Here is a 283,919-nt window from a genome sequence, read left to right as displayed (position 1 = left end):
TGCGCTCATTACACAGTTTATAAAACTCTACTTTTTTGTAATCCTGTAGTGGAATTAAAACAAGGCATGTGCTGAGTGTAACTTGTAATGATTTTCACAAGCTAAATGCTTTGGGTTTTTGAAAGGAAACTGAAAAACTTTCACATTGCACTATTTGAGGCTTACACTGCCTGACCAAAACATCACCCTATAAAACATTCTTGGTGAGTACTTCATAAAGCACATTTTGTTACAAAGAAATACTGCATCTCTCTTTTCAGTGGGAACTTTCATATGATGCCTATGTCTACATATACATGCCCTGAACTAAAGCTATGGCTGAAACTGTGTAATGTGTACTAGTCTTCATTGTGCCATGTAATGGTTCTGTATGGATTGCTGGCGTGCCAAAGAGACGCACAGACGTTTTAAGCGCTGCAAGTACAGTATTTAGAGCTGCTTCAGTAGAATGTGTCAGTTGTGCTCAATGATGATGTACTTCATGTGCAGTTTGCAGAAGCATATTCTGGCAGCATGTGGCATGTATGTAAAGCATTAAGCAATATACAGTATTACAATATAATTGCTGTGGTTCTGTGAGGGTGTCTTTGATATCACAAAAATGGCAAATTAACGTTGTTTGGAACATCCCTCCCACATGGCTCTGTTGAGGAAATGGCTTTTTATAATGGAGCTGATTTGGGATCGAGTTTTTGATCATGATCAATGTTGTTTTCAAATTTAACTTAACTGGTTACCAGTTATTTGCAAAAAAGAATGAAGTGTTTAAAAAAGTATATCATACTTCATACTGGGGTATGGAATGGAATGTATTTATCTTGAAAAAGCAGGCAAGACATTGAGTTGACTGCTATGACCATCAATGACATTTGGCCGCTATCCAAACTCCATGTAAACATACTCGATGTAAGATTTTGCCACTGGGGCGCAGTATAAAGCCCTACACATACTTTACACCTGGGGTGTGGAAGATTAATGTGGACATGTCAGCTACGCTTCAGTGGTCCTAATGTACTGCAATAAAATATTACAGTTACATGTTTGTACATTTTTATTTAGCCTGTTCTGTTCAAATTACATACCAAGACAAACAAGAGTGTTTAAAATGCTTTCACAGTGTCTCCTAACGTTTAACAGACTTGATATCTTCCCTTGCAGCAAAATGTAGTATAACCAAAGCACTTAGGCCTACATTTGCTTTGGACAAAAGCGTCTGCTAACTATAAGCATAATACTCCAAGTTTTATTTTGAAATGCAAAACGCAAATGCAAAATTTAAAATGCAAATGCAACATTTATTTTGAAATGTTCCAAATAGGTAAATCTGTAGGCTATGGACACACTGGATTGTGGCACAGTAATGACATTAAATATTTATTTGATTTGATTTGTTGACCTGAGATTTGAATCTGCAAGTTCCGTTTTGGACAAAGCCTAAAAACATATTTAGGTCATCTGCATGCCATTCAAAATTCCATACATCACATGACCCCGACTGTACAGGCACGTTGCACAACATAGCATTATAGAAGCTGATGTCCTCTAGGACCTGGAAATGCACTCGGTGCGAGACGGACCAGCGAATCTCTCGCTAGGTGAGTAGACTAGCAGATTAGCATTGACAGAAGTCGGAGTACTTGTCAAGTGAGCTTTTGACAATAGATATCACAGTCACGATGTATTGATGCGGGACTAAAGTGTTATCATGATGTGAATGCATTGCTAGACAGAACCGCGACATCGACGTACCGCTAGCATAGACTACTGTGTAACGTTTGCCTGTTAGGATAATTAGCTTAGCCTGGAAAAGTAATCATTATTTTTATTCGAGATCACTGCTTAGATTAAAAATCGAGTTTAACATTAGCGAACTAACGCTATTTAGTCAGAGTAACGTTTAGCAATCAAGTATCCACCTGCGCGCTTGCCATGAAAAAGTGAGAAACCGGTCAATCAATTCCATCAATGAATGGAGAAACGTGGGGGACGTAACGTTAACGGGCCAGGGAACCTATCGCTAACCACCCCCATAGTAACCTAGCAGGGTTAAAACCACTATGGTACCTTTGGCACAACTTCTAAGAATCCAACTCAGACCCCCAATCCAAGGGGTCTGACTCCAACAGGTACCTGAGAGCTATCCTATCAGCACCTTCCCACCTGTTTTTGAGTAGCTCCAGAGAATGTCTAATTAGACGGGCTCTGGTGGTTACTCTCCAAAAGGTTCAAGGTTCAAAACCCCCCAATTCAGTCTACAAGGTTAGAAAAGGTTAAGAGTTAAAATGATTCTTAAAACGCATACCAAGCTAATTGTTTGGGTAGAGATCAGCTATGTGATTACACTAACATACACTACTAGCTCTTGGCCATGTTAACTTTGTCGAAGTAGGCTCTTGGTAGAAATAATGTTGGAGAGCACCCTCATATCTAACTGAGGTAGACGGCAACCTGATTTCCTCAAAAGTTGTGTTTCTCTAACAGTTGCTGTAACACTGTATCACAGTTGAGGCAGCACTTAAGAAAGGGTATGGGAGGTCAAAGAAACACGATGATGATGAACTCCAGTCATTAACATACTCATCAACATAATAACATAAACACTAACACAGGTTCAATCCATGGACAAATATTGGACTAGGCTACATGAAGAATAGTGATGACACTAATTTGGAGAGTATCCAACAAGATAAGTCTCAAAAGAGCATGTTGCACAGGCGGTTTTGATCTCTTGTGTAGTGAGTTGGCACATTATGAATTGTAATTCATATGGAAAGGGAGATGTTATCCTCCAATTTCTGTGCTAGAAAATAATTTCTATCATATAGAAATAATATGCAGCTTCATTTTGTTCTTGTATCCCCTTTCCACAGGTGATGGCTCAGCAGACAAGATTTGGTCGGAAATATTTGAAGGCTTTTGTTAGTGGCTTCTTTGTGGCTGTACCTGTGACAGTCACTGTTCTTGATCGTCTTGCCTATGTAGCACGTGTGGATGGAGCGTCCATGCAGGTGAGAGGCTTTATTACTTAGGCCTAATACATGTATTAATATGTCACTGCCTGCGTTTGTTGTCCAAATGCATTACCAATGTATTAGTGTATTTTAAGCCTCTGTGTCCCTCTTATGCCTACACTTGGCCCAGAGGACATATGGTGCAGCTGTTAAATTACTAGCAAGATAGAAGGCTTGACGGTTGGGTGCAGTGACTGCAGTCAATGTTATTGGGAGCAACCAACATGACCAACACGTTGAAAGCAGCATAATAGTGACAGTGATAGACGGCAAATTTATTGACTTTTTTTCTTCAAAACTAAAATATTTGGGCATGTCTTTAGACATTGTGAAAGTTAAAAAGTATGTGAAGTTTCCAGTCTAATACATTTTTGCTAGAAAATATTGTTTTGTGTTATGCCATAAATTAATGTTTTTTTGTGTAAAATTTGCTCAAAATCAAATACATGGGCCATTTGCTATTAAAGTTCCATTTGTCATTTGTTCAGCCCTCCTTGAACCCAGAAGGAGGTCATTCATCTGATGTTGTACTTCTGAATCGTTGGAGTGTAAGAAATTACAGGGTGCAGCGTGGGGATGTTGTCTCTGTTGTGTAAGTAACTGATTTTTTTTCTTTTTTCAAATGCCTTTCATTTATAAGAATGGGATGCAGGCACATACCACGAGGAGTCCAGAAATAATCTCTTGCTTATCTTTGTTTGGACAGCTACCCAACTTTTTGTCCTTTTTTGTCAGGTCTCCTAAAAACCCTCAGCAGAAAATCATCAAGAGGGTCATTGCCTTAGAGGGAGACTTCATTAAGTAAGTGTGACTGGTAGGCAATCTTGCATCAAATTAAAGGCATCCTTTGCCATTTTTTGCCTTAATATAACAGTTTTAAAGTCATTTTGATGCTAAACTAACGTGTAATAGGGAGAATGGCACACCTTCCCAGCCATATCTTACCCATGGAGAACCAGTCTTGCAACTTCGCTCTCCTCCAACCCGGAAAATCACATATATCTTTACGGCAATGATGCAATAGCCTATTATCTGTATGAAATGGTCTAATATTACCTTGTCAATCGACATGGCTCTTTAGAGAGTATCTTTGCCGATATGTAAACAAATCAGCATACCATGTCCAGGGGGAAGAATGCATTGGATACCTTTAACATAATGGGGTCATAACTTCTAACTCAAAATCAGTACACTGAAAATAAGTACTGAACATACATTCAGAGCAGTGCAACACTCCTAATTCCTCACAGTCCTGTAGTTAGTCTAGTGCTAATGTAGAAATAACCAAGCACTCACGTATACTATGCTCCTCCTAATTTCTAATAGGTTGCTCGTCCCTTAACATTTGAGTGGGTATGTATTGAGACATGTATATTGGGCAGACCTGCACAATAAAAAACATATGTGTATGTGTGTAATTATCATAAGAGAAATGTGCTCCATTTTGAGAATTAAAGTTTAACAATAGCCCCTCTATAAGGGGCAGATCATTGCAAGCTTAGATGAGTAAAAAGCTAATCATAACATCAGAAACAGCGTTCTAAAACACATACTGAAACACATAAATCAAAATCAACAAGTAAGTTCATCATTCATAACATTGTAATTTTCACATTGTGCCCCAAAATTTGATTCAAATTTGATTCCTCCAGAACTCTAGGATATAAAAACCGTTATGTAAGGGTTCCTGATGGACATCTATGGATAGAGGGAGATCATCATGGACACAGTTTTGACAGCAACAGTTTTGGACCAGTAAGTGTTTCCTTCCATAAATAATGTACATCAAGTCAGTTACAATACAAACACCCCTGCTCCACTGATGTTTCTCTCCCCATCATGGCTCAATGTTGATCAATAAAAAAATAAAAACATTCCTCACAGGTTTCCCGGGGGCTCCTTCATGGCAGGGCATCTCATATAATCTGGCCACCTAGTCGATGGCAGCGGATTGAACCCTTTGTTCCAACTGATCGCAAGCCTTTGCTGAACTGGAGCCAAAAATCCTCAGAGGATGAGGATGATGAATGAAAAAGATGTTACACAAACAAACTGGCACTGACAGACCTTGTGACAAACTGAGGAAGGGACATTTCAAAAGACAGTAAAGTGGATATTCAAAAGTTCATCTTAAGTTAGCCTATACAGTATATTTTCTGTGGATACTTTGCTTTCCTACTAAGACCTATTTAAACTGTTTTATTGTCTTCTTAAAACAAGTGTGACATGAAAGTCAAACCATGTAGAGTTGGCACTGGTTGAGAAGTCATCACTACCTGAACAATGTTTATGATGATGATGTCTTGCATTCAATTGCCTACTGTTTTTTTTTTTTTTTTTTATCACACAGTGGGGTCATGACTGTTTCGTTGAGTGTTGCAAAGATTTCTATGCTTTACAATACTGTGGCCACAAAGTAAAACAATGTAGAATGAAGTCTTCCATGATGGGATCTACAATATGGTTGTGGTGATTATTTTTTTCTTAAATCACAATTTTGCCATTTGACATTGTGCTGGTCAAATGAGAATCTTTGAATAAAAATACAATCAAACTAAATTACAACCAGATACAACATTCAATGGCAGCGACGACCGCTCGATATACGCCCACGATGACGCAGGAACATGGAACTTGGAACACTCAACTGGACTTAGCATAGCAAGCTAGCTGCAGTAAGTCTGCTGTACGCAGTATTACATGGCATTATATGTGAGCATTTGCTCGTTTTAATATCGCACAACAATACTTTCACCCACAAGATATCGAAGACAAGAAAGAACTCGCTGACTTCCGTGTAAGGTGACTCCAGCTGATGTGAGTAACGTTAGGTAACTAGCTGAATTCATTGTGAGCTAGCAGACAGCGAAACACGGCGTTTGTGTGTGTTACATGATGGCTTGTTAAATGAATGAATCCTCGCAGATATTGATGTATTTACAATTATGTAACGTTGCTGGAAGGGTTCAGGCTCATTTCCTGAGAGCCTTGTGTTGTCAAGGCTACAGAATTTGAAAAGCTCTAACGTTAGCAAACAACACTTTACTAACTTCAGGCAACATCAATGTTTATGTTAGGCTAGTCTAGCAGCCATCGTCAGGTACAGTTAACACATATAATACTAATGTTATCTTCATCTGACTAATCTAGATACAGTTCACATATATGATAGATAGATCTGTGTAGCCTACTAGTTGTCTCTTTACAGTAATATTGTCTTTAAATGACCCTAAACATAGTGACCTTCTTTGACTCCATTGACTGTTTCATAACATAATGTTTCATTGCAGGCAGGCACATCTTGCCAACGTTCCCTGAAGTTGTCAGCAGCCTGACCCAAAAATGTCTCTAGCACAGAGGGTGTTCCTGACGTGGATATTTACACTGGCCTTCCTCATCATGCTGGTGCTGAAGCTCGATGAGAAAATCCACTGGAACTGGTTTCTCATATTTCTTCCTGTGTGGACATTTGACACTATTCTCCTCCTGATGATCATTGTTAAAATGGTGGGCCGCTGCAAGCCAGGTTTTGATCCACACAATGCTACCCAGGACCTGAAGAAGAGGATTTGGTACCTGGTGGCCATGCTTCTAAAATTGGCCTTTTGTCTGACACTTTGTGCCAGACTCGAGAATCTAACAAACATATTCTTGAGTTTTGTACTCGTCCCTCTCTGGGCACTCATGATTGGGGCCATGGTGGAACTTGGCTACAATGTATTTCATTTCAGAAGAGACTGAAAACTTGTTTTTTAGCTAAGTGAAATCACAGCTGAAATCACAGGTTTTCTGCTGTTGACTTAAACTGTCTGTATGTTCAAACATTACATTTCATCCTCTCAGCAGCATAGTAGGCCTTTTTGACCAAAGAGACCAAAAGTGATGAAAAAGAGACATGGCTTGGCATGATGCATTAGGGATTGTACGTAGTGAGCAGACTCAACATTTTGGATTCAGTCTGAAACGGTATGTGCGTGCTGTAGGGCAGCGTATGTTTTAACATACACAAAGGATACACACACGTACGCACACACACACACATGCTTTATGCTGCACATGTGCAGATCTGCCCATGTCTTCCAGCTCCTGTCATGGCTGCACTGCTGTGTCATATGCTGCGGTGGGTGGATGCATTGTCTTGATTTCTATTCACTGCAGTGGGAGTGTGACTTGAGGGAAGGCTGTAAACCACTGCTTGACACTGGTCTTATAATTTTTTTTAATTATGTCGACTCCTAAAACTTTGACATGCAGTAATGCTTCGATGTGTCCCACTGCTGTGTGTTTTATGCATTTAAGACTGGCATTTGGTTTACATTTACTGAAGTAAAGATATTTAATAATGTCTTGTAGACATCTGGGAGACTGGTTGATCTTAAACTATAGCCTTATTTATGAAATGTATGTTTCGTGCATTGTAACCTAAATAAAATGTGTCGTTACCACAGAATGTTTGCTATACCTTGTCTCCACCAGTAGGTTGTACTCTTGCCCTGTGTGCAATTGTGCAACGCAGAAAAAAAGACAAGTCTGTACGTTTTGTAATTTAACCCATGTGAGCACCAAAAACATTTTTATTGTTTCTGATTTTCAACTAATGTGCATCAACCAGAATTGTTTACAGTTCTGCTGGTTTAGGCAGCTTCATTGATCACTGTCAGACATTTATTTACATTTAAACAAATTTTATATTCCCTCTACAAAAGACTAACAAACACTTAATTAAATCACCTTGAAACACACCTGTAATGTCAGAAAACCTTGATCACTGTAGAACATATAATAAATCCTTAAGATCACCAAATTGTTGTTTTTATGTTATTTAGCTTAGACATGGTTATTTTGCAAGTGGATATACAACCAAAGAGGGGTTTTGCCATGAGCCGCGTGGAAGAACAAAATTACTATTCAATGCAGACCTTACATAATGTAAAAAAATGTAATGCAAAATAGTTGCTCATTGATCTGTCATTGTTAGTCATACGTACCTTAAATAAATGCAGCACTAACAATCCAATTAGTTATTGAGACATGCCAGTACTCATAGAGGTTTGTCACAAGCTGTAAATATATTGTCAGTGTTATGTAGCAGTTCTACATCTTTCACATCCCATTTTCTCCTTATATTATTATCTGATTTATCAGAATTCTGTATACTTATGGATTGTACTTACTGGGTCTTATCATCATTGTCACAGTTTTAAATGCGTGTCTGTAATTAGTTGGATAATACTCTGTGGAGATGTTGGGCCATGTTCCCCAATATATACCATTACGAACCCCCTTATATCGTGTTTGGTAGTATTTACCATTTAAATTTGCTGACATACAAGAGTCAAACCACCAACCAGAGCCATAGTAGGCCCCACAGTTTCCAGAGGGGTATTGGTCATTGTCTCTATCGGGAGTGGTGAAGAACTTCTGGTTATGGTTAAATATCTGGCTGAAGTTTAGAGCATCCCCTGCTGTACCAGAGTAGTGTCCCACAGTCAGGCGATAGCGCTCAAGTTCACTAGCCACTGAAAAACGTTCATAAGTTGCATGTGCTTTAAGACCTTCAATGTCTTCCAGCTGAATACGTAGGGCCATCTCTTTACCTTTAGTAAGCAGGTGAATCAGGTCATTTCCTAGCCAAAATTCACCATCCAATTGTCCAAAGCCCCTTTTGTATTCATTCCAGGATCGATTGAAACTGATACTCCCATCATAGCGTCGCTGAAGTAAAGTCCAGCCCCCACCATAAGACTCCATCTCACAGAGCACAGGGAAGGAATTGTTTTTCAGGTCAGGTCTCACAATGAAAATACCATTCTTCCTTGGTTCCCGTGCAGTGTAATCAGAGCAATCTTGAGCTGTTGAGATATTTACAGAATTATCAAACCAACATATTTTAAATTATTCTGTAAAGTAAAAATGTTTAACATGCAAATGTAGATAAATTGTTAAACAATTCACATCAAACAATTCAAATCACTTCAAGAACTCTCTTCTTCCAATACAACTGAGACATGAAAGGGTTAAGAGGGTAGTGTGAAACTAATTTAAAACTGCCTGACTAACAGCCTCCTCCACCCTTCCTGAACATTTTTGAAACCATAACATCTGTTACTCAGATGACAACAGAGATTCATATCCCCTGTCCTCATCACTATTGATCATTGTTTTGAAAATAGTTTGGCACACTCCAAGGTTGAGGCAAAGGATAAGTGAGCACAGCTTTAAACACTGCCTGCACCGTCTGTGTCACACTCATTCCCCATCCATAATAGTTTGTCTTTTGTCCCCATGTATCCCCATGTGTGTCACAAATTTGTTTTGTGGGACAAGGGATTATCTTGCTAATAAAAGCCTACTGTGTCAGTAACTGTCACAAGAGTTATCAAGTTAATAATTCCAACTGTTTTCTTGTCTGTAATGAAGCTTTCATGTCAGATTAAAGCATGAAGAATATTTGTTGCAAAAGGAGACTATGGAAATGTTCCTTACCTGGTTTAGCAGTTCCATTGTTGCTTTCAGGCTGTGATGATATCTGGTAGTTCTCCTGTATCCCCTCCACGGTGAGAGATTTGGACCCCCTAACCTCATCTGTGTACTTGGTCACTTCTACATATTTAGGTGGCCTCAGGTCCGTCATTTGACTGTTGTTATTACTGCGTGGTATTATGTGTGATTCTCCTCCTGTTGTTACCTTGTCAAGAGGGACTGGGTCCTGTTTCCTCCTCCTACCATTAATGACAACAACAGACTCTTGTTTCATGATGTTTGGTTGCCTCTCTTTGGTTTGGTTTTTATTCAGGTTGAATGGAATTAGCTTCTTCAGTCTACTGATATTAGCTTTTTGTCTCATAGATGTGTTTGACTCATTTGTCCCTCTTTCTTCATCTGTTCTGTTCTCTGAGAGACGATACGACTGTTTCCCTAAACTCTTGCTTCTCAAATCATCTGAGTTGGAGTCTTTTGCCTTGACCACTCTGACATTGTCAGCAGTTCCTTCCAGAGAGAGGTGTGTTGTCAGGTTCTTCTCAGTGTTCTGGTTATTTCCTTCTGAAAGATGTTCTGATAATTCATCCATTCGGTGAGGTTTTAGTTCTTCCTTTACCCTATTACTGTTGTCACTTTGTCCTATAGTCTGTAATGGGTTCATCTCATGAGTATTTTTGCTTTTAGCTCCCCATGACTGTTCATGGCTCATAAGATGACTGTCATTTTTGCCCCTGTCAACAGAAGGCACACTCGACTGCCTCCCCCCACTAGTGCCAGAGAGTGGGTTTGGTTTCTCATCTATGTTGCTGCCCTCAGCCTTTTTTCCTGAAGGGTTTTGTAGCTTGTTTTGCCATTTGTTATTGTTAATATTATCTTCTCCATGTGGAATTGGCTGTGTCATACCATCAGCGTTTTGGGTTATCTGGACAGCTACTGGGTTTAACTCTGTTACCTTAATACTAGTTTTTTCATTGTCTGTGGAAACAGGATCGATCCATCTGCTTTTCTCCACTGGTGGACTTAATCGTTGGAGCAACTTTCCTCATCCTATTTCCGATGCCCACAGATTTGTCCACAGTCTGTAAATTGCTTGTTTTCATTATATTGGTTTTGTTAATGTTGTCTTCTGAGGATGTGTTTGTCTTCTCCTCTGTGTCTGTACTAAGGAGCGGTTTTATCCATGCATTGGTGCTGTTTACAGGTCTGTTCTGAGTGATGGGTCTCTTGGTTCTCCATGGCTGTTCACGGCCCATAAGATGACTGTCCTTTTTGTCCTTTTCAACAGAAGTAATGAGTGGGTTTGATGCTTTGTCTCTGTTTCCACTCTCTGGCCTGTCACCTGAAGGGTGTTGTGGCTTGTTTTGCCCTTCAGTATTGTCTGTATTATCTCCTGTGTGAGGGATTCGTTGTTTTATACCACCAGCCTTTTGGGCTATCTGGACAGCTGCAGGGTTCAACCCTGTTACCTTAATGCCAGTTCTTTCATTATCTGCTGAAGCAGGATTGATCTGCTTTTCTTCTGTGGTGGCCACAGGTCTGTCCACAGTTTGTAGATTGCTTGTTTTCATTATATTGGTTTTGTTAATGTTGTCTTCTGAGGATGTGTTTGTCTTCTCCTCTGTGTCTGTACTAAGGAGTGGTTTTATCCATGCATTGGTGCTGTTTACAGGTCTGTCCTGAGTGATGGGTCTCTTGGTTCCCAATGGCTGTTCACGGCCCATAAGATGACTGTCCTTTTTGTCCTTGTCAACAGAAGTGGACTGCTTCTCTCCACCAGTGCCAATGAGTGGGTTTGATGTTTTGTCTCTGTTGCCACTCTCTGGCCTGTCACCTGAAGGGTGTTGTGGCTTGTTTTGCCCTTCCGTATTGTCTGTATTATCTCCTGTGTGCAAGATTGGTTGTTTTATACCACCAGCCTTTTGGGCTATCTGGACAGCTGCAGGGTTCAACCCTGTTACCTTAATGCCAGTTCTTTCATTATCTGCTGAAGCAGGATTGATCTGCTTTTCTTCTGTGGTGGCCACAGGTCTGTCCACAGTTTGTAGATTGCTTGTTTTCATTATATTGGTTTTGTTAATGTTGTCTTCTGAGGATGTGTTTGTCTTCTCCTCTGTGTCTGTACTAAGGAGTGGTTTTATCCATGCCTTGGTGTTGTTTACAGGTCTGTTCTGAGTGATGGGTCTCTTGGTTCTCCATGGCTGTTCACGGCTCTCAAGATTAATGTCTGTTTTGCCCTTGTCAACAGGAGAAGTTGACTGCTCCCCTCCACCAGTGCCAGTGAGTGGGTTTGATGCTTTGTCTCTGTTGCCGCCCACTAGCCTGTTACCTGAAGGGTGTTGTGGCTTGTTTTGACCTTTGTTATTGTTAATGTTGTCTTCTGTGTGCGGGATTGACTGTGGCATACCATCAACCTTTTGGACTACCTGGACAGTTACTGGGTTCCACTCTGTTACCTGAAAACCAGTTTTTTCATTTTCTGCTGGAACAGGATTCATCTGCTTTTCTCCACTGGTGGCCTTTACCTCAGACACTGGTTCTCTCGTCCTATTTCCAATGTCCACCGATTTGTCCACAGATTGAAAATGGCTTGTTTTCATCATATTGGTTTTGTTAATGTTGCCCTTGTCAACAGGAGAAGTTGACTGCTTCCCTTCACCACTGCTAGTGACTGCAGTGAGTGGGTTTGATGCTTTGTCACTTTTGCTGCCCTCAGGCCTGTTACCTGAAGGAGGTTGTTTTTGCCCTTTGTTATTGTCAATATTATCTCGTGCATGTAGGATAGGCTGTGTCATACCATCAGCATTTTGGACAGCTGCCGGGTTCAACCCTGTTACCTTAATACCAGTTCTTTCATTATCTGCTGAAGCAGGATTGATCTGCTTTTCTTCTGTGGTGGCCACAGATTTGTCCACAGTTTGTAGATTGCTTGTTCTCATTATATTGGTTTTGTTAATGTTGTCTTCTGAGGATGTATTTGTCTTCTCCTCTGTGTCTGTACTAAGGAGCTGTTTTATCCATGCCTTGGTGTTGTTTACAGGTCTGTTCTGAGTGATGGGTCTCGTGGTTCTCCATGGCTGTTCACGGCCCATAAGATGACTGTCCTTTTTGTCCTTGTCAACAGAAATTGACTGCTTCTCTCCACCAGTGCCAGTGAGTGGGTTTGATGCTTTGTCTCTGTTGCCACCCTCTGGCCTGTCACCTGAAGGATGTTGTGGCTTGTTTTTCCCTTCAGTATTATCCACATTATCTCCTGTGTGCAAGATTGGCTGTTTTATACCACCAGCCTTTTGGGGTATCTGCATAGCTGCAGGGTTCAACCCTGTTACCTTAATACCAGTTCTTTCATTATCTGCTGAAGCAGGATTGATCTGCCTTTCTTCTGTGGTGGCCACAGATTTGTCTACAGTTTGTAGATTGCTTGTTTTCATCATATTGGTTTTGTTAATGCTGTCTTCTGAGGATGTGTTTGTCTTCTGCTCTGTGTCTGTACTAAGGAGTGGTTTTATCCATGCCTTGGTGTTGTTTACAGGTCTTTCCTGAGTGATGGGTCTCTTGGTTCTCCATGGCTGTTCACGGCCCGTAAGATGACTGTCCTTTTTGTCCTTGTCAACAGGAGAAGTTGACTGCTTCTCTCCACCAGTGCCAATGAGAGGGTTTGATGCTTTGTCTCTGTTGCCACTTTCTGGCCTGTTACCTGAAGGGTGTTGTGGTTTGTTTTGACCTTCAGTAGTGTCCATATTATCTCCTGTGTGAGGGATTCGTTGTTTTATACCACCAGCCTTTTGTGTTATCTGGACAGCTGCAGGGTTCAACCCTGTTACCTTAATACCAGTTCTTTCATTATCTGCTGAAACAGGATTCATCTGCTTTTCTTCTGTGGTGGCCACAGATCTGTCCACAGTTTGTAAATTGCTTGTTTTCATCATATTGGTTTTGTTAGTGTTGTCGTCTGAGGATGTGTTTGAATTCTTCTTTGTGTCTGTACTAAGGAGTGGTTTTTTCCATGCCTTGGTGTTGTTTACAGGTCTTTTCTGAGTGATGGGTCTCTTGGTTCTCCATGGCTGTTCACGGCCCATAAGATGACTGTCCTTTTTGCCCTTGTCAACAGGAGAAGTTGACTGCTTCCCTCCGCTAGTGCCAGTAAGTGGGTTTGATGCTTTGTCTCTGTTGCCACTCTCTGGCCGGTTACCTGAAGGATGTTGTGGCTTGTTTTGCCCTTTGGCGTTTTCCATATTATCTTCTGTGTGAGGGATTGGCTGTTTTACACCATCAGCCTTTTGAGTTATCTGGACACCTACTGGGTTTAACTCTTTGATCTTTATACCAGTTCTTTTATTGTCTGCCGAAACAGGATTTATCCGCTTTTCTCCTCTGGTGACTCCAACAGGTCTGTCCTGAGTAAATGGTCTTGGCGTATTTGTTTTGTTATGATTGATTGTTTTGTTATTGATTAATTGTTTTTGGTTGTTATGAAATGTTTGGTTATGAGGTTTTAATGTTCTCTTTAAAGTGTCTACAGGATCCGTCTGTGTTATATCATCAGAGATGATTTCAATTTTATCAGTGTCTTGATTTATCTCTCCAGACAAGACACTACTCATCCCGCTGCCTACATTACTTTGATTTATCTTCTTCCCAGAAGTATTATATTTCATGTGTTTCAAGATCGCTGTGTTCAATGAAGGTGATCTTGTGATGTTTTCATTTCTGTCCAAAACTGATTTATTCTCCTTGTCGGATGACTTGATGTGTCCCAGAATTAATGGTTTTTGGTCAAGGTTCAATGCTGTGTTAAGCGTCTCTGTAATCTGCTTCTCACTGTCTTCAACATGAGTATTGTCAAACCCTCTTTTCTCACCCACATTATCACTTTTAATTATAGGGGCTAGAGTGGATTTTAACCTTCTGTTGCTGTCAGTACTTTTAATAGACACTGAACCTGACACTTTTGACATGCTTACATTTGAAATAGTTAATCGGCTTGAATTTAGATCAACTTTCTTTTCAAGAGGTAAGTTCAGATTTTTTAACTCAGTGTCTCCCTTTACTACCCTTTCTGAAGGAGGTGGACTTTCATCCCTGCTATTTGGATTCAGGCCGTCTTTACCTCTGTCTTTGTCAGCTGGGTTTGCACTCTTCCCCACATCTGTGTGTGTGCTTGGTGAAGGGTTAGTGGTTTTGCTGTTTTTTTTATTGGCTATAGTGTCTGGGCTTGTATGCCCTCTTTCACTGTATTTTGAAGATGATGCATTTGGTGTTATTTGGCCGCTTGTATTTCTTATGCTGTCACCAGTCAATGTATTCAAACTCTTTTCTTTATTGGTATTTCCTGAAAGATGCGTAATTGATGGAGTGGATATTTTCATACTAGAGTCCATTTTTATTTGTTGTTTCAGGTTCAAATCCTTGACTTCATCCTTCCCATCATCTTCATCTAATGTCAGTGGACTCATAATCTCTGTGTCATTCCTGTTTGTTCTCCCCATAGTGAGTTCTTCCAATTTCTGCTCGCTGGAGTCATTCAAAGTCAGTAAGGTAATCAGGTCCTCCTCTGAACTATCAGTGCCAGTGTTATCTAGACTGACAGGGACTTTGTGCTCATTCACATCACTTGTTTCCCTATTCTGTTCAATGAGTGGGCTTGAGGTAATTCTTTCACTGTCCACCAGACTGTTTATGTTGAGCACAGTACCCTCCATCTCAGTGTTAGTCTTTATGAGAACAGCATCAGTCACTTTAGATATGTGTTTTAACTCTTTCCTCTCCTTGCTGGCAGTGATCACTGGCCTAGTGACTGTGAATGGGTTTAATTCCTCTGGGAATCCACTTTGATCTGTAGGAAGAGGTGCTGGCTTTGTTACTGCACCAGTATCCAAATACGGAGGGGTCAGTTCACTTACCTTGATCACTTTCAGCCCTCCTCTTACAATGGAAGGGTTCCATGCAGTAATGTTTTTCACCTTAGTGAGTGGCTTTGCCTGCCTCAGTCCAGTTTTATTTCCCACACTTGCGTCCTTGACAGGAGGTGTCTTCACTCTGCTCTCCTCTACCCTCCTTAAAGTGGTTGTGGGTCTTAATTCCATATCTCTGCTGACGCTGTCCATCTTTTCATCCGTGTCCAATCCGTCCCTGCGAGGCTGAAGAGTGCTTGTTTTCTTTTGAGTATCCCCAGCTCCTTGTGTGCATTCCCTTGTGTCCACGGAGTGGGCAGGAGTGTCTTTGTCCTCCTCTCCCGCAGTGTGTGCTGGCTGGTGGTGCTGCTGCTCTCCCCTCTCTGATGAGCTCCCCAGGCAGCACCTCCTCAGCTGCCTGACCGTCTCCTTCAGGCGCAGCAGCTCCCGGGTCATCCGTTCCAGATCCCTGAACTCTCTGGGCAGCTGTATGGACAAGGGTGGCAAGACGATTTGGTACGGACAAGCGTCCTCGTCCCCCTCGCATTGCCCTGCAGGCTGTATCCTCGCCCACAAGGAATCCTCATCTGTCGCCTCGCCGCACTTCTCACTCCTGACGAGCGCTAGAAAGCCCCACCACAGACAGAGCACCACCAGTCTCATGGTGCCGGAGAGGTTATGCCGTGAGGTGAGCTCGGCCAGTGTTTGTGAGGGAGGGAGACTCACAGGGAGGATAAGGGGAGAGGGATTAGGCAGAGACTGGAGGACAACCTCCTGTCTAGCTGCTGGGAGTCCATCTGAGATGCACGTGGGCTGGTTTTTATTACAACCAGAAAGAGATATGGCCTAGATCTAAAGAATGTGATGCTTAAGCATTATCAGCATATTATAAAATATGATTATTATGATAGAATGTTAATTATTTGTGCAATAATTGACAAATGAATTGCATTAAAAGTAAATTTAATTCAAACGTAGTCTTAGAAAATATCAATCTTACCACACACTTGGGGTGTCAGCATATTTAATCTCAGATGTGTGAATGATCACATGCACGTGAATGTGTGCATTTCTGCACGTGTGCAATAAAATTCAGATGGTGGACAGCTTTCCTGTTTCCTATCATTAAACAGCTTCTACATCTGAAATGCATTGTTAGGTTTTGGCTTTTGACTCTTTTCCCCCTCTGGTTAGCAGACATCAGCTGAGATCAGACCTGTTTACACTAGACCTAATTGTATCCACTTCAGGAATCCCTGCCAAGTTAATCGGAAGGTCATGGTTAAACTTTGAATTATGAATACAAATAACTTTCATACCAAGTGTAATCGGCAAAAACGAATAAATAGTTTTTAAGTGTTACTCCCCTGATTTTGCTTTTTGTATTTGAACAAAATTATAACAGAACAGAATGAAATAATTCTGTGTTTTAGTGTTACACTTGGAGACATATCCGATCAGGCAAAACACTTTCTTTAAAATGGAACATCTCTTACCGCAATGTTTACAAATGTCTTTAAACAATGTTTTGTTTCTATTCAGTCAAGTGTTCCTAAACCATTTAGAGTGTTATCTTACGGGAACAAAGCCATCGCTTTAAGTATACCAACCACTCACCACAGTGACCATACATGGAGACATCTATTTTTGTGATATAGCCCTACGCTTTCTACGCTTTCTTATTCAGCATAAAAAAAAGCTAAACCCATCAGTATCACAAACTATGTAAACAATGGGATTTTTCCATTAACCAGCTTACGAAAACATTCAGCTGAAGTTCAGGCTTTGTTGGCTGACAGGCAGGGTACCTGGACCATTTCAGAGTGAGTGGTTACTATGTTTACAAGATCAAGTGCATGCAAAATAATACGGCTCTTGTAAAGACAAAATGCCCACACTCTCACAGATTAATCATATAAAAGTTAACATTGTTTCTGTGGGGAACCTTGCTGGTGTTATTATACCTTTTGCTCTTGCACAATAGACGAGCGAGTGCCATGCATCTGGGTTTGATTAGCTACACTGCGTCAACAACAGATAATGTCAGGTCCTTTTGTTTCGGTCACTAAAGACTTGACTTCATAAAATACTTAATTCTCCTTTTTTGTTAATGAATGCAACTTCATTTTGTGTGATCTCATAGTACCAACCTTTATGAACATCCATACCTAAAACTCAGAATGTCAAAATATACAATTTATTGTGTCAAGGTTCAACATCTGCTCTCCATAACGTTCAAATTCAATCAATCGTAGGTGCTAGAGAGATTATGTAAAAAATGAAACATCACTGGGGGGAATGTTGGCTTCAAGGTGTTCTACTGCCTGTGGCACCACTATTGTTGTGTCAATATCTTGTTAGGTGTGTATACATACGGCTGTCATGTATATAGGCTATTTAATTCTCCAAGGTTTCTTATATGAACCTGAGATACAGGGAACAATTTAACAAGCTTTGGTCCTGCAATAAACTGCAGTGTCGCCGTGACATTATTTATTACACAAGTTGAATGGTGCCCTCTGGTATTCATCACAAAGCTGATGCTGGGGCCAAGTTTGAAACAAATGCACCACAAACATCAACAGGGACTGCAACCACTCAGTGTCGGCTTTAACTGCTTGTTGATGTCATTTGTTTTCTTTATCGAGTGAGGACATTTTGGGAAAAGAGAAATAAACCGCCCTAAGCTATGTATGAAATGCAATAAACCAATAATAAATGTGCGTTTGTGCATCGATTCACCCTCGTGTTTGGCTTTAAACTGGTAAGACCTCCAAGGCTCCTATTAAGTGTTGTATAATTTTTTTTAAATCTGCCGTTTAAAAGTGCATTTGTAACGACGATAGTTTTAGCCAGATGGTCTTTTCTAGCAAGTGTTATTGTTGACTATTGTCCATACAAGAAGACTGTTTCTTGAAATACTTATATGATGTATAATTCATAAGATTATCTAATGATCCATTTTTGTGTACTATTCCAAAGTCGACAGTCTGGTAACTGTATGTTCTATCGGGCATTATTGAAGTTTTTCCACATTAGACAGTTTGTTTTGATGTTCTGTAACATGTTCCCAATTTTCAAACAAACAAGCACACACACACACACACTCTCTCTCTCTCACACACACACACACACACACACACACAAGAACTGTGTGTAAAGACGGAGTTAATTAGAGTGTGTTGTCCATTCACATGAGGTAAGGGGCTATCTACGGTGCCTTCAGCTTTAGGCACAGCATTGAGCAATGGGAAGATTTAAAGACCCAAAAACTGAATTTTGAACTTGAAGTGATTTTTGCAAGAACAAAAATCCTACAAAATGATTATGGGGTTACTGTTAATGTTGTTCCAGTGGGGGAAAACATGTAACGGTACTGCTCTGAAAGTTTGATGGATCCCTGGGTCTAGACAGAAATCAAGTAAGAGCAGATGAAAGACACAGGTCAGACACATTTATGTACATATTTACAAAGTCAAAACACTCACACACATCTCTTACATTGTTTTACAAGAGTTTACACTCTCTCACAACACACAAAGATACAGCACTGGGCCAAAATCTCTTAAAACATGACAGATAAAAAGTATCTAGAGGGTAGAAGGCTTAGAGAGAGAGAAAGAGAGAGAGGGAGATAGACAGATTGATTCAAGACAGAGCATGAGGAGACAGATTGGTTTTGATATTCTCCATTCATGAAAGCACATCAATCCAGCAATGTGATCTCATGAGGCAGCTATCCAGGGCTGAAGTCAGCTCCACACATGGCTGATAAGAGCCGATATTCGATGCTGGAGTTCTTTGCCCTCTGGCGGGCACTACCAGACTAACTGAGCTGATATTCGATGCTGGAGTTCTTTGCCCTCTAACGGGCACTACCACACTAGAGCTGCCAGCCAGTTGTTATGAGTATAGTCTGGAACCCCCAGATGAGAATCAACCCAACTAGTAGATTTTTTACTAGAGTGATCTCTGAGCCATGGAAAGTGTTTCAGGTGACGACAAAGAGGGAGACCTGGCATTTGAAAACCAGCTACCCTTAGAACTATGGACGTGCTTGTAGAGGATTCACATAGATCCTACAATGACATCAGGTTTTTACTGAGAGGCTATGGATACTCTTGATAAATTTGTTTAACACCTGAGCGGAAAATACGTCTGGAGAAGATGACCGTGGCTTTTTTGTTTACTAGGTTCAGTATGATTGGTATGATCAGTATGATTGAGTTGATATAATTTCTTTCAATGTAGTACTGCATTTCAATGTAATAATTGTCTACATGTCCTTATAGATGGCGTCCAGGCCACAAAATGAATGTAGAGAGAATGTGTTAGATGGCAGCGCTAGGCTACTTTGCCCCTGTTCTTGAAGGAAAATTCATCCATCTTCCTCCTCATACACATAGGGCTATATGTTCAAAGTCTAAAGAAGTGGCACAGTTGTCAAAATATATCATATTACTTTCAGTAATTTTGTTGCAGTTAGAAATGCAACAGCTACTTTTGTTGCACTGTCTGTGTAACAAGTAGCCCTAGTAAGTGCTGCACTCCCGTCCTGTGTCAAATCAATGGCATATTCACACAACGTCACATACTGTACAGGAAAAACACTATTTAAAAAATCATTGCACAAGTCACTCAAAGAAGTATGCTATATTTGAACAAATGCACCAATGTTTAGTCATTGAAAATGAAGCCCACAGCTACAGGATGAGTTGCATGAAAGGAGAGAAAGTAGCAGGGGATCTATTTTAGTCGAGGTGAGACAACCATTTTTTTCCAGAGTCTGGGGAATGTGTAAAAACTTGTAGGACATGCAAAACAACACCATGACACCTGTACGGTTGTGATTTGCTGTTTTGATTATTGTAGAATCTAAGAATTTGTTTACTTTGGCTACTGACAGAGAAGTGTACCTTGCTTCAGGCCTCTGGGCCACTGCGGTTAAGGATGGACCCAACCAATCAGAGCAGCAGAGTCCCAGTCAAAATAAACTCGGTAACCTCAATACTGATTTGACTACACTGCACATTTTACTTCAGGGTAATGAAAGGTCGTCCCTGATACATTTCAGAACTTCACATATTTATCTGAATGGTTCACCTAACTGAATCCCAAAGAGGGTGCAACAGTCAGGAGGGTGTTGCCCTTTACTGGTCTATATGAATACAGTGGAGCAACACTGATTTTTGACACGGATCTTTCTACTCTCCTCCATTTTGTGCAAATAAATACAGTTAGATTCTCGAGGTGGGTGAGAAGTGGATATGACAGCAGGGCCAGGCGTAACAGGAGATGAGGCTCTTGTCTGGAAGGCAGACGATGATAAAGTCGTCAAAGTGGGACATGGTCTTACGGCCGTTCTCACTCCAAACCTGGTGGAAAGACAGAACAGAAATATTGTTTCAACCTATAATTTATATATGCATGCATTAGACTGTGTTCATACAAGTATGTTCATGGTTCATGTTGAGGCATTACGCAAGTGAGATCAAAAATTCAATTGAAAACTAATGTGCCCTCAAATGGAATACTTACCCTTCCAAAAAATGATGTTATGCCCAAATGCCTTCCTCATCATCCTTTGTTTGGCCATGGGAAAAGAACATAAAAAAATATATTAGTATGACGTAAAAAGAAAGAGTGAATATCAGAGTGAATATCATGACCAATCTTTTAAATGCCCCCTAAAGAGTTTTTTTTTACCTTAAAATAACATTTCCAAAATCATTTTGACAGCACATAAACTCTTAAAAGGGCGAACGGCACTTCTGCCCTACTCTGAGCATTTCTTATCGCTTGTAAAACAGCCATAGGAAGTTTGGTGTTCGGGTAGGAACACTGGCCCCCTCCCGAAATCAAAATGGAAGAGAGCTGCTATGCTACAGGAATTCAGATATCTCTTTCTATAGACTGCTGTCGGTGCATTCCTTCTACAGAATACTGTATCAGAGTTATGTTCATACTTTGTTGCAAAAGACGCATACCGGTATTTAGTTTGTTTATTATTGCGCTTCTCAACTGTAGGGGGACCCCGAGAGCGAATCTTCTTTAGTGCTGCTTTAAGTCTGTTTCAAGTCACCGCAAAAATGTGTGTATGTGTGTGTGTGTGTGTGTGCATGTGCGTGCATGCATGTGTGTGAACATGCATGCACGTGGGTCAATGATGTGACATGCAGATTTCTGTGTCCGAGTCCATTACATTGGTTTAAAATATTGGGGTTACTATATAAGAAGCATTATTTTATTCTATAAAACCTGTATATTTTGAACATATAATTTTTGTGATAAACAGAAAATATGTTTTGTCATCTCAAACCCTCAAAATGTCAGGTGGCGCAACGTCCGAGCAAATTAACACTATGTGAAAAGTATTAAATATATAATTTAAAAGGTAAGGAAATTAAAAAGAAATATGGTCGCCTAATTTTATAATTTTATTTTATTTACTAGTTTATTTATAGTTTACTTAATTGTTTGGAAAATTGAAAAAAAAAAGCATTTGTCTGGAAATTTTCATATCTGAAATTTCCATATCTGAAATGCCACATTCATTCAAAGTTTATTTTGAATTTGAGTAAACAGAATATTGCCTCATCAAGAGGACCCCAAGTGACCTTTACTGATGAGTGAAATGTTTGTAAATCTTGCTCAAATATACTTTCTCTTCATAGTTGGACTTGTACAGTTTACATGGCAGGTGGTACAACCAATGTAAAACTAAGAAAAAGTTACTTTAATATAAAACTCTTTATTGTATTGTAAATTCTATTTTGTATTGTGTATTGAACATTGAGTGGATTAACTTGCTGGCAAAGTTAAGGTTATAGGTGCCTGTATAGAAGATGCCTGTATAATTTGAGATAGTAGCAAAAGTCAGGTAGCGCAACCACATCGCCAGGTGGTGCAACAAGGTAAAATATTAATTTAAACCAAGAAATAGTAGATTAAAGTGAAGAAATGGTTGAAAAATGTGTTGTACCTAATTATTATATTAAACAATATTCTTTTTTATTTGTATAGTATTTATTCACATTTTAAATGTAAAGTTGGATGTTGGAAAATCAAAATACCCGCCCTCTACAATAAAGTAGCTTATTCATCATAACTTACTTTTAATACCAAGGTGCTACAAAATAATAATGTGTTAAGCACTGTAGACAATCTCAGCTATACTTACCAAAAAAATCAAACAAGTGTGGGCTTTTAAAAAAAAATGTACCGGTATGTATTAAAATGTATTAAAACACCTGTAAATGCTGTGCTTTGTTGAAACTTGCAAAAAAATGCATTCTCTTCATTATTATTTTGAAAACATGTTTTTAAAAGCCTTTTGTCAATGACCCGTGTGTGTGTGTGTGTGTTTGCCAACATATTTTGTCAGGTGCTCATTACATTTCCAGTACCAGTTCCAGTCCAGTTCCATACCAGTATGTGTTTAAATAAAAAATAGTGTCTTTTACACCATATGGAAACTACATTATGTGCAACTGCCATGTGTGACATTCTTATCCTATGCAGCTAACACCAACCTGATCAGGGGATGGCTTGTGATTGGTTTGGTTGGCTTGTGTTTTCAAGTGTCCATCTTCATAGCTGTCTGCCATTAATTTCATGCGGTTTTGAGTCTGCCCAAAGCAGATGTCAGTCACAAAGGAAGAGGAAAGAAGGTAAAGCATACACACTTACAGTACTAGTCCATTATTGTCAATAACCACGTTTGCATGGACACTTCTATTCTGATTAGAAACGGAATAACGGCTCAATCGGAATAAAAATTGTCATAAAAACACCTCAATCGGAATGAAAATTCCTGATCCGATCAGAATTTTAATCGGAATGAAAGAGGTGGTGTAATCCGCTCCTATTCCGAATGAACACCCATGTATACGGTCATTTGGATTGACTGGTGTATCTTCTCAAGGAAAAGTAGACAACAATGGCTATTTTGATCAAAGATTCTAAAGCACTTGAGAGCACCTGATCGAAATAGAACGTACCCCATGTAAACAGACGGAACAAATTTTTCAATCGGAATAGTTTAATCGGAATGACAACAAAACTGTCCATGTAAACGGGGCTATTGTTTATGCAGAAGAGTCAGAAACATGTCAGTCCTTTATGACCATTTAAAATGCACAACTGTACCATTCAGAAGGTGAACATTTATAATATCAAAATAAGTTACCACAGACTTACTACAGTTGCAACTCCATATAACCCGAATTTAAGGCAATGACCACAACAACTGGAATGATTGGTATGACCGATGGGGAAGCTCACACCTGCTGCTTGAGCTGCTGTACAAGGCGGTCCTTTTCTCTGCGCAGCTGGGCCACTTCTTCCTGTGTCTTCTTCTTCTTTGAGGAGGACAGCTCCAGTAGAGCAATATTTGCATCTTTCTCACTAATGGCTGCCAACAGTGCCTCCTGTCTATAATGCAAAGGTTCATTCTATATTTTAGAAAACATTTACGAAATGCAGACAAACATACACACGTTTGGCATAACCCTCTGGTAGCAGTTATACAGTTGCATTTAAAGCTAGGAGTTTGAAGTAGACTCAATCAGATATCAACATTTATCTACATTGTATTAGGCTTACTGGCATTCAGCAACCAACATTTTCAGATTAAGTGCATGGAAAAGATTATACACAAAGGGTCTTGCCAGGTTGTTGTTTCAGAAACAATGTAATGAGTATGCAAGTCTGACAGTAATTAACTTTTTATGTTGACTTTGCTACAGAGACAGTCAGTTGGCTTTTGAATATGAATTACTATTCATTATTGATCCAGTACAAACATCATTTAATCTTTACCTTTATTTTGAATGTAATGTGTGTCTTCCACATGTGTTGACTTTAAAGGAGAATTCCGGTGTGATTTTGACCTAAAGTGTTTTGAAACATGATACCGAGTGTGAACGTATGTCTCATAGCCCATCTCGGCTTGTCCCCTGCACTCCGAAATCTGGCGCTAGTTAGCCGATGCTACCAACAAGGCGGTCAATGGTGGTGCCTCGGCATCGGCATAGCCATGCAAATAAATCACTGTTTTACACCATTTACGAGGCTCAATGTATCTCCACACTTCATTGGTAGACTTCCGAGGGCCCTGACATTTAAAACGAGACATTGAGAACTTTGAAAAAGCACTGGTAGTTTACTTACAAGACGATTTATACAGATAGTATCTTCACGAAGTTTAGCGTTTGCAGCCATCTTGAATTTAGTCAAGATAAGTCGAGCGACGAGTAAGAATGAACAGGTATGATAAGGGATCAGATTCCAAAAATAATTCTGTGGAAATTTACAGTTTCTTCCAGTAGCAGCAACTGGAATCCATGCATTTCCGCTGACTGCTCAATATTACTGCTATCTAAAAGTTACAAATCAATGTGAGAAAGCCACCGTGAGTAAAGTCCCTAATGCTCTTGGGGGGAAAAAATGGTAAAAAGAAAACCCTGTAATGTGTCTCAGTAGTTTTTCATTTAACATCAATAGCCCTTTATAAATTACTACCCTTTCATGGTAAAACGGCATTCTGCTATCTGAAGTTGAAAGTAGAAAGCCAGAAAGCCCTGAAATGGTTATACAAACCGCCGACAGATGGTTCTAGGCTGAATATTTCTTTGCTCTTTGTTGAGGACAACTACCGTATTTTCCAGACTATAAGTCACACTTTTTTTCATAGTTTGGCTGGTCCTGCGACTTATAGTCAGGTGCGACTTATATATGAAAAAATTATATAATTGAACATGTTTTTAAATGTTAATTTATATTAACTGACATGAACCCTACATGAAACATTATCGTCTACAGCCTTGAGAGAGCGCTCTCAAATGCACAAGTCGTGAAACACACGTGCATACTTAAATCCTCAAATTACTGCCGGGATTCTATTTATAGCTGGGCCTCAGATTTGGACAAATAAAAGCCAGTATAATTTTGTTTCAATTTAACTCATAAAATAGCTCTTCTTAATAATTTATATTGTTGGTTGGTTTAATATTGTTGCCAACGAAGTCATTGTCCTACACCATGAGTCTCCAACACATTGCTCTCAAGCTACCAGTAGCACGCAGCCCCAGGTTAACCTACATTTAAACACAATTGTTGCTGCCAGGCATCAGCCTACGAATTTTATAAAAAAGTAAATCATGCATAATTTAAAAAATAACTAAATTTAGTCCTAATATTAGACCTCTTTGGCTATACGGAATAAGGTTTCCCTTGCAGCACAGCACACGTTCCATGAATGAATGCCTTATCTCGCAATAAGCGGATGGACATCCCGACACTCTTTCATACATGAAAATTAATAGTGACCCAATGCCATTGATAGCCTACCGGTATGCTGCTCCAAACGAAAAGTATAGGCCTATGTCTCACAGTAAAACGCAAGAAATGAAGGCCTATAGCTGACTCGAATAGGCTACAAGCCATGGTCCAAATAAAGGTGCTGTGCTTTGCCCAGCCATAAATTCACGATTCACGATAGTCTGTCCCCTAAACATTCCTCACCCGTTATCTGGACATGCATGAAAACATTTGAAAACAAAACTCAATGCCATGTAATATTTGATCGCTGTTTTGCTACTAATTATCTTTCACGTGAATACGCACAGAAAGTGAAAGTAGGCCTACTATGAGCTCCGTGTCTGTAGCTGTCTGTTCACGTCCGCAATCGATTATAACGTCCGCTTTCAGGCCGCTCCATTATTAGATTAACGTCAGACAGCGCTGTAAAATGTGTGGGAATTTCTCGCATTATGATTTTTATTAGTATGCTCAATACTTAGTAATAATTTATGCGCAATCCTGCGCTGAAATTTAGGCCCTGGTTTTAAATGCGCATCTTTTTTTCTCTCGCTCTCTCGGCGAGCATTTGTTCTGCTTCCAGCTTGTGCCAATACGCTATATCGTCCAAAATGCTTGATTGCATTGCATTCTCCACATTTTTAGCTAAAATTTCATGTACCACATCAGCCTTTTTGTTCAGTGAATCTTTTGTAAATTGCTTTACAATAGCATCGGGCACTTGTCAGCAGCCTTCGGCTTACCTCTTGCCACTATTCACTCCTTCATCTTCAAGATTCCCTGTAGAATTCTCAATATTTTTGGCCTCAGTGTGTTCAGTTACATAGTCTGTCTGTTCTTAGTCTTGGATTTTGTGAAATAAATTTCTAAATATCACCTGCTTGCTGCAGCTTCGGTCTGCACGTCCTTTTAAAACCGCATATTTTTCTCTCTCGAGCATTTAATCTGCTGCCGGCTTGTCTCTCCACATCGTCCAAAATGCTTAGCTAAATTTTTAGCTAAATTTTCATGTACCATATAAGCATTTTTGTTCAGTGAATCTTTTGTAAAATACTTTACAATTACCGTCGGGCCTATATGCCTATTGCCTGGCTTGCCTCAGCTTCGGTCACGTCCTTTTAAAACCGTCTTTTTCTCTATCGTGAGCATTTAATCTGCTGCCAGCTTGTGACTCCACATCGCCCAAAATGCTTGATTGCATTGCATTCTCCACATTTTAGAGACATTTTGGTGTACCACATGGTATTTTCTTTCAGTGAATCTTTTGCTTTGCAATGACCTTCCTGCCCTCCTCTTGGCTGCCTTCACTCCTTCGTCTTCATTAACATTAATCTTTTTGGCCTCAATAATCCAGTTACATAGTCTCTGTTTTTGGTTTTGGATTTTGTGAAATACATTTCTAAATAAATGCGACTTATAGTCCGGTGCGACTTATATATGTTTTTTTCCTGTTCATGACGCATTTTTTGACTAATGCGACTTATACTCAGGAGCGACTTATAGTCCGGAAAATACGGTATGTTTTTTTCCTTTATTTTAAGAGAGTATTCTGAGCAGGCTTACTTCATCTCCAGCACTTCCTCCAGGTGCCTCCTGCGCTCAGCCCTCAGCGTCGTCAGGTGAGCCTCCTTCTCTGCCAGAGACTGCTGGGTAGACGACATCTTAGCTTTCATGGACTCCAGCTCCAGTTTCACCTTCTCCATGGCTGCAAGCAGTTCCTCCATCTTCCAAAAAGAAAAGGCAACAATCTTAATTTAAATGAATGTTAAATGTTGAATGTTAAAATATGATTACAGATCCACCATTACATTGTTGTTCTAAATGATAGTTTCACATAGACACATTGTGACATCCTTTTATATGTTGTTTTTTTTATTTTTGTTGACGTCTTATCTGTTCTTCCTGCCTTGACACACGTCTGGAACTGTATATGTCTGACCTGTTTCTCCTGGTGTGCCCGAGCAGCCTCCTCCTGGGCCAGCACCATCTCCCTCTCAGCCGTGATCTGGACACTCTCTCTCAGCGCCTCCTCCAGCTCCTCGATGCGCTCAGCCTTCTGCCGCAGAGAGTCCTGACAAGAGAGGAGAAGATGACCTTTACTAGAGACAAGTGCTCATACAGGACCACAGAGTTAGAGGTGATTATTCCATGACGCCTGTCAAACACGTTGTTCTCTCCCTGGTCTCCTGACCCTTGATTGGTGAGCCTACTGTAGGTGCGTTACCTGCTGGGGACCGTCGCTGCTGTTTCTGCCCTTCTCCGCAGGATGCTTCTGGGTGCTGGCCTTCTTGCTCTGCTCCCTTATTTGCCTACAGTGACGCACAGAGGGTGAGTTCATCAAGGACACACTAGAAGAGGTGAATGATGAAGGTCCTTCAACAAACATTGGAACTCAATCTGGGCTTCACTGCTCTGAATGTAAAATAAGATCGATTGCATCATCATCCCATTTCATGATAACTGTTAACATTAGTGCAATGACAGATGTTGGTCTCTGTTAATGTTGTAATCAGATGGAATTAAACAGATCTGAAAGGACATTTGTTTTTTCAGCCTCAAAGGACCTTCAGGGGTAAGATGTCATGAGTGCTCACTGAATGACAAACTGAAGGAAAGCCACCTGTCTTTACCATTTAAAAGCTGCGCACAGTAAGACAGTAAAGCCATGTAAATGATCACATGGAGTTCTTTATTGTTAGCAAGTCCAGTCTGTCTGTGTAGCTAAAAATGGCTAGACCTATGGCTAAAAATCCATGTCCATTTTTAACCATAAGGGATTAAGGTTTTGATAAAGTACTGCAAATACTAGGTCAAGGAGAACTACAACTAAGGGGATATTGGGATGTCCACTAACCTCGATGTCACACTAGACAGAATTTGCCAAGGAAAGAAGATGACAAAAAAAAAAGAATCAGAAACAAGAGAGAGGTAACTCAGCAGTGAATCTAAAAGGGAAAAAAGTCAATCTGCACAAGTTAAATAAATAAATCTTTACTTAAACAAAAAGATGCTGACATCCTGTCATAATTGTAGTTGTAATAGTAGTGATCATGAATAACACTTGGCGGAGTAGTAGTGGTGTAAGAATACTAATACTGTAGTTTTCAGAACTGTGATGCTGCAATAGTCTGCAATACACTTGGCAGTCAAATGGCCTTGATACAGCATCACAACCCATTATAAACTCATACACATAGCCACAGGACGTTTATTTATAAGGAAATGTTGCCTCCGATTTCTATTGTGTTAAAAAGCATTGGGTGATTTAGTGCATTTCAGATTCTGCTTCTAAACTTGGTCAGCTCTGTTTTAGTCTCTATTTTAATAATTTCACTGGGGGGAAAACACAAAATACAAAGAGATTCATAAGTGTGGTATCCCTCATAGTATAGCCCTGTAAGCAGAGGTGGGCCGTAGTAGCACTCCATAACACATCAGCAAAAGAAAAGATTGCTCTAAAAAAAGTTGTCTACTCCCACTCAGTCACAAGTTAAATAGTTTTGGACTGAAGTGATCACTTTTGAATCCAAGAAGGAGAAAAAAGTTTACCGAACTTACCTCTCCAGCTCATTGATTATTCTGTCTTTGTCATTCTTCTCATTTTCCATCTGGCGCAGGATCTCCAACAAACGGTCAACCTCCGCTTGGGCCTTCCCAGAATCCTCTCTGTGTCTAGCCACATCTGTCTCCAGAGCGGCGATCTTCTCAGATAGCTCTGAGTTCGCTTGTGCATCAGCAGCTGCATGTTTGGCCTGTGCGGGTCATCCACACACAAGGTATGGTGTTACAGGAACACATGACACAGTAGAATCAAATACTTAGCAGTGTTAGAAGAAAAAAGTTACTCTTAAAATGCATATGAAATAGGAACTCTAATATCTGTTATCAGACAAAAGCATTAACAGGAAACCCTTTGGAGTGAGAAGCTGGCCCTACACTACGAGTAACCCCAAATCAAGGCAATTCAAAACTGTGGCATGCGAGTCTGTGTGTGCTGGTCATCTCTCTCCACCACTCTGACCCTCTTCAGCTGATTCTCCAGCTTGCTGCACTCCTCTCTACGCTGCTCCAGGGCAATCTCAAGGCTCTTCAGCTTGGAGTCCTTCTTCAGACCGGACGAGGCCAATGAGGACGCGTGCTCTTTCAGATCCAGCAAGGACGTCTAGGAACAATGATTCAATGGCAGGTAGTATTATGCAAAGTCATCAGCTGATCAGTAGTCTTGGCGAGTCATGGAAGCTGTGGTTGTTTCTCTCACCTCTCGCTCTGACAGGTCTCCCTGTAGGAGAGACACTTTCTCCTTGAGCTCCTTCAGCTCCTTCTTGCTGGTGTCCAGCTCCTCTGACTTCTCCCGCTCCTCGCGGTCCCTCTGTTCCTTCAGACGCTCAATGATGCGGTCCTATACGCCGCACACACACACAACCATTTGAGAAAGGAATCAACCAAAATGTCAAATGAGGTGTCAGGGTTCCAACCCTTTTAAAACGCTATAAAATTATAGACATATCAAATGTGTACCGTCATATGTGTGCCACATAATTGATCATATACTGATCACACCAGACGCACACAAACAATTCACGAAACTTACATGTTTTGATACCCATAATCATTAGGTTATGTAATAATTTGTTATTGGATAGTAATATTCAATTCATGAAGTTCATTCATATGTTCAACCCCTCATGCAGTCCTCATAAAAACTAAATGTAGTCTGGAGTGACCTTCTCAGCCAGTGAGTCCTCCAGGGTGCTGAGGACAGTGTCTGTGTTGGAGGTGTCCGTCTGGAGGGACTTCAGCCTCTCCCTCAGGCTGCTGATCTGCTTCTCCTTGTCTTTCAGCTGCTCCTGGAGGTTCTCAATCTGGGGATGGAACATCAGCCACATAGATCTCATTTATGAGACATATCGTTCACGCACTAACATTGTTTTAACATCTCTGAGTTACACCTGAAGCCAGCCCTTAAAGGTGCAGTCTCCAATTTTAACGGTTGGCAAAAGTTAGTACCGGTAAGTATATTTAATCCAATCCCATTAAAACAGCCCTAGCTCACACCAAAAACAAGGTAACATTAACTGACAAGCTGACAAGATCAAGATAGTTTACTTATCAAATATGCATTTATCTATAATAATCTGTAACAGTGACAGGATGAGAGGCCTACATATTATATAAATATTACATATTATGAGACATAATAAAAAGGAGCTGGTATGCTAAAAAAGTAAAATGACTGCCATTACCATGACAAGGCGTTTTTGTGATGGATCCATTTCTAAAAACGTGCAGGGGCCCAAACTGTGCAACTGCAGCAAGTTTCATGCTTCTATGAAAACGTGAGCACTTTTTCACACCACCTGCTATTACTATGAAAATCAGCTCTTTTAGACACATGTGTGAACATCAATACAACCTGGCCTCCAAATGAACCCCATGGGCCATTAGTTGACCTACGTAACATGAAAAACTAGACACCATTAGGGTTCTAAAATGCCAAACAGGTGCATGGGAACATATTTCTCCTGCTCGCTCGACCAAATGTCACTTGTAATGTAGTTGACTTGATGATTGATGACTTGCCTGTGCTTGTCTGAGATCTTACCTTCTTCTGCAACACATTAACCTTGCGTTCTTTAACATCTAGCATGTCTTTGAGGTCATGGATCTCCCCGTTGAGGGTACTCTTCTCCTCTGACATCTCCTGGATCTGCTTGCTCTTCTTGTTCAGCGTGCTCTCCTTCTCCTCAAGACGCAGTCTCAGAGCATCCACCTACAAATACGGCCAGTCAAATTAGGCCCTCTTGCTCTCTTGAAAAAAGTGGCTGAACACAGTACATGAACGAAGAAAATACAGGGATACCACTACTTCAATGGATTATAGCTGCTAGATATCACCCAACAGGCAACTCTTTTCCACATCGTCACAGAACACAGACTGTGGTGTGTGTACAGAATGTGCTCTTATTCTGCCCCCAAGTGGTGTTACAAAACCCTGCACCAAAACTTTATATTTTCATTATTACCCATGACATTATATATTCAGTTGTGCACAACAAAGCAATGATTGGTTACAGTTCCTCTACATTCTCTACTCATTATAGTCCTACTTTTATAATAAACAGAAGTAGTAGGACCCTCATCACGTGTCTAATGAGAGTGTCTCTAATCATGTGGCACTATTCACATAAGCTGTAGCCTGTATTTACAGTTATATGACTAGTTGTAGTCTATATTCTATGCTTGTAAAAATAGCAATTATCTACTTAAAATAACTAACAAGTTTCCAGTACATAAAAAACTTTGGGAAAGTGTTTTCCTTTTAGACTATGATATTGGCAAAGCTGTTAGTATTTTTGTGACCTGATTTAAAGTGTGACCTAAGCTGTTATGAATGTGTGCTTGAATCTCAGCATGCCAAATCATGCTCATTATAACATACTCATTTCAGTGCCGTACCTCTGTTTGCAGGATGGCTGCTCGCTGTTCTTTAGCTGTTAGCGACTCTTTCAGCACCTCAATGTGTTGCTTGCTGTCCGAAAACTGGTTGGTCAATGTTTCTAGTTTGGTTTGCAATCCCAGGAGTTGAGTGTCTTTTCTGGAGAGGTCCTGCTTCACTTGATCCATCTGGCAAAAAGCAGAGTTACCCCACAAATGACCATACAATTACCGAAATCTATCCAAAACACCCAACAGGACACTGACCTTCATTACTGGGAGGGAGGACATTCCTGAGCAGCAATTACCTTGCTCTTCATGAACTTGGTGTGGTTGCGATAGACCTCCATCTGCTTGACCTCCTCCTGGCGCTCCTCACAGGTCAGCGCGCTGCTGGAGCGCAGCATCATCACCTGGTCCTCCAGCTCCCGCAGGCCGCGCTCCAGAGAGCAGATCTGAGAGTCCTGGGGACGGACGGACGGACACAGCCATGTCACTCACTGCAGGAGCTCTTCACCAAGACTGTGTGTGCTTCTTAACCCATTTGGAAATACATCAAATCAGACTGTAGGACAGCATCTGTTCTAGTGCTACACAACAAGTGTCCAAACCGAGCTAGCTTCACAGCACCTTTTTAAACCGTTTATACCTGTAGCACTAGGAATGGAACACCTCTCCTGAGGACAGTACAGTATATCTGAAGTCTCAGAGTCTCTTAAAACTCTTTAGATTGGAATTTCTGAATGATGATGCTAAATATTTAGAAAGTTGTAAACAATGTTCATATTTTTGAAAATGTTTTGCTCATATTATGTTATTTATTATCTTTCAATTACTTTCTTGGTTGAGTCACAGTAGCTTATGTGGTATGTAATTGTAAGTGTCACCTTCATTTCAATAACTGTTTGCAGGGCCTTGGTCTTTGTTGAGTCTGGGGTTCCCTCATAGCGACGGAGCAGCTCCTATAGACAGTAATATGTTTCATACAGTTCAGCTCACAAATATGCCCTAGTCTATATGCAAATTATTCACTGTATTCACATTGATCAATTGAAAATTGATATTAATGCAAAGTGGATGCAGAGATCAGAAATGTAAAAACAAGTAACAGTAAGACACACACTATGCTGCCAAGTACTCATGCTAGAACATGCCATATCTGCCCACTACAGGCCAACACCCATCCTCCATTAAGTCTCTGTTGGCATTACTTGCCATCTTTGGTTTCTTGTGAACTTCTGGTTGTTAAAAAGCTACTCTGTAATGCTGTTCGGTGAGCACCTGGAGCCTTTAGAGACAGATGTTTACTTCAAATACAACTAGTAGAGTTACCAGAGAAGTATCTGGGCTTACAGACTTAGGTCTCATTAGGCTTTTGTGTGTGTTGTCCACGTCTAACTAATGAATATTAAGATACAGAACAAAGTCCAAACCAAGTCAGCAACTGAAAATGCTACTACAAACATAATGCAGCCTTCTGAACAATCCACTGCCGAATAAGACACGAAACAGCATCACTCAGCATCACGCTAAAGGCGAATGCACATCTGAGTTCAAAGCATACACTGCGATGCCAACTGTTTGTTGAGTCCTGTTGGCTCACTGTGTTGCCTGTGTGGGCGGAAAAAGTTGCACTACACATACTGTACAGTACAGCAACGGCTGCCCACTGTCAACTAGCACGTAGGCTACGTTCTACTGCTGTGCCATATGTGGATATGGGCTACAAAACGTAGCTTTTCTTGCTCACTGTTCTTGCTCACCTAAGACAGTGCGTGATATATATCTACTTCTAATCAAGTATATGTTTTCTAACAAGTTGCAAATGACACTGGCATTGCCAGTCTTTTGATTGTGTGGAGGAAAGAGGCTGAGGGAAAAAAAAGGTGAAACTGTGTTATTAGATCCAGTAATTCAGAGGCAAAACACTAACTAACAGGATAGTATCTCCTTAGGGGAATATTTGATGATTACACTGTGCTACTTAGCAAGAAGTAGGCAAGCTAAACAGCCAATTAGAGGAACCCTGACGGGTTCTGATGCCGATTCAACATGCTAAATCAACATGCTGAATCGGCCATAAACTAGATACCAGAGGTCAGTTAGTGTTGGCTGAGCCGCACACACTGCACCAATTGGAGCAACAGATGCTCCTCGACTGGTCAGTGGTCCCTATAAGAGCATGTGTGTGTTGGCTGGGATGTGGTTGCAGTCCAGGTGAGGTCAGTGTGCCCACCTCCCTGAGTGCGGCCATCTCCTTGTCCCTCTGCTCCAGCAGGTTCTCCAGGTGGTGCATGTGCATCTCGGCCTCGGCCAGTCTCTGGGTACGCTCGTGGTCCTCCTCGCAGGCCTTGGTCGAGGGCCCCTTGGTGTGCAGCATCTCCAGCAGCTTCTTGATAGAGTCATCGCGGGCCAGCAGCGTCTGTTTCTGGGTCTCGATGCGCAGCTCCATCTCCTCCAAGGTGCGGCGCAGCAGGAAGAGCTCCCGGGCCTGCCGCTCATGCTCCTCTGTGGGCTCAGAGGCCAGGGGCTCGCTGGGTGGCTGGAGGAGCTGGTTCAAGTCACGCTGAATGCGCAGCTCCGCTTGCAGGGCTTGTATAGTTGTTTGAAGATGCTATGATAGGTGGTGAAAATACAAACATAGCAAGAATCACAATCACAAAATTCAAAAACAGCCTTTTAAAACTTTGAATGTTAGATAGTACATGAATGCATGATAGTACATGATTTTTTTTGTCTTCATCTTAAATTGTTAGCTTCGTCGTAAGTGACACAGTTGAGTTGAGTTTGGGAAAAGCATTTGACTGATACTGTGGATTCTTTTAAATGCCAGGCCATTTTGGAGTAGAAGCATTCTCTCCCACTAAAACTGGTTGATCAATGGACTTTCCAGCAAGACAATCATGATCCTAGTCAGCAAAACCTTGACTTAATGGCAATAGACTTGGAATGTTTGGCTACATCAGTCCTCAGATTTAAATCCCACTTAAAATCTAAAGTAGGTGGTACTTTACTTGGTAACTTTTGAAGAAGATGAAAAGATTACAATAGGAGAACATATTGGAGACATAAATTGGATATATACTGGATAACTCAGTATGAAATCCACATTTCATGCTTTCACTGAACTATTCTCACAACACCAGAATACCTTGGAGGTTAAGGGCTGGAGTTTTATGACATACAATAGACCTTTTTTTGTTGTTGTTGTATTTATTTCAATGTTATGGCAAAAGTGTGAATATGCTATGTCCTTAAAGGGAGTATGTGCAGAATTCTGTAGGATTTTAGTTGTCTCTTGCGCTCTTTCATCGACTTAAATTACACTGAGATACAAAGTGGTATTACAATAGAGTACGGTCCGAAAATTGTCCAAAGCTGTTTAGCTAAAGGTGGATATCCAGGCAACAAAGAATTCAAAATGTTTACAACAAAATAGTACACGTGGCCCCTTTAATTCATAATAATTTATTGTAAAAAACTGTGTGTGTAGGCCATAACCAGGGAGGAATACCTTATGATACAGCTATTCCATTAAGATACAGATGACAAAGTCATCCACAAAAACCGACCTAGCCTACATACAATGTACAAATGTACAATGTACCAGGCTACCATTTTAGGTATACCATGAATAATGTTAACATTAGCAAACAATGTCTTACATATGAAAGGTTCATTCTGAATGTCATGTATAATGAACATATGGAGCTGACATTCAACGCTTCTGAGCTTACTGGAGTATACAAACAACCGAAGCTACACAATCCTCTTCATGCTCACCGCCTACAGTCTTCTGGAAGAATGTGCTCAAATGCATGTAAAATCCTCATTATTCTGGTTTCTAAAATTGGCAGTTATGCTAATGTACTAACATGTGTCACCAATTACAACTGATGCTGCAAGTTTACACTACCTTTTCTTGTCATTACTTTACTGACAGCATGATTCCCAAACACATTTAGCAAAAATATATGTCACGGAAATAGCTGGCATCTGCCAAATCACTATGAAGGTCCTATTTTTATGATGGCATGACAGCCATTTTGCAGACATGCAGAGTTTGAAACTAATCACTGAAATGAGGGGAATCAATGTATTAAAGTGGAGAAAGTGGATTAGCCTACAGCAGCGCGGGTGCTCCAGGAGTCCTGCTGAGGCTCCCTGAGTGGGTAATTAACCAGACAGCTGTGTAAAGGGACTGGAGGAAATGTGAAAACAGTCATCTTCCATTAGAGGGGAATGATTGGCTGGAAATACACAACTGCACGAGTGCCTTCAGTTTTGTCATCAGGACCCATAGTTGGTTTAAGATGTAGTCTCGTCGCCAAACTATACAGGACACCATATTATTTACTGAAAAGCAAACCAAAAGCATTCATTTTGTTGTCTGACCTAAGGCCAAACATATAATCCTACCCAAAATTAGTGAAATTAGACAGACACTGGCACCATTATGAGTGCATTCTCTGTTATTTGGTAGTGATTGCTTTATTGGCTGTTGTGTTTAAATACACTGCAATTTCTGTTTGTTTTCCCCTCCTTTTGCCACCAGAAAATACTAAAACAAAACTGGCCTAATTCTAACCTGTTAGTTTGTTTTCATTGACTGCAACTGATAATGTTCTTGGTGTCTTTCTCCATACATGTTATGCCCCTGAAACATCTGGTTTCCTGTAGCTTGTGTTTATGAAACATTTCATTTCTAAAGAAGACTAATCAATTCCAATAAACAATGACAACCGCTAAACTTTGATACTGACTGTGTCTGTAAGACACACAACTCAGCTTTGTCACTGTACAGTCAACTGTACGTGCACAGTAAATTGTAAGAGTAAACATTTATTTAGACAATGCGGGAAATTATGATTTTCTATTAAAACAGGCAAATGTATATTCAGTAGCAAGACTCATCCTCATCAGCTTCACAGAAAAGATCATTTACCCACATTTAATTAACCAGTAGTAAGATGGTGTTGACCAGACACATTTTATTAAACAATTCCACTGTCTATTGGATAATTCCACCATAAAAACTATGTATGAAAGAGCTTATGGTGTAAGCTATAAAAGAAACTAGACAAATTCAGATTGTAGTCAAATCTAAGTGTCTGTACCGACACACTCTTTTGTGTATCATGTGGGAAAGAGAGAGTAGATCCAGGCATGTAAGCTTCCACCATCCCAGGATCCCAGTGCTTACTGTACTGCACACTTTCCCATGAGGCCATTTTAAAATCACACCCTTTACACAGTACCTTTAAAGAATCCAGAGCTATTTCATAACTCTATTATGTACGTCATCTTTAACATCAAATGTGGGTTAATATGACCGGGGATTTGTAGCCATTACTCTCCTCTCCATCTCTAAACGTGCTTGTGTCTGACATTAAAGGATGAGAAAAAGCAAATTTCATAACATCCTAAGCCAACTTTAAAACACTGGTTCAGGATGCGCACTCACATGACACTGTTAATATGCCTACCTGAGTTTCATCTTGAAGAGCACGGTACTGCTCCTTCCACACAGAGATCTTGGCCACCTCGTCCTTGCGCAGGGCGCGCTCTTTTTTCAGCTCGGGGCTCCAGAAGGTCTTGATGGAGTTCATGGAGGAGCTGAGCTTGCTCTCCTTGATGTCCACCTCCCGCCGCAGGAGCTCGTTCTCCCGCAGCACCTCCTTCAGCTGCACCTGCAGCTCCATGATGGTGTTGTCCCGCGCCTGCCGCAGGGAGTGGGGCACCGTGGACGCCGCATGGAGCTCCGCGAAACCCACCGAGTCGCAGGGGGTCACCGCCATGCCAGGAAGTGCCACCGCCATCTCTGGCGTGCTGCCCATGACAGCTCCGCGGACTCCATAGGGCACCCGTCCACTGGAGCGCGCCAGGGTGACCGTGCTCTTGGGCAGATCAGAGGTGGTGGCTATAGCTACCTCGTTGTCACTCATGTACATGGGTCCAGAGGTGGCATAAGCTGCGTTGAGGGACTGTATGTTTTCCATGGAGAGAGTCTTTCCCCCACCTCCTGGGCCCCCGCCACTGCCACCCATACTATTGGTGCGCCGGTGACCCATGCGAGGGGAACGTGGCAGGCGGGGGGAGCGTCCTGAGCTCTGGCTATTCTTTCCTGCACCATGGTTGGCCTTGGAGTCATTTTTGTTGACTGAGCGAGCACTACCATACATGTTGGCTATCTGTGATAGTTTTTGAGGGAAATATTACAAATACTATATGATTTGACTGTGAAAATGAGGAAGGTGGTTCTTCACCTTAAACAACTTGGACGGACACTTATTCTCAAACACTGGTTTGAACATTAAACTGAATGTTTTATTGATGAAGTAAAGGTACAGTTCCTCCAGATCTCCTTGCATGGTATCTGTGATCTGAAACCAGAAAGGGCCAGTGTAAGCATAGGCTCAAAAGCTGATGGATCCTCTGAATGACAGTGCATTACAACAGCACAACACATAATAGGGTTGATGTGTCATGTCATATCTGTGTCTGAAAAAATCCAAACAATATCAAAGCTTACCAATTACATTTAGGTGCTCAGGGTCAATAAATCAGACAAAGCTATTATGGACATTTTCTAACCATAGGCTATACAAGGATGTAAAATAAGCTTATCGAGCACTTAAACTGAAAAGGAGAAACTCCAATTCAGTCAGAGCTTTTGACTCTGATCTTCACCCAAGGTTACCATACTTAAAATTTAACCATCAAGGTCTACTGCAAAGATTATTTGGACTCATTTGTCACAGATATAATAATCGGCCAAATTGTGAATGTAGTTGTCATTTATATTTAGATTTGGTTTTATTTGCAGGTTTCCTCTGAGGAATGGGTTGTACCCCTCAGTCTTCATCTTATGCATAAGCTCTCTAAAATAATGCTCATCACCTAATAGCCTATCCAATTCATGTTGTAATTGTCATCTGCATTCTCAAATAGCCTAACAATGCTCCGACAAAAATAACTAAAAGCCTAAGAACGTGTGATGCTGACAATACCAACGAGAACCGTCAAAGCAATGATACAGATGTCTCCCTTTTCACCGTCCTCCTCCACCATTGCGCCCCACACCACACAACCATTACACTACTCTTAAAATGGGCTAGAAAATGTACGATAACTTAACAGCCTCCTCTGCCTTTTTTAACAAACAAGCTGTGGACTATTTGCAATAAATACATGACTGTGTAAGCTAGCCTAGGTTCTGCACAAGATTAAATGTAAACGACCATTCAAGATAAGACTGAGCACCATTCGAGTCTATCAGGCTCATGTAAAGGCTATATGATGAAAATCGTTAATAAATCAAACTACCTTCTATGTACCATCAGGTCGAGGGATTGCGTTATAGCCGGAGTCAACGATATTGCGATGAATTTAAAGCCAGGCATTCTTCGATTCCATCATAAAAAACCTTTTCATTTTTTATTTCTGTAGGCTCTGCCAGCATCTTCCCAGAGCCAGATGATTTCAGTGACGTAAACCTTACGCTGTGCGCTTATGACGTGCAAAATGTCAAGCTTGTCTACTGTCGCCATTCCGAGACCATGTGGACAGCAAATAAATGGTTCCCACACAAAAAGTAACCTGTGCTAATTGGAAATTGGGCTATTTTCTTCACACATTAAAATGTTGACAGGAGGTTAAAATAAGTCATAGCCTAGGCTACAACACCATGAGCTTAAAAGGAAAACCTCTTTACAGTGCAAGAGCGGTCAAGCGGGCAATTTCCATTAAGATGTGCAGAATCCTGCATGATGTAAATTAAGCTATACTATTTGTGTACTGACTATACTAACAGGCCTACCAAGAGATTTTTTATTCTCAGCACCTGGATATCATGCGCCTCTGCGTCTCTTTCGCATCTTGTAGAGCTCGTATGTGAACAGTAGATGGCGCCTCTGTGATAATTGTAACATCCTTTGTCTCTCCTGATGACCACATCTCACAACAGCAAAAAAAGGAAAATGTAGGCCTATTTAATAGCTGACGAGCAGGCCCAGGTTACAAAGTATCGCAGTCTAGTCTTCTTAAGACATTCCTGTCATTGAATAGCCCACCGCCAGGCAAAAGAATGGCAGTAGCTAGTGACTGGACCTACCCCAATTAACTGTTTCAAAGCCACAACATCTGTAAATCTACAATTGACATCTAATTAGCATTGACATCTAATAACATCTAATCTCCTCTCACACATACAAGGAATTTGATTGCTATCTGTTGTGTCATTGCACAATCTAAAAGTTACTGAGTGTCTATGGACTTTCAAGCAGTTGTCAAGTTTGACATCATGTTTTACTGAGGTGTAAAAATAATATGACACAGAGGTGAAATGCCCTAGTCATTTTTCAACATAAGGAAGAGAAGACAATACATAATTCAAATAAGGGGAAAGTTTGTTGACCTCCATAAATAAGGGAATAGCTATGAAGAAACATAGGCCTATAGGCCTACTTCCCTGACAGTAATTTAGAAGTTCCAATCAACTGGAACTGTAAGACACTTCGCTGCACAAGGACCCATGTTTATTTTGTCCAACTTATTGAAGAGGATATTAAAAGAGATCACTGTTGGAAGGCAACAGAAAAAGTCCAGAACAACACAACATTTGTTTTCAAAAATCTAGCTTTTGTAATGACCATAGTCCCCTGGCCCCTGACCTAAAGCTGATAGAAACCTGTGGAGTGAGTTTAAGAGGAAATTGCACAAGAGAGGATGCTGGGCCCTAGAGGATCTGGAGAGATTCTGTCAAGAAGAATAGTCTCAAATTCCCTGCTTTGTATTCTCCAATAGGGGAGAAGATTAAGTGCTGGGCTAGGACTGTTTAGATTAGATTAGATTAGATTCAACTTTATTGTCATTGCACACAGTACAAGTACAGAGAAAACGAAATGCAGTGATTGCTTTACCAGATGGGTTGGTTGTCACTGATGTGCAGAGTTAGTGTTCAGTAAGGTGACAGCCACAGGGAAGAAGCTACTTCTGAACCTGCTGGTCTGGGTGAGACCTGTAACGCCTCCCAGAGGGGAGTGGGGTGAACAGTCTGTGGTTTGGGTGAGAACAGTCTTTGTGCTCTGTGCTCTGTGTGTTCACTAATTCACGGATGGGATAAATTCAGAAACCAAATTCCTTGTATACGCAAGTATACTTGGCCGAGAAACCTGATTTACATGATTTTACATATTGTGACATAGTTGGTGAGGATGCTCTCGATGGTGCAGCGGTGCAGCGGTTATTTCTTGGCCCAAGTAACTATTGTTTCCTATAGAGCCAAGACTATATGCAAACACCAGAGTTTGTACACAAAAACAGCTAAATGATAGTGAGGAGCTGAATTTAACAAAAAGTGTATGGGATTAGAATGGCCTATAATTTCAGTAGATGTCCAGAGCGACTCAAATATATTAGAGCACATGTTCAAGTACATATGTACTGTATGTTTATGTTGTATTGGTCTATGTCTTTTGTAAAGCTCTTTGAGTGGCCTTTTGTGCTAGAAAATGTGGTGTACTTTACTTACCTCCACACAACATTGCCTTTTAATACCATATTTCACAACATTCCTCTTTATTTTCACCCACTTGACTATCTCCGCTCATTTTTTTCTCACTGAGATACTAGTCTGGCTCCTGTCAATGCATTTCTGTTTCCCTTTAGCCACCAGAATGGTGGTCCAATCAGCGACAAGTGGGGATGATATTAGTCTCGAAATCAAAAGCTGGTAAACAGTATAGTTGCAATGGCTGCAAACATAAACAAAATTGCAGTCAGGAGAATGTGTAATGTATACACCAACGGAATACATTGTTTCCTGACTGCCAATGAGGGTTATTATCAGTTTGTAAAGATAAGGTGAAGTACAGTAGGAAATAACGTTAGGAATCCATGATCGACGTGATTGGTTAGGCTGGACCAATTTCACAGTTAATGCAAAGTCTACATCCATTATGATGCTACATACTATGTTGGAAACATAGTCCATAGTCCAACTAACAAACAAACAGATCAACAAAGAAAGTCCTTGGCAGAGGAGGCAAGAATAAAATAACAATAAGCAACAAGCACCCACAAATTGAATAACCTAATAATAACAATAATCATACTGATAATGATAAAAGTAATAATAATTATAGTAATAATAATAACAACAAAAATAATAGTCTTTTTAAACTAAGGCTGTGCTAGCAAGCCAACTAAACCAAGGAATGAGCCACACCTTCATATTGGTTTATTTATGTGAAATGCATTATAGGCAGGGTAGAAATTCTGCCAGGGAATAGGCAGTACAGCTGCAGTGATGCAAATGGATAGCAAAGGGCAGGAGTTGGCGGCACAGAAGTGGTGGTACAGACCTGATGGGAACCGGAAAGGGCAGTCCACTGGGGGTGACTAGCAGTAATGCATACCAGTCCAATGGGGACGGCATAACAGCGGAGATGCAGCTGCATAGCAGTCCTATGGGAATGGACAACCACAACAACAGCTACATAATAGCAACAGTGAACAATTTGGCTGGCATCCCCAGCGTACATATTGAAAACTTGACAATCTGGTAGGCGAAACCCTCAGTCTCCCACTTGTTGCAACATACAGGCCTTCCCTCACAATTATATACTGCACTACTCACAATTGCTAAAGCGACAACATGAATGACATGAATTATTTAGAGATGGATGCTGGGTTTTGGTGTGTCATTAATGCAGTAAAGAGTAATGTTTTAGAGTCTTGAGTTAACTAATAGGGTGGCCTATGGGCCATTGAATACCCCTTTGGAATTCTTCACCATAATTGAATGAGTTAATATGAGGATAAGGTCAATATTTCCATGGGCTTCTTTCTTTTACCAAATATATTCTAAGCTTTTAGGCTACTGCCTATGGCAAGTATGGTATGGTAGTTGCAAAGATTTTTAGACAGAGGGAGCTGTAAAATCTTTGGTGGCAGATCCCTGTTTGGTGGTAGGCCTACGCCTATCCCGCTTAGCCTACTCCAGCCCAGTAAGTGGCAGTAAATGTACTGCATTATCCCTTTTTCAACATGCAGTTATTAAGACAAAGAAGAAGTTCAACCAGCAAGAAGGAAAAAAGGATTGAGGTCAATGTGAAAAACACAACAAAGGACCGATGTCGCCTCGCGAGCTGCCATGATGAGCGGAAGGAGGTGGTGCATATTGTTTAAACAGTTGACATTCGAACAGCTTCATTCACAATTTAGCCGGCCGTGGTATTATCCATTGACCTAGTTAATTTTGCGTTTCGTTAATTTAAAGAGATTTGATTCTTTTTTTGACAAACGTTTCCTTCGGTATTCGGATTTAACCAGGAATATCAACTACGTTTCCATTCCCGCTGTTAACGTTAATGCATGTCAGCATGAAGACTTGAAGCCGCACACGGTAAGATAACGTTAGCAAGCTAACATCACATTAGCCAGTAAGTAACGCAATGTTTTCAACAATTTACAAACGTAATGTATCCACGGACTTGTTTTTATTTCAATTTGCATTACATGTTGGGTGTATCTTTGTCATTTCGTGCTGTATTATTGTGTGATTGTGAACGTTCGCTATTATCCAGCTGATTGTTAACGGATGACGGAGCCTGCGAGGCCCAAGCTTACAGAACAGCGCTAGCTTCAGAGCTTTAGCCCAATAGCTGTAACGTTAGCTTAGCTCTGGCTGTGTTGCTTAGCTGCTGGCTTGCTACATTGTTAACCTCGCGAGGTCACAACATAGAATTGACGTTTGTGTTGGGAACACTTTGTCTTTGGCCATATCGTACGCCTACAATCTTGCTTGACAGCCACACTGTATCTGGTAAGATACACACGAATAGTAGGCCTAAATATCCACTAACATGAATTTGTAAGACCATAAATACAGTGATTATAGGAAGGTAAGAAAGGTAGCAACATAAGGATTTGTTGAACCTTGACTTGCTGAATCCACCCTTCAGTGGGGTTTTATTGTTAATTCCAAAACAATATTAACACTTATTTTGTAATCAAATACGAATTTGAACGTACTTAACAGCAGCTAATGCTTCAATGTTAGTTTGTTTGGACACTGCTCTTCTACAGCAAGCATGTTAATATTTACCGTAGGTTAGGTTTGACAGATGGAGCAAACTGCTTTCTGTTCTAGCAGCGAGCCAATCATTGTTACGGTTTTATTAAGTGAACTTTGTGCTGTAGGCTATGCATTGTTCAGCTATTTAGACCACAATTTTCTTTTCAAACTGCGTCGTTTATAATATCTAAATGTTTAACATCATCGGTTATACTGCCTACACTTAACTTGGTAACTGCTTGTACGTGGACTTGTGGTTTCTACCAAATAAGTGCTGCACAGTATTTAAATTCTGTCTTTAAAAGGGTGTCACCTAACGTTGCCACACCCACCCACCCACTGCATTTACAGTTTTGCCATTGCCAGGACTTTGTTTTATAATTCAAGCATTTTTTCATAATATATCTTTTTCTTTTTTTTCAGCGATCCTGACACTGCTGTGAAATTTCAGTTGCATTTTTTTTAATTGGAAAGAACAAATGTAAGGCTTTGCCTGCCATATGTTTGATGAGGAAAGAGGAAAATTGCCAATGGCCTACATGATGGATGTGTCTCATCTTGATTGTGGAAATCAAAGTATCCAAAACCTCTCCCTCTTCAGAGGAACACAACATATCCTTGGCCAAGTGTACCCCCAGAGTATTGACTTTATTTGACCAAGAAGACTACTAAAATAACAGGAAAAGGTACAAAGCAGACATTGATTTTAAACAACTTCTTAAGGTCTGTCCAGCGCATATTTTTCTGTTTGGGCTGAACCTGTATGGATGGGATATAATTTCTGACACATCTGCTCCCCCATGTGGGTGCTGAGATGTCTGACAACCTCAGTAAGATGGTTAAATTCCTATCCCCCCAATCAAAGAATGCTAGCGGCTCTGGCTCAGACTCGCTGTTGGGCGAGGTCCGCCGACGGCGCCACAACGTCGAGCGGGAGCTCCTCAAGGCTGAGCACCGTTTCTTCCGCCGTAGCGTCATCAGCGACTCCAACACCACTGCCTTGGAGCTGCCCAGCAAAGCTTGCGTCCTCGCCTCACCACCTGATTGCAAACGGGGCCTCCCTCCAGCCAACTCCGTTAGTGCTGGAGCCGTCCCAGTGTCTGCAGGTCAGTGTGCAGTGGTGGCAGAGGAGCAGCCGGTGGAAGTTCAAGAGTCAGCTGGAGAGCCCAGGGGGGATGTTTCAGCACAGGAACCGCAGCCCCTCTCACTGATGGGCTGTGATGGAGAGCGGGCGCCAGCCGCTTCCCAAGACCCGCCCAGCGAGGCCTCCGAGCTGGAGTCTGGGAGCAGCTTTGTGGGCCAAGGGGAAGATGAGCGCGAGGAGGAGGAGGAGGAGGACGATGGGAAAGAGGCAGAGAAGACTCGTAGTGAGGCTGAACAGAGAGAGTTGGAGAAGAAAGTGCAGGATGAAGAGGAGGTGGAGACCAAGGCTGTGGGCACATCTCCCGAAGGCCGCTTCTTGAAGTTTGACATTGAAATTGGACGTGGCTCATTCAAGACCGTCTACAAAGGCCTGGACACAGAGACTACTGTGGAAGTGGCCTGGTGTGAGCTACAGGTAAGAACATGCTTTTACTAGCCCATCTAGCTTCTTGTTTTTGGTTTACCAGTACTACAGTATATTCAGTTAATGTCCTTTGAGTTTAGTGTAATGCCATTATCAGTTTGAAGTGATCTGAGGAACCTCCCAAAAAGAAAATGAATGAAATCTTGGAATGTTCAAACTTGAAAGACCAGTTCACATTCATGTGATGAGAGCAGATGAAACGGTGCAGAAAATTGTTTCATGATGACTTCAAGAATGAACAGGCATTTAGGCATTTGTTGTCTTTTCTGTCCTTTCTGCATAATTTCTTAAATTGTTATTTTGTAGATTCTTTGGAAACTGGTGTCTGTAATAATATTCATTTATTTAAAGGCACACTATGCAGGTTTTTTAGCTTAATATGCAAGTTTTTAGCTTAATTTACCTTCATTTAACAGCTTCAGAGTGATTAGAATGGTTATGACTTTTTTCGGGTTGAATGGCTTCCCCCTAGCGCCTGTGAGCGGAAAAACCACCCTTGCAACTTTGGGGCGGCGGGCCGACGGCCTCACTGTCAGGAAGTATAACGAGTGTAAGGAATTGCTTTACTGCATTCAAATACACATACACGCCAGGCACCGGCTAGAAAAAGGTAGCGATGGAGTTTCTCAGACATTCGTCATGACAGAGCCAGTGAAAAAGAAGCAAAAACCGAGAAAACAGTAAGGAAATTGCCAATACTGCATAGTTTACCTTTAATTACAAAATAATACTGCAAGTAAGCAAAATGGTCAAGTATGAAAATGGTTCATGATTCCGGGAGCTAAACAGTCAATCAAAAGGCACCTTTCCCTTACGTGCTTCTGAAGCAACTTGTGGATCAGCTGGAGTTGTGTTCGTCCGAGTCACTATTCTTGTCTCTCTTTGATGCAGCTTTCATATCCCGATGCCAATCCAAGCAAAATGGAATTTTGCATTCACACATAATTTTGCAAAATGGCAACATAATGGGTGTTGTCTACTTGGATACAATAGTATTAAAGGGGATGCTATGAGTAAGAAGGGCGAACCTTTGCAAGACATTCATGAATTTTACGGCCAAGCAAAACGGGCACCTTGAGTGTCTCGTTTTATTTTCCTGTTATAATCTTGCAAGTTAAAATTCGGAAGGTGTATTGTCAGCTACATACCTAGCTATCATCCAAGCAAATAGAACTTTGTCATTTAATCCATTGAAGTTTAAGTTGCCTTTGCTAGCTATGTAGTAATTGGATTTCATTTCTAGAAGAAGTTTACATTTTCAAATTCAGCTCACCAAGAAAATTGTTTTACATGTAATTACAGTCCTGAGAAAAGTATTGTAGCATAAATGGGCTTACTCTGATATCAATATAGTGGATGAAGGGGAGGATCCTCCCCGCCCCTTCTCAAACGAGTTGTTAGTCAAATGTTATTCACACGAGACCTTTAGGATGTGATGAGTCAAGATCAAAACCATAGATAAACACTCAATAAATGGATTGCAGTGTCTGAGACTTTTTCAGGGCCAGGACTGTGGGAACACTAGATTTGTGAACACTGAAGCTAGACTACTGTGAGGAGCAGTTTGTTGAATTTGACAAACAATGTATTGGATTAGAATGTCCAACTGCACCTTTCACTAACTGCTAGTCTTGTCAAACAGGGCATATAATTAACTGTGGTGGTGGCCCTCTGACGCACACATTCAATATCAGTCGGAATCATCTTGAGAGAATGGGGAGGTAACGTCACATATTCAGTGCAAAAACACAAACTTGCAGTTTATCATGTTTGTAAAATATTTCTTTCTCTAGGCACACATTACTGTGTTGACCCCATCTGTGCTGTTGTTATAATAACTGATTTATAACCTTAATTTTTTCAGTATGGAAAATGGAACATTTTAAATTGTGGGCCTGGAGTGCCTTGCTTATGGATTGATGGTCTAAAGTAAAATATTTGCAGGGGTAAAAAAAAAAGAAGAAAGAAGCCCCTTGCAGAATAGTTGCATGGTGCTTATATAAGTAGATCAAATTCCTAGCTAAAGAATGTGTAATCTTGTGTGTGTGTGAGGTGGAGTGCAGCAGCCTGCCAGGGCTTGTTTCTGCCCCTCCCCTACCCTACCCTACCCTCCCCTCCCCACTCCACCGCTCTTGCCCCTATGGCTGCGGCTGCAGGCTGACGGAGCATGGCATGTGATGAGGCAGGCCTGCCTGGACACACACATGCAGCCCCCAGGGGCCAGCCAGCAGCCACAGAACTAGGTCATGGCCTGTCAGTTGTCTTTTTGACACAACCTGTCTGTCTTGCCTATTTTACTGATTTATTTTTTAAATAACTTTTTTTTAAAGTTATGTATGTGTACTTTTACATTTGACCTTTTCATTTCACTTTGATGCGTGTTGTAGCTAGCACCACAATCAGCTGATTGTAGCTAGGACCACAATCAACAGCATCAACAGTTATCTGGCCTTTAGAACCATTTGTCGTCTCGGCTTCCTCAGTATTCCCAAGTATTTGAGGCCTAGTCCACACGTACCAAACCGACCTTTTTTTCCTCCGTCTTCCCTGGAACCATATCAAGAATATTTGCGTCCAAACGGATCCATCTCAACACGACTCAACACGTTACTTCATATCCCAGGCCTATAGGTGGCACTGTTTGTTACAGAAACTGACCAAAGCTTGCGCGCTGTGTAGGCCATACAACAGACAGAGTAGGCTACAAAACTGGCTAGTGCAAGGAAACCAGAATTGTTTGTGTGGATTTATAGTGAACTGTCAACTGTAAAACTAATAAACTTAATTTTGAACGGTTTGTGAAGGGTGCAGTCCCGTCCTTTATTTGGCTAACGCAGGTACAAATAATCTCCTTTACTTTCTTTGGTTGTAGGATAGTCCGCGATTCACATAAGTTTTGGTTAAAACTTCACCGCAAGTGCAAAGGCTAGGCGTACCCAAGTTCTAGGCTATTCCGTCGCCACATTTATATTATTGCTATGTTAGTTTGTTAGTAACAGTCGATACTTTTGCTTGCATCAAATCGCGCATTCGCATTTAGTGCGCATCTATAGGCTTAACATGAGTTCTAAGCGTCTTTGTATGCTCATATCTGACTTCACTATGAATGCATTTATTTATGTTGTAAGACATGTAAAATAAATGAATGACACTGGCACTACGCACAAATTAATGTAAACTTACACCGCACTTCCCTAATAACTTAAGTTCTCTCACGTCACTGACAGTAGCTAGAATTCATAAAAAAAACACCGGGAAAAACATTGTTCAGTCCACCAAGTCATAAGCTATCGCCGCTGCGCAGCACCAGTTGTGATATTTATCCTACGGAGTGTAATCGTAGGTAATGTCATGCATAGATATATACACTAGATGTCGCCTTCTGCTTCTCAGCATGCGTCAACACCGCCGCCATCTTGGTACAGGGATCTGAAGCGCTAAACTAGTTCTCCTGTATTGTCAGCGTTACCTATTTAGCGACGTTTGGCCATCCCCAGCAATAGAAAACCTTTTTAGCGATTAGCGACAAATTTGGGAACTTCTCACAATGATGGCAGATCGGCTTCTTTGTTGTTGAAACGTAAGAAAATCACCTTTCTCATGGCTTTGTCATTTATGAATTCAGCTACATCTCGTTTGCCCATGGCACTGACCCATGATTATAAAAGTAACGACTGGCGTAGCCTATGTAGTAGCAGAGGTAAATGTTCTACAGATCTACAGCAACTGCTGGTGAGATTACAACTTACATGAGTAAACGAGACGAGGGGTATGTGGCCTCAACCAGAGCCTGTCTACGAAGAGCCTGTTTACTTTCATTGTATCGAACCTGGTTGCAGTTTACTCATTGTTCCTCTAGGGGCCGCCGCTAGCTAGTGCAGAATGAATGGGAGTCTATGGGGCTAAACGGGTAAAATGTATCTTTATTATTGTCTTAAGCTTAGTTTTCTCTAGACTCAACCATAAATACATGCCTGTCAGTTGGAACAACCCAAAAAACTAGATAATTGCTTGAGATTTTGACGATTTATGGTGATTTTATTTTCGCTAGATCTTTGCCCAGATTGACGCTAATGCATTATAGAGGAGTGGATCACTGAAGCAAGATGGCGTCTCGATTGACGCATTCATTCCAATGAACAGCAGTAGTCAAGGCGACATCTAGTGTATATATCTATGAATGTCATGTATGAAAACTAGTATTGTTAGGCATCCAGGGCAGCTGAGGTGTGGCGATGACATCATCGATACGCAAGTAGGATGTGCGGTTTCGCTGTCTAAACGAATTCAAAAGGGCTACGGTTTCAGATTTTTCCACTCTGGGACCAGGTTTCAAAAAAGTGCAGTTTCGGGCAGTGCGTTTACAGGATTCGTTTGGACGCTCGGCCAAGACGAAGCAAAACCTCTGCGTTTAACCCAAAAAGCGTCTCCGTGTGGACGAGCCCTAAATAGCACCCTCCCCTCCTATATATTAGTTTGGATCTAGCTTTGCTGACATTCCAAAATCTAGCCTATGTGGGTCACCAGCAGGGAAACGGAGTTCATCCCTCAGACACAGAGGCTGCCTTTCTCCCTGAACGGTCTTTCCTTTTTAACACGCACATAGTAGTCAGACAAGGCTCCAGACTGTGATTAAATTTCACTGCACAGCAACTGCAGACTTTCTCAACTTAAAAAAAAAAAGACGAGCTAAAAAAAGCTGCATGAGCATTCAAAATCAATATAGACATTCTGGTAGATTTCACACATGTCTTTGGTTTCCTGCCACCCTTGCCCCCTGTCTACTACTAAAACTATCTGTACATGGTGAAAATGATAATAATTGTTTTCACAACTCTTACTTTAATGGAGACTTCCTATGTTGATGCTATAAATGCTCAGACTATCACACTGAAGAGAAGAGAAGTGAATTAAGAAGAGATTCTTCTGTAGCTTCACAGTGTTCTATCTAGTTATATTGCATTATTTGAAGTGTAGGTTGAATATAAATACATAGTCATGTTGTAAGCATACTTGAGTGTATTGGCCAGTCATGGCCATGTCCACTTGAGGCAGTACTTTTTATTTATTATGCTTTAAAGCTCATAGATGTTTTATATTTTGCCTCCCACTTCCTGAAGAGCCAATGCCCTCTGATCTCTTGGCTGGAGCTCTGACAATTGTTTGAGAAGAGTGACGTGACCCCCTCAGCCTTCAGAGGGCCAGAGGAGGGCTGCATAAATTGTTGTATTCACTGTGGCTTTTGTCTGCCTCATTGCTTGATTTGTCCAATGGGGAGCCACCTGCACTCTCAAGTTTCCCTTAGCGGATAGTGTGTCTGAGTAAAACACAATCAAAACGCAAGCATCTGAGTGAAGCGGACGTTCAAGATGGTTCACGTGCCTTGCCAGGGAAGTGGGGCCTAAAGTAGGTCACTTGGTGAGAGAGCGGGCCACGTGGCCCCATTCTGCAAAGCCCCTGACCCCACCCCACCCAATCACATACTTTTACATCAACACATGCGTATGTTGGGATTCAGTTAGTTATGAATCACAGGTTTCCATTCCACCAGGAACATGCCAAACACTGAGCATAGTAATCTAACAGTTGATCTGAGGCCTAGTGTTGTAGAGGTTTGGTCTTTATGTACTGTACATTACTGTATTAGTTATCTCGCAGAAAGAATATTGTTAATAAAGGAGTAACATAACAATGCTATCGCTATTGGCCAGAGATTAAACCAACAGGCAGAGGGACTGGAGCAGTTACTTGGTTCTGTATCTGCTTTTTATCATGGCATGGTTTTCACTTTCTAATCTCACCCAGTTTGACTTCTGTTTGAAGTTGGCATGATGAACATAAATTAAGATTGAAATGGGTCACTGATCGTGTAACAGTCTTTGTAGGTTTGCATTTTAGTGTATACCTTCATTTTCAGGATTTTTTTTTTTTTAATGTATGCTACCGAGGGAAAGAATGGAATTGGTGAAATACCCAAGTCACCTGAGATTAAGCCTGCTGGGTATCCACTGATTTTTATTGTAGGTGAAAAGCAGTGAATCACAGTTGCAGAATATAGTGATGGATCACCTACACAGGGGATGTATCGCAGTAGTTAAGAGTAGCTGTTTCTGCTTTTGTGAATTAGAACAGAATCTGAATCAACCGAAGCTTGCATTTAGTTTCCAGTTATGGATTCACTAGTCGGCCTACATGTAATGGAGTTGCATGCCTACAAAAAGAAAGGGTTTAAAAGGATTACAGAAAATCTAATAAAATAAGTTTCATTTTAAAGGGAAAGGAACACTTTGAACTCAGTCAAACTTTAAAATGCTATAAAGAAAGAGGAAAAACAAACCCCGAAATAACAGAAGTTATTGTGATAGCAGTGTTATGAGAATAATGGGATTCCTGGTAGGTTGTAACAGAGAGAGTGCTCATGGGAAGTAAGTGAGTTGGTGTAAGCGATGGGGGCAGTAGGGGTGTGTGTTAGTAAAAAGGGGTGGGGGGTTTTGTGAGTTGGTGAAAGGGGTGGGGGGCTTTGTGAGTTGGTGAAAGGGGTGGGGGGCTTTGTGAGTTGGTGAAAGGGGTGGGGGGTTTTGTGAGTTGGTGAAAGGGGTGGGTGGCTTTGTTGTTGCTAAGTGTGCATGTTTCTGCTCAGTAAGATAAGGCCTCCTGTAAAGCTGCAATTTTGCTTCCTCCTTGTCGTTTCCTCTTGTTTTGCGGCCTGTTGGTAATGTCTGTTTTAACAGAGAGGATACATACCCTTCTCTGTTCTGTATGTGTAATAACACAGCCTGACACGGTTAGCCTTGTATTGTATGCACATTACACTCACAGTTAAGACTGGCTCTATACAAGGTTAGTGAGGCAGTTTGTTTAACAGGGTTATGCAGGAACCGCTCTACTAATGTAAAAGAAAAACTAAAAGTGCATCTTTGATATACCATTTGTGAATTCCTCTGTGTCCCATTAAATTAATATCCCCAGGGTAAATTTGGAATACCGACTTGAGTACATCTAAAAGGTTGATCAATTAAAATACCTTAAAGTTTTAAATCCGTTTTCTTCATCTCCTCAGGATCGTAAGCTGTCCAAGTCTGAGCGCCAGCGCTTCAAGGAGGAGGCCAGTATGCTGAAGGGGCTTCAGCACCCCAACATCGTGCGCTTTTATGATTTCTGGGAGGCACCTTCCAAGGGCAAGAAATGCATCGTCCTAGTGACTGAACTGATGACCTCTGGCACCCTGAAAACGTGAGTGAACCCCTTATATTAAGCCCTTTCAGACATACGTGTAAGACCGGAGGTTCTGCGGATGTTAAACGGTGGGGCCGTATATCTACGACATAACGACATAAACGGTCATATGGAAGTCCAAACTTAGCCGGTTGTTCTACTGCTCCCCCTATAGTATTTCCTCCGGACATTATGTAAATGTGCTGTGTCTGAATGAAGCGTAGAACCTGCGGTTACAATTCACACCTAGTGAGAGGGCGTGTTGATGACGTTTCTTTCATGCGTCTGGTGGGTGCACTTAAATCTGACTTAAGGCCATAAATGCCAGTGTCATGATGGAGTGGCATAGTGCTGTCCAGAAAATCTCCGACCTGGAAAGATGCAGACATCACGGAGCTACTGTCCATGAGGGCAGACAGCATTTTGATAGAACACGTGAAGGTAATGGCAAGAGACACGTTGATGTAGCCTAGGCCTACAACCGCATCGCAAGGCCTATGGAATGCAAAAGACCAAATCATAAGCAGAAGGCGCTGAAAAGGCAGTAGCCTACATCGACGTCGTTGACAACAATAACAGGAGTATTTAATAAATTGTTAGCCAACGCGGTCGGTTTTCTGTTCATTGATAGCCATGACCTCACTGCTGCCCGATATTGTTGAGAATAAATATGCCTAGAGAAAATGAAAACAAAGAAAACCCAACTTTGTTCCAAGCTCCTTAAGTAAATGCAATATAGACACATGGGGAGAGGATGCTTTTGGAAAAATAAACCATGAAAAAACGAACCACTTCACTGTTATGTTAGTTGAAGGGAATATTTTTATATGACCATTTCTTGCTCCAGACTGGGTGGAGGCTAAGCACATTTACATTTAGAGGGCATTCTCTTTCTCCCTTTGATCTATTCAATGCAGATGTAGGTGTGAAATGCTCCCCACTGGTTCCTACCATTTGTCCACCTCTGTTCTGTCTTTGGGTTAAACAAAGACCCTGGGTTAAACCTTAGCTGAATCATATGTTTGTGTTATTAACTGTAAATGTATTCATGTTTGGTATAATTTTTACAGTCTCAGTACAAGGAGTACAATGAATTAAGTGTAAGAATGTTCAAAACACCCTGTATAACATTTCTACCTGAGGGGCCTGTCTTGTATGTTAAATAGTAAGTGGGTGTGTGTAGGTGTGTGTAGGTGTGTCTGGGTGTGGCTGACGGAAACGGCGGGAAGAGATAGCCAATCAGAGGACGTTGTACCTATGATCACCACGTGAACCACACCCTTGCAAATTGAGCATAAAAGGCCAGCCTCTTCCGGTAGTCTTTAGAAGAGAATACTGAGAACATCTGGTGGAAACCAATGATTGGGTGACCCAAACATGTACCTCTCTCCCTTGAGGGGCCACTGGCCCCTCATTGAAAAGAATAAAGCCTGGATTCTGATCTGCATCGTCCTGATTAAGTCTCAAGAGAAATATGGTAGTAAAAATATACTATCATAGTATTTTGTTTGTTTTTTAAAAACTTTATAGCCTATATGATGGCCTTGAAGTCTTGAGTTAGCCTACTGAATTGGCTGGTGAAGTTCGTGCATGCTCTCTTCAACGCAAACCAGATTTGGGTTCCATAAGTAATTCTGTAACATTGAAAACAGATAGATGTGTTTATTTGAAGCACACATACAAATACTGTAGGTCAGCTTCAAGTATGCGCACTTACGTGACTACTTCAAGTATTAGCCTATGCACAATAGATTTTTCTTCTTTAGCCTACATGATGCATACATTTGTAAACAAAAACAGCAGCTGTGACAGCGGCCGCATATATTCTGCGTCATATCTCTTCTTTTGCGAACTCTGCAAGCCCCCTCCCCTCACTCGACAACCACACGGAGATTCTGTAATGTGCGTGTATGTTGTTCACACATAGGTCCGTATAAGGTCAGTATAAGGTCCGCAGGTTAGCATCATATCTGAATCATCCGAACCTCTGTTTGACAAACCTCTGCATATACTCCGGAGGTTATATCTGAAATCCCTTATAGATTTTTTTTGTTCTGTTTGGTTGAATGGTCCACAAGATGTATCAGGGCATAGTGTCGTCTTAAATATTGAAACACTCCTAACCCTAGTAAATGTAAACATTATTCAGATACCTGAGACGATTCAAGGAGATGAAGATCAAAGTCTTGCGCAGCTGGTGTCGGCAGATCCTGAAGGGCCTGCATTTCCTCCACACGAGGGCTCCGCCTATAATCCACCGCGACCTCAAGTGTGACAACATCTTCATCACTGGTCCTACCGGCTCTGTCAAGATCGGTGACCTGGGTCTGGCCACGTTGAAGAGAGCCTCGTTTGCCAAGAGTGTCATAGGTAAGGTTCAGTCCATGACGTGTCCAAACAGGGGGAAGGGAACTGTGTTGGCTGTGTGTGCTGCATAAGGGCAAATCCAATTGTTCATGAGGCTCTTCTTTTCTTCTTCCTCTGAAGTGTCTTAAGACAGTGTGGTGTGAGAGCAGACCACAGTGTTTCCCCGACCTCTCAAAACCACAGCTTACCAGGGCTCTGGCCCATGGAAGGCCAACTCAGACCCTTCTCTCTCCTCTTTTTAGGTTCAAAATAAGTCTGTCCCTCTGTTATGCCGCCATGCTTAAGACCATTATTTCAGGTACCTACTCGGAGTAAGTAGCCCCCTCGAATTCCAACACCAGTGAACCATTCATAGTTGTATTGTGGTTTGTCTACAGGCAAAACCAGTTCTGTTCTTTGCAAAGGGATAGCACAAAAACTAGAGGTGAGCCCTGGGTATTTCAGGTACTGGAAATTCACTTTGTCCTGTGGTTTGGAAATGTGTGGTCTGTTTCTTCAAATATATCGCTAAGCTTGTTGCCAGTAACTTTGTCTATTTCTCTTTTTGAAAGGAGTTTCTGTGTCCGGTATTGTCTTTGTCATGTCTGGTTTTGACTCAGTGTCACTTTCTTAGGTGTAACCTCTCTGCGCATGACCATGATCTAGTACAATAGCTTCTTAATATTTATTTATTTTATTTAAAACACGGGACGCTTTAGCCTCTAACTGCAGCTTTTCCCCATTCTGCTTGAAGGCTTAATTAATAAACTGCACTACAGGCAGTATGTAAGTATTCAGGAAATGGGCCCGGTAAGTGCAATGGTACCATGTGACATATTTCAAAATTTATCACAAATTAAAGGAGTTTTTCTGTGTAAGGCCTTTATCTCTGGGAGATTTTTTTCCATTAAGTCAGAGTTGTTGTGCAGAGCCAAACTGGGTAAGAACTAGCAATGGAGTATTTTCTGTTCCCTTTAACCACTTTCTCTTGAGCAGGTAGAAGGAGGAGGTAAGTTTCTCAAAAGCCTGGTGAATTTTACTTGGAAGGTAAGTTCTTCATGGATTTACTTTCATGGTTTGTGTGTTCTTGTCCTCTTTGGTAGACATAGGAGGCCACTGGCAATGTCACATTTTGATTGTTTTACTGTACTTATTTAAAGCGATCTCTTTTGCCTAACAACTCGCTTTCCCTCAGTTTTTTTTTAATTTGACTGACAGCGTAGTCCTCACTGAGAGCACAGTCTGTTTCACGTTACCTGGGACTGGGCCGGGCCAGCTGGTCAGTCTGGGCCTCTTATTTGGTTCTGCACAACAGTTACCATAGATACCCAATTTTGAAGGCCTTACAGAGGGAAACTTGTACTTAATTGAATGCGGTTTAACTGAGGGCACATTCCCCTTCCTCTTTTTTGCTTTCTTTCCCTTTTTTGCTATCCTTCTTTCCACTCTCCTCTTTCTCTTCTCCCAGGTCACAGGCGACGTCGTCATCCTGCTCCTCTCCTTCTCTCCTCCTCCGTGAGGAGGATATTTTAGACAACTGCCAGAGTTCTGAATCGTTCTTTTGATTTAAGGTACCCCAGAGTTCATGGCTCCAGAGATGTATGAGGAGAAGTATGACGAGTCAGTGGATGTCTATGCCTTTGGGATGTGCATGCTGGAGATGGCTACCTCTGAGTACCCGTACTCCGAGTGCCAGAATGCGGCACAGATCTATCGCAGAGTCACCAGCGTAAGTCCCACATCACTAGCGAAGGACAGGGGCTCCTGTTTGTTCAGCCCTCTTGTTTTTACTTCTTTTGTCCACCCTCTTCCTCTGCGTCATTTCTTGTGCCACGTAAATGGCTTTTGTCCTACTTCGGTTATTGGTAAGTTGTGCAGTTCTGCCATTACTGCCATTTGTCTCAATCTGCGTAGAGAATATTGACAGGGGCTGGAGTAGCCCTTTGGTCAGAGAAACAGTTTGGGACTTTGGGACTCATAACATATCTGAAAAAAATATATTTAGGTCGGTTTCAAACACAGTAGATTCACACTCACACATTACACTCATTGTAGAACCTTAAAGTCATGGAAAATGAGTCAGTCAGCTTACCTCTTGTGTATTAGAGTTGGCTAAAGTGTGGTATTGGCTCACATTTGTGAAAATAAGAATGATTCTTTGATTTTGACCTCCTGTTTGGAAAATAAGGTCTTTAAGAAATTAATGACCTCTGAATTTAAGTGGAACAAATACATATACCAGTAATTTGGCATGGCTAATTTGACTAAGAAGTTGGCATTCAAGCATAGCAGGTTGAGGATCCTTGTAGTGAGTAGATATATTAAAGTTGTTATATATAACAATAAAAAATCTGTCTAGGCTCAGGGCTTAAATTTCACTGCGGGATTGCGGGTATGTTCAAGTCCCGCAACTCTAGCCATCATAATGCGAGAAATTCCCGCATACACTTTTACAGCCTGTCTGATGACGTTAATATAATCATGAAGTGGCGTGAATTGCGGTGCTATTGACCGGACGGATCAACTACCGAGTTGAATTGAACATAGCCACATGCAGACGCAGAAACACACACACGCGGAGAGAGAGAGAGAGAGAGAGAGAGAGAACCACTTTGCACTTATGCAAATAAGCTACGCAACCATGGCAAACTTTTACATCTGGAAAGAGCTCCTTGGTAACTATACTGCTAGCTCAGGTCACGTCAACACTTGATCCCAGAAAGATTGTCTTAGACTTGTTAGTTTTTTGAACATTTAATGTATCTAATGACATAGAAAACATAATGATTTGCATCCACATATCCTTATGCACTATGCACAACTTTTATTCACTAGCGACTAGCCTAAAACAGTCAGGCTGAAGGGAGGCTAATTACTCTCACATATTTTTTTAAAGTGACAGGCACTCAATTACACCTACTCATCACCATCGTGCACTCAATTAGACCTACACACCACATTAAAGATATGCCTAAGTGTTATAGGTTAAACGTCAAAATAAAGCATTCAAATTACTAAATATGTTTAGCTACTAGTAATTTACTAGTAAAATGCTATACATTAAAAAATACATTATTAACTAAATACACTCTATATGAATTTAAAAATATATGAAATAGAAACATATCACATAAGCCATCATTTTCAGTGTGTGTTTGTGTGTGTGGAGAGTCAAGCAGAATCTAGGATGTCCACTGTTGTGAATGATCCCACTGCAGTATTACTGATGACGTCAGGGTGGTGGGGGCACCAAAATCAAACACTTTTTCAAAAAAGTATCGAAGAAGTATTGAAATCGCAATTCTTGACTTGGTATCAGAATCGACCCCTCCCCCCAAATTGTGTAAATCCCCCCTACATGAATAACCTAAGGGGGGAATTCCCCCCCATTTTGAAAAATGAATTTTAAGCCCTGAGGCTTAAATGGATTTTGTTAACACCAACGACTGATTAACTGTAAAAAGTATAGACATCTTGAGATGATTTCAGAAGTGAAGCGCCTGGAAGGCAGAGGTGGACTCTGTTTGTTTTAATAGTCTTAAAGTCCATTTTTGTTCCCAACTTTTCGCTAACTAGCCCAAGTCCTCAGCCAGGTAGATTAGAGTATTAGTGATGTCACCCTTGTTAATGGCACAGGCGGATAGACTACATGGCAGGACTTTGACTCTCTGAAGCCGGGCTGTCAAGTGTAATCTGGGCGGAGAACGCAGATGCTTATACTTATTCCACACTATTTTATCCAAAGCACATTACGTAATGATGCCAATTATTCCAAGGGCCAGTCGGGGTTGAGTGCTCACGGCCACACTGGTGGCAGCTGGGAATTGAACCCACAACTTGTCTGGCTACTGAATGCTAGCTCTGCTCCTTAGCCCCTACTCTACCAATGCCCTGTTTGCTATGTATGCTCTCCAAAAACACATTGTGTAGAATCTAGTTCCAATACAAACATGTGGATTTACCTTGATATAGGTAGTAGTAGTAGTAGTAATATCTTCAGATAGTGTGACATTAGTGTAGCCAATGTGTTCACTCATTCATAATTTCTGTGTCACCTGTTTGACTTTGGAGAGGCTGGCCTGTACATTGATGACGTCTACGTCTACATTGATTAGATTATATAGACCTGCATACAACTCCAAACTATGTTTTAGTAGTTTATGTAGTCATTTACATTTTTTATATTTTGGGCACAACCCCCACATGCCTAACTGGGTTAGTAAATATCACACAGTGTAATTCCTTACTAGTTGGGCACATTTGAACTATTACAGCATTTGCTACCCACCCTAGGGACAGTGTGAACAGAGTAGCAAGTGGATGTAGTGGAGAGGAATGCAAAATAAGACGGCAACAGAGATCTCTAACTAAAAGCAAGATCGCTCGTCTGAAACAAGCAGTGGAGATGTAGTCATATGTAGTGATATTAAAAAAACAATACAATACTGTTCTTTGTATTATTGACTTTGTGCCTACTGTCATCAGCAAGGTAGGTAAATTAAGCTGAAACTAATGTGAAGCGTTACTAACATACCAAGTAAACATTGAAAATAGAATGTGAAGATGTACAAGTTTTCCTGTTGTTTCACGGAGGTTTTAAACATGTGTGGCTTCTCTGTACCCTATTGCATAAAAGCTATGAAGCTTTTCTGCTGCTAAAATATCAAATGGAGGACAAAGGGTTACTGGTGAGAGGGGCAGAGCTAGTCATTAGATTAGATGTCTAAGGCCCAGTGTCCCATTCTGAGACTTAGTCCATCCCTAGACTCGTTTGTCAAGTGTATCAAGGTACAACTATCTGTTATTTTAATCATTTATTCAGGTAGGAATTGTATAATAGTGTTGCATTATCTATCAGAATTCTTTTGTAGTCAAACATTTGATTAAAATAATTCCTTATAAATTGTGGACTTAAGATGTTACAGTTGCTGTCATTCCACACAGACCTGATTCAGTGTGATGTATATTTCATTAAGACATTGGAGTGTTATCCTGTCACAAAACATTAATGCTATTAATACATTAGAGCCTCTGCCTATTTCAGCTCTCCTACTAAGCTGCAATAATCAGTTTGACTATGTGGAACTGGTGGTTGTCTTACTCTGAGACCAATGTTGTAAAATGCCCCTGTCAGGGAAACATATTTTATTCCTTTGCCTTGCTCTGAAAACCAAAAGGCAGCGATTTTATTGTCAAAATTCTGTGGTTGACGTTTTTAGAAGTTATAGATTTTAGAAACTTCTAAGCTTCTCTAATATACAATATTCTGGCCATTAAATAGCCTTAGTTGCTAAAATGGCCTTACATTAAACAAACAAATCTTGCTCTGAGACAGTCAAATCAGTATTTTTTACACTTGATTGTTATTATTGAAGATTTCATATGGAATAGCCATAACTAGGTAATGCAGTATGATATAATGTCAAGTCCTGAATTAATGGATGCCATAGACCTGGAGGGTAGATGCCTAAACTGCCAATATAGTTTATATCTATAAACACAGAAATTTTTCGGAATGTTCAAAATTGCTGTAAGTTAAAACACATGATTTGTCACATATCACAACACATTATTATTATTATTATTATTATTATTATTATTATTTTTTTTTTTAAAATGTCTTACCCTCATATCTCTGAAAAAACACTTTGTGATTCAGGTATTTTTCTGTTCCCCTGCTACAGGGGGTAAAACCTGGCAGCTTTGATAAGGTAGCCTTCCCTGAAGTCAAGGAGATCATCGAAGGTTGCATCCGTCAAAACAAAGACGAGAGGTACAATTCATGGTCATTGGGCGTGTGCATTTTGATGTTTATCACTGTGGTTTTCAACTGTAAGACACAGTTATATGTAACCTGTGTAATGTAGGACATGATGTTTTAGAACCTTGTGAGTTTTAATAACTTGTCTTGCCCCTTTACCCCCTTGTAGATACGCAATCAAAGACCTCCTAGGCCACGCCTTCTTCCAAGAGGAGACTGGTGTCCGTGTGGAGTTGGCTGAAGAGGATGATGGTGTTGTGGTCGCCATTAAACTCTGGCTGCGCATTGAAGATGTCAAGAAGCTCAAGGGGAAGTACAAGGACAACGAGGCCATTGAATTCTCCTTTGACCTCCTGAAGGACGTTCCGGAGGACGTGGCGCAGGAAATGGTGGGACAAAATTTCCTTGAATTGTTTCATTGTCCTTTACCCAATTGTGATCGCACAAGATGCTGTACTGTGCTCTGTACTATTTGCACAGATCTTGAACTGTTTCTTCCTTTACACATTGAATCATAGTTGAATTGTTTAAATGATTTGGGAACAAACCTGTAGTTCAGTCTCACAATACCGTTGCCTGTGTGTCTCACGGGAGTCTGATCAGATTGCTGACGTGTTGTGTTTCTGTGTTTGCCAGGTGGACTCTGGCTACGTCTGTGAGGCTGACCATAAGACCATGGCCAAGGCCATCAAAGACCGCGTGGCTCAGATCTGTCGGAAGCGGGAAATGCGGCAGCTGGTGCAAGAGAAGCAGGAGAAGAAGAAGCAGGAGGAGGAGTCAGTGGAGCAGCAAAGGGAGGCTCCTCCGCCTGCCACAGGGGCTGTTCCTGCTCCAGCTCCAGCTCCTGCAGCGGCTCCAACCGAGTCAGAGGAGCCAGAGGCAGACCAGCACCAACTCCAGCAGAACGCTGCTCCTCACACCAGTATGTGTCACCAGACAAATGTGTTTGCGTTGTAGACATCACTGAGCTTATTGATGTATGTGCCACAAATGTGCCTGCATTTGTTGCATAGGGAAGGGGAATGGGCCTCAAAGTGTATTATCTTACCTATAGCAGATACATCTCACTACCATGTGTTCATTTGCATTGCATTGTTGCCCACTTGTGTGTACTAGCCATGGAAGGGGCTCAGGGTTCCATGATCCTGACAGAGTCCCACGGCTACCTGTCGCCACAGCAACCTCCATCCACGGGCCCAGCACAGAGCAGCCCAGCCCAGATCCCAGTGCAGCACAGCACAGGCCAGTCTGGCATGGTGAGTCACCCAGGGGTCACAAGGTCAAAGGGTCAGGTGCCACGTTTCAGCTGTCGGTGATTTTACAATGGCATACGGATCTGAACTTTTCTAGAAATTTCTAGCTTGCTTACAAGTGAAAAGCTGTTATTTTAGCTGCTCAAACAATAGAGGGAGTTTGTTTCTCGTGATTCTTAATTATAATTCAAAATGCATAGGAGTGCTTCACGAGATGTATAAGTGATATGAGATATTGATGATACGGTTTCCATCTGGCGTTGGCAGGGTCCAGTCCCAGTGCCACACACCTCCAGCACCCTTCCGGTTGTCCCAGGTAGCCAGAGTGGAGCAGCAGCACAGCAACAGGTAGCCTCAACTACGAGACCCTTATTCACCGCACACTTGTACACTTGGCTATTTGGTGGAAAGGCATCCTTGGTACACTTTTTGCTGGTCAATTCTTCCTTCACGATATTCGTTCTGTTTGGTCTTCAGCTTGGCGTGTCCACGCAGCACCAGTCCCACCATGAGGACGGCACCGCTGCCCAGAGCTCTCACACACAGAGTCTGACTCTGCAGGGAGCGCTGCTACAGCAGGTAAGAGCTCGCAGAGCTCAGCAGCCACTCACTTGTGGCCACTCTGAGAGCAGAGTTGTTCAGGGGCTTTCTATTGTACATGGAATGCTCATGTTGGAGCAGTTAATAAGATTACACTAGTGTCTCTTCTTGCTGTTGAGTGGTAGTCATGGATCTGTCCTTCTTAGCATGGCTAACCAGTAGCAGTTTGGTCTTCTCTACTTCACCACTGCTTACTCAACCAAAATAAGCCTGCGCTGTCCACTGATTTTATTTGTGTGCCCTGTAAGTGTTTTCTGTCTGTCCACTTTCATCTTCCACAACTTACTTGGTCATTAATAACAAAGGAAGGCCAAAATTGAAAATCTATCTGTAAACTCATGTGCATGCTCTGTGCCACCTGTCTGTCTGTCTGTCTGTCTGTCTGTCTCTCTGTCTGTCTGTCTGTCTGTCTGGCTATCTGTCTTCTCTCTGCATGCTGCATGGCTGTAAGACTTGGGCTACTGAGCTGAGCCCGCCTGTGTTCTCTCCACCACCCAACGCTGAGCATCTCTATTTTCTCTATCAGGCTGCTCAGGTACATTTGTGCAGATCTGTGCTGTGTGCTGGACATGGTACACCGAGTGGTGTGTGTGGGTGGTGGCGGCTCCTCATGTTTAGTTTATCTGTCCTTTTGTAGACCTCTATGGGTGCACTGCATTCTTTGACAGCGGAGCAGACAGCAGGGCAACAACCACTGATGGCACCCTCCACCGAGAGGTGAGTGCCATTCTCGGTCAGTGTTAATGAGGTGAGGTGTGGTTTGGACAGGAGAGTGAAATGAGTTGAATTCTGTTGAAATGTGATTTCCCTTCAGTGGCCACTCGGATGCAGCCTCTGGCCTGAGTGATGGCAATGACACCGGGGGCAGACACGAGGGCCGCTCCATGAAGCGCCATCATCGCCGGTCCGTGCGCAGTCGCTCACGGCACGACAAGATACCCAAAGCCAAGCTTGATGTGCTCAACGTAAGCCACCTTAGTCACACACTTTTACATGTAATGGTTTGAGAATAATTTTGCTCCCTAAAACATTTGTCTTTGTTCTTTTCCACTTTGCAGATCTCAAACATTGGAGACAGAGTGGCGGAATGCCAGTTGGAAACACACAACCGGAAAATGGTGACTTTCAAGTTTGACTTGGACGGTGATAATCCAGAAGAAATAGCACAGATAATGGTACACATTTTTTTTTTTTGTCTCATGTTTATAATGGTTCACATGACATGATGTATGAGACGGTATGTGCTAAGATTTTGGCGATTGGTCCTTGCTCCTAGGTCCTGAGTGAGTTCATCCTGGAGAGTGAGCGGGAATCGTTCATTGAGCAGGTCCGTGAGGTCATCGAGATGGCTGATGAGAAAGGAGAGCGCATTCTGAAGGAAGGCTACACACAGGTATGATGAAATGTGGAACGGCAACACTACCTTTACTTGATAGGCTACGCAGCTGGTGTCTGCCAAAACTGTCGTCACTCTCAAATGAATGCTATGAAGACCCAAAAAATCAGATGTTTGGTATCTCGCGCATGTCACGTATGTTAGTATGTCACTTATGTCATGTATGTCACGGATGTCACTTTTTCTTGATTTCTTGAGTTTTTCAACAAGGGTAGGAAGCCAAGGGGACATGATGTGTGTTTAAGGGGTTCATTTCATACCCTACCTAAGAGTATCATTTCCTCCTTCCTCCAGGTTATGGAACCACAGATCCCTGGGATATCGACTCCACATGGAGCTGGTAAAGTTCCTCCTCATGTTGATCATCTATCAGTTGGTGAATTGAATGTGTTAGAGAGGCTGCTGCAGTGGTGCTCGTAAAGCCTTCCAGTAGCCAGCAGTGACATTTAAGTAACTTCAATCTGAACTGTAATGACGGGGATCCCCCACCCTCCCCCTCTTGCAGGTGAACCACCTCTGAGTTTGGCTGCCCAGGTGGTCCACTCAGCTGGCCGCCGCTTCATTGTCAGTCCAGTTCCAGAGGCTCGACTCCGAGAGTCATTCTTTGGACACCCATCAGCCAACAAGTCACTTGACGATGGAACACCAGGTTATATGCCATCCCAGGCCTTAATATCCATCCGCCTTCATAAGATACTGGTGATGCTGATTGGTCAGAATGCCGGTCAGATGCACGTGTGTAGTTTCTTGATTTGCCCTGTTGTGTTCTCCTGTCCAGATCCAAGGCCAGCCACTGGTCCCAGCTCAGGCAGTGTGCAAAATGAGCAGAGCAGTGCTGCAGTGAGCTCTTACCCAGCCCCGCCTCAGCCCAGCCCAGCCAGCAGCACTCTGGCCCCTGCCCCTGCCCTGCACCACACGCCGGCCCCTGCCCTGCACCACACGCCGGCCCCTGCCCTGCACCACACTCCGGCCCCTGCCCCTGCCCTGCACCACACGCCGGCCCCAGAGGCGCCCGCGGGACCCGGCCTCGTGTCTCCACCGGCGGGGAGGGTCTCTCCAACTGCCAGCTCCCCTGCGCTCTCTGCAGAGAGTGGCGGTGCCATTGCGAACATGAGCGGTGTCAACACGGAGCAGGCGGCGTCCATGCCCGCTGCCTCCGCCGTCCCCTCAGGGCCACAGGTGCCCAGCGTCCAGCAGCCCGTCCCCGGTGTGTGTGGGGAGAGTGAGGGCGAGTCCCAGTCCAAGTCTCCAGGCATCGAGGACATCCATGCCCTGGACAAAAAGCTGCGCTCTCTCTTCATGGACCAGAACTCTGTGTCCAGCTCGTCCAGCCAGCCAGATAACGTGGCCACTGACTCCTTGTCCTCTCCACCCAGCACAATGACGTCTTCCCCTCCCCTGGGGGCAGCCAATCAGGCGCAACCTGCCAGTCAGCCTCTGTCCAGTGGGCAGTCAGACAGTGGGCAGTCAGTGTCCACTTCTGCCCATGCAGGGATGCCAGGAGACCCAGGTGTATCAAATACACAGGTCAGTTGCCACTCTGCATGAATGGGTTTGTTGTTGTTGTTTTTTCTGTGACATTAATGAAATGAAATATTTTATTCTTGTGTTCTAGTCCTCTGTAAGTTCCGTCCAAGATGGACAGCCAGGTATGTTGGATATGGGAAAGAATTGGTACCCTTTAGCTACACTTTTCCTCTTATTTTAATATTGTAAATGTTTGCTCAAATCATTTCCTTTCTATATTTCATCTTCAGCTGTTCCTGGGGAGAAGCAGCCAGCAATTCCACCCCCTACTGGTGGATTCCAACTGGGACGCTTTAAGGTCTGTGCAGTTTAACGTATGCTTACACATTTAATTTTTAGCAGCAGTTTCATTAGTAGTTAGTGTTATTTGATTTAGCTAGTCTGTGCCTTGTGAGGGGTAAAATGATGCCTTTATCAACCTATACATGCAGCAGCTACACTGTTAAGAACCAAAACATTTCCTTACATTGGATTTAACATACTGTCACATCTTAGGTGTCTGTTGCATCTGATGAGGCCCAAAGCAGTGCCCCGGAGCCCTCAACCATAGGCTCTTCTTCGTCAGCCACTCCATCATCCTCTTCCTCATCGTCCTCCTCATCGTCCTCCCTCTCAAGCCCTGAGAACACACTACACAAATCTCAGCATCTGCCCAAACCGGAGATCAAAGTGGACACCAAGACTGCCCCCACCACCATTGGCCGATTTCAGGTCATGATTAGAGCCGATAATGAATCGGGTCAGGCCACAGAAGAGCCCTCGGCTGCCCACAGCCACCACAGTGCAGCGCCGGGCTCGGACACCAAGACCCCTCCAAGCAGCCAGCACACCCCCTGCAGCTACTACATCAGCAGCGACAACGACTCTGAGCCAGAGGATGAGACCTTCAAGAGGGAGGTCACCCAGATCAGAGAGAGGTCAGTCTCGTTACCTCCACGAGCCTCTAGCGCTCACCCAGATCAGAGAGAGGTCAGTCTTGTTACCTCCACGAGCCTCTAGCGCTCACGCAGGTCAGAGAGAGGTCAGTCTCGTTACCTCCACGAGCCTCTAGCTCTCACGCAGGTCAGAGAGAGGTCAGTCTCGTTACCTCCACGAGCCTCTAGCGCTCACGCAGGTCAGAGAGAGGTCAGTCTCGTTACCTCCACGAGCCTCTAGCTCTCACGCAGGTCAGAGAGAGGTCAGTCTCGTTACCTCCACGAGCCTCTAGCGCTCACGCAGGTCAGAGAGAGGTCAGTCTCGTTACCTCCACGGTCAGAGAGAGGTCAGTCTCGTTACCTCCACGAGCCTCTAGCGCTCATGCAGGTCAGAGAGAGGTCAGTCTCGTTACCTCCACGAGCCTCTAGCTCTCACGCAGGTCAGAGAGAGGTCAGTCTCGTTACCTCCACGAGCCTCTAGCGCTCACGCAGGTCAGAGAGAGGTCAGTCTCGTTACCTCCACGAGCCTCTAGCGCTCACGCAGATCAGAGAGAGGTCAGTCTCGTTACCTCCACGAGCCTCTAGCGCTCACGCAGGTCAGGCTGCCGCTCTGCTCCCGCAGCTCATGCTTGTCACCATTCACTCAGACTCAATTGTCAAGGATGACCAACATTTGTTTAGCCTACAGCATGAAAATGGCCTTTGTTCAACTGTGACTTCTGTTGGGGAAACAATGTATTGCTACTCTGACATCACTGGTGTTTAAGTTTTCCTTTTGATGCCAGTCATACCGGATGTGGTCTCTAGTATTAGATACAAGGCTGTTGGTTCTCCTTAAGACCATCTTTTGCACATATTGGAGGAATTCACTGGAATTAAGTGTAGGGAAAAACTCTGAAATTATCTTAGGGGTTTTTGGTGAATATATTCAGGGAATCCTCTGCATTTGATGCTATAGCTCTGTTTTGAACTCTTGAGATTATGGATTTGAATGCTTTTTGGATACACCTTCCTGGGGCAGCCGTGGCCTACTGGTTAGCGCTTCGGACGTGTAACCGGAGGGTTGCCGGTTCGAACCCCGACCAGTAGGCACGGCTGAAGTGCCCAGAGCAAGGAACCTAACCCCTCACTGCTTCCCGAGCGCCACTGTTGTTGCAGGCAGCTCACCGCGCCGGGATTAGTGTGTGCTTCACCTCACTGTGTGTTCACTGTGTGTTTCACTAATTCACGGATTAATGGGATAAATGCAGAGACCAAATTTCCCTCACGGGATCAAAAGAGTATATATACTTACTTATACCTTCAACCGTTTCTTCTTCTTGAACCACACATTCAGCACTCCACAGATGCTGTAGCTTGTTAAAGCAGTAATGGGTCCCCTTTGTATAACAAGTAGCTTGTTAGTAAGGTGAGTTGTCTGTTTTTCTGCAGGCATATGAGCGAGATCCGCACCTTACACCTGCGCCAGAAGGAGGAGATTGACGCCCTGTTTGCTCGGCTGGGCAGAGCGCCGCCCGCAGTGGTTGCTCCGCCCACTGTAAACATGTCTGGCGGCAGACGCAGAGTCCCCAAAGGCAAAAGCTGCAAGTCTGGCAAATGTGGCAGTGCCCAGGCCAGCCCGCAGCACAAAGGTACGTCAGGCGCTCACCCCTCTTCACTCGTTTAAGACATATTCAGACCCGCTGAGCTGCTTCAGGTCCATGTCTCTGTGCTCAGGTGACAAAACAACAGCCCAGGTTCCAGCGTCCGTGACGACAACATCTGGAAGGACCAACAACACTACGACTACTAGAGTGACCAATCAAAATGCACATTCACAGAGTAAGTCATCAGTGTTATTGTGGAGTTTTGATGTCCGTTTAGAAATGTAGTGTATATTTAATGTATTGACTGGCTGCTCACACCTGTTTTGAACAGGTTCAAATGGAATAGGAAGTGGACCAGCCCATGGGCCCAACCTCTCCCAGGGTCATGCTCCTGCCACCCAGAGCCGCAAGGGCACCTTCACAGATGACCTCCACCAGCTGGTGGATAACTGGGCACGAGATGCCATCAGTCTTGCACAGGTCAAAAAGGTGCCCAAGCAGAACGCTCAAGGCACTGATGTAAGAATGAGCCCCTCCTCCCTTTTGTGCAGCACAGCTAGTATAGAGAATGAAAGAATGTCAGAAAAGGCTTTCAGTTGCTTTTCAAAGTGTGTGTGTGTGTGTGTGATTTCTTCTAATGTCCTGTAAATTCTATGATAGTCATAAATTCCGCAGATTGACCTTCTGACCATGTCCCTGTCTCTGCAGATGATGACCCGTAAGTTCTCGGCGCCAGGCCAGCTCTGCTCCATGGGGGGCCCCATGGCCGCTCCGGTTGTGTTGCCGTCAGGCGCGCGGAAGGGCTCCCTGTGCCTGGCACCCCAGCAGTTTGGCTACCCCTGCACCCCATACAGCGGTGCGCCACAGTGGGCCAACCCTGCCGCACCTTCCCAAGTGGGCCTGCTGGGGGCGCTGCAGCCCAACGCCACTCCCATCTCCCTGCAGCAGGGCTACCACATAGGGACCAACCACAAGGCCAGCAGTGGCAACAGCACTGTTGGGAGAACTACCCAGGCTAGTTGAAACCAGAGAGGGCAGCACGCATTACAGTGGTCATGATTAGGATCATCTACCAATACTATCACTCATATACATATATAAGTACACCAGGAGCGTCATTTGCCACAAAGCAGATCTGAGTTGTGTTTCAAGCTTGTAAGGAGGCAAGGAATTGTTTATGGAGCATGTAGAATAAGAATGGTTTTGGATTAACTGGCAACACTGTACAAGATAATGGGAAAACTCCCCAACTGTTCACTGTTAATGAATGTTATTTTTGTCATCTGAACCATTTATGATGGGAAGAAATCAAGGTGGTTGACTTCACTGACAGATTTCCTATTTAATCTTTTTACCATCCATCAGTAATTGTTAACAGAGGATGCCTTCTTGTTGGTGTATATCTGTCTGCCGTGTGACTATTGTGACCAAGTTGGTGTGGCAGCAGACTAGAATGAGGGGAGGGTTGAGCTGTAGGAATGTTGTCAGATGGATGTTGGGTAATGTTTGAGTAACGTCAGGCCCACTGGGGAGGGGAACCTGGGAGAAACCAAAAGACTGTAGGTAATAAGCTGAGCGGGACTAGCTGGTACACACTGTGGAGGGCATTTTAGATTTATTTCTGTATTACTTTTATGTTAATCATGGAAAACATTAGGGGACCTCTTTGTTTACTTAGAAGTACTTCTATATTGTCACTTTATACTTAAATGTTAAACCACATAGAGATATGTGCAATTTGGGAGGCAGTGAGAACAAGGGCGTTGAAGTACTGGAATGGAACACAGGTGTCCATTTTTATTATGTGTATATATATTAACATCATTTTTCATTATTGAAGTGTTGTATCTTATTGACATAGATTCATCCCTTCTGCCACAAACTTTTGCTTGTTCATATTCATCAGATAATATTGACCCTGGATACTTGAGAAAAGGAGTATGAGATGAATAGTGGTTGTTGATTTGCTCAGCCTTACAGGTTCAGCAGATCTATGGGATGCCTTTTAAAACAAATTCACATTGCCCTATCAGACTGCTTTTGGAGCCAAACTTGTCCACCCTTGAAGCACACGGGGATGCTGTATGTTTCCCTTAACTGTTCTCTGAAGCAATATCTTTAATTTATTAATTAGCCATACTGACAATACAGTCCCTTAAACTGGGTATTGTACTTTTTTAAAGAAAACATTCTGGACCTGATTTCAAGAGCTGGTGTAAATTCGTACCTTGAACTTGTTTGAAAAATATCAGGTGCATTTTAGATGGACATGCATGGTTGAGGTTCATGTGATCTGTTTTTAATTACTCTGTAGACTTGTCTCTAGGCACAGAGAAAACAGAACAGTATTACAGTTTGTTCCGTGAATTTTGTTTTATTTTCTCAACCCCTAAGCATGTGCCATTGCAACACACAGAAGTGACTTGCTCACCTCTGAATTACACAGCTTGACTTCTCTAGAGAAGATTATAGTTACTGCAATGCAGAATTCACGCCAGTTAGACTTCGTATTTGTAACACACTGAAAGGGATATTGTTACGCATACATGTTTTTGATGTGAGTACACAGGTTTGCCTTCAGTTTTTTTGAGCTATAGACTAAAAGTGACTGACATACCAACACCAGTTTATTTTCTGAGATACTGTTGTTAAAATCATACCAGAATACATTTACCCATACTTCTGACAGGTTTGCATGCATTCTGTCCCACAATAACAAGGCTAAGTCTTCACAAGCAAGCACAGAATCCATACTGTTAACTATTGTATTTTTATTTTGCTGTTTTGATCGCTCTTTCTGGGGTCTGTGTGGTTACTCAAATCTGGTTTTGTGTGAACATTGTATAATTTGTATATATATATATAAAGATTAATAAATGAAGATTTCTGGATACAAAATCTGGCTACAGTATCAATACCGACACCGACTGAACTGTTTCTCCACATCTAAAGACAGGCCTAGTTGGTGATTTAAAAACGACAAAGATGTACTTGATAACTTAAAATATTTATTACAAATTGCAATAGAACTCAAATGAAGTTAAAACAAGAACCATAAAACTTACTATTTATAAAATATTTTTTCCAAACTCCTCAAGGGTCAAATCTCCGTTTCTTAAATTCACATGGCCTGTGTGTAATTACAGCTTCACCTGTGAAACAAATTGGCAAAATGTTACAACTACATACACTGTCTTCAGCCACTTAAAATAATCTAATAACCGTGAAAGAGCAACTTCATTAAATGCATGAGGGGACTTTCCATGGAAACGTTACCTGTTTGATTCCATCTCTGCATGGACTGATGGGACCGGTGATGTGTGAACCCTCCATTGCCCTGAGGCTGCACTGGGGCCTGCAGGCTTGGTGCTCCTTGCGGTGTCTTACTCCGTGTCGACATTCCGTGCTCACTACCCGATGTGGAGGAAGGGCTTGTGGTCGTGGTATGAGGAGGTTGATCCAACAGGTCAAGAGTAAAATTCCACAGCTCCGGATCATCTAGAAAGATTTGGGAATGTCTGAGTACAACTTGACTGATGACTGAGAACTAGACCTTGGCCAAAGCAACAAACCAGAGCAACTGAATCTTACCAGCCAAGCACTCATCCTCACACTTCTCTGCATAAGAATTAGGTGTGCCTTGACCAGCCGACTCCAGGTTGGAGCCCAACAGCACTGTTGAGAACATCAGCCTCTGAGACTGTGGGAACTCACCCCAAAGGTAAAATAATAATTTACTGTGCTGATGGTCAATAACTACAAACGTGTTACAAAGAGCTGTACAAACAATTCAAAACAAATAATTATAGTTGTTACCAGAAGCAGTTCTCTCTTTTACAAAGACATCCTTCATGATCTTCCCTTAACACTACCGTACCATGAGAAGCTCCAGGCTCTTGTGCAGGGGTTTGGTTGTTCTCCTGCATCTTCTTAGCTTCCATCTCCTGCCGAAACTTCTGCTGCAGCTGCTGCTGCCTCAGCTTCCTCAGCTGCTTGGGGTCCACATGCTGGTCCGTGGGAGACATGTCGTCCATGCCCACTGAAGACCTACTGGATGACGAGGGAGCAATAAACAACTAAAAGTGCACTCGGCAAACAAGTCAATTTAGTGTATCCTGTTGCTATGCCTGTCTACTGCAGTCTTCATTAAGGGGTCTACTCCAAAAGAAACAGATGAAGATGATGGATTGGGGCTTTATAGATATAGCATTATAGATATAGACTCATATAAAGCAGCTGGCTGGCTGAGTCTTGTGTTTCTGTGCAGATTGCTAACCTGGATGTGGTGTTGGGCCTCTTGTCAGGGTCAGGTAGAGCAGAGTGTCCAGGAGTGTTTAATGAAAGCGATGTCCTGACATCACTTTTGTCATCCCATGGTTCGGACACCAGCTGGACTCTTGGCTGCTTGGCACACGTCTCCCCCATAGGATCCTCAGCTTTGCCAGCAGACTGGCGACCAACCAGACTGGAATATCTGGCCTTCTCCACTGATGGTTCACCATCAGATCGCTTGGTAAGAGCAGGATCTAGAGGTGGCATGGGCTAATGCCAAAAATAGTGAGATATTTATCTATGTGGGATTAGCTGTGTATGATAAATTAATTTACAAATTTCATTTGCAAACATGCCTTCATAGATACATTATAGTAATAATTACATTGTGACACCTATGTATGATATTTATCTGCGGTACAACATCGCCACTTTGTACACTAAATGTCCATCCAATGAGCTACTTCCACATATATGTTCATGTTCCTGCTAGCTACCCCACATACCTTTATTAGTGCTTTGAACGTGTCTGAAAATGCAACTAGTCTGGTCAGTTTAGGGCAAATGGCTGCAAAAAATGATTAACATTTGAGCCAATGTTTTTCTGTTCATTTAGGGCCTAATAAACAGAAATGCAAGGAGCCCAAAAAATTAAGTGGGGGAAGGCCCTGAAACGGCCACGCCCACTTTTTAGACCCAGAATTCTGTATCTCGGCTCCTGAAGGTCACAGAGAGTTTTGGGCTTAAAAGATGCAGAAATACCACATTTATATTAGTGTTATGAACAAGCATAAGTCGTAAAACCTTTACTTTTTGAGATATTCACGAAAAACTAGTTTTTGCATGGTGCACAGGCCACGTTTCATGTATCAGCTCCTGAAGGTTGTAAAGAATCATATTAAGTTTTTATTAGGTATGAATCTCATCTTATATCAATGTTATGAACCAAACTCCCTAAATGACCTTAATTTATTTTAAATATTGATGCAAAAAAATGATAAGAACTGTCGCAGAAATCTGTATTTTAGCTTTGAGAACCACCTAAATCTATGGAATTTATTCTGAGTTACCAAACTAACTTGGATGGATCAGATGAATCTGGGATAGAAGAAAATTGTAGTTGACCTCTACTGTTGAATTTTTGTTCGAAACAACTGTATTGTATATCAGACTATATTTGTGTTTAACTTGTGTACTAAAAAATCAGTGTTCTGCTGAGGCCCCCAAAGTTCTGCTGTTCCCTGATTTGATGATCTCCATTTGACTGAACTGGCATGTGCTTGACATGGAAATGTCATGTAAATGTGTGCAACGTTTTCATTTTTAAATCCACCACAGGAACTTGGAGGAAGGTACATAACAGATAGATTGATAGATATACGTTATTGATCCCCTAAGGGGAAATTCAAGGTCCCAACTTAAGACATCACAACATACTGTACACTACAACATAAACAGGATGATAAAATAACAACTCCACTAATAAGGACAGTAAAAGATACTAAATCAAGGATCCACATGAATGTACAAAGGATGTATAAGCATGAATCTCTTGCGTAACAGGGCAGGGACTGACCCTGTGTTTCAGTGGTAAGGTGCTCTATGAGGTGTGTGTCATGGTGATAGTGCAAATAGGTCCAACAGTGGAGGGCGAGTCAAGAGACCAGCATTAAATATGGACAATATCAGAGATAAATGTAAGCATAGTAATAAGAATTATAGCAGCAGTGCAAGGATAGGTTTGAAGTGATAGGATATCAGCCATTGGTCAAGTATGAAGTTAGACCACAGTCCACAGTGGAGGGAGGGGTTGTGCACCACAATCCACTGACGGTTTGAAAAAAAGTTAAGACATTTCTTTTTAGCAAAGCTTTTGGTCCCCTTTAGATGTTTTTTTAAAAACTTTTCTTTTTTCTTAAACTGCTCACCTTTTTATGTGTGTTTTTAAGCTGTAGCACTTTGAGATCTTTTGATGAAAAGTGCATAAATAAAATGTATTATTATTATTATTATTTAGTTGTGCATGCCAGTGAGCGTAGTCTCCAACTGGTCAAGCTCTTCTGCTTTATGATGGAGTGGATGACAGTCATTGTCTAAGATGTTGATTAGTTTGTTCAGGGTCCTTTTGTCTGATATTGAAGTGATGCACTCCAGTTCAGCTCCCACAACAGAGCCAGCTTTCCTTACCAGCCAGTCCAGTCGCCCAGCATCCCTCTTCTTAGTGCTTCCTCCCCATACAACAGCATAGCAGAGGCAATGGCAACAACAGAGTCAGACTGGTAAGACATCCAGAGGAGGAGCTTGCTGCAGACATTGAAGGACCGCAGCCTCCTCAGGAAGTACAGCCTGCTCTGCCCTTTCCTGTAGAGTGCTTCAGTGTTGAATGACCAGTCCAGTTCATTGTCCAGGTGTAGATATTTGTAAGTGTTTACCACCTCCACATTGACCCCCTCAATGGTGTCTGGCAGCAGAGCAGGCTTAGACCTCCAGAAATCCACCACCATCTCCTTGGTCTTAGCAGTGTTGAGTTGTAGGTGGTTGAGTTTGCACCATTCCTCCACCAGGCTCCTGAATTCCTCCTCTTGCCCATCCCTGATACACCCAACAATTGCAGTATTATCCAAAAACTTCTGCATGTGGCATGACTCTGTGTTGTAGCAGAAGTCTGACGTGTACAGGGTGAACAGGACTGGAGAGAGCACTGTTCCCTGTGGAGCTGCGGTGCTGCTGATCACAGTGTCAGAGAGGCAGTTCTTCAGTCCGACGAACTGTGGCCGCTCTGTCAGGTAGTCTGTCAATCCAGGATACTAGTTGAGCATCCCCACCCATCTGCAGGAGCTTGTCACCCAGTCTGAGGGGTTTGATGGTGTTAAAAGCACCAGAGACGTCAAAGAACATGATTCTCACAGCACTTTTCCCCTTGTCCAGGTGAGAATGCGTCCTGTGTAAGAGATATGTGATGGCATCGTCCACGCCCACTTTCTCCTAGTATGCAAACTGTAGCGGGTCTAGTGCATGGCGTACCTGGGGTCTTAGTATGCACAAGACCAGGCGCTCCATGGTCTCCATCACGTGTGATAACTGCTGTCACCTTACAAAAACCTATAATTTTTGTAATTTCACTTTGTTTACATTGTTTCTTAGAAGGTTGTTGGGGTCCTCATCTTCTAACAAAGAGCCTTAATCAACTTAAGCACTATGCCCCATGAGTAGATTTAGAGCTTTTGCCCAAACAAACTGCATGGCTTTTATGAGCAGATTTACAGAAAAAGGTGGCTTGGGCGCTGATTGATTTAGTGATAAAAAGGTTTTTCACAAATATCTCAGAAATTAAAAGTTTTAGGGCCTATGTTTCTTCATAACACTAATATAAATGTGGCATCTCCAAAAACCTAAAATTAAGCCAAAAACCAACTCTCTGCGACCTTCAGGAGGCGAGATACAGAATTCCAGGTCTAAAAAGTGGGCGTGGCCGTTTCAGGGCCTTCCCCCACCTAATTTTTTGGGCTCCTTGCATTTTTTTCTTTATTTGGCCCTAAATGAACAGAAAAACATTGGCTCAAATGTTAATCATAATTTGCAGCCTTGACCCCATTTTTGCCCCAAACTGACCAGACTAAACCTCCCCTTGTTTTGTCCTCAATATGTTTATGCTCATTATTCATGGAGACCACAAATGTTGACACACCATAAATCAAATATTGTATTAAAATAAAAAGTAATTATTGATTCCAAATGGGTACAAAAATCAAGTTCATAATACTCTCAATCTACTCTCTTTTTGCTTCAGTCAATATTACTCTCTTTTTGCTTCAGTCATACTAATAACATATTTGTCTTTCATCCTACAAAGTTTGGGCTGGGTGTGAATAATACTTTTCAAAATATTAATGCCCAATCATGGCTTGCTAGATAGTGTGCTTTTTTTACTCAGTAAAATTGAAATAATATCAAGGGCTTTGAACAAGATTTGAACAGAAATATTTTACAGGCCTTGGTTTAGGGTTGGTTTAACTTAGACAAGGTTTGAACATAATTCCACCTTGAATGTATTACAATAATGTAATATTTTTTAACATGAATTTAACATGCTCTTGAGATTTAGCTTACTTGTTTAGGGATCTTGTTAATGGCAATGAGATACTCCTTGTTGAGGATGCAGTTTCCAAGAGCATTTCCAAAGCACCTATATGTAAAGAAAATAAACTAGTCTCAACTAAAAGTAAGTCCTTTCTCACCAACATGGAAACCTTTCACCGCCATTCATTCATGTACAATAAATAACCTAACACACTTCTAATGTTCAGAACAGAAGGATTTATGCAAACATACAGTAACTCCAACACTGAAATAACCTGTATAAGATGTTTGCATAACCTACTGTGTGAAACATAAAACACGTCTGACAATTGATTAGTTCACACTATTATGTGTGATCTTTGCAAACACCACCCAGGGCAAGTCCAATGTAATCCGTATAATGGTTGCACGGCTGCATCCGTTTTGAATGGCATATATCCTACATACGATTTAAACAAAAAAGCAAATCAAACCAGACCAAGCCAGGGTAGTTTATCATACTTGAGTGATCTTTTCAGTCCGTCTGTCACAGCTTCCTTCCTGGCCTTCTCCAGTGACAATGCTTTGGACTTCAGTCCCTCACACACACCATAGCCCACGTCTTCATGATATGACCCATCCTTGAAGAGAAAATATAATATCAGTGGAGCAATTTTTATCGCCATCATTGGGTTTAAACTATTATAACATGTCTTGCACTACTGATTTAATGAAGAAGATAAATTCTACTTTGAACAACCACTCCAACCACTCAACAACTAGTTAATTCAAGTCAAGTCACAGGGAGATGACACAGCTCACTCAAAGGACTCCAATTTGAATGATGGGCAAACTGCAAAGTCTTAAGTCTCTAACTAAAGCGGATTTAATAACTAAGCAAAATCCATTTGATAATTTAACATGATGGGCAAGACCTTAACCAAAAAGTCTGTTCAATGCTCCCACAAACCACAGGATATCTAGTTCATGCACTAAAACTTGGCTTGTTGATAGACTTCTAACTTTGCTCACCATTTAAATTAGGGCCCAAAATGTACAAGCACAAAAAACGATAACAGACTGAACTCATTCAATAATGTTGCCATTAATGATTTCTACTTTATCAAATTAAAGAGGATAAACTTAACTGTTTCATAATGTAACAGTGTTTTTCCTTTTTACCTTTAACTGTACTTTCACAAATGCACTAACTCCAACATAGAATTTTCCATTGATGAGATCCACAAAGTCTGCAAAAACACGTTGTAAAAAAGAATATAGGAGATAATTGAAAGAGAGCAGACTTCCACGTGCATCACAAAACAAAAGCTGAGATATACAGCAGATCACTTACCAACAGTCTGCTGGGTGATGGAGTGAGACCAACCATTGTACCCAAACATCTCATTGGCAAGACTGATGACCCTATGGCCCTCAATATAACACACCTGCAACAAACATACCGGTACATAGAATACATCTAATAGTAATTGTAACACATACTCTGCCCATTAAAAACAGAGAAACGCTTTCTTACCTTTTGTCCACCTCCGGCCAAACGAGTGCTTATGTATTCTGGGCCAAGTTTCTGTCGCAACGCAGCCTGGATCGCCTGGTACTCCTCTGGCGTGTACGGTTGCTACAAATACAATTAATGCCCCGCTTAATCAAATATATCCAAGGGCGCCGGTGCTCGTGACTTGTACGGTAGTAGGACGCCGTGTGAGATAAAATGCATAGCCTACTTACTTGCCCAAAACATGAGTTGAAGGTCTTGGGTTGTTCTTGTTTCCCTGTGAAGTTCATCGCTCTCCGCTGTTTTTGACTCTTCACTCTTTCACATAGGCCTACACTCAGCTGAAGTGTAACATTTATGGCACTACAGTTTCATTGTACAATTCAGTCCAATATACTTCCTCCAAGTCCAGGGGAGCCTGGTGTTAACATTGAGTTATCTCATAATTCAATTTTAGGGTGCAGGAGTTAACAAGAGCGCTACGGCAACAACGTTTTTCACTAACTGTGGAGTCTCTTGCCTGCATCTGTGGAAAGTCACTCGGTTCAGAGATTTAATGCAGGAAAAACTACTTCGGCCAATATTGTGCGTTACGTTAATTAACTTCACAAACCCTTATTATTTGTGCGTAAAAACATGGGACTCGTTTGAAAACCGACTTCCTCTTCAACGACGCTTTTTACGTGATGGCATATCCGGTAGGTAGTGAACGGGCTCTGGTAGGCTAGGCCCATTGGCTGAACTCTCTGAACCATAAATGCAGTAATTTCTTGCTCTTTTGTAGTCATTTGTTGTGCGTTTTTATTTCTGTTCGGTATAGTGTATTTATTGTAAACATTGAATTGTACCATAGATTAGTCTATGACAATTTTCTTTTTCATTAAGCGCACGGGGGTGACATCTAGTGGCAAATTGTTACGGTCCTCTTGTCCAGTGCAGTGTTTTACCGCAGAAGAATGGGTTGTCCTGTCAGGCAAGGTTATCTCATACCTTTTTGTAAATTAAATTAACAATTTGTGTGTGTGTGTGTGTGTGTGTGTGTGTGTGTGTGTGTGTAATGGTCATACATAAAATGGGTTTAATTTAAAATGTGTATATGCAAAACATTGCCAAAGTAAAAAATGAGTTGTGCAATTTACCCAATAATGTCTAAAATAGTAAAAAAAAAAATATATATGTAACAATAACAAAAAATAGTTAGGCTTATATTATTAAAGTCTAGAAAAACATAGCAAGGGCAGGATATCATGTGCTGGTCCCTTATTTAGTCTGAATGCCTCTACCAGATGGACATCTCATGCCTAGAATCTCACAGGGTGGCACACATTACAAACGTAAGCCCACCCCTTTGGTTTTATCCGCTCAGTTGGCAAAGCAACATTAATGCAGCTCAGAGATGTTGATCCTCTTCAGGACCCACTTAGGCCTACGATACATGATGCCTGCCTCACAAACAAAGCTGAATGCATGGTTAAATGCACTGTCCACTTACATTGTTTTCCAATCTAGTTTTCTTGCTCATGGTATTGATTATTTTTTAGCATTGGGTGTTTCTTATTTGAATGATTGCTTTTAAATAGGGCTGTCAATCGATTAAAAAAATTAATCTAATTAATTACATACTCTGTGATTAATTAATCTAAATTAATCGCATATAATTTTTGCTGTGAAAGTATTTTAAATATTTAAATTCAAATGAATCACTGAATAATCAGCATTAGTGACATTAAAGTTCAAAGACTCTTTTATTATTATTTTCACAGTTCCAATAATTGCCATAATAATCTATGATATGCCCTAATATGCTGATGAAATAAATTCAAAAGTGCTTAGGGAAGAAGTTTTTTTTCACATACAAGGCATTTCAGGCCACAGATATAACCTAGGGGACACAATGAAAATAAATTAACACTCCCCTCAATGTCAACACTTATTTCTTTGCATTGATGTGCGACTACAGAGTTGATGAACTCCGGTGATATGCAAATCCTTGCTGCAGACATTACAGAGGACTTTATTTTCAACACTTTATTTTTTATCAGCACCATCAGGCCGCTTTTTAAAAGTAAATGTTCCAATCAATGATTCAGGCAGCACGTTTTCTTCTCTCTCCTTCATTTTACAGTCTAATTTTTACTGACTAGAACGGCTCGGGGTCAAAGGTCATACGGAATCGATTAATCTGCACTAATTTTTTTAATCAGTTATTTTTTCTCAAATGAATTAATCGAAATTAATCAGTTATTTTGACAGCCCTACTTTTAAATTAGGACTGTGTTTATGACTTCAGCCTGGTGAGTGTACAAAGCAATATTAAGATCCTTTTTTGTTAGAATAGGTCCACTATTTGTAAACCTTATTTGTTAGTTGTTTGTTAAACGCAACTCAAGGGTCATTCAAGACAAGGCTTACCTTATCATAATCTGTCAATGTTAATGTCATAGGCCAACATATTCTCATTGGCAAAACAGTGAAGAAAGGTCAGACTGATGGTTCTGCTATACAAATCCAATTTTTCATACTGCTTCATGCAATGGAAGTATGATTGGTATCATTGATGATATCTGGAGGGCAGTTTCAGCTATGAATGTGACAGTTGGACTCATTGGTAAACAAAATGCCTTAGAGCATGTACAAAATTAGTGAAGAATCAGGACAACAAGTAATTTAAAATATAAAAGATAAATAAATATATATTTTCTTTTCCCGTCATCAATTTTGGTCAGTGATTTCCAGGTTACTGAAACACCAGGGAGCATGAAACTTGGTGGCCACTCCTCCACCACGCTAGGGCCCCCAGAACCCGAAAAATTCCGTTTTTTGCTAAATAACTACCTGAACCGTTGCACCCAAGATGACAAAATGTTTATGGTATGTTAATGTAAAGAGCCCGCATCAAACTATCCCATTCACACTCATTTGTGATTTGCACACATGCATGCCTGCACACACACACACACACACACACACACACACACACACACACACACACACACACACACACACACACACACACAAGCAAGCACACACACATACACACACACATGCACAAGCACAAACACACATACACCAAAACAAAAACACTAAAATCCCACACGAATGCACACACATAAACACACACACACACACACACACACACACACACACACACACACACACACACACACAAACAAACACATCATAATGTACACACACACACACACACACACACTCACAAGCAAGCAAACACACTCTTAAGCACAAAAGCAAACTCACACATGCACACACTCATTTCAAAGTCAAAGTCAAAGTCTGCTTTATTGTCAATTTCTTCACATGTCAAGACATGCAAAGAGATCGAAATTACGTATCCCACTATCCCACGGTGGAGACAAGACATATTTTACCAATTAGGTCCACAGACAAGTATTCAAGTAAACAATATAAAAAGTAAAAATAAGAATGCACATACAATGAAGAAAATAAGAGCAGCAAAATTTGAGTTGAAAATGTGCAATTGTGCATACAGTAGACAGTCAATATAATAGTGCAAAAGTCAGGCCAATAAATGGCTGAGGTAGTTCTGTTTGACCTAAGTATGCAAGTGGCATAGTGGTGCAAGTTATGTAAGAGCAGCAGAAGTGTGTTCAGAAGTGTTTTCAGGACAACAGGACAACAACAACAAGTTGCGAGGTGTGCATGTGTACAAGTGGAGTAGTGCAAGGCAGCCATTGTGGGTCCAAAGTCCAGGATGTTATGTAGCTGAGGGGAGAGGGGGGAGCTAGTTCAGCATCCTAACAGCCTGGTTTTCATGCACATGAGTTGCAAGAGTAGGAGATGGAGACAAATTTGTTTAGACTGTGTAGGACAGATATTTTGTACCGCTATGCAGTACATCTAGTTTATTGCTGGCATTACTAATGTTACTCTGTGGGTATTAGCTACAGAGGATCTGACACTTTAAATGCTGGCACATCATGTTGTAAACCTTGTAAATAGTCGAGCGTCACATTTCAAATTAAGCTGTGTTAAACAGATGTAACTGGTAGGCTGAACACATCTGCAACAGAAGGAGGTTGCTATGTTACTGTAACTCCAGCTGCAAAGTCAGCCGTCCTCACCAGCTACGATGATACACGATAATCCAGTTAACAGTATGACAAATACGGCAAGATAATCGCTCAGATTTTTGTTATTATGCTACTCGAAAATAGGTTATGTCAATCACTGGAGGTATTTTAATATTATGTTTTGTTTTGCTAATGCTTAGGCCATCCTGTGGTTTTGATCAGCCTAATAATCTCTGAAATATTAATTATAGAAACAGGTTAAATGTGTTGAAACTGGCATGCAACCAGAACAGACGTTTATTGACTTCAAGGTCAAATAAAGACTCCACTCCTGCAAATTCACATTATGTAACATCCATAACGTCACATCCATAACGCACCATTAAAGGTTTCAAAAGTTAGAAAGGGGCACAATTTGTTTATCACACTTTACATTGATATAAATCAGCTTTGCACAGACACGTTTCCTATAAAACGTTATGGGTGTGGCATGGCCATGGAACATGCTGACTTATAAATAGGAGCCTTACAATTTTAAGGCTGTGCTCTTAAGGTAAGCTGAGCAAACACATTGCTCTATCATTCCCTTGTCAATCTGGAATTTGTTGTTTCTGTATGGTTTCACTCCATATTTATGATGTAAAAAGAGTGATGTTTCCCAGTAAATTCAATCAGACCAGTTACAAACAATAAAATATAGACCTAAATGAACATTTGAACAACAGTTCTATTTGTGTGTGCACAACTTTTTTTCCTCCATGGTTTCCCTTTGCATGGAATTGCCCTAGATTAGATAAATCAGTATTGGGACTATAATGATATTTCACAGTGCATGGTCTATTTGTTCGGGACTTGATGTCCACACAATCCCTGCCAGCATGTAGGAGAGACTCATGGAGACATCTATTAACTGTCAGCATACCTTTCCAAAAAGATAAGCTATTATTTCCTATCAAGAAAAACAAAGGTCTGGTATGTACACAGGTGATCTGTGTTTTAAAACATGTTCTTAATACCGTAAAACAACTTACACTACCTTTTCCAGATGACAATAAACTTTGAACTTGAACTTGTTTAACAATTTCATAAAGGATTTACAGACAACTATTGGTGTTAGCAACATACCTTTTTTTATTATGCTAATGTTTGTAACTGATGGATAACTTGTGCAATGATGGATCACAAGATGCCCTATAGGTTTGGACTTAATCATGTCTTGAACTGTAATAGTTATTAGCAGGGGTTCAATTGAAATTTGTTATGTTCCAGGCCAGGGCTGTCTCAGCTCTGTGTGTGTGTGTGTGTGTGTGTGTGTGTGTGTGTGTGTGTGTGTGTGTGTATGTGTTTGTGTGTGTGTGTGGGAGCGTGCTGAGTCCCCTGATAAGTATGTGCAGGGGGATCAGCATCATACAGAATACAATTTAGGTTTACAGTATGTACCGGGGATGTGCCTCGGACAGCCCCGGCGCAGTTTAACCCCTGATTATTTCTTGGTAAAATATATGAACAACTCTTATCATAATGCAATCTCGAATGTTGTTCAGATAGATTATATTTCTGTAGTAGTAGTATTTGATAAACGGGTCCAAAACGGACATATGGGGCCCCGGATGTGGTTTATATGCGAATACAGAGAGGGTCCGGATCGGATGTGCAACCTGCCACTATGGATCCAGACTCAGTTGGACTCCGACCTGGACCCGTTTTGCTGATCCTGTGATACCTCCGAAGCGGATCGGTCCTGTGCAATGTCAGTTTGCTGTCCAGTCAGACCACGCTTTACCATAGGCCTCGCAAAACCCAAACTGGGGATAAACAGTTGAAAACTGTTGTTGCATGATGTCACTCTATCTTTTAGATTTAAAGGGATTGAGGTCATGGGAGCTCACATGGTTCTTTTGTTCACACTATATCACATAAAAGCTGTTTTTCTTTCTTGTTATGCAGCCTAGTGTACGACATTCGTTTGGTCGTTTAATTGAAAATTCTCGTGGCCTATCCAACATATCGAAATGCGAATTTGTTCGATATCCATGACGCGGGAGGCCTGTGACTGGTGCTTAGTCTTTTTAGCTTTTGATGGGGGCCAAACACCAATCGTTTAATGTGTAGCCTATTCTGTTCAAAAACACCCCATTGCAGGGTGGAGACTCGAAGTAAAAGAGGGACAACATAAGGCCAAAACTGATACTGAACTCAGACAGAGATATTTTTCCTAGATCTCTACGTTTTGCAGACACAACAACGCGCGTGCACGCTATCTGTCGCAAACATTCGCAAAGTCTGGACTTGGGTGGTAGACAGCGTCTGCCTCGTGCAGCAACGGGAGGAGTAGCCTAGACCTTAGACAAGCGTAGTAGACAACCATACACCTCCTGGAATGACGTGCAGCGCATACGCAGCCTGCACATTAGGTTACAATGAGAGGGATCATCTAACAGTAACGATTGGGATTTACCAACAATTGTTTTCCCAAAGTTATAGTTATTGACTGGTCCTTATTGATGACAACGTCCAGCTTCGAAGCGTGTTCAGCACATGACGGTAAGTTGCTACGCCTTTGTGTTTCCCTACCTAGTTTACATTTCATGTGTTTTCGTGCTGTGGCCACAGTGAATGTTATCTCTGTTTCAGTGTGTGATGGTTTTTTTGTTGTTGTATGATAGTCCTTGTCATTTGCCAAGGCGTATGACGCCCCATTGATCTTAAAGGAAGGAGGAAACCTGACCAACCTAAATGATCAAGAAAGACACAATATCAATACAATTATAGCTCATCACTAGTTCTTAGGCTGAATGGTGAACTTGCTTCTATTTTTTGCTAGGTAGTCTTCTTGCTAAGGTAGTCTATAGCTAAGTGAACCAGACAGTCCAGTTTGTGGGGGAGAGACAGTTGTGTGTTCGTGTGTGTACCATACGCGCAAAACGAGCTATAACCAGCATTTAATGCATCTAATTTTGGTTACGAGGGCTCTTTTATAGATACGTCATTAGTTGCACGTAGATTTAAACACACTCAGAAGTGCAAGGTAGCTACATTTCTATGTGAAAAGGTAGGCTATATGAGTGTGATGCAACTCTTTGTTACATGGTATCTCTTTGTTTAACGCGTGGTATTGGTAGATGGCGCTGAAGCTGCTCACACAAGTTCGAATAGCCTATAAGACTATAGATTTATATTGCAATTAATTTTTTGAATTGGCCACCATGGATGATGATGTTTAAGTTAAACAACTGTCACAACAGATGTCTCACTTTGTCATAGTCCTAGATTATTATTGTGTTGTTATTACACATACGACAGAATGAACATTAATAATGTAACTTCCCAGTTCTGAAATTTCTGTTAAGCAAAGCAATTGATTATGGTGTAAACGTAGGGTTGATTAATACAGGCTACCAGTGAGTAATGAGATAACCCATGGGTTAGTCTTTTCTGCCCTCACACATGTGAGTATCAACCCATTTTTATAATCAAATTAATTTAACTTAATTGATCAAATCACATTCTAACCTGAACAATGGTAATGCTGTTTCCAGGATCTACAAAGCTGTTGCAGCCCTGTGTCTAGTCAGTGGTGAAAGATGCTGGATGGACTACATGGGGGCCAGTCTTGTGTACCCTCCTCCAGGCCAGTGTCAATCAGTGTCAGCAGCCTCTCTTTGTTACCACATTGCTTTTACATGGATGGGAGCAATCATCCGATCCGGAGGTACAGTAAGCCTCAACAATGGATATGGTCAAACTCAAACTGTGAAAAATAATCCTTTCTTTCAGTTTCATAAGTAATGCCTTCAGTTGAAATGGCTTTTTACTGCCGTTACATGGCATTCGTAACAATAGGATCTGCATCACTGCACAGTTAATAAAGAGGGTAAAGACTAGTGAAGAAGATCTGCTCATACATACATATTAAACTCACAGTGCCCCCATGTCAGTAATATATGAGCTTGACTCTAATGTACTATGACAAATTGAAAATGAGTTAGGTATTAAATCCCTTGGTTTCCCAAGTTTTTGTCATTTAGAGACTCAAGTGGATAGGGTGGAGCCCCCACTGCATCATGCTCTATAACAGTTTTATTCATCATGATGATATGACAATCCCTCCGCCCTCCCCATATTTTACGACTTTGTAATCTAGTCAGAAATGACTGAGGTGAAGAATTAAATTTAAACCCAGTCAGAATCAACAGAACCAGCACTAATGATTTTTTACATTAATAGGCTAATTTGCCTGACACACATTTTGCAATTTAGGCCCTGCAGACTAAAGATCAGATAGGTAATTAGTAGACTATGCTGAGAGAGATCCCTTGTGCAATACCTTGTGACTGTTATCCTGAATTGTCTAACTCACTAAATTCTCACTCTTCTAACTGACCGTTCCCTTTGTGCACTCAGAAAACCTCTGACGGTCATCCTAACTCTACAAATAGAGTTCACTATTCCATCCAATAAACACTTTGCTTTAGAAGCAACGAAGGAAAACTTGCTATTGAGCTCAAATAGCAATAATATTTCCCCAAAATCATTGCCTGTGCCTTGAAGTATTAAGTAAAGTGTTATTAATTATTCATTATTTCAGTATCACTTAAAAATGGGCTAAATATGAAAAGCATTGCACTGCCTTGAGTGTGTTATCACATTGTCACTGTCTGTAATCATCAGTCATTTAGGGTTCTTTTAATAATGACAAAAGAAAACCAAACACACTGATCACTGCAAAGAAAAAAGCAAACATGGCAAAGTTGTTTTCTGTGTACACCTCTGGGCCCTTTAACTCAGACCTCTTAGTAGTGACTTTTTTTTTAGAACACAGAGAAACCCTCCCAGGAATTGAAACCTAAATTGTGAAATATGAAAAGCTGTCAGCACAAAGGTGTGGTTCCCACACAAGTGGTCACCAGTTGTTGCTATCGATATAAACCGCTGCTCAGAACTGGACAGATGGCCTAGGTCTGTGATGTGAGCCTAATCCTCAAACCAGGACAAGGTTAAGGCTCATCAGCAGTTCGTCTGATGATATCACCCTTCATAATCCCAGAGTTTCTGGATCACTAACCCAAACCAATCGGTAATTTGATATACAGCCTAAATAATTGTGCTTGCATAAAGTTGTTTAGACCAATTATGGCTCAGTGGCAGAGCTAATGGTTATTTGGAATATTGAAAATGTCTCTTCATGTTACATGACAGCTAACTGTTTACTGCTCTGTGAAATCATTGAGGGGATGTAAACATATTTGTGGCATACAAAAAAGGACTTTAAGGATGATAAGTGTGAGTGTGTTCATAGCCCTGTGGGACCATGAGTAGGACAAACATTTACAGATTGTGGGAAGGAAACTGATTTCTCAAGAATTCTATAAAAATTACGCAATTTCACACCCACCCAGAACCAAACCTTCCTCAGCGTTCTCTCTCTCTCTCTCTCCCTCTCACTGATATGTTGTTTTTCTTGTTTTTATATGATCACATAAGGACTCTCTACCGGCTGAAGCTAGTGAGTTCTCCTAACCTCACTCAGTTGGGGAAGAGTGACAAAGCCTCCTTGGAGGACAGGGGAAATGGTCCTAATGCTGTCTGGAACAGGTGAAGGTCCAACCCTCTAGACACGTCATCTGAATTCCTATCATTTGCCTACATGTTGCTGGGTTGCTGGATCACTTTGTGAATCGAAATTGTGGTGAGAATTGTTTTGACAGGATATCCCTTTGTCTCTGTGTCACTAGCATCCACAATGCAGTCATTGGCGTGTTCCAGAGAAAGGGCTTGGCCGACAATGAACTGTATGCCCTAAATGAGGGTGTAAGGTTAGTCACACTTGGTGAAACATGAGCTTCCTGTCTGTTTCTAAAGAAAACTAACATGGCAAGATACTGAGAAAATATGGCAGCATTTTTGAAGACTGACATTTATAGAATTATCTGATCAAGTCTGTATTACTGCCTCAGTCCACTCCGATTCACTGCCACAACAGACAAACACACAAACAGTCATAGCTAATGAACAGGTAACCGGTAGGATCATGTGTGTGTGTGTGTGCATTTATGTGTTATTGACAGCCACTTCTTTTTGTCACTTAGACAGCTGTTGAAAACAGAGTTGGGCTCCTTTTTTACTGAGTATCTTCAGGTAAGTGATTGTTTTCATGGGATGTGGCATCTTTGGAAAATGGACTTGTATATTTTTTGTTTTAACATTCCTCAAACTTTCTGTTGTTCTATGATACAATAACGCTTTTTGAATCCTTGAAGTCATGAACAGTGAGGTATGAAAAATTTTAAAAATGGTGAAATGTTAAAAATCCGCCCTTATCTTTTTCTCAGAAGCAGTTACTGACAAAAGGAATGGTCATTTTACGTGACAAAATCCGCTTCTATGAAGGTATGTTTGTTTTAGTAAGTTGATATTCGGTGCCTCTCCTAGGATGTCTGCTCTAGCCCACTGTCCATATTTCTTACTCATCCTTTTCAGTCCACGTAATTCAAAAAGTTTTTTCCTGCAGACATTGGGGAATCACCTAGCATGCATGCCATTCTTCAGGAATTCCTTGTTACATTGCATTTTCTGATCACCTCGTCTAATCCTTGTCTTTCCTCATCACAGGTCAGAAATTATTGGACTCGTTAGCTGAGACATGGGACTTCTTCTTTGGCGATGTTCTCTCCATGCTGCAAGCCATATTCCACCCAGTTCAGGTGAGAAAACAGCTTCTCCCCACAGTCAGTCACATGGAGTGTTAAGGATGTATGTATATAGATATGTTATGACACACATGAGTATAGTATGGATTTTTATTTCACTGAACCAAGTAAATAATCAAAACTTTTTAAGTTTTCAAGCTGTTATTAGCCTTCTGCTGAGCTATACAGGCATCTTTCACGGCAAGATAGCCTATAACTTAAATACAATACATTTCTTTACATTTGAATCTTGAAAGAATGTACATGGGAAATGGATACAGAAGTCTAATATGGTATGAAATGGGATGAAAGCCACATAGAGATACACACATACGTGCCTGCCCATTTATGGATTGAAATAAGACAATTAGTGTTCAGTGGGTTAGTAAACTCAACTGTATTTGAATGTAAACAGGGGAAGGAGCCCTCTGTGAGACAGCTGGCACTATTGCACTTCCGGAACACCATCACCCTCAACATGAAACTGGAGGAGGCCTTGTGTCGACCCCGCGCACGCGTCCCTCCCTCCATCGTCCAGATGCTCCTCATACTGCAGGTATAGGAACATCTCACTTCCCTCTCCAAAAGATTTGAGATCATCAGTCATTTCTCATGACTTATTTCTCATATGTGTGGAAATCTGCTCGTGTTGCAACCCAGGCACAACAATACACATGAGTGGCACAAACTGAGATCTTTACTCATTAAAGGCGCTCTAAGCCATGTTGGGAAACATCACTTCTGTTGATGTTCAAACAAAACAGAGAGCTAGCTCGCTACTTCCTCCCCCTCCCTCCTGTGCAATTGAAACTCTCCTAAATGCGCATCTGGTCGGTCCTTTGCTGGAACAGTTTGTTATGTTTTTATGGTCCAGGTTGGACCAATTTTTTTTTGTTGCTGTTTTTGAAGCCTGGACTGTCCACAGAGACTGCGTTTCTTTACAGTGTATTCAGGGCACAGGCAGCTAGCGGATGGTGAGGTGATGTTTGCAGTATGTGACAAAAACTGTTTTAGCTTAGTGTTAGATCATTTTGTACGCTTTGACGCAAAATAAAGGCAGGACCCAGTGTTCCAAAAGAACAATACTATTGTATTATCTTTGCAAAGAGAGAGAATGATACAAAACAATGGTTCGTATCCAAACTCTGACATGTTCAGCATGTCAGCTTCCTTATATACGTTGAAGTGACAGAATCAGGGTGTGACACATGGCCTAAATCATAATCTCTTCTCCACTGGTAAGTGGCCTAACACATCATTACGTTTACACATTTTGACCCTCAGGTCAGTCAGCACATTCCGAGATTGGGAAGTGAATTTCTTTCTGTTCCCCTCCTGTCGATTTCCAGTCTCAATTATAAAACTCGGCTTGTCTGGATATTATAAAAGCAGAACTATAAACTGAACATAAGGTTCATGCTTGTAGACTAAGACACAATAATATTTGGAACATCAGATTTGCAACTGAAACAGACAGAAACAGAAGATTCATGTCTGTGAACCAAAACAGCTAAAACATACAGCATGCATGTGAATCTTAAACTAAATCAATGTGAAACACTTAAATGTTTTAAGGCAGTGCAATAACTAAAACATATCACTTATAGGTGTTTTACAACAGTGCAATAACTTTTCTTAATTATCATTATAAGCTAGCAGACATATGAAGAGTTTATATTTCTCCAACACTTAGAAACCATGTTAACATCGCTTAGAGCACCTTTAAGAGCCAGGAACAGTAGCACTTGATGCAAAACTGCAGAGTGACATAAACACAATGGGGAAGCAAGGCACTGAACAAACCCAAGGGTTTAAATACACAGGACTTAACAGAACACAGAACTAGACGAACAAGGCATAGGTGAGTAGGTAACAAAGCAATGATCGGGCACACGAGACAGGTGAAACCTATGACATAATCAACTGGAATAAAGGGACCAGGAAGTAACACAAAAGCACATGGAGCGTAGCAACCAGGAAAGCAAGCACAGGAAGCAAACAAAACCCACATGACAAACTGACATAAGTAAACACACAGCTCACCAAACAAGTTAACTATCTATCCACATTTTAACTTGACTTTGATGGAAAACATCATAAGGTCAAGGAAAGATATGAAGATGAATTGATAAAGACAAGCATGGAGAATCACTCTCTACTTACACAAGGCTACATCATTACGGGAGGATGGGTGTTATTGACATGTGTCATGTTGATTGGTTGTTTTTACCTGGTGCAAGGAATTGTGGGGTGTCACTATCACCTTTCCGTTCATGAAAGATACTTCAGTGTACCCTATGCTAAAGGAGATTTGAAAGGACGCACTGAAGTACCTCTCCTAAGTGTGCAGAGAATTCAAACTGCTCTTATCACTAAATTTCCAGGTCATTTCATTCTGACAGGAACCTTCCTAAGCAAAAAAGCTGTGAATACAGTCCTAGACAGCAAAATAAGAGAACACGAATAAGGAAACCAAGTACACCCAGATATCAAACCATGCTAGCATGTGTCTTTTGGAAATGGAAGATTTCAGAATCAAATTCTGTCTAAAGCGTTCCAACAAAATACATTCCATACAAACGACATCACTCTCCTCTGCCATGACGACACACTGCAGCACTGACTTCACCCTGTTTATCCATGCACTTCATTTGTGCGGTGATGGAACCATTTGCCTGGTTATTATCGTCTAGTAAGGCCTTATTTGGTTGAAATAGGTCTCTGTGTGTGTGTTTCACGCTCTCTCTCTCCTCCACACCCCCGCAGGGGGTCCATGAGTCCCGAGGCGTGAGTGAGGAGTACATGAGACTGGAGGCGCTCATCCAGAGGGTGGTGTCTCCCTACCTGGGAACTCAGGGACTGCGCTCTCACGAAAACCCACTCTCAGAATGCTCTTACACACTAGGTAAAATCTGCTTGCTTTTTGCAAACATACAGGGTGCCTCAAAGATGCTCTCCCTATAGTTACTCACCAGTGTCCTCAGCAGAATCAGTCCATGTTAAGGCCAGTATTCCCCCTTGGTTACAGTCTGAAGTATGGCAGTGTGGGATGTACCAAATTCACATACCAAAATCACATACATACCAAAGTGTACCAATAAACCATCTTAACCATGATATATTATCCATTTTGAGTTCCTCTTCCTTTGTTTTTCTTTACCCAAACAGACAAGCATTTGCACTGGGCTTGGTCAAAGCCAGGTGATGCACACACCAACCCCGTTGTGCGATCTAAGAGCTACAACATTCCGATGCTGACGCCAGTGGCGGAGTACGACTCAGAGGTCGGCTCTCTGGGCAGCGTGGGCATTCGCCGTCACTCCGCCTGCGAGGTCTCAGCCTGCTTGGAACAGCCAGGCTACCCCATGCTTGGCACTACTGTGGACACTGGCTCAACCCCCAGACTCTGCCTCGAACATGACCTCCCTTTGCGAGGGGCCTCGGTCCAGCCCGGCCTGCTCTCGTCCGCCATCTTCCCCCCACATTGTGCAGGGACCCTCCACCCGCCCGGCGGTCAGCCCTGTCACCCCGAGCTGGCCAAAGCCCACTCGTCCCCCGCCAGCTGCTCCTCCAGCCCAGAGACCACCATCGTCCAAGGTCTCGACTCCCTGGACTCCGATCAGGAAGGGATCTTCATTGACTTCTCTCACTGCCGCTCAGAGTCATATGGTACCACGCGTCAGACTAGCTAACCCACCAGAAACCAATGATCTCCTCACACCATTCACCTACACCCACCACACAAAGGATGTTAATACTTCAGTTCTCTATCATGAGGATTAAGATCACTAAACATTCCTTATTTTAGATCATTTTGTCATCTTAGTTTGTCATGTCGCCTTGAGGATAAGGGCAGGGTTGTACGTTTTTATATAATTTCCCAAGATTGACAGAAAATGTGTGTCTTCGTTATTCAAAGAAATCCACGTCTTCTCTACATCTTCAAACTTCCATGTTTTCTTGTTTTGATTAGTTTTGAGGATATTACTTGATGACTAGATTTAAATGACGCTTTCAGATTTCCATGAAGTCAAAACCATGTAAAATATATTGGCCTTTGCTTTTTTATTAATGATGTTTGAAACTTACATGAATTTTACACAATGAAAACTTTAAAAAGAATCACTTTTCACTATTGTCAAATTATTTCTTAAATTAAGTTGGCCACTTTAATATGTTTTGATAGTTATTTCTATGCAAAATAGAGTAGCTTGCATTTTTGTTGGGTAGAAATGAATATGGGAGTTATCTTTTCTTAACTTAAGTAGTGAAGCAAACTTAAGTAATACATCAAGGTAAACCTCTACTTGATTGTCACAAGTTTATTACAAGATCATTGTATTAAAGAACACAGATCCCATGTTATTCACCGAGTTGTAAGTTAAAAACATGTTGTGTACTGATTATGATGAGCACCATTATGGTGGTCTGCAGCATTATCACTTAAAATGTTAACTTTATGTGCCAAAACCATAATAATCCCACTTTAGGATGCTGAATACGGAAATATTGCAATATGCAAATACTCATATTGTGATAGACCATTTATTGAGTGGTAGATGGTAGGTTGTGAAGTACTGATTTCGAAGTTATAGCACCCCCTGCTGCTCTAGTTGTATTATATGTGAGGGGGCAAAGGATGTTGGCTCTACTGTACGATGTTAACACAATCCCTTCTGGAGATGCAGATGGAAATATAAATAGGACCATGAAGAAATGTAAATTTAGTGAGCATGGCAGATTACCAATTTATTAACAGGCAATGCTATGCTAAATACTTTAGGCCAGAAAACAGAATTATGAAAATCCGTTTTTGGCAAAATATGAGCCTCAGCTGCAAATGCCACCTGACCAGTGAGTATAGGTACCAAAACCCCATGCTGACCCTGGGCACCATTGGAAATGAAATCCCACTTTTCATGTTGATAGGCTACACACTATCATTTATTAGCTGGTGAAATCTGACATTTATTTCTGCTGGGAGTAGATGAATTATTTTGGGAAATGTGTAGAGCAATCATCATTTGCCATTGTAATGGAGGCTATGAGACTGCTCTATCATCGCAGGCTGACAGATTTGAACATTTCAGGTTTGATAGTCTGACCAACACCTGAGAGTTTTCTCTCTTATGGACTTTAAACTTGATGCATTATCAAATACCAATGACAGGGAGAAATACTGAAACAATAATTACCAGTGTTAACAGTATTAGGAGTAACATTTATATTTTACAGTCAAAGCAGGATACTCAAGCTTGAAAGGACTTAACGATTTATGGTGTAAGCAATACACATAATACATGAAAGGTAGTATATGAATACAATTGCTCTTCAAACATACACATGTTCAACAGACCACATCAAACCACACTTTGAGACCTCACATTCCTGGAGTTTAAGGATCTATTTTACAATAGAGAAATGTAACCTTGAGCATGTCATGTTGTAGTAAATAATGGCAGACCATGCACTTGGCGTCCAACTGCTGTACAGATCAGAAAAAAAACCCTTCAGTGACAGCCCTTGACTGAAAAGAGTAACATTCAAAGTATAGGTTACATGTTTTATGTTTAAATAGTCTACTCAATCATAATAAATATATACAGTGTGTATGCAAAAAGTGAATGTGATTGACCATTTTGGGGCAACATGTAATGTTAAGCCTTAAAACAAATTTAACTTTATCACAGGATATTACACTATAAGACAGTGGTGGATCATCACATGCCAAGATGGATTTAAATTATAAGGTCACTTAAATGCCTTTTGTGTATATAGCATGTTTACAGTTATTACATTATACCTAATGATATACAACTCACACAGATCTGATATCTGATCAATACTGGCTCTAGGGTGTCTGAGATTAAAGGTGTAGCGATTTTACACGATTTCCGGCCCCGGGCCCATTCCGTGATTACACTGTAAATAAAACAGCTCTCTGTAGGCAGCCCAGGCTCTGAAAACTGGAAACAAACTAAGTAGGGGCACCCTGTCCTAACCTGACTCTCGCCAGATGAATTTCATTCCGCCTAGCTCCACTCATCCTGTGAGCTAGGCGGAACGAAATTCATCTGGCGAGAGTCAGGTTAACCCTGTCCACCTACCAAAACGAAACTTTGCGTGGAATTTCTCTGGAATTCTGAAGGTAGAGCTATTGTACCTTTCTGGCGTGTTTCGTTTGGTCCTTGGTTCAAATATAACGCTGTTTTGGACAAAAGTGTCTGCTAATACATTAAAATATAAACACAAACAAATGGCATCTCCTGCGAAATCGCTGATGGCAACTTTAAAGATTCCTTTTTTTAACCTCTAATCAATTCCATATTAACCTTCCCTCATTTTAGCATCTTTCTTCATTTAGATGAGCGGATATTTTTGTATCGGCACAGCAAGAGTTGTTTGAAGGTGTTTTTGAATGTTATGTTGCACAGAGCATAGCAGGCTGGGTTGACCGTGCTGTTAATGTAGCAGAGCCAGTAGCCAAAGGTCCACATGGAGGCTGGGATGCAGGTGCTGCAGAACGTGTTGATGAGGACCATCACATTGTACGGAGTCCAAGTAACCACAAAGGCCACCAGAATAGCCATGATGGTCCGTGTGACTTTCCTCTCACGGGACGGTACACTTCTTCGCTTTCTCCTTTTGGGTGGCCGAAGGGTCGATTTTAGGATCTTCTGAGAAACCGAACTTGACCCTTCAGGGAATGTCTCCACCTTCGTGTCAGTAGGTGTGTAACTCTCTCCTGACGGTGGCTGGGATGGTGACCAGATACAGGTGAGTTTGGACCAGTTGGCTCTGGTTCTGTTCAAATTTGGCTGTAACTGTAGCGACAGTGTGGTTTGGCCAACCACCGTCTTCCCCACAGCATCAGCCTCCTTCTCTTTGTGATTGGACGAAACAAGGACACTGCCCGATGTGGACTCGTTCTCTGTCTCCTGGTCCTCTCCGGTGGTGGCATCCTCAGCGCCAGCATCTAATGGAGGCAGCGGTGGCCCTTTGTCGGCCTTGTTCCCACCCTTGCTTCCTTTCCCCCTGCACTGATTGGCTCCTGGGGTGAGGCCGCCCTGATGATTGTCCTGACTTTCACTGGACACCCTCCTGCTCTCCGTCCTCACACGACTCTTGCTGGCCTTGGAGATCTGCCAGTACAGCACGATCATGGTGATCACCGGCACGTAGAATGCAGCAATGGCCGTGCCAAAGGTCACCACTGCATTGGAGAAAAACTGAATGTAGCACACCCGTTCTGGAACTGTCCGCTCACCCACAATGAACTGCCAGAAAAGGATGGCCGGCGCCCATAATATGAACGAGAGCACCCACGCTGCTGCTATCATCATGCCTGCCATTTTCGTGGTTCTGTTGACCGGGTAACTGAGTGGTTTGGTTACACAGAAATAGCGATCAAAGCTTATTATTAGCAGGTTCATTACTGATGCATTGCTCATAACATAGTCAAGGGCCAACCACAGGTCACAAATAACGGGGCCAAGAGGCCAATAGCCAACCACTATGTAGACTGTGTAGAGGTTCATGGAGAACAGGCCAATTATCAGATCTGCACAGGCCAGGCTAAACAGGAAATAATTGTTAACTGTTTGGAGATTCCTGTTTACTTTTATAGAGACAATGACCAAGATATTACCAATAATTGTAATCAAGCTCAAAGAACCAAGTCCTAGAATTATGAAGACCACCTCCACAATGTTGTCCAGGCTCACTAAAGGCAAATCCGTTCCATTTGCATTCAGGGATTCTGTAGGAGTGAAGTTGAAGGTCCCCATTTCATCTGCCCAGGGTGAGGATTGATCTTTGAACCCCTTAGAACAAAGAAGATCTTTCAGCTTGATTGGGTTTGCTAGAAAATACACGTAAGACAAATGATATGTTATGCCCTTTACACCTCTAATAAAACAGTTCAACAGAAACTGTTTTGAATATCCAACCACTGATTTGCTTAAATACTACATAAACTGTAACATGGGATCACATTTGTGTATAAACATTTAATAGCAGCATCACTTAAATCTAGTGAAAATGTGTGAGTCCAACTTAAACTACTAATTTACCCACAGTCAAACTTAAATAAACCATATCAAAAGAAAATGTGTATTTATCATGACCATGTGTGATGAGTCATGCAGTGAGCTTACAGGACACAAGAGAACATGTGGAAATAGTATCCAATCTCTTCATGGGGCGTTCATCATTTGTCATAACCTATCTTATTTATTTATCCATTGAAAATAACCATTCCCCCAACACATTTAAGGTGGCAAGGGTGATACCTTTATTTAAAAAGGGACCCAAATCTGATCCTGGACATTTCCGCCCTGTATCTATCCAGTGTTCCAATCGGGCTTTAGAAAAGCCCATTCCACTTATACCTGTCTGCTTTATCTTATTTTATTAGGAAAGAGGTGGAAAAGGGGAACTTTTGTGGCATGGTGTTAATTAGACCTTCAAAAGGCCTTTGATACAATTCAGTATGATATCCTTTTGTTCAAACTCAAAGCTCTGGGTTTTTCTCATACATCTCTTTACTGGGTGAGGTCATACCTGGTTGGCAGAGAACAGGTGGTGGATGTGGAAGGGACCTTGTCCTCACCACTTAAATTAACTTGTGGAGTTTCCCAGGGGAATATTTTAGGTCTTCTCTTTTTTTTGCTACAGTACCCTCCAGAATTATTGGCACCTCTGCTAAAGTTGACTAAAAACCTGTATCACAGAAGATAATCTGTTGGTGTTTTATTGTAATTTCACAATGAAAAAAAATAGGAAAAATCCAACCTGAAGGGCAGCAAATTTATTCTGAGAAAAAGGAAAATTGCATAAAGAAATAAATATTATTAACAAAATCACGTCGCTCACAATTATTGGCACCCCTGCTTGTAATAGCTTCTTAAGCCTCCCTTTGCCAATAAAACAGCTTGTAATATTTTCCTATGACACCCCATAAAGTTGGAGAATACAAAGCAAGGGATTTAAGGCCGTTCGTCTTTACCAAATCTCCCCAGATCGTCCAGATTCCTAGGTCCACACTTGTGCATTCTCCTCTTTGACTCACCCCACTGTTTTTCTATGGAGTTTAGATCAGGGGACTGAGATGGCAATAGATTTTGTGTTCAGTAAACCATATTTTTTTTTATCTGGACGTTTGCTTTGGTTCATTGACCTGATGAATGATCCAATCATGACCAACTTTTAATGTCTTGGCAGAGATTGACAGATTTCCTTTGAAAATGTTCAGGTTTTCATGAGACCATGCACCATAATTAGGTTTTTGTGTGGTTTTTATGAATTTTCTGAAAGTTCAAACACACTCTGATTAACTTAAATAAATTGAAATTAGATATGAAAATGGTTCTGTTAGGTTCTTTATAGATTTTTCTAGGGGTGCCAATATTTGTGAGCAACGTATTTTTGTTAAAAATATTTATTTCTTAATGAGAGATTTTCCTTTTTCTCAGAATAAATGTGCTTCCCTTCAAGGGTGGATTTTTCCTCATTGTTTTCATTGTGAGATTACAATAAATCACCAATGGATTATTTTTTATAGGCTACCTGTTTTTAGTCAACTTTACCAAAGGTGCCAATAATTCCGGAGGTATACTGTATATTTTAATGATATGCCGCCAGCCATAATTGTAATTTGTTTTTATTTGCAGATGACTCAGCTATTCTAGTCTCTCATAAAGAGAAATCAGAGGTGGAAAGGCTGCTTAGTTTAGAAATCCTTAACCTCAGTGCTTGGTTAACAGATAACAAGCTGTCTCTTCACCTTGGCAAAACAGAGTTGATTCTTTCTGGGTCCAGAGATAAACTGAAAAAGTCTTTGGGGTTTAGGGTAGTCGTAGGTGATGTTGAAATTACGGCCAAAGAAGCGGTCACTTACTTGGGCTGTATACTGGACAACAAACTATCAAGGGTGTTTATGGCCCAAAGAGTTATGTAAGGGATAATGAACGACACGGTGGTCTGTTCACAGAAGTTAATGCACGGTCAAGGTTGTAAAACGGCCCCGACGCGAATAATAATATACAAGTGTGATACAGCCAACAAAATGGATCTACTTCATAAGTGTGCAAATAAAATACGGTTAATGGTCGTTCTAAATTACATAGGACAATGGGAAATTCAACCAAGCAGTGGAATAACTGAAAAGCAAGTCCAAGGACCTGGCAAGAATATCCAGCCTCTTAGATAGTAACACCTTGAAAACCCTGGCCGATGCTCTTGTTCAATGCCATGACTCTTGGTCAATGTCTTAACTATGTCTGTACATCTTGGTACACTGCCACTATAAAGGCCTATAGACAAGCTGCAGATCTGTCAAAATAAACTGATCAGAGTGATCCTTAAACTACATCCTAGAACTCATCTTCTTCCTGACCATTCCTCCAGTCTCACATGGCTCAGAGTGGAGGAGAGTTTCCCAACTTAAACTGTGTTTAGTTTGTAAGATAAGAAATAACCTGGCACCCAAGTATCTGTAATTACTTTTCTAAAATTAGTGACACGCACAACTATTCCACCAGGGGGAGTTCCACAGATTACAGGCTCTGCCGTTGAGCTGGACGGGAAAGTACTCTTTCCTGTACTCGGCAGCTGTCTTGTGGAATGGCTTACCTTCCAACCTTAAACTGTTCTCCTACATTCATTTTCAATCTTCAAAAAAAAAAAAAGGTTATCAAACTCATAAACAAAATCTAAAGATTCTTGAAGTAGGAATATTGTACCGTCTGTTTGTGTGTCTACTTGTCTGTCTGGGAACTTAGCTCTTGTTTTTTTGTATTTCTTTAGTTTTTTTTCCTATTGTGTTTTTGACTTGTTTGTCTTGATTATTAGTTGACCCTTTTCCCCTTTGTCCTCAATGTTTTAGTCCATGTGTTGTTAGTCCCCTTCCATCTTAAGGATAAAGCCTTTGGGCTTTATTGTGTTTTTATCCTTTTGAACACTTCTTGTTGATTGTTGTTCAATAAAGTTTTCATTCATTCATCCTTAATACTGCCTCAAAATAGTGCTATTCACTGGATAACGGTTCAAATTGATTGAACACCTGTCTTCATTTTTCACTATTGTCACTGCCTGTTCCATTTGTAATCCTACAATACTCATTTTATTAAAGGCCTACACAAATTGTAGTGGACCTGTGTGTGTGTGTGTGTGTGTGTGTGTGTGTGTGTGTGTGGTGTGTGTGTGTGTGTGTGGGGGGGGGGTGTCCTTTAATATTACCCTGCTTCATACCATAACCTTTTTGTCTACACATATAGTGTATTCAAAAAAGGATTAGCAAATGACCAGTCTATTTGATTTATATCCAGTGCAGGGGATGTACTACGTACTGCCAAATGGGAAGTATGTGAGATTACAATGAAAAATCTGGTTTGTGCAATCTATTCAGATGCACAAATGACAGACTTCATGCAGGTAATACAAAATATTATCTGTGAAAGGTCACACTCTGCCATCTACTTGTGGTGTATGCTGAATTCATAACACAGGTTCCTGGACAGTAGACCAGACTAGGTTCTCACTCAGATACTAAGGGTCCACAACAATGTGGGAAATACCACATTAAGCCAGGCTTGTAGCATAAATGTGTAATATGGGGATCGTGGTGGAAAGCCCTTTAGACATTATGTGTTAAAACCTTCATTTTTTAAACTTGAATTAAAACAAATTCAGATTTAATCAAGTAGCCTAAGAGTAGGCTACCTGCAGTTTTTTCCATCATGGAACAGAAGTAGAGAACAGAACCTTACCTCCATAGCCACAGATGCAGCCTTATCGGTGGTTAGAAGCCTCCCCTCTGACCCATCTCTTAACTCAAGTTGTATTTCCAACCAGTGACGGTACAAAGCTCCAACTCAGGTATGCCTAATGTTAAAATAGATGTTTCAACAAATGATACTCAATAAATAAAAGATTACTGACAGCTGTAATAATCATGTTAAAATCTTATATGTTGTGTTATATATCTGTCTTATATGTTGTGTTATGTCTTATATGTTGTGTTATGTCTTATATGTCACTATGCCTGCATAGAGAAAATTGCCCCTCGGGGATAGATAAAGTTTTTTGAATTGAATTGAATTGAATTGAAATACGCCTACCTTTTCTAATCGCCGTTTTCCGTTGTGTCACGTTAGCAACTGCCCAGTCCTCTCATGATCGGTAATCCACATGAAAAACTTTCTTACTGAAAGCCTAACACGAGTCCAGTGAACGGCAGTCTGCGGCCGCCTGTTTCACGAATGTAGCACTATGTTAGGGTGGAGCATGCGGTCGTTTTGGGAGGGTGTACAAATCTCTCACCTGACCAATGAATGCTTTTTTCTCAGTTATAGTGTAATTTATTTACTTTCTGCTAAATCCAGGGAATCAGGACAAGCAAATTCAGTTAGGCTATACGTAGGCTAATTATTAATTATATATAGCCTATTTCATATAGGCGATTCCGTCTGTGTGTCAAGGACAACCCCACCGCATGTCTGGATGTTTCTTCTTTTAAAGCAACACCAAAGAGTTTTTTGTAGGCCTACCTTAAAATAATGCACTATGTTGCCAGATCAGGTAGCGGGGGTTGTAGTTCGAGGGAATGAGACATAAGAAACACATTTGACTTGCATGACGTCGCAATACATCGTACTTTCATAAAATCATGCAACATATTCTACCTTGTCTATATGGACATCGTTATTTGCAAAGCCGTTGCTGGATAAACAAATAGCGTGCGTGTGACAGAGGAAAAGTTCTTTGGTGTTGCTTTAAGCGAAACTAAATTTCAGGACCTCGGAGAGCGTGACAAATGTGCTGTTGTATGCACAAGATCGTAAAATGCCCTTTTAAAACTGGAGTTATACATTTGAATGAAACAAAAGTTCCAGGTTTTCATTGAAAGGCCATGTGGCCATATCTTTCTCCCAGTAAACAGCTGTAAACGTTGCTTGGGAATCCAAGCATGTGCAGCATTCTGATAACCCAGAGCAGAGTTAAAACATCGAGTTCCATCGTGTCCTTGGACGCTCCAGCCAGCTGAGTTGACAACCTTGCAGTTAGCCAAATGCTCATATCAATTTGGCAACAGAAAGCATATCTTTGTTGTTAGGCAATGATTCGCTTGGACTGTTCTAACAAAGTAAGCAAATCTATTTTTTCTTTAATGTAATTGCAAATGTTTCCCCCCCAAAATATGTTCCTGTTAAGATCCCAAATATAGGCATGTAATTAAAGGGGGGGGGGGGGGGGGGGTGCAGCTTTTGATTTTCAGCTTTGATCCCTATATTGCTTTTAACTTCGGCTGCTTTATGTCTATAATTTGTAAGGGTAGGCATACCTTACATCGCCTGGTTCCAAATAAGGCTTTGGCACTGGATTAAAACAAAGAAAATGTAGCACACTTCAGAGAGCTATACTTGTTGATAGTTCAGCGTAGCCTAAGTCAGACTTGCATGATGGAAAACAGAAGTCTGCTTTGTGTCTGGTGCTTATGGTCAGGTAGCTTTTTAACAGCACAATCATAGCTGGCTTCCTTTCAGCCACTTAGCCACTCGTTTAAACCTCTTCTGAGTTTTTGAGGCATAGAAAGTTAAATCCATTACCAAAATGTTTCCCGCAAGTTTTATGAAGCCTCATGAGGCGGTTAAGAATTTTACCTCACGAGTCTTTGGCCATCTACTTGTTTTAAACTGTCCTTGCTGGTTTGTTTACAGGGACAGACTGTTTCTGAGAAGTGAACAGACACTAGGCTGTGAGGCATGCAGCCTGGGTGCCAGGTGGGATAAATCACATTCAGAGGGGAGTTCTTCATGCCCCCATTCCAGTAAACAGGCTGCTGCACTTCCACCCAATAGCGCTACTTCCTGTCTGTGCCGAATGTTATTGTGTATTTCTTTTGTTGACAATTGTTATTTTAGAAAACAAGTAACGTTTTTTTAGCTCTCCCACACACCATCTTCTTATTTTGTATTTAAACAATGTAATAACAATGTCGCTTTGTTTTGACGTATTTAATGGGTGGTGATGGTAGGGACATACCACCTCAGTAAACAGCTGTTCCTTATGTTTGTAATAACCTCTCAGTGGCCCCGAACTCAAGTAGGGGGAATGCACTTTCTTTCAGTGGAAGTAGAAGGTCAGTAGTCATAAGCACACACTTGAGATTAATATGTGACCTCAGGTCTTCAACAAAGAAGCATCCAAGGAAAAGGAAAATAATCACTTATCACTTAGGCCAAACATTTTCATGAAGTGCCATTATTATAACATTCATTCAAGTTTACCAAATGGAAGACTTACTAAATTTTACATTGGACACTGTGCAATGCACCTCATTTTCAAATACATATTGAGATATTCAGAGATTCATGCCGATATCAAAGGGGTCATCTGGTGCTAATTATTATCTCTGTAGCAGTAATATGAAATGCCATGCGAGCTGATATTCAGACCCAAGGAGGTGGTGTAAATGACAAAGAGAAGGGGCCCTAGCACTGAGCCTATAGTGGTGGCTGTGGTGAGGTAGTGAGATGTGGAGAGCTAGCCTATTCGAGACAAGATACAGTACTGTACGTAGAATGAACACCCCGTGAAGAAAGAGCAGTTAATGTCCATGTTTGAGAGTATGGAAAGTAGGATGCAGTGGTTAACTGTATCAGAGGCAGCTGGTAAGGGATCCAACGTGCATGTAGTAGGATGGCTACATGTCAGGTGCTTGGATACTACTCTCAATGAGAGGGGGCAATAAAGAAAAGGAGTCAGGTTGAGAGGTTGAGACAAGTTGAGTGGCTCGGCTGCTGTTGGCCGCCACTTTTTTAGTGAAAGATGAGACAATGGTATCGGCTGTAAGGGTGTAGCAGGAGGAGATGAGATGAGTAGTGTTTTGAAGGTGGAGAAACATTAACTGGGTGTCAGTGACACTGTTGATCTTATCATTGTAAAAAACAGTCTTTGGATTTGAGACTTTATTCTCTGCAGCTCTGGTATTCAATCAAGGGTGAGGATGGTTCAGTCAAGCAGGTCTGAGGGGATCCAGAGATGAGCTCAGTGAGTGTGGAGCAGAGTGACTCTGTGGAATCAGTCATCTCTAGAGAAGAGGAGGTGGAGGTAGAGCATAGGCAACAGGAGAAGTGGGTTGGAGACAGGTTTTGGAGGTTGCGGTGGAATTAGACCATATGTCAGGATTGGCGGATAGGACCCAAGCGCAAGACTCTTCCAGGCTGAGTTACAGACAAAAAAACACTTTATCATCAACTACAAACTACTTACATACATACGGGGCTTCGACAAGACAAACAGAGACGATCCGACAGGGTAACAAAGAAACAGGAGGGTACAAATACACATACCAATTAACAGAAAGACAGAGGACTGGACGGAACCAACGAGACAATAACAGGGAACATGTGAGGAGGCAGAAATGGAGGGAAAACAAACAAGACAGGAAGCAGACTAAATAAGGAGATGGGGCGGAGACAAAGACAGGTGACAGGCAGGTAACACAGAGCACATGGGGAACAGGCAAAAACAAACACAGGACAATACACAAAATGGCCACCAGAGTGGCACAAACGTATCAGTCCAGGCCAGACCCTGACAGTACCCCCCCCCTCAACGGACGCCTCCTGGCGTCCCCAGAAAAGTCCAACCAGGGTGGGCGGAGGGGGCCTGGACGGAGGGACTGGTCCGAAAGACCGTAAACACAGGGCAGACTCGGACGGGGCAGACTCAGAGGGCTTGGGCAGGGAACAGGCAGACTCAGAGGGCTTGGGCAGGGAACAGGCAGACTCAGACGGGACGACAGACTCAGACACAGACACAGGGGCAGGGGAAGGGACAGGAACAAAGACAGTGACAGGAACAGTAACAGGGAAGGTGACTGGAATGGTGACTAGGATGGTGACTGGGACAGAGACACAGACAGAGACAGAGACGGACACGGTGACGGGGATGGTGACTGGCACAAAGACAGGCACAGTGACTGGCACAAAGACGGGGACAGGGACAGACCACTCGGGAGAGACAGGAACAGAGAAGGGCTCGGGCAGAGGCGGGGCCGGAGAGTCAGAGGGAGGCGGATCCGGCTCAGGCAGAAGCGGGGCTGGACAGACAGGCAGAGGCTGGGTTGCCGACGTGGCGTCGGGCGACTGGGCTGCCGGCGTGGCGTCGGGCGACTCGGCTGCGGGCACAGGAGCGGACTCGGCTGCGGGCACAGGAGCGGACTCGGCTGCGGGCACAGGAGCGGACTCGGCTGCGGGCACAGGAGCGGACTCGGCTGCGGGCACAGGAGCGGACTCGGCTGCGGGCACAGGAGCGGACTCGGCTGCGGGCACAGGAGCGGACTCGGCTGCGGGCACAGGAGCGGGCGTCTCTGGGCTGGGCACAGGAGGCATGGTGTTGGATGACCGGGTTGGCCCACGCGTGGCACGTCTCCTCCTGGGGGAAGCCTGACGGACCTGGATGAGTTCAGGGGGGAACTGGAATTCCTCAGGCTTGGATTCTGGGCCTGAAGCGGCCGGCTGAAGGCGCAGCACGCCCACTCTAAGCCCCTGGCAATGAGCTGGAGGGGAAGGGTCAGGCGGGGGACTAGCAGCCTCAAAAACAGGGTTACTGGAGGGACCAAGGAGGGACTGAAGGCTCTTACCCAAACCTGACAGCTGGTCGGCCAGGGTAGCCATTCCCGGAACCTTCAATAGCCAGGGCCTTGATGAAATAGTCCGCTTCATCAAGGTAACGATGGCTTGCCGGCGCTCCAAGTCAGTGGACTTGACTAGCTCAGAGTTGAGCCTGCTGAGGGTGTAATCCACCTGATTTAGCTCCTGGATTGGGAAGTCTGCTGGATCCATTCTTGGTCGGATCGTACTGTCAGGATTGGCGGATAGGACCCAAGCGCAAGACTCTTCCAGGCCGAGTTACAGACAAAAAACACTTTATTATCAACTACAAACTTTACAAACTACTTACATACATACGGGGCTTCGACAAGACAAACAGAGAGACGATCCGACAGGGAACAAAGAAACAGGAGGGTACAAATACACATACCAATTAACAGAAAGACAGAGGACTGGACGGAACCAACGAGACAATAACAGGGAACAGGTGAGGAGGCAGAAATGGAGGGAAAACAAACAAGACAGGAAGCAGACCAAATAAGGAGATGGGGCGGAGACAAAGACAGGTGACAGGCAGGTAACACAAAGCACATGGGGAACAGGCAAAAACAAACACAGGACAATACACAAAATGGCCACCAGAGTGGCACAAACGTATCAGTCCAGGCCAGATCCTGACACCATAGATGGAGGAACAGAGGGTTCTGACAGACACTGTTCAGACGGTTCTGTTCATTTTCATTTTACTGAGATACTAGTCAGTACTGGCTCCCATCAATGCATTTACAGTTACATTTCCTTCAGCCATCAGGATGGTGGGCCAATCAGCGATGAGAAGGCATGCCATTAGTTTCGAAATCGAAAATGGCTGTGGTAAACAGTAACAAGTCAAGTCAAGTCAAGTCAAGTGAAGTCCAGTTTATTTATATAGCGCATTTCATACACAGAGGTCATTTAATGTGCTTTACATAAACAAAACCAAACAATAATAATAAATAAAAGCATAGAAGGGCAATATAGTCAAAGAATAGTTAAAAGGTAAAGATCATAATAAAAAGAAAACATAAAACACAAGGTAAAATCATTTAAAAATAAAGAATAATTAATGAGCAAAAACAAAGGCAAAAGTAGTAAAAAAGTAATAAAAGACAAGACCTGCCCAGGCAGGTGAAAGCAACTTATGACCAACGCACGATGTCCCAGGGGCAACGGTCTAATTGCTGGTTAGTGCCATCCTTATATCCTACATCCGACGCGGGGTTTGGCGGTATAGGTGGAGGAGGTTGTATTTGTGTGGTGCAGTCGATATTGTGGTTTGGCTATAAGGGATCGTTCATGTTTTGAAATTATGATTGAAACTTGCGTTAGTGTTTATCTAGGCTACATCAGAAACAGATGAGATATCACTGTTCTGGCTTCCATAAAGAACGCATTTGATTTAATGTTTTGTGTTAACACCGGTGTAGGCTACTTAAGAAGGTCCAATTGCTAGCACGATTGTCGAAGTTACCTCCAAACTTCATCAATCCTACAACCCTAGAAACCAATTGAGGATGGGGTGTGCCTTGACGGTGCAGGACAAGGTGGCACAGGAGAGGAGTAAAATGATTGACAAAAATTTACGGGACGCCGGAGACAAGGCATCGAGAGAGGTTAAATTGCTTCTCCTGGGTAAGAATCGAGTAGGCTACGATGTTTGATTTTTTATGGTTGTGTGGTAGGCCTAAGTGGCTGTGGCTGGTCAACAGTTATCTTATATTACAGTATCTTATATTACAACAAATCGACATGCGTTCAAGTAGCCAATATCTCATTGCATCAGAAAGTGCTAATAATACGTGGGCCTGCTGTGTTTTGGAAAACTATTGGTAAAGCAGGTTACTAAACTTCTGCATTTGTTCATTTTTTTTTTACTCACAAACGTCAAAAGTGCAGTGTAACAACAAAAAGGGAAAATGAATATGCTGACTAAAGTTCGATTTCGTTTGATTATTTTTAATGTAGTATGTTTGGGTTTTGAAAATCATCCTATTTAAATAGCCTAATTCATATGATGCAAAAAGAGTGAAAAGTATTTTTTTGTTTTACAGGAGGTAGAAGGTTTTGTCTGTAAGGTGGTTCAATGTAATTGTCCTAAGTCCTAATTGATCAATAAAAGGAAAGAATGCATTAATATTATTTTTAACAATTAATTTAATAATGATCAGTTTTCATCTTGATAACTGTGAAATAAGAGCAAACCTGAACGTGTGTTTCTGTAGCATCTCTAGTTTGTGGGAACTTAGAACATGGCCTCTGCAATGAAAGAGGCATATAGCCTTTTTTCCTTCCATTTTCTTTCTTTGATCACACAATTGACTGTTAATCCTGAAATAGATGTCAAAGCTATATTTCTGATCTGGGTTATACTGTTATAACTTACACATATAACTTGGATATACTTGTAATAGCTGTCTTGTTATTTAATATCCACACCTGGTTTGCACATGTAAAATACTTGCACAGTCAAAAAGTTATATTCAGTGAAATAGAGGCATTGCAATTATTCTTTTGGTTTTTGTTTTAGCTGACATCTTTGTGTGCTGTATGGGTTTCAGTAGCTGGTTCTGGTGCAGAAATGTTGTGTGTGTTGCTGTAACAGCAGCCTGTGGGAGGTGGAGCTGGAGCTCTGGCCTCAGCAGAAACCCATTCCCCCTCGGGCCTATTAAGATCCATGTTTGACCTCTGTTGTGTGGGAGCTTTGTGTCATGTAATGTGTGTTACCCTGCAGAGTTGCTTAGGCAAGGCAGTCCTGGTGTGTATATGCGTATGTTTTTGTCCTGTGAGATTCTAAATGGCAGCCTCGTGGATTCCTCTAAGGAATGAGATGCCTCAGTGGAGATGGGTAATTGAAATGGTGCATGCTCAGATGAAATGGTGCATTCTGCTGCCATGGAGACTGCTCCAAAACATCTCCAACAATAAAGTCAGGACTGTTGGGTTTAAAGCCAGAAAAGTTGAATTACTGATGCAGCACAATGTTTGTCGGTTGATAGACGCAAGAGCCAGGCCTTTTCCATTATGCACACCAGAACAAAACAGAACACCTGAATTGCACACATCACACATTTACACAAGGTAAATCAAACAGGGCTGCCAAAAGGAGAAAAGAGTGTAATAAACCAACCAACCAACCAACCACACACGCACACACACACGCACGCACACAGACACACACACACACACACACACACACACAGTGTTCCAGCAGGATAGGTTCAGTGAGTTCAATATCTAATAAGTTCCGTTATGCTGTTGTCTTCCAGCCCTCAACAAGCACAAACAAATACTTCCTCTTCCTCCCTCTCCCCTTCACTCTGTCTATCAGTCACACATAAAAGGACAACACCTGTCAGGAGGGGAGGAGAAGCTACAGTAGGAGAATCAGGCAGGCAGATACATTCATACATACATCTGTGAGGATACAAAAAAATATATTAGCAGAGTAAGCAGCCATGCAGCATTTATACACTCAAGGACACTGAAAAACACTGTCATAAAAGGTATACATTATACATACAAGGATGAATCAAGCAATAAAACTCTGAACATCGAGAATGAAAATTTAGGACCAACGTTTGGCTCAAGATATCAGCAGTACAGTCAAATTCAGTCATCTCATGTCCTAGAACCACTTTGACATATCAGAATTATTTGAATAATTGTGATTAGCAGGTTCTGAAGATGTTACCAATCTATATTTTATGCAAAAAAGTCAAAACAATGAAAAATGCGGATAAAACTAGGTGGGTCAATCAATTAGATCTGGGTGGAGTTGATGAATGTGCAAGAAATAATATATCTTGATTTTAAATAATTTCTGAGATTTAAGCCAAAAGGTGCAATCATTTGTTACAGTGTGCCCCTGTGGCAGACAGGAGTTTACGTTTGCCAGGGATCAGTGCCACAGTGCCTTGAGTTTTTGGCTCCCCAGACGTTGTTGTTGTTGTATCTGTCAGAATTTCTGTAATTTCTTAGAATTATTTGGATATCTGTTATTTTAGCATCTTTGTTCCTCTTTTTGTTTGTTTCCCAGGTTCGGGTGAATCAGGAAAAAGTACCATTGTAAAACAGATGAAGTAAGTTCAACATTTATCAACTTGATAATTCAAAGATGGCATACCTGGGATTACTTGCAGAGCCATTGGCTAGTAGCCTAATTAAAACACCCCCTGTTCTATTTGCAAAAGCAGTTTGTGTTTGTTACTTTATTATTACATTGCTGTCAAGCATGTGGTTCTCTTACTATGACTGCCGCACTAGAGAAGTGGCGGTCATATAGGTTTAGTCAGAGTTTTTTTTCCTTTCGGATTCATCTATTTATTTATTTATTCAGTAATTTTGTGTCAATTTTGTCTTGCACGCACATACACAGAGGCACGCACACACACACACACACACACACGCCCCCCCACACACACACACACACACACACACACCCCATTACCCACACATACACACTCACAACCGAACACACACACAGAAGCACACATATACACAAAAGCACACACACTCACACAAAAGTTGCAAGAGTAGGAGATGGAGACAAATTGACTAGCATGATTTATTTTTGCGGAGAGAATGAGCAGGACTGCGCGGCGATCATATATTTAGGAGCAGCCGTGGCCTACTGGTTAGCGCTTCGGACTTGTAACAGGAGGGTTGCCGGTTCGAACCCCGACCAGTAGGCATGGCTGAAGTGCCCTTGAGCAAGGCCCCTAACCCTTCACTGCTCCCCGAGCGCCGCTGTTGTTGCGGGCAGCTCACTGCGCCGGGATTAGTGTGTGCTTCACCTCACTGTGTGTTCACTGTGTGCTGAGTGTGTTTCACTAATTCAGGGATTGGGATAAATGCAGAGACCAAATTTCCCTCACGGGATCAAAAGAGTATTTATACTTATACTTATTGTGTGCGGTACATCTAGTTTCACTGTGTTTGTGTCATGTGTCTCGGATAGAATCATTCATGAGTCGGGCTACTCAGAGGAGGAGTGCAAACAGTACAAAGCAGTTGTCTACAGCAACACCACCCAGTCCATCATAGCCGTAGTCAGAGCCATGGAGCGGCTGAAGATAGACTTTGCTGACCCAGCCAGAGAGGTGAGTAGGCCTTCTGCACAGAAAGAGAGGGTGATGTATGTTAAGGATTAGTGTTTTTTTTTTATTAGTTATGCATGCACAATTGTATTAAAAATGTATTGTGTTCAAATTAATGGGGAATTCACATATCTAAAATGTGCTATTTGTCCAACTTGGTATCATGAAGAGATGTGACTGTGGCGCCATTGTGTCCAGGATGATGCTCAGCAGCTGTGTGTGTTGGCGGGCTCCGCAGAGGAAGGCTACATGACTGGAGAGCTGGCTGGGATCATCCGCCGCCTGTGGAACGATGGAGGGGTGCAGTCCTGCTTCCTCCGCTCAAGGGAGTACCAGCTCAATGACTCAGCCAGCTAGTGAGTTTTAGGCGCTGTGCTGATGGGCTCAGGCCCATGTCATCGCTGTCTCTCTGTCTGCATGTGACTTCTCTTCTTTGACTAATTCATGTCAGTGAGCTGTACTAGAACAAGATAAAAATCAAACTCAAATAACATTTCAACTCTTACAGTAATATCTGAAAGGAACAGAACAGTGTGTGTGTGTACTTCACGTTCTCCAGTTTTTCAACCCCCCTCTCATCACCCACTATTATGTCTCCTCTCTCCCCTAATTCCTCCCTGCCCACCCTCTCTAGCTACCTGAATGACTTGGACAGGATAGCCAGTGGCAGCTACGTCCCCACACAGCAGGATGTTCTGCGGAGCAGGGTGAAGACTACTGGCATCGTGGAGACTCACTTTACTTTCAAGGATCTGCACTTCAAGTGAGCTCATGAGCACAGGGGCTTATTTTCCTGTCCAGCATGCACCTGGTGCCTAATGGGAACAAGGGAATGACAAGAGACCCACACGGCTAAAAAGCTGTCATCATCAGAAGTACATTTAGATCAGGGTCCCCATCCTACAGAATGTCCTACAGGGTCCCCATCCTACAGTATGTCGTACAGAGTCCCCACTCTGATCTAAATGTACTTAGATAGATAGATAGATAGATAGATAGATAGATAGATAGATAGATACTTTATTGATCCCCAAGGGGAAATTCAAGATGACTTATGATGATGACAACTTTTGCAAGACAGTTGGCCTCTGGTTCGATTCATAAATACAAAAAAGCAGCTTAGAAAAAACATAAAACTCTTTGGTTACACCTTACTTGACAGTATCGACATAAGAGTGACATGTAATTACACATAATACACACACTTGAATTTCCCCTTTCTTGATTTTCCCCTTGAGGATCAATAAAGTATCTATCTATCTATCTATCTATCTATCTATCTAATAGTACAGTCAGGTGACATATTTTGTTGATATAAGGGGCAAACCAGTGTTCCTAGTTTGTGGAGATGCACTGATGAGCAGTGATGAAAAAGGTTAATCTTGAGCTTGAACACAGCTTAAAACATTCTAAACTCAATGAGTTGCAAAGTCAGTGTGCTTGTATAAACACTCTTCAACAGAGTTTGGGTACATAACAAACAGCTTTCACAAGACTGCATTCTGACAGAGACAATGTTATTGTTATGCAAGCCATCTTTTGACATCAGAAGCCTTGCAAGAGAAGCAGTTCCAGACATTTCATTAGAGCAGTCAGTCTGATACAGTATGTGTTCAAAAAATGTGAATGACACTTTGATGATGTTATTGAACATTAGAATAGCCCTTTATAGGAAAAATGTTTCCAACCCCTAATAGAGGAAGTTAGAGGAGTATTACTCTTCAGTCTCGAGCCTGCACATTTGAATAGTTGCAGTAGATGCAGTCACAGATCATTTTGAAGTCTATGGACTTTTTTGCCCACATACTACATCTGGTAGTGAAATGCAACTGGTCACCTTTAATGTGTTGCTTGTATTGTATGAATGGACAGGGGCTGCACATGTGTCTGTAGTATAACACCTCCCTTGTCCACTCTTGTAGAATGTTTGATGTGGGGGGCCAGAGGTCTGAGAGGAAGAAGTGGATACACTGCTTTGAGGGGGTGACTGCCATCATCTTCTGTGTGTCTCTGAGTGATTATGACCTGGTGTTGGCTGAAGATGAGGAAATGGTAAACATTCCATGAGCTTGTCACTATGTTAATATGTTAGTATTAGTAAATGAAGACACTTTGCATTTACAGTGTTTTTTTTACAGTTTTTCTCAGTCGCTTTGGTGCTTTTTTCAGATCAGAATGAAAATTCTCATAACTATTAGTTCAACCTCCACAACATTTAGACATTTGTGCACATCAGAGTAGCAAATTCTCCTTCCTCTGAACAAATTGCAAATGCTTTTGGACATTTATCAGTTGCTTTCATACAATTCTCTGCTGTTTTTTAACATTATCATTTACTTATGTCATGTCAGTCAAAATGAACTATACTTATGGATACTGAATAGTCGTTCCCTATAAAACTAATAGTCTTCATTTGATTGCTTGAGTCATTACATACAAAATTGTTGAACTAGTTATCAAATTCTGTCACAATGCTGTAGAATTGCAAAGAGCATACAGTAAAAATGTACGTATTCAGTGTCTTGTACTCACTTACTCCCCTAACTACAGCAATGTGTAACTTTACTGTAGTTTTCAAATGGCTGTACAAGTACTGTATAGTGCTGTCTTGAGCATGTTCAGGTAGCGTCACCGAGTTCTGACCCTTTTTTTGCATTGAAAAACACTGAGAGAACTGTCATAATGAAAACATGACAAAGCCATTTGACTATCTTGTTCATAAACGATGGTGTCAAGACTTCTCATTTTGATGACACTGACAGTTTCATTGACATGAATACGTGCTTTTGAGGAATGGACTATCCATTTTGATCAAGTGATGCACTTTTGCAGGTCATCCACTAGGTTTTGCAGTTTGCACTAATTGTTTTGAGAAATGCATTAACTGCTGTGCAAATATTAATAGTGATGTGAGAATAGCACCAAAGCGACTGAGAAAAACTGTAACAAGATATAATAGCTTTTATAGATAGATATAATAAGATAAGATAGCTATTTGTAATGCAGCAGCAACTTATAACTATGCTGACTTGATCTTCCTCATTTTGACCTTGTTAGAACCGGATGCACGAGAGCATGAAGCTGTTCGAAAGCATTTGCAACAACAAGTGGTTCACTGAGACCTCCATAATCCAGTTTCTCAATAAGAAGGACCTGTTTGAAGTAAAGATCAAAAGGAGTCCTCTCACTATCTGTTACCCAGAGTACACAGGTAAGCTAAATCATTTACTCGTATCTAACCCAAGAACATGGCTTTGCTCTATAGCCATAGTTCAGTAGTAGATTGGTTGTAGAGCATTGCAGCAATGGAGATCAGAGAAGACTCATTTCCCAGTGATCAGAGTTTTAGAGCTCTACTATAAATTAAATATATTCATGATGGGGAAAAAAAGTTTGACATTGTTTTGTGAAAATTATAAATTGACAGTAAAGGAAAATGCAAAAACATGTCTGTTGTATGACCCTCATAACCCACAGGTTTTAAGAATATGCTAATTTTGAGTTGCATATAATGTACAGTACTACTGCAACCAACCCTGCAACTCCTGTATATAGGCCTAGTATTGAATTATCAACTTTTCTCAAATGGATAATTCCAGTCCTTGATCATGATTGGCTAAATCACATTTGTTGGCATTGTAAAACCCAGCACATCCCACGTTGACCACATTTCATTCTACGCTTAGTGTTGTGCCTACTGTAACAATTAAAGCCCCTTAGCTGTTCTGAAGTCACTGGAACCTACGGCCTCTTGGAGCCACACTCATGCAGTTGCCACACTTTGACACCACCTGTCATCCAGTCAGGTTATTATCAGATAACAAGAAAACCCAAATACCCTTGAAATATCTAGGCTATGATGTAATTTTATATTAATGCAAAAGTGCTTTCTTCCAAAGAATGTCATTCAGATGTTTGACATATGTCACACTGACATAAAATTGACAGTTTTAACATCAACTTAGAACATGTGTATTTGATGGGTATTCAATCCAAACTGCCATTACTGTATTATTATTATTATGTGACACATTGTGTGTCTCTCTGAATTTGAGTAAACAATAGTCTGTGTCATGTCAACATACTGTACTAGCTAGCATTGCTAAACATGCCACCATCTTGTGCTTTTCAGGAGGGAACACATATGAGGAGGCTGCTGCTTTTATCCAGTCTCAGTTTGAGGACTTAAACAAAAGGAAAGACACTAAAGAGATTTACAGTCACTTTACTTGTGCAACAGATACCAAAAATGTGCAGTTTGTCTTTGATGCTGTCACTGATGTTATCATCAAGAACAACTTGAAAGATTGTGGTCTCTTCTAGATTTAGGGCCCTATCATGACATTCTAAAGTGCATCGTCACTCGTCAAAAATCTATTCAAATTTAGTAGGATGTCCAGTTCACATTGGGAGGGGTTTCGTTCTCAAAAGTGGAGCGCATGGCGTAACAAGGTGTTCCTAGGTCTTTTACAGTTTTTCTCAGTCGCTTTGGTGCTTTTTGCAGATCAGAATGAAAATTATCATAACTATTAGTTCAACCTCCACAACATTTAGTCATTTGTGCACATCATAGTAGCAAATTCTCCTTCCTCTGAACAAATTGCAAATGCTTTTGGACATGTATCAGTTGCTTTCATACAATTCTCTGCTGTTTTTTAACATTATCATTTGCTTATGTCATGTCAGTCAAAATGAACTATACTTATGGATACTGAATAGTCGTTCCCTATAAAACTAATAGTCTTCATTTCATTGCTTGAGTCATTACATACAAAATTGTTGAACTAGTTATCAAATTCTGTCACAATGCTGTAGAATTGCAAAGAGCATACCGTAAAAATGTACATATTCAGTGTCTTCAGTGTACTCACTTACTCCCCTAACTACAGCAATCTGTAACTTTACTGTAGTTTTCAAATGGCTGTACAAGTACTGTATAGTGCTGTCTTGAGCATGTTCAGGTAGTGTCACCGAGTTCTGCCCTTTTTTGCATTGGAAAACACTGAGAGAACTGTCATAATGAAAACATGACAAAGCCATTTGACTATCTTGTTCATAAACGATGGTGTCAAGACTTCTCATTTTGATGACACTGACAGTTTCATTGACATGAATACGTGCTTTTGAGGAATGGACTATCCATTTTGAGCAAGTGACGTGCTTTTGCAGGTCATCCACTAGGTTTTGCAGTTTGCACTAATTGTTTTGAGAAATGCACTAACTGCTGTGCAAATGTTAATAGTGATGTGAGAATAGCACCAAAGCGACTGAGAAAAACTGTAATCAGTCATATGGGTGTGTTTGGGGCGTAACATCATTTTAAACCAATGAGAATGACATCTGTCATTCCCTTTAACGGCGCAACGCGCGATATGTCAAATAAATGCATCGGTATTTTGGCATTCAACGGCGCATTTGAAGGAGGCTGCTTGCGAGACCGTATGGAATAGTCATTCTTAAACCATGCTTTACTAAAACCTAGCAAACCACGCATTTGCACTAGTCTATTATTTGAACTCATTGGCAAAGTGAAACTTCACCAAGGAGTCAGTCAACGACAAGACAGTTATATGCAGTTACTTTCACTATTGACTGACAATGGGTTACCATCGAAAACATAGGCTGGAAAAAACAACACTTACCCTAATGTTGCTCAAATGACTGAATAAAACAACATTTATCCTGCAGAGGAGTTGCTTATATCTCGTGACAGTGCGTCTTCAGCTGTGCTCCATACGTGTCTCTCGCCTCTCCCCTAATCACTTTTAACCGTCATTACCAATTTGCAAATGATGGTGAATAACTACTCATCATGAGATGTACAGTATTTTGTAATATCTTTATTCTAATTATGTTTCCCATTGTAATCGTGCAATTTAATGCTTTGCATGCACGTGCGCTGGTGTGCGTTCATGAATGATAGAAGGATGGTGCGTGCACCTGCCAATATGACTGTTGACATGCGCTCTTAAAATAGCATATGAACAACTCGCCATTGACTTCTGACCAGGTTTAGGTGGTGTATGATAGCGATTTTTAGACAATGCGCGAGTCCCCTCCCTAGGTTGTTAATTGCCACACCCCTGGGCGCAATGCTTAAAAAATAAACGTGCAAAATACCGAATTCAACTTTCCGCGGGTGAATAACGAGTATTACGCCATGCGCTGGTGACCCAAAATACAGCCCTTAGTCATCTTGTGGTGAGTGCTCTTAAGAGGAACCAAATCATGATGAACATTCTACTTTCTACTACATCCGTAACACTAGGGTTAATATTAGATTTTGGGTTAGGGTTTGGGCCCCTATAGTTAAGGTCTTTTATATTGTGCATTGTTGTGTTGTCTTTTCATGTACAGGACATTAAATGGAGAGACTGGTCATTAGATTATTTCTACTGACCCAAAGAGTTAACTTTGTTTGACTCCAAGCAAAACTAGAATTCACATTTGCCTTAGGAACTGCACATAAGAAAATTAATCTCAATTTTTTGTCCGATATGTCCATCCGATGGTGGTGAAATCATGTGTGTTGACAATTGCCTCACCATCCTTGTGTGTAACCATCACATACTGGTATGTTTTTTGATGGAAGAGATGCTAACATTAGCATAGTATACATCACAATGTCTTGTGATATATTTTATAAATAGATAATTACATCATGTTTCTTACACTAGTTGATGTAAGCTTTCTTCTCACTTTGGCAAAGACCCATAGCTACAGTTAGTGGCAAATTTATAGTACTGTGCTGTCGCCTCCATCTACCACCTAAAACATCTAAAAACATCTACCACCGTTGTATAACCAAACACACTAGTCTATAAAGAAACTCATGCAGTTGAAAATTATTGGGCTGTGCCATTTGTATTTTTTTTTGTCCACACTTTGATTCCGATCTGTGGAATCCACAGGGAAGGGGAGGTGACCAAGCCTCCAAGGATGAAGTACCTCAGCAGTTGGTCCTGAAAATGGTAGTTGGTGACTGCCGTGTCTGTGAATATCAACATGTACCACCTAGGTACTCATGGCCTGTAAACACACTCATGAGTTGTGTGAACCATGAAAACCCTCTGCTGGCCTACCATAGATGTTACTTACTGGCTGACTATGGGAAGGCTGCAAAGCTCAGTGCAGCTGCAGTTCCACACAGGGTCACCAGGGTGTGCTAACGAACCAGACGCTCAGCTGAGACAGAGAAGCAATCTAAACTCTCCCATAGCTGCAGTCTAGTGCAGTTATATCGCCTCACTGTGCAGGTCATGCAGGTCTAGCTGATTGACCAACAACAGTGTCAGAAAGAAGACTAAACTGCAATTTCTTCTACTACCGGTACTTTTCATTTGCCTCAGAGATCCAGATTTGATATTAAGCTTCAACCATGTTTTCAGGAGATAAAGCCCACAGTCTTATAGATTTGTGTGACAACACAGCAATATTACAGGTGAAAGTGCATATTTTTAGAAAAGAGGACAATAGTTGTAAAGAAGTGGGCTGTTATCAATTCCCCTTGGCACTCCAAGTGATAGTCATTAAAACACCATTGTTGATGCAATGTTATTGGTTTGATAAGATAAATTAAAAAGTAAAAGTGGGGTTTAATAATACAATATAACCAAATCGATAATAGGCTAATACTCTATCACCTCTGTCTTTGTTTAATAGTTGTCTATCTTTGTACACTGAAAAACACACGTATAGCTGAATATTTTGCTTTACAATGATCTGTGCACAGGATTGAACTTAGGTTTGATATTGTGCTCCAAGGGACAGCTCACATATTCAAATCTAAATCCCATCAGTACAATCTAAGGATGTCACTGCCCTCTTCTGGTTAAATCTCTCCCACAGCAATTTCCCTGACTTAGTTTGCCGAAACAGCAAAATCATCACTGGGTGAAAAGGCTCTGAATCAGGGAATATTCATAGTGATATATTTCCTGATATGTGTAATATCAGGAAATATATTGGTTGATATGCTCCTGATATTTTAGTGCCAATTGCCATATCAGGAGCATATCAAAAGTCCTAAATGGGACTGCGACGACATGCAAGATATCCAGACTTCATATTCTCACCTGATATGATCCATGTTTCAAGTATTAGCTACTTATATGACCCCGGACACCTCTTGTTCTTGTTCCCATATATCCCCTGATATGTCAAACATGGGACTACGCATATACTGCCCATATACTGCCAGGCACAGCTAATTTCGCAGGCATTTATGTGTATGCCTTTATTTGCTTTTCCATAGGCTTTATGCCTTTATTTTTAAAATTAACCCTGTGATTTATGTAATTTTTTTAAACGTGAGATAGTCCTACATAACCAACACTGAGCTTATTGTGCAACTTTAACTTAAATAATATTTCATATTAATTTTACATACACTTAATTACATTATTTACTTTGAATTACACCTGCTAAATCCCAATGACTTATTTTACTTTACCATGAAAATTCATATACGACAGGCAATAAAATTTGTTACATGGCCTTTATTGTATTTATCAATCAATATTCAAATCAACATGGCTTTCTCGCCTGCAGTAGGGGGCTTACGCAGTGACACTCGCCCCCTCTCAATGACCTGCCTCAAGTGAGAACAGAGACTTCTGCTTGACTACAGTGGTTTAAACAGTCCATGGTCTGGGTGTGAAATGTCCTTTAAAACATTTTGGGCCCTTGTCCGTACTCTTCTGGTATACAGTAGATGGTAGGGAGAGGTGCTCTGATGGTCCTTTTGGCAGTAAAAGTGAGGTGTCTGTAAAAAGAGAAAGAAAGTATATGTTACAATTGACCCTGTCCATGAATATAATTAACTCAGCTTGTGTGACAAATAAAAGCAAACCCACAATAGCAGCCTAAACGTCAGGTGCAATAGTTAGAAGTAATGGAGATATGTATTACAGTTGTGCTCATAAGTTTACATAACCTTAGCATACACATACATTTAAAAATCATCTGATCTTAATGCCTTAATTTTAAAAAATGAGGAAAAATCCAACCTTTGTAGGTAGACAAAAGTTGATTATATAAAATAGGTCTTTCATTCAGTAGCCTAATTAATTAGATGATTTGGTAAACAAATTATACGCATGGAAGGGCAGAATGTAAGGGCAGGGCAATGGCAAATATGGAAGGGCAGAATTGTCTGTATGCACATACATGCAAAAGAAATGCATAATGAGTTTCCCCTCTGTTATTATAATTGTGTGGAAGATCCCCCCAGTTCACACATAATGATCACAAAGCACAGCCTAAAACCCATGTGCATGCAATGCCTACCTCTTTAGCTCTACCATTTTATGAACTTTTGTTATTTTTTTACCATGCTTTTATCTTTTATTACTTGTGTGCTTTTGACTTAAGTTGTTTTTTGGTTTTTAATGTAGTCTGTTGTTTCTGTGCCTGGCTTTGAGTAGTCCTGTTGTGTCCTGCTGTAAAGCACTTTGTGCTTCTATGCTTGTGCTGCACATGAAATTATTAAATGGAACCAAAAGGACTACAAAAGGACATGATCAATACACACATCTGTCACATGTTTTTTAGCATTCCATTATCCATCAGTAATAGTGGATGGACTCTCCTTCAATTCTAGCTATTTATGTACAATTTGAATGAAATCAACGGGGTTTCAAATGTATGTCCACATTACACAAACAAAGTCACAATTGGAGAGGTAGCTAGTTAATAACCTCATTATGCTTGGATATATAGCTGGTGGCACATGACAGCTGTCAAGAGAAAGCTGAAATTGCATTTGCATTACATGCAAATTGGTTCCATAGGTTGTAAGTACAAATACCATTGCAACAGGATGCTTGTTTAGGTTCCCCATTCTCTGAATTTTGGACTGAGTGCAAATTTAAAAACATATCTCAAAAATAACGCTGGGAGCATTAATATGTCCAATTGAAACATCGGTTTAAATGTCAGTGTCTTCATCTTGTTTCTACAATTCTAGGCTCTCCAGTGAAAGATCATGACCCACATAAAGTGTGTTGAATTCTGTTCCAACACCTGGTTTATACAGTTGATCTACCTTGGGGTTCACTTGGAAGCTGACTTATATCACCTCTCCCTCGCCACCTGGGACCAGTTGTTTTGGTTCATACAAGAGTTTCATTGCTGTGTTCTCACCTGCCTCATGCCAACAAACACCGGGTCAAGAGCTCGGCTGAAATGGCACAGCTGCAGTTCATAGCACTGTAATTCAGAGTGGTGCAACTCAGTGGAGCAGACTGCAGTTCTGTGCAGTGAGTGAGCTTGTTTGTTATTATAGTCTACTACAGTAGCCTATTGACAGCCACAATTGAGCACAATACCTGTTGGTCAGTGTATCAAAAGAGGGTTGGTGCAGAACACTATTTCACATTATATTTTTGGTAATCAATTGATATAAATGAATCTTATTGTTGTCATATAAGCACACACAGCTCATTAGGGTGTGGATGACGTTCCTGTGTATTGTACTGAGTCCCAGTAGTGAATAAAGATGTTTACGATGCTATTCTGTACATAAAAAAACAGTGCAACATTACACCAGAAATGTAGTCAGTCAGTGACTCGTCATGTTCTGTCAATTTTATTATTTGTGACATGAGCATAATAAGGCAAATATACCATGCAGTAATATTGTCATTTGTTGTGATGTGTTCTTTTGTCCTTAACAGGGTATCAGCACCAATAAGGCAGCATTGTATTTAGAGTTTTCAGAATTAACTGTCACTGATCAAATGTAGATGAAAGTCCTTTTTAAGAGCTTTCATTGAAATTACTGAAATCATTTCTTTGGTTTCACTGGTGTGATGCAGGGAGAGCCATGGCATATTGAATTGAATAGATGAATTAAATAGATTAAGGATAGATGATGAGGAAGGAAATTAATTTAGCCAGTAAAGGCTACTTGAACAAAATAATTAAATAAAATATTTTCAGAAAAATTGTGTGTGTGCGCGTGTGTGAGAGAGAGAGTGTGTGTGTGTGTGTGTGTGTGTGTTGGGGGATGATCAGGGGGCTCAGAGTCGGGATCAGTGGAGATGATGTTGCGCAAATGATTATAATTTACGTCAAAGACCTTCTTGCATGTGGTTGTGTCATAGACGTGGTACAATTTGACTTCATCCTCTGCTTTTCATTTTTGCTTGAACGTGCTTTCCCCCCTCCTCCAGACATCACATCCGGGTCACTGGCTAGTTTCTGCGCGTGTGAAGCTGGTCCACCATACCGTGGCGTATTGCAGCCCCGAGTCATCTGCGCAGGCTGCATGTTTCATGGACAGCCTACTATCACTGGTGTCCAGCGGCAGCCTACTGGAACTGAAGGGCCCTGGACTGGTGACAGACCAGACCAGCAACGCTTAGGCGGGCATGAGCGACGGTCCTATGGGCGCATGTTTATAGGCTAGTCATTTTTAGCGATGTCAAAGAGCCTGAAGAAGAAAAATCACTGGACCAACAAAGTCCACGAGACGGTCCTGTCCAGAAGTAAAGAGGGAGAGCTGGGGTTTGATTTGAAAGGGGGCGCGGAGAATGGGCAGTTTCCATTTTTGGGTGAAGTGAAACAAGGTAAGGTGGGCATCCAGAGCGGTAAACTGTCCCAGGACGAGCTTCTTCTGGAGGTCAACGACACGCCGGTGGCCGGGCTCACCCTCAGGGATGTACATGCCGTAATCAAGCACTGCAAAGATCCCGTACGTCTGAAGTGTGTGAGGCAAGGTGAGGTGGCAAAACAGCGTAAACATTACTGCGCCGCCGCTCGGCGGTATGCATGTCTGACCTGACTGTGTAGTCTACTGAGCTGCTGTTGTAGAATACAGAACACAGAAGCTAGCTATCGTTACGGTCACCGCGATTGATGAGATGTTTATGAGGGAGGATGTGTTAGGCAGCTGATACAAATTATGTGAACCAGCACATTCAAGATACATTTCAATGAATATATTTACGAGTAAGGGGCTAGTCTTTGCTGAATCACATTTGCATTTTTGTCAGTGGGTAGGCTACCGTTGGAATAAGCTTTTGGTTGTTGAATTGCAGAGCTCTCATGTCATTACGCACTGGGGGTGTGTTCAACTGGAAGAGATACATGCCTAGTGGAAATGCTGGAGGCGTGCTATCCACATTTGTTGGCTATTTTCATTGATCCAGTAGGCCTACATTGCTTGGCGTCAGGGAATCTTCACATTGGCCATACTGACTAGAGAAATAGTCAAAAACATCATACACGGTCAGAATTGCAATGTTGTTCCATCAACTATAAGGGTAGCTCAGCAGAGATTGAGTACAGATTCAGATAGCGGTGTTCTGATCAAGCTGATGTAGCCTACACCTGGGTCCTGACACCTCACTCTGTAAGATCACAGTACAATTGCTGTAAGCAATCACAGATGGTCAAGACCTACCAGAAGACCTGTGTGTATGTGTGTGTGTGTGTTAGACTGTTTAGTGTCAGCTAAAGGACCCATAGGTCGTGCATGCATGGGCCCTGGCTTGTGTATTGTGAAGTCAATGGAGAAATTGTAGATAGATAGATAGATAGATAAATACTTTATTGATCCCCAAGGGGAAATTCAGGGGGTCTCAGTAGCATACAGACATCACACACAACATGCACTTACAGCAAATGGTAAATATAAGTATAAGTATAAACATATAACCAAACACCACTGTACAATAGAGACAGTAGGAGATAAGAAAAGCTAACAAAACTAAAAATACTATATAAATTAAATGTAAAAGAAACAGTGTGCTTAAGGGTGGTCAAGTATGAGACGCTTGTAATGACAGGGCCTGTAGTTCTGTGTGCAAAGTGAGGTGCTCAAGAGAGTGAGTATCCTGGTGAAGGTGCAAAGTAGTCCAACAGTAGTTCTGTGTGTATGGTAAGGTGCTCAAGAGAGTGAGAGTGAAGGTGCCAAAAAAGTAGTCCAACAGGAGTCCCTTAGTTATGTGTGCATGGTAAGGTGCTCAAGAGAGTAAGTGTCCTGGTGAAGGTGCAAAAAGTAGTCCAACAATAGTCCTTAAGTTAAGTGTGCACGGTAAGGTGCTCGGAGAGTGAGTGTCATGGTGAAGGTGCAACAAGTAGTCCAGCATTAGTCCAACAGTGCAATAATAAGGTCTAGAGACCAGCATAAATAATATGGACAAATAGGAGAGCAAAGTATAATATAATGTAGACAAGGTAATATAAAAAACTATAAAAACTACGTCAGTGCAGAAACAGGTTGAGGTAATAGGGTTACAGCCATTCAGTATTATTGTAGCAGAAGCCATTGATCATGTGTGCTAATATAGCATGAAAAACATGAAAAACAGTGTAGCAGGAAAGCGGTAGTAAAAACATTAGGCTGTGGTAAAACAGTAGTAAAGCAGTAGTGGGTAGTCAGTACTCAAACATGGAGAGGGTGGAGAGGCAGACAGACTAAGCAGAGAAGTCTATCTCTCCTCTTCCCTTTAGTGATGCATTGAACAGTTCAATGGCCCTGGGGACAAATGACTTCCTCAGTCTGTCTGTTGCGCAAGTCAGTGAGCGAAATCTCCAGCTGATCAAGCTCTTTTGCTTTTTAATAGTGCTGTAGAGTGGGTGGCATTCATTGTCCAAGATGTTGATCAGTTTGTTCAGGGTCCTTTTGTCAGATATTGAAGTGATGCACTCCAGTTCAGCTCCCACTACAGAGCCAGCCTTCCTTAACAGCCTGTCAAGGCGCCCAGCATCCTTCTTCTTTGTACTTCCTCCCCAGCATACCACTGCATAGAAGAGGACGCTGGCCACAACAGACTGATAGAACATCCTGAGGAGCTTGCTGCACACATTGAAGGACCGCAGCCTCCTCAGGAATGTACTCTCTGGGCCAGACCGCCTTCAGAGTGAGTTGATATTTGGGGATCAGATTGGAAGGTGACATTGAAACTTTACTGATTTCTTTACAGTCTGATAATTTAGGGAAGGATACAGTTTCATGTCCATAAGAAATTTATATTGGTGTTACATTATCTGTGGAAGTGCGTTCTCTGAAGTCAGCTATTTGAGTATAGGAGAACACTTGGGGTCTTACTTTTGTGGGTGTAACAAGGTCTGTCTATGAGACTCACTATCTTCAAGTAGCTTTACAGTTGTGAGATTGTGTGAGCAGATGTGGTTGCATGAAGACACAGGGGTTTGATGTAAATGAGGTCATTCAGGATTACACGACATTGCACCTCTGTGTTGCAGAAACCACACAAGTAGAACAGGCAGTGATGCTAATATTTACTCATATATTGACATGTCACAGGGTACAATCAAAACAGTGCTGACTTATATCTTGCTGTTTTTGCTCAGTTTCACTGTAGTATCTTGAGTTAGGCTACATAATCCTATTATGAGAGAGGCTAGACCAATGATAACTGTTTTTTTTTTTTAAATATATTTTAAACTAAACGTCTTACTTATATCACCCTAAAGCATCACAATAAAGACTGCCACATCGTAATTCTTCTACAAAGTTGATCATATAATGAATATCAGGTCTTAAGGATGAATTTCAGAAAAAGGTTTGTAGGCACAGTAGTGGTAAAAAGGGGCTTGGTATGGGGGAAGCAGGAGTTGGAAGTATGTCATTTATATCAAACTAGGGCAAAATCCACCAGCAGTTTGATTTCCCCAAATAAGGGATGAATAGCAAACGATGGTGGATGGTAACATATGCAGCGAAAGAGTATCTACAGTAGGACTACATCTCAAGGGACTAACTGGTGAGACTCGCTTGGGATTATTTTTTTTATTTAAGTGAACAATATCTTTTGAACAACATATCTTTTGAACAACATATCTTTTGAACAACAGCATTATACTTGTGTACTGTAAGCTGTCCTCTTACCTTCCTGTGAAAATTGAAAAGGGTCAATTAGGTCATTTTTTGAATGTACAACCTGATTGCTGTTGTCTGTTATACAGTGAGGTGGTACGCATCAGGAGTTAATCTGACTGTGAGTGCTCCTTTTTACATTGATGTTCGTTGGAGGATAGTCTGGGAGCTTTTCCACATCTTCAGTGCACTCCGCTGGAGTGCAAATTTGCCTTTGGATTTTGTGAATGTTTTTTTGTGATCCTGTATGATGCAGTTAGGGATGTAACGATTACCGGTATAATGGTAAACCGCGATAAAAATGTTGACGATAACAATTACCGCTTTCTTTTCAAATATCATGATTATCACGGTTGATTACCGCGGTGTGGAAACAGTGTGTTTAATCCTTCCCAGCTACATCCGAGCCTGCTTTTGAAACACAGTAGGCCTGGTACAATGAAATAAAACTGGTACCCTACTGATTCTGTTGTCTAATTGATGGTTTTAACTACGATTCGGATTAGGCTACCCCTGATTTTATAAAGGCGGAACATTTTCACCACAAAATGTGCACTGTATCATGTAGCCACTCTGCGTCTTTTTATGTTCGCGTCCACATTAAATCCATTCCACTCACGTTGTCAGGAGAATACAGTAGCCTAAAGTTTTATTTAGAACACTTACTTTGGTCTCACTCATTGGATCCAAATAACAGAAATAGCAAACTGCAAGTTATGGTAGGGTAAGTTAAGCTATAAGCACATAGCTTAAACATGAAGAAAAAAGTGAACAGGACACTTTTTGAAACTATTTCAGCTTGTGTAGGCCTATCAGTGCTTTCTGAACATATTGAACACACTTTTAGAAATACAGTGATAATACCGAAAACCGTGATAATTTTGGTCACTATAACCGTGAGGTTAAATTTTCATACCGTTACATCCCTAGATGCAGTAGTGCTGAACACCATCTTTGCTATGATCACTTGATTCATTTTGATTGTTCAAAATCTAAAAGGTAGAAAAAGGTATCATTTGGATAGGTGTATTTAGGAACATGTATCATTTGGATAGGTGTGTTTAGGAACACAAATCATTTGTATTTAGGAGCTCATGACCTGATAACCATAGACTGCTGGGGTTGTCCTACAGTAGTTGCCTATTTCCTGTAGGTTCATACATCATTGTGAATCTGAATGCATGCACACATGGTTATAGCATTGTGTGAAAGCTTGTCCTGTTTATTTTTGAATATTAAAATATAGCGCAAAGTCAGGAACGTTCTGAGCTTGTAATATGTAGACAAAGTTGAAACGTGTTAGGATTTTACCAACTGGAATAACAATTGATATCAAATGTGTCAGTAAATAAGCAGTATGCTGTCCCGTATGTCTAAATGTGAAATAAAAAATTAGCAAGCGCTTTACCTTTGTTTTGAGAGCATATCCACAAGGGAGCATTGACAAAACAGGTTAGATGGAGTCTCTAAGCGTCATAAATAGAACTTTTCTGCTCTACTTAGGAGTCCATCTGTTCTGAGCCTTGTACAGGCTTTGAAGTTTATCTCCCATGAAGGTAGTCTGCTCTGTGGAGACTCTGTGAACAGTGATTTGGCCATTGAGGGTTACAAATCTTAGTATTAATTATGATCTCATTAAAGCACAGAGGGAGTGACACATCTAGACACCTTGTCACGTTCTAGAGGCGTATTAGGCCATTCATTGTGAGTGTCTAAAAAACATTATTTCTTTAGATGTAATAAAGTAAATCATTTTTTGGGAGTGTGTGTATTTGTGCACAATATTATAGAAGTCTTATACAAAATTCATGGTCATATTTTGAGTTAATGGTTTTAGTCTGGGTGGGATTTAATTATAAATTGTGCTACTGAAAACTGGCCCGCATCTTTTTTAACTACATTATCTCTTCTCAGCCATTAATCCCATATTATTTTTGTTAAAGGAGAGCCTTGAAACACTGGTTTACTAACTAAGTCATCAAAGCATAAATATGTTTAAGCACATCTATATTTAGCTGTTTATCTGAAATGGTGATATTTAAGCCCATATCTCACCCTTCATCACTTACAGGATGATATCACTTACAAAAAAGGTTCATTTGGATATGATTTTGCCATTGTATTTGCAATGTGTGTGTATTTTTCAGATATTCATTGATACAGCATAAAATCTGTAATTAAGTGTGCTTGTTTTGTAAGATCTGACAACATTTGGGACACAGGGCCCTATTGTGACAGTCTAAAGCTCATGGTCACTAGTCAAAAGCTTATTCAAATTTAGTAGGATGTCCAGTCCATATTGGGAGTGTTTTCGTTATCAAACGTCGGGCGGATGGCGCAACAAGGCGTTCCTAGGTTTCTTAATCAGTCATGGGTGTTTTGGGCATAACATCATTTAAACCAGGGATTCCCAAACTGTGGTACGCGTACCCCCGGTGGTACGCGAGCTGCTTCTAGGGGGTACGCGAGATGCAAAGGGCTATGGCGGACAGGTGTAAAATGAAAAATTTAAATCTTTTGTAATTAATTCATGAATAAATACATAATTTCGAATCAGGTCGTAATGATACGGAAACATGAAATTAAAGGATATAATTTATAAACTCTGTATGTGTTCATCAAAAAAAGGGCAGCTTATTATGACGCCTGGAATAGCTAATAGAATGCGTTACTTTTGAATGCGTTGGATGGTCCGTGGATCCGTGGGGGGAAAGTTTCGCGGATAAAACATTTTTTTGAAAACAACAAAAACAGAAAGGAGGGAAGGAGCAAAGCTAGGAGTTATTTCAGATGGGCAAGAAAGGTAACATTAAGCTAGGCTTTACATTTAACAAACTAAAGGTAGCCTACGTTTAGCCTTTCTAGGCTGTTGTCCAAACGAATACATCCTTGTCAGGCGTTGTTGTAGGCCTATTATAAGATATTGTATGTGGATGTAGTTAGGCTACTATGCAGGCTACTTTTCATAATTTTTTAACTGACCAAATGCACGCACCTAAAACCGGGAAACGGACAAATATTGTTAACGCGGGGGGGGGGGGGGGGGGGGTACGTGTGTTTATGTGTCGGATGGTGGGGGTACGCGAGCCGAGTCGGAATGTAGGCGGTGGTACGCGGAGGGAAAAGTTTGGGAACCAGTGATTTAAACCAATGAGAATGACATCTGTCATTTCCTTTAACAGCGCGAAGTGTGACGTCAAAAAATGCATCGGTATTTTTACAGTCAGCGGTGCATTTGAAGGAGTCTGCTTGCGAGACTGTATGGAACAGTCATTCCACTAAACCATGCTTTACTAAAACCTAGCATAGAATAGCCTTCAGGCATTTGCACTCATCTATTATTTGAACTCATTGGCAAAGTGAAAATAACTTCACTGTGGTGTCAGTCAAAGACAAAACAGTTATACACAGTAAGTTACTTTCACTATTGACTGACAATGGGTTACCATCGAAAACATAGGCTGGAAAAAGCAACACTTACCCTAATATTGTTCAAATGACTGAATAAAACAATGTTTATCCTGCAGAGGAGTTGCTTATATCTCGTGACAGTGCGCCTTCAGCTGTGTTCCATACATGTCTCTCGCCTCTCCCCTAATCACTCAGGGTCCCCGCGGATCCTTAAAAAGTCTTAAATACAACTTTCGGTTTTTAAGGCCTAAAAAAGTCTTACATTTTCTGGAATGTCTTGAATTTTCAAAAGGGAGGTATTACATTTTTGTATGGGACCATGAGAGAGTGAAATGTGTCCATCTGGTTTAGTGTATTTTTTTAACCGCAATTTTCTAAGTGACCAGTGTACCTTTTGGGAAGCATTTGTTCTGAGCGGGTGTCATCTGCATTCCGTAGATCAAGAACTAGAAGGCTACTGGAGGAAGTGTAGTGGTTGCAGAGTGAAGATGTTTTTCACAGGTGTCGTTAAAGGTGTGAAATCGGTAAGAAAAAATATGCCTATCATTCTCGTGTAGCATAGGCCTGAGAGATACGCAGGTAGCCTATGCGCTAGGGTGGTCCTTATTTTTAAAGTCTCCAATTGTCATGCTCTTAACCCTTCAAATTGTTCCTTTATATAAGAAAATACAGAATGCCAATTTTTATGGCAATAACATAATATGGTAGCTCAATAGCTTTAAACTTTGAGATGATTTTATGTTTGATGATTTTCATAAAAACAGATCATTTGAATTGGTGTTGTAACTGGCTAGTAAAATACCAAAACAATCTCCATAAAAGCATCTAATGCACCATATATTCCTAAATATGTATTTTGGATACATATTTTAGATACATATCTCGGTTTACTTATTGTAGAAACTAAATCCAAATTAATCCATCCATGACCGGTTTAGCAGATTTACCTTTCCTGGTGGAATCAATACATATTTCTATTGATGATCACCTTGGTTATTGTTTAGGTTTAGAGCACATTTTTTGGTCTTCATTCAAACAATTGTATCCACGGAACCCCAAATATGTGCCACAAAACTGTATAAGGAAAAGGCACCTTCACCATTCCTTGCTCACCTTTGCTTGCAGTTGTGTTGTGTACCAAGAGCAAAATCATGGCAAAAACAAGAAGTGAATTTATTTGATTGGTTCCACCATACCAGAATTAGTTGGATCAAATCTGCCATCTATTAGAATAGAAGATCACTGACGGATCTATCCAGACTGCAAAAAGTCAACACTGGCTGCTGAGCATCAGAAATGAGGGATTGTTGAAAACTTTGTGCTTTTTTCGAGATTGTTGTCATGTCAGTGTTGCTCTGATTTCAATAAAATGTGGTTCATTTGCAGCAACTTTTAATATTACTTGCATATCACAATAACGCAGCACAGCTTAATATATAGTCAGGGGGCCTATGTGGTTTCTGTGGGTTTGAAATGTTAATTTTTGGAGAGTGGTTGGACTGTCTTTAGAGGTCATTGAACAAGGAGAAAAATGATGTCTCCATTTCTTTTATCTGTTTCAACCCCATTTTTCTGAAATTGTATATTTCACTGTAATTTAACACCATACATTTCGCCTAAATCACTGGCTATGTTGAATAAAGTTCACAAAACAGTTATTTTCAACAGTATGATTGTATGTCAGTATTATGAAAATGACCAAATACACATACTCCATTGCTGAAAGATAGCGAAAACATAACAGAATCACAGATGAGACCTCAAACAACATTTAATTAATTTACATATACACAACATATTAAATCTCACCTCCACAATTTCCTCATCAAAATCTACAACTAGTCTACTAGACCCTATTCGTACTCACCTTCTAAAGACTGCTCTCCCCTTCCTGGATAATGTTTTGCTCTATAATAATTCAATGCTATCAGGGCATGTACCACAGTCGTTTAAGACATCTGTTATTAAGCCCTCCCTCAAAAAACTAGCCTTGTATCAATACTGGTCCTCCTGGACCTCAGCGCTGCCTTTGACACCATATACCATGACATACTACTTAGGCTTGAAAATTTGATAGGCATCAAAGACTCAGCACTTGCTTGGTTTAGATCATACCTTCCTAACTGTCAACAATTTGTACAGGTCCATAATAAACCATCTACCCAGACTATGATAAAATATGGAGTGCTTCAAGGCTCAGTATACTGGGGCCCCTGTTGTTTTTATTATTCTTATGCAGATGATACACAACTATACCTCTCCATAAAATGAACTGATGAATTAACCCCATTAGCCAAACTTGGCACATGTATAAAATATATAAAGACATGGATGACGAATAATTTCCTGCTTTTGAACTCAGATAAAACAAAAGTCATGGTTTTAGGTTCTAAAAAGATGAGGGATATTCTATCCACATCACAGGCTACATATAGTGATCTTCCACTGACCTCATCCACAAGTGTTAAAAACCTAGGAGTTATAATTGACCAGGACCTAGCACTAAATAATCACATAAAACAGATCACTAAAACTTCATTTTACCATTCAAGGAACATTTTAAAGAAAAGGAAGTCCTTATCCTTACCAGATGCCGAGAAATTAATTCATGCTTTTGTCACCTCAAGGATAGACTATTGCATACGCTGGCTGTAGTAATACCTGTCTAAAGAGCTTACAGCTTATACAAAATGCAGCTGCTCACACACACACAAATTATGAACATACTTCCCCCATCCTAGCATCTTTACACTGGCTACCTGTTAAAAGTAATTGACTTCAAAATATTACTTATATCTCTTGGTTGGTTGCCTGCATTGAAAGAGGACACCTCATGAAGACGCTCTTTTGTCTGCTTCTGACAGAAGAAGCACTTATCTAGATGGACTTGATACAGTTGCAGGTGTTGCTGCAGGTTCAGAAGATGGTCTACCACGTCTTTTCTGAAGACACTGAGTCCTGCCTGCTTCACATGATTTCTAGTAGCGAATCTTAGCATACTGCAGATGCTCACTGTTACAGGTGGATTTGTAGCAGTTCCTGTGCCAAACTGCTTTGTTCTGTTGTAAAATAACTGCACTGTAACATTGTAATCGTTGGCTGATCTGTGATCACCATCTCCACACTCTCTCATGGACAAAAACAAGAAATTTGGCATATGTCTCTAGTGATGGGTCATTCACCAGTCCACACATATCTGCCACTGGATACATAGCCCAAAATCTGTTTATTTTGCTGTAGAGAATATGTGTGTGTCATCACCTGACTAACAGAAAGACACACCTCAGAATATAACCTAACTAAACTGTGCCATCATGAACTATGAAAATGTGCTTGCTCAAATGTAGAAGGCTAGAAGGTCACTAACATCACCAACCATGAAGAACAGAGCACTACGTGCTTCAGGTTATTCGATATTCTAAATTCTATAACTGCCAGCTATCAACAGCCAACTATCACTGCTAGTGTCTATCTTTCTGTCTCTTACACACACACACACTCACCTGTCTGTTTGTCTATCTGATCCTTTTACCCTTTCTTTTCTTCACACTTACATAGGCTACGGAAGGCCTTACAGACTTCAGCTGTTACTAGCTATGTAAAAGTCTATTAAACTTGATTTAACAGAGATCTCTGCTCAGAGATCTTTGTGCTCTAAATGGGTGTAGACAAGAACTGGCAGAGCAGGCTAGACCTACACTCAAGCACAATAGGCATGAATTGATAGTATTGATATTGAAATATTATTTTTTTAAGCAGACAATTTTGAGCATTTTAGGCACCATTTCTTGTTAAAGAGATCAATCATCAGCCTAAAAATGTTTTATAATGTTGTATTGTTTATGTGGTCCACTTTTGCACACTACCTCGAAGAATATCTTTGCTTTTTGGCACCAACCCCTACGCTATAATACCAGCAATGTGAGGTTTGTGGACAAAATACCAAATTTGACCTTTTCTGAATTTGACCTTTGATTTGGGTCCTTCAAAAGCTTAAAAAAAATGGAGACATGTTTTTTTTTACTCTTAAGAACCCCTACAACAAAGATATAATACTCTCCGAAAATTAACATGCAAATCCCACAAGCCCCCAAATTAGACACATAGGCCCCCTAGGCAATCTTCCACATGATTGAGCTACCTCTAAATATATATTTTTTTGTCAAAATGTTTGCATATTTCTAATTTTGAAGTTAAAAGGAACAGTTTAAGAGGTTAAGACACTAACATTTTGCAAAAAAAAAAAAAATTGGACTTGATAAGGACCACCCTACTATACGCGAGCGGTAGAGTGAGCGGGAGAAAGAGTTGGTAAGCCAGTTAGCAATATAGGGTGGCCATACGTCCTGATTTATGCCGGACGGTCCTTTTTGGAGTTGCGCCGGGATTTTTAGAATCTTTGCTCGGAAAGAATACTAGTGGTAACAAATGGTTCATAGAGTGTTGATGAGTGTACATATTGTGAAGGTGGATAATACAGTGTGATTTTTCAATGTTAAAAGTTGCAATTGGTGAATAAACTCTTTTGAGAGGTGGATATACTCTAATAAGAAGTGGATAAACTCTATTTCAGAAATTTTAGAGGTGGATAAACTGAGTTTACTTGCGTTTAGCCTCCAACACATCCCCGAACCTAAGGGATTGTCATTTTCATTAAAGTGTGCATTACGCCTTTGGTCGGAAAGCTTAGGCTTGAGGATGCTCTGGTGTTGAATATGTTGACTGGAAGTTGTTAAGTATTTTTTGCCCCAATTAGCTTATTGGTTGATCTGGGGGTGTGTGATTGTGACAATAATAAGCAGAGAATGGCATTGACCATTTTCTTTATCTCCTGTTGCTACTGTATGTCAGTTTTCCAGTCCAGGCCTGTTAGGAGAAATCAGATTTCACCTGCTCAATGTGAGGCACTCAGCGGCAGCTCAACCTAAGCAGGGTTGTAGTGATCAAATAAGAGGTGTAAACTATCAATTCTGTGGTCACGGTAAGGTAGCGGATTTTTAAAAAAGGCATTCAGAACATGTAAGATGTTTTGCTGTGCTGCATATGGGACAATAGATGCACGTAGTAAATTATATAAAGTAGGCCTATTAAAATATTTAAATAGCTTAGTCTACCATTGAAAAAAATATTGAAGGGAATCCAGTCCAGTACACATGTCTTTGGCAAGTAGCCTAGGCTTCTACAGACACAGGTGAAGAACAGTCAGCCTCAGCCAGTAGCACAACCAGATATGTACAGCCAGCTTCAAAAGAAGCAGCCCAGACCCTAAAATACTATATTTGGTAACTTCTGTAGACATCCAAAATGGGGTGGGTGTTTAGTTAGTGGGAAAAAAACTATTGCATAAAACTGTTTTTTAAGTTGTCGTATTTATCTTTTTCCCCATGGTATAGTCTTAATTTTTCCATTTAAATGCCTTGAAAAGGTCTTAAAAGTCTTTAAATTTGCACTTGAAAAATGATACCCTGAATCACTTTTAACCGTCATTACCAATTTGCAAATGATGGTGAATAACTACTCATCATGAGATGTATTTCGTAATATCTTTATTCTATATGTTTCCCATTATAATCGTGTAATTTGTAATGTGTTGCATGGACGTGCGCTGGTGCGCGTTCATGGATGATAGAAGGATGGTGCGTTGTGCACCCGCCCATATGACTGCGCTCTTAAAATAACATATAAACAACTCGCCTTAGACTTCTGACCAGGTTTCTCTTGGTCAGTGGCGTAATGCCTTTTAGGTAGTGTACAATAGCGATTTTTAGACAATGCTAGGCCACTCCCTAGGTTGTTAATTACCACACCCCTGGGCGCCGGGTGGAAAACGAGTTTTACGCCATGCGCCAGGGTGCAAAATAGGGGCCACAGTGTGATCTCCCATGAGTTCTATAGCTAAGCAGTAAACAATGCACAGCAGCTCCATCAGTGTTGTGCCAGGCTCCCATTAGTTGTGTTGTGTTTGCTTTTCCAGAGAGGGGCCGAAGATTAGCTAAAGTCACTTAAATGGACATGTTTTCTGCACAAACTAAGATTAACAATAAATTAAGTCATCAGGTTAAACAGAGCATTCTGCGTGCCAAATTGCACCCATTCATGCACACCTGTATGTACACACAAAAAATAAGGTAAAATACAGCAAAGACAATTATGAATGCACCAAAATATGTATCTCTGTTATACTGTAGTTGGCACATTTTGTAAATGAGAACTGTATCTATGTCATATTTGGCACATTTTGTAGCCGATGCACAATGAAGGCCCTCCAGAGAACGTAGATGCTGAGGGTGACTTAAGGTGAGCATCTGCCCTTGTCCGCTAGTTTTATACTACAGTCTGTTTTGTCAAGAACAACATCTGTTCAGCAAATCTCTACACAGTGTAGAAGACGTATCCTCCTGAAACAGTGCAGCATTTTCAGGCATGACTGCCTCTCAAGTCAACAAAACCCCTTGCTATTGCTATTAACCCCAGTGGACAGGCTAGGAAAAAATAATGAGGTGTCAGTCTTCACAAGCTTGGATAAAGAAAGAGTGCTATTTAAAATGGAGGTCACTGTTAGCTACTACATAGAATAGATTAACAAGTCAGCAATAAAGTCATAATAGAGGAAAACAACAGAGATCTGACAGCACTGCAGTTCAGAAAACTCACAAAGGTTCAAAGTGGCATCGAATAACACTGTCTACTGCAATGCGTTCAGGAATTTAATTTGATAAACGTAACCTGCTAAAGGTTTTAGAACCTTTAAATGAGTAGCTATAATTAAAGTTAACACTAACTGGCATCTGGAATGACCCTGAACTAATGCTATCATTGTAATGTTCAACTATGTAGTTTACTGTACTATTCAAGACTACAAGACTTCAAGATGTGACTATAACATTCTCAGGATGAGATATGTGAAAATACAAAAGCTTTCTCTTCCAACTATTATTTAACATCAGAACAATGGCATGGAAAGCAGAAATTTCACCCACAACATTTGAAGTTCAACCTTTCCACACTAAGGTCTGTTATAAATATGGTCCTTCAAACAAATATTTGGCATTTAAACTGAGATGTTTGAGTTAAGTAACTAACTAAATGACAGCGTTACATTGATTCTTGTTCAAGTATGCTGATATTCTGAGCTCAAAAGCCTGTCAAAATACACCCCTCATTTCTGTGCTGCCGAAGCAACATGCTCGTTGGTTGGATTGGTTAATGGCTAGGTCTGAACCATTCTGCTTCTCATTTGCCTGGACTGGATGAAAGACTATTTAAAGTAAGACACAACAGCTTAAGTAAATATGAGAAATGGAATTCAGGTTCAACATCGTATTTCCCTAGTAGTATTAATAGTATTATTACATTTTCATCAGATAAAAAACGTGACCTCAAAAATGAATTTCTTCTCTGGGATTGCTTTCGTCATATGTGATTTCTGTGATGTCCCTTTTGTCTGTGGAAGACATTTGGCATGACAAAGCTGTCTCTCTCTGTCTTTCTCATTCTCTCTCTCTCCTTCTCACACACACACATACATACATAAAGAGAGAGAGGGAGAGAAAGCGACAGTTTACATAGAATTGCTCTCAGTAGTTGCTGGCCTAGCAGACAGAGGGAGCTATAGGATGCATAATGAGCGCAGGGATATGATGAACCAATGAGAAAGCAGGCTTTGATGTGATAGGCTCTCCCCAAGCAGAATGAGCTCTGCTCTGCTCGCCCATATCCATCGACAGCTCTCTTGTCTGCCCTGTTTCCTCAGTCTCTCTCATCTGGATTTGCCATTCTGTTATTTGGATCTGTTGGTTTGCAGAAGATAACATCTATACCAAACGTTGAAATACCCATAAAAAATTGGGTAACCCTGGCAGCTTTGAGTTAGATCAGTCCTCCGTCGTAGAGAGGAAGGCAAACGGAGCGTTCTGAGCCATGAACCACCAGGAGAACTGTGCGCTGCTCTGAATCAGTGGACTGGAACCTGCTCGGTAGAGAGAGGAGAAAAAGGATTCCGAGGATTGGCACAGAGCGCGCTCGGAGGAGGCTGCACATTTTTGAAGACAGGATTGTGATAAAAGGATATTGGACCTCTCACTGAGGAAATCTTCGAATGAGGTGCCTTTACCGTGCCTACTGTCTGCCTCTCAGCATTAGTCATGCTCCTCTCATAGATGTCGGAATAGGATGTTCATAAGGTGTTAAGGCACCTCAGTCAAGAGGGTTCCATACATAGCCATTGTTCTTTCACCAATGCAAGTTTCAGTTTGTGGATCTCAGTATGCTATTACTGAGGTAGGACAAGATGGTGCCGGCAATACCATAATTGTCTGTGAGCCGTGATGGACATCACAAAAATCAGTTCTTTTTTCATATGTAAATGTGTGTGTTGGTAGTATTTGTGGGGTTTTTCTAAGGGTTTGAGCCATATTCATGCTTTTCACTCTCACAGAAATCCTTTCTCCTTGAGAGATCGGGTTTATTCAAGGTGCCCCTATTTTGCATGTTATTGAAAAAAATAGTTGTTTCCCTGCAGTGCAGGCCAAGCTTTTCATTTAATTTGATGCCATGAAGACGAGTGAGTGAGATGTGGATTTGCTGCTGTCGGAAGTCAGTGACTATTAGAACTGTGATAAGATGAGTTGATCTCAAATCAGTTGTCAAGGACAGAGAGGGGGCATTGCAAGCTATCCTCTAAGTTAGTTTGTATTCCTGACAATCTTCCCAGTTTACATAGCCTTTTCAGCCTTAGGTATTTCGTCAATTAATTTTGCAGTGACCTACAGATACACTGCAATGAATGAGTATTTTGCATGGATGAGATACCGTACAGATGATGAGCATCATGTTACATTTTGATATTTTTGAAATGTGGAAAATGTATTTTACACATCCAGTTCATAGTAACATCTTGCAGCGACTAGAAGCCAGTTGTTGGTATCGCTTTATCTGATGTATGAATGGTTGACATTGGCTGTATGAATAATTTATTATCATTACTATCGTTTGAACAGATGAATGACTTTTAGTTGATTGTTTGAAGTGAAAACCAATATTATTGAAAAGGCAACCACTACATCATTTATTTGATTACGTTTAACAGAATCACTACAGTCAATTATAAAGTATATATTTTACTGATGTTTAACATTTTAGAGATCTCAGCATCTAGCACTGAGGGCCCCATTCTAATGGGTCAAGGTATTGCACTGGCAGCACAAGCCCTCTTAAGCGCTATGTCATTGAGCGGGTCAAGGAGAACTGCTATTTTTGAGCACGCATGGGTTGAATGAGGTGAAATACAAATTGTAGACTTAAGTGATGAAATTGTGTCAAAGCTATTTTTTAGGAAATTCATAATCTGAGCATAGGTGTGTTGTTAAAGGCTCCATTATTAAATTGTTATGAGTATGGAATTACCAAATGTTACAGGATTTAAGCAAAACTGTCTTAATTGACAAAGATACATAACATTAAGAATGGAAATAATGGTAACAATGCTCATTTCACAAGTGATATTTGAACCAATTAATGCAAGCCATCTTAGGTCTAAGACAGCACCTATCAACACAACGTTTAGAAGTTGCTTGGAGTTTAGACATAATTTTTCTCGAAGTCTCATGCTGCCTTTATGCTCCTTCTTGGAAGGTCCATGTGTCCTAGTTGAGAAGTCGTTCTGTTGACTTTTGTGTGTTTATGTGTTTTAAGTCAGGATGAGGAAACTGCATAAATATCCCAAATAAGATGTATTGCTCAGAGTGTTTAAACACTACAGCGAGTGCTGTCTCCATTGTTTGCACGTCAAGCAGATTGCCAGTGACAAAACTGTAATATTTTGTTCACAAACATGCCTAGTTACCAAAGTCCATATTTAACTGCAATTGAACTGCATGTTACAACAAAGTTGGGTATCATATAAAAACTTTAGTTTCTCACCCGTGATTACGACTTTGTTGGGGCATTCATGTGCTTGGAATTCATATTTATGATATTTCCAACAGTACTTGAAGGCTGCATTATGCGGAACCAACTTGTGATTGTTCCACATAATGTTGACCAAGTAGTGAAGAAACAGGGATAAGATGTTTTCTAGGTAAAGCCTCAGTGAATGAATTGCTGAACTGACTCAGATATCACAGTGAGAGATTCAACTGATTGTTTGAACAACTTAATAGTGAGTAAAATACTAATCCTTCCTTTTACAGTCCTCTAATTACTAAATATTATAATTTAGTAAATTATAGTATGTAATTTGGTAATTACAACATAACATGAATGCAAATACAGAGAAACTATACATGAAAATACTAAGAAACACCTCAACTATTACCATTACACTGTGCATTATGGGTAATTACACCTCAACTATTACCAGTACACTATAGTGCATTATTGGGTAATTACTACAGGTTGTATGTAGATAGATACAGAGAAACTACAGCTGAAATACAAAAAAAAACAAAAACATTTACCTTTTAGTCTATTACCTTTCAACTCAACTAAGAACCATGAAGATGTGAGCGTTTCAGCCTTTTAATGACTCAAGATAGAATTGCGTACTTTCCATGAAAGTAGGGAAGTCATTCTTAGAAACACCTTCTGTATTACCTATCAATTCCAGTTCCATTAATTGTAGTTGTCCAGGGTTTGTGTCTGTAACAGCTCAGACTATACCATATATGACATTTTTACTGAATAAACTGTACTATAAAAGGAAGCCTTATTTGTTTTTGTAGTGCAGGCTCTTACCATTTCATAATCATTGCAGCTAAAATAGTTGCTTGTTTTAATCAGAGAGACATTTTTAGTTCACAGGCATTGTCTGTATGTAATTTTGCCCTGTTTTTGTTTTCAGGAGGTGTTGTAGACAAGGATCTCCGTCATTATCTAAACCTCCGCTTTCAGAAGGGTTCTGTGGACCACGAACTTCAACAGATCATCCGAGACAACCTCTACCTCCGGACTGTGCCGTGTGAGTACAGTTTTTCTGATCCTGCGGAATGTGATTTCATTTTTATTCCAGCGTGCCAGTCCACCAATCCATCAGAATAATTGTTTTGCAGGGCTGCAGAGCTTTAGAATGTAGAACTTTTAGCAAAAAAAATAAAAAATTGAGCTAGGTGACAAAAAAAATTCTTAGCTACCAGGGAAGAGGGACCTAAAACCTGTATGCACACATTAACATGAGCAGCTTCCATATTGTAGAGTTTTATGTTGTTGGCAATAATGTGATTGAAAACTGAAATTGACTTCTAATTTGACTTATACATTAGAGTCTATACATTGCAATACAGTGCAACAATGTATTACGGGTGGTGCCGATTTTAGCTTTATTAAACAAGAATATCATGTGCCATGCGCTGAGAAATAATGAGATATTGTGCAACATTTTTATTATATTATATTTTAATACACATTTTGCTGGTTCAGTTTGATTAACCTCAACCCTAAAGAGGGAGATTTTGTTGTTTCCTTAGAGTAAAGGTGTATGTCAACTGAATTACCATGTTAGACGTCTTTGCAGCCACCCTCTTGAGAGAGTATTTCTACCAATGTAAGGCACATCAACACAGAATAATCTAATTAGATAATAAATAGATGGGTGGTATCAATGTTATCTGTACTCATCAACGGGTCCCATTTACCTCCACCACATCAGAGAGCTTGTCCTTATGTCAGGGAAGCAGATGCAACAGCAAGCAGAGTATTTATAGACTGCATATGTCATCCATCACATGAATGGTGGAGACTCAGTGCAGTGTTCTGCCGCTGACCTTGGCAATCTTAGGCTTAAGTTATTTGTTGGGGGAGAAATTGGTGACTGCGTTGCGATCTGGTGCATCCCTCAGTCCATTTGTGGCATAATGACACATCAGTGTGACATCTGATGAAATGAATGCATTCACACTTGCACAGTGACGTAATAGCGCATTCCTGACTCACTCTGTTTCAATGGAAATTATTTCTTTTTATTGGCTAATTAGAGGTTTCTGTTGTTAGTGAAGCTGTATCAGCATTTTTAAGCGTTTTATATTATGAATTGGGTCATACTCTGTAATTATGTAAGAATCATGACTCAACATTTCTTGCTTTTGTGTTGTTATTATCAGCCTGTACTAAAAGCACATTTGATTTTTCAAATTTAGCATTTGATTCATAGAATTGCTACAAGCTACAGGAATTTTCCATCTCTTCCTGTGTATAACTGAAGTTGCTGTTCAATTATACAGTTTCATAGAATTAACCTTGTACCACATTCGTTCGGTCTTTGGTAGAAGCAACTGCTCTGCTTGCTATTACTAGCTTCTGCTTGATATTCCCATACATTTCCTCTATTTGACTGTTAATGTATTTCTTTTCTTTCCTCTGTGCTCCGATGAGCTGCCTCCACGCCTCTGTTAGCATCTAGTAGGTGTCCTCTGGGTTGGGTAGCTAACCTTAAGTCAGTCCCTCGGTTGCACAGTCAGTGAGCTCCACGCCTGGGGTTTCCATAGAAACCAGCATCTCCTCTCCAGGCCTGCTCCCCCTCCCCCTCTATCACATAAAGCGCAAACACATCACAATTACCCAACGACCGGATTAAAATGAGCCCTTTGATTTATATGCAGTCCCCACTATTGCCGGTGAACATTATTACATTACTGAGGCGGCGTTATGTGTGCACAGGGAACACCTAGAAAACCTCTGTGAGTCTAGCAGCTGTGGAGAGATGCACACCAGCCATGGGAACTGTAGAGATGCACACCAGCCATGGGAGCTGTAGCGAAGCCTGAGTGGGCACAAACAGGTCATTTGCCACTCCTCACTGCTGCATTTGCATCATCTCAAGTCCTGTAGCAGTTACTTAACACAGCTGCTAATGTGAGCTCATTAGGTTTGTTATGCATTTATTTCTATGCCAACATTTGTTGTGTAACCGAATTACTGTCTTGTGTATATAAATACATTACCTTTATACAGTTCCATCTTTCCCTGGTGTAGAGCAGTTTCTCAATGTAAAAATCCTTGTTGACCTAAATTTTAGCTGCATCTCACATGCAAAGGCACCACTGTGATTTGCAGTCATGTAAGCACGGCGTAATAATGGGATTATTACACAGAAATAGGCATGCTTGTGTTATTCGTCATTTATTTCTGACAAGGAATTGTAGTTCAGATATTAGAGCCTTCAGGTTCCCTACAGATAAAAACAAGGTAATTTGAACATCACGGCAGAATCATCAAATTATCCAAAAGTAGTCCAGTGGAATGACCTTCATCATGGTCAGACACCTGACCTCCTCTTATTACTCAGCTGTGTGTTCAACAAGTTGCTAAAGGGGATTGTGTCACTTTCTTAATGCTATCAAAGAGGAACCAAAGACAGGATGTGCATAATATTCATGTGAACACATGAGTGTGTGGACATTCTGCACAACTCTATTTATAGTAGATGCAATATTCCCTATCTTTAGTGACTTACAGTATACCTTTACATCTGCAATCCGTGTTGTTTTATTCTGTGCATACAGTATCAGATGTAGGCATGTGGTTGGACACTCAGTAGACTAGTATCTGTGCATACAGTATCAGATGCAGGCATGTGGTTGGACACTCAGTAGACTAGTATCTGTGCATATCAGATACAGACATGTGGTTGTTTTTTTTCAGCAGGCCAGTGACTCTGGGGCACTATGAGAGCGCTTGTCCGTCCTCCACTGGCTGGCTTTGTTGTCCACTTGTGCGGCAAGGATATTCTTGCTGTTCCGCCACAGCTGTGATTGGCTGCGTGAGAGTGAGGTTACTGTGACTGTGCAAAGTCAGGCTTTCCTCAGGCCCTGGGCTGTGCGCCTGTCATGTTGTGTCAGTCAGGAGCATGAGCACACATCAAGACGAATTAACATGCACCGCCAGTCCAACAGGCTGTCGGGGGAAAGAGACAGACACGCCGTACTAGCCTCTCTGCCTGCTCCCGCACCCAGAGGCGTCATGCAAACAACAGTTGAAGGCTGGCACTAGTGTTTTTGTGTTTAGTTGCAAACTTCTGTATTCCCCATGTTCAAACTGAACTAAACACTCCCTCTTTGCTTTTCTGCTCTGACCTCTATGTACACCCTGAACCGGTATTTTTTAGATAATAGATAGCAGGATGTTCTTTATTGTGTTTGATGTGAGTTGAGGGACCACAAACATTGTCAGTAGGGAATTAGGATGCTTTTACTGAGTGAAATGAAGCATGGGGTATTGAGTGACCACAGTGTTGGATCAGGTACTTGCAAAGCCGACAAATGTCCAACTGATGCTGAAAATGCTGGACACAGGCATATTCACCGTTCTCAGACGTACGTCACAAAACATTATTCTGACTTTATCTTAGTATGAATAATTCTCATTTACATGCATGAGATTAAAACTGTAAATTGTCACACAAAATTATTCATTTGTTTTTGTTTGGGATCTTAGCAGATGCTGTCATAATTTACTAGGCTAATTGGAAATAAAATGCCTCTCGTGGCCAGACTTTACAGCCGTTATGCTTTTTCACTCAAAGATTGGAATCTTCCTTTTCAGAGGATCTCTGACGGTAAGTCAGTCAAATATGGTCATTCATGTTACTGATAATGTGCTTGTGTTTCATCGAGTCCCTCATAGAGTTGCAGGACTGATCAAGTCAAGATAGTAAAGTTTTCAGTTATGTCCAGATGTGCACATGGGTATAAGCTACAGTCCTTTTGGAAAACCATTATAATGCATCATGAACCTACAGTATAGTATAATATAAAGTGAACCTTTAGATTGCGCATCAGGTCAGTAGGTTAGAGCTGCCAGTAGCCTGTTGCCTCTGCTTTGCTTTCTTGGCACTTTGCATTATGTTAATGTTATAGTGGAGGTATGGTAGAACTAGAAGTACACATTACTTGCTGCTCTCTACTTTGTTTGTTGAGGTGTATGTGTTGTGTTGGAGGGCATGCTATTAGTCTAAGAGTGTTTATTGAGTTATGCTAGAACCCTAGCCTAGAAATCTAGACGCACCCTAGCGGCGGCAAATTAATTTGCTCAGCCTGTACGTCTAGTAGCAAACCATAGAGATTTCTATTGGCTGATGCCGTGGACGTCATCCAATCACAGCGCTCTATTTTGTTAGAGAGTCTTAAGGCGGGCTTAACAGGATGACGACAGTCCTGCTACGGTGAACAACAAGGAAGGTGGCTATGGCGAAGAGCGGTTGTTTGAATCGGCGTTGGCGTCAACTTTGGAGGAGTTAGACTTGTGCTTTTCTTTGAAAGTTGAGCAACACAATGCACTTAAGTCATTCCTTTCGAAGAAGGATGTATTTGCCGTTTTGCAGACCGGATACGGATGGTCGTAGCGCTGGCCTATTGCATGCCTAGGCAGTTTGAAACACAATTCTCTGCCCGCCCCTTGGATTAAGCGAGGTGAATGGGTCGATTCCAGACTATACATTTCAATGATATAGGATGGCCCGCCAGGCTACTAGAACCCATCACCATCCTAAGAATATTTATCCACGTTTCTGAGAACGATGCTGATCAGGCCATGCATGTGGATAGAGATTATCAATCAAGTAGATCTCAGATGGCATCCCATAACAGTAGCTGATTAAAAGCCATACTTTCACATTCACACATGACTCATAAATTGGCTGATGTGGTTTGAATCACTCAGCGTGTGCGTGTGTTGGTTTTGCTTTGTTTTCCCACTGGTTGGTCAAGTGAACTCTGGCATAATGAACTCCTTCTGGAGCACTGGATTGTCATTTTGCTAACTTAGGCTATAGATAAGCCTTCTAACGTCAGAACATTAAAAATGGAATGGACGAAGCTACCAGACACAGATTGCGTAGTGGATGACTATTCTGACCACTCTTACATATAGAGACTGGGTTTTTCTAGCTTTCAGGAAAAAGGCTGGTACTAATGTTTTATAAAAAATCACTTTTGCTGTAAGTTTATACAATATTGGAAAAATGCTTTTTATACTAGGCAATTTCAATCAGACTTCATTGATTCTGTTGATTTAAAAGGAAACTAAAGCATTCTGAGTATTCTGAGCTCTTAACTGTAGCCAGGGTTTGGGCATGTAACAAGCAGCTCCGCTATATGTAATATAGTAGTAGTACAGAGGGTGTACACACACACACACACACACACACACACACACACACACACACACACAGAATTATACCCTGGATGATGAGCTTTTTTTACTGTATCTCTTTCAATAATGTATCACCCTACTAGATCTCCAACTGTCAAATGTGATTCATGTCACTAACAACAGTTTACAGTAGAACCAGGCAACAAATCATTGTTGAAGAATGTCATAGCATGATGCAGAAAAACTCACTTGATAGATCGGATAGTTCAAATACAACCTGTAGAGAAACAATGGAGCCACCTGGCGAAGCAAATACATTCTTTGACAGTATTGATCAAAAACATATAACCTTCATTCAGAAAGCAGCTTCACAACTGGATAGAGTCCACCAAACCAATCCCTATTTTTTGTGGAGAAAAATAACATTGACCCAAATGACCACATACAGAATGTAATCTTTTTACAAACCTCCTCTCATTCTCATGAATGAGATCCCTGGGGTGATTTTGAGGAAGGGGGAATGTGTTGCATAAAATCCAATGGGGAAAATATGATTGAGCACTTTGTTGTCTGATATAGAGGCACACAATGTTACTGGTTGTCCCTAATCCTGGCCTGGCACATCCAGAGGTTTAACTCTCAGTTAAAGATAAATGGACAAATAAGACAAATAATTTACCAGACGTTAAAAAAATACCATGCCATTGAAACTGATGAAGCATATGGTTAACGCATAAAGATTACTGATGTAATCCATTTGGATGTCATAACTTATACATTACTGAACTGTTATGCAGGGTAAGACCAAACAGCAATTTTAGATATCCTTGCATGAATTTGGAAAAAAATGAGAAGATGAGGTTATGATACACAAGTGACTAGATGATGTGGAGGCTGAACAGGTGTGGAGGATTCTGATCTGAGAAATGAACCAAAGCAGATAAGAAACTGTAATATAGTATTGGCATACTGTATGTAAGCTACCAACCAAGTGAATAGCAAATGTTGTTTATGCATTTGCACATACATTGAAAGTACTGTATGTGTGGAAAAACAGAGGGCTTTATATGCGTGAATCACACAGAGATATTGTTGACAGCTGAGTAATGCTGGGATTTTCTTTCACCTCTATGGAGATCACTTGTGTGTTACTCACAACAGTGTACTGTACTCAACATTTTCTGTTGCTGTTATAATAAAGACTGAATAATATCATTTTGCTTGAGCTGAACTGTCAAGACAAACAACCGCAAAGTAGCGCCTCGGATGGGGGGGATCTACCCTGCTGGAGACACAACAGTCATGTTGATTATTCTTTTTATGCTGAGCCGTATTTTGGTGTGTTGCACTGAAATATGTATGATGAGTGTTTTGGAAGCTGCCTCCTTGCTACGGCTTGTTATAAGGATAGCATGTCTGCCATAGCTTTGATGTGTTTGCTTAAAATCCGCCAGTGGTGTCTAAATTTAGCCGATTTGAAACGGTTTGTGCCTGTTGTTTTGGTGTGATGAGGTAAATACATTTGATTTAAAAGCAAAAACACCTTATTCAGGCTAGTGTGCTTATTAATGCATGTCTTACAGGGGATATGCAAACTAGACAGAGGTGAGGTTGTAATGACCAGGTTATGTATACGATTAAGGCAAATTAAGCAAAAGCACAATTAAATCCATCTTCCAGATTGACACAGCACAGACTTTGTAAATTAAATGGGGAATCATCAGAGACCTTTTGTTCAGATGCCATATCTTTTTTTTCTACAGTTTTCAATTTTGGTTGATAACATTTCCCTATATAACCTGACCTGTCCCTCTAGCATTGTTAGTATTCTAAACATGCCCCTGCGGGCTGTGATCAGGTTGTGAAATGACTTTTCCGGTGTATCTCAGAAATCCACCTATAACCAACAAGCTGCAAGTAAAGCACTGAAATATAAAGAGGTGGTGTTTCATAGTGGTTCATTAAGGAGCCATCATGTCTATAAATAACGTTCATATGCTACGCTTCCCTCTCAAAGCAGATGTGTATGTCACCTAATAGTTGAGCTCCAAGTATTCATATGCATATAGTATAATGTGAAATAGATAAAGATCGAGGCCTATCTGACAAATGTTTAAATGTGGCATGGGTTACCTCTGAAGCAGGGCTATGAACTGAGCACTAAGACGCTCCTTCTCTTGGTGTGCGGCTGGCATGGATGTGCAGGCTTACACTTCAGTGGCTGACAGCATAAAACTCTTTAATAGCCTCTCTATCTGAGAGGACCGACTCTGCCCTCGCCTCTCCTTGTCTCTGCCTTGACGTCACGGTGATCTATGAGCAGCCTCATCCTACAAGACAGCCAGAAATCCTCTCCACAGATTTAGGTGCAGCATAGCGCCGAGTCCTGTGCAGCTTTTTGCGGTGAAAAAATTCTGTCTGAGGTGTTTTGCTTCTGTCTTAAATTCACTAAAATTTGGCCAAAGGACTGAAAGATTGATAATTGGAGACATATGGAATAATCTGCCTTCTGTTTTCTGTCACGTTCTTTAATGAGCTGCTGCCTGTTATTTTTTATATTTTAATACAAATGATATAACTTAATAATTAAGTTTTTAATGACGACATGTTTTTTTTAAGTAGCTACAGATCATACAATGCCTGAGTTTATATGTTGGATACAATTGGGATTTCAAAACAATTAACTTGCATGTCAAAACAAAACATCTATAAAATCATATTTATCCATTAGGGTAAGCAACAATGGTGAAAAATCAAAGCACAGTGTGTAAGTACAGTTTTTACAGGGAAATAGGAATCATGTTATGGAAGAAGAAGAAAATAGAAACCCAAAAAATGCTGTAAGCGTACTTTGCTGTCAGGCTTAATCCAGTGACCCCTGAGCTTTAATAAAGCCATGCCTTCATTTAGGAAAGAGTGGCACCATCACCTCCAAAGTGGCAGCCTCTGAGGCTGATTACTCCATTTGTGGAGCAGTCATTTTATGGAGGCGCCCCAACTGCTTCAAGGTTGGAGTGACCGTAGACTGAGAAGTGTGCAGGCACCCCTGTCCTTGTGTGACACGCTGGGACACTCGCAGTCTAATAAAATCACGTATCAGGTTCTCAGCCCAGTGCAGCAGACACTCTCTCTGTCAGCTTAGCACCTCATTGTCAGCAATTCATTTGATTGCTGATTTAATGGTGAACAAGCAGAGATTTGTAAATCATTTGAATTATCTATAGCAATGTATACAATGTATATATTGTATATCAGCTGCATTTATATACTTAAATGCTAATGTAGTTAAAGTTAATGATAAGATCCTGATGTCTTTGTTCTGCAAGAAGGATTTGATATGGGTAGTTTGGATTATAGCTTCATAGCAAAAGCTGACAGAGAAAGCAAAAGGAAAAGGGAAAAACATTGTTTGTGTTTGAGTGACGCATAGTGTACAGCTTGTACAAATAGTGCCTAGACATGTTGTTAAGTGTGCAACTCACAGGAATTGCTTTATATTGTGAGTACATGCCAGGTTTTTGAAGTAGATTCAGACAGATTTGTCTTAAATATCTTGTCTGGGCTTTGTAGTGTAGATGAACAGGTGATTAAGGACTCGTGGCAGACAGAATGATCCCCTCTTTCATAGCTCCATGAAGAATCAGACAGAAGATGGGAAGATCCACTTTACAGGCAGAAATACAAAAGCAGAGAGGTACAGGTTAGACAACCCCAAAACACTACAACTACAACTAAAATAGAGATATGGTCAAATATACCGTACTGTACATCTACATTTATTAATTTAGCAGATGCTTTTATCCAAAGCGATTTAGACAAAATGAGTAATAACATTCAAGCTACAATGCAGAGGAGACCTTACTACATCAATCACCACTATTACCACAGGATGAGAGTCCAGAAGGTTTAAGTACTAGTCAAAGTGTAGTTGAAGAAGAAAGTGGTAGAAGAAGGAGGTATAGTTACTGTAGGTTGGGTCTTCAATAGTTTCTTGAAGATAGAGAGGGATGCCCCTGCTCCTGGTAGCACTTGCTAGCTTGTTTCACCATCGGCTCACTACTAATGAAGATAGTCTGGATTGCAGTGTGTGTAGGTGTGGCAGTGCCAGACGATGTTCCTTGGAGGAACGTAGCGGCTGAGGGGGTAGCCATAGCAGTGTAAGCCTGTTCTCCTTAATAGCAAACAGTTCTTAGGTATCCGGAGTAGTTCATCGTCATCTTCATCTTCAACACCTTTTATTTGTAAACCTTATGCAAAAAAATATGTTCTGCTTATTATTATCTAATACGCTTATACTCATGTGAAATGAAATGCACAGTCAAGACCTCTAGAGTCTTTTATATCTGCCTCAGATCATCTTTGCCAGATTTTTGCTACTTATGCGATGCTAAGAGCATCTTACATAGCAGGCATGTTTTCTCTTCCTTTGATGCCTACTTTGGTATATTGGAATAAGAGGTGCACAATGGCATGAGAAGAAGGAGGAGATACTGTAGATTAAAGGTTTGGGAACATATCATAGGAAAGTCTAAAATTCTTTCTTTCTACCAAAATGTTCCAGCTTGCTTGTCTTTGGTTACAACCTATGCACGTTCTGCCTATTCTTAACAATTCTCTATCATTTATTTAACTTAAGCTTTTGTTAGAGTTGATTTTACCATCACACTCTTTCTAGCTGAAGCCTTGTTGGTCAAATCTGATTCAGTCGTTTGTTGTGAAGTATGTGTTTTATCACCATACAGTATGTTTGCAGATGTATTTCCCTCTGATTGGGTTCAACAGGGTCTTGAATAGGTCACAGTATATAGTGTGTGTGGAGTGGAGTCATATCTTTTGGCATGAGTGATTCATTTGTATTTTTTATAACTGTCAATCAATAGATTGTAAGTCACTAATTTTGTGAACTAAAGTTGCAATGCTAGAAAACCTTTTACCACAGTAGAATTTGAAACCTGGTCTATAACTGTCAGAGCAAAATCCAATCTAAAGCCTTTGTAATGGCGTGATCCCCTGCAGAGAGAGATGAGCACAGGTGAAAGAGATGCAGATTCTGGACGGATCTGTCCCCTTAAGCAGATAAGAAATAATCTTCCGCTTGTGTGTCTCTGCACAGGTGTGTACGTGTGCACAAGAGTGTGTGATGTTGTATGCAGTCGTGTGTGTATATGTGTGAATGTGAGTGTGTGTAAGTCCATGTGTACTCAGCCAGAGTCTTTCCTATTGTAATCAGATTTATTTCTGGCTCCATTTAATCAAACCACCTTGTTGTATCACAGCAGATTTGGCGGGCGAGGGGTGGGGGTGGGGGTAAAATCGAATGACTGTACATTTTTCAATGCTTACTAGACTTTGTGCTTGCTTTCAGTAGATAAAATGTTTTATGCACATACAAACTGTTTTGTGTAAAAAACATCCCGGAAACCATCCCGGTTTGAACACACACACACACACACACACACACACACACACACACACACACACACACACACACACACACACACACACACACACATGCTTATGCACCCGAGCATAGAGAAAGGCTTTAGACATTGCACCATTGCACTACTGATGTCACTGCACATTCAACAGGCCTGTCTGTCCCTCTATCATGCCTCTCCTTGAGTCCCCTCTGGAGCTTGATTGGAGGCTGAGATCCTGAGATGTTCAGATTAGGAGGCCTCAGTATGACCCTGTGCTGAATGTGCCAGTGGAGCATCAGTAATGCCCTCTCCATCTCTCTGTGCTGGGCCCTGGCGACCCTCTGTGTCTTCCCAGGGCCACAGCGCCAATGGAGAGGGGAGGGGAGAGGGGCAGAGTGTGCTGAACCTTGTGGAGAGCCAATTCTTCAGTCTGTATTCCGGGATGTTACCCCCCCACCCCCCCCACCCCCCGGTAAATCGCATTATCAGAAAAGAGATAACAGCTTTCATCTTGAGGGATGAATCATCTTTTTTATGCCGTGTTCCTCCTGGGGGAGTACAGTATAGAATGAATGAGCTAAATTTAGTCACTGTCAGAAGGATTATGTATTAGCCTTTGACACTGATGATCTGTGAATAGGCTGAAGTCACAGGTTTGAAACCATTCTCTTTTGGTTTTACACTCAAAGTTGGGGGACACTTTGGAGATTTGCCAACCATATGTACGGCTGCAACTGGAAGTCGATAGATGCTAGATGTACCAGTCTTTGAGAGGATCAGTTTCATACTGTAGTTCTTTGTTTCCCCGGTAGCTTTTGGATTGTTTGCAGTAGATGTAGTTGGGTTGCTTGAATCACTTCAGAGATACAAGCCTCAGCTGGGTTTGCATCCAACCATACTACAGCATTGCCTGTTCAATGACTGGTTATGGAAATGGAATGATAAAAACTAAAACAAATGCATACCTGACCAAACGCTGGAGAGGGACCAAGTATGACAAGATAGGCAATAGTATGTTGATGAGTGGAGCGATTTAGTTATCCATTACAGTATGTATACAGACAGCGCTGTAACAGCAAGATTAATGGACATTAGACATTTGGAGGAGTACATTGTTTTTTGTCAGTAATGCATTCAAATGATGCCACAGCAAAGGCAAGGGCTGTAACTTAATACCAATATATGCACGAGTAATGTGTTCTCATTTTTTGAAAATGCAAAGTCACATTATTTCCACAGGTTTTCAATCTGTTATGTATTACATTCATTTTGTGCTAATAAAATAAATGATAGCGCAGCATGCTTTAAATACTTTCTGCATGTGATATAATCCAAGCATGCATTATTGGACTTGCCTTCTGGACTTGCCTTTCTTCATGTTGTTCAGCTCATTTTAAGTGTATGTTCATCTATACTGTTACATTATTCATACCTGCTCTGCCTGCTAGAGGCCTCACATACACATGCTGTTATTTTTACCTCACAATCCAAATGGAATTACCTTGTTGGGGTTTCATTATGCTACAGGAGACAAGCACCTGATCTGAAATGTTCTCGGCTCCACTGCTTACCATTTGGAAGTATTTCCAAAGGTTTCATATCAGCTAACGTAGAACACCTCCACTACATGCCATCCTGGAGCTGGGATTGGCCACTGAATTATTCAGCATCTCAGTTGGACCACAGTGTGTCACTTCTGTTGAAGTTGTAATGAGTTAATCATTTGAATGACAGTATTTTGTAAATGTATGGTGCTGTGTGTTGCATAAGCAAGTGAATATATTGAGCTAATACAATATTGTGCAATTTCAGCAATATGGATATTTTGCACTTTTCTGCTGCACCTTTTAAACTTTGCCCCATGCTTAGAATCTGATTGGTAGGCATCCTCATACTCCCCGTACTGACTACAGGGGCCGTACATTTGACAATTATTTCTAGCTGCTTGCGAACTGTACCCTGTCATTTATGTACATTTGGCCTTGTATTTGGGGATGATTTAATTTAATTCAATGTATTAATTAGTAATTCAAGAAGCATCCACAGACTGATTTGCTTGTATCTAATAATTCATTCTTGTAGAGTCACTGTTTGTGTATGCTTATGGTCATTGTTATTATTCTGTTGAATTTTATTTAGTCTATTGCTAATGCTTTTTATTCAGGCTATATATGACTTCACTTTCAATTGTTAATTTGAATGTTAATGTAATGTCTATTGATGTCATTGTAAGTCCTTTTGGACAAAAGGGTATGTTAAGAACTGTAAACATAAACATAATGTTAACACAACAGTATGCTAATTAACTAACTAACAACTAACCAGCTGGTGCGTATTCCAAACAACATACGACTGACTCCATGAAGCAGGTCATTATACTGTACGTTACTTTGCCTGTCTGTGCATTATGTTGCAATAGACAAATGCTACATTTATTCAGAATGGATGGAATTCCATCACCACAGCACATTGAACCAGCAGCAGTTGAAACCCCTAATTTAGTCCCCAGGCCTGTCTCTTGTGGAGGCCCTGTGTGGGCACTGGGCAGGCCTCTATAGAGCTGCAGAGGGGCAGGAACACACCCTGCTATGATTTGGAAGACCTCCCTTCGCCTAGTGGGATTCTCATTTATTTGCTTGAGATTAGGTTTACGTTTTCAGCAGAATCTATTTCCTTGGGATGAAATGATGTGCACAGAGAAAAGGTTCATGTGAATATGAGTTATTTGTAGTGGCACCAGTGGACAATTTTGTGTCCATCCTTAGAGGAAAAGCAACAGCATTTGCCCTCTGAGAAATGACATAGAATGGATATTATGGGATGGGTACTTATGACACATTGCACTTGGCCATGCTGTGCTCTTGTACTCATGTAACAGATCACATGTAAATAAAGGCAGTACATGTGGACTGTGGAGCATTGTGACTATGTTCTCCCTTGTGACTTCGTTTCCCTCTTGGAGAAGAGAGCTTCTGCTCCAAAACCTCTTGCATTGTGTGATGTCACGGTAATCACATCTGAGGCTTAAGAGCAACTGTGCTGCTCTGCCAGTAGTATGGCTGACATCATACCCTGAACGTTGTCATTTTGCACTGTGCAACCGTTGTTATATCTGGAGGCCAACTCTTACTACTTCAGATTGAACTTGAACTTGCAGTCTTTGCTGAGTCTGTCTGCTTTTGTGTCTGTTCTTCTCCTCAGACTAGAGATTCTGCTGCCCATTGGGATGGTGCCCCAGTGGTCTGTGTGATTCAGAGCTCCCTTTTAAGTTGTTGTTCAGCATTGAAATAATAATGTAATTTAATTTACCGAGTTTAAAAAGGTTTTAGTATGGTTTAAGACTTTCCGTTATAAAAGCTGCTTGTCAACTAGCTTTTAGAAGAGTTGAGACCCTGAATGCTACAGTTTAACAGGTGGCATTGTTGAAGGACACAGTACAGAGCATTTATGCCGCCCAAGTCTCTAAAATGGATACTCAAACAAATACTAAGCCGTTTCATTTAATCATTATATTAAGCATATTGTTTCCATCTTAGTAATTTCTAACTTTGGTAAGATATTTTCAGAACACAAGGGCTATTGTTGATTGCACTGCATTCTTGAATAGTTTTAGTCATTCTGTCTGTGAGGAATTTTCAGGCAATTCTTGTTTGAATCTAGCCGTGACAAAGAGATTAATTACAGTGATTGTTTTCTCTCAGTGCCATGCTCCAAGGGGTGTCCTGTCATGGTGGTGAATTCATTCCTAATTTATTGGAGTTATGGCACTCTGACAAGCTCATGATTCTTGTTGTTTCAGGTACTACAAGACAGCCTAAGGAGGGAGAGGTTCCAGGGCTGGACTACAACTTTGTAAGTGTTGACCGGTTTATGGAATTGGAGAAAAGTGGAGCTTTACTTGAAAGTGGAACATATGAAGGTAAGCATCATTTTGCACACATCTTTATATAAACCCATATGCAATACATTTCTAGACTGGTGTTCTTGCAAAATATATTTCACTACAATTAGCATAATGTATGAAGCTTAATATTTATACTGTATGTAGTGCAGTAAGAGTTTGAATCGTCTTGTCTTGGGTAAAACTGTTAACAATGACCTACAGTACGTTATTGACATACAGTACAACAAGTCACTAAATGCTGCATCCTTTTTCTGTGGCAGTGGAACTGCACTTTGTTTTTGAACATTGTGTACAGTCAGTCATTCTATCTGCTGTTAGGACTACCTTAAGGGGTGATTTCTTTCTTCCTCAGTTTTTTTTAATGAAATAGCCTGCATTTTGTAGTCACACCCAGCTGTTTCTCTGATTCTGGGTCACCCCGTTATGGAAATCAGAATGTCCATAAATTTCTATGCAATGTTTCAGTGCCTTTTACTTTCCAGACACATAAAAGAAATCAAAACCATGAAATTAAGTGAGATGAACCTAAATTAAGTGGATTTCCCAAGTGCTGGGTGAGATGCTGTGAAAGAATCGCAGTTTGGCAAACCCCTAGGAGTCAAAAAAGTATTGAAAAGTTCATTTAAAACCACTAGACCAAAAGATGATGACAGCAATAAATGAAAGTAAAACGGCACACGTAAAGCAGCCTCAGGGGGCTACCACAGAAGCCTGCTGACCTCTCCCCGTGGCCTCTCGTTGGGTTGCAGATAACTTCTATGGCACGCCCAAGCCCCCAGCCGAGCCCTCTCCCATGCTCTTTAATGTGACGGACCAGCTTCTGCCCGGAGCCCGCCCCAGCGCCGAGGGGAAGAGGAAGAGGAACAAGTCCGTCAGCAACATGGAGAAGGAGAGCATCGAGCCGCCCGAGGAGGAGGAAGAGGAGAGCCCCGTCGTCAACGGCAACGGCATCGCCATTACCCCAGGTCAGCTAGATAATAGACCCTGTGAGCTGCCAATGATGCCAAAAGCAGATTAGGCCATATACTTCTGTGATACCATGAAGTTCTGATTTCATGTCAACATTTCCATAAGTAATCCTCAAACCAGGGGTGCGTGAAGTATGTGCTGTGCATGCATAGTTTGCACCGTGCTTTGGTAATTAATTACTGTCAGTGAGACTAGTTTACGGTCTAATTAACATTTTGTCTTTGCATGGCAAACGTAGTGTGCATAGCAAGCAGAAAACCCAATTGCTGCCATAGACTGCTGATCAAGCCTGTTTATAGATGAAGTTATTTTAGTTGTGCTAAAATTATGTAAGTTTTTTGTGAGGTTTCATTTCAATAAGGAAACATATATCCATGTTTATAGTCCTAGTAAGATTTTTAAAATGTATTTTTTCAGATAGGACAGTGAAGAGTGACAGGAAGCAAGTGGGGGAGAGGGATGGGGTGAGACCACGGGTCAGATTGGAACCCTCTGGGGTTCACGGGTCTCTGGTCACTTGGCCCGGGTCCCTGTGGTCACTTGGCCCGATTGTGGTACGGATGCCACAGCCACTTGTGTCTCAGCGGCCTCCTGTTAAGCTTCTCTAAAAGATGACACATCTGTGACTGTCTGCTTTGGGTCTGAGTGGACGTCCCTCTCGTCCATTCCCTCCCGCTCCGCTGCTGCGGCTCTGTGTCTGCCGTTCTGACCCCTGTTCTGAGGACACGGCAGCGGTACAGTTGGAAGGTCAGTCATGACTCACCATTTCGCCCGCTCTGCCCACAGAGTCCAGCGAGCATGAGGACAAGAGCACAGACGCCTCAGGGGACGTGCCCCCCCAGTCCTGCCCACCCGAGACGCCCACCCTCGCCACCACCGACGCCCCCGAGGAGGAGGAAGAGGAGGAGGAGGGAGAGGCCCCCAAATCTCCCGCTGACTCGCAAGATAACGATGAGTTGGGTCCACTGCCTGACAACTGGGAAATGGCCTACACAGAAAAGGGGGAGGTCTACTTCATAGAGTAAGTGGTCAAATGTTGTTACCAGACCTTCAATTTTGGCCTGTGTTCTGATGGCTCTGTGCCCCTGTACTGTCAGTTGTATGTGGCCTATTTCATGACCTATTTGCTGCATTGATAATGTTAGCTAGTGTAATGATATTAGTATGACGAGACACTGTTAAATATAGCACCATGATGACCTGTGGTGCCATCTGGACCTCATGGCTGGCAGTGTCTGACTGTATTCAGTGGTCTCCCATGAGAGACAAATCATCACCACACGGCTCCAGATTAAGTTATTACAGAGTTCTGATGTAGTTTGAGCCAATGAACCCCCCTCCCAGTGCATTATCTGATTTATTTAGCGGAATATGTCACGTAACCTGAGAAATGACAGATTGGAAGAGTGGGTGCAGAGGGGGGGAAATAGAGGGACACAGTGTCTTCTCTCCTCCCAGTCCCTTAAAAAAGCCAGCCTCATAAAAAAGCATCGACTGCCATTTTAGAGCCTGTAGTCTTTCACCCGGGCGTGCTTCAATTTACACACTCGGTTTGCTCTGCCCTAGCACCTAAGACATGTAGAGAGGAGTGTGCTCGAGGCTGTCACTTCTCTCTCCGTTCCCTTTTAGTCATAACACCAAAACGACGTCGTGGCTGGATCCTCGGCTTGCTAAGAAGGCCAAGCCACCAGAGGAATGCGAGGAGGATGGTAAGTGTGCCTTGCTTTAATGTGCCGTGCTCACTGCTGCAGGACACAATTGTTTGCTTTCTAAAGCAATCGGTTCTATTGTGCCGTGCTGGAGGCACCATGGCGGTACAAAACACCACACTTGCTTCTGTGACTCTTCTCAAACCTCCCCCCAGTTGTCCTTGGGGCATATGTTTGTCAGCCTCATGTGGGCTTTACTGTAGCTAATGTCAGGTTGTGACAGATGAACTAATTGTTGTAAAGCACTTGTAGGGCACATCGCTGTCATCTTATGATATCATTGTTAACTATCGAATGATAGATAATAGTAGTGTCAGTGATTAACAAAAACAAAGTCATTTTCACCTCCAAGCGTGAGAGAGCAGTGCAGTGCAGTGCAGTGGAAGGTGCTTCATATGGCCTACAAAAGCATGACACGCTGCATAACGCTAGTGGTGCAGTGAGAGAGTGAGAAGTGAAGGAAACAGGAGAGAGACTTTACATGCCAAGGTAATTTATTTTTATGGCAACAATAGACTAAAGCACCATTTTTTGTATTCTTGTTTGCGCGATTCAGATAATGAAGTCAGTTGCAGCACCCTCTATGGACAAAATGTCACAAAACTTGGTATGTGTTCAGCGAATGTGAAAGAGGAATAAGAAGTGGTGGTCGTCATTTGGCCCCAAAATCATTTTGTTTCTTCCCTGCCTACAGCTTCAGCATATCACACTCTTTTGGCAAGCAGTAGACTAATTCCCTTAAGAGCTAACTTCCAAACTGTGTGTGCTACCTAAAGTCTCTAGATCTGTGACCTCTCTGGAGTCTCTGACATGGGGCTCTATTGACCTGCTGCATGTCTGGCTCAGCCGCATTGATTGATGACATTACAGGCAGCATGGCATGAGCCCTTGTGCAAACAGTCCCTGTCCCTGCAAACACTCGCTTGTCCCTGCAAAGAATTTGGTGCCAAACCATCCCTAGAGCAATACTCAGTGGGTAAAATCCAATAACTAATCTCAGAGGTGGAAAATGGCTAATGGCAATTAGTGGTTGTAGATAGGTAATGTGTGTCCAGTGGCATCTGCACATTTATTTAAGAGCTGTTTGCAGCACAGGTGAGGCATCTGTTCTACCGGTATGCACGCTTTCTGGGAATCAGCCCCGTGTCCTTGGTCTAGGTCTTTACAAGTGGCTCCACAGGAACACTGCTGTGGGATTGTACTCATCAAAGGCTAGTGAGTCATCTAGCATAGGCACCCTCTGAGCACTTCATTAACCAAGAGCCCAGGCGTGCACAAACACGGCAAATGAATACACTGTGAAGCACACACTCACACATACATACCAATATACATACACGCATAAACTTGTACACCCTGGGACACCGCCAGAGAAACATGAACACACATAGTAATATGTTGACATGTGTGCGCTCTCAAACACATCTCGACACACACAGGGAGAGACAAATGAGCCCACAGCAGAGGAAAAAAGAGACTTCTTATGTGGTTGCCATAGAAACTAGAGGAGGAGGACCAATTATTTAAGGTAGCAGCCTGATGTGAAAGGCTCGTATTTAAGGTGGAAGATGGCCTGCTAGTCCCATGCTCTGTGCTTTGTGTTCAAGAAACAGCTGAGCCTTGATATGAACTTAATTTAGAATGAAACGGAATTAGGTCTTGTATTTTTAGAATAACAATATGAAATATGAATGCTTATATACATGCGTTTTATTTCAGTCTCTGTCTGTGTGTGTGTGTGTGTGTGTGTGTGTGTGTGTGTGTGTGTGTGTGTGTGTGTGTGTGTGTGTGTGTGAGAAACAGACCCATTCAGACATCATAGCTGCTTTCCCAGGCCCTAGCCATCAGCTCTTGCACTTGATGTGTGCCATGAGCTCAACTGAATTTGCCCTCACCACCCTGATACACACTTGTACAAACTCATTTCAGATCATTCTGTGACCTTGGTACTTGTTTTGTCAGTGCGCCACAGAGGCTGGACTGAGATTGAGATCTCCTGGCCCACACACATTTGCAGGAGTCCCCAACGGTCATGTGTAGTTAGTCAAAGTTATTTATTTGATATTGGAAACCCTACGGTTTGGGAAGCCTCCTGTAGAATAGGGCAGAGTGGGAATTGTGTGTGGTTACAAAGTCAACAAAAGTGCAAGAGAGATTTAGGGTTTTTTGGTTGGTTTCTTGATTCTCTTTTTCTACTTTTCAGTACCTATGATATTGATAGCGGCAGTAATAAGACAAAATGGAATGGAAATGGAAATTGTTCTAATTATTACTGCGTCTCCTTTTCATATGCAGGCTTAGCTGTGTGCGAGTGGCTGTGTATTTAAAATGCATGCATAGAGAACTGTGTGTATATGTCATGGGGAGTTATCTGCATCGCTGCATAATGCCTCAGGGATGTTTTCTGTTCAGGATGTTTGAAATAATAATCACAAAGTTTCCGGTGTATATGTGCTGGTGAAGGCCTCCTGATAGTTCACCAATGGCTGTTTGCCCTAAAATCTGAAAGGGAAAAAAAAACCCTATCTTGAATGTTGCAAGTGCTGATTGGCCTGCATTGTTGTCATGGAGACTTTCCGGTCCTCTTTAGTGCAACATATCTCAGCTGTACTGAATTTCATTAAAGTGGGAGTGTGCTAACCTGCACACAGCAGACCCTCTCGTCCTGATGATAAAACTCCTTATTAGGTGTTATCAGGTCCATTACGCTTACAGGTGTGTCTATGTCATCGTCCTGTGTTGGATGAACTCCCTTGCCCCTTAATGATGAAATATACCCTGCTAAACTTAGACATTTGGTCTTTTTTTACACTTTTAGCCTGAGGCAGTGAAACACACACACACACACACACACACACACACACACACACACACATACCAGAGACCAGAGACAGCAGCCTCCCCTCACTTATCTTCCTATGGTTTCCTGTTCTCTCCTGTGTCCTACTTTCTCCTGTTTTTGGGGCTGTCTTGCTTTGGTGCTCCACTTCCTCCCACCGGCTCCTCCTGTGTGTCCCTCTTCCTCTTCCTCACACCTTCGCTTGCTCGGCTCGCTCGTCCTGCACGCCAACTTTTCTGTTCCGTCTCTTAGCTTAAATGCTGTTTCAGCTTTGCCAGCCGTGCCTATGAATGAAACAATGACTGTGGTGTCACATTTGTGATTTGACATGATTCCAAGACTAATATAGCCACATTAGCGAGAAAACAGAACAGATAAAAACACAATGTGAGGTGTGTTCAAATTCAGCAAACAGAGAGTGAATGTTCATAGCAAATATGTTTTCTCTGAACAGTTAAATTTGAATGATTTGGTGTAAAAATTCCATTTTAACTGTAACCGTTCATCCAGCTCCCATCCAGCTCCACTGGATGTTCTCAGAGAACTACTTCCTCAAACTGTGTGCGAGTGTTCGCAAACATTCACAGAGATGGGAAGAGGGAGACAGAAAACTGTTTGCAAACGTTCACCTATGTTTGTGAATTTGAACGCACCGCAATATAGCCCACAGCTGGGATACGGTAGGGGGCCTTAAGCTAGGGTACTTGCTATGTGACGCTACTACAGCATCAAACAAATGAAGACACAGAGCAATAGTCAGTTTGTCAGTTTCATTCCTTTCAAAAACATTTCTTATTTTATGATATTAGATATAATAATATATCTTTACTGAGAAGCAGTTGTTTCCAGGCAACCTATGCACTCTGTGTGAGTGCTGTGCGTTGAGTTGACCTTTCAGTAACAGTCCTGTGTTGTCACAGTGCTGCTGCCATATCCTGTCCCTGTCATCATTATGCATATTAAGGTAAATAGTATTGCTCCCAGGAATGTGTTCCATTAGAGCAGACATAAGAAGTATGGTATAATATACAGACATGCAACCAACTGACTAGAATGCTGTATATGTATCTATAGACTCTTATAGTTATGCTGAATATTGACTCACTGTATGGTTTCTGTTGCATCAGAGCTTCCTTATGGCTGGGAGAAGATTGATGACCCTATATATGGCAGTTACTATGTGGAGTAAGTTGTATTTTTTACCTTTGTTGGTGTATTTGACAGTCTTGAGTCTCGCTTTAAGCGTGCTACCATGTCTGTCTGTTGCACATATATGTTGTCTGTTGATGTTATTAGTGCATTCATAGATTGTATACTGTACTGTTTGTGTAGATTCTCTATATGTATTTAGCCAATGTATGTAACAATACCAGTATATGTTCACACAGATCTCTTGGAAAAATCATACAAATTATGGCTGTACATTCATTTGTGTAAGAAAAACAGCACTTTGTGCTGTCAAGAAAGTTATTTGTCTCCATGTTTTGGGAATTCGGCATTGGGTACTAAGTGGGTGAAAACAATGTCTCCTCATAATCCTGAAACTGAATTTGCTGTGTTTTTTTGCATGCTTAATGAGACATCAGTGTTTTGATTAGTTTGTCATATGGAAATGCTCTTAGGGTCTTGTTGCAATGTTGCTATTTCAATATTTAATCCCAAACAGCAGATGATGAGGCGGCTGTATCTGGTCCCCCCAGAGGTGAGCCTCTGAGATTAGCCCGCTAACGCTAATGAGTTTCCTCCTCCTCCTGCTCCCCCTCAGCCACATCAACAGAAGGACCCAGTTTGAGAACCCCGTCCTGGAGGCCAAGCGACGCCAGCAGCAGCAGCAGCAGATGCAGAGCCAGGGCCTGTCGGCGCTGCCCCTGCCCACCATATACAGAGGTGACCCGGCGCTCCACAGCCTCACCAGCAGACACATAGGAACATGGCCATGTTTGTATGTTTGGCACAAGATGATGAGTCACAAGGTTTTCAGCTCTGTCTGGGCCCCACATCTCTACTTCCTCCTGTGTGTGTGTGTGTGTGTGTGTGTGTGTGTGTGTGTGTGTGTGTGTGTGTGTGTGTGTGTGTGTGTGTGTGTGTGTGTGTGTGTGTGTGTGTGTGTGTGTGTGTGTGTGTGTGTGTGTGTGTGTGTGTGTGTGTGTGTACGTACGTGTGTGTGTGTGTGCACGTGTGCATTGTCCACCTCTTTTCTGCAGAGAAACCTCCCTTCACGCGCGACCCCACCCAGCTGAAGGGCACCTTCCTGTCCACATCGCTGCAGAAGAGCAACATGGGCTTTGGCTTCACCATCATCGGCGGCGACGAGCCTGACGAGTTCCTACAGGTCAAAAGTGTCATTCCCGACGGTCCGGCCGCACAGGACAGCAAGATGGACACCGGTGAGTTCTTCAGAATGGGCTGCATCATTCCCACCTCAGCTGATCTACTGTATTGTGTAGCCCGGATCCAGACGTCTCATTGGTCAAAAACACATAATTTCACATAATGTTCTCTAGAGCAGTGTTTCTCAAACTTTTTCAGATCAATATATAACCATAACCAATAAAAAACGCCTCAAGGACCACCGGAAAAAAATACAGTATATTACACAATAGACCTACTCACTGAACAACCTTGCTTATTGTCTTTGCACCTTGCTTATTGTGTAAGAGAATTCATATGATTTAAACTGGCATAGCTTACATAGCCAGTGTTGCAGAACTGTTTGGATACAAGTTGGTTCAAGTTGGTTCAATATTACAAACAACTTAACTATATTATATTTTACCACGTCTGCTCACGGACCACTTGGGATAGCTAGCGGACCACCAGTGGTCCCCGGACCACACTTTGAGAAACACTGCTCTAGAGAGTACTACTCAGTCAGTCACTATATGACCATGCCACCAGGCCCATATATGACTATATGATTAGAATTCAGTCACTATATGACTATGCCACCAGGCCCATATATGACTATATGATTAGAACTCAGTCACTATATGACCATGCCACCAGGCCCATATATGACTATATGATTAGAACTCAGTCACTATATGACCATGCCACCAGGCCCATATATATCACACTGTTTCTGACATTATGGGCATTCTCATGGACTCAGACTCAAATTGAGAGTATACAGTGGGCTTTTACTGTCTGAATTAAATCATCAGCTTGTAAATACTGGTAATTGTTTACCATTGTTGAGAGGTTAATTAGGAACATTGTGGCTGAAAGCATTGTGGAAATGTACAATTGTGACACTGCTTAGCTACATTTGACTGGTTGTTGCTTCTAAAGTATTCCATGCGGCTATTTTATAATGTGCAGCTTTACTGGTGGAACAGTTGTTTAATCACAAATCAGACTAATGCTGTCACACGCCACAGTACAGACCTAATTTAGATGCAAATTCCCTTTTTTTCTGCAGGATTTTATCTTCATCCAGAGTAAATTTGAAATGCAGAAATGCTCTCTCTCTCTTTCTCCCTCTCTCTGTAATCTCTCTGTTCTCTTTGTCCTTTCTTCCTGCCCTCTGCTGTTTGCTCTTGGCTGGTGTAATCAGCCAGACATACCCTCACCCACACCTCTGTGTTTGGCTAATGATGACACTGTTTCTGCAGTGCATTAGTGGTCAGCATTGAAAAACGAAAGTAGTTGATAATTATTTATTTCTAATTCAAAAGTATATTGTTTAAAGAGCAACTCAACTCAACCCTCAAGCTGTTGTGAGGGTTACGAGATTCTCATGATCCTTTGCAACAACATTAAGATCATCAAACTTAACTACAAATGTTTTCAAATGTTTTGAACAAGGGGGCTCATGAACATGCCCCCAGAGTGTAGCACTGTAGCTGAACATGGGGGCTCACGAACATGCCCCCAGAGTGTAGCACTGTAGCTGAACATGGTGGCTCACTAACATGCCCCCTGAGTGTAGCACTGTAGCTGAACATGGTGGCTCACGAACATGCCCCCAGAGTGTAGCACTGTAGCTGAACATGGGGGCTCATGAACTTGCCCCCAGAGTGTAGTACTGTAGCTGAACATGGGGGCTCATGAACATGCCCCCAGAGTGTAGCACAGTACCTGCCTGACAGCTCTAGCTGTTGGGTGTAGCAACTCAAGCTAGGTAGAACCGATTGTTTTTTTCTTACCGACATTACTCGGTGACCTTGAGAAACAGTGATCTTTGTGAAAAAAATCTCCTTTAATTGCCTTAAGACATCTTATAAACACTTCAGTTTTACTGTTGGTACTCAAATAAAATACTTCTTTGAACTAAAATAGATTGAGTAAATGAATTAGGTCATTAGTTTCCGCACATGTTTTTATTTAGTTTGACGGTTCAGGTTTACAGTGCAGCGGTGGTCTCTGATGGGTTTAGGGTTGTCCATCTGGAGGGCAGCTGGGAGAGATGGTCTGTGGATGAGTGAAGGGATATGTGAGCGTTACGTCTGTGTGAGCGTCATATGTAACCGTCTCATTCTCCATTCTGTCTAGGTGATGTCATAGTCTACATAAATGACATTTGCGTGCTTGGCACCACCCACGCCGACGTGGTCAAGCTCTTCCAGTCGGTGCCCATTGGTCAGAGCGTCACCCTCATGCTGTGCCGAGGCTACCCACTGCCCTACGACCCCGAGGACCCGTCGGCCAGCAACACGCTGCAGCCCATGGGCCTGGTGGAGCACCCGCTGCTGCTCAACGGCCGCAGCAGCTACGACAACTACATGGAGTACATGTCCCTGACCGGCCGCCTGCCTGACCAGCAGACGCCCATCCCCCACCCCGGGGACACGCACCTGGACGGCTCCCAGCCCCCCTCCCTCAGCGCGCCGGGCAGCACCGGAGCCATGGGGCACGAGGACGCCGTGTCCATGGCATCGTCGGGGACGGCGGCGGGGGCAGGGGCTGGACAAGGGGTGGAGCTGCTGAGTCTGACCATAGTGAAGGGCGCCGAGGGCTTCGGGTTCACCATCGCGGACAGCTCCACGGGTCAGCGGGTCAAGCAGGTGCTGGAGGCCCAGGGCTGCCCGGGGCTGTGTGAGGGGGACCTGATGGTGGAGTTCAACCAGCAGGGCCTGCAGGGCCTCAACCACAACCAGGTGGTGCAGCTGCTGAAGGACTGTCCAGTGGGAACGGAGGCCATCCTGGTCATCCAGAGGGCAGCCCCAGCAGCAGGTAAGAAGCTGCTGCCATCTGCAGCACCGTTTTGGACCTGGGAAAGACCCTGTTGGATCTGAGCTTTCAGTGCTAGCATTGTGAGCGCCATTCATCATTTCATCTGTAAAAAACATAGTCCATGTAGTCCATGCTGAGCTCTCTGTTCTGTTATGTTCGTAGACCTGATTCCTATGGTCCTAACAGAAGATGCAATGAATCTTAAAGGTTAAGGTTCAAGTGTCAAAGTTCAAGTGTTGCAGCCCAACACAAAACTGACACTTGAAAAGAAAAGACTGTAGCTGTGTGGTAAGTTCACTTCAGCATGGCAGTGGTCATAGTGTTTTGATCCTTACACACAGGTTGCATCAACACTCTATAGTCAGAAGAAAAACATTTTGAGTTGAAGAAAAATCCAGGTTCCCGGTGGTCAATATGGCAAAATGACAAGCATCAGAAATATTGACCGCTTTGGTTTATTTTTTCCGTCGGTTCAGTTGATCTAGCTGTGATTTTGTCAGTTGATGTCATTGTGACATAAACTGGGGGTGGTGTCCACTGCAGATTATGCCGGTCATCACTCAGTGGCAGCCGCAGGCTGCAGGTAGCCACTACTGAGTGTCACAACTCATGCTGCAAATCAGACTGTAGCAGATGCTGGCAGCGCCTACAGCAGCTCTGATCCCACGGCTCACAGGGTGTTGGTCCCATGTGGGAGGGCATCTGTGAGCAGGGGAACTGGTGGCTGTCATCTTGTCTAGCTGCTTGCCCACAGTCATTGAGGCTCTGTTGTTGCTGGAGATTTTAGAACATGTTGAGCAAGAATCTGTCAGTAATCTGTGTATACTTTGGACTGGCTTCTCCTAGATGAAATAGACTGTACTGTATCTCTACAAGCAACAGACAACATTATGCACAAAGGGCAAAAAATATGAAGAACGTTTTATTATCAATATAGCACGGGGGCAGTTAATATGGTATATGTGGTTTCGTTTCTTTTAACTTACATAAAACACTGTCCTGCGGCTTTTACACAATGCGGCTAATACACGTAATTCTAATATAAAGCAGCCAACCCAAATGGAACAGTGACCTACCTCTGCTATCCTGCAGTAAGGAAGAGAGAGAGAGAGAGAGAGAGAGAGAGTGAGAGAGTGAGGGCGAGAGAAATGGGAGGTTCTGCCATAAAACGTGAGACTGCTCCATTCTAGTGGCGGCACCATGCCAGAGTCCCGCTGAGCACCGGCCATGTTCACAGCTCTGTCCCTCAGCACTCCGCTTAGTGCATGTTGCTCAAGCTGGGCCAGCAGGAACATGACAGACAGCTTGCTGGGCCAATCAGGATGCTCATTATGCCACCTGAAGGGCTGTTTAGACGTGCCAGTTAGAAATGGCAGAGTGTATATGTGGTCAGGGCATTTACATTAAGGTATTTTCTGAATGAAGGGACTCATGAGGTGGTCATTCATTTGGTATTTTCATAGTCAGCATGTTTCCCCTGAGAATTCAATCCTTGACCTTAGCAGTGTTACATTTAGAGGTCATTTTGCAGTTGCACTAGTCACTTTGTAATGCTTGAAATGGCAGCTAGAAATGAGACTGTAATGGCAACTCAGACCCTCAGCACCACGGACAGCTCATGCATCACTGTAACCTTACTTTCAGATCACCCCAACAGTTCAGCACTACAGACACTATTATCCACTCCCTCTTTTGTTGTGTTTGTAGATATACACATTCATCTGTTTGGAAATGTATTCATCTGTTTGGAGAGAGAAGAGAGCTTCCAAACATTGCTGGCATGCTGGATCCAGAGTAAAGAGAAACAAGAGTCTTTCCAATTTGTAACATGCCGCAATGGCTGCATTTAATGTGGGGGCCTCAAGTTAAGCTCCAGCTTGCTTTTCCACTGATGTAACCCCATCAGCTTAAGAAGGCAGACAGGCACACATTCTCACACTTTTGATCTTGGAGGACTTGGAGGGAATTTGTTGGGAGACATCACTGCTTGTCAAAGACAGAGTGAGATGGGCTCCTTTCATGACAGAAGCCATCCATTAGGCTTTCTCTAGCTTAGCGCCCATTTATACTGCACACTCGCCGCATGTTTAGATCACATTTTAATCCTTCACTCGCAAAGCAGGACTTTGAAGTTAACACGCTACTCATTTCCTTCCCCTGATCAAAATTGCATGTCAAGATATGTGTACCTCTATCACAAAGAATAAATCTCAATCTTGCCATCAGCTATCGTTATGTACATGGAGGTGATTGAAAGCAGCAAGTTGTACAGCTGAATGGGAATTATCTCTCAGTCGTTTATGTTTTTCACATTCATTTCATTGCACTGCTCCTTGCCACAGTGTGTGAGAGGAGAGAGGATTTGAGCTGAAACAGTAGGAGAGAATGCACCGCAGCTGTTTGGAATCAGATTGAGCCCGTCGGAAATATGCACAGGCCAATTTGGAATTGTTGGATTAAATGGAAGCGTGACTACTGCCTGCAGCTAATGATGTAATTAGGTTGAAAAAGAAGGAAACAACCACACTTCTCTTGGGCCCACTTCACAGACAAGAATACAACATATTATTGGATATCCTGGCCTGATTATAAAATGCTTTGTGAACTATTTTACTTGGAGAGTTGCTTGGAATTCTGTCTATTAAGGATGAATGAGAGCAGCCATTTTGTGTCTAAGTTTAGTTTGAATGTTTTTATTTCATTTTATTTTGAGCTCAAAAAGAATTGGATTTTTACTTGAGGTTATTTGAGACTTTTCTTTTTACTGTAATTGTATTTTTGATATAATTGTATGTTCAAAGATGTAAAGGGTAGCTAATGCATAATTCTGTGAATATGGAAACCGTCTCCATGCATGAAGTGCTGCAAATAGTCAAGCCTCCTGGACCAAGTAATGTTCGAATGTGTTTGTCTTGCCCCCCCCCCCCCCCCCATCTGATTTATTCATGTTTATCTCTTTCAGGTCACTTTTCTCCGTGGGAGGGCTCTAAACAGGTAAATAGGATTTCTTCCATGGTTGGAGGTTTTCTGTACATTGCTTTATGAAGATGTCTGTCGGTCACTAATATTCCAGTGTTTCCCATACATTGACTTATTTGTGGCGGCCCACCACAATATCAACATCAACCACACAATGATTTTCCAGGTTGTACTAAATTGTGCTTAAATCTGGTTCATCATAACCACGCTACGCTAATTTGTTAAAAACTGTTCCAAGTTAATTCTGCAAACCTACCCCCACAAATAGAATTCAGTTCTGTGGGAAACACTGTATTCACCTAATTTCTTTCAATATCTCAACAAACTAGCACATTAAAACACACAGTGGGAGCAGGAATTCTGTTTACCCCTTTACCCCTTTGCTCAAAATAAACTTGTTTATTACTGTGCTCAAACTACATTGTGCACTTGCTACAGTAGAGAAATTGGCATTTATGACTCCATCTCGCTGGCCTACATTGGAGTGATTTAGTGCAGGCCTTTAGCTGACAGACCACTTTCACTGACACCATGCAGCAGGATTAGCGTTAGCTTCGATTCGTAGGGCCTAAAAGGAAAGTGCTGAGAGGGAAGGGGGACCATCAGCAGCACAGAGCTCACCACTCTTAGGAACCGGACCCCGCATCACCTGCAAATCACATCAGGAGAGGTTAGCTTCATCTCAAGGTATTATCAAAGTAGAGATGTTGCTGACAGAATGTATGAGACACTTTCCTGTTAAATTAGTTTAGCCAGATAATCCAACTTTTACTTTTACATTTACACTTTACTTTTAGTGTTAACGACTTTGAACATTATGCAAGGTGAAACATTTCAGCATGGACAGGCTTATTTTCGATTCATATCATCTACATGCTACCTCACTGTGCTCTTAGGAAATATACACCTTTGAGTCAAGATTTGGTTTGGTTCTGCAAATGTGGCTTTAGGGCTGCACGATTTGGGGGAAATATCTCATTAGAATTTTTCAGACAGATATTGCAATTGCGATTGCAATTTACCATATGTTTTTTCAATGTCAATGAATTGATTCGGTTCAATATTCCAAGTGTCTTTTTAATTTGTGCCACCCCTGCTTGGTGAGCACGCCCAGTGCACAAGAAGCAAAGCACCGCCGACCGACTGTGAAGCTCACCAATCAGAATGTCTGTGCCCTTCATGCACTACACATACACCAACCAGAAGTGGCACAGTTAAAGAAGATGACATGAATATAAAAGTCATAAATGTGACAAAATGAACTGTGCAGGATTATTTGTAGCTTTTGCGATTAAGTAAATGCGTTGGTTCATATTGCGATTGCGATAATTGTGCAGCCCTACTAGTGTTGTATTTGTCGATCATAAGTACTTGATCAGCAGTTGATCCATTTGAATGATCCGTTCCCTCCACTCCAATGGTAGAGTAACTGTATTGTATATGTTTGTTTCCTCTGCACCAGTGGGACCCCCAGTGTAGCCCCCAGACGAGCCTGTCGGCTCCAGGGTTGCCCCACGGTGCCCCCCACCCCTCCCACACCCTCCACCGCTCCTCTGTGCCAGATTCGGAGGCCTTCCACCTCAGCAAGCCCGACCCGTACGACCTGTACGAAAAGTCCCGGGCCATCTACGAGAGCCGGCGTGAGTAGCGTCACATACATATCCCATCATTTATGCAAGCACGAGTCTTAATTCCTCTGCTTAGTATGGAGCCTTAATGATTATTGTTATATAAGTAAGTATTATACATTGCTGACCAATTTCATTCTTTCATCCCAGAGCCAATTATATCGCGGTTTCATTTCCTTTCAGATGCAACAGGTGAGTATAAATCTGTCATCATGTTCACTCCTTACAGCCAGGCCCCACCAAGTGCACAAGAAGCGCTCCGCTTGCAGAGCGTAACAGCAGTTTTAGAAGACTGGTCTAATTTGGTTTTGAATGTACACACTGCGATCACGTCTGGTGTAGCCATTTCCATCGATTAAAGTGGAAGCTAATTGTTGCAGCATACGCTTCAGTTCTGTGCCTGGTGTAGCCTGCCTGTCACCACACCTGACTTGCACATTCTCCACTTCATGCCCCATGGCCTTGGTCATGCTGACACAGCTTAAATCACACACTTTACTGTGAACTGCCAGATATCAAATGATGCAATTTATTATGGAGTGGCTTGCTACAGAGTTGTGGGTATGTGTAACACATGTAGCACAACGTGGTTGTCTGAACACTAATCTTCTAAACCAGTGTACTTCCATCCTGTGTAATTGTAGGACCCGAGTACCAGGAGGTGGAGGTCCACTTGCTGCGGGAGAAGACTGGCTTCGGCTTTCGGATCCTGGGCGGAGACGAGGCGGTGCAGGCTGTGAGTCCGGACGCCCGTGACAAGGCTCGTATGGGGCGGGCTGGACAAACCACCATCAGCTAGCGTCGCCACTACTCCATCTCATGCCAAAACAAGAACATAAAGGGTGGAGGGGTGGTAGTGAGAGAGAGAGATGCAAATTATTATATACAGAGGGGGGAGGGGGGAGAGCTGATGAAATTTGAAATTCTCCTCAAAGCAGGACAGGGAATTGGCTTCTTACACTCCATATTTGTTTCTATCAATAACAGATAATTGGATATTCCAAAGTTCAGTTGCAGGGACAGCAAATTCTATTAAATTGTGGCCAGCTCCCTACATGGTCAGGGATGGTCATCATGGTGGTTGAATGTCCCATCCAGGCCTCCACTCTTTCTAAAGTGCATTCTGTATTTTTTGCTCATAATGCTTTTATATTTTGTCTTCATTCTATATTGTCCTCATTAATTTTACTAGAGCACTCAATTATTTTTATGTGATTTCTAGCTATACTCTGTTTATTCTTTGTTTTATATATGTGGATTATCCTACAGAAACTGAGGACATGCAACTCATGTTAAACAAATATTGATATTTTGCCATATTCTACACTCTCCATATATAATCATCTGCAATAGACTTACTTCTACAGTAATTGTCAGTATGAATAAATCAGCATGGATGAAATGTAGGTTGCAGAATCTTTCCAAATCTTTGCTGGATGTAGCTGATGCCAGTGTGATTTGCCCACGAGCAGATTGTAATCGGGGCCATAATAGAGAACAGCCCTGCAGAGCGGGATGGCCGCCTGCGGCCAGGGGATGAGCTGGTGTCCGTGGACCACATGCCTGTGGCGGGGAGACCCCACCGATACGTCATTGACCTCATGCACGCAGCTGCTCGCAACGGTCAAGTTACACTTACTGTCAGGAGATCAGTCCAACCACTAGGTGAGCTCAGTAGATTTTGGTAGATGTGTTATTAGAATATAACAAATCCATCACCTGTATTATATGACTTTCATTTTGACATGAAAGGTCATATGTGACCTACATCTATGCACTGTTACTTGGTTAACTGAATTGGCTCTTGAAGCCAACAGAGTTGTAATAGAGTTTTGAAGGATAATGTTGATGTAATACTTCACTACTAAAGTGGATGGTGTTTTAAAACAACTCCTGTATGTTGATGCATCAATGAAACAAGGTAGGTTTCTGTTTCTATAGAACAACATGTTTTGAGGGCACATGTTGGGAGGGTGTCCAGTAGGCAGGAGAAGAGAGTGCTCAGTGTTGGGAGGGTGTCCAGTAGGCAGGACAAGGGAGTGCTCAGTGTTGGGAGGGTGTCCTGTAGGCAGGAGAAGAGAGTGCTCAGTGTTGGGAGGGTGTCCTGTAGGCAGGAGAAGAGAGTGCTCAGTGTTGGGAGGGTGTCCTGTAGGCAGGACAAGGGAGTGCTCAGTGTTGGGAGGGTGTCCTGTAGGCAGGAGAAGAGAGTGCTCAGTGTTGGGAGGGTGTCCTGTAGGCAGGAGAAGAGAGTGCTCAGTGTTGGGAGGGTGTCCTGTAGGCAGGAGAAGAGAGTGCTCAGTGTTGGGAGGGTGTCCTGTAGGCAAGACAAGGGAGTGCTCAGTGTTGGGAGGGTGTCCTGTAGGCAGGAGAAGAGAGTGCTCAGTGTTGGGAGGGTGTCCTGTAGGCAGGAGAAGAGAGTGCTCAGTGTTGGGAGGGTGTCCTGTAGGCAGGAGAAGAGAGTGCTCAGTGTTGGGAGGGTGTCCTGTAGGCAGGAGAAGAGAGTGCTCAGTGTTGGGAGGGTGTCCTGTAGGCAGGACAAGGGAGTGCTCAGTGTTGGGAGGGTGTCCTGTAGGCAGGAGAAGAGAGTGCTCAGTGTTGGTTGACTGTGCTGCTGTATTCTGGCATCTTCAGGTGAACTATGTCCAGAAAACGGTGCAGCGGCTGCTCCTGTCTCTGGCTTGGCCCAGCACAGCCCACGAGGACATGGCTGCCCAGTCAACCTGCCCCCGACCACTGATGTGCTCATCCACCGCAAGGAGAGCGAGGGCTTCGGCTTCGTCATCATCAGCTCCCTCAACAGGCCTGAGAACAGTGCCACCATCAGTGAGTGCCCAGATGGGTGCATCTCTGTTTCATGTCATGCTTATTGTTGCAATCAGCTCTTCAAGACCGTTTCTCTTGTGGTATCCTATCATACCACTCTACCGCTATTCCTTTTTTCTTCATGGTTGTGCTGAATATTTATGGTCTGCAGTGGCTACAGCAGGGGCTATCTGTTGTGGGACCAGAGGCAAAACTTTGCTAGTTCAGCAGACTGCTGCTCAATGTACTGCAGACTGCATTTCTTTGGGACAAAGTGTACAGTTGGATGGGTACTTTGAACTCCCCTCTTAGAGGATAGGTTTAGGGTACGCTAGCACGGTGGAGCTTAACTGTCCAACAAGCTAAGCTGCTAGAAAATATAATGCATTTTACATGTCATGAAATAAAGTGTTGCTAATTTATTGCTAATGGGTGATGCTAATAGTGGCAACGACTAGACTATATCTAGCGATATTTATGTGTAATTTAAATCATGTAAAAGAAGGGCGAAAAGGCCACACTTTGCATAAGTTAATTTTTATTGCACTTAATTTATGCTAACTGCCTTTTCTCCCCTCTTTACTTCGTTACAAGATTGGTCCAGCACTCTTAGAAATGAATGAGACAGAGCAAAGCCTGCTCCTATTACTGTATTTCCTAAAAGCTTGTCCAAAACTTGTTCTAATTCAAAGCTTGTCCAAAAATCTGTATTTAGATTAGAGTTTTAGGATTGGCTAGTTGAGTTGTGTCATTGAAATATGGATGCCAGATTGCTAAGTAAATGTGTCCTGCTGCTACAGATAACCTCATACTTTTAAGTAAATTTTTTCTGAGCATCTGGTCAAGCAGTCACTTCATGATTTTGTAGTTTCTGCTATAATTATAATTATTATTATCTGTATATATATATTTTTTAGCATTATTGTATGTGTGTGTTTGTAGCAGTGCCACACAAGATTGGCCGCATCATTGAAGGTAGTCCAGCCGACCGTTGTGGAAAACTCAAGGTTGGGGACCGCATCATGGCCGTCAACGGACAGTCCATTATCAACATGCCACATGCTGACATTGTCAAACTAATAAAGGATGCTGGCCTCTCTGTTACTCTCCACATCATCCCTGAAGAAGGTATGCAATATTTAAAATACCTGTGTGTGTATATGTGTGTGTGTGTGTGTGTGTGTGTGTGTGTGTGTGTGTGTGTGTGTGTGTGTGTGTGTGTGTGTGCAATACGCACGTGCGTGCGTGTGTGTGGGTTTGAGAGTGAAAGAGGACCAAGGGGAGAAATTGCATGTGTTTTCTTAAATGCATTTGAATATATGTATAAATTAATCATATGGCATGCATTTACTTCCCTATAGTGAGTGAATTATGTAGCTATTTAGTTATTTTTAGTATCAGTGAGTTGTCTACCTGTGTTGCTATATTCCTCCCTTTCCTTTCCTTTCCCTGTGTTCTTTCATAGGAAAGGAACATTTGAAATGAGATCTCTCCTTTGTCTATTCTACTTTTTTCTAGACATAATTGAGCTAAATGTAAAATCAATATGAAATATTGGCCATTTCTCATATTTCTTAATTTGAGCTCCTGAGAATTAGCCCTTCTCTTGTCTGAGCCCAAGTCTAATTTAAGATCTCAAAATACTCCTTTTTTCCTTCTCAATCTATTCTTATTGCTCCTTATGTCTCCTAAGGGGGGTTTAGGGGAAATGGGTGAGATCTCAATAAGCGCTGATTTATTTCTTGTGAGACAAAGAAAAGACATTTTCCTCTGGGCTATAAGAAACCAATTCTTATCCGGTGAGTTCAAAAATACAAAAGACTTAAAGTACAGAAAATACAACTTACGGTACTGTTCAATACTCTCCAATATATGTCTCATCTTTAACAGCATTTGTTTATTCTTTGATCAGCATTACAGTTGTTTATCTCTGACAGATGGAAATGGACCACACTCTGCACCCACGTCAGAGAAGCAGAGCCCCATGGCCCAGAAACACAGTCCACAGGCCCAGTCCAGCCCAGCGGCCCACCAGAGCCCCTCCAGCACCCAGCCGCCCCTAGCCACCAGCCAGCCCAGTCCACTGGTCACAGAGGCCAGCCCCACCGTGGCCCAGAGCAGCCCAATGGTGGCCACACAGCCCAGCACAGCTGCACCTCAGCCCAGCATGGAGGGCCTCCAGCCCACTCCCACAGCCCCTCATCCTGTCTCGGTGGTGGAGCCCTGCATCTCCATGGCTGCTCCTTGCCAGGTCACCTCAGTGCCAGTCCCCCCACAGCTATACCTCCATGACAGCAGGTATTACTAGCTCATAGTCAAGGATCTCACGTGTTCCTTTGTTTGACTGAAGCTGCTCTCACTCTCGTGGTGGCTCACATTCCTGAGTGCCCATAACCTCTCTGGAATCACCTCTGAATCATTTCAGAATCCAGAAACATGTAAATAATTTATCTGAATCTTTTTTTGAGAGAGAGAAAGTCTCTCACTGATATTAAAGGTACACTATACAAGATTTTCACCTTTACGAAGCCAATATGATGGTAAACGAACTTGTAATAGGCTTTACCTAGCATATCTATACAGCACATTCAGCACACAGTGAAATAAATCTCTCTGAACACACAGTGCTCGGAGAGCAGTAAGGGCTTAGGTGCCTTGCTCAAGGGCACTTCAGCCTTTCCTACTGGTCGGGGTTTGAACCGGCAACCCTCCGGTTACAAGTCCGAAGCGCTAACCAGTAGGCCACGGCTGCCCCCAGTCTCTAGAGGGAGCTCTACAATCGCCAAAAATACCTAAACCTGCATAGTGTACCTTTAAGAGGCAAGGCCAGGCTCACCAATGGCATTCTAATCCCTAAGATGTTCGATGAGGTTGAAGTTGAGGTTGAGGTTGAGGACTTTTCTCACACAGAGCACTGCCCATCATACTATGCTAATGTCCCAACCCACTGTTTCTGACCATGCGTGTAGTGATGCCCCCTGCTGATCATAAACTGAATGCTTGGTGATTACTTGAGGCATTTCGACAGCAATCAGACACAACTGAAGAAGCCCTGTTAAAACTGCCAACAGTACGGCAGATTAGTCTCCAATATGTAGCACATTGGAAATCAAATATAGTTTTTACAATGCAAACCAGTGGCAGAAGTATCCATGTGGTGTGAGGGGATCTCTGTTTTCCTCACCTGTATGATGTAGTATGTAGTATGATATAGTATGTAGTATGATGTAGTATGTAATATAACATAGTATGGCAGTAGCGTAGTCATTCCTGACAAAAGTTGCTGGGGGAAATGCATTTACTTAGTTTTCACTTGGATTTGTGGTACACTACTACTTATTCAGAACATCTACTTTGGTGTCCAACTGGACTGGTATGATGCAAGCGTCTGTCTCCCAGGGCTACAGGACTCATGCTGTCAGCATGTTGCTGGGGGCATTCCCTCCCATATTTCACATGTCTACTACACTACACTGGAATGTTGGCCAAGCCAACCTCAGCCTTAAAGTTTGGTTTGTTTACTTACTGCACAATGCTTGAACAGTTTCAGCTGTCTGTCAACTGAGTATGTGCTCTTAAACTACGGTAGCCTATAGCCTTGGCACAAGCAAGCACACGTTTAACTCGAGAGGAAAATGCAGATTTCACTTACCAGATAAAGAAACCTCCAAATAGCCTACCGTAGGCTATGTTTACATCGGAATTGACGTTCATGGTGTTATGGATTCATTTGTCTGCGACGGAACATGCAACTTCTCTCTGGAACACCTTATCAGCTGAAGAGTAACCTTCTGCATAGTGCGCGACAATCCCAAACTCTCGGATGCATTAGAACTTATTTCGGTAGGTCAGCACTTGTGCAGCGCAGGCTTTTCCCAAACTGGTGGTGCTTAAAATGCTATATAATACAACTGTGAGCAGACAATAACTGCTTTGAAAATAGGATTGCAGAAGGATTGCAATAATAATGATAATAATAACGTATTACTATATTGCAGAAGGCAAGTAGTAGGCAAGCAGTAGGCAGTGTACTGTACATATCTATCAAACCACCTAGATGGTGAGGGTGGCGCAAAACAAGGTCAGGGAGGCCTTCATGCATTGTAGAATGTTTTGTGGTCAGAAAAAGTTTGAAACTACAATAAATAGGTCCAAAAATTAGGTTTATTGTGTGTGTGACTGTTCAGTACTGTTCATATTGACATTTTAAAAGCAGACTTAAAAGTAACTCAAAAGTTACTTTCTCTAGTAACTAATTACTTTTGATATACAGTAATTGGTAACGTAACTGAATTACTTTTGAAAGAAGTAACTAGTAACTGTAACTAATTACTAATTTTCAGTAACTTGCCCAACACTGTGCATGGACTCATATGGGATATATGGGTTAACAGTAAACTGTATCAAATGTCACATTGGAAATCTGTGAAGAAGATCTCTAAGGTTTTCTATATCATCACGTTGGATGAACAGAAGTAAAGCATTAACAGTTTTGATTCTGTAATGTTCATGAAGTACGTAGCTATTTCACTGTCCTTCTTAAGGACTCATTTCTAACTATAAATAGTTTTCTGGAGTGTGGCTGCCCGTGTGGTTCCTGCTGTCAGTTATGGCATTCAGTGTGCTCTGATTGAGAGTGTTTAGTTTAATAACCCACAGGGCCTGGGGCTATCCAACACTCCCTGTGCCAAAGAGCTTCAGCCGGGTTGTGTAACATCACTTACCTTCTCTTGGTTAATTATTTACCTGTGGATATCTGCTCAATAATGCATAGCACTAAGCCTGAAGGGGACATGTTCCACTCAGATGTTAGGCCTCAGGAGGCACAGCTTTGATTCATACATCTTTGAAAGGATGACGGAGGGATATTACACACAGAATGAGATTTAGCAAGTGAGCTTTGTCCACCTTCTGTGATTTTCCAAAATGGCTTGCCATAGTGGATCTAAAAGTGGATGCTCCACTTGAGCATTATAAGTTTATTTTAAGGGGAGGTTCAGCGAGCACTGCCTATATTCAGGACACTGAAGAGACCCTCTGAATTTCCATGCAATGACATGAGTTGAAGAATTATGAGTATTTTCCTGGCCTGACAGAAGGCTGATGAAACAGAATAATAATTCCTCTTATATTAATTCTGCAAATATATGGCACTCAGAAATCAAACAAATATTGATTTCACAGAGTTGCCGAGTTTCCATTGGTACATTTCGTATGGCATAATATCAGCCACAATCTCTGATTGATTGTTTTTATTGAAGGTTATAGAAGGCAACATCCATGTAATTTATACTCAGTGGGGTGGAAGTAAATCAAGTGACCACACACCAGAGGCATCACTAGACTTAAGACGTTACTGGGGTACCTTTAAAGGTAAAATGTATCAGTCTGGTGCACTTTGGGGCAAATTCTCACATGTGCGTAAGGGTGCCAAGTAAAAAATGTTTTAAAAGTAAAAGCATTTTGGGAGGAGCAACTCTTGCGCGCATTCTGCCACTGATTTCAGCACAAAACAGCACATTGCTCGAACAGAACGTTACAAATTAACATTACAGTATCAAATTCGGTGCTTAATATGCTGATACGGCCTTAGGTTTTCCTCCATTTCAGTGTCACACGGTGGCATATTTCCCGATATTCATTAAATGAAAGTGCACGCACATCTACAAAAAAACGAAACAGGTGCTGGGTAGCCTATAAGGCAACATATGAAAAAATAGAGAGATACCCGCACACTGATATAAGCTCCCAGAGTGTTTTATCAGGCTACAACGTTTCGACCAGAGGTCTTCAGGTATCAAGCATATTACCTTATCCATACATTGTTAAATAGGGACATCCCCTATGTAATCACCCACTTTGGATATTGGAGCTTACCGACTGTGTTGGCCTATCTTCGGTTTTAACGTGAAGTCATAGTCCCATAGCCTACTTTGTTCAAATTTTTCCATTTCTTTCCAACTTGACCAAAGTCCTCCACACATTTGCACAGACTTTTGCACTATTGTCCAGAATACTTTATATTCTCATGTATCTTGATTAGTTTGTAATGTAGGTTGACATTGTTATGCCAGTCTCTCTACTGTATAGATTTTCTTTTCTTTTGACCAAGAATGTTTATGTCAAGTGTTATGCCTTTTTATTACTATACAGTATATTGGATTTTGACCTCCAACAAATAGTCTCAATTATCTCAGTGTTGGCAGTCTTCTGACAGGAGTGCTGAGCCTTCCTAATGTTGGTGATTGTCTGGTATTTACAGGTCAGAGGTGAAAGCGCGGCAAGATGTGAAACCAGATATATGTCAGCCTCCATACACAGACTACCGACAGCCTCCAGTAGACTACAGACACCCTCCAGTGGCAGACTACCGCCAGCCTCCCACACTGGAGTACCGCCACCCGCCTCTCATCGACTACAGACAGCATGCAGTCCCAGACTACAGGCCACAGGTGCTGCCACAGGTAAGAGCAGCCAAAGGCCTCTCATGTCCTTGATCATCTGAGGGATGTAGGCCTCTCATGTGCTGCTGAATTTGGGAACCAAACCGTGACAGAACTTCAGTGCTAAATTGGTATACTTGTTGTAGATTGGAGGAGAGGCAAATGTGATGAAATGAAAAACACAATGGGCTCAGTTGGGTACCTCTCCAGCTCTTAGTGTGCTAATAGCACACATACAGTACACTGTGCCATCCTTTGGGCATGCGTGTGATGTGTGTATTGTATTGTTTTACTGCTCAGGACTTTGATTACTTCACTGTGGACCTGGAGAAGAGTGTGAAAGGGTTTGGCTTCAGCATTCGGGGAGGAAGGGAGTACAAAATGGACCTGTTTGTGCTGAGGCTGGCGGAAGATGGGCCTGCCATACGCAGTGGAAGGATGAGGGTGAGTTCTTTGCCCAGAGACGTTCTTCCTCCATTAGACATTCTTTTGTCAAATGTCTGCAGATGCAACATTGGACCAGATGTTCACCAGATGAAAAATAGCACAAAAAAAAAAAAAAAAACACACACACGTCATTAGGTGATGTTAATATACAGTACTGTATATTATACAATATTATACAACAGTTGATGGTAAGCTATATGTTCATATTATATGACCGCAATGTTAAAAACAGATTGTGCAGAATACCACATTCCACTTCAAACCTAAGGACAGCTACATTTTCCTGTAAATGTTATCATTAATCATCATCAATCAATAAAACAATTGTTACATTTAATCTTGTTCTTGAGGAAGGGCATAAGAGCTAAGGGAATACTACTGGATAAAATGAGGATCATGTTGATACCTGACTGTGCTATGATGTTCTCCTCTGTGTAGGTTGGAGACCAGATTATTGAGATCAACGGGGAAAGCACCAGGGACATGAGCCACGCCCGTGCCATTGAGCTGATCAAGGCCGGGGGGCGGCGCGTGCGTCTGCTGTTGAAGAGGGGCACAGGCCAGGTGCCAGAGTATGGTGGGTGCTCAACTCCTCCCATATAACAGCAGGCTACACAAGTGCATCAGCCACCTGTTAACATTAAAACAGATAACATTGGTCGTAAATATTAATATACCAAGTGGGGAATTTCACTGACCAGATACAACAGCACCACAGTTGAATTCCAGGAAGCAATCTCACCATAGTGAATTCTGTTGTCACGTGTTAGTATTATTGTAAATAATGTCTGTGGATAACCTGTCTCACTAATTCTCATGCCTTTCTTCAGAGTTGAATTTTCTCTGGTTCTATCAGCTGTCATCTGTAGGAAACACTCCTTCTCTGAACTAACTATGTAACCATCACTGCGTAATGATATGATGCTCCCTCTTTTGTAACTCTAATCATAGTCTAGGGTTTTACTCCCTCTCCCTGTAGGATTGGTACCTTCCAACCTCTCCATGTGCATGAAAAGTGAAACTCTAGGCTCTCCCTATTTCTTCATAATGGGACACTCAAAAGATACGGTTTGTGAAAACACTGCATGATTTTCTGTTTCTTAACATTTCCCATCTAATTCCTCTTTCTCACACCTGTGCTAGACTGCACGTCATCACTGTGCTGTTTTTCTATGAGTATGATGAGAAGCGGTGATTAGAACTGATTACCATCCGGCCACTAACTAGCTATTTGTTTCCCCCCTCAGACGGTGCCGCCACCTGGGATGCTGTCCCTCCAGCCGTCCTTACCCTGCCGGAAGTAGCGCCACACCACACGCCCAGGACTCAGCCCTCATCTCATTCCAGCGCACGCCCCTGACCTCTCCTCTGCAAGCAATGACATTTTCGGTGTGTAAGTGTGACTGTGTCCATGTGTGCCTTTGAATGAGAGTGTGTGTGTGTGTGTGTGTGTGTGTGTGTGTGTGTGTGTGTGTGTGTGTGTGTGTATGTATATGTGTGTGTGTGTTCCTTTGTTAGTCACATATTGCCGAAAAGCGGAGGGGTTGCTCTACTCAGGGTGGCAGGCCCACCCGCGGGTCCCTGAGCTGCAGCGTGCGAGAGGGACGTGGCTCCCGGCCCCCCAGCTGCAGCCAGAGACAGCTTTGTGGAGTCCACGGGACAAGAGGAGAAAATGAGCTGAGCACTGTGTTTGGGGCCTTCAGTCCGCACACCTGCAGACTTGCTTCAGTGTGGATGTTATTCAGCGTGGAGTGGGCAGGTTCCTGGACCTCAGGCGCATGCCAACCACAGGGGTAAACAAACCTGAGATGAGGGCATGGCAACCCAGCGAGTGGGACAAACTCTTCTTGAGGTTATGGAGGACACAAAGGAATCCCTCCAAAGGGAGTTGATATGCAGTGTGGGAAGAAAACAAAAGCAAACTAAGGCAAACTCCCTCAGTCTGACAGTACATGGGATTTTGCTTTCGGTGTCCCTTTTGTGCAACCTAGAGGAGGAAATCCTTCATTTCCACCTCTCTCTTCATGTTTCTGTTATGGATTGCTTTCTATACTAGATGTTCACTCTAGCCATTTCAAAAAAAGACTGTATTCTCTCCAGAAAGGAGACAATACATGCAGTGTAGCATGAAAGGCCAGTCAAGAATCCCAGTGGACAAAATGCAAATGATGTAATGAGTGTAAAGATATTTGTGTGCGCCTGATTCCGGGGGAACCATAAGTAAGGTCATTGTTGCAGTCCTACAATATGGAGAGCAGAGTTGTGTGCTAGCAGAGAATGAATGTTGAATGGTGTTACAAATCCATTTTGAGATATATCAACAGCTCTGCCTTAAAAGGAACTCCTCGAGTTGACTCAAGTGTTAGTACCGTGTATATCGGATATTCATAGAGTTGCTGTGAATTCTTTTTTTTTTATCATTTCTGTGTGAAAAGGCAAACATACAAAACTGGAAGAAAAGAAAACCATGCCACACAGACTTTTGACTTCTTAGGTTGTAAATTATTACATATAAATCAATTGTTAAAGCATATAGAGACTCATCTTTGATTACATATCAAAAGTCCTTGGATTAATTCAAGACTAAACTGCAAATGGGCTCTCCTGTGCTCACTTTTTGAGTGTGAGAAGGAATTGTGGAGTTCTTTCTCAATTGTGCTCTATGTACCAAGCCACTCTGAGGGCCAAAGCCACTGTTCTGAATACTCTGAGATGGCCCAATCTTACAAATCTTCTTAATTTGTTGAACCACCTAATGGTATTGTGTCGTGTTGTTAAGAAGAGATGGCTCCATGGAGCCACATGCAGGTGCTGAGTTACTCCATTCTCCTTTACGTTTTACTTGTGTGTCACTTCTGAGCTGTAAAATGTGGTTGCTCTGCAGTAGTGAACCTAAATGTGTTCTTTGTTGTTTTTTCTTCTCATCGTTCCCAAAGACCAAACAAAGAGATGAGAAAACATAAAGAATGGAAGCAGGCTAGGAGTTGTTATTTTGGTGCATACTTGTGTTGAGCTCAGAGAAGCACTTGACAGAGCCGAGTGCCTTAGGAGCCAGATCTAGAGCAGACAGGAGTGTTGAGAAGCCACTACAGAGGGTGGCCACGAGCAGACTGAACACAAGGTCACATTAAAGCAACAGGACCACATTCACTCACATTTAGGACCGTGTTCACTCAGCTTACCTGTACTCTCTTTTGACTGAACAGAAATTCACTTCATAACACTGCATGTGTGTCATGACTCCTGAGATGAGCCACATTGGACTTCACTGATTGAACTTTCCCTAACATATAAAATAGATTCCCTTGTCTGACTTTGTTGATCGTATTGTTACAACATTATCCCTCTACTCCCCAGCCTAATATATTTTAAGGTTAGGCTGTGTTAATGCCTAAAGCCACATCACCCAGCAACACTGTTCTACCTGTTCGAACAGAGGCCAGTGAAGCTGCTGCTTGCGCTGAACTTAGGCTGATAATGGTGCCTTTGGCCCTAGGGCCCCAGTGGGTACTGTACTGACCGACACTGCTGAAGACTTTGTCAGATAGGGTTGTGGGAGGAGCACTGTAACAGTGTGGGTGGCAAACAGGTCAAACATACAGCGTACCAATTACACTGTGCCCAACATATGCCCCATCAGTGTTCCTAAACATATGTATTGAATTGGATTTTGATGGATGCTGTTAACAACACGTACACATATTATTTGTATTGCATTAGTTCAGTGATGGGAAAAGGTTTTGTTTAGTGTTGCCATTTTAAGCATGACTCTAAAGGAAATCGTTGCTGCTTTTCCAAGTCCGTATTTAAAGATTCGGGATGCTAATTCTTGCTGAACCCTGAATTCTGTTCATCACAAAAAAGAAACAACTGCTGCTCCCCAGCAACCATTGTTCATAATCAAGGTGCCAATTATTCTGTCATTGTAGTATATACAGAATTTACAGGTAGTGCAAGCTGATAAATATATATGTATTATCATATTTTGGTAACTGACAGAGTTGACATCAGTTTTAAATAAGTTGTATTAGAGTGCCAAGGATGCAGAAAATAACAAACATCCATGACAGTATTTACACAGAATACTTGAAAGCTATATTTTCCCTGTCAATTAATTCCTGTTGATCCCCCAGCACAAAGACATCCAGTATACTCCAGTCATAGGTACTAGATTCAGTGCAATGTGGTAGACATATGCTCATTATCGCTGTTTACAAGGGACAGAGAAAAGCATATATTGCACAGCTCATAGCTTTTACTGTTGAAGCTGTTTCCTGCCTGCTGTGAAAAGTTTTTTTATTCTCAGAAAATATTGAATCTGTGAAAGATGGCACGCTACCGAGGCCCACTCAGATCGATATTACTGTGTAGTGTTAGATGTGTATTTAACTTGTACAGCTGTATTCCTATACATATGATTTAATGTATTACTGATAGTTTCAAACACTAAGTGAGCAAATATTTTTATGAAATGGTACAGTGTGGATATACATTTTTGCTAAGATCTTGTTTACTGTATGATATTCTGAAATACTGTCAAATAAACTCTTGACCTGGTGTAAAGTATTCATTTTATATTCTCCACCATACTTATGTGTCCAGTTGTCCGACGTGTGAGAAAACAGGTAAGATGTTGATGGAGGAATTTATTGAGTTAGAATATGTCATTGTTACACAATGAAATTCTTAAGGAAAACGCTAGACATCTATGTTTTCAGCTGCTCATCAATTTCATTGAATTCTGAAACCATCTTGTGGTTATTTTTGTAATGAACTTCAATAAAGGTCACTTACTGTGCTTTAAAAAATGATGAGTCTGTTTTATATATCCTTTAACATGTTTTTTTCCTTTCAATTAGAAGGGATATTGCATGTTGATTGGCTCAGTCTGATGTTTCTTTCCCATGGAATGTGTAACTTTTGTTTGTTTTGAGTGCATCACACGGAATGGACAGCTACAACTGAATTCTAAAATTGAACAAACAGCTGAATTTGACCAAAGAAATTGTGGAACCGAGGTTATAGTTAGTCATACTTTCTCTTTCAGTAGGGTTTTCTCAACGTTAATCAATGGGACCCACAGTGCCTCATTGGCGATGGCGGAGAAGCGTTCCCATATGAGAGTTGCCACCACAGTGCATGCAGGTTTGCGAGCACAAGCCGACACCACAGCACAAGCAGGGCACTGATGAGTGTTGGGTCAATGAAAAGTGGTAGCTCACCTACACGGGAGGGACACAGGCATGAAGTCGAAGCTTAAGCAAATCAGTTCAATAGAGACACCTTTTCAGGCTGCCCAAGAGGCAGCTATACGCTCCTTGTGGAGTGGCCCAGCAAGCGTTCAGGGGGAAGTATACCGTAGGCTTCACACGCTAGAGTGATGGCCTCCCAACCAGTTGGAGATTCTCTACTTTGATAGCACGCAGCCTACCTTCTAAGCCCTATAGCAAATGAACAGCTGTTCGGTCTTGCTTAGGGCGTGTGTTCAGTCAGTGTAAGCACGCAGTGCTCACACCGGGCAGAGTTTGTGTAACATATCTCCTCCTGCTGGATGTCAGGGCGAAAGGTGGGCAGCTCAAGACTCTTGCTATGAGCTGAGATCAACACCTCTGGTTGGTAAAAAGGGATCGGATGTAAGATGACCTTCGAATCACCTTCAGCAAACTGCATACAACCAGGCTTTAGTGATAGGGCCGTCAGGAACACTGACACTGTCAACGGTGGTCTTTTAGGAGTGTCACACCAGACCAACCTGAGAGTCGGGCAGAGATAGTCACCAGGTGAACTCTGAGGGTGGATGTAGTGTTACTGCTCATGCAGATGATGTAAGAACATGAGCACTGATTGGATGGGACAAGATAATGGGTCTCAATTGTTGTCGGTACACCAGTCGGCAAACACCTGTCATTTTAAACAGTAAAGAGACAGTGTAGAAGGCACTCTTGCAAATAGTCATAGTCTCGCCCTGTTCAGGAACAAAGCTGTTTGACACCAGCTCTCAGCCGGCGGTCCTCATATCGAGCCCTGTGCTTGTGAGCTGAGAACCACAGCTCACACTGGACGGTCTTTTTTGATGCAAATAGGTTGACCTGCTGCACTGAAGCGCCACCATACCTCCGCCACTACCTGTGCATTCAAATGGAACTCTTAACTGGAGTGGGCAGTCTCTGGACCAGGGGTCTCAAACTCCCGGCCCGCGTCCGGCCCGCGACGTATTTCAAAATAATAATGCAATCCGGCCCTTGAGGGTATTTTGCGACAAACAACGATACTGATTAAACTAGACGATAGAAGATCCAAGTACGGTGACAAATCTCATTTGTAGGCTACTCTCCTCCACTATTTGCTAGACATGCAGAGCTTGATTCAAACCCAAAATCGCTGCAGAAAGTTTTCAGGAAATGCAGCCTATTACACGCGAGAAACACGAAGACGTGCATTTGTAGCCTAATGACGCAATGCAGACCATAGTTTTGCACAAATTGAAGCAGAAATAGGCCTACACCAAATGTTGAAAAACTTTCACGTGTGGTGAAGTCTTAGGTAGGCTATATTATTCACCATAAAGGAATATCCTTTTGGAGATTATGATCGATCGTCTATTGACAGTGATAGTCACGGTGCGTCAGTGAATGGAGGTAGCCTACGACGATGTCCACTAAGCATACCATGCTTATTTCGACCCTCTGCCAAACATAGGTCGGAGGATGCAGTGGTAATCGTGATGATAGTGTCCGTAATGGACGTGGTACAGACAGCAGGGCTAGTAGAAATAGGGCTCTGAAGAACTACAACGTCACCCTTCATGTAGGCTACCCTCTTCATAAACTTTTGTGTATAGGCCTACTCAAAGATTTTTACATTTACAGTAGGACTTTATCTCTGACCACTTTCAAGCCATGGCCTTTTGAAATTTTGATATAAAAATCCAATGGTGTTGCTTTCTTAACCCTGACGCCTATTGCCAGGTTTAAAAAAGTTATGAGAGGAAAATATTTTTATTTGGTGTGAAACACACACATAGGCCTACCTGTTTTATTTTATTTATAAGCTACAATTTTTCTAGCACAGGTGTCTAAAAATAGATAAAATACTTGCACTTTCTGTTTGTAGTTTTGTGTTTGAAAATACAGTATTTGAAAAAAGCATTGCATTTTAGGAAATAGCCGTTCTTTTTTGTATTGTTCTTTAACACTGATGTGGCCCTCCAATCAGATGACACTGGCGGAAGTGGCCCCCAGCTCATTTGAGTTTGAGACCCCTGCTCTGGACAAGTCTGCATCCATTTCTTTTAAATTAATTAATCATGATAAAAAGTAAATAAATAAATAAAAAGTCCAGGTGATCATGTTTAACCAGCACAAAACCAGATGCACTCTACAACAGTTTGAGACATATTTTGAAACTGACTAAATTAGGCTAAAGCAAGTCATCATTGGGTACGTACGTACTCTGAGAATGGAAAATTTCAAAGTTTCACTCAAAGATTGTTAAGGCGGAGCTCCGCCTTAACAATCTTTGTTTCACTTGTAGGCCTAGATATTATTTATTTTTGACAGTATTCATTTCCACACTTTGACCAGTAGGGGGAGGCGAACAGCCCCAAACAACAGGGAAGTGAAGTTTGTTAGAAACCAAAGTTAAACCAAACCTGCTGAGGTAGCCTCATGTAGAAGTTGAATAGGTTAAACCACCCCAGGCAAGTGGACCAGTCAAGCCAGACATTACCTCTGTTCAAATCGACTGTAGCGCTAACTGTTAGATTTAAGTTATCATAAAACTAAAGAAGCGAAATTCGCAACTGGGCCTCCGCCTAATCATTCTACGGCGCTAGCAAGTAGAACGATTCTGTAGACTCTGTTAACGCCAAACTGCTCGAGTCGCTGGGAGTTGTAGGCGAATAGCTTATTATGTGCAACACCGGGATGTAGATGTAGCCTACTCGACATTACAGATTTAATATTCTACTATAATGTTAACGTTAAATTTGTAAAAACCCAAACCCACACGATTCAGTTTGGGGCAGCAACGACTTTTCGGCATGATTCGAATATCACCTCTTTTAAAAAATGCCATGGCTCAAAAAGAGAGAATCGCGAATTGTGCTGAGTTAGGCCTCTTCATTTTTAATTGATACTAGCTCAGATGTCATACATATTGTCTACATATTGTTAATGTGGTCAGGCTTGCAGTTATACATGGGCGCCGTTTGCACGCCACATTGCTATTTTCCGGGTGCATCACTCGATTTACTGCGGTGTCGCGAGCGCGGGGTCGAGCCGCATAGGGTACGCGCGCAAGTTGACAGTCGCCATTTTATTTTGAAAATCAAACTGCATCAGGGAGAAAGCGACCTTTTAATTGTGAATATTGTGTGGTGAAAAGAAAGAAAATGGTCATCAGCACATAATTCCTGTAAGCGAGGTAAAGACCTGACAAATCGTGACTGCCTTGTGTTAAGACTGTTTTAATACCAAATAATGCATTATGATATTCAATGCCATTGCTGACTGGTCGTTACGCTAGCTAGCTGGCTGTCTACTGTGAGAGCTAAGTAGGTGGCTAGCAATAGCTAGCTATAGCGATAGCTAGCGCTAACTATCGTGGAAACGCAGACACTTAGCTAACGTGTACATCTAAACGTTGACGAGCGGAAAGTATGTCCGGTGTACTTTAAGGTTATTTCATTCAAATGTAATTGTGGTCAAATCAGAATTCGGATTTTAATGGAGTGTCCGTGACTGGATAACGTTTGTATTCATAGATGTCTAGTTAATTGTTTAAGTTAGCATGTTTAATTATCTGCTAGTTACCATCGGTTAATGGAGTAGCTAAGTCACCAAGCCTTAGCCATGACTTAGCCAGCTAAATAACTCAGTTAGGTTACGTTACATTGGCAATCAAATTGGTAAATGATCATAGTCGCAATTTATGTATGTTTTTGTAATCAAAATAGCGCTAAGGGAGATCGCTGACTAGGTGAGCTAACGCACATTGGTCTTGATTTATGTTCTAACGTTACCTAGTTCTTACCTAGCTAGCCATCAATAGCGTGACAAGTGCCATGCCGTTACATGTTGTATGTACACGTTAGCCAGCACAGATAACATTAACGTTAGCCTTTGCTTACCCTGCTACTGACACATTAACGTTAGCGTTATCGACAGTGCATCAGCTGCAGTGTTCACGTTAAGGCCTACGATGAGTTGAAATGGGTTCTTGGTGACCCAAACAGTAACGTTAATGTTATTTGAATGAATGTAAAACCAGGGCTTTTCAATTGAGACACCAATGTTCCCTGTTAGTTAGTAAGGCTATATTTACTTCTTAACGTTAGGCAGCTAACGTTGACGTAACGTTAGCCATAACTTGGATAGCTAACTGTTAGTTAGCTGTCGCTAACTACGATAACGTCGGATGTAACCATGTCGCTTATCTGTGTCCCAAGTTTCCTTTTGTAATGTGGTCGCTGGCAGGGCCCATGTTGTCAGTTGCTATTTAACATTACATGTCCTGCCTGGTTTCTGTTTTCTAAGAGACCCATTCTGTTCGTTATATCCAACTGCTTATTGCTAGCTTGAGCTGCATAGGTTCATATCCTGTGCCATGATGTAGCTATGTAACCGAACCTAGCTAACGTAAGCTGCAGATGGACAAAGGAGAGGCCGTCTAACGTTAGCAGCGAGCCAGGAACACGGTTAGCTTCAACGGCTATATGGATTTTCAGTTGAATTGTTGTTGGGGTTGTACACAGCCACCTTAAGGTGGAGAGCTTTATCGTTTGGTGAGAGAGATCAGAATAAACATTTTGGTCGGTGTAAAATTGCTCAGTAACATTGGCTCACATTTTAAACATTGTTTGACTTTTGGCTTGACGTTGGATAACGTTAACGTCATCTAAAGAAACGCTTAAAATAGTCGTCAGTTGGATACTAGAACTGTACCATCTGCGTGTACCATCACTTCCAGTTTCAATGAATGACTTGGCTGCTGAACACCTAATAGCTAAATTAGCTAAATTCCCAAGCTGTTACTGTTTTCGTCAGGAAACGCCAGAATGATGTGCATTATTTACCCTACGTAGCTAGCATTCCTAGCCATGGAGCGGGCTAACTTGGTTGTAGTTAATCATATTTTAGTTAGCTAACTTTGTAACTAACTTGCAAGTCCTCATTCGGAAATCGACCTATCGAAGGCGCTCATGTTTGTTAAAGTAACAATATATAATTATTGGATCAAATATTAAATCATGTGAATCCTTATAAACAACGTGAATTGTGTAACGTCTTGTTCAAACACACTAACATTAGCTAGGTCCTTGATTTGACTGTAGATGCATCAGCTAGCGTTAGCTATGTTGCTGGAACCATTAGTTGTAAGGTCAGTTTACAAACTTCGCCGATAACGGTTGCATATTTACTAGAACAATTAGCGTGAAATGAGCCTTATTTGATTCTTAAGTGCAACGGAAAGTGTTGGAGTAACTATGCCAGCGTTACCTACCTAAATGAGCAGTGTTGCGGCAACCGTGTTTTTTAGTTTTGCTGACCAGATTGTGGGCATATATTCAATCGAATTTTGACGCAACGTTACTTTAAGTACTTTTACGCGATCCATCCTTTCATTTCTTTTTGTTTTTGTTGGTTTGTTAGTGGATATGTACTTTCCGGTAAAACTACCTTGGAAAGGGCGCTGGGCCTAGTAAACAGGGCCACCCCTCTTGTAGTCGTCAATAATAAAACCTTAATAGGTTTTGTTGCATTTTCTCACGTTCAAAGAAATTACTACGAACTGACTGTGTTGAAAGTAGAAATAACTCTACGGTCTTATTTTTATTGGCATGCGATTGTTAGAGGGTGTTCAATACCCTTGTAACTGTTTGTATACACAAAAGAGCTGCATGCCTAATGTTGTCACCCTAGTTTGTTTTCTTGTACATAAATGAGATGATGACTTATTAGAAATTCAGTTTACTTTGACAAAACTGCATTCATATTGCATATTTTTTTGTTTTGTCTTTAATAAATTTGGATGATGTTGATGATAGTTATTGGTATGCATTAAAAACTGAATGTTTGTAATATCTGTCAGTAGACATGTGAATCTTCAATCTTGTTGTAATGTGTTCTTTTCTCCTATTTTTTTCAGATGTCACATTTCCAGTTGCCCTGAGGGACACTGCCTTGCATCGATACACTTAGAAGATACGTTTATTTGGAAACAAAACATTTCTTCAGGGGGGGGGGAGCAAAAGTAACCTATCACTGCAGTGACTAAAGGGGAATAATGGTGATTTTGCGCCGGGCTCGGCCGCCTGCTTCCGCCCCAACCAGCAATGAATCTTGACTCGCTCTCGCTGGCTTTGTCTCAAATCAGCTACCTGGTGGACAATTTAACTAAGAAAAACTACAGAGCCAGCCAGCAGGAAATACAACATGTAAGTATTGTTGGCTTTTGATATGTGTAAACCCCCCCCCCCCCCCCAGGAAAGCAATGCCTTAAACCACGGGCCGTAGACTAAACTAAATTTAATTCGCAATAATGTCACGTTTTTACATGGCATAGGCCTATATGCAGTTGTTTGATTGCACGCATGTTTGCATTTTGCAAGGTCTATTTTCTTACGTCTGTCTGTCCCGCCTTCAACACTTTTACATATTGCCTTCAGCGCTGCGCAGCCTCAGGTCAGCTCACTTCACTTGATCAGTTCTTGGCGAACAAAAACAGCAACAAAAAACAAGCATCTTTAGCAGGTCACTGGCCAGAGTGTTTGAGTTGCGAGAGCCGCTGAAGATATTTCGTACAGAAAAAAAGTCACCATTAGCTGCGCATTTTAGTGATGAGGACTAGGTGTCAAAACTCGCTTACCTGTGTGACATATTCGGGTTGCTTAATGACCTCAACCTGTCACTCCAGGAGAGAATGACGACTGTCTTTAAACTGGCAGATAAAGTCGCTGCATTAAAAGCCAAGCTTGATTTGTGGGGACGACGAGTGGACCAGATAAGTTCCAAACAGTATTGGGGGTTTTGGGAGAGACTGAGGCAGGGCCCTTTCTCTCGCAGCTGGTGCGCGATCACCTTGTTGCGCTTTGAAATGAGTTTGAGCGTTACTTCCCATCCTCCAAAGATCCACGGAAAAACCAATGAGTGGGTCAGCAAACCATTTGTCAATATCCCAGTCCTAACTTGTCAGCGCAGGAGGAAGAGCAGTTGATCGAAATTGCAAATGACGGTGGTGTTAAGAGTGTGTATAAGGAAACCTCTCTGGCGGGTTTTTGGATCAAAACCAAAGCAGAATATCCCGAGATAGCCGTAAAAGCGCTGAAAACGTTTCCCACCACGTATCTATGCGAGGCCGGGTTTTCGGCAATGACTGCAACTAAGACCAAATTACGCAATCGACTGGACATTTCAAACACACTGAGGGTGTCACTGTCTTCCATCACCCCCAGATGGAAGCTTCTTAATTGTTGTAGGGAAACAAGCAGGGCTCCCACTGATTATATTCGTAATGCACGTTTAGTTCCCATGTTTTGTTCCCATATTTTGTTAAGCATGTTCACACTTATAGATGTAGCTTCAAGTTGTTCAATATTCATAGTTCATATTGTTCAATTTTCACTTCAAGTTCACGTTTTTCACAAGAGATCGTTACCTTCACTGTTCATACATAACTAAAGCTAGTTCTTTTCTTTTCCCCCCCCCGCCGGTCCGTGAAAAAAAAATAGGAATCAAACCGGTCCATGGTACATAAAAGGTTGAGGACCCCTGCCTTAAACAATGCAATTTGATCTGTAATTAGCCCTCCAAACATGATCGTCAGACTTGGCCTGTAAATGGAATCCCAGCATGACGTCCATCAAATTTTTTGATGGGCCAGTACTGTACACCATTATGCTCTACTACCCTCAGTTGCATGAGTTTTATGTTTGGGCATCCTGAAAGGAGAGAGTACATTTTCTTATTTGCTTGAACTGGGAGTTGGTGATATGCAAGCATATATTTTTGGATGAGCATATATAGCATATATTTTTGGATGAGATGCTTGTGAGATTAGGCTATCCCCCTTCAGCGTTGGATCCTTGAGGATATATAGTCAGTACTGAGTTATGACGGGGTGTAAGTAAGTATTTATTCATATAGTGCATTTTTGATGCACAGAGAGCAACACAAAGCGCTCCTCATACAAGACATTGACACACAAGACAAATGATGTCGGACGGAGTGGGGTAGTCGCCAGCATACCTGTGACACCAAGACATAAACAAACAAATTAGTGAGAAAAGAATAAAAGATTTATTAATAATAATAATACAATATCAAGACATAACGTTAAACAAACAAATAGGCTTAGCAACACATGGGTGTTGAGCAGTGATGACTCGTGTTCTGTGAAAAACACACAACATAAAATTGATGGTGCTCTTGAACAGTCAATAAAGCGCGGTGGAAGCCCAGGTCAGCGGTCCTCCTCAGTTTCTCCATGTAGATGCTGAAAAGTCAGGCCGCAGATCAGCAGCTCATGGATCTGACCTCCGTTAGCAACACAGTGCAACACAAGACACCGGTAGTTTTGCCAGCCGTCTGGATAGCTCTGGAATGCAGTGCAGTCTTTAGCCACAAGCGATCTCTCAGTCAGACGAGCTTGTCTCAGTTCGCGTTTCAACGTAACGTTAGTTCAGAGTTCCCCACCAATCTCCCAGTCCGGGCAGCAAACAGTAACGTTAGCATGGCAGCTAAGCAGGAACTCGATGGACAGACCCATTGCAGCGTGGCACCAGTGCTAGGCCTAATGGATTGTGAAAAACGATTGTGGAAAACGATTATTTGATTATGCCAGAACTGGAATTGAGTCGACCAGATTAGATTACTTTTGTTGGTGTTGAACAACATTTTTGTTTGTTATTTTATTATTAATCTAAATGTATTTGTAAATATTACTACCCTTGACAGTCATATTTATAGTAAAGTCTAATAAGTAACCTAACAGGCTAAATCTGTACCACTGGTGTTGCATGAAGTTTATGTCCTTGTTGTTGGTTAGATGTGTGTAATTGTTTACCTTAAATTACTGATATCAATGTCTCAAAAGTGTATGCATCTATTACACCACACAGATTGTGAATCGTCACGGCCCTGAGGCAGACAGGCATCTACTACGCTGTCTCTTCTCGCATGTCGATTTCAGTGGCGATGGTAAAAGTAGTGGCAAAGACTTCCACCAGGTAACTTTGTACATCCAATACTCCTTTTAAGAAAAAAAAATGTTTTTCTGTAGCTCCACTATTGTCATTGATCATCAGTGTTGCCACTATCTGGTTATGCTTACAACATATTGGATAAAAATGTGATTATATACACTTGCACACTAATGGCATTTTAAACCGGATTTTAAAAACAAAATGTGATCCCTTTGTTTTTAACCTGTTTTTTTTACCTCATTGTATTTCCATTGAACATATTTTCTGTTTTATTTTGAAAGCAGATAACACTTCATATAGATACAAACATTTTGCACTTCAAACTCTACTTTTAAAAGTAGATTATTCCAAAACTAAGGTATAAGAATTAGGCTGTTAAAAGATGAAATTTGACCGTAAAAATGTTTCCTTGTGAACTGTATTGCTTATCTTTTCTTACATTTTCTCTCCTTGTGTACCTGCATTTCTTGAAGACACAGTTTTTGATCCAGGAGTGTGTGTGTCTGATCACAAAGCCAAACTTTATTTCAACACTCTGTTACGCCATTGACAATCCCCTGCACTATCAAAAGGTAATTTCAATTGTGTTTATTGTGATTTGCTATCTGGTGAAGCCTTTCATTTTCTTGGAAGAGCATGGCTTCAGTTGTTTAACCATTGAGCTGAATCTCAGAATGGTTCTGATTTCATTTTACAGAGCTTAAAACCATCACCCCATTTGTTTACTCAGTTGAGTAAAGTCCTCAAGCTTACAAAGGTTCAGGAGGTAAGTGCGAGTTTAAGAAAGTCCACTACATATTGTTGCATACTTGGTGAAAAGGCCGAAAATGTGTAATGTGTTTTTTTTAATATTTTTTTTAATTGCAGGTTATATTTGGCCTCGCTCTCCTTAACTCCAGCAGCTCAGACCTCCGAGGCTTTGGTAAGTGTATCATGGAGTGAGTCAGTGTTGAAATGTCTACTATAGGCCACTGGCACAGGATAAAAAGCCTTTTGCAATATGCAATGGTACAATGCATTAAACGCACTGAATATACAAATATGCATTAGATGAAATGCATGAACAAAGCTGGGATTATACAATGTTGCAATGTTCTTTTTTTTATTATACGGCTCTTCAGTGCTGCAGAAAGTTCCATTCACATGAGTGGGCCTTCCTAACGTTCCGAGGTCTCTTAAATCCGTATAATGACTGCTGCAAAATATATAATAATCACTGTCGGATTTTGTGCTTCTGATTTACATGTTTTATTGAGCAAACTCGCAGAATTATATGAAAGTCAGAAAGTAATACGTTGCCATGCAACATCTGAAACGTTCAAGTTCTATTTTGTGTGGCGAACTAGTTGTTTTCTCAGTGGAACCTACAAAACGGTAACAAAATAGTTTTAAAAGACCCATTGTGTGAAGTTTTTCCTTGTTTTGGCAAGTAGCCGTGTAATAAGTGGGATAATGTATTGTCCGCCGGCGGTCGTTATCTGACGAAGTAAGCTCCCATCCAGTTTAAGTCAGGGTGCTGTTCGCCCTGTCGGTAATTATTTTTCAATAATGAACGGCAGGAATACATTATCCCTTACTTGCTCCATAACCATTGTAGACTTTACTTTGGCTGCACGCCCAATAGTCAAGGGCATTGTTGCTACCTAGGATTTGTCATAGCATTAACATACTATATAAACACCGTAATTTTGAATTGCAGTTGCATGACAATTGTTGCTTGTTGCTGTGTACAAGAATGGAAATAAACAGTTATTTTGCTTTTTAGCTGCCCAGTTTGTGAAGCAGAAGCTTCCAGACCTCCTTCGCTCATACGTAGACGCCGACCTTGGGGGCAACCAGGAAGGTGGCTTCCAGGACATAGCAATAGAGGTTCTGCACCTGCTTCTTTCCCATCTTCTGTTCGGGCAGAAGGGCTTTAGTGGGGTTGGACAAGAGCAAATCGACGTATTTCTCAAAACACTGTGCAGAGGTGAGGAGCTTAAGTCACTTTGTATGTTATCCTCAAAATAGAGGGGCCTCACTCAATGACTGGCTGATGCAGGCTTGGGGGACACTGTAGTAAACAAGTACATGTAATAAACGTTGTTCCAGCTTCTAAATACCATCCCGTAAATTCTGTTATGTACCATTCACTCTGTCATCCAAAATGGTGTTCTGAGAAGGTTTGAGTTAAAAAGGTTTGAGAAGGTAATCTGGGAATGAAGATAATTGTTTTGCTTTGTTTTAATGAGCCTTTGGGCGTGTGTCTTAGATTTTCCGCAGGAGCGCTGTCCTGTGGTGCTCGCACCACTTCTGTACCCTGAGAAACGGGACATTCTCATGGATAGGATCTTGCCAGACTCTGGAGAGTTAACCAAGACCATGATGGAAAGTTCGCTTGCTGAGTTTATGCAGGAAGTTGGTTATGGCTTCTGTGCAAGGTAAGAAAGGAGTTTTTGAGGATCCTGTTGAATCTATTTCTCTTTTTTTTTTAAGCGAGTCCACATAGCTCCTTTAAAGATGACAGAATGGAAGCCCATTTTTAACTTGGCTTTGTTGAATCAGCATAAAAGCATAGTCAGACAATCAGCATAAAGCTCACAATGATTCATGTTGGGTGCCTGATAAGCATGAGGAGGCACTAGATATCTGCTAAATTGGCCATTTTATTCCCCAGCCTAATTGTAGGGTTGTAAATGGGCTTGTAAAATAGCATCTGAGCATGTTTTTGACTGACCAAAGTTGCATTTACGCTGTTCATCCATGTCATCTTTAATGTGTTGTAAATTAAAAATGTCAAAATTATAGCTTGTATCAGAAATGTTCTTTCCATATTTACATGCCTGAAAGGTCACATTACCTTTTACCTACACTGGATATTTGTTTTCATCCAGACAAGGATTACATCCTAGTAGCATGACTCATGAAAGCATGAAACTCTGGATTAGTACTGACACCAGGTGTAAACAGAGAGAAAATTAAGTGTTTAAAAAGGAAAACACAGTGGACACAGCCTTGGAGGCCTGTCAGGCCATTAAATAACATATCACTGAAGCACCCTAATCCCTTAGGGGGTGGAAAAGTGTTCTTGATCATAGTTAGCAGTGATGATGTAGCTCTTTTTTCTGAACATCATAAATAACCTCTAGATAAGGTTGAGGACCTCACCAAACAATACAAATACCAATGTTTTCAAAATATGGATCTAATGCTGAAGTAAATGCAGCATCCTGTTAAATCACTGACACTTCTGTTTTTTACTCCCCGCAGTGTCGATGAATGCCGAAACATTATCCTGCAATATGGAGTGAGGGAGGTCACTGCAAGTCAGGTGGCCAGAGTGCTGGGCATGATGGCCCGCACACACTCTGGTCTATCTGATGGGATTCCTCTACAGGTTTACATGTCTCTTGTTTTCTATAAGCTTTCGTTTTTAGCGTTATGAAGAAAGCTTCATCTCGTCTAATTTTCCCTTTTTCTAGCGAGTCCCACGATGAGTCATTTTGTCCCATTTTGAACGGTGTTTGTGTTTTCTCGTTTGCTACGCAGTCCATTTCCACACCTGGTAGTGGCATATGGAGCGATGGGAAGGACAAGAGCGACGGCTCTCAGGCCCACACTTGGAATGTTGAAGTTCTGATAGATGTTGTCAAGGAAGTTGTAAGTGAAACGTATTCCTTTTCTGTAGATAGTATAATAGATGATTATTATTCTCCCATGTTGAATTAATTGATGTCATAGTTAAGCATGATTATAATTAGTTCCTTATGCATTTGGAGTTGAATTGCATTTTTATAAATGCTGTATCTCTTCCCTTTTAGAATCCTAATTTGAACTTCAAAGAGGTGACGTATGAGCTGGACCACCCTGGGTTTATGATCCGGGACAGCAAGGGATTACAGATTGTGGTCTATGGGATTCAGAGGGGACTTGGCATGGAGGTCTTCCCTGTGGATCTCATTTATAGACCCTGGAAGCATGCAGAAGGGCAGGTATGTACTCAATACAGCCATCACATGATGACTTATTAGTTTGTTTTAATCCAATTGCATGAATTTGCCCAAGAGAGTGTCTCCTACTTAATCAGAATTACCTCACTGCATCGTTCTTGTTTGGAGTACTTCAACTTTTTACATTCTCTTCACAGTTGTCATTCATCCAGCACTCCTTGATGAATCCTGATGTGTTCTGCTTTGCTGATTATCCCTGTCACACCGTCGCCATTGACATCTTGAAGGCTCCCCCTGAAGACGATAACCGGGAGATAGCTACCTGGTGATTATAAACCTCATCCCCGGGCTGTCATGACCTTATGCTCTCACTAAGCACAACATAAGGGCGCTTTTTCACTGCAGGAAGTCCCAGGGTATCGATGTGCGTGTTCCCACTGCTGGAACCGGCCCTTCATTTTGGGGCCTAAATAAATTATCAGCCCCAGAAGAGGTATTTCTGGGTGCCCCTGAAACTGCACTTGTGGTTTACGCTTATTAATATGAGTGGAAGACATCCTCAAGCACCATGCAGTGAATACAGCAAAAATTAGCTTGCATAGTTTGCTTGTCAAGGTTAGTTGCTGAATGAAGAGTCTTTAGTCATAGTGGTGCTGGTATGTTTTTCAACAGCATTCTTAGGTTTAAGTTCTACATACTCTATCATCACTGTAGCATAGCACATTGAGAAAAGTTGGAATGTGGAATATTTAAAAGCCGGTCTCTCTTTTTAATTGTCTAGGAGCTTCTGTAATTCCTGATAGTTCTTACTATAAAAAGAATCTCAGTAATGTAACAGCAATTAACCAATGTTATGTTGGCCCTTAGAATTTGAGGGAATTGGCCTTGAAAACTCCTTGAATTTGAAGTTGCAAGTCCTGCAGTCGAAAGGCTCCTGTGCTTGCTGTGATTTAGTAGAACTCATGATGAATGTTCTCAATAGTAATAAAGGAACTGACATTGGAAACAGTTGTGATTGACCTGAAGAAAGGTGTGACAGACATTGTGTGGTTTGCCCCTTTCTCCCCTCTACAGGAAGAGTCTGGACCTGGTGGAGAGTCTCCTGCGACTGTCTGAGGTGGGCCAGTATGACCAGGTGAAGCAGCTCTTCAGCTTTCCCATCAAGCACTGCCCAGACATGCTGGTGCTGGCCCTGCTGCAGATCAGCACGTCCTGGCACACGCTGCGCCATGAGCTCATCTCCACCCTCATGCCCATCTTCCTGGGAAACCATCCCAACTCTGCCATCATCCTGCACTACGCCTGGCATGGACAGGTAGGACGGCAGACGCCGTGTTCTTGTTCAGCAACACTTCTTAAACCCTTTGATCACCCTTTAACAATCCAAAATGTGCTTCTGTGTCCTCAGGGCCAGTCCCCTTCTATCCGCCAGCTCATCATGCACTCAATGGCAGAGTGGTACATGAGAGGGGAGCAGTATGACCAAGCCAAGCTTTCACGCATATTAGATGTGGCTCAGGACTTAAAGGTAGCCTGATCACCTGATCACCTTAAACAAACTCATGGAACCTGTGAGATTTGCCTGTTTCAACCCATTCTGTCTTTTTGTCCCTAGTCTCTCTCCATGCTGCTAAATGGTACTCCATTTGCCTTTGTAATTGACCTTGCTGCACTTGCCTCTCGCCGTGAATACCTCAAACTTGACAAATGGCTGACCGATAAAATCCGAGAGCACGGGGTAGGTTTGCAGATTGGTCAAGGGTTTAGCACAAAACCCGTTGCTGTGTTGAGTGAAGTGGGACTAGGGGTTATGTTTTATATATGCTCTATGTTAATGTGTATATACTTTTTTTTGTTAAATAGGAGCCCTTCATCCAAGCCTGTGTGACATTTCTAAAGAGACGCTGCCCCTCCATCATGGGGGGTCTAGCACCTGACAAGGACCAGCCCAAAAGTGCTCAGCTTCCTCCTGAAACACTGGCTACCATGTTGGCGTGTCTGCAGTCTTGTGCTGGGTGAGGCTTCCTCTACTTTTGATTATTGACTGATGTTTTGTCACTATTGACCAGTTTTCATTGAGCAAAGGTGATCTCCACCTTTGCCAGCTTTGTTCTATGTTGGGGGGGGGGGGGTCATCACTATATTTTTTTACGCAGTATAGATCTGTAGATGGGACTGTTTTGGCAAGTTTTGTGTTCCAAAATGCAGATTTCTCTCAACACATGACTTGGCTTCTACCAGTCATGTGTTGCTGCTGAGCTTTATAGACTGCCATGTTCCTCCACCTTTATACATGTCAGTGTTACAACATGAATGTGCAAAGTGGAATATGGTCTAATGCAGCCATGGCATGTAAACTAAATCTTTTTGCCCTTCTTTGAATAGCAGTGTGTCCCAGGAGCTTTCTGAAACCATCCTGACCATGGTGGCTAACTGTAGTAATGTAATGAACAAAGCACGCCAGCCACCACCCGGAGTTATGCCAAAGGGCCGCGCTCCAAGCACCAGCAGTCTAGATGCCATCTCTCCAGTCCAGGTATGTGCATTCTCATTATGTGGTGTTATCCATTAAGAACCAGTTTACCTCAACATTTCTGACTTATAATGTCAGATGGAAGCCGCCTGTAGCAGTATGCAATCGTTATTATGGCTGATCACCATTTTTAATTAGGGTCTTTGAAAGTTCTTTTTGTATGTTGGTGTTGACCTAATTAGATAGCCAGCCGGTAACTAATAATCTTGCAGTGTAGCCTGTGCCTTGGAATATTTCTATCGTTTAATCTATTGAGTTCCCCATATTGTTTAAGTTTATTTTAACCACATCAGCCTGTAGGGGATGCAGTTGCAATGACTGCCTGGCCTACATCAATCAATTTAGAGTAATCTCAGCCTCTAGTACAGGCAGAAAAGATTGACTAATGGAATCTGTTATCTTGAGAGATACATACAGAATTGTTTGTACATTAATTGTACATTAATTTGTCTGTGTGAGCCTGAGGTGTTGCATTGTTGAGTCCGACCCTTTCGTTGTTTCTGTAGAATATAGAAATTTCCATGACCGGCCTGAATCTGGGCCCATCAGCCACCTCCCACACCACGAGCATGCCAGGCTTCCCCACCCCACTGGGGGGCTCTGCTTTCAGCAACCCCCAGTCTCCAGCCAAGGGCTTTCCTTCTCTCAACCCAAACCCCAGTGCCACTTTTGGAATAGGTGGTCTCTCCACACAACAACTTCCAGGTATGTCATCCAGCATCACCATTTCTGTGGCAGTGGTTGCACATGCACATTAGGAGAGTTGCACAGGACTAACACACAGCAAGAACTCATACCAAACAGCAAATAGTCAACAGAAATATAATAAAAATGAAACATTTCTATACTGTGCACAAGGGGAAAACTAGCCTTGCACATTTCTCTTGATGTGAGTGTTAGGGACACAACACAATAATGGGCCAATATCTAATGCAATATCCATGAAAGGAAATTAAATGATAACCATTTACTGAAATGCATTTTCTGTATAGAAAACCCTGATAAGTGTTTTCTCCATTGTCAGCAGATTTTTGGGGTAACATATGGCAGTGTTGTTGAGTGTGTCCTAGCATAAAAGTGTTGTAGATGTAGACAGTGTAGACAAGCAGTGTCGTAATGATGTCATGCAAAAGAGTCGTATAGTAGGGATGCAGAGGTGGTATAATGATGAGGTAATGCAAAAGAGTTGTATAGTAGGTATGCAGAGGTACAGTGTGCCCAGAGTTCGGCCACAGTAATCCCTAATGTATAGGTCGCACCACAGTATTAGATGCAAGGCTGCAGAGAGTTTACAAAATCAATGTATAAATGGCAATGAATAACTGGGAAAATACAGTGACCAAAAAAAGGTAAAACGACCTATTTCCGTAGCTTCCTTTTCAGTTGTGTTCTGCAACAGGAAAGTGCTATAGAGAAGATTTTAGGCTGTATTGATAATGTGTCCATGATGTTCCCTGTGCAGCTCCACTTGGTATTGGCTCTACACTTGGGATGCCAGCAGTCAACAGTGACCCATTTGGCACTAGGAAGAGCACCCCGGGTCTGAACCCACCCACCTTTCAACAGAGTAAGTGTGATTTGTGTGAACTGCATCTCTCTTGAACATGAACATATATGAAATTGTATCTTTAACAGATTATCAGTGCTTATACCACTGCTTGGTTGAATTTCATATTGTGATGCACTCTTTAGAACGTCAATTATTTTTCAGATATTTACACACCTACAAAGTAGTTCCAGTGTTTGGCAACATTACGCTTCTATAATAATTCGCCAAACTCGTGAAATTTTAATGAACAGTCACATTGCATCAGAGCTATAAATTAGTGATCTGAAAAAAATTCAAAACGAGTACAAGTATTTACATTTGTGTACTTGTCAATAACGATGACCATATTGCTAATTCTATCACAAAAATAACTATTAGACTAGCATAAAAATGCAATGATTGGAACACAGGTTTAATTTTCTCTGCTCTGGTTGTTACAATAAGCCTAAAAATAAATGATAATAAGTATCAAATAAGATATTTAATAGTAGGCTATTTCAAAGCAAAAATAAAGAAGAAAATCTGTGTTAAACAAGCCTCCACACTGGCACTTTCTCCACATTTTAATTAAACAAATTCTCAACGATTATTTTGCACTATCTCTCAATAAAATTTGATAGGGCAACAAAACAAGTCACCCTAGACTGTAGACCGTTGTAAATGTTGTGTGGCTCCTTTAAGAGCGTAGAGTGTGACTCATAGAGCGAGTGAAAGAGAGAAGATCGGGACCAAAGCAGAGTCAGTGAAGGAGACTTGTGCATAGTTTAAACTATGGCCTGATGAAGATCTGTGGAGATCGAAATATTGCTTTATTAGATTAAATAAAGTATTGCTTGGAGCCCACATACAGCGTGCAGATCATCTTCTTTTCTCTCTAGTTCAAACTATTGACCATTAAATAAAGCGGCTATTTCTTGCGCTGAAGTTATATGTCACATCTGCCTGTTGCTAACGAGCTACAGTTGAAGTGAATTGGTCTCTGACTTCGGTCTTGGAGCATTCTATAGTGATCCGACTATGGTCTGGAGCCGAAGCAGAGAAGCTTACATATTTCTCAGTAAAATGTAAAAAATGTAAGCTAACAAAACGCTATATAAATTAGATTTATCTACTAAAACGTCTCTCCACTGTATTTGTTTTCCCCAACTAATGCGGAGTGTAGAGCTGCACCAGCCACGCACAACAACACTCAACAAAGTGTATGCCACTTGCATAGGTTAGGTGAGCTATAGTTTAAACGGAGAACCATTTGTGCAAGGGTTTCATAGATTAAAGGCAAATCCATGAATCTTACGTTTTACGTTTTTGATGTCAGCGGTGCAAGACTGAGATAAGCGCAGCGTGTAGGCTTCACGAAAGAATAGTGGCAGTTTAAGGGCAGCAGCTAAGCTACTATGCTTTAGGGGAAGCAGTGTAATTAAATGGTATAGGTGCGTGGAATTTTTATGAGTATACGAGCACAGTATCAGCCTGATCCCCAATGCCGATATCGGTGCATCCCTACCATTTAGCTCAATTGCACTGCAGTAGGCTAAGTCAAACTGTGATTTTACATAGTTAAAGGGATATTCCACCATTTGGGTAATTGTGCTCATTTTCCACCTCCCCTCGAGTTAAATAATTGATCTTTACCTTTCTCCAGTTCATCCAGCCGCTGTGAGTCTGGCGATAACACTTTTAGCTCCAGCCTAGCATAGATCATTGAATTAGATTAGACCATTAGCATCTCGCCTGCTAGCATCATACTTAAAAGTGACTAAGCTTTCCAGTAATTTTCCTTTTTAAAACTAGTCTCTTCTGAAGTTAGAAAGTGTAATAATCTGCTGCTTCCAGCTCAAACTTGTTGCTGGAAGTTACAGCCTGTGGGGACTATTTTCAGGTGCTGTGTGATATTGTGCTGCTGCGCCCATTGTACGTTCGCAACGTTCCTTGATTATTACACCGGAATGAGAGTATAGTTCCATGTCATCATCCTCGAAAATCGCCACGTTTAATTTTCCGTTAAGCGCTTTACATACTCCTGACCTGTAGCGCGACAATGTGACGTCACGGGAGCGCCATAACCATTTATACTTTATTTTTCTAATATCTGAATGCTGTGTCGTCCATTATCCCTTACTAATATGGCTTCTTGATTAATTCTATTGGGCAGGTGTATTAAAAAACATTCTGGGATGTTTGCATTAATGTTCATTTTATATGTTTACAGCTGACCTATCTCAGGTTTGGCCTGAGGCTAACCAGCACTTTAGTAAGGAAATTGATGATGAGGCCAACAGCTACTTCCAGCGCATCTATAACCATCCCCCACACCCCACCATGTCTGTTGATGAGGTGGGTTTTGCTTAATTTCCTTCTACAGAGGTTTTGGGAATCCATTATTTGGATGAGATAATGCTAGTGACTTAATTTTACATTAGGGTTCTGAAATTGCACTGAAATATCAGTTTGATATTGACACAACCTTGCAGACAGCACTCGGATACACATGAATGATTGAAGGCCGTTTTACCACCCTTTCTACTCTGATCCACTCACAGGTGCTGGAGATGCTGCAGAGGTTTAAGGACTCCAGTATCAAACGCGAGCGTGAAGTGTTCAACTGTATGCTGAGGAACCTGTTTGAGGAGTATCGCTTCTTCCCGCAGTACCCAGACAAAGAGTTGCACATCACAGCTTGTCTGTTTGGGGGCATCATTGAGAAGGGCCTAGTCACATACATGGCTCTGGGGCTGGCACTGAGATATGTTCTTGAAGCCTTAAGAAAACCCTTTGGATCCAAAATGTATTACTTTGGGATTGCTGCACTAGATAGGTTTAAAAATAGGTAGGACTCCTAGACCTTCTTTGTATCCTGTACAAAAAGTTCTTTCCTTAACTGACCTAATCAGAAATACTTGAGTTTTAAGTAAATCCTTTTTCTTGCAGGCTAAAGGATTATCCACAGTATTGTCAGCACTTGGCATCCATAGCTCATTTTCTCCAATTCCCCCATCATTTACAAGAGGTAAACAGGTTTCTTGTATTTTGTTATTAAACGTTTATTGTGCAGCTCTCTGCACACTAATATGAGTCCTCTGCTCCTGCTGTGAGAGGGTTGTGGATCCTACTTTCGAGATGAATAAGTCTGCCGTCATGTGTTTTCCATATCCGGTGTGTGCAGTATATCGAGTATGGACAGCAGTCACGGGACCCCCCTGTGAAGATGCAGGGCACCATCACCACACCAGGCAGTGTAGCGCTGGCTCAGGCCCAGTCCCAGGCCCCCAAAGCACCCCAGGCTGGGCAGGCCAGCACCCTCGTCACCACTGCTACCACCACCACCACCGCTGCCAAAACCACCACCATCACCAGGCCCACTGCTGTCAACTTTAAGAAAGATGTGCCAGTGAGTATGAGTGAGAAGGAGTTGAAATGCACAATCCCATGTTTATTTCTTTGAACTTCTTAAACTGATTTAAATGTATTTAGTAATATCCCCATATTGCATGTGTATGTGCAGCCTGCCCCACAGTAATGATATGTCCTTGTTTGACCGAAGTAAAGTACTGTCTAGCATAGCAGGCTAGATACACAAATGGGTTTTGAAATTAATAAAATGGGTGATGAACATACAATAACATCAAGACATTACAATGGTTGTGATCCAAGTAGTGTAGGAAGCAAGCGCGTGTGATTGCTAATGCTATTGAATTGACATAATTGCTGGAATTGATGCAGGAAAATTAGCATTGAACACATCATCAACCGTTGTTTATTCAGGGGAAATTGACTGAGCATTAAAGGAATTATCCGGAGTAAAATGCACTTTAGATCGATTTCCGGATGATTGGGGGTACATACGTTGAGTTGACATCAAAATTATGTCATTCGGATGTGTTTTGAGAAAGTTCGATTGTACCGTTTTCAGTCACAACTCGTAGCCTGGAAGTGAGCGGGGCATTTCAATTGCGCCGCTACAAACCGCTATTTTTATACCTCTTCTACAGTTCCAAACAACATAACACTTACGTGGTAGTGAGTAGAGGGTCCCTAAAGCCAAACCGAAGTATCCCGAGGTCTTTATGTGGTCGAATAGAGAGTCCAGAATGAATTTCATCAAGCCAGTACCTTTCCGGAAATGTTGCCATCTTTGCCGCCACCTTGAGGGGAAAGTCCGTAGGAGTCTTATTGCTGTGTAACACGCTTTGGAAATTCACAATTTCGTCGCCGTTTAAAAAAAATAAAAAAATAGTCCAGTCCATACAACTTCATTTCAATTTCGAAAGAAATACTGGACTATGTTTTTTTTTTTTTTTTTTTTTTTTTTTAAACGGCGACGAAATTGTGAATTTCCAGAGCGTGTTACAACACACTCAGCAATAAGACTCCTACGGACTTTCCCCTCAAGGTGGCGGCAAAGATGGCAACATTTCTGTAAAGGTACTGGCTTGATGAAATTCATTCTGGACTCTCTATTCGACCACATAAAGACCTCGGGATACTTCGGTTTGGCTTTAGGGACCCTCTACTCACTACCACGTAAGTGTTATGTTGTTTGGAACTGTAGAAGAGGTACAAAAATAGCGTTTTGTAGCGGCGCAATTGAAATGCCCCGCTCACTTCCAGGCTACGAGTTGTGACTGAAAACGGTACAATCGAACTTTCTCAAAACACATCCGAATGACATAATTTTGATGTCAACTCAACGTAATGTATCCCCAATCATCCGGAAATCGATCTAAAGTGCATTTTACTCCGGATAATTCCTTTAAACTCTTTACATCAATGCCCTGAGTTTACAAACAAAGAGTCAAACAAAAACAATTGCTGGACCGGTGCGGCGTGACTCGCCAGCGTACCCAAGCCTAGCACAGACAGACGAACAAACAAATTAAACAACAAACAAAAATAGGGCCAAAAGGAGCAGCACATCTGGCCAGCGTCCCTGTTACTAGGCAACCTGACATACAATACATTGACACACAGAACAAAAGATGCCAGCGATCTGTGACACCAAGACATGACTAATATATTTACAAAATAACAATGACAAACACAAGACAAAAGATGCCGGACGGAGTGGCGTAGTCGCCAGCGTACCCATGACACCAAGACAGACAACAAACAAATGAACAAATAAAAAAAAAGAAAATTAAAAAGAATGTTATGTTAAATTAGTCCAATTTCTAACCGGTTGAAAAAAGGGCAATGATTGCTTGCGTGAAACTGCGCACAGCTGTAATGTGGTAACTGGTAATGTGATGAATAGAAAGTCCAGCTGACGAGATGTAAAGTTGACCTGGAGAATGAAGGTCTTGTTCGAAAGAGACCTCACATACATTACAGCAGCTTGGACTGCAGGAGAGCTCTGGATGTGCTGCAAAGCTCCCTGGGATGGCGTACCAAACACTGACACTGTCTGAGATTAGCAGCATTAATTCCAGCGCCATTCAGTCCGGAGCGTAGGGAGTTGGTGTGTGATGAAGCAGGAGACACCAGGTGACACTATTTCTCTGCTGGAGTTGAGAGCGATGCTTGAGCAGACTGCTGGAAGGAGCTGTGCTGTGTAGAAGGCCATGGTAGGCAGCGACCAGAGCCAGTGTCTGTAGCCCTCCGGGAGATGCGACCAGAGCCGCGACCAGAGCCGCGAAGGCTTCCGATAGGAAATCCCCTACCCTGGAAATCCAGAGTTGAATTGTCTCTGAGACACTCTGGCAATGAGTAATGATGCACGTTACTTTTACCCCTTGCATCGCGAGGAATCAGTCACATCGGTGTATCTGATATAGGCGGGCTATAGGCGATGACGACATCGCTGAAACTAATCAGTCAGTAAACATTGGTCGTAGTGTTATCCAATTGCATCGAAGTCCGGAATCAGTCAGTAAACATTGCTCGTAGTTATATCCAATTGCTTGCAGTGAGATTTTCAAATGCATGCTTGGTGCCACCCCTTGAGTTGGGTCATTACATTAGTCATGGCCAGACATTAGTCATCTTTCTAGATTACCAGGGTCTGGAATCTCCAGGCTAGAAATCCCCATTGCTTGACAAACACTGCGAGCCTCCGGGCAGATGCTGGCTTTACAGGAGCAAAATTGCAAGAGTTCAGCGGCAGTGTACCGTAAGGCCATCATGTCCAAACACAACCAATCCTAGCCTAGCTAGCACAAAGCCTCAATCTCCCAGCTGGACAGTCAACCGACTAGGAACCCAGCGCAGACAGGATGGAAAGAGAGAGAGAGACACTAGCAGGCAGCAAGTCTTCAACAGCAGTGCAGTAAGTTGTTCGACTGTCTATCAGGCCTAAGTAGCCTAGCGTCAACAGTGTAGACCAGTTAAAAGATGTCTTCCTGATGGCAATTGGCAGAAAACAAAAAACAGCTGATCACCAGGCAGACTTCAGGTGAAAACGCAGCAAAAGTATGGAAAAACGAAATAAACAATTGAAATAAAAAGGATATCTATAACTGGGCAGCTAAACTAAACGAGTGTACAAGAATTAAGGAAAAATAATCAACAATAAAATAGTAAATAAACAATCCAAACAAAAACAAGTCAGACGGAGCGGCTTGAGCAGCCAGCGTCCCCGTTGCTAGGTGACTGTATGAACTGTGTTTTTGTTCTTTTTTTTTCAGCCCTCTATAAATACAACAAACATTGACACACTGCTGGTGGCCACTGATCAAACAGAGAGGATTGTAGAGCCACCTGAGAATGTGCAAGAGAAAATTGCCTTCATCTTCAACAACCTCTCTCAATCCAACATGTCCCAAAAGGTGCTTCTGCCATACAGTATTGGTTTCCATTGAGATAAGGATGTTTGCTTGTTTTGCATGGTTCTTAAACTACTTTATCGTTCCCCATTTTGCAGGTTGAGGAGCTAAAGGAGACCGTAAAGGAGGAGTTCATGCCCTGGGTATCTCAGTACCTAGTCATGAAGAGGGTCAGCATTGAGCCAAATTTCCACAGCTTGTATTCTAACTTCCTGGATACACTGAAGAACCCAGAGTTTGTGAAGATGGTTCTGAATGAGACTTACCGGAACATCAAGGTGAGCCATGTTGTTATAGGCAAATCCTTTTTCTTTTATTCTGTTTTTGCATGTGTGCCTTTTAAGGATATTAAAATGGAAATGCTCATTCAACCTTGCTTTGCTTTTCAGGTCCTTCTTACCTCTGACAAGGCAGCTGCTAACTTTTCTGATCGCTCCCTGCTGAAGAACTTGGGACACTGGCTGGGGATGATTACTCTTGCAAAAAACAAGCCCATCTTATATCAGGTGGGCATGTCACTGAAGCCTGCTTGTACATGAAAGGCAAGGAACTCCCTCTCTATTGCTGTAAGATAGGTGATCTAATGTTTATTTTCTCTTATAGGATCTGGAATTGAAATCACTGCTGCTTGAGGCCTATGTCAAAGGCCAGCAGGAGCTGCTGTATGTGGTACCATTTGTTGCCAAAGTCCTCGAGTCCAGCCTCCGCAGCGTGGTAAGGCGTTTCCCACAGTTCCAGTCATGCAGTGTGTGTATTTGGAATGATCCAATTCCAAATACACACATTTAGCAGAGCATTAAGCAGAGTTTAACCCATCTGTTCTCTCTTGAAGGTCTTCAGACCCCTGAATCCTTGGACAATGGCCATTATGAATGTACTGGCAGAGCTGCATCAGGAACACGACTTAAAGGTTTTACAGCTTTGAGTTTTGCACACACACATGCTGGGTTCCCTTATCACAGGGCAGGTGAAGCTCATCTGTATTGTCTCTCCCCCCCAGTTGAACCTGAAGTTTGAAATTGAGGTTCTGTGTAAGAACTTGTCACTGGACATCAACGACCTGAAGCCGGGGAACCTGCTGAAGGACAAGGACACACTGAAGAACCTGGAGGAGCAGCTGTCTGCACCAAAGAAGGAGACCAAGCCGCCCGAAGAGATGTTGCCTGTAGGAGGTACTACAGGTAAGCAACAATATCCAACTGCTCTAAGTCACTCTGACCTGTTCATTTAATTTGGAATGCTCTGGGAATGTCCATTATGATATTTTATTTCTGTTGCTACCTACATCTTTTTCTCTCTTGTCTGATGTACATTGTTGCCCTGTTTCTGTATTAACCTTGATAGTGTTCTTCTTTGTGTTTTTGTAACCGCAGAATCTCTTCTGTTTGCAGCTGCTCCCTCAGCTCCGGCCACTACCACAGCCTGCACCGCTACCGGTCCCCCCACGCCTCAGTTTAGCTACCATGACATCAATGTGTACGCCCTAGCAGGGCTGGCCCCACACATAAACATCAACATCAATGTGAGCACCTACACACTGACTGCTCCAGTCAATATGAGTGTCATAGTTATACAGCATTAGTGGCAGGAGAAACCAGAATGGTGGCTTGAAATAAACACGTGTTTAAACTATACTGCTCAAAAAAATTAAGGGAACACTTCAATCATACACTGGATCGGTACTCTGACACTGTTTGGTTCTGAGCACAAGTAAAACTTTTGAGGCGATTGTTTCATTTTGCAAGAACTGTCAGACACTCTGTGAATGTAGTTTAAGAATGGAGAAAAGCGTGGAAGGTTTCAAAAAATGTGTTTTAACAATTGTGGAAAAAAGTGTTCCCTTAATTTTTTTTGAGCAGTATAGTTTTAATTAGCAATCATGCTCACTTAAAGTGCAAAAGCGATGTCGGGTGTGAGTTGCATGTTCCATGTTTGTGTCTCCCAGATCCCCCTGTTGCAGGCCCACCCTCAGCTGAAGCAGTGTGTGCGGCAGTCCATCGAGCGCGCTGTGCAGGAGCTGGTGCACCCTGTGGTGGACCGCTCCATTAAGATCGCCATGACCACCTGCGAGCAGATCGTCAGGAAGGACTTTGCACTGGACTCGGAGGAGTCCCGCATGCGGGTGGCTGCCCATCACATGATGCGCAACCTGACCGCCGGCATGGCTATGATCACCTGTAGAGAGCCACTCCTCATGAGCATCGCCACCAACCTCAAGAACAGCTTTGCTGCAGCACTTAGGGTGTGTTAAACACACACACACACACACACACACACACAAACACAGCACACATAGGAAGATATAGGATGTGTCTCAAACCGCATACTTCCGCCAGTACTTCTAGTGTGCACTGAGCACTTACTTCCGTAGTGCCCACTTTTCGATGGTTAGTGTTGTCCGAAAAGGAACATTTATGTTATTTATTTATACACTTACCGAAAAGGACACCTGTTTAGTGTGGGTAGTGTCCATTGTTCCACAATGAACTTCTTTTACTGTTACTAGGGCGTCATTTTCAGTGCACTGAGTTTTTGCGTTATCTGCACTATATTCTTAAACAGCCATAGTTTTTGGGCTGTTTTCTAGAATGTTCTGCCTGTTTAATGGCTACCCTCTTGTCCCCAGGCTCCCACCCCTCAGCAGAGAGAGATGATGGAGGAGGCGGCCGCTCGCATTGCCCAGGACAACTGCGAGCTGGCTTGTTGCTTCATTCAGAAGACCGCCGTGGAGAAGGCCGGTCCCGAGATGGACAAACGGCTGGCCACAGTGAGTGCTCTCGAGCCTTCCAAACGGTCTGAACGTGTGTGTGTGTGTCCCATTTGAAATCGTGGCGATGTCTTATGTGCTGTTGCCTCTGTGCTTGAGCAGGAGTTTGAATTGAGGAAGCATGCCCGCCAGGAGGGCCGGCGCTACTGCGACCCCGTGGTGCTCACCTACCAGGCCGAGCGCATGCCCGAGCAGATCAGACTGAAGGTGAGCAGCACACGCTCAGCAGCATCATGCACAACATTTACACAGTGCTCTTACATACCATATTTTAGATTTTTATTTGATTACATTTCATCATATTTGCCTATTTATTTCTGGATTTATATTATATTCAGAAATCAAGCTAAAGGAAATGCTAAATGGCCACCAAAAAGTTAATGCAGTGACTTAATAACTTCAATGGTCAAGCTTTTTCAACAATACTGACCAATAATTCTGATATGATTAAGCAAGTTCTTTTATATATACCTAATTGTTTTTAGTCTGTTGATTGTTTGCCATCCTTGCTTTTTCATTCTTTCCACTGTTTTTGGAGTCCTAAACGGTTCCTCTGTAGGCTGTGACATACTCAGTGGTCTCTGTGCCTTCTCTACCTCAGGTGGGTGGTGTGGACCCAAAGCAGCTGGCTGTTTATGAGGAGTTTGCCCGAAATGTCCCTGGCTTCCTCCCAAGCAATGATCTGTCTCAGCCCACAGGATTCCTGGCCCAACCAATGAAGGTAGCTGCTCTTCACCTCCCTGTCACCCCATGCTAAGAGACCCAATCATGTCATGTGTTGAATCTTTCAGTTGAGAAGTGGTACTAACCATGAATGGGTATTTTAATCAAAAATAAGAGTTTATACTGGGAATTATTCAATAATTTAATTAATCTTTTGTTGTTTAATAGTGGCTTGCAAACCACTTTTAGTGCATTACCAACATATTCTGGTAGAATGTTACATACTGCCATGTAGGCTACTGATAAAAACAAGTTAAAATGTTTTTTTAGTTAAAGGGGAACTTGGCAACTATTTCAACGTAATAAACCCGTTTAAAAATCTTTTGGATGGTTAAATGACCTGTTCCGGTGAAAATGACTTTCCCCGCTGCCCCTAGCGTCCCCAGGCGGAAAACCAACCTTGCAACATTGAGGCTACCGTCCCGGAAAGAGAAGTGAGAAACAAGAAACTCGTTTTAAATCGTGTTTCTTACCTTGTAACATCTACATTGTTCTGCCGAACTTATGCTAACCGTTTCGCTAGCTTGTAAACAAATCCATGTGCTTTATCGTTACCTTTTTCCACAGTTTGAAATAGCATAATGCACAATTTCTCCAGCAGAGGGGGAAATATAGCTAATCCTGCAAAGTTTCCCTTTAAGATTTGTTTTACAATTCACTACTAAGTTTGAAAATGATCCATCCATAATGCTGTCTCTGTCTGCTTGTGTCCTACAGCAGCAGGCATGGGCCACTGATGACGTGGCTCAGATCTATGACAAGTGCATTGCAGATCTGGAGCAGCACTTGCATGCCATCCCCCCAGCCCTGGCCATGAACCCACAGACCCAGGCTCTGCGCAGCCTGCTGGAGGCCGTGGTGCTCGCACGCAACTCCCGTGACGGCATCGCCGCCCTGGGCCTGCTCCAGAAGGTCAGCCTTTATTTGAACAGGTCTACAAAGGCAGTCTTTTTTTAAGGTGTCTGTGCACATGAAAACGGCCTTAACTTTGTGATTAACGATGGAAAGCTCTCTTGGAACTGTTGTAAATACAGGTGTGAGTCAGAGACGTATTTTACATCAAATGAGGCGCGTTTGGTGCTTCAGAACAGCAATGCAGTGAGCAGGGCCTGGTGTATGAGACAGTCAAGAGTGCTGAAGTCTTAAAAAAAACACACTAGGAACAATAACTGTTGTTTTTGCCCTGTTATTACTGTTATAGTTATCATTCCCGGTGTGAACGGGCCCTTTATAAAGCATATTGTCATATAGCCTACATATAAGTTAGGTGTTTAATTTGATATGACCATGCTTTTGCCTTATTTGATATGGCCATCCTGATGCCTTGTGTAATTTCCTGTTTGATGTCATTTAAAAGTGTAGTCTCATATATATATGAGAGTAGTGTCTCATTGGGTTTGTGTGTTCCTCTCAGGCTGTGGAGGGCTTGCTGGATGCCACCAGCGGTGCAGATCCAGACCTGCTCCTGCGCTACAGAGAATGCCACCTGCTGGTGCTCAAAGCACTCCAGGATGGACGGGCCTACGGCCCACAGTGGTGCAACAAGCAGATCACCAGGTGGGTGGCATTTGTAGTAGAGCTCATATTGGCCAATACTGAATGTTAATTGTATCTTTTGACACGTGTTGGAACCCTAACTATTAGATGACTTAGATCAGGGGTATTCAATTAATCTTCAGCGAGGTCCAGTTACGGAAAATTTTCTCAAGCAAAGGTCCAGAGCATCATAATGTTTAACGTGCGTGTTTAGGCTATGTATATGTATGTATGTATAATATTAGGATGGATGGATGGTAGTTGTAGATAGATAGATAGATAGATAGATAGATAGATAGATAGATAGGTACTCTGTTCTCGCTGTCTAGCTTTCTCCTCTTTGAGCAATCGATGATTTAAAAATAACTTACTTATCGTTAACTTAGATATCCATCTGATTGTTTCTCGTCCCGTCTCCTCTCCTCGCTCGTTTCAGGCTATCAGTCTCTTCTCCATAGTAGGCTACTTTACTCACTGACTCGACTTTATCAGAATTCACAGATTTCACTGGCTGAGTAGCAGCAAGCGAAATGATGGTTCCTGAAGCTCCTGAAGTAAATGCTGTTATCCTAACCAACGAAACATTTAGCGCAGCTTTGAAATCTTACGTGAAAATCTAAATTAGGCTATTATGGTCTGGGTCCGGATAGGATCACGCCACGGTACGGACTCGGACCGCGGTCCGCCATTTGGTGATGGCTGACTTAGATGATCGATCAATATGATTTTTTTTCTATTAGTCAATGTGTTGAATAGTTAAGTAATAGAATATTTTACGTGTCAAACTTGCATTTGAAGTTTGAAGGAAATGTGCTAATTTTAGACTGTTAAACAGCCGCAGCTCATGGTTAATTTGGTTTTGTGAACAAGGCCGAGTTTCCTTCCACTCATTTCCTTTCCACATGCCTGCATATAGAAGATGTGCTTCCACACTGGTCTCTGCTTGCAACCTACATTGCAATGATGCAGAGTTGTTCAGTTGTGCTGGTTTTACCCCATCACACAATAAGCTACTCCATAAATCTAGAAAGAATGTTTCTATATTGAATCGGCTAGTTATTGCAAACAAGCATGCTTCATGACGTAACCAACTTGTTTTGACTGTTTTTGTAGTTGATTTTTGTCAGTCCAGTTGATAAGTGGTTGAAGGCCTGCCTGACCGCAATCTTTGCCGTGCTACAGTGTGCCAGTTTTAACTGCCTCTGTCCCCATCCCAATAACAGATGCCTGATTGAATGCCGTGACGAGTACAAATACAATGTGGAGGCAGTGGAGCTGCTGATCAGGAATCACCTGGTGAACATGCAGCAGTATGACCTGCATCTGGCACAGGTGAAACTCCTCGTTGAATCCAGCACCATAGCAAATATTCATGAGGGATGTTGAGTGGCACAGAGTGCATTTGTGCTCATGTTGATGACTGATACCGTGTCCTTTTGTGTGTCGTAGTCGATGGAGAACGGGCTGCATTACATGGCAGTGGCATTCGCCATGCAGCTGGTCAAGTTGCTGCTCGTAGATGAGCGCAGCGTGAGCCACATCACAGAGGCCGACCTCTTTCACACCATCGAGACCCTGATGAGGACCAGCGCCCACTCCAGAGCTAATGCCCCAGAAGGGTGAGCGCACACACACACACACACACACACACACACACACACACACACACACACACACACACACACACGTACAGATGAACTTTGCACCCAGGCACATACAAGCACACCCACATAATGCTCACATGACCTTTTAAGAGTTGTCATGAGGTTAAAGGGTGTCTTGTATCCCAGGCTGCCCCAGCTGATGGATGTGGTCCGCTCCAACTATGAAGCCATGATTGACCGTGCTCACGGCGGTCCCAACTTCATGATGCACTCTGGGATCTCCCAGGCATCTGAGTACGATGACCCTCCAGGCCTCCGAGAGAAGGCCGAGTACCTGCTGAGGGAGTGGGTCAACCTGTACCATTCTGCAGCCGCCGGCCGGGACAGTACCAAAGCCTTCTCTGCTTTTGTGGGCCAGGTACACTGCTTGTGAAATCCCAGAAGAATATCTATTTTAGTATGACGTGTATAAGGTTTTAAATTAATCATGAGCACTGACGTGCAGAACAACCAAGAATACAAGTTACATGTATTGACTGTTTGTCCGTGACCTGCTGATGATGCCCATCAGAAGGCTTTTTTTTTTTTTTTTTAACGATTGCCTCTTGCGTCCCCCAGATGCACCAGCAGGGCATTCTCAAGACGGATGACTTGATCACACGCTTCTTCCGTCTCTGCACTGAGATGTGTGTGGAGATCAGCTACCGGGCGCAAGCAGAGCAGCAGCACAACCCTGCTGCCAGCGCAGCCATCATCAGAGCCAAATGCTACCACAACCTGGATGCCTTTGTGCGCCTCATCGCTCTTCTGGTCAAACACTCTGGAGAGGCCACCAACACGGTCACCAAGATCAACCTGCTCAACAAAGTAAGGGGGGGAGGGGTGTGATGCTTCAGGTATTTAGATGTTTTGTATGCAGGTAAAGGACCATCTTTTGCGGGGTAAAAAGTGCCCACTGTTTAAGTATTGCATAGTTTTGACATAAAAGGGAATGAGAAATATACAGTAGGCATTGGCAACAACAGAATATAGAAAGGCAGAAAATAACACTCCAAGCACAACAATAGATTCCTTAGAAATGTTACATACAAGTTTGTTGATATTCCAAATCAGTCGTGCAGTGATGGATGCAAATGTAGGCGCTTGCGGAGGCTGCAGCCGGATGTGTCCTGACTGTGCTGTGTGTGGTTTGCAGGTGCTCGGCATTGTGGTCGGTGTTCTGATCCAGGACCATGATGTGAGACAGACGGAGTTCCAGCAGCTGCCTTACCACCGCATCTTCATCATGCTGCTGCTGGAGCTCAACGCCCCTGAGCACGTCCTGGAGACCATCAACTTCCAGACCCTCACTGCCTTCTGGTGAGCACCATGCTGCACCACACACACCAGCACACACCAGCACATACCAGCCCACAGTTACAGGTTGGGCCACATGACTAATATGTGTGTGTGCTTTACTCCACAGCAATACCTTTCACATCTTGAGGCCTACAAAAGCCCCTGGCTTTGTCTACGCATGGCTGGAGCTGATTTCTCACAGAATCTTCATTGCCAGAATGCTAGCACACACCCCACAGCAGAAGGTACATTTTCAGCGCTGGTTAACATGAATTCTTTCATAGTAATAAATGTGTTCTCTTCCTCCACTACATCATTTGTGTTGTGTTTTTCAGGGTTGGCCTATGTATGCCCAGCTGCTCATTGATCTGTTCAAGTACTTAGCCCCCTTCCTGAGGAATGTCGAGCTCAACAAACCTATGCAAATCCTGTACAAGGTACAACCCAAATTGTCACATTAACATCTTTTAAATATACACACTTCCTTGAATACATGCTTGTTAAGGACAGCAATGGGCTTTGTGTTCGTGATAAGCTGTGATTAACATGGAGCTATGTCGGCTCTGTACTCGTAGGGCACTCTCCGTGTGCTTCTGGTCCTGCTCCATGATTTCCCAGAATTCCTGTGTGACTACCATTATGGCTTCTGTGACGTCATACCTCCCAACTGCATCCAGCTGCGAAACCTGATCCTGAGTGCCTTCCCTCGCAACATGAGACTTCCAGACCCCTTCACCCCCAATCTGAAGGTATGACCTGTACAGCTTAGCATCTGCTCGTTCCAAAGGAATCTGTGTGGTCACTTTAGTGAGTGAGTGGCCGGTATGACTGGATTCACATTCTCAATCCCCCTTTCTCCCTACTAGGTGGACATGTTGAGTGAAATTAACATTGCTCCACGCATCCTCACTAACTTTACTGGAGTGATGCCCTCCCAATTTAAGAAGGATCTGGACTCCTACCTGAAGACGCGCTCTCCTGTCACCTTCCTCTCTGAGCTGCGCAGCAACCTGCAGGTAGGGGGCGCCACTCTGGGTCCCTGGAAGCACTTACAGCAAAGCGACACATCCTTAGACCAGGTTAAATTTTTTACTCTTTGGGCAAGTGTTCTTTGTTTGTGTTGTAGAAGTAGACTGTCTTGTTTGAGTGTGTGAATGTATTGTGAGTAAGGAGTACATCTGTTTTTTTTTTGGCTTTGGGCATGCTTTAGCTCTCATGTTTTTGTACCTCTACACAGGTGTCCAATGAGCCTGGCAATCGCTACAATATTCAGCTGATCAATGCGCTGGTGTTGTATGTGGGCACTCAGGCCATCGCTCACATTCACAACAAGGGCAGCACCCCCTCTATGAGCACCATCACACACTCGGCACACATGGACATCTTCCAGAACCTTGCTGTGGACCTGGACACTGAGGGTAGGTCTCCGGCCGTGCTCATACTAAGTGTCTCCAGTAAGGTGATGTTCTGATGGATTGTCACTGGCCACCACGTCTCTCATCTGGACCCATATCCTTATTTTACAGGCCGCTATCTGTTCCTGAACGCAATAGCCAACCAGCTCCGCTACCCGAACAGCCACACACATTACTTCAGCTGCACCATGCTTTACTTGTTTGCTGAAGCTAACACAGAGGCCATTCAGGAGCAAATCACCAGGTAGTGTGCGCGTCTGTGTATGTCTGCGCACGCGCGTGTGCATGTGTGTGTGTGTGTGTGTGTGTGTGTGTGTGTGTGTGTGTGTGTGTGTGTGTGTGTGTGTGTGTGTGTGTGTGTGTGTGTGTGTGTGTGTGTGTGTGTGTGTGTGTGTGTGTGTGTGTGTGTGTGTGTGTGTGTGTGTGTGTGTGTGTGATCATTTCAGTAAACAGAGACATGACTGTCTTCCTGTCCTGTGCAGGGTCCTGCTGGAGAGGCTGATTGTGAACAGGCCGCATCCATGGGGATTGCTCATCACCTTCATTGAGCTCATCAAGAACCCGGCCTTTAAGTTCTGGAGCCACGACTTTGTCCACTGCGCTCCAGAGATCGAGAAGTAGGTGCCGTTAATAACTCCTGTGTGAGACTGAGGAGGGAGTCATATGTCTGACTTTACCACAGTGTTAAAAATTGAGGAAGTGTCCTTCACAACATTAGAATGTTAGAACACAGATAGAGATTGAATGAGGGGCACGCATAACATCTGACTTGACCACACTTAGAAGAATGACCATTATGCCTGTCTTGAAACCTACTTTCCTAGAGAGGTCTATCATGTCACTGAAGCTGTGTCCTCACTCTGCAGGTTGTTTCAGTCGGTGGCTCAGTGCTGTATGGGGCAGAAGCAGGCCCAGCAGGTGATGGAGGGCACGGGGGCCAGCTAGGCTGTACAGCCACCATCTCTGAGGTCGAAGAGAACCAACCCCAACCCACTAACTCTCACACTGATGCCGTCATCATCACTGTCAGCACTGAATTAAACTGGGACTTTTTTTTTTCTCCCTCTTCCCCCATTTAGATCAAAGGTTTTTTTCTTTGTTTTTTTGGACAGAAAAAAAAAACGAAAGTTTATTTTATTTATGTCATGAGGACATGCTGTTAAATAAAGTTTTGAAGCCACATTGTAAATATTAAAAGGGACTACGAAGGATGATTTTTGCCCAAGCCATCTGATAGACTTTAATTTTTACATGACAGAGAAAACATCAGCATGCACCAATACAATATTGACTTTCTCCCAGACCCCCAACCATTGATTTTAGGTTTTTGTCTTCAAGACTGATTTGTTTTTGTTTTGAAACTTTATGGTGGTACTTTATGAAAGCTGCCTAATTTCTGTTTGGTTATTGTTCTTGGAGAGCAGGCAGTGTAGAGATCTCAACGAAGCTGGACAGGTGTGATTTTAGAGTGCTGGATTGGGGTAAAGGTAGCACCGTTTTAAAATGCGGGAATTATAGGTTCTCCCAGGCACGTGTAAAATTGTGGAATACTCAGAAATTTGATGGTAATTTGAATCTTGAATTTGTACAAAGATCCAAATTGCTGAACAAAAGATGGACCAATACAGCCCATTTTGTAAGGATTTTGAATGTTTTGTAAATGTATTGGTCCGAGTGTTGTATTTTGTAGTACTTTATAGTTGCCTTTAGTTCTTGCTACTTATTTCCTGTATGTATGCATTCTGTAGTTAACGCATTAAACACTTGAACTGCAACGCTGTCCTTTGTTTTCTGTTGTAGTTTTAAGGAAAATTTAGGATTTTAATGAAAGAATGAATGAAATCGCTGTTAAATGTAAAGTTAAACAGTTATCGTGATCAATCTGATCTGAGCTCAACTAATTTGCGGCTTACTATTAAGCAGTGTTTCCTCTATGTTGATTTGGTAGTGGCGGCCCCCAACGGTTTAATTTTCTTCCCCCACGGTATCAGAAATGGGGCAGACGTACAATAGTCGCAGTTGCCTTTCAAAATTCATTGTGCAGACCTGTTGAAGATTCTCCAAATATACAGCTCAATCACAACTGAAAATAATTAAGCCTCATTGTGTGTGAATAGAGGTGAATACATATAATTTTCTGTGTTGCAGCGAAGTGTCAGTTGTCAGTTCCGTGGGGTGGGGGGGGGGGGGTGGTTCGGACAGGCCTGCCCCCACTGCTTAAAAAAATCCTAGAGGAAACGCTTTTGTGCTTGGCATCAGCATGTTACATTTGGGGAAGAGGTTCACTAAACAAACATGTGTTAGTGGTACATGTGGTTTGCGTCTGAGACTTGCCTAAGCCAAAACATTCTATTGCAGGTCATGAAAGTTAAAATAGTCTAGTTCAGTCAAAATTACCTAAACCTAAGATGTTTCACAAAAGTAAATGTAATATTTTATGGGACATGACATTGTTTTGTATTATATAACAAGTAGAAGTATGTTAGGCCAGCCCCTTATGTCATTATTTTATACCAGAACTTTGCAGCCCTGATTTTCGTTGGTGCAGCAAAACCATATGGACTGAAAATGCCAGACTTGCAGGTGGGTTCCAAATTTCCCCCTTAATGATTTCCACCTGCATCTTGGGGACATAACAAGTATGTTTATGTTGATTAAGTGTGTTTGTGTGCTGGCCTCAGGTTGGGTCACACCTGCCATGACTGCTTCAGATCTCCGGACTGCATGTTGGACCCCACATCACTACAGTCTAGGGTTGCCACCTGTGTCTGACAAAAATCCTGGACATTTTGACAATCCAATCGACCTTTTTGTTTGTAAGCAACGGCGCCTTTCGCACATCTAACCCAAGATAAAAACAGTCATTCTAAGCAACAATTGTATAGCTAAAATTAGTAAGAATGACAATTTCTAGTTATTTGTTTAGTTAATTGCTTTATTTAATAGCAGACCTTTATTATTTTGTTATATTTTCAACAGTTTTTAGTTGTGGACACCTGGGGGCAGTATTGAGAAAAAAAGGGGGAATACATAATCAGAGAATGTCTAATAAGGGGAGAACCTTCACTCTCGGAACGCTTCTGGTGTGGTACTGTATCTAGGGGCGCTCGCAGGCGAGTCCAGAATGAATGGAAGTCTATGGAGCTGTACCCCTCAAAATCCACTTTTCTCGGGATATCATTTTTTTTCAAGTAATTTGAATAGTGTATTCGAAAGGGGAGGCAAAGACAATACACTTGGTTGAGTATTATATTTTTTAAAGTCACTTAATTGTTCTAAAAAGCCTTTCAAACGTGTCAATGACGTCATTCATTAGCATGATCATAGCATAGCATCAATGCTAGCGTGTTATGGGCAACAACGACCCAACCTGTAAGAAAACGAAAGGACATGACTCCCGGATTATTTCACTTTTGATTGATAATCCATATCCATTTTGCGAAAAATAAAATAAAATCATAGGGTTTCAGTTGTTAAATAGGTGAAAACAATAAATGTAGCCATGTAGCTCAATAGGACCCCATGTATTTTGGACTCGCCCGCGATCGCAATCTAGGTGAACTCTGGTGAACTGCAGCCAAGTTCAGTTTGTATGGGATTAATAGTAGTGGGGTTGTTTAAGGCTCAGTCATTTCAAATTTGTGTTAAAGTTTGGTTTTCACTTCCAAGTTGAAGTTTAGGGTCTATAGAACAATTTGAGTCCGAGTGTGAAACACACAGATAAAAAATGGCCTCTGGGGGGCGCCGTAAAATATATAAACTGCTACAACTTTTCATTAGATTATCCAATTTTAACATATGAGGTATGTATGGATTAAAAGGAGAAACTGGTGTGCTAAGCATTTGGTTACCAGATTAAAAACACACTTTATAATAAACACACTTTTAGCCCATGGACAGCAAAATTGTGCTTTTTTTTAGATAAAGGGTGGAAATGCCCTCAAAGTTGCAATGAAACATCATTTTTAACTAAATTCTTTGATGCAACAGTTGCTTTTCTGGACCAGTGAGTGACATTTGGGTAATTTTCTGCGGCACACCTGATGATCTCTCACGGCACACTAGTGTGCCCCTGCACAGTGGTTGAAAAACCTTGCATTGCCACAAACAAACATTAGGCCTATGATATCCCATGATAGATAGATAGATAGATAGATAGATAAGATAGATATACTTTATTGATCCCTAGGGGAAATTCAAGAAATTAATTTTTTCATGTAGTCCAGGCAAAGTAAGGTAAGATTTCTCATGCTTATTTCAGACTGGTTTGTTGCAAAATTGGTGTCTATTTTACATGTTGGCCCTTTGAATCAATGGAAATGGTTGTTGATGGGGATTGACTGATAGACTGTCTGTCCAATCAGAGGGGGCTGTATGATGCCTCGTTACTTTGCACAATTTTGGCTAAAACAGTAGACAGTATGTTTATAAGTGAATGAAGATAAATTGTAAAGGTTGAAGATGGGGTTGAATGGGGGTTTCTGGGTTATAGGGCCAGATAATAGCGGTATTAAACCGATGATGTATCATCTTGGGGTCACCAAGTCCCCAAAAGAATCTTCAAAAGTGACCTCACTGCTAATAGCTTATTTAGAGGGCATGCAGGTAAAAGCCTGTCCAGCCATTTAACTATTAATGTAAACGGCAGCAGTTACTGAATGGTACAGTGACTTTATCTGGAAGTGTGGTCTATTGTCAGATGAAATGAAAATTGAGCTCTTTGGCTAGAAACTTTATATGTGTTTGGTTTACATAGAAGAATGGCTATACTGAAAAGAACCCCATGCCTAATGAGAATTATGGTGGAGGGGCTGTGCTATTGTGGGGCTGTTTTTATTCCCAAAGGCCTTGAGAACCTAATTAAGGTGCATGGTGTCATGAACACCAAGAAAAACCTGAACATTTTCAAAGGAAATCTGCTAATCTCTGCCAAGACACTAAAAGTTGGTCATGATTGGATCATTCATCAGGTCAATGAACCAAAGCAAATATCCAGATCAAAACAGATATTGTTTGCTGAACACAAAATCATGCTTTAGACATTGCCATCTCAGTCCCCTTATCATAAATTTGCTTCCCTTCAAGGTTGGATTTTTCCTAATTTCTTTCATTGTGAGATTACAATAAATCACCAACAGATTGTTTTTTTATACCAGTGTTTAGTCAACTTTAACCGAGGTGCCAATAATTCTGGAGGTTACTGTATATAATTGCTATAATTATTGCTATAATTTTAAACTATATTTTCTGATTCAAAGCTGAACAACTGAACAACAGCTGAACTACAGCTAAAACTGACTAAAAGCTAGATTCATGTCAATTCAGGTTGGTTTTTACAAAGTTAAATTGTGTTTTGTTTTATAAATCATGATATTGAATTATGCAGTGCAAGATGCCTCAAAGACAGTAGACAAATGCAGAAAGAAAGCCACAAAAGGCAATGGATCTCTCTCTCTCTCTCTCTCTCTCTCTCACACACACACACACACCACACATACAAACAAATAGATAAAGATTTCACCTGGTGGGGTAAATTATCTATATACTGTATATATACTCTGTATGATGTAGTTTGTTGTTAGCCTAGAAATCTAGTTGTAAGATTCCATGTAGAATTTTGTTTCAATATGGGTCGCTATAATTTAACGGATTGAACTGTAAATTATGCTGACATATGTTTAAAAATCTTGTTTCACGTGCCCCTTTTTCAATTTGAGCCCCTGGCCCTCCAAAGATCTCTGCACGGCCCTGATATAGAGAGCTAGGCAATGCCCATGATGATGACTGAGCTGTGTAATGGGTCTGTTGCCTATTAGACTACTTTAGGCTATATCACGACTACTTCATGACTACCTAAAAGCGTCTTTATTCAGAAACTATGTCATTGGTCATTGATTTATGTACTCAAAAATAGCCCTCTAGCCTTTTTCACAAGCCTGTATTAGGCAATGGGTTCCTCAAAATTTTACGCACATTATTATTGATTTACTTTCTTCCAGATATAAAGTTCTTTTGTGAATTTTTTTGTGAATAAAATGATGGCTTGATTGAAAAAAGTTGGTACTCATGATCCTAAATTCAAGTTGGGTGCTTAATATCACATCGGCTTTATGCAGCCATATTTGTGTATGGGTTTCCTAGGTATCTTTGTGCTTCAGGGATATTCTGAACAACGATCTTAAATCGAGTTGAGTGATTACCCAGGCTTTATTTACAATAACTTTAAAAATGATGTTTCATTGCAACTTTGAGGGCATTTCCACCCTTTATAAAAAAAAAAGCACCATTTTGCTGTCCATGGGCTAAAAGTGTGTTTATTATAAAGTGTGTTTTTAATCTGGTAACCAAATGCTTAGCTTTTAATTCTGAATCCATACATACCTCATATGTTATAATTGGTTAAACTAGTCAAAAGTTGTAGCAGTTTAAATATTTTGCAGCGCCCCCTAGAGGCTATTTTGTTATCTGTGTGTTTGACACTCGGACTCAAATTGTTCTATAGACCCTTCACTTCAACTTAGAAGTGAAAACCAAACTTTAACACCAATTTGAAAAGACTGAGAAAAATTACACATACATACGACCCCACTATAGAGAGTGGGGACTGGGGAGGCTCTCCGTAGACGGGCTCTGACATTTCTGCTTTTTTGCTTATGTGGAATAAAAACAAATAATGTCATTCAGTGTCCAGGATTTTTATTTTTATTTTCCTGGACAGACCATGAAAATCCTGGACAATCAGGAAAATCCTGGACAGGTGGCAACCCTACTACAGTCTACGCTCAGTACTACGTAGGCTAATGTAGAATGGTGCAAGATCGTGCCCCTTGGCCCACTGTTATTGCTTGGATGAATCGCAGTGATGTGCTGAGTATCTCTTGGGTTCTAATGAAAGATTTAACAAGCAATGACAATGAAACTTACCTGACAACCAAATTGAAAACTATGGGGAATCCTGCCTATTCCCTGTGCACCATGAAGCAACTCTATTCAAGGGCCACAATGGCGATGGTAAGGTTAGAATATTACTGTGATTTAACTCGGTCGTTCTCAAATGGGGGTACGTGAAGGCATTCCAGGGGGTACATGAGATTTTAAAATATACATATTTAAAAAGTAGAATCCATGCAGAAATACTTTAAAAACCATTAATAAATATTAAATCATATTTATAGTTCAAGAGAATGTTGCATATGTTTTGCATATGTATGGAGTTTTAAATGGTTCATTTTATAGTTTTAAATGGTTATATGGTCACTGTTTTCACTACATTAGTTTGAATCATTTGCAATAAATTTAGTCATGGACTATTAAAATTTAAAATGTTGAAAATATTTTTTTTCCAAATGTTTGATTTGTGTTTATCAGTTCCAAAGTTTAATACATTAGACACTGATGGCACAGTGCTACGGAGCCCCTAAGGTGAGCACATGAAACTAAACTTTAGATTTTTTTTTGCTCATGTCCCCTTAGGGGCTCCGTATTGTGCTTTGTTTTAAGTCTTTTTTCTCAACTTAAAATGCTTTGCTCTGGTTAGGTAGCCTTACTGGAAAAAGGTTGAGAACCACTGATAACTTACTGGCTATGTTTTCACAGTACCATAGACAATTTCTCTGTAGGGTGGGCAGTGAAGGCTAATCAGATGTATTCATTACAGACAATGAAGCCTGGCTTAGCAAGTTTTTTTTTATTTTATTGAAAGTTATGATCTCACTTAGCCTGGGTGCCATTCCGAACTTAGTCCCGCCCGTCAGGCTATATCTCACTGGATCTGTGTCCCTATGCCAGTTACATGCTGGTTTTACTTCAGATATTCTGAGAATCAAACACGTACTTCTCAGAAATTGACAATCACAGAATCTGGACGGACGGGGTTGCTATTGCCATATTGTGGCCTTGGCTATAACTTTCATCCTATAAACTCATGTAGGGCCTAATATTCTGTTAAAGAATGAAAGGCCTGCTCCTTTCAGTCCAGATAACTATTTCCAAGAATGGCAAGCCGAGCATTTTCTTCGGTCCCTCCCTGCTGCACTTATTGGGGGCGGGTAAAACTCCCACTCAACCCGGAACTGCGAAAACAATCAATTACTTTTCTAAATTGTAAATATACTGTACATCACAACAATATTTGGATACGGTACGTTAACGTTAAGATCGTCGTTCATTACTTACATTGAAGGATACGAATGCGGCTTGACTTTACAACGCGCACTTCTTCGGGAAAAGTTTGAACAGGTAGGTTTCAAAGAAACGCGGAGTAGCCAACGTTAGCCTAAATACCACTGTGAAATTCGTTGTAAGCTATCCCCATAATTTCGCGTCATCGACTTTTTGCCGCAAAAACTGGCATGAATTTGAGCATAATACCACCCCTTAGTAGCCTACAGTTAAAAAGTATTGTTTTAAGTGTTCTGTTTTTGTCGGTGACCTACGAGAACTTGCAGTGAAACTCAGCAGCACAGCGGCTTTCCATGCGTTAACGTTATTCATGGTGACGCATATTTAGTTCCCCAGATTTATATTAATTCGTATTAATGTATTTTGAACCGTAGACTGTAAAAGTCTCGGGACATAACTGTTGGCTTCTATAAGGGCACGGTGGGAAGTCAATTAGTCCGTTGCCTGACCTGTACGCTTTAATAAGTTAGGCCAGAACTGGGATTCCTCCAGCAGTTTTTGGATATCCCTGCGTCAAAAAAATTCTGTTGGTCAGCATAGAAAATATGATATCCACCATTGGCCTGCATGTGTGTCTTAGGGGGAGAAATACAGTAACTCAAAGACAGAAACGCATATTATGTAGGACTTGATCTTCGAATTTGGCCTCAGTGTGCTAGTGCTACTTGTTGGAACATGCCAGGAATGGAAGTCTGTAGACTATAGACTGACTAAATGGTGTAGACACAAAGTTATACTTTATGGGTTACTACTAGTTACTAGGCTTTTCTCTGTTGTCTCCACCGTAAACAAACACCCTTATTGGGTAACTCTTGAGCAGTGGTGAGTGTTAAATGCATGCATGCAAGTATTTCAGAAACTGGAAGTTCTAGCTGGATGTGGTCAGTAGCCTACTCTTTCTCTCTCTCAAATTGGCTACTCTCACATGTAGTTTATACCCTTCAGTTTCCTCTTTATAGCTTGCTGAGACATGACAATCATTCTCACTGCACTATATCTAAACATATGGAAAGACTTGAGTTGAGACTTGAGACATGCAACCCTGGAGATTTGTTTGGCAATCATTAGGCTACACTGTTACTTCCTCCATGATGAGGAAGTACACACTCAGGTCCAGTCATTCTTAAAATGAGGTGTTGAGATTGTTTAACAGAGGCAAATTGCAGTTCATTTTGGAAAGTGAAAGAGTGTGTAGGTTTTGGTGTAGATGCTGGAGTGTGAGGGTTGAAATGATTACTTTAGGTAGTTGGCCTACTGCAGCACAGCTTGAAAAATTGGATTAATCAGTAGATTACTTAAAATGTAATCAGTGACAAACAATCTCTCGGATTATCACATGGAGAAATCACCCAGATTGTTTAAAATATTTGTGACACCCCAACTGGTTATATTCTATTTCATAAATATCTTTGCATAATAACATCTAAACCAATAAATAACCTTGCCTAAGGTGCTATACAGCCAGGAAAGGTTAATATTTTGCCTAGAGCATTGACAGATATAATATTCAGGGCGTACTGGTAATGAAAACATTTCCCCTGTTTTAAATTTGTAAAAGTAAAAAGCACAGAAGATTAACATGAAGTTGCATCTGACAGAGCTGATATGCTGGCCCCTTATTAGGCGAAGGATTATACACCCCTCTGGTAGATTTACCAGTCAAGCTCTGTTCAAATTCAAAGGTCCATATTTAGTTTTTCTGTAATAGGGGCTCATGCCCAGTGTTCATCTGTTCTGTTTCGTTGATTAGTTTAGTTGTCTTATTGCTTAGCACATCATTTGCTCAAGTCATGTTATCTCAGAGTAATTGTAAATTGAATTTGAAGAATTTAGATTTCATGTACTTCATCCATTTGTGTTGTGTATTATATATTACACATATATATCTGTATTCAATTACAACTGAAATCTGTTGAGAATCTGTTTGTGAATGTGTTATTACCCAGGGCTCAAACATAATAAGATCATTGCCATCAGGATGCCTCAGCAGAAAGACATAGTGAAGATCGCGATTCAAATGCCAGGGGCCTACCCTCAACTTATCCAGTTGGACCAGGTGAGCTTTTGATTATTGTGATCTAGTTGGCCCTTCAAAAGGCCAAAATGATGTAGAACACAAAGCTAAGCTTTATGTGTTAATTATCCCCTTTGTAGGAAGTCCTGTGGTAAGCAGTTGTAGATAGTTTTCGAGCAAACGCATAACCATGTTTAGTTGATTATGATGTGTATTCCATTGGTATTAATTGTATGGATAGTGCATATTATGTGTTTGTTTTATGTCACCTAAGAACACTATTGTTGCCATACCTCCACACAAGTTAATGTTGTAAACTTGTAATAGCAGGGGCTTTTGAAAGAGTCTTGGGTTGTGTATATCTCTGAAAAATCCCATTCAGATGAAATGAAGCCAATGAACAATGTTTTATGATTAACTACTTTTTGCAGTGTACCTTTGTAATTGATCCCTGTCATCACCTTTTCCTCTTGCTGTTTCCACAATGGAGATAATGCAATTTATTTATTATGATGTGGGTGTTATTACTGTTGGGTAAACAATAATTATCTCACATCTTTTCTTCAACATCCCCAGTCCACACACTAACTTTACCATAAACCTTATAATTTGATGACCGCTCGTCAGACCACAAATTATAGAGCATTGATTGGTGTACCACAGTACACTAAAATGTAAGATTGGTTGACCAGAGGTTTGACCACAAATGAAAGGGTAGCTAAGTTGCAGACATGGGAGTAGCTTGTCCTTTATGCTGTTTCCTTCCGCGACTGTGTACATTCCCAGTTGAAGTCATGATTCAGCCAGGATGATCTATTTAAAGGCTTGTTGTCTATATGAGCGGGTGCTTTATATGGTCCAAATCAGTGTTGTACTGTTTCTCTCCCACCAGAAAAAGCCCCTTAGTGCTGTCATTAAAGAAGTCTGTGATCGGTGAGTGCGTGGCGTGTGTGATTGCTGTGATATGAGCCATTTATACAGCACTCTGAGCGTTAATATTCATGTCTTATTCTTAAGCCTAATGTAGTGAGTTATGTAATGGACACTCTGGTTAATTTTAGACTGAACAAAAATATAAACGCAGCACTTTTTTCACTGTTTATGCACTTATTTTCCACAAATTGTAGTAAAAGGTATGATTTGTTTTGGCACACAAAAGGTTTATTTCTCTCAAATGTTGTACACAAATTTGTTGAACTCTGTGTTTGTGGGCACTTCACCTTTGCTAAGAGAATACAGCACCTGACAGGTGTGGCATATCAAGAGTCTGATTAAGAATCATTGCAGAGCTTTCCACAGATGTGCCTTGCACTAGTCATAATAAAAGTCCACTCCACAATGTGCTGTTTTATCACACATCACAGTGTCACCCAAAGTTTGGGGGGAGTGTACAGGTGGCATGCGCACTGCAGGAAGGTCCAACAGTTGCCTCTAGGCTAAAGTGTAAAGTAAAGTAAACTTTCTGAACAAAAATTGAGAGAACTAAACCTTGTGTACATGGAAGAAGTCTTCTATCTTTTACCTCTTGGTTTTTTGTTCAGTATATGTAATAGAAATGCCTGTCAATATGCACTCCTGTAGGTGGAATCTGCAGGGCCCAGACAACTATGCCCTTCAGTATGCAGACGGTGTCCAGACCTACATCACTGAGTCTGTAAGTCATGGCTCTTTCCCTCGCCACCTCCACCAAGGAGCTGCTGTTTTCAGTGCACTTTGTTGGGTTGTTTGTCTTTGTTTGTCTATCTGTAAGCAGGAATTACACAACAAATGTCAACCCAATTGTTATGTAAGTTGGTGACAAGGTGTAGAACCCATTCCATTTTGGTGCAGAACCGAATGATAGAACAGATGTGCATATTTTTTTGTTAAACCTGATTTCCAGCCTCTGTGCTTTCAACTGGTTAGAGAGGTAAAAAAATCAGAGGAAAATAGTGTTGGTTCTTTAAGCAACGTTGGAGGCATTCCAAAGTCACAGGAACTTGGGTATGGGTGTAACCTCTGTCCTATTTCTCCCTTTTGTTCTCATTTTCACTTTGTTGTATTTGCTGTCCTCCTCCGGATATCTTGACCATAGATGCTGTTGTGTCCATTTGGGTGCTCTTGACATTTTGTTTGTTTTTTGCTCAACCATGTTGCAACCGTGTGTTTCTTTTAGAATCGTCTGGACATTAAGAATGGCAGCATTCTACGCTTGACCAAGGCCCCTGTAAGTCTTCTAATAAGGAACATAACACTGAAGTCTCATCAATACAGTATTTATCATGCAACTGTACAACTGAAGTCCCATCAATACAGTATTTATCATACAACTGTACAACTGTATAACTGTATGCCGGTTGTTATATGTTGTCATGGGTACAAACATGCTGTATGTATGCATGTTTTCATGGCCTGCACATTTTCAGGATGAGCTAAATTAAGCAAATGGGGAATAGAATAGCTTGAAATGTCATGGAAGCTTGGTTTAAAGTATATTGAGCCAGAGGTGCATTCAGATTTGGTGAACAGAGGATGTTTGTGGCAGTTGTCTCATCTGTTTTATTTACAGTTTCAAGCAAATAATATGAAATGTTCAAGAAAGCACGTTCAACAAAAATGTTTGCCAAATTTGAGCACTTTCACAGGCTCTGGGGCACTAACCATGTTTTGTAGTTTACCCTTTTCATTGAGGATAAACTCCTAATTCTTGTGCGTGTGCGTGTGTGTGTGTGTTAGAGCCGCTGTGCTGAAGACTTGTTTAAGGGCATACAGAGCTCAGACTCAGGGGTGCGCTGTGATTCGCTGAAGCAGCTGGCCTCCTTGTCAACGGACGTCACGTTTGCCCAGGAATTTATCAATCGTGATGGACACTCCCTGTTGGTGAAGATTGTGGAAGACCATAATGAGTGAGTTTAGTCAAATATTTTAATGTACTTGGGAGTGTGTTAACTCTGTTCAGTTCAGTTGTGTTCTTTTTATGACAGATAACTCTATGAAGAGATCAGATGTGGCATATCAATACATGTTATTGCCACAAGATGGCACAGTAGACTTGCCTGACTCTCTAACACCAGAGACCACAGGGTCAGTTCTGACGGTCAACTGTGTCTGTGTCAACTGTGAAGGTCTGCGGTCATTATGACTCATACTCTGATGGGCTTCATGGAACTGATGGACCATGGGATTGTATCGTGGGAGAACCTGTCCTTAATCTTCATAAAGAAGGTGGGAAGTGGCCATAAATGTTGAGGTGTTCAGTGTCTCTTCTCTTCTGTGTTTTGGGCTGCTCTGTCGTACTATACCCTCAGCACCCTGGTTGAATGCCTTTGTTCCATCTTGTGTGTCCCTGTTCAGATCGCCAGTTTTGTGAATGCGAAGGCGTTGGACGCGTCCATCCAACAGGTCTCACTGGCCATCCTGGAGAGCATGGTCCAGAGCAGCAGCAGCCTCTTCCATCACATCATGCAGGAGGTCACCCTGGAGAGGCTCATATTACACCTGCAGGTGTAAGCAGCAAGCGCCTCTGCACTCTAGATGCTTCTTAGCCTTTTGACCTCTCGCTCAAAACACACACACATACTCTCTTTGCTCCCTGCTCCCTCTCTCTCTCTCTCTGTCTCTCTTGACCTACTCTCAGGACAAACCAGCAGATTCAGACAAAAGCCATGGCCCTGTTGATGGCATTGCTCCAAACAGCTGGGGAAGAAAAAAGACGGGTCAGTGGTCTTCTCAATGTTGAAAGTCCTGTAGTGTAGAATTGTACATCTGTATGACCGTGTTTGTCCTCTACTCTGATTTCAGGAGCTGTTTGATTTCCTTGCCAAGAAAAACCTTCGCCAATACATTTACAAGGTAAACTCCTCATTTGAGCATGAGTGTCACATGTAAAACAGATTGATGCAATATTTGAATCTTATAATTCAGCTCATTACCACTCGCATCACCACTGGGCCTGGCAAGCAGGATTTAAACATTTCGCAGCTGTTCCATTCACGGCATCAGGAAGTGAGGCTTACACTATCTCTAACCTCAATCACGTCAAAACCGTGGTTGTAGAGATGTGATGGCCTCCGTTTCCAAGGAGACTCTTCACTGAAATGTCCCAATGCTCTTATGGTGATCTATTGAGCTTTGCTGGCCTTCTGTTTCTCTGTCCAGAACATCATCCACAGCTCGGGTCCAGTGGGGGACGAGATGGCCCACTACCTGTATGTCCTGCAGTCCCTCTCCCTTAACCAGCTGGAGCCGCGCATGAGGACGCCTCTCGACTCCTACAGTCAGGTGGGCCCTGCTTGCCCTGTCCAGAAATACATCATCAGCTACTGTGATGACCACCTAGCACCTACGTGTCACTCTTACCCAAATCAGATGAGCTCTGATCTTCTCCCGTTGTCACTCCCTTACCAAACTGTCACTGTTCTTCTGTAATCTCAATACTGTGTCACTAATCACAATAGGCCCATAGCTCAGTCGTGGCCTACTGGTTAGGGCTTCGGGTTTGGAACCGAAGGGTTGCCGGTTCGATTCCTGACCAGTGGGAACGGCTGAAGTGCCCTTGAGCAAGGTACCTAACCCCTCACTGCTCCCCGAGCGCCGCTATAGCAAGGCAGCTCACTGCTCTGGGTTAGTGTGTGCTTCACCTCACTGTGTGTTCACTGTGTGCTCTGTGTGTTCACTAATTCACGGATGGGATAAATGCAGAGACCAAATTCCTTGTATATGCAAGTATACTTGGCCTAGAAACCTGATTTACGTTTACATTCATGTTCCAGCAGTGTCCACACAGTTTAGCCTCTGTACCCACTCCCTGCTTGTGTGTGTGTGTGTGTGTGTGTGTGTGTGTGTGTGTGTGTGTGTGTGTGTGTGTGTGTGTGCTCATACAGGATCAGAGGGAGATACTGCATGCCCTGAGACAGGCTGCGTTCGAGACGGAGAGCGAGAACAGCTTGAGTACTGAGCGCCGGCGCTCCCTCTGTGCAAAGGAGTTTAAAAAGCTGGGCTTTTCTGTGAGCAAACACCTCACCTCATTACCAATTCTTGTTGTTTTTAATCACTAGAAGGTCATAATCATAAGACGTTTATTCAATGAGTTTCAAACTTTTTCAAACTCAAAGTTTCATGTCCATGTCCACACGTTTGGTGCATTCATATTTTTATTCCTAGACTTGAGGAGGAATTGTTGTATTTCTCTGACAGAACAATAGCAACCCAGGGCAGGATCTGAACCGCACACCTCCAGGTCTCCTGGCTTTGGACACTATGGGCTACTTTGCCTCCCGCAATCCTGACGCTTTCAGCAGGGTGAGCACACCACTTGTTTATGACAAATGTTGTTTGAGAGCTTCACAAAACTTCCACAAATCAGTTTATTTTATTCAGAGAGGTGCTATGTCAGGAAAGAATTTACAGTTGCAATATTAAGACTATGAGGTGGTGTATCACTGTGCCAATAGCACTACATCAATGTTGTGTAACTTTGTTTTCGCCTTTTTTCTCGGCCTCTTGTTCCCTCCATCAGTTTGTTCTGGAGAACAGCAGTCGGGAGGACAAGCACGAGTGTCCATTTGCCCGCAGCAGTATCCAGCTTACACTTATCCTCTGCGAAATCTTACGCATTGGTGAACCACGTGAGTACATCGCATGTGTGTGTGTGTGTGTGTGTGTGTGTGTGTGTGAGGGGGGGGGGGGGTGATTTTTGTGACCCTTGTGAAGCGTGACCTTCATCCTCCTCTCTGCCCACCTGCTAGCGTCTGAGACGGGCTCGCACTACCACCCGGTCTTCTTCTCCCAGGACCGGCTGCTGGATGAGCTCTTCTGCATCTGCATCCAGCTGCTCAACAAAACCTGGAAGGAGATGCGGGCCACCCAGGAGGACTTTGATAAGGTGCTTTGTCTTCCTTAAATCTGACTCCTTGCTCTAGTGTCAGAGGCATTACATTATGTTAGCACGTCAGTGCCACACATGTATACCCAAAGAGTTTGATAATATTTTATTATTTTGGTTAGTAAGCATACACATGGGTTGTATCATATAACTGAATCATGTTGTTCTTCAGTGTTTAAATCATAGAACTGAATCATCTTGTTCTTCAGTGTTTAAATCATAGAACTGAATCATCTTGTTCTTCAGTGTTTAAATCGATTTTATTATGACTAGAACTGGGCAGAATTGGTCTTTTGTGTCATCGTTGATCCATGCTAGACTGAATTTCCCTGCACATGCATTTGGAAGCTAGAGTCCACTACTCTGTTGAAAGGCTGCTGATATTTCAGCTCAACAATTAAATGATGGCCCTCCATTCTGTACTTTTGAAGAAACATGTTGATTGTAGTTGATTGGTTAGAATTGTGTATGGCTCTGTCCGTGGCCCTTATTCTCATACCCAGGACTGTGCAGAGTGTTGCATTTAGGCAAAGCCAGAACAGACTACTAGACGACCATAATGAGCAATTAGAATCTAAGGACTATGCCATGTCTCTATTTGAAGATGATATAGAATGGAACACCATTTCTACCTTGGCTTTGTTAAATAAGGAGAGCGTTTGTCAGTGGTCATTCCAAAGGCCGACTGTAATGCAAACACAGACTGTGACGCACAGCATCCCTCTGATCCCCGCCCGCCCTCACATGCTACGTCACCACTTGAGTTGGACATCCAGGTAGAGGCTGCTGGAGCCTGTTGTGGGAACAAAGCATTAGGAGAGACAATAGGCTGTAGTGTACTAGTTATGATTATTAAAGGGGCAGCCGTGGCCTACTGGTTAGCGCTTCGGACTTTTAACCGGAGAGTTGGCGGTTCGAACCCCGGCTGAAGTGTCCTTGAGCAAGGCACCTAACCCCTCACTGCTCCCCGAGCGCCGCTGTTGTTGCAGGCAGCTCACTGCGCCGGGATTAGTGTGTGGTTCACCTCACTGTGTGTTCACTGTGTGCTGAGTGTGTTTCACTAATTCACAGATTGGGATAAATACAGAGACCAAATTTCCCTCACGGGATCAAAAGAGTATATATACTTATACTTACTAAAGCATTAGGAGAGACAATAGGCTGTACTGTATTAGGAGAGACAATAGGCTGTACTGTATTAGGAGAGACAATAGGCTGTACTGTACTAGTTATGATTATTAAAGCATTAGGAGAGACAATAGGCTATACTGTACTAGTTATGATGGAGACAATAGGCTATACTGTACTAGTTATGATGGAGACAATAGGCTATACTGTACTAGTTATGATTACTGAAGCATTAGGAGAGACAATAGGCTGTACTGTACTAGTTATGATTATTAAAGCATTAGGAGAGACAATAGGCTATACTGTACTAGTTATGATGGAGACAATAGGCTATACTGTACTAGTTATGATGGAGACAATAGGCTATACTGTACTAGTTATGATTACTGAAGCATTAGGAGAGACAATAGGCTGTACTGTACTAGTTATGATTATTGAAGCATTAGGAGAGACAATAGGCTATACTGTACTAGTTATGATTACTGAAGCATTAGGAGAGACAATAGGCTGTACTGTACTAGTTATGATTACTGAAGCATTAGGGGAGACAATAGGCTATACTGTACTAGTTATGATTATTGAAGCATTAGGAGAGACAATAGGCTATACTGTACTAGTTATGATTACTGAAGCATTAGGAGAGACAATAGGCTATACTGTACTAGTTATGATGGAGACAATAGGCTATACTGTACTAGTTATGATTACTGAAGCATAGGGAGAGACAATAGGCTATACTGTACTAGTTATGATTATTGAAGCATTAGGAGAGACAATAGGCTGTACTATACTAGTTATGATGGAGACAATAGGCTATACTGTACTAGTTGTGATGATGGAGAGCCCCTAATGGTTAAAAATACTGGGACATCTAGATGGCACAATACAGGAATGTTGTCACGAATAAGGTTGCATTTTAAAAGTGCGTTTAGTCATAAATCCTGACCTTTTGACCTTTTGGCAGTGACAAGTGTCTGGCCAGCAGACCTCTATTGTTCACACTCACACATGCTCTCCCACAATCCTCCTGGGCAGTAGAATCAGGTCACATCTTTTTACGAGGGTATTAGAGACACAAAAAGAAAGCCAGGCCGAGGCAGAAATGCAGCGGGAGGAACACAAGCACTCCAAACAATCAGTTAGTTCCATCAGCATTTACCCCCACAGAGACCTGCACACAGACAACACCAACACAACAGAGCTCAGGAGAGCGCACTGAACACAGCCTTGTTTTGTCATGATCAAAAGCACATATTGTACAACCAGTGCATACTATAATGCAACCAGTGCATACTATAATGCAACAATGCTTTGTTTATCAAGCTTTTTTTTGTGGATATTTTTGTAATTTTCATTTGGTTGATTTGAAAGAAAATTAATTGAGTAAATGAAGTCAGGAAGGAGAGTTGTCATGGATCTGCACAAAGGCTGAGTAGAGGACTGAATAGGGGCTGTGTGAAAAACCGATTGAGATGTTGGCCTAATTGGAATGTTATTTCTAGTATTGTACTGTACTGTCCTTCAGTTCCACTGACATCTGTTTGCTGCTGCCCTACCGATTTCCAGCATTCTGGATTTCTGACAAGTCACAAGTCCTACTGTTAATCGACCCTGGCAATGTGCTTCTGGAAGCTAGATGCCTGAGGTCAGACACGTGTGTGTGTGCGTGCGTGTGTGTGTGTGTGTGTGTGTGTGGGTGTCAGTGGGCAGTCACAGCCACACATACTGTCATGATGGAATTGGGTCTGCTGCAGTTGTTCATGGCTGAGGTAGAACAGCGGATACTCTCCCATGCGTCTGTCTGCTCTGGAGGGTTGATGTACTGAAAGGAAGAAAGGCATAGAGAGGTAAAGCAAAAGAAAACAGAACTAGAAGAAGAAGGTGGAGTGGCTACCCAAGTGTCTATTTACAAAATACTCTCAGCTGGGGACAACTTGTGTCATGACCGTCAGCTCGTCAGTCTGTTCTGAATGTTCTCCAGTTTCTGGTTCATCTTCTGCATACAGGGATTTCATGAAAGACTAACACATGGAGGTCAGTTCTATTTTTTTCAGATACATTGTTTTGCGTCTTTAATAATTTAGACATATTATCTTTTTTACACATTGGAAATCGTTTTAGACACAAAGAATGTGAAATGTTTTGTAAGAGATACATGTATTGCTATGTAAAAATATTTTGTAAATAGGACTGTCGTACATAATTTGATATGATTATTTACAATAGTGTACATTTGAAAGTTGTATGGGAATAATGCATGGATATTCTAAAATGCCAGTTGTATTTGTACAGCATAGGTTCTAGTTCTGTTGTTTTATTCTAGGACTGACTTCCATACCAGAACAGTTATAGTGTGTGTCTGAGAGCAGGTGTGAGTATCCATCAGAGAGGGGGGCTTCGCATTATTGAAGACTATGCATTTTATATAGAATTTATAGTGACAATATGAAAATGAGTCATTGTGTCTTTTTCTATCTGGGAGGGCTTATTGTTTTAAAACCGCTTTGCTCATAACAGGGGGGAGGGGGACAGACATGTTCAGTGTCCTTGCCTCAAGGGCAGGGGAGTGGGGGCATGGTCACCCTGAGTCAGACTACATCAGTGTCAGATGGCTGGTCAGTTGGACCTCTGAGATGAACCGCTTCAGTCTAGACATGTTTCATTCAGAAGTTGACAACCCTATGATGTGGTTGGATCGTGGTCACACAAAAACACCAACAGGTGCAAGACCTTTTGGCTGTGAGGTTGCCTTGATATTTTGCATTTAATACTCCGAGAACATAGTATTGCATTTGTCTAAACAAATGTTTACAAATACTGAATGAATTCATGAATTCGAACATAGACACTCTCACACACACACACACACACACACACACACACACACAAACAAGCAAGACACATTTGTATGTTATAGCAGTGGTTCTCAAAGTGGCCAAATAGCCAAGGGGTCCGCAAAATAATTTGCTTTAAAGTTGTGGTTTATCATTTTAAAATTGATACTGTAGCTACAGATGACAACCCTTTTCACCAATAAGTTAAGTTGTGTGTATTCGCTCCCACCCACATTAACATTGAACTTGAATCACTTCACTCAAGTCGCTAGCTCGCTGATGAATATGGAGAAATGTGGATTTTGCATCACTTGATGACGTGGAAGAGGTTGCAGAAAACATGGGATAGTGAACCTGGCCATAACTTCAGAGAATACAAATGGCATCATGCCTAATTGTTCCGATCAGGAGGGGGGTTCTCAGAAATGTTCTCCCCCACAAGGGTTACTTGGAACCAAAACGTTTGAGAAGCCCTGTGCTAAGAACAAAGTCTTCTTCACAACTAATCATTTTAGTTTCCATAACATCCACACCTGCTTTCTGTCCAGGTTATGCAAGTTGTACGAGAGCAAATTACAAGGACTCTGTCCAGTAAGCCTACCTCTCTGGAGCTGTTTAAGAATAAAGTGAATGCGCTCAACTACAGTGAGATCCTTAAGCTGCGTCAGACCGAGCGACTGCACCAGGAGGAGACTCTTGCTCCCCCTGTCCTGTGAGTCCACTGCATCTGCTGTTTTTTAATTATTATTGTTCGTAGGCAGAAGTGTGATGTCAGGAGCACACCTCATGTTTATCATTATTATTGTTAGATGTTAGGGGTGTACCTCATGTTTATCATTATTATTATTGTTAGATGTCGGGGGTGTACCTCATGTTTATCATTATTATTGTTAGATGTCAGGAGTGTACCTCATGTTTATGTGTCCTCATGCGGTTGAGGCCCGTCTGTGTGCAGATCCTTTCTTCCACCCCTGTATGCTATGCTGCCCTGCTTAGTCAGTATTTGTCACTAAACAAAAATACATGTCTTGGGGCCCTGTCTGCTTTATTGATACATAGCAAAGTGCATCTTCCACTTGGATGAAGGCATGTTTACACATGAAAGGCTGACAATGAATCTCACAGCATTCTTGTCAGGGCTTTTGGCACCTCATAAAAAGAACAGATGAGGGTAAACAAAGGAGTCGTGTATCCTTGACGAGTGATCGTGTGTCACCTTGTGTGCTGTGCTGTGTTGTGCTGTGTATCAGTGAGCTGAAGGAGCGTCTGAAGCCTGAACTCTTGGAGCTGATCCGCCAGCAGAGACTCCACCGCCTGTGCCACGGCACACTGTTCCGCAAGATCAGCAGCCGCCGGAGACAGGGTGAGTCCCATGCCAGGGGCCAGACACACTGCAGCTTCACGCAGTGACCACAGCAGAGAAGGTATCGGAGCAGTGGCAACTCGACTCGGATTTGATTCCCGCAGTTGCAGAAGTCCATGTCGCTTTGGATAAAATTGTCATCTAAATGGCTAGTCAAATCTAAATAGCAACTACCTGTAATCAACTTTTAGTCAACTTTTAACTTTAAGGCCCCAGCCATGGTGCAACTGGCTGGGGCACCTGCACCGTACGCCGGCGACCCGGGTTTCGATTCCCGCCCCGTGGTCCTTTCCGTATCCCACCCTGACTCTCTCTCCCACTCACTTCCTGTCATTCTCTACTATCCTGTCAATTAAAGGCATAAAAGGCCAAAAAAAAAACGTTTAACTTTAACACAAACGACTCTCCAAAACATGACTCATTTTGTCAAGGTTTTTATGGATTTTACTGATCCCCAAAAGCTTATGTCTATGGAGGGTAGTGCAGTGAAGGAAATCAAGGAAGCACAGAAAAACCTAACACAGAAAAAATCCTGTCCTTAGTTCAACACAGAAAACATCCTATGTTCTTAGTTCTACTTGGAGCTATATCTTTGTTGTGTTTTTTTATTTTTAGACAAATTGTGGTACTGCCGCCTCTCACCCAATCACAAAATGCTTCACTATGGTGACGTGGAGGAAGAAGCAGAGATGCCTTCTATTGAGGCACTTCAGGAGAAGAGTGAGTGTGATGGGGCCTGTATCTGTAGCTGTCCATGTCTTCTGATACTCTGTTCTTGTGTAAATGCATCAACAGTACTGAATATGGTTACCAATTCTTCTCTTAGTTCCTGTGGCTGACATCAAAGGTTTGCTGACCGGGAAGGACTGTCCTCACATGAAGGAGAACAAAGGCAAACAGACAAAGGTCTCAATCGCTGCAATAACGAACGTAGTCCATATCTATTGTCAATACAGTATGCTAGATGCAGTTGCTTTCAAACACTCAAACCTCACCCATATTTCTGATTATAGGTAGTTCATCAGTAATCCCAGGACACTGGCTTGTCAACTGTGTCTGTGGTGTTTTGTCTTAACATCTTACAATAACATCTGATCAGGGTGTGTTACATCTCTTCGTAGGAAGTGCTGGATCTTGCATTCAGCATAACATACGACGTAGAGGAGTATAGCCTGAATTTTATCGCCTCATCCAGGACAGATGTAAGATGGCTTTCATTTCTTTGTTAGTAGATATTTCACTTCCTTGCGTAAGCCTGTGTTTGACCTCATGTTCTGGGTGTCCCTCAGTTCTGCCTGTGGACAGACGGCTTGAACGTGCTCCTGGGCCGCGACATGAGCAGCGAGTGCATGCGCAGTGAACTGGAGATCCTCCTGTCCATGGAGATCAAGCTGCGCCTCCTGGACCTGGAGAACGTGCCCATCCCCGAACGCGCCCCGGCCGTCCCCAACCCCCCGAGCAACTTCAACTTCTGCTACGACTTCAGCCAGGCTGAGCAGTAGCCTCACGCAGAAGGAGCTGCCTGTCCTTATAGACCGCCTGGCTTAGAATGAGTGAGTAGAGATATAGAGAGTGAAGATACTGCTTTGGAGTCTGTGTTGCTCTTTAAGATGAGTGGACCCACATGTTGACATTAACATGCTAGACTGGATGACACTTTGTATAGCCATGGTACCTGGAAGAGGCATTCATTTTGAAAGCTTGAGGTCTTGTAATAATTATTTTTATTTTCTGCTTTCCCTCATCTGTCCAAATTCTTTATTGTTATTTTTTTTACATTCATGTGGTATTGACTTGATTAATTACCATTAATCGTTCCGCTTTCTGTAGCACTCTTATGTTTCTGTATTTCAAGTGACTCGTAGATAGGCAGCTGTAGGCAGAGCACTTTTCACAGGTGTGGATGGGAGAACTCTTGGTACTTGCCTTTGTTTTTTTCAGCATAATTTAATTGAGTTAATGTCACCGGTACTTGAGTAGCAATAGCAAGTCATTGTGAGACCTGAAACAGTGCTGAACTGGAGCACTAAATACTGTATGGTCACTAGCTGCTGAACTGATATGGTGATCTTAGGTACTAAATATTCTGGGGTGTAGCCTAAGCTGCTGCTTGTAGGTTGCCCCCTAATTTTATAGATAGTTTGCCTTTCTATGCCATGACAACTGAGCTTTGGTCTACAAGCATGATGATTGAGGACAGGATTTCAATGAATTCCTCTACAGTGTCTAATGGTTGGCTGTTGTTTTTTATTCCAAGTAGATACAGATATTAGGGTAATGCTACACATATGATGCATGTTGCTTAACTGGATAGGTTCCAGGAACTGCTAGGTGGCCAAAAAGACCCTCTTCTTATACTTCAGATAATGTATTTTTCACTTCTAGAAATATTCTATTTCTCTTTCCAAAAAGGTCCTATAAAGTAAAGTTGGGGAATATTGTAGATATTGCGCATTTTAAATTGCCATCCTCTCTTAGGATATCAGAGATTGTCAATATGTAAAAATAGGTAGAGAATGTATTTTAGTTTTATGTAACTGTGGAGAACTTACAAGATATTGTATTATATACTGTATGGCAAAGACCTATTCCAGTCCTTACATTTCAGAACCCAGAGTCTTGGCCAGATAATACTTGTGATGAGTAAATTATGTCTGGGAGCAACTCATGAGCACAAACAGCCCTGTGATGCCATTCACCATGACTGTCATTCTTAAGTTGAATATCTTTTCAATCATGTCACACTTGAAATGTGACATCAGTGGCGTTCAATTTGTACCACAGTTGTTAAACCTGGAATATTTTTAACATATTCATTTACAAATAGTTTTATTTGACTTTGTAAATCATTGTATATTCTTACACTGAAATGTTCATTTTTACAGCTAATTAATATTGGTCCCAAACATTGGTGATTTGTATCAGTATAACTTATGGGAAAATAGTTTCAACCTCACCTTGTCATTTAATCACTTAACCATTTCTACCTACATTAAAATGCCTTTTTGTCGCATTTCAAAAACACAATGACTTAATCCTAAATAGATTATGGAAAACAATCGAAGCATCTTTCACTTTTCACTATCCACTTTATGATGTGACACTAACCTATGTTTCTACCACTAACCTAATTTTTACATTGTTTAATGTAGAAATGAATATGTCCCCTTGTGTTGTGGTGCTAATTGCTATAACATCTAATACTACACTGCATCTTTAAGTCTACAGTGACATGTATGTTTTTTCTTCATACATTCTTTCTTTATACATTGATGTTCTTTTCTTTTTATCATCATTTCCCCAAGAAGGATTGTTGAATGTAAATGTTGTCAGATGTTATTGGAAATGTCCAGACTCCATACTCCTGCACTGTCTGATTTTGTATTTATTTAGCTCTTTTTGTAATTCACATTTTTGAATTCAGTTCACTGACTATTTGCTTTAATTATCAAGAAACCATTTGAACTCCAAATCCTATGAAACTAGGATACAAAAAAACTCATAATAAATCTAATCATCTACTTTACTTTTGGTTTGCAGAATATCCAGGCCCTGGTTTTGCCTTGTGTGTGAATATGCTCAGTATGCAGATTAGGAGTGGAATGGCTTCCACTTTGGTGAAATCAGTTCAATAATTATTTCAGTTAGGTCATGGTATGATTCGGTACTAAAGGCATGAGATGGAGGTAACATGCACAGCTGATTTGAGTATTCTTGTCATTCTTATTTATTTTGACTTACTACAAGCAATTCTTGAATGAAAGAAAAAAACAATTTAATATCACATTAAAGGGAAAATTAGATTTCCAAAAAATAATATATTGTGCCATTTGAATGTTTGAAAATGTTTGCTGCTGGACTGGGTTAGATCTTTTCATATGAGCCATTTTTCTTCTAAGAGTTTATGGGCTCTATCTTGGCGATCTAAAACTCAGCGCAAAACGTATTGTTATTGTGACGCAAAGCCTATTCCTATCGTACACTCCAATTTTTCGCCATGCGCGTCTCTTTTATTTAACAATATGCTCAGGGGTGTGGAAATTTGACGGCCTAAGGTTTAGTCTAAAAATCGTTATCTTACACCATCTAAAAAGCATTACACCACTGACCAAGAAAAAACTGGTCTATAGCGAAAGACGCATGTGAAGCACAGCTGAAGAGATGTCACAAGATGTAAGCAGCAACTCCTCTGCAGGATAAATGTTTTTATTCAGTCATTTGAGTATTATTAGGGTATCTGTTGCTTTTTTCAGGCTATGTTTTCAATGGTAACCCATTGTCAGTCAATAGTGAAAAGTAATTAACTGAGTATAACTATTGTCGTTGACTATGACACCACAATGAAGTTAGTTTCACTTTGCCAATGAGTTCAAATAACAGACTAGTGCAGATGCGTGTAGGCTATACTCTGCTATAGTAAAGCATGGTTTAGTGGAATAACTGTTTCATACGGTCTCGCGTGCAAGCAGATTCCTTCAACTGCCCCGCTGACTATCAAAATACTGATGCGCTGTTTGAAGTTGTACTGCTTGCTGTTAAAGGGAATGACAGATGTCATTTTCATTGGTTTAAAGGATGTTACGCCCAAAACACACCCATGACTGATTAAGAAATATAAAAACCGCCTTGTTGCGTCAGGTGTCTGACGTTTGATAACAAAACCAATGTGGACTGGACAAACCATATTTGCCAATGACCATGCATTTTAGATTGCCAAGATAGAGCCCTATATCTACAGTGCTTAACCACAGTCAAAAATCTTCAGGAATGATATACAACATACTCAACATACCTACCGTAACTCTACTAATAAAGATATTACAGTCTTAAAGGAAATTGAGGTTTGCAATTGATTCAACTCAAAATTAATTTGCCATCTATATGCAGCAATAACTGTTGCTGTACAGTTTCTATATAATCAATCACATAATAATAAATTAAATAATTTAGAAATCATAGCATATTCCTAAAATATTCCTCTTGCACATGGATAAATTATAATAGTCAAACTGAACCCAAAATAGACTATGACAAAATAGAACAGATTACAACCTCATGGCTAAGAGGAAAAAAGGAAAATGTGGCATTCTTTTCAGTGTGTTTCACTGAACTTGAGCAGCATTTTTCAAGCCTAGTGCAAAAAATGAGCGCATGTATGCTCTTTAGGATATGCTCTTCTGGAATGTAAAAATACCATCTCTTTTTAACATCCTCTCCTCATCATACTAAAGGAAGTATTTATTCATTTGTTTCTCTATTTCCATTAAAGAGTTATGGTCAAGTCTGCTCCACCCACAAAGCGACACTGGACATTCTCCAGGTAGGGCAGTTGGGATTGCAGGAAGTCCACTTTTGTTATGGTAATGTCTTTACACATGGAAATGTCCAATGTCTGGAGCCTTTTGCAGTGCTTTGCCAAGACAGACAGAGACCTGCAACATACAAACACACAGTACTGAATATCAACAACCTCAAAATAAAGTTTGTATCCTTCAGTTCATGTAAGTAAAAAAAGCCATAGACAGCATGTAGGAGAGAAGATCAATCAATCACTGGATTCAGTTCGTAGGTGCTGAGCTGAAGCTATTTTGTGACGACGGCTCTAAGGTCTCACCGGTCAGTGACGGCATCGCAGCAGGCCAGTTGCAGGTGCTGCAGCCTGGGGAGCAGCGGCGCTGCTCTGGCGATTCCCTGGTCGCTGATCTGAGGACAGTGGTTGAGCGCTAGGCTGGTGAGGCTCCGGCAGTAGAAGGCCACCGACGCCAGACTCTCATCACTTATCTCGGGCAGCATGGAGAGAGACAGGCGCTGCAGGTCTGGGAAGCGCACCACCTGCACAGGAGAGGGAACGCCATGAGGGAAATGTCCTGATGGAGAGACTCTGCTCTTCACTACTGCTAGTGCCACCCAAACACCTACCTGCGTGATTTTACCTGTCCCACCCAAACACCTACCTGCGTGATTCTACCTGTCCCACCCAAACACCTACCTGCGTGATGCTGCTGTCTGTGATCTTGGAGCAGGCCGACAGGTCGAGCTCCTGGATCCCCCTGATGGCAAGCAGAGAGGCCCCCATCTGTTCTCGGAAAGCCCCCAGGTCCTCATCAGTCACCAGCCGTGGTTTCTCCTGAAAGGGCAGGCTGGGAGGCTGAAAGAAGCCCATGTTACCAAATGTGCGTGTGAAGCTTGGCCCTTTGTCTTCCTGTTGGGGTGTGGTGGGGTGGGGTAAAGGATTGTTTAGGTTATTTTCAGTTCATCACTTTATTGTACACTTTAATACACACAAAAACATGCTTGTTTTCCTTTTCAGATGGACAGTGACAGTTGAGTCTCCTCTCTCACCTTCTCAGTGCTGGGTTCACACTCCTTAGTGGGCTCCACCATTCCCAGCAGCCCCCAGTCCGTGATCTCCTTACACCAGCCCAGACGCAGCACCAGCAGCCCCGGCATATACGTGGCAATGGACCGCACACTCAGATCAGTGAGGTAGACACAGGAAGTGAGGTCGAGCACTCTCAAGCTCAGCCCTAGCAGCTGACTGAGTGAGAAAATTGCAATGTCCTGTAAAGACACAAGAGGGCAGGAGTCTGAGTTTTACCAGAGGAAGGAAGGCAGAATGTTAGTTTAACAACAGCTCAGCGAGAGAGAGAGAGAGAGAGAGTATACAATCATCATGCCCAGAGGGGGGCTGTGGGGACTGACCCTGATATAGGTGCAGCTCCTGAGGCTGAGGCTCTCCAGTTGGGCCCTGGGCGGTGGAGATGAGAGTCCCTTGATCATCTCAGCACCACTGACATGCAAGCACTCCGAGAGGTCCAGCCTCTGCAGGCTTGGCAGTTTCATGAGCTCTGCTAGACCCTTATCGGTCACTCGCCAATCCCGCGACAGCGAGAGGACCTGCAGCCCCTTCAGGCCCGAGGTGACGGCCTGCACAGCGCGGCTGGTGAGCTCGGTGCAGGAGCTGAGGTCCAGACTCCGGATGGCGGGCTGGTGGCGGCACAGCACCTCCACAGCGTGGTCAGACAGCTCCTTACAGCCGCGCAGACACAGCTCCTCCAGAGCCAGGCCCGGCACCTGGGCCACCGTGCGCAGCGACTCTGGGGTGATGCTGGTCCGGCTCAGGTCCAGAGCTCGCACCGTACTGGCCTGCTGCTGAAGGAGCCGGCGGAGGTTTCTCAGCGAGAGCAGGGCGGAGGAGTCGGGCCCAACAGGACATCCCCGGTACGGGTCGAACTCAAAGGCAATGTGGCAGCCAGAGAGAGCCAGCCTCCTCAGTCTCGGGGTGCAGCCTGTGAGCCGATTGAAGGAAAGGTCTGAGAGGTACCTCAGGTCTGACAGGTTCAACTCCTCAAGACCCTCCAAGGCCTTTCGTACCTTAGGGATAGTAAAATACTCATTAGAAAGTAGTGATGCAAGGTTACCTTCATGAAACTTGAGAGCCCTACATTTATATTATGACAGTACAGAGCTAAATAAGCAGCTTCACCCAATAGTACTCTTCCAAATACTGTTAGGGTAACTCTATAGTTAAACAGTTCTGACACCACTGAAGGCTATTTTCTTTTTCAAGGTCCTAACGGTTCTTTGTACAGAAAACAAACGTCTCATTGTACAAAAACAATTTATGTAGTTTTTTTATGCTCCAAGGAAACGGAACTAAAAGTTTTGATCGCTTAAAGATTGTCTTTGCCTTTTTCATCCTGGGTTGAACGTGCCCCTCAAAACACTGGCCCTGCAGTAACAAGTTCTGTTCCAGAAGTGCCACTGGCAGGGTAGGCATGATCACAAAATGACTCAGACATCAGTTGATTTTTTCAAATGATCAAGATTTTCAACACAATGAAAGCTTTCATGGTGCAAATGGATCTTTGACAGTACAAAGGCTCTTGAAAATAGAAAAGGGCTTTACAGACAGCCAATCAACCCTGAAGGTATTGTGAAATAAAAACAATCTAACTAAGAAACCTCTGAAGATTCTGCTAGAGCTAAAGTGATATTTATGTGATTTTCAAACTTAACTTTAGTTATAGTTATCCATTGTCTGCGCCATACTGTGAGAGAGAGACAACAAACACTGTCAACAGAGGTAGACACCTACTTGGGTGTAGGAACTTGAGAGAATGTGAAGGCAAGCCCAAATAAAGCCATAACAAACGATTCTAACATCTACTGGCCATGACAGACTTTGCATGTGCATTTGCATGTGCAATCTTCTGTCCCTGAACCACCGTCTGTTTCTGAAATGGGATACTGTACTGTAAACTGATCTTAACAGAAAAGTCAGATGCAGTAAGTAGTACAGCAGTATGGCATTTATGACAGTACCCTCTCCTTCTCTTACTATAATACACAAGTCCTGGTTGACAGGGGTGTATTAGTCACAAACCAAGGGTAAGTTAACTCGGAGTAACCGATAAACTTCCTCCATAAGAGCCCTATGACTTTGCTGCTATGAGAATGAAGCCCACAGGGCTCTTCTATTTCTCATACACAGGGCTCTTCTCTACCATGCATTCCTACTTTTTCCACTGATGTGATAGTACAGACCTTGACAACGGCCACAGCTGTGGCAAATAAAAACCCAGTTTTCATGGTTGCATGCATGTTGTATTCCATGTGTCCAATGCCAGTGTTAAGTTAACCATTTAGGAATGTGAAGCTACCTGGTGACGATGTTCCTCTCGAGACAGGAAAGCTCCTGACATGAAGAGGCTGTCCAGGCCTCGGAGGTCCAGCTTGCGCAGGCCAGTGAGGTGTGGCAGGAGGTCAAGAAGGGAGGACTCAGTGATGCTGCTACCTGGCAACGACAGCGTCTCCAGACTGGGCCCTAAGTGCATGGCCACCTCCATCAGAAGAGCTCTGGACAAACTGGACCCATCCAGGTGACTAATGACGAGGCCACAGCGGGACCGCTTACCGAGTCCCCGAATCACCTCCAAGGAGGAAGAGCAGGCGGGCAACTTAAAGGTTACATTCTTCTGTAAGGGAGCACATGGAAAAGTAAGAGTGATGTTATGTGTAGACAAAGCAAGCTAGTGGCTGTAGCTATTCTACAAGCTATTCAAAACATCACAGTTGCAACATGCATTCTTACTGAGTAGAGGGTACACCACTGCACTAACTGGAACAATATGACTCTCAAAGAGCAGCATCATCTAATCAGTTCTTTTTTATAGAAATGGGGAAGATCACGTGCATGTTAACATCTAGAGTAAAAAATAAAACTTTAAACATCTCTACAAACACATCTGGTATGATTACCAATCAGTTGTTCAAGTTTGTTTTTATTTGCCCTAGATCAAAGGTTACAGCATTCCCCCCACACACACCCATTACACCATACCCCCCTACACATAAGTCCCCCCACTCACACATACCATTACATACACATACAACCACTAACACTACCATTATACACATACAACCGCTTCTTTCATTATGATGGAACATACTATAACTAATGAATACATGATCATTTTGGGAACAATTTACACAATTAGATCTTGTTTTAACAATAGGAACACTTGTAACTCTGTTACTATGTAACTCTGTTACCATGACTTATGAAACATACATGTCTTAGAAGCACGTCAAAACTACAACATTTTTGGTCATATTATAGGAAACAATTAGTGTAGAAACACTTCTGTAGGAGTTTTTTTTAATGTTATATTTTGAGAACCGCATGTTTGATGATGTTGACTTTTATGGTAAGAAATGAATGTTAATTTTCTGTAACTCTGTTACCGAGCACTTTCTGGCTTTAAAATCATATGAAGATTTAATTTCACCAGACCATTTTGTGCTACTATTTAAGTACATGCAGGCACATACAAACTGACATATCGGTCTTAAATATTGGTTCATTAATTGCTGAGTGGCACCAAAACATCTAGTGGGAGTTTAACTCCGTTACCACGTGATCTTCCCCAAATATTACTAGGCTTATGAGACATCCTATACATGTACCTGAAACTGATAGTCTTGGCTTGCTTCATACCAGCTTCTGCAAACCAATGAAGCCTCTTTTCTGTCCGACACATGAAGGAAACTGAAGATGTAGGTAATTATCTGGAGAAACAGAACATGGCTTATTCAGCTGGAAAATGTTTAAGGTGACATCAGTATTTAACAGGTTTCCTTAAAATCACAAACATACATGCACATGAACTAATGCAAACTTGCTGGACAGTAGCTCAGGGTGGTTAATCTGAAAGCACAATCACAACCTGCTCTCCAAAAGTGATGGATGTGGTACAGAGGTTAGAACATCATCTGACCTGCCCATCAATTAACTAGGCCAGGACACAAGACCTCCTCAATACAACAACAAATAAATGTTTCTAGTTGAATTACAAGAGAGTATAATTGGATGTAATTGGAACATCTCCCAATTTCAGAAAGACGGTGATAGGATAGATTAAATAACCTCTGATCTACAACCACTGAATGGCATTAATGTAGATTTAGTGTGAAAATCATACTGTCAATGGTGAAGGTGTAAGCTAGCTATGTACAAGGATACAAGGAAGTTTGTCACATGCATATAGTTACTGGATGTAAGAAATGCAGTGAAATGATATCTGGGGTCAGCCTATTTGTGCATTTATGGGGGGGGGGGGGCAAGTGGCAAGGGCTGCATAAGAAAGGTGGGGAGGATTGGGGGGGGGGGGGGGGGGGTGGTGCACCGACAAGGAGCACCGAAGAGCAACAGGGGCAAGGAAAAACTCCCTTACCAAGGAAGAAACCTTGGGCAGATCCACGGCTCAACTGCCAGGGGTCTTGGTGTGTGTGTGTTGGGGGGATGACAAAGGAGATGGGATAGTGTGCTGTGTATGTGGGGAGATTGGTACTCCTATTCTTAAATATTAAACCCAGACTTATTTGGACAAAGAATCATTCACTTAGCACAGACTTCTGTTCGTTTAACCAGAAGACATCCAAAATGTCAAAATAGTAGTAGCCTAACAGCCAATAGTATGAGACAGTGAGTACAACAAGCTTTGCAGTAAGGCTAGCTGTCATTATGTCTGCATCATTGACACATCTTCGCCAACACTCATGGCTAAAACAACACAGCACACAAGAGCGGTATCTCCAACTGCGATTTAAATTTACAAGGATATGCTTGAGACTACTGGCTGATGCTAAATATTTAACGTTAGCTAAAAGACTAACGTTAGTGGCTGTAGTAGCTTAGCTACAGGGGACTCACCTCCACAGGTAACTCTGGTGCCTCCATGCTCCTTTGGAACGTTAACGTTAGCCTACTGTGCTGATAGGGTGAAATGGTTGTGCTGTATAACGAGATACCACACACAGCACAAGACAACGTTTGCCAGTTGACGTAATCGCTCGGTTTCTCTCCACTTTAACGTCACCTAGCCACATGCAACCACACAGTGTAGTTTGATCTTAGAAACCTCGTCCTCATTTTACACCCGTCTCAGACATTTCGTCTATTCCAATAACAATATAGCCATCGCAGCACATCATCGACATTTGTTAGGCCCACAATGTATTTTAAGCCCTGGGATAATAACATTGAGGCTCGCTAGCAAGAGTCAACACAGCCGCAGAAGAAGGATCCATAGTGTTAATGTTTACGGATTTCAGCTGTAGCCTACGGGTCATTTGACTGTCACATGAGCAGCTTCGCAGTGATACAAGGGAAACGTAGTTATGGCGTGATATTTCAACAGACACCTGCGTCAACTTTAGATCGGAAATGGGAGTGTCTCCGGATTCAGAATTATTAGTTTTGACATTTTCGTTAGTTTCTATTTTGATTTAGTCTTTCAGTTTGGTTTCTGATTTTAGTTTAGTTTTAGTTGGTTTTATAAGTGAAATCGTAGTTTTGGTAGGCTAGTTTTAGTTCTCCAGAATGTTCTAGTTTTAGTTTATGCCTATATGACTGCAGTTTTTTTTCTTCCGGATTTTTACCCCCAGTAAGTAATTTTGTGTCAACTATCCCGGCCGGGACACTGAAAGACCGAGATGTATGAAACTTGGTGGGCAGGGATGACACGAAACCATTGCTTTTCATTTTGATCTATCGAGAATGAGGGACTGAGCTGCGTCATATTTTGCGCGCGCACACACACACACACAGGTACGCGAATATAGCCTATAACAGGGCTATTCAATTAGTTTGTAATGGGGGCCAGTTCATGAAAAGCATCACAACTGAGGGGCCGGAGAAATGCGGCTTGAAATATGAGTAATCACATTAACAGCTGTATATACAATGAATTACAGCAGCAGCAATATGGGTGTTCAATTGTTGTATTTTGTACATGCATAACAACATCATTGGCTGGTTGATGGTGGCTAATATGGAATGAAATCTGTGATAACAGATAACACAAATGGAATCTGTGCTTTGCACAGTACTATAGGTCCAAGATTTCCAGTGAGTACAAACAGGATTCAAACACTGTTCAGGTGAATTAAATGTGTAATCAGTCGCATATGTAGCTCTTCTGACTTATTCATGGGTTTCATCAGGTCCCTTTCCACAGGTGTATCAAAGCACCATGCAGCCTGCATTGATAATCAAGGTGCTTGATTTTATACACCTGTGGAAAGGGACCTGATGAAACCCATGAATAGGCCTACTTGTTACATTTGACGTTCCCACCATTTTTGAGATGACCGTGACCCCTAGATTTTTTTTAGCAGTGGGGGCAGGCCAGTCATAATAGCCTAATAATAATAACACGGGCGTCCGGGGGGGTGTCCCCCGGGATTTTTTTTATTTTCTGGTTGCTAATCACGCTATTTTAACATGTTTTGAGAGGGACAGGCCCATCTTTTTTCTGACGCACCTCACGTTACCCCATGCATTAAACCAAATGTCACTGCTTGAATAAATGAAACACATAGCCTACTGAACATGGGCATCGTCATAGTTCACGATGACAATGAAAACGTTTAGCCTACTTGGTTTCTGACAGAAATTACGTTTTGTGCCAACATATTGTAGAAACACAACCACGGCCTTTATTTGGTGAACGGAGGTGCAAATCATCTCCTTTACTTTCTTTATTATAAAGTCTACGATTCACTTTAACGTTTTGCCGTCGCCATTTACAAATATGCAATTTACCTTCGTTAGGCTATCATAGCCTACTTTTTGCTTCGAATCGCAATTGAGTGCGCATTTAATGGAACATGCCACATGATTTCCAAGAGGCTTTTAGACAGGCTCATTTCAGACTTCGCTAGTCTATAATTGCATTTGTTTATGTTAAGACGTGAAGAAATGAAGGACATCGGCAATAGCCAGGCTACTATATAGAAATACTTTGAAATTCCCTTTGAGTCGGATCTGCTCCACCTTTCCACCAAGTTTTGCAGAAATTGTGCCCGTGTTTTTTTGCGATATTGTTGACAGAAACTATTTGTGTGGTGCAACCTGTTAAATATTAGTAGATAAACTCCAACGTGCCAATTTAGGTTGAAACTAAACTATGGCACTTACGTTCAGCTTATAAATGTACAAATGTAATGAATTGTAATGTAGCCTAACTTGTTCAATGGGCTGAGGTGCAGTGGCTGCAGGACTAAAGCGAGTGAGAGATGCAAGAGTGGACAACAGCTCATGCGCTTGCTAGGGATTAAATTTTTTTTAAAGGGCCAGTACAAATGGGCCGCCAATTGAAGAGCCCTGGCCTACAAGTTGCAAGAGTAGTCTAGGAGACGGAGACAAATTAAACAACAAGCGTGATTTATTTTTTTGCTGAGAGGATGTACAGGACTGAGTGGCGGTCATATTTTGTAACGCTATGCGTATTTAGTTTTAGTTAGTTTTGCATTGTTCACTGTAGTTTTTATTTAGTTCTCATATTTTGGAAAACTATCGTTTTCATTTTCATTTAATTTCATTTTAGTTGTATTTAACTATAACCTTGATTGGAATGAACCTGACATAGCCTAATCCTTCTTATGGGCAGTATAATTTTTCTGCATGGGTGTCAGATTGTTGTTTGATTTTCTAGGCTACTCTTTTACGACACTCACTTATGAGCAAGCTAAGATTTATCACGTGCCACTGTCTTTCCATTTTTGCCAGCATAGAGTAGGATAGTTGGTGCAGCAAAACGAACATTTTTCCTATTCTGCCTCTTTCTTCGGTTTGTAGTGCTGGTTTAATCACTTTATCATAGAGATATTGCTCAGTTATTAGCCTACACATAGTCCATGACAACTGGATGTGAATATCTAGCCTACTTTTTCTCACTTCCAGCCCAAAACATCTGGGGGGGGGCCTTAGGCCTGTCTAGAATAGATCCTTGCAGTAGAGGGTAACGTAAGGGCTAGGCCTGGTTGCAGGCCTAGATTAGGCATATCTGTTATAAGCTTAAATGTCATAAAACTCACTGGCACATGTTAACAGATGATGTTTATTAAAGGAAATTCAACAATTTAACGATAAACAATCATACTTTTTCAACTCAGGCTTTAGGAATTGTTGCCTTGTGATTTGCTGTTGAGACATCCTCCAGTCAACTATAGGCTATAGGCTTATATGGCCTTCATAACTTGTTTTACAAATGAAATTAGTGAAATGACTCAGGCCTATGGTGAGGTCCAGGAACATGGCCAAAAATACACCAAAGAAACCAAATAAACCTACATAAAGAGGAATAAATAAACAAACAAACAAACAAAAACATTCAGCAGCCAACTATACATAACATGGGCACATCACCCACATGGGCACATCACCCACCTATACAGACCTGGGCACATCACCCACCTGGGCACATCACCCACCTATACAGACCTGGGCACATCACCCACCTGGGCACATCACCCACCTATACAGACCTGGGCACATCACCCACCTGTTTGGTTTATTATTAAACCATTTGCTCATCCTAAAATAACATAAACCAAGAGAGTAAAATGTCTCTGTTTATACATAGGCCTATTCGATACATTTGTAAACGTGTAAGTATAGTATAAAATCTGTACTGCAAGTGATGTACACCAAGCACATGGCCTAATGTAAGAGAAAACAATGTCCATAAGTTAAAAAAAAGAATGAGATTTTAGTTATTTATTAAAATCAGTTCCTAAAAATGGCAAAAACAAAACCAAAGACTACAAAACCTCCATAAATAAAAAGGCAATTGACTGAGGTATCGTATTGCATTCTGTAACACCCTTCAGGGTTCATCATTCTACATAACATTTGCATCAACATCTGGTTGTGTGGGAGAAGCATATTGTGTTTTATTTACACTGTCACTCCTTGCCAAGTTTCTCACTATCTAACTACACAACTGCATTAAAGTGTCTAAAACTCCTTAAGCATTCTCCCTCACAGATAACACACCACAATAAATAGAATGGTGTGCGTGTGCCTCTGTAATGGTGAAAAGGAAGGGGAGAATTGAAAAGAGTGGGGGAGTGGAGAGCAAAGAAGCAGCTTACTACGATGATAGTCTAGATATGGTTCAAGTTAAGGCATTTGTTCAACAGCAACAGCAGACACAATAAGAAATGTGGAGATGGCAGGGCCATGTAGCTTAACACACAACAACATCTCTGCCTTGGATTATTCTGTTTGATAGAAATATATTCAGTTCAATACTGTAAACATTGCACTACAGATAATCATTATCATTTCAGGGAATATCTTGAGACCCAACGACATGAAGCCATATCTCTGTTTTAGGAAGGAGGCCATTACTCAGACAAAAGTACAAGACAGTGTTGTCCTTAGAAACTTGTACGTTGACGTCACCATTCCGTAGAGGAGAGAGGAGAGGATTATGTCTTTGGATCAAAGGAGAGATGATTTCCTGGCAAGTCCGATTATCTCATCCTTCTTTCTCCTTCCCTTTGCTCTCTTTGTCCTCTTGCACACCCTCTCTCTCCTGGGAAGAGATAGCACTCTCTCTTTCACATGTCCCTGTCCTGCGACTGGCTGTGGAGCTGTCTGAGTTTTGAGACAGGATATCAGGCTCTTGTTCCGGAGGCTGCCCTGGGGTGGGGGAGGGGGTCAGGAGAGTCGATGCCAGCGATGGCTGTAAAATAATGAGAAATGAGTATACAGCAACAGTGTTTGGTGGATTATTTTATTAGAATCTACTAGTTATATTTTGGCACCTGAAGTGATACGTTGGACTTATTTGCCTTCTCTTTCAGTTTGGAAAGTGCACCTTTGAGGCCTGATTTCTCAGTCATCTCAAGAGCAGCTTTCAACAGTTTGGGCGTTTCAGCTCGCGGAGGGATGACCTGGGCTCTCTCTTTTATTTCTTCCTTCTTTGCATCAGGCTTTTTGTCTTTGGCCAGCATCTTCCTATGATTAACAGCGCAATATCCAATTATGCCCACATTCCAGGACAAGCTCAAACACACATAGATTAATTATTGAAAGGTTCATCATTGCACAGTATTGCATGTGAATCTCTCAGACTGGTGTATCAGACCTGTTGTAACTTGTGAATCACTTACTTGGCTTTTCTACGAAGCAACTTCTGAGATTCAGGGTAATGCACCAGAATCTCATTAAGGTCCTTTTTTTCCAAAATGAAGAGATTAGCGAAACCATGAGCAATGACATTAGCTGTACGCCGGTTCCCTCCACCTATTGCCAGTAAACTAGATGGGAAAAAACATTTCCAAAACAATGGGGAAAAGTATGAAGAAATGAACACTACAACTAATACCCACCCTATGGACTGTGAATGAGCTTAGAGCACATGCTCCTCCTAATGCACACATATTCACCTGATCTCCCCAAACACAGAGCCTGCTTTCAGAGTGACAAAGACTGTCTTCCCATCTGGACCACCAACAACCTGCACCTCCCCAGCTTTGATGATGTACATCTCTCGACCCACTTCTCCCTACAGGGGCAGGTAAGAGATACGTAACATAGCATATAATAGACAACTACCAGAATTTCAGCATCTGACCTGAGATATCATCACCTTTTTACACACATAGTCCCCTGGCAAGTAGACAACAGATCTGAGGCTCTTCAGCATGTCAAAGATCATCTGGCGGTCACAACCCTGAACACAACAACAACAAAAACATGCACATCATCAGTGGGAGGTAGGAGTAAAAACCAGTCCCATGTAAGGTTGATACAGCAGTACTAAATAGTGTGATAATAATTAGTCTCACCTGGAAAAGAGCAACTTTACTGACAATGGAATAGTTGACATCCACAGCGATGTCCAGTCTCATCTTGTCAGGTAACTGGACTAGTAGCTCTTGTTCATCTGAATGGACGTCAGAGAAAAAGAGTTGAAACCGTTTGAATTATGCCATCTGTAGTGGATAACTAAGAGCCACATAAATCACCAAGCCTTACCGAGCATGCCTTGAGACTGCCACGTGTACTCATACCAGGTCTTTACACGGTTCTGGACCTCTTTGGGTATACGGTACGCAGCCATGTATTTCACTGTGTTGTCCATGCAGGATCTGTAGTAGGTTTTCCCTGCTGTCGCTGCCCCCACCACATCCCTCATCTAATGGCACAACAGCAAACAAAGACATTCTCACACACCATCTCACTTATTAAAGACCAACATAATAGGCATCACTAGATTTTTGTGATCTAGCTGTGATCAATAAAATAATAATTCATTTATAGAGGTGAACATTTTTTGGATGTGATCAAGCTATCTAAATATGTAATGCATTTTCTCAATCAAGTAAATATAACAATTGACACACCTGCCCAATCATGATGGAGAACACAAAAACCCCAACAAAGTAATTGATGAGCTGAAACACAATCTCAAAAAGATTTGTGGGGTCTGGCAGTCCTCCAATAGTGATCAGAGTCTTCACTGCAAAGTAGTAGCAGCGAATGTAGCTGAAATATACAAAGGATGCCAACATTGTCAAAACATGTGATGACAGATACCTTATACTGCCATTAGTGACTATGACCAGGGATGTAGTGGAGGCTAAACGCAAGTAAACACAGTTTATCCACCTCTGAAATGTCAGAAATAGAGTTAATCCACCTCTTATTAGAGTTTATCCACCTCTCAAACGAGTTTATCCACCAATTGCAACATTCAAAAATCAGACTGTATTGTCCACATTCACAATATGTACACTCATCAACACTCTAAGAACCGTTTAATACCACTGGTATTGTTATAAACATTGGACAATAACCTCCACCATCATCAAACATGTTCTGAATGCCTTTTTTAAAAATCCAATACCGCATGGCGCAGTCCACCTCACCGAGATCACAGCATTCAGAGTTTACCCACCTCTTATTTTAGCACTACACCCCTAACTCTACGTACTATTTGTATTACAGTGTTATGTTTATTATCAGTAACTGTTATACCACAATAGTGTGTTTTACATAGTGTGGATAGCGTCAAACATCATGGCAGTCAGTCAGTTGTTGGTGGTAATGGTCAATAAGACACTGTTACTGGACATTAACTGTCATGATTACTTTTGACCTGTTAGTTTGAACACAGTTTCGTCAAAATGTCACATGATGTAATTTTTGCTTATGAAGGTTTACACACCTGTTTCCCTTCCCATCATACACCCACTGGGTGGAGCCGAGGCCCTCGTAAGCAGAGCCCCAGTAGAACAGGCAGGCGTTGCAGTGCAACGAGTACAGCAAATATGTAGTGGTGCGGATGACTCTAAAAAGACACAGTCCCAAATGCACATCTCTCTCAAGGTTTTCATGACTGAAATGTTTACTTTTACTTTAGCTAATGAATTTATTTTAGTATGATGGTAGTGGTCAGTTAAGAAACAAATTACCACAAACATGTATACACACAAAAAGAGACCAGTCTAATCACCCACAAATATCCATGCATGTGTTTACCTACAAAACAGTACAAACACTGGATATATGATCTATACTGGATACACTGGATCTATATTCCAGAATAGTGTCTTCTATGTATACGTTTTACTGATGGCCAAACATGCCAGAATTGCAAGATTAAACTCAGTGTTTTGTGACTGTGACTGTGTTTACCTGTAAAAGTAAGGTTTGGTCAAGATAGCCTCTAGACGTTCGTTGAACTCAAAGAAAGACATGAACTGGAGAGAAAAGGTGGAGAGGTGGTGTGAGGGGTCACCTACATTCTGGAGTATATAGTACTCAGGTATATGTAGTATATATAGTATAAAGGTGAATCTGGTTCTTTTCCTTAACGTTGGTTAATAAAATGTGTGACTTGCCTTCAGTAGTCGGGGGAAACGTAACAGAGGATTGATACCAGTTTTGAAGTAGAATAACTCAAGGGGCAGGAGGCTAATGACATCCATCTGTAACAGAGAGTATTAGAGTAGATGAGTATGATATTACATACTATTAATTATAGTTCTTACATGAATTACATAAGTTACATAAGTTAAGTTTCAACAAATTGCAAGTGTGCCTCAGAAGCAGAGAAAAATAGCTTGGCATGGTGTAAGAGTTTTTACCTTGAACCGAAAGGTTTTTATGTAGTTCTTCCGCATCTCTGTTTTATCACACTACAGAAAAAAGAGGAGATAGCTTGTGTGCCCATACTGATTATGTACTGTATGCTGCATCATATAATCGGCCCACATTCTCTCTATGGTAGTACATCTGCTTTCATTCTGTATTTCTACACCATAAAACTTCTCTCTTACCACTATGTCTCCACCACGTATAAACTGTAGCCGGGGTTGAAAGACTAAGATGTCCAGGATGTAGATGGTGTCACACAGGTAGTCTGTTACCAACCACAGGTAGATGTTATCTGGCGTCTGGTAGGGGAAAGCCCAACGGACCGGGATCAGCCACACATTCCAGTTCCACGCCAAGGTCACAAAGAGCAGCCACAGGACGTATACCAGATCTATGGAAAGAAAACACAGTACAACAGTTAGCCAGCTAGATACCAATTATTACCCTTATCCTCAGTAGGGGGCAGAGAGGTAATTGTGACTGTCTGTTCAGACAACTTAAAATTATCGGCCCAACTGACTTGAAATGTTCTCCTACATGAATGATTTGGATCAGAATCAGAATGCAGGATTTTTAATTTAAAAAGTTTCTTTACTAACAAATATTAGAGGTGAGGGTCTACAATCATCTGCATGTTTAGTAAATAATAAACGGCATTCATTTGAATTTAATATGGCTTATTTGTTCTAAAGTTACACTTAATTGTACTGATTAACTAACTTAATGTTAGTTAATGAACTTCCTGTTAGTTAATATGTATATCAAGGGAGCGCTTGGCATAGAGCAAGAAAAGTTGAAGGAGACAGTCTAGCCAACCCTGCTGAGGAGCCCACTCACTCGTGAAGGGGTCAATGCTGGTTGGGAATCGGTACTGCAGCAGTCTTGTGCAGCAAGATGCCAGCCTCCCTTTGCAGCAAGGCTGAGCGGTCTCCTGCTCCTCCTGCTCCTCCTGTGGTGGTGGGGGTGGAGGTGCCTCGTCCTTCTTCTCTGGAGGAGGTGCAGCAGCAGCTTTGGCAGGGGCTGGAGACATACACAGAGCCCTGAGCATCAGACTGTAGGCCACGACAGAGGCTAAAAATCAGTGGTGCAGATCATATGTGGGAATTTGTCTGAAATTATAGACACAATTTCAGTTGGTTCGTTCAGATTTTTTTGCTCAAAGGGAACAAGAGAGATGCTGCTGGAGTTACGGAATCATGCTCCTCATAGTTTGTGTTGGCCTCTTCTGTTGTCATACTCACACGCAGGAGGTGTTTCTTCATCCGAGTCATCCGGGTCAATGAGCTTCTCCTTAGCACGCTCTGTTCTCTCTTTGAACAGCTTCACCAGCTCCTGCAAGCGCTCATTAACCACAGTGCTGGTCTGGCTGGCAGAGGAGGCTGGTCGCTCTTTTAACCTGAGGGCAAACAAAGCAGGAGGCTCATGCATACATTGGCCTGGTGTTTACAACTGCATCTGCATAGCGTGTATATAGGCTTTGAAATGGCCCTTTAGAAGTCTTGTTTTTGCCTGAGTAAAACCATGTGAAATGGTAGAAAGTGCCATTCACTAACCCTTCGTCCACACTGAGCAGGCTGCTCTGACTGGGCCATGCATGGACAGCTGTCTCTCTCTCGTCTTCATCCTCATTGTCTTGAGAGTAGAGCTTCTTTCTGAATAGATTGAGAGCAGTGTTTCAGCACATTATCTTATACACAAGTCAGGCTAGTGATGTTATGGGTGTTCATTTTGCCAGGACAGATGCAAAAGATTTATGATTTGAACTGTTTGATGAACAACAAACAACAAAAATGTGCAGACAGCCAGTCATGCAGAACAGGGGGAGGGGAAAGGTTCTTGGTATTTGCTGTCTGTGACTTTCCTAAGCCATATAGTTGAACATTAAGATCAAAGTATGGAAATACAGTTATGACTTTGCCAATAGTAGGCCAAAGTGAAATCAGTAACCTACCTGTGGCTGATGATGTAACATGATGATGACATCATGACCATTTAGTTTGCTATTAGCAATCAGCAATCCACCAAAATAATTTTAGGCATACAGGCCTTTTCCATACTTCATATTAAGTGTTTTATAGGAAACATTTGAACCCTAAATAAGCTGTGTCCAAATGGGAAGGTTTCAGTGGGAAAGATTAAAATGGTGATCTCCGCCTCAATGGCAGCCTTGAGCCCACTCACCCATCCTCCATATTCTCTCCCTTACACTTTCAGCTAGCTCTTCCATCCCAGGGAGACAGTACAAACACACTGAAACTGATGAAGCTTTATGAGAAGCAGATTTTGACATAATGGGGAAATGACTGGCTGATGAATTCTGACCAACAGGAAAAGGTCTTACATTTTATTCCAGATATTGTGCTGCTTCCTCTCTCTGCCCAACACAGTGCACCACCATAGTAAAGTGTGGTTGCATTTATGTGTATGCAAGGTTGGTCATGTGAGTTTTTGTTAGATGAAGAGAAAGAAGGAAAAAATAATCAGAAAAAGCAGTCATGCGACTAAAAAGATCTGTTAAGCAAAATAATAAATGCATAATGTGAAATACAGAACTTTAATAGTAAAACTATCAAAGTATAAAACTAAATTGATGTGCAGTGGGGAAAACAAGTTTTACTGATCAAGTGAATAGTGAAATAATATTTCAGAGCCACAAGCCCAAGGCAATAAAATCATATGATGCTTCATGGACAAACAAGCACAGTTTCCATAACATTTTAGCACTGCAAGCTGCAAGCTGCTCCTTGATATGACTCCTCTGTCTTCTAGGTGTTTAAATGACTTGCAGAAAAGGATTTCATTTAAGACTGAAGTTGTGATTAATGCATTAACTTTATAGTTTAATGGTTTAACGTTTAATTTGAATACTCTGTATTTGATTGTATTGTATGTAATTAAAGCTTACCTTGAGCGGTTAGTTTTGGAGGGTCCAGGCACTGTAAGAGTTTTCAGGTTTGGGCCCTGGTGGTTGACCACTCGGGGCATGCTGTGAGATCGGTTGGCTAGCACTGCTTCTGAATCTACATCTTCAACATTGACAGCAGGGTGCAAACTAAGCCTAGAACTCTCTAGGGTAAAACGAGAGGAGCAATCTGTTACTTACTCTGGCGTGGGATACCTACACACATTTCTGAACCAAATGTGACTGACTCAACAGCTCTAAAACAATGCAGGGCAGCATCATAGTGAACATTTAAGTCACCTGAGTGGCGTGCTGAGGTAAGGTCATCCTCAATATGGAAGGCAGGGTTGGACACTCCGGATAGCTGCCTAGGGAGGGCAATAGGGGGTAGCCGATGGTAGGAGGGGACGTTGGGCAACTCAAGGGCACTACTGGGGGATGAGGGGGAGGGGGTGCGTGGGTGGTGGAGGGGGGACTGGCGGACAAGCCTGTCCAGCTCCACATCTCGCGTCTGCTGCTGCTGTTGTTTAGGCATCCTACTGGGGCTTAAGGCTGTTCAGGCGGTTGGCCACGTTCGAGTAGTATTGTTGGGCACGCTGTGACAAGGAGGAGGCCTGTGCCGGCAGACTGGACAGCGTCTGGGGCAGGCTGGAGAGTTGCTGGGATATGTTGGTCAGCTGTGGCGGCAGAGTGGGAATCTGCTGTGGTAAAGTAGATATCTGCTGAGGCAGGTTGGAGACCCGTTGGGTCAGCTGAGTGACCCGTTGAGTGACCCGTTGAGTGGCTTGAGAGACCTGCTGGGAGCACTGCTGGGGCAGCTGCTGGAGCTGGGAGACCTGATGGGACAGATTGTTGGGCAGCTCGGAGAGCTCTTGCGAGAGCTGCTGGACACCAGGACACTGCTTGGTCAGCTGTTGCTGCAGCTCCGCCACAGAGCAGGGGATGTGGGGCAGCGTCGGAGGAGTGATGTTGTTCTCCTGCATCAGCTGCTCCACTCTGCTGAGACACTGCGCTCCATAAGGGACGTGCACCAGAAAGCTCCTCAGTGTGTCACAGCGCACGGACACTGAAAGAAGAGCATGCAGAGTCAAGAGGCCATCATGTGAAGGTCATCTGAGCTCTCCAAACACACTAGAGAGGCAGTCACACTGCAGCAGAACACATTACTTAGCACAGCACCATTTTAAAGAATGTGTGACATTACAGCATTTAATCATTTAACCTTGTTATTAGAAAATCAAAGTCATAGTGTCAAAGTCATCATTGCATTTGACTCTCTGAACCCTGTGGCAGAGCCTGTAATGACATGTAAGGAATGAGTCCTCACCACCAGCTTCCTCCTCCCCCACAGGTGCGTCCTCCTGCACACAAACACACATTACAAACACACATTACAAACACATTATAAACACACATTACAAACACACATTACAAACACACATTATAAACACATATTACAAACACACATTACAAACACACATTATAAACACATATTACAAACACACATTACAAACACACATTACAAACACACATTACAAACACATATTACAAACATATATTACAAACACACATTACAAACACACATTATAAACACAAACACACATTATAAACACATATTACAAACACACATTACAAACACACATTACAAACACACATTATAAACACATTATAAACACATATTACAAACACACATTACAAACACACATTATAAACACATATTACAAACACACATTACAAACACATATTATAAACACATATTACAAACACACATTACAAACACACATTATAAACACATATTACAAACACACATTACAAACACACATTACAAACACACATTACAAACACACATTATAAACACATATTACAAACACACATTACAAACACATATTATAAACACATATTACAAACACACATTACAAACACACATTATAAACACATATTACAAACACACATTACAAACACACATTACAAACACACATTACAAACACATATTACAAACAAATATTACAAACACACATTACAAACACACATTATAAACACATATTACTAACACACATTACAAACACACATTACAAAGATCAGCAGGATCAGTATGTCATAGCAGCTGATTGGATCTTTACATAGACTAGGACCACAAAATCGGTATCTGAATAAAAAGTAGATAATATCTTATTTTAAATAATTCACAGGCTAAAACTACTCCCTGGAAACACAAGGACGGTGAGTGGAAAAGAACCATTATGGCAGTGAGATGCACTTGGGCTGAGTTGGGCTGTATCTGTCAGGCTGCAGTGTGTCCTACCTGAGTGATGGTCTGAGGAGAGGAGGTGGCCGCTGCTGCCTGTGGCTGCTCTGTTACTGGACCGGACTCTGGTGCTGCCTGTGGCTGCTCTGTTACTGGACCGGACTCTGGTGCTGCCTGCTCAGCGTTCTTCTCCTGCTCTGGGTCAGGCTCCTGCTCAGGCGATGGGGATCGGACAGGAGACGCGACTTTGACAGGTGAGGGGACTTCCTGCGTCTGAGCTGAAGGCTCCTCCTCCTCTGGCTGCTCCTCTGGCTCTAGCTCCTCCTGCTGAGGGGAGGCCTGGCCACTGTGTGATGGAACATCCTCGGCCTGCTCTACGGACTGCTTCGGTTCAGGTGGGGGTTCTATCACTTCCTCTAGCTCCTCTTCTATTTGTTGAAATTCTTCAACGTAGCACACTTCCTGGCACCTACAGGAAAAGGAATACAACCATGTCAACGTGAATAAATCACCCTCATAAACATGAAATCCTCATTGGATAAATGAAGAGCAACAGGGGGAGCCTGAAGGAGAACTTACAAAACTGAATTCAGAACACAAACAGAAATCAGAATCAGTTATGTGAATAACATGCCCTGCAATTTAAAAAAAAGCTATGTTGTACATAACATTGTACATTATTTAAAAGCTACATTTGATTAAATAACATTTGATTTTGCTACATTTGATAACTAAATAACAAAATACTCACAGGATCTTACCTGCACCTTCCTTCAACAGCCAAACCAGACAAATACGACCTGAGGCACGATTAGTAACTAAGGCAACCGCCAAGAGGGAATCCGTGGTAACTATGATGGTGATGCAGTTGCTATGATGAGTAACATGTTGCCATGGCTGCAAAATTAATTAGGGGCTATGAATCTCTCATGGCGAAAAGCTCAGAGTGATTCAGGAGAGAGCTTGTGGCTTGCTACGGTTGAGTCCAAGGACACAATTCAATGATTCAGTCATGATTTTATGTTTCATCGGTTTGTTCAAACATCAGTTTGTTTGTGTGCTCCATGGCAGTTTTGGAAGTCAGGCTCATTGAACAGCCTGGGCAACATTACAAAGATTCCCTTTTAAAGTGCTTTAAATTCATGATGGTTATTTGAAGACATCCTAACCCCCCACCCCAAGCTCTGTGTTCACTCGGACTACAGACCACCTATGAGTAATCAGTGGTGAGTGGTTCAGTCCTGTTTTTAAAATTCAGTTATTAAAACAATTACTGTTCCAGTCCAGTGAAATAGCAGCAGAGTGGAACACAATGACAACCTGCCATTAAAGCTACAGACGTTTGGCATGGGCTCAGAAAGCCAGAAAAAGCTCATGGATTGATTTGTCATGACATCTCCTTAAAGAACATAGATGATTGGATGCCTCTCCCTTGATTACCTGGGAACTGTATTCTGTAGCTTTAATGGTCATTTGAAACACACACTGAATGGAACAATTACAAGCAGTAAAATACTAGTGATACATTCATCATGAAAGATGAATGAAAATTTGAAAAATAATGGAATCATTACACAGCTAGTGAAATTAGGGTCACCCATATTAAAGATTATTTAAATGACACCATATTGTAAATATAAAATAAAAGATGCTTGATTGACTGCAAAATTTATTCAAAGCATCCAAATGATATACTTGCTTATGTGTGAGAACCCTGGATCTCTTTAATATGGGCAGCTAACCAACCGGTTGCACAGACATGGATTCTTACTCTGTGATAACATTTTCTGTGAACTGCACCTCACTCTCCTCCTGGTGCAGCACCTGTAACCTGTGCAGAGCATGACATGAGGGAAGGGGTTAGGCAAGGCCAGGAGAGCCCCGTAGTCCATGTGCTGCTGTACTATTTTTCTAAAAGCATCCTAATACTTAACGTTATCAGCATTTCCTGAGCCTGTGCCTAATTCAGGAGCCCCGACTAGCCTTAATCTCAACATTGTAAAAGTAAAGCTCTTACAGTAAGAGATTGTAGAGGAGGACTATTCATCATGGAGAGAGTATCATATGAGAAGAGTGCACTCGTATGATAAAACTTGTGTTAGTTTCACGTGGAGTCTTACTCTGTTATTAGACTCTGTGAGGTTGCCCCCTCACTCTCCTCCAGCTGCAGCACCTGTAACCTGTGCAGAGCGTGACAGGGACACGGCAAATATAATCAGCAACTCACCTTGACATCTGAGACTTTGATCTGCAACTAAATGTCTAGCAATGCATACGGCCCTGGTCTGTCTCTTTGCCAACTCAACAATGCTGTACAGTTGAAATCATTTTACAGATAGTTTACCTTCATTAAGATTTGTGAATATTGCCTCCGGTTAAAGGGCAATCAATTTAATACATTTTAGAATGTCAATAACATCAATAAAGTTTTTGCTCATCATTACTGCTGCCTCCAAACTTCAGGAGCAGAACAGAGCTACTGTACTGTTTGTACCAGGGCTGTAGTACTCAAGTCTGGTCTTGGACTCGAGATGTTTCTTTTTATGGTCTTGGACCTGTCTTAGACTCGCTGGTATTTGGACTTGGACTTGTCTTGGTCTCGGGCCATTGTGTCTCGCCAAATATTCTAGTTGGTCTTGGTCGAGTCCAGCAGGCTAAAACAAATATTTACTTTTTATTCTAAATGATCTCCTCCTTTAAAAACAAAATCATTGATTAAAAGACCAGTGAGAAGTTCAATGTTTAATCTGTTCAAAATCATTCTATAATGGATGGGAATTGACATTGGCCACCTATTAGCCAATCAAATGCCTTCCAAAACTCAGCTTTTAAGTGAAATATCAGTATGACCTAATAGTGTAAAACGAAGCAGATAAACAATGTTTCTAGCATCCCAGAAAAATTGTACATCGATAAGTAAGTGGTGTAAAGAATTCTTTTTTTTTTTTGGTCTCCACTTTGTCTCCATCATTTTGGACTCGGCCTTGACTTTGACTTTGACTTGAATGACTTTGTACTGGGTCTTGTCGTAGATTCAAACCTCTTTTGACTCATCCTGACTTGGTCTCGATTAGTCCTGGTCTTGGACTTGTCTTGGACTCGAGGTTGTACTCGTGGTCTTGACTACAGCTCTGGTATGTACACAATAGCACTAGATATTCTGAATAGGGAGAGTATCATATGAGAAGAGTGCACTCATATGATAAAACTTGTATCAGTTTCACGTGGAGTCTTACTCTGATATTAGACTCTGTGAGGTTGCCCCCTCACTCTCCTCCAGCTGCAGCACCTGTAACCTGTGCGGAGCGTGACAGGGACACGGCAAATATAATCAGCAGCTCACCTTGACATCTGAGACTTTGATCTGCAACTAAATGTCTAGCAATGCATACGGCCCTGGTCTGTCTCTTAGCCAACTCAACACTAAAAGACAACCAATCTCAAGTTTTGAGAATGCTCACTAAAGTAACAATGAAGACCTTTTTGTCCGTTGTTATGATGCCTTTAAACTTCCAAATAAGAAGAGAGCTAGATCAGTGCATTTATTCTATAGTGGATAGGGAGAGTATCAGCTCTGGTATGTACACAATAGCACTAGATATTCTGAATAGGGAGAGTATCATATGAGAAGAGTGCACTCATATACAGGTTGGAGGTCGACCATCTGACCACGTGGTGCAGGGACAACAACCTCCTGCTGAACGTCAGCAAGACCAAAGAGATTGTTGTTGACTTCCGGAGAGGTCACACCCAACACCTGCCACTGACCATCGACGGTGCTGTGGTGGAGAGAGCGAGCAGCACCAAATTCCTGGGGGTGCACATCAGTGAAGACCTCTCCTGGACCACCAACACAGCATCACTGGCGAAGAGAGCTCAGCGCCGCCTGTACTTCCTGCGGAAACTCAGGCGAGCAAGTGCTCCACCAGCCATCATGACCACATTCTACCGAGGCACCATTGAGAGCATCCTCTCCAGCTGTATCGCTGTGTGGGGCGGAAGCTGCACTGAATACAACAGGAAAGCCCTGCAGCGCATAGTGAACACAGCTGGAAGGATTATTGGTGCTTCACTCCCCTCCCTGAAGGACATTTACACCACCCACCTCACCCGCAAGGCGACCAAAATTGTGAGTGATGCAAGTCACCCCGCTCACAATCTGTTTGATCTACTGCCCTCTGGGAAGAGGTACAGAAGCCTGCGCTCCCGCACTACCAGACTCACCAACAGCTTCATACACCAAGCTGTTAGGATGCTGAACTCTCTCCCTCCTCTCCCCCCTCCACCCTCAGCTACATAACATCCTGGACATTGGACCCACAATGGCCGCCTGTACCACTCCACTTGCACACTTGTACACTTTGCAACTTGTTGCTGTTGTCCTGAAAACACAACACTTCTGCTGCTCTTACATAACTTGCACCACTATGCCACTTTATTTCTTACTTAGGTCAAACAGAACTACCTCAGCCTCTTATTGGCCTGACTTTGCACTAGTATTTTATTTTATTGACTGTCTATGCACAATTTCAACCAAATTTTGCTGCTCTTATTTTTTCATTATATGTGCCCTCTTATTTACTTATTTACTTACTTTTTTGTTTACTTGAATGTTATGTTTGTCTGTGGACTTAAAATTGGTCAAATATGTCTTGTCTCCACCGTGGGATAGTGAGAAACGTAATTTCGATCTCTTTGTATGTCTGGAACATGTGAAGAAATTGACAATAAAGCTGACTTTGACTTTGATATTGTGGTATAAAATTATCACTAATGTCTGTAAACATCATGATGAGACAAAGAGTGTTTAAACGGTAAAACATGTATTTATATAACCTCAAATGACAATCAAGTAATACCCAGACATCATTCTTATATAATAACCTTTCGTAACTTTTTAAATAACAAGTTTAACTATTTCTAATAACATAACGAAGCCATCCTACCAGAATGTGCACTCTGTATCCTGATGTCTCTGTTTGCTGCCCTGTGTCTCATTTTGTTGCACCGTGTCTCATGCTGCATTAGCCTAGGCCTTTTAAGTCGGCCTTGAAGCTGCAAGATAATGCGTACACAGGGGAGCTCTACTCATAACAACCAGTAGGAGAGTGCAGGGGGGGCGAACGATATTTAACCCATGCACAATGTATGACCTGAGATCACTCTATACTGTACACCCCTGAACTTTCTGTAAACTTAAGGTGAAAAGTTCGTACCATTGGCAGCAATATTGCTGACTTGCGAAGATAAGAGCGAACAACGATCCTTTCATAACGCCATCTGTGGGTTCGGGGTAGTGTTGTGTCAGCATTGTGGAGGGGTATAAGTAGGAGAGTTCTACCTTTGTTCAGGAGTGCCTTCTCGAGATACACTCACGGTTTATTGCTGTTGGTACTGCTGCTAGCATCAATAAAACCATTTTTGCATCGAATTCTGCCTGCCTGGAAGCTCTTTTATGCTTTAGTTTAAGTTTTATTGGTGATTGGTGATTAGTCGTGAGCTAAATTTTCTACTTATCTACTGGCCGATTTGATGACCTTCTACCACGACAATATGATAAAACTTTTATCAGTTTCACATGGAGTCTTACTCTGATATTAGACTCTGTGAGGTTGCCCCCTCACTCTCCTCCAGCTGCAGCACCTGTAACCTGTGCGGAGCGTGACAGGGACACGGCAAATATAATCAGCAGCTCACCTTGACATCTGAGACTTTGATCTGCAACTAAATGTCTAGCAATGCATACTGCCCTGGTCTGTCTCTTAGCCAACTCGACAATGCTGTACAGTTGAAATCATTTTACAGATAGTTTACCTTCATAAAGATTTGTGAATATTGCCTCCGGTTAAAGGGCAATCAATTTAATACATTTTAGAATGTCAATAACATCAATAAAGTTTTTGCTCATCATTACTGCTGCCTCCAAACTTCAGGAGCAGAACAGAGCTACTGTATGTACCAGGGCTGTAGTACTCAAGTCTGGTCTTGGACTCGAGATGTTTCTTTTTATGGGCTTGGACTCAAGATGTTTCTTTTTATGGTCTTGGACCTGTCTTAGACTCGCTGGTATTTGGACTTGGACTTGTCTTGGTCTCGGGCCATTGTGTCTCGCCAAATATTCTAGTTGGTCTTGACCGAGTCCAGCGGGCTAAAAAAAATATTTACTTTTTATTCTAAATGATCTCCTCCTTTAAAAACAAAATCATTGATTAAGTGACCAGTGAGCAGTTCAATATTTAATCTGTTCAAAATCCATCTATAATGGATGGGAATTGACATTGGCCACCTATTAGCCAATCAAATGCCTTCCAAAACTCGGCTTTTAAGTGAAAATGCTATATCAGTATGACCTAATAGTGTAAAACAAAGCAGATAAACAATGTTTCTAGCATCCCAGAAAAATTGTACATCGATAAGTAAGTGGTGTAAAGAATTCTTTTTTTTTTTTCTTGGTCTCCACTTTGTCTCCATCATTTTTGACTTGGCCTTGACTTTGACTTTGACTTGAATGACTTTGTACTGGGTCTTGTCTTAGATTCAAACCTCTTTTGACTCATCCTGACTTGGTCTCGATTAGTCCTGGTCTTGGACTTGTCTTGGACTCGAGGTTGTACTCGTGGTCTTGACTACAGCTCTGGTATGTACACAATAGCACTAGATATTCTGAATAGGGAGAGTATCATATGAGAAGAGTGCCCTCATATGATAAAACTTGTATTAGTTTCACATGGAGTCTTACTCTGATATTAGACTCTGTGAGGTTGCCCCCTCACTCTCCTCCAGCTGCAGCACCTGTAACCTGTGCAGAGGGTGACAGGGACACGGCAAATATAATCAGCAACTCACCTTGACATCTGAGACTTTGATCTGCAACTAAATGTCTAGCAATGCATACGGCCCTGGTCTGTCTCTTTGCCAACTCAACACTAAAAGACAACCAATCTCAAGTTTTAAGAATGCTCACTAAAGGAACAATGTCCATAACATCAATAAAGTTTTTGCTCATCTGATGCCTACAAACTTCAGGAGCAGAACAGAGCTACTGTATCAGGGCTGTAGTACTCAAGTCTGGTCTTGGACTCGAGATGTTTCTTTTTATGGTCTTGGACCTGTCTTAGACTCGCTGGTATTTGGACTTGGACTTGTCTTGGTCTCGGGCCATTGTGTCTCGCCAAATATTCTAGTTGGTCTTGACCGAGTCCAGCGGGCTAAAAAAAATATTTACTTTTTATTCTAAATGATCTCCTCCTTTAAAAACAAAATCATTGATTAAGTGACCAGTGAGCAGTTCAATGTTTAATCTGTTCAAAATCCATCTATAATGGATGGGAATTGACATTGGCCACCTATTAGCCAATCAAATGCCTTCCAAAACTCAGCTTTTAAGTGAAAATGCTATCAGTATGACCTAATAGTGTAAAACGAAGCAGATAAACAATGTTTCTAGCATCACAGAAAAATTTTACATCGATAAGTAAGTGGTGTAAAGAATTCTTTTTTTTTCTCTGTCTCCACTTTGTCTCCATCATTTTGGACTCGGCCTTGACTTTGACTTGAATTACTTTGTACTGGGTCTTGTCTTAGATTCAAACCTCTTTTGACTCATCCTGACTTGGTCTCGATTAGTCCTGGTCTTGGACTTGTCTTGGACTCGAGGTTGTACTCGTGGTCTTGACTACAGCTCTGGTATGTACACAATACTGTAGCACTAGATATTCTGAATAGGGAGAGTATCATATGAGAAGAGTGCACTCATATGATAAAACTTGTGTCAGTTTCATGTGGAGTCTTACTCTGTTATTAGACTCTGTGAGGTTGCATCCTCACTCTCCTCCAGCTGCAGCACCTGTAACCTGTGCAGAGCGTGACAGGGACACAGCAAATATAATCAGCAGCTCACCTTGACATCTGAGACTTTGATCTGCAACTAAATGTCTAGCAATGCATACTGCCCTGGTCTGTCTCTTTGCCAACTCAACACTAAAAGACAACTAATCTCAAGTTTTAAGAATGCTCACTAAAGTAACAATAAAGACCTTTTTGTCCGTTGTTATGATGCCTTTAAACTTCCAAATAAGAAGAGATCTAGATCAGTGCATTTATTCTATAGTGGATAGGGAGAGTATCAGCTCTGGTATGTACACAATAGCACTAGATATTCTGAATAGGGAGAGTATCATATGAGAAGAGTGCACTCATATGATAAAACTTGTGTCAGTTTCACGTGGAGTCTTACTCTGTTATTAGACTCTGTGAGGTTGCCCCCTCACTCTCCTCCAGCTGCAGCACCTGTAACCTGTGCAGAGCGTGACAGGGACACGGCTGAGAGACAGCAGGCAGCCCACACATCCCACAACTACATCAGACAGATGCTGCACGTCCAAAACCAAATACCTGGACAATCTGGACAGTAGTTGCTGGTTTGATTCATTCCAATCTGTGTGTGTGTGTGTGTGTGTGTGTGTGTGTGTGTGTGTGTGTGTGTGTGTGTGTGTGCGTGCGTGCGTGCGTGCGTGCGTGCGTGTGTGCGTTAGTGTGTGTGTGTGTGCGTATATGTGTGTGTGTGTGTGTGTGTGTGTGTGTATGTGTGTGTGTGTGTGTGTGTGTGTGTGTGTGTATGTGTGTGTGTGTGTGTGTGTGTGTGTGTGTGTGTGTATGTGCGTGTGTGTGTGTGTGTACGTTGTGAGTTTAGTTTGACAGGGAGATGTCGGAGAGCCCCACTTACTCTGGCTCCAGTTCTTCCTCCAGATCCTCCAGTTGGGGCTGTGTTGGCATAGCCAGTCTCATCCCTTTCTCCTCTGCTAGTTGCCTGATGGTCATCTCAGCGGCGTGACGAGCAACCTCCTCGGCCAGCCGTGTGGTCTCCAGACGCTCCAAACGCAGGCTGGGGGGACACGGAGAACATTAGTCAGGTCGTGTGCTTCCTCTGCTATCCCAAACATCACGCTGGCCTAGTTGGTTATGGGAAAAGCGTGTTTTCATTTGTAATCTAAAAAACAATCCAATAACTATACGTTAACATATATACTGTACAGACGTACCTTACCATGTTGAAGCAAATTATGCCATTTTAGTGGGAAATATATATGCAAGACATACACAGAAGTATTGTACATGACAAGTTTTACAGACTTTTCCCATATAGATATGGTATGGTTAAATTGTATCTACCTACTATGGTGGCAGTTTGTGCTATCCACAACATACAATACAGGGAAAACCGCTATTTTTCAAAATGTGTAATTTCAAAGGTTCATATAGTTAATTGTTTTGGCAGAATTTGGCAGCTATTGTCAAGTCAAGTCAGATTTATTTATAAAGCGCATTTAACATGCACATTGTGACAAGAGAAGTCATTTATATTAATTTAATAACAATTGTATTGATACATGAACATGATAAGCAGTAAAATTCTATGTAGACTATTCATGAGCATCAGGTTTCTTGGTGTTTTAAGCCCCCAATGTTGTCTTAAAGGCAGCGCTTCCTGGAAGGCGCTAGGGTAAGGCATGGGCTAAGGTTAGGGTTAGGGTTAGGGTTAGGGTTAGGGTTAGGTTTAGTATTAAGATTAGGTGCCTTTAAGTCGACCATGGCAGTGCTGCCTGGAAGATGACTTTGGGGGCTTAAATCACCATCGAGCAATTTCAGAATGGTTAGACCAGTGTTTTTCTTCTCTAACCGTTCCTCCATCGACATGATGGCTGCGTGCTCGGCCTCCCTCTTAATGTTCTCTACGAAGGGCGTCCATCTCCCTGTCTGCGTCTCGGCATCCTCCATCTGCACAGGCTCAGACACCTCCAGGATGCTGGACTGTCCCAGCTGCGTAGACTGGCACCCTGCGTCAGCGTGGGCAGAGTGCGCTACTCTTACTGAGTGAGTTGAGGGTACTCTGGGGGCAGGCTGAAGGGTCTCCTCCTTCTGAGGTTGAGCCTTTGGAGCTACTTCAGGTTCTGGACGGCTCCAAGCTGTGGAGAGTCCTGCATGTCAATACTGATATTCAGATTACTCTAAAGACACAATGGCTATTCTAATTTTAGGAGTTCCTGGTGTCTGGACTTCAGTGGGGTGTTTGACCTTGAGACCTTTCAAAGAATGTAAGTTGCTTTGTTTTCCCCCACCTCCCCATAAGGTTGTGGTAATTTTTTAAATAAGAAGGTGAGTTCAGCTCTCTCTCTCTCTCTGCTCTCTCTCTTACTTGCTCTCATTCGCTCTGATGTTTGTGTATTTGGGTATAAAGTCCTTTCATATCATTAAATCTAAATCTGTCATTGTATTACAGTGTGGTTACAGTTCTGTAATCACATAAGATTTAATTTTCAAAACTCCAACTGGTCTCATTAGTTCCCAAACATTTACAACCTGCTGTTAAAAGGAGTGAAGAAACACAGTGGTAAACATATCCCAATCCCAACTTTTCTAAGACGTGACAGGATAGTGAATCAGAATAATTCTGTGTGTATTTCTTTTCAGAATTCAATGAAAGCCTGTCTAGAGGGCAGATGTGAAACGGCAATGTTTGTAAAAACAGTATGGGACCAGGCCTCTGAAGAACTTCCCAGGAAAGGGGGTAGTTGTAATTAAAGGGCAATAGAAGGTGACCAGACTTGATGGCATTCCCAAAACAACTCATTACCATTTAAAGTGTAGGAAAATGCTTTTTCTAAATCATGCCCCCTCTCTTTGTTGTCACATACTTAAGCTCAGGTAATTTCTCTGTTGAGTCAGAGAATACTGGTGAAACCCATGCTTGGGGTGACACAAACATGTACCTGTCCCTTGATGGACACTGGCCCCTCATTGAAAAGAGTAAAAGCCTGTATCCTGATTTTCCATCATCCTGACTGAGTCTCCAGAGAAATATGGTAGTAAAAAATATGCTATCAGACGGCATCAAATTCAAAATGAACATATATTTTCCAAAAAAGAAAAAATCTGTTTCAGCAACTGATATGTTGTCTTTGCACTATGCTCAACTAATTACAGGGTTTAGATTATTTGCAAATAGAATTCAGTTTTTATTTATATTTTACTTGTTTTTTTACTTTACTACATTTACAACTTTTTTGGAAAATAGGGTTGTAATTCTTCAATTTCGGCATAAGCCAGTCTAATATTTTTGTTAACTTCTGCTGACTTATATTGCTCTCATAGTTTTATTTATTGCATTCTTGGCCTACGCTATTAAATTACATGCTGCTTTTAAGACTTTGTTTGTCAGTTTAATGTCTAAAAAAATCTGCCAAATATCTCAATGTACAACACAACATGACTCAGTTCATCAGTTTATTGTATACATTATACGTTATGTCAACATATCGCATGCACGACACTATGCAAATCTAGTCATTACACCCACAGCACATCCACTGCATTGTATAAGCTTGTAACAACAAAGCTTGTGCAAACTGGAGAGTTATCCTTTCAAGTGAGTTTTGTTGCTTGTGCTGGTATGGGCCTAGTCAGAGTTTGAAGGCAACAGATTAAACAGCGTATAGGGGAGTCATTTGTCCCTTTACTTATAGCCCAATTTGATTCTGCCCAGTATTCCAAAGAATGGGACCCAACATCACAAATAATTCAGCAATGTTGTGTCAAATATGGTCATTTAATCAAATAATGTACAAATACGCATTACTCAACAGAAACGGTGCACTCTGAGCACATTTCTAGAGCAAAATGTTGATAATATCAAAATTGTTTGTGATTTGTACCACATTCTTTGGTTGTTATTGGCCTGTTCAGAGATCTCTTTCTTCTCACATTTACAATTGTTGAAATTATGTAGTGCAATAAACACAATACTACATAGTATGCAACTACCAGTAGTTATTTGAGTTGAACATGTCTACAATGATGATCACTGCTGTGAAAACAACCCATTTTTACTCTAAAATTTAAAAGTTTCAAGCTGTAAAACTATATAATTACAACAGTTCTGACAGCCACTGTCACATTTCACAGTATATCAAACTCATGAAAAAATAAATATTTTCTCTATACAATAAAGCACATTTTTAATGTCAGCTGCCTGATCGTTCCTTCGAGCTGGAACATCTTTAAACGTAATAAATGTGCAAAACTGGTATGCTGATGTAAAAGCACGATGGCCGTAACGTAAAGGATGTAAGTGGCTCTGTGAGCAAGTGCGTGTGGTTTGTACAGACAGTCCCTCAGTCTTCTTTCTCCTTTTGTTTAAGGGGCTCTCAGAGCTCTCCCCCCTGAAACAGAAGGAGATGGACGGAGTTAGAGTCTGACGAACCAACACCGTGAGCGTCTTATGAGAACTACTGAGAGATGAGCGTCTCATGAGAACTACTGAGAGATGAGGCAGAAAAGCCTGCTGTAACCCTATGGGTCAATGTTTTCACGCAGTGATCTGTTTTCTACAGAGTTATCTCTCTTTCAAATGAAATTAGACTGAAAAGAATTACAGTTATGCTGTGTGAGAGAGGAGGAAAAATTAACTTACCATTTTGCACCAGAATGTCACCATTCTCCTGGAGAAAACAAAAGAGAAAGAGAATCAGTTGGACTCGAGGATCCAGGAAATACTCGAGGATGAAACTCGTCAAATATTTGACTTTGCCATCACTGGCATACTCACTCCGTTCTCCTCCTTGCCTTTCAGCGCTGGCTGTGGCACTATACGGCCCAGGCCCTGCATGATCCAGCTGACCACACTACACAACAAACACATTTGGTCTCAGAACATGTCCTTCATGAAGAGCACACCCACTCACAGATACATACACACAGGCCTATGAAATCACACTCACTTGTTTTTGGATTCCTCATCATTCGCACTGGTGATGGACTCTGGAGGCGGTGAGTAAACTACGGGGACATGAAACACTTTTATGGACACTGGTCACCAAAACCTGACCACACTCACAGCGAGAGCACTGACTAACACCAGTACAGCTAACACAAATAGGTCCACTCACAAAAATACCTCCATTACCTCCCCAAATAAAGCCAAGGCCTTGTGGAGTGGAGAATAGCCTGTAAGCCAGCAGGTGTGAGTCTGCCGCTGTACCTTTTTCAGAACAGGGTGTTGTCCTTCTTGAGGAAGGCTCCGAGAAGCCAGGCCGATGCTGAGGGATGGCATTCTCAACACTGTTCTTTAACCAGTCAATCACTCTATCCAGCCAAAGAGACACACACATCATGTAGACATTTGCCTTAAATATAGAGCATTGATATAATAGTAAATACAGATTAAAGGCCTAGAGTTCAAATGTATAGGACTGAACCAAGAAGCATGAAAAAGGGAGAAATTATTGTTTGCTCACAGAACCATAGGATTGTCCTACATTCGGATGTTGGTGATACTTGTGAATAACCCATCCTTTGGATTTGAGGTGTGCTAGAATGGTGAGTTTGCTCATAAGTTTACTTACTTGGGAGGGAACTGAATTGGGATGCTGTCAACTTCAGATTCGTCATCAGAAAAAAGCTCCACAACTGGTATGTGTGGCAGTGGCTCAGCATCTAGAGAAAGCAAAGACGAGGCATTTACAGCAAGCCATTTTACTGATAATAAGACATACACGCATGCATTGAACAGTGATTACATACCTGGAAGGTCCTTTGCCTCATAGATCTGGGGGAGTGGTGATATGCAATATGTTAGATTAAAGAACAATTAATCTGCTAGACATCATTTACTGAAGTAATTCCTAGGGCCGATTTACTGTGGATTAAGCCTCCATTCTAAATTGAGATCTCCGCTGAAATTCTCTTCTAGTCAGTTTAGTCATGTTGTTTTGTTAGTTTTATTCTGGTTGACTAAAATAGATATATATACATCCATCCATCCAAATATATTTATTTCATTAAATGATTCCAGAAATTAATCTCTAATCTCAAACCACTAGCAAAATTTCCCAACATTGCCTCCACAATCCCAACAGGATGAACATCAGAAAGAGCAATGCATTTCCTCGTCACCAGATGGTGCCATAATTTATAAGGAAAGGCAAAAGATTAAATACTGAAGTCATATGATACACATCACACAGTTTTTGAACTTGTCCTGCCATGCTCCGCCTACTGGAATCCCAGAGGGTTTATGTTGTCCCCTCAACTTGTATAGCTGGCATATACATTCCATATACTGATGTCATTCACCAATACATCGCAACATCATCATATTTCTGCATTATCACTGAACCTTTGAAACCTACATTATTCTTCTGAACCTTTGAGTTGAATGAAACTTATGATACACATGTATTATCCATGTGGATACAAGACTCCCACACCAGCAATTAGCTGTAGTGTGAAAATGCAGAGTGAAGTCACCAAAAGTATAAGATCAAATAATAGAAGTATGAGCATACTGATTGGGACCTGTGGCATGATTCTCCACAACCTTCCAGACATCATAAATCTTAAACAAGGCATCTGTCTTCCTGACACAGACTGCATATTTTACTGAGAGATGGGCTGGCAGGGACTCAGAGGAACACAGAAACGGTACATAACTAACTTGTATGCATGTGCAATAAACATCTAATACATGTACCATATATTGTTTAAGATGTCATACTGTGTGATAGAGCTGATAAGATCATTACAAGCTCTAACCTCTGTCACATCTTCAGTTAGGTTGTCCTCCTTGTACTTGTCATCTGGCTGTGGCACGACTTTCCCCAGTCCCTGGGAGATCCAGCCAATCACCCCACCTTGTCTGCATGCAAAAAGGACATTCGTATATCTTTAGCCGTGTATTGTGGCTTATATAGCTACTCTTGTTCACAGCAAAATCTCAGCCTACATTACCTTGAATCATCCTCTGGAGCAATTGACTGAGAGCCCGAGACAGACAATAAAGAAACAAGTTATTAGAGATCATAAATGACCCATAGAGTGTGGAGCAGTCAGTGTTATTGAGTGACGAGGGAGTACCTTGGCATCAGAGGTCACCCCGGCTGGTTGGGGCAGAGCGCTGACGAAGCCATTGGACAGCCAGGTCAGCACCCCATTTTGGGCATTGCTACGAAGACAATAATTGACAAATGCAGAATGATAGTGATAGTTGTATTGTATTCTATTGTATGTACAATTTACAGACAACTTGCAGATTTAACCAAGGACACACCTATCAAGTGAGTTTTGGTCCTCATCATTGGGTTGCAGGTGGGTTTTCTTGGCTGTTATAACATTGAAAAGGGAATTATGTTATTATGTGAATGACAGCAATGTCGATATCTCAACAACAATACATTTATAAAGACACTCATCATCAGGATTACAACAACTACTACTACTTCTACTATTACACAACTACAACAGCCTATTATTATTATGGTTATTATCATTATTGTTGTTGTTATTCACTAAAATGTAGCTAATCTTATCTAATCTAATGTGCATAATTTAGCAACTAGTAAAAATGGGTTGCATTACCATCTTTCTTGTCCTGATTAAAAAAAACATGATTGAGGTCATAATCAGGATGGTATTTACACATCAGAACACAACTATTAATAAGATATAGGTCAAATGGTCAATTGATGTGGATTGGGTTGTGGAAGGGTAGGTTTACCTGCTCTTCACCCAAAGACTCGGGCGGCTGTGGAACCACTTTCACCACCCAGTTGAACATCCTGAAACACGAGGGGGCAGGGGTCACCAACCCAAATACCAACACTATGCAGACACGTAGAGGCCACTCTGACATGCTGCAAACATCTGAATGGAATGGGATGCTATTGCTAATTCTTAGACTTGTTCTACAGAACAATGGCAATGTGCCTAAATAGACAAGCATGGTTGGGAAATCCACAACACAGACAGAAGAGACAAACATCAGCTGAAAGATCAGCTGTCAGTCCTCTCAGACAACAGCAGGTCACTGCTTAGGCTTGAGAAGAGGGGCTTTTCAAGGATTGCCCTTTAGTCCTGGGACAGCCATCTGAACACACTATAGCACAAGTACGCACCAGAGTACGTAGTCAATGTACCACTATGCCTTTTCTTTCATCAAAATAATAGCCAACAACAAACACATGGTATCTAAATCAACGGCAACATATTTATGCACAAACAATAGGCACAAGAGACAGACGACAAAGTGTATGAGCAACACCCTGCTAATCACACCTGATTTCTCTTTTACTCTCTCTCTCATCCCATCTGCCCTTTGCTCCGCTTGCCTCCATCTCTTCTACTTCTCTCTATCTGTCTCACATGAACCTGCTGTAGCAGCCCACATGTCCAGAGAAAACAACGCAGTATTCCCAGCTCAAGGTCTTTAACTGTCAGCTTCTGTGAGACGAATCAAAACAAGACACAAGCAAATAAGACCTGTATGTGGCTTCTTCGAAATGACCCAAAACAACAATTGTGCTGAAGCCTTCAAAGGGACTGAGACATGAGGAGCAGTGCAAACAGAACATCATACCTTGTACACTACTGCACTATTTCTCAGTGTTCTTCACTGCAAATCCAAAAATATATTCAGCTCACAAGGTCATAATATATTAACTTTTAAAAACCTACTTCTACCAACATCTACAGAGCACTTTAAATCCATAATTTGTAGAAAGTTCATTGGATAAACACGACAAGTTGGAGGGGCGACATTACCTGTCATCAGCAGAGATGTTGCATGTTGGTCGGACTAACTCAGCCCTGGGGGAGCAGCAGCGGACTGTGTGGATTAAGATGAGAGAAGACTCCACTAACAGGATTAAGACCTGAGGTACACGACTATTCATTTGAGATTAGCCAAGTAACATCCCAGCCAATACCATAGGTTCTGAGCAAAGGCCATAGTCATCTTAGGGGCATCTCAGTACAAAACAGCTGTTGAAATATTTCTATATAACACTTCATATATTTTGTTTTTGTCAGGTCACTTACAGTATATTAGTGATCTGATTAGTGCAATAAGTATATCCAGTATATGACATTGATATTAGAGCCCACCCCCGGTTGCTCATTGATGCTACTTAAAAAAAAAAAAAATTCAGATGCATTATTTCAAGCATAAGAGTGACAAAATGTTTGAGTTCAGTTTAGAGTTCATGTTCTGGACACTTAAGGTCTTGCGAAGATGCCTGGACATCACTATTCTTACAGTATCACTCATCAGGTGGCTAATTGGTTTTGTAGCCAGTTTGTTAGCATCACATGTGCACGTCTGAGCAGCAGGACAGAATGGACTGAGTTGTGAGGCCTAATCACAAACCTCCCACTCATATTCATTTACCCTGTCTGAGTTGTCTCTGAAGACAAGGAATATGCAATGATGATAAACACAATTTCTAACTGATGTTCATGTGGCATTGACATCTGTATCACCAAAAGCCCAGGAACGTGTTATTTCTTTGGAATTGAGTAAACAACTGCATTTTAAAACCTTTGTTTACAAGAAAGATGTGTTTGCTGCATTTCTGAAACGGTTTGGTAAGAGTTTAATGCACCAATTTAAGTTTTATTTCACTGCTACATCCCTGGAAGTTGTAAAACGGCAAGTTCAGAAATGAGCGTCAATGTAATCCTTTCCAGACGTACCTGCAGAGCAAATTCAAATTTGCTTACAGGTTCGTCTGAGTTCCCCCAGACTACACGTGACCAAAATCAAAGGCAAACCTGTGGTGTGTCCTTATGTATATGCGCAAGTAAATGTATAAGATTCTATTTTCTTTAAGGTAATAACATAGTCTAGGATTGGCACAGTTTCTATGATATCAATACCTATATATATACTATACCTTGAGGCAACATCAGCAACTTCCTGTATGTGATGACACCTGAGGCTACAGCAAAGGTAACCATGGAGTCAGTGCCCCTGTGGGCAGGAGGATTGTGACAGCTCAGAGGCAGGAGATCCCATAATGAGATAAGGTAAGGATAAGCTCAGGTGCTATGGCAATTACGCAACCAGTGGAACTAAGCCAGGTCACTAAAGCATAGCTTAACAATGTCCTCACATGTGATTGGACACTTGAACAGTCCAATCAATAAAACACCAAAAGATAGTGAAACAGATCATGGCAGCTGAGACATAAAAAAAGATGGAATCGAAGAAAAATACAAGAGAAAGGAAACAATTCCACTGCCCAGAGATGTTTCCTCTGCCCCTTAATGTGTCACTTCAACCATGTTTGACCGCTTACAATGTGATGTGGCAATCAAAACTAGGCTGATTAAAGGAGCTGAACTACCCCGTTGTGTAATCCTCACGTAGGCCTTGTAGGGCTGTTAATTGCTCGATTTGTGTTGTGTTGAGTTCAGTGTGTCTAGTGAGCGTGTGGGAACCTCATCTCATCATTAGAATCAGTTACCATGTTTAAATGCAGGTCTCTCCTCCTCTCTCACTCTTTAACAAGCTGCTGCCCTCCTTGCTTTCTCCTGTTTTTGATTGCATGAGTCCCCTTCCCAGCTGAGATAATAAGTCTGGTAATTAAGTTCATGGTGCAGATGGGCTTGAGTATATTTCTGTCTCTGTTTAACTTTTGCGACCACTAATGTTGTAAAATTCCAGCTGGTTTCTTCCTGGAAAAGGGCCAACTCTCCAAGACCTGAACCACTCTTTATTGAGCAGTATTACCAGGCTTTCTGTGATGGTTAATAAAAACAAGACGTTAGTGCAATGACTGATCAATGTTGATATATTTATTATTTGTCAAGGCCCTTTATGAATGTGGCCTACTATCAAAATTCTGGATATTTTTACTGTAGTGGACTGTAATTGCTGTACTGTAATTAAAGCCCTGCCTGTGTCTGCTCATATAACTTTAAGGGCCCTAATTTATATGGTGGGCAAAGTGCAAAGTCTGACCCAAGCTAATTTAATAATGAGGCCAAATCTATTAGCTAATTGTATACCATGAGCAACATGTTAAGCACACACACTGGTGCATCAGCTCATTACTCCCCCACACCACCCCATAGCTTTAGTTCATGCTGTTACGACCCTGTGGGTCCTTCTGCGTGTCCTTTGTGTCTGTTCCTTCTGTTGTGTGCCTTACAGGCAGGTTGGGGCAGCTGAGTGGTGGTGTGATCCAATTGGACGTCATAATAGCCTGTCCCTTTAAAAGCGGCTGACATCATTCAGGAGGTCTCTCGCTCTTGCTTGTGCTTTTGGGATCACTTTTCGCTGCCATCGCAAGGGTCAGCCTCGGGCCTTACCCGTGCAACCATCGTCATTCTCCACTCACCGGGGGGAGAGACTGGGAGTGAGCGCCTGGCTGCTGAGGCCTACTTTCAAGGCCTTGCTTTTTGCTGTTGCGCCTAGGTCTGTTTTGCATACTTCAATAAAATTCATACACATAATATTATGTTCCGTTGTCTGCCCGTTTTTCACTATTCAAATACTTTGTTATGTCCCACAAGCCCTAGACTGGGATGCAACAATGCACAAGATACTGTGCTTATACTTTATTGAGTGACTGCACTTTATCCATCATTGGGGCCCCCTATGGGCCCTAAAACTACTGGTCCAGTTGAATTCACATTTTAAAACAATCCACAGGGTTTCATATCTTGGTCCTCTTGCTAGACCATAAAATAAATTCGATCAACCAATTTGTTTTCACTACCCCGCGAGGGTCTGAAGTTGCCTGTCTGACTGCTATTGTTATCTCTATGGTGATGGAACTCAGGGTTCAGACTAGCAGGATACTCTTCAGAATAATGACTGACAATGGGGCAGTTAAGGGATCTCCCTTGTGGTACCAACATTACATGAGATGGCTTACATCTATCTTGGGAAATCACAGGATGACTCAATGACAGGTAAAAGTCTTGAGCAAGATAAGGTGAGCGTTCATACATGGCTGCCTAAGGAACCTGTTTGTACAGGTTCCATAGCACTATTGAGACGGCATGGCTCTACCGAGCACATGAGGAATTATTTGGGGGCAGCCGTGGCCTACTTGTTAGCGCTTCGGACTTGTAACGGCTGAAGTGCCCTTAAGCAAGGCACATAACCCCTCACTGCTCCCAGAGCGCCGCCGCTGTTGTTGCAGGCAGCTCACTGCGTCGGGATTACACGTGCTGAGTGTGTTTCACTAATTCACGGATTGGGATAAATGCAGAGACCAAATTTCCCCTCACAAGATCAAGAGTATTATATACTTATACTACAATTGTCTGTAAAATTGTAGAACTGTATTTTGACTACACTGACAAATACTTCCATACAATCTTACTCTACACAGGATTCCAGATAGTGGAGAGCA

General features: G+C 41.8%; 13 protein-coding genes across 29 annotated transcripts; 8 read left to right on the top strand and 5 right to left on the bottom strand.

Annotated features, from left to right (window-relative positions):
- Positions 1 to 1,532: 1,532 nt before the first annotated feature.
- Positions 1,533 to 5,570, top strand: immp2l (inner mitochondrial membrane peptidase subunit 2). Its single transcript, XM_076264764.1, has 6 exons — positions 1,533 to 1,595; positions 2,871 to 3,008; positions 3,500 to 3,603; positions 3,747 to 3,812; positions 4,664 to 4,766; positions 4,896 to 5,570. The coding sequence occupies exons 2-6, from the start codon at positions 2,874 to 2,876 to the stop codon at positions 5,040 to 5,042; spliced, it is 555 nt and encodes a 184-aa protein (XP_076120879.1). The 5' UTR covers positions 1,533 to 1,595; positions 2,871 to 2,873; the 3' UTR covers positions 5,043 to 5,570.
- Positions 5,571 to 5,634: 64 nt separating this feature from the next.
- tmem60 (transmembrane protein 60) lies at positions 5,635 to 7,461 on the top strand. The gene is made up of 2 exons (XM_076264771.1): positions 5,635 to 5,828; positions 6,302 to 7,461. The coding sequence occupies exon 2, from the start codon at positions 6,354 to 6,356 to the stop codon at positions 6,750 to 6,752; it is 399 nt and encodes a 132-aa protein (XP_076120886.1). The 5' UTR covers positions 5,635 to 5,828; positions 6,302 to 6,353; the 3' UTR covers positions 6,753 to 7,461.
- An 11,376-nt stretch (positions 7,462 to 18,837) lies between these two features.
- On the bottom strand, positions 18,838 to 38,322 carry erc1a (ELKS/RAB6-interacting/CAST family member 1a). The gene is made up of 18 exons (XM_076300552.1): positions 37,627 to 38,322; positions 34,377 to 34,754; positions 33,028 to 33,102; positions 32,449 to 32,604; positions 32,162 to 32,329; positions 31,308 to 31,475; positions 30,430 to 30,567; positions 29,964 to 30,104; positions 29,727 to 29,867; positions 29,264 to 29,457; positions 28,560 to 28,571; positions 27,930 to 28,014; positions 27,645 to 27,776; positions 27,269 to 27,429; positions 23,671 to 23,818; positions 22,918 to 23,013; positions 20,924 to 20,967; positions 18,838 to 20,760 (listed from the first exon to the last, which is right to left on the bottom strand). The coding sequence occupies exons 1-17, from the start codon at positions 38,320 to 38,322 to the stop codon at positions 20,941 to 20,943; spliced, it is 2,916 nt and encodes a 971-aa protein (XP_076156667.1). The 3' UTR covers positions 18,838 to 20,760; positions 20,924 to 20,940.
- A 4,948-nt stretch (positions 38,323 to 43,270) lies between these two features.
- On the top strand, positions 43,271 to 71,290 carry wnk1a (WNK lysine deficient protein kinase 1a). Of its 2 annotated transcripts, none has more exons than XM_076264754.1 (25): positions 43,271 to 43,547; positions 44,643 to 45,777; positions 52,847 to 53,019; positions 55,151 to 55,371; positions 56,919 to 57,076; positions 61,032 to 61,120; positions 61,278 to 61,497; positions 61,745 to 62,030; positions 62,225 to 62,364; positions 62,629 to 62,709; positions 62,839 to 62,940; positions 63,599 to 63,678; positions 63,776 to 63,926; positions 64,020 to 64,136; positions 64,238 to 64,354; positions 64,652 to 64,697; positions 64,863 to 65,006; positions 65,136 to 65,884; positions 65,973 to 66,006; positions 66,115 to 66,182; positions 66,380 to 66,801; positions 68,230 to 68,429; positions 68,515 to 68,619; positions 68,716 to 68,903; positions 69,093 to 71,290. In XM_076264754.1, exons 2-25 carry the CDS (start codon positions 45,034 to 45,036, stop codon positions 69,405 to 69,407), a joined length of 4,950 nt encoding a protein of 1,649 aa, XP_076120869.1. In that variant the 5' UTR covers positions 43,271 to 43,547; positions 44,643 to 45,033; the 3' UTR covers positions 69,408 to 71,290. The 2 variants fall into 2 exon arrangements, with proteins under 2 accessions (XP_076120869.1, XP_076120870.1); XM_076264755.1 differs by having other exon boundaries at positions 43,271 to 43,584.
- Positions 71,291 to 71,379: 89 nt separating this feature from the next.
- On the bottom strand, positions 71,380 to 78,899 carry rad52 (RAD52 homolog, DNA repair protein). 3 transcript variants are annotated; one of them, XM_076264756.1, is made up of 11 exons: positions 78,465 to 78,899; positions 78,253 to 78,354; positions 78,070 to 78,163; positions 77,898 to 77,965; positions 77,238 to 77,356; positions 76,767 to 76,842; positions 72,661 to 72,926; positions 72,262 to 72,434; positions 71,976 to 72,059; positions 71,661 to 71,882; positions 71,380 to 71,536 (listed from the first exon to the last, which is right to left on the bottom strand). In XM_076264756.1, exons 1-11 carry the CDS (start codon positions 78,519 to 78,521, stop codon positions 71,478 to 71,480), a joined length of 1,320 nt encoding a protein of 439 aa, XP_076120871.1. In that variant the 5' UTR covers positions 78,522 to 78,899; the 3' UTR covers positions 71,380 to 71,477. The 3 variants fall into 3 exon arrangements, with proteins under 3 accessions (XP_076120871.1, XP_076120872.1, XP_076120873.1); XM_076264757.1 differs by having other exon boundaries at positions 72,262 to 72,431; XM_076264758.1 differs by lacking the exon at positions 71,976 to 72,059.
- A 5,669-nt stretch (positions 78,900 to 84,568) lies between these two features.
- On the top strand, positions 84,569 to 93,334 carry prr5a (proline rich 5a (renal)). 3 transcript variants are annotated; one of them, XM_076264753.1, is made up of 10 exons: positions 84,569 to 84,824; positions 85,820 to 85,992; positions 87,765 to 87,875; positions 88,016 to 88,096; positions 88,370 to 88,418; positions 88,616 to 88,670; positions 88,893 to 88,984; positions 89,385 to 89,525; positions 91,736 to 91,874; positions 92,138 to 93,334. In XM_076264753.1, exons 2-10 carry the CDS (start codon positions 85,865 to 85,867, stop codon positions 92,659 to 92,661), a joined length of 1,320 nt encoding a protein of 439 aa, XP_076120868.1. In that variant the 5' UTR covers positions 84,569 to 84,824; positions 85,820 to 85,864; the 3' UTR covers positions 92,662 to 93,334. The 3 variants fall into 3 exon arrangements, with proteins under 3 accessions (XP_076120868.1, XP_076120863.1, XP_076120867.1); XM_076264748.1 differs by having other exon boundaries at positions 88,613 to 88,670; XM_076264752.1 differs by having other exon boundaries at positions 84,569 to 85,992; positions 88,613 to 88,670.
- A 1,834-nt stretch (positions 93,335 to 95,168) lies between these two features.
- On the bottom strand, positions 95,169 to 96,756 carry chrm2b (cholinergic receptor, muscarinic 2b). The gene has a single exon (XM_076272976.1). It carries the CDS (start codon positions 96,754 to 96,756, stop codon positions 95,326 to 95,328), a length of 1,431 nt encoding a protein of 476 aa, XP_076129091.1. The 3' UTR covers positions 95,169 to 95,325.
- A 10,385-nt stretch (positions 96,757 to 107,141) lies between these two features.
- gnaia (guanine nucleotide binding protein (G protein), alpha inhibiting activity polypeptide a) lies at positions 107,142 to 115,046 on the top strand. The gene is made up of 8 exons (XM_076300540.1): positions 107,142 to 107,259; positions 109,664 to 109,706; positions 110,585 to 110,726; positions 110,922 to 111,079; positions 111,358 to 111,486; positions 112,646 to 112,775; positions 113,781 to 113,934; positions 114,856 to 115,046. The coding sequence occupies exons 1-8, from the start codon at positions 107,142 to 107,144 to the stop codon at positions 115,044 to 115,046; spliced, it is 1,065 nt and encodes a 354-aa protein (XP_076156655.1).
- Positions 115,047 to 121,943: 6,897 nt separating this feature from the next.
- Positions 121,944 to 183,937, top strand: magi2b (membrane associated guanylate kinase, WW and PDZ domain containing 2b). 3 transcript variants are annotated; one of them, XM_076264745.1, is made up of 24 exons: positions 121,944 to 122,443; positions 139,823 to 139,939; positions 154,285 to 154,404; positions 155,139 to 155,354; positions 156,145 to 156,379; positions 156,988 to 157,067; positions 157,624 to 157,674; positions 161,034 to 161,091; positions 161,672 to 161,793; positions 162,111 to 162,293; positions 164,401 to 165,081; positions 168,044 to 168,075; positions 169,523 to 169,700; positions 169,839 to 169,880; positions 170,333 to 170,424; positions 171,161 to 171,353; positions 172,320 to 172,511; positions 173,433 to 173,618; positions 174,428 to 174,788; positions 178,753 to 178,954; positions 179,234 to 179,377; positions 179,819 to 179,957; positions 180,360 to 180,448; positions 180,628 to 183,937. In XM_076264745.1, the coding sequence occupies exons 1-24, from the start codon at positions 122,146 to 122,148 to the stop codon at positions 180,682 to 180,684; spliced, it is 4,068 nt and encodes a 1,355-aa protein (XP_076120860.1). In that variant the 5' UTR covers positions 121,944 to 122,145; the 3' UTR covers positions 180,685 to 183,937. The 3 variants fall into 3 exon arrangements, with proteins under 3 accessions (XP_076120860.1, XP_076120862.1, XP_076120861.1); XM_076264747.1 differs by lacking the exon at positions 157,624 to 157,674; XM_076264746.1 differs by lacking the exon at positions 180,360 to 180,448.
- A 3,618-nt stretch (positions 183,938 to 187,555) lies between these two features.
- cnot1 (CCR4-NOT transcription complex, subunit 1) lies at positions 187,556 to 219,510 on the top strand. 9 transcript variants are annotated; one of them, XM_076264744.1, is made up of 50 exons: positions 187,556 to 187,804; positions 190,529 to 190,817; positions 193,500 to 193,607; positions 194,063 to 194,155; positions 194,281 to 194,349; positions 194,451 to 194,505; positions 195,349 to 195,552; positions 195,835 to 196,003; positions 196,833 to 196,959; positions 197,112 to 197,222; positions 197,384 to 197,554; positions 197,710 to 197,837; positions 198,587 to 198,827; positions 198,921 to 199,040; positions 199,128 to 199,250; positions 199,376 to 199,527; positions 199,898 to 200,048; positions 200,552 to 200,750; positions 201,508 to 201,612; positions 203,804 to 203,928; positions 204,135 to 204,421; positions 204,523 to 204,601; positions 204,758 to 204,982; positions 208,215 to 208,355; positions 208,451 to 208,630; positions 208,742 to 208,858; positions 208,956 to 209,066; positions 209,185 to 209,262; positions 209,353 to 209,533; positions 209,744 to 209,874; positions 210,298 to 210,594; positions 210,979 to 211,119; positions 211,222 to 211,326; positions 211,721 to 211,840; positions 212,220 to 212,276; positions 212,560 to 212,754; positions 213,257 to 213,399; positions 214,602 to 214,710; positions 214,828 to 214,997; positions 215,169 to 215,400; positions 215,601 to 215,849; positions 216,178 to 216,341; positions 216,448 to 216,565; positions 216,656 to 216,757; positions 216,896 to 217,069; positions 217,187 to 217,399; positions 217,558 to 217,738; positions 217,847 to 217,979; positions 218,218 to 218,352; positions 218,602 to 219,510. In XM_076264744.1, the coding sequence occupies exons 2-50, from the start codon at positions 190,716 to 190,718 to the stop codon at positions 218,678 to 218,680; spliced, it is 7,200 nt and encodes a 2,399-aa protein (XP_076120859.1). In that variant the 5' UTR covers positions 187,556 to 187,804; positions 190,529 to 190,715; the 3' UTR covers positions 218,681 to 219,510. The 9 variants fall into 9 exon arrangements, with proteins under 9 accessions (XP_076120859.1, XP_076120847.1, XP_076120840.1 ...); XM_076264732.1 differs by having other exon boundaries at positions 204,749 to 204,982; positions 209,726 to 209,874; XM_076264725.1 differs by having other exon boundaries at positions 187,557 to 187,804; positions 194,057 to 194,155; positions 199,901 to 200,048; positions 204,749 to 204,982; positions 209,726 to 209,874.
- Positions 219,511 to 225,755: 6,245 nt separating this feature from the next.
- Positions 225,756 to 242,644, top strand: elmo3 (engulfment and cell motility 3). 2 transcript variants are annotated; one of them, XM_076264705.1, is made up of 21 exons: positions 225,756 to 225,973; positions 227,863 to 227,972; positions 228,823 to 228,863; positions 229,512 to 229,584; positions 230,086 to 230,136; positions 230,646 to 230,815; positions 231,035 to 231,134; positions 231,264 to 231,415; positions 231,547 to 231,625; positions 231,711 to 231,761; positions 232,068 to 232,190; positions 232,793 to 232,915; positions 233,106 to 233,210; positions 233,428 to 233,536; positions 233,657 to 233,793; positions 238,304 to 238,467; positions 239,006 to 239,118; positions 239,734 to 239,838; positions 239,945 to 240,024; positions 240,240 to 240,320; positions 240,408 to 242,644. In XM_076264705.1, the coding sequence occupies exons 2-21, from the start codon at positions 227,895 to 227,897 to the stop codon at positions 240,618 to 240,620; spliced, it is 2,148 nt and encodes a 715-aa protein (XP_076120820.1). In that variant the 5' UTR covers positions 225,756 to 225,973; positions 227,863 to 227,894; the 3' UTR covers positions 240,621 to 242,644. The 2 variants fall into 2 exon arrangements, with proteins under 2 accessions (XP_076120820.1, XP_076120831.1); XM_076264716.1 differs by lacking the exons at positions 225,756 to 225,973; positions 227,863 to 227,972; positions 228,823 to 228,863; ... (10 more) ...; positions 233,428 to 233,536; positions 233,657 to 233,793 and adding an exon at positions 235,479 to 236,955.
- Positions 242,645 to 243,785: 1,141 nt separating this feature from the next.
- Positions 243,786 to 250,751, bottom strand: fbxl9 (F-box and leucine rich repeat protein). The gene is made up of 8 exons (XM_076264721.1): positions 250,334 to 250,751; positions 249,088 to 249,189; positions 247,782 to 248,096; positions 245,821 to 246,492; positions 245,461 to 245,679; positions 245,108 to 245,320; positions 244,733 to 244,950; positions 243,786 to 244,550 (listed from the first exon to the last, which is right to left on the bottom strand). Exons 1-8 carry the CDS (start codon positions 250,358 to 250,360, stop codon positions 244,382 to 244,384), a joined length of 1,935 nt encoding a protein of 644 aa, XP_076120836.1. The 5' UTR covers positions 250,361 to 250,751; the 3' UTR covers positions 243,786 to 244,381.
- Positions 250,752 to 254,948: 4,197 nt separating this feature from the next.
- Positions 254,949 to 279,334, bottom strand: LOC143110125 (uncharacterized). The gene is made up of 36 exons (XM_076272967.1): positions 279,275 to 279,334; positions 279,136 to 279,148; positions 278,828 to 278,879; positions 278,635 to 278,722; positions 278,509 to 278,534; positions 278,314 to 278,416; positions 277,303 to 277,327; positions 277,125 to 277,215; positions 276,677 to 276,864; positions 276,501 to 276,558; positions 276,329 to 276,404; positions 276,194 to 276,221; positions 273,404 to 273,701; positions 272,450 to 272,608; positions 265,496 to 265,555; positions 263,782 to 264,193; positions 262,807 to 262,840; positions 262,020 to 262,545; positions 261,780 to 261,910; positions 261,483 to 261,645; positions 260,127 to 260,229; positions 259,819 to 259,963; positions 259,415 to 259,597; positions 258,760 to 258,968; positions 258,568 to 258,618; positions 258,322 to 258,408; positions 258,116 to 258,180; positions 257,646 to 257,768; positions 256,822 to 256,963; positions 256,454 to 256,613; positions 256,264 to 256,361; positions 256,065 to 256,148; positions 255,862 to 255,980; positions 255,586 to 255,732; positions 255,238 to 255,430; positions 254,949 to 255,155 (listed from the first exon to the last, which is right to left on the bottom strand). The coding sequence occupies exons 1-36, from the start codon at positions 279,332 to 279,334 to the stop codon at positions 254,949 to 254,951; spliced, it is 4,707 nt and encodes a 1,568-aa protein (XP_076129082.1).
- Between the last annotated feature and the right edge of the window lie 4,585 nt (positions 279,335 to 283,919).

The sequence above is a fragment of the Alosa pseudoharengus genome, unplaced genomic scaffold (assembly GCF_046254945.1).
Source record: "Alosa pseudoharengus isolate Yale_2024_CS ecotype anadromous, Long Island Sound unplaced genomic scaffold, YU_APseudo_1.1 YU_APseudo_1.1_scf_10, whole genome shotgun sequence".
In the NCBI taxonomy this organism is placed as follows: domain Eukaryota; kingdom Metazoa; phylum Chordata; class Actinopteri; order Clupeiformes; family Clupeidae; genus Alosa; species Alosa pseudoharengus.
The sequence above is the reverse complement of the archived record's forward strand: the minus strand, read 5'-3'. Positions and strand labels throughout refer to the sequence as shown.

Bases quoted from the DNA above. Each gene is read 5' to 3' on its own strand.
- LOC143110125 (XM_076272967.1), bottom strand. From the start codon at position 279,334: ATGTTCAACTGGGTGGTGAAAGTGGTTCCACAGCCGCCCGAGTCTTTG. The intron at 256,964-257,645 runs GTGTGTAAACCT...TGTATATTTCAG, and splicing joins TATGATGGGAAGGGAAACAG to CTACATTCGCTGCTACTACT. The intron at 256,614-256,821 runs GTGTGTCAATTG...TTGTGCCATTAG, and splicing joins TCTCCATCATGATTGGGCAG to ATGAGGGATGTGGTGGGGGC.
- gnaia (XM_076300540.1), top strand. From the start codon at position 107,142: ATGGGGTGTGCCTTGACGGTGCAGGACAAGGTGGCACAGGAGAGGAGT. The intron at 111,080-111,357 runs GTGAGTTTTAGG...CACCCTCTCTAG, and splicing joins CTCAATGACTCAGCCAGCTA to CTACCTGAATGACTTGGACA. The intron at 111,487-112,645 runs GTGAGCTCATGA...CCACTCTTGTAG, and splicing joins TTCAAGGATCTGCACTTCAA to AATGTTTGATGTGGGGGGCC.
- elmo3 (XM_076264705.1), top strand. From the start codon at position 227,895: ATGCCTCAGCAGAAAGACATAGTGAAGATCGCGATTCAAATGCCAGGG. The intron at 231,626-231,710 runs GTCAGTGGTCTT...CTCTGATTTCAG, and splicing joins CTGGGGAAGAAAAAAGACGG to GAGCTGTTTGATTTCCTTGC. The intron at 232,191-232,792 runs GTGGGCCCTGCT...GTGCTCATACAG, and splicing joins CTCTCGACTCCTACAGTCAG to GATCAGAGGGAGATACTGCA.
- magi2b (XM_076264745.1), top strand. From the start codon at position 122,146: ATGTCAAAGAGCCTGAAGAAGAAAAATCACTGGACCAACAAAGTCCAC. The intron at 169,881-170,332 runs GTGAGTATAAAT...GTGTAATTGTAG, and splicing joins TTTCCTTTCAGATGCAACAG to GACCCGAGTACCAGGAGGTG. The intron at 172,512-173,432 runs GTGAGTGCCCAG...GTGTGTTTGTAG, and splicing joins TGAGAACAGTGCCACCATCA to CAGTGCCACACAAGATTGGC.
- cnot1 (XM_076264722.1), top strand. From the start codon at position 190,716: ATGAATCTTGACTCGCTCTCGCTGGCTTTGTCTCAAATCAGCTACCTG. The intron at 212,277-212,559 runs GTGAGAAACAAG...TGTGTCCTACAG, and splicing joins CTACCGTCCCGGAAAGAGAA to CAGCAGGCATGGGCCACTGA. The intron at 213,400-214,601 runs GTGGGTGGCATT...TCCCAATAACAG, and splicing joins TGCAACAAGCAGATCACCAG to ATGCCTGATTGAATGCCGTG.
- chrm2b (XM_076272976.1), bottom strand. From the start codon at position 96,756: ATGGGGACCTTCAACTTCACTCCTACAGAATCCCTGAATGCAAATGGA.
- tmem60 (XM_076264771.1), top strand. From the start codon at position 6,354: ATGTCTCTAGCACAGAGGGTGTTCCTGACGTGGATATTTACACTGGCC.
- wnk1a (XM_076264754.1), top strand. From the start codon at position 45,034: ATGTCTGACAACCTCAGTAAGATGGTTAAATTCCTATCCCCCCAATCA. The intron at 57,077-61,031 runs GTAAGTCCCACA...CCCCTGCTACAG, and splicing joins TCTATCGCAGAGTCACCAGC to GGGGTAAAACCTGGCAGCTT. The intron at 68,620-68,715 runs GTAAGTCATCAG...TGTTTTGAACAG, and splicing joins TCAAAATGCACATTCACAGA to GTTCAAATGGAATAGGAAGT.
- fbxl9 (XM_076264721.1), bottom strand. From the start codon at position 250,360: ATGGAGGCACCAGAGTTACCTGTGGAG. The intron at 249,190-250,333 runs GTGAGTCCCCTG...CTGTTTCTCCAG, and splicing joins CACCAGAGTTACCTGTGGAG to ATAATTACCTACATCTTCAG. The intron at 245,321-245,460 runs GTGAGAGAGGAG...ACACCCCAACAG, and splicing joins GTGAACCCAGCACTGAGAAG to GAAGACAAAGGGCCAAGCTT.
- immp2l (XM_076264764.1), top strand. From the start codon at position 2,874: ATGGCTCAGCAGACAAGATTTGGTCGGAAATATTTGAAGGCTTTTGTT. The intron at 3,009-3,499 runs GTGAGAGGCTTT...TCATTTGTTCAG, and splicing joins TGGATGGAGCGTCCATGCAG to CCCTCCTTGAACCCAGAAGG. The intron at 3,604-3,746 runs GTAAGTAACTGA...CTTTTTTGTCAG, and splicing joins GGGGATGTTGTCTCTGTTGT to GTCTCCTAAAAACCCTCAGC.
- rad52 (XM_076264756.1), bottom strand. From the start codon at position 78,521: ATGAACTTCACAGGGAAACAAGAACAACCCAAGACCTTCAACTCATGT. The intron at 77,966-78,069 runs GTAAGTGATCTG...GTGTTTTTGCAG, and splicing joins CATCACCCAGCAGACTGTTG to ACTTTGTGGATCTCATCAAT. The intron at 72,435-72,660 runs GTTAGCAATCTG...CTCGTCATCCAG, and splicing joins AGGCCCAACACCACATCCAG to TAGGTCTTCAGTGGGCATGG.
- prr5a (XM_076264748.1), top strand. From the start codon at position 85,865: ATGCTGGATGGACTACATGGGGGCCAGTCTTGTGTACCCTCCTCCAGG. The intron at 89,526-91,735 runs GTATAGGAACAT...ACACCCCCGCAG, and splicing joins AGATGCTCCTCATACTGCAG to GGGGTCCATGAGTCCCGAGG. The intron at 91,875-92,137 runs GTAAAATCTGCT...TTACCCAAACAG, and splicing joins AGAATGCTCTTACACACTAG to ACAAGCATTTGCACTGGGCT.
- erc1a (XM_076300552.1), bottom strand. From the start codon at position 38,322: ATGTATGGTAGTGCTCGCTCAGTCAACAAAAATGACTCCAAGGCCAAC. The intron at 30,105-30,429 runs GTCACTCCAGAC...TGCGGCGTATAG, and splicing joins AGGACTCACTGGCTGAGAAG to GACCGCATCATTGAGCGTCT. The intron at 29,458-29,726 runs GTCAGAGTGGTG...TGACCCGCACAG, and splicing joins TGGAGAATCAGCTGAAGAGG to GCCAAACATGCAGCTGCTGA.